Source organism: Gossypium hirsutum, chromosome A12 (genome assembly GCF_007990345.1).
Source record: "Gossypium hirsutum isolate 1008001.06 chromosome A12, Gossypium_hirsutum_v2.1, whole genome shotgun sequence".
Classification (NCBI taxonomy): Eukaryota; Viridiplantae; Streptophyta; class Magnoliopsida; order Malvales; family Malvaceae; genus Gossypium; species Gossypium hirsutum.
In genome coordinates this window covers 9,217,403-9,505,760 of record NC_053435.1, presented here as the reverse complement: position 1 = coordinate 9,505,760, position 288,358 = coordinate 9,217,403, and the positions used below count along the sequence as shown (strand labels likewise).

Genomic DNA, 288,358 nt, shown 5'->3' with positions numbered 1-288,358 from the left:
AACTTGCAAAACACCATTAAAACAAATTTAAAAAAAGCGGAGAGATTTATGTTACAATTTTTCCCTCCGCCAATGTTTATTATTATTTTTTAATGGATACATGTCAATGATTTAAAGTGTTAACATGTTGTTTCATACCATTTTATAACCGTACTTTGTAATACATATGTAAGATTTTTTAAAGGAATTGCACCATTTTAAATAGAAAAAGTTTTCTTACCAAAATTGTAGTAACTTTAAAGTGTGTATATATATTAGACCTGATCATTGATTGGGTCACTCGCCCAACTCTAAAGGTTCGCTTGAGATGTGAGAGGATTTGAGTAAAAATATAGATCTGAGAAATGAAATTGGACAATAAAAAATAATGTCTGTTTTCTAAACAAGTCAGGCCTCATGTAGGATTTTTTTAGGCCCAAGCCTGACTTGAATCAACTGTTTTTCTGTCGTCTACCTTTTCGTTACTATTTTGTTGCATATTTCTACTATTTTGTTGTTATTGTTTGAATATTGTGTAATTCTCATTTTATTATTAATTTTACTACCATATTAGAGGCATTTATCTGCTAAGTTGTAACTATTTTAATGTTATTTAAGTATACCGACTTTTTTTAATGTATTTTCAATTTGTTGAGAAATATTTATTTTAATGTTTTTAGTGTATTTGATGTATTATATTTTTAAATTTATTTTTATATAAAAATAATAATCTAAAAAATTTTAATATGGATGAGCAGAGTCGAGCTTGAGTTTATCATCTTTAATCTTAGTCGAGTTTGGGCAGAATTTAGGTTTATTTTTGGGTTGAGCTAGGCCTAGGCTTAGAAAACTAGGCCTAAAATTTTGCATTGGTCCGATCTGGTCCAAACCCAACTTGACCCATGATCAAGTCTAATTATACATCTCCTAATAATTAATAATATTTTATCAAGATAATGATTTAGAAAATAAAAAATTTATCCTCAAAAAATTAAAATAAAAAATTTAATATAATGAATAACGCATTCCATGCAATTTAAATATGGTATTAATTTTAATTGCGTAAATAATTGATTCGTAAAAAAATTTAAATATTATCTATAATTATTGTTGTTATATTATTATTATTATGAAATTAGATAATGATTTAGAAAATAAAAAATTTATCCTCAAAAAATTACAATAAAAAATTTAATATAATGAATAACGCATTCCATGCAATTTAAATATGGTATTAATTTTAATAGTGTAAATAATTGATTCGTAAAAAAAATTAAATATTATCTATATTTATTGTTGTAATTTAGTTATATTATTATTATCATCATCATCATAGCTTAGTATTATAAATAAGGTATTGATTTCAATATAACAATATATCTATTATCTAGCATCTTATCCGATAGATTCCTACATAACATTGTCTTCAATCTTCATCTTCATCTTTCAATACATCATTCACCCTTCTTAGTAATTAAATTAAATATTTGAATGTATAGCAATAATAGATTTAAAAAGTTGTTATATTGTATGCACTGCTTTAAAATTATGAAAAATATTTGTATTGGATGCGCGTATTTAAAAATCTTACAAAGACAAAATTTTAAAATATTAATACAAACAAATTAAAAAATATAAATGCAAAATTAAATACATAAGTTATGTTGTCATCAAAATAAATATTCAAAAAATTATATTTTGTCAAAAAAAATCATCACCAAAATTTTCCATAACTTTCCATTTTTTACATCATCCCATTTCTATGATATTTTTTTTCTAACCTCCAATTAAATACATAAGTTGCACATATTTTCAAGTCATTTACTAAGATATTATTACCAAACATCAATTTAAGTCATTACATTGTTTAACAATCATGATTTAGCCCAATGAACTAATACGAAGATAAACGGATACGTGGTTATCCACCCAAAACACGCAAGAATGCTCAGCTGAACTAATCCAACCAAGATCATGCTTGGATACTAACTGTCTAGCCCGAAGGTTAACATCCCTCCAAAAACACCCCTGGGCACCAAGTTTCAACCTCTTAGGCTTCACATCTTCTTCCAAAAACACGCCAAGACCACTGTAAATATAACACTGTAATTCGCAAAAAATGTTGGATCCTGGTACATTTAGTGCATAATAACATATCACATATCACATGTCATCATCTCATCACATATCAATCTCGTACAACACGCAAAATAACCTATCGACATGTTAATTGTATTACATCCTATGTTCATTTGGGTTTGATACATATAACAATAAAACACTTTTCAATTTAATCCATTTTATCACCTTGTATCAAACTGTAACAACTTACTTACATATATTCATAATTCACAAATCAACTTAAACATTACAAATTACACAAAAATATACCGTATGAACTTATCAGGGCCAAACAACAAAGATAGGAGTATCAAGGACTAGTCTGCAATTTTCTCTTTTCCTTGATTATCTACCAGTTCTTGATCTATACAACAATTTTATTTCAATTTATCAGCCTCAATTGTAACACCTTATACTTAGCCTGGTTGCTAAGCTTGAATATCAGGATGCCCCACCACCGTCTCATGTCATACTTGTAGTAAATTGTCATATTATTAAGAAATCACCCTCTTTGTCAGTGATCTTATAAATTTTTAGTCAAACATAAATTAATCATCATTAGAACATGCCAAACATACTTTAAATAAACTTACAGTAATAACTGAACATGCATTAGGCTCACTTAGCAAAATTTTCAAGACAATCGCGTATCTATTGATACTGGAACATGGGTATCAGTATTTTCCTTACATGGTATCGATACCGCATAGAAAATCAGTACCAAATCAACATTTTGTTTCTCGTTGAAAATCAAAACACAAGAAAATATCGGTACAATTGAAAAAGTATCGATAAAATTACCTTGAGTATCAATACTCGTGATAGGGTACCAATACCAATTTACGATTCTGACTTCCTACACATTTCAAAATCACAGAGGTATAGTTTTTACAACAAGAATATCGACACCTCTACTTTAGACCAGAAAAATATAACATTTTAAAGCATATAAGTCATTCCAACTTGTACCAATTCATCATGCTATCATATCTTCATCAAATAAACATCAAAACAGTCGTAGTAATAGTCTCAAACATCGAAAGTAAGTCCAAGCAATAATCAACGTAATACAAAATGAATCTCATAAACTTAAGAACAAATAATCAATGGAAGCATCCAAAACATCATGGTAAATACCAATAAAAGTCTACCACATTGCTTTATTCCCAAAACATAAACAAATAATAATAACACCTACAAAATCACGAATATGGACTTACTTGGATCACCCCTCGAAACCACACCGCTCACACCGACACATAACTATAAATGGGGGTTTTTAGGTTGAATTTAAAAATCTGGTTTAATTGCCTCTTAAAAATTCTAAGTTTTGAATCTTTCACAAATCAACCCTATTTTCAAAATTAAAGGTATTTAAAACTCATTTTCAGAAATTGATTTAATTTTCTAAAAACCATAATAAAAAACATTACCGACAAAACATGTCATAAAATTCCGAACACTCTAAGGCTAAAACCCCTAAAAATCCTAGACCCTATTTTGGGGTGTTACATCAATTACATCATAACATTCAATTTGATGCACATGACTTCCTATTAACATTTTCAAAATTTTTCCTAAAATTTTACATTTTATTCAATTTAGTCCCTAAAACCAAAACAAGCTTATTTTTCATAATTTAGCCCAACACTAGGATGTCAAATTCATTAGAATCCCTATCCAGCCCTCAAGTAACAAAATTTACATGAAATTTAAGCCAATTTCAACATATTATTATTTTAGTCCCTAAACTCAAAATTATTCAAAATCACTTTATAAAATAGTCATATTTCATTATCAAGCTTCAAGCTCAAACATTAACATCTAAAAAGCTTCAAGAACATCAATGGTAAGTTTTCAAAACTTTGACAGTATTTAAAAATAGTCATTGGGCTAGCTAGATTAAGATACAACAATATCAAAACATAAAATTCATGAAAAACGGGTGTGAAATTGACTTGCATGCAAGGACTAAGCTTGACTAAATGCTCTTAGGTTCCACCAATGGTGTTCTTTAGTTGGAAATAGAAAGAAATGGGAAAGATGACCTTGGCTTCTTTTTGTTCTTTTATTATTAATAAATTAACATTATTTTAGTAAACATTTTTAATTATAAAACTTAATTAATTAAGCATATAAATGGCCACTAGCTTTAATAATGGCTTAATTTCCATTTAAATCCATCCAAATATACTTTTATAACTTTTTGGCTCATTTAAGCTAATAGCGATTGACTTTTGTAGTTATTACGATTTAGTCAGTTTTCTTTAATTCACTAACCAAATATCAAAATTATCAGACCAAATTTCAATATAACATTATAATGACCTAATAAATATTAAATAAATAATATTTATGGACTCACATGTTGAAATTGTAGTCTCGAAACCACCATTTTCGACACCACTAAAAACGGGTTATTACAGCATTGAATACATAAGGCTTCCAACTGCCGAAATATATGAAACCTTACTCATATGCTCTATTTCTTCTACTATCTTAGGACAGTCATCCAAAGAAAGATGAAAACTTGATGCAGTTCGTTGAACGCTTGGCTTCACATCGGCCATTGTAAACCGTTTCAGTACCTTATTGATGTGAGAAGCTTATGATAGAGTTGTCATTTTATTCTTTCGATCCCTAAAGATTCGAATTCCAGGAATATAAATAGCTTTACCTTAGTCTTTCATGCTAAAATGTTTAGATAACCATAGTTTAACTAATGTCAATTCTCATCAACAAACAGAACGAGGAAGACCACCTTTTTGTCTTTTATATGCTTATAAACACAAGGTTCATCAGTGTTTTACTCAAACCCAAAAGTCTTGATCATTTTATCAAATCTTTTATTCCATGAGCCGGATGCCTACTTAAGCTTATAAATAGATCTTAGCAGTTTGCAAACTTTCTGTTTATTTCATTTGACAACATAACCAGTGGGTTGAGCCATGTAAATGGTCTCATTAAGAAATCCATTCAAGAATGTTGTCTTGACATCCATTTTTCAGACCCGTAGTTGAGAGCAGTGACATTGGATAAGAGTATGCGGATAGACTTGAGCATGGCTACTAGAGAGAAGGTCTCATCATAGTCGATGCCTTCTTTCTGTGTGTAGCCTTTCCCTACAAGTCTAACTTTATTTTTTTTCCATTTTCTCTTACGTATTTCTTTTTTTCTTATAAATCCACTTACACATTATGAGTTTAATCCCAACCGGTAAGTCTACAAGTTCCTACACCATATTGGATTCTATAGAATCCATCTCGGCATCCATGACCTATTTCCAGAGCTTGGAATCAACTTCCTGCATAATCTCCTCGTAAGTGAGTGGATCATCATTCTCATGATTGGCTTCCATATTATAAATACTACCATCATAGATGAAGAAGTCTGATTTCTTAGAAACTCTCCCACTATGACGAATTCAACTATGCTGTTGATTGTTTATAAGTCTTTCTACAACTTTTTCGATAATTAAACTTGGTGATTTTTCTACAACTCCCAAAAGTTCCTTGAGTCCTACTTCACTTCGAGGCTTAAAGTTATCCTTATAGCTTTCCTTAAGGAAAGTACCTTGAGTAGAAAATTTAATCGTATTATCTTTCGGATTGTAGAATAATCCACCATTTTTTCTTTTTAGATATCCTACTAACATTCACAATTTTGTCAGTGCATCCAACTTCTTTGAATCCTTATCCAAACGTGTGATGGACAACTCCATATTCTAAAGTGATTTAGAGTGGGTTTCTTTCCATGCCACAATTTGTAAGGTGTCTTACAAGCATACTTGATTGGCACACCATTCAGAATATAGTAAGCCATTTGTATCACATATCTTAGAAGGAAGTAGAGAGTTGTTAATAGCTTAACATTAAACAAGCCATGTCAAGCAAGGTTCTATTCCTTCTCTCAACTACGCCATTCTGCTATGGAGTGTCTGATGTAGTCAATTGAGATAAATTTCCATTCTCCATGAGGTATTGATCGTCGTAAAAAATGTAAACGTTTGACTGAAAAATACTACACCAAAAATATAAGAAATAAAGTAGCAGTGTCTGCAAGTATACGGGTCAACTTGTAATATAGTTGTCGAAACCATTTTTTGTTATGAAAACGGGGTCGACATTTATTTTGAAAAGGAAAGTGAAAGATGGGAGTCGCCACCAATCTTTTTTTATGAGGTGTGATCGGGTCACCTTTTGATTGATCATTTTAATAAAACGTTTTGGTTTACTAAAACAACAATTTTGGTCTATGAAATTCGAGAAAACAGGTTCGGGAGTCGGTTACGTACGAGGAAGGATTAGCACCCTCGTAACGCCCAAAATTGATACCTTATTGATTAATTAATGTCTTAACGTTGAAAGTTGAAAACCCGAAAAGAATTTAAAATACGATCCTCCTTTTTTATTAATGTTGATAAAAAACGATTGAATGAATTAAAATTAGCATCAAAGGCCCTCTCATCTCGAGACAACAAAATGTCACATCCCTTAAGTTAGGACATGACATTTGAACCCTCGAAAGTAAGCTTGCCTCTTAATTGTTTTATTTAAAAGTTGTTCTTTGATCTTTAGAAAGATATTCAGTTATTTAGATCCAATCGAAACCCAGTAAGTTAGGGTACGGTCTTCTTGAGTTTCTAAACGCGGAAATTTGCTTTTATTTTTCACTAAAAATCATGTATTTTGAAATGTAAAAGGATATTTTGCTATTTTGGTTTAACAAGAAAATCGAAACCCCGTGAGTTAAGGTACTATTTCTCGAATTTCCAAAATACAAAATATTGCCTTATTATTAAATATCTTTGAGAAATAGTGAGTGTAATAATCGGAAAAAATGTAATTTCTTATTTAAAACAATAATTTGGATAAAATTATCGTGCTAAATAACCAAAATATAAATACGTTAACAAAACGATTCACGATATCACATGATATACTAGATTTTGACACTAATATGGACAATCAAAAGAAAGAATAATAAGACAAAGTAACTAATGACATGAATAATAACGACGACAATAATGGTGATAATGCAAAAAAAGGTAATAAGGGTGATAATAATAATAGAATCTAAATTTTAGGGTAATAAAATAAAAATGTGAGAGAGGTTGGATATAAACAACAAAATAAAAGAGATGTTAAGTGCACAAATGAAAATTAATAAAAGTTTTAAATAATTAGATAAAACAAAAGATTGAAAACAGGCAAGTAAATAAGAAAAATATAAAATAAAATAAAACAAAAGGGGAATAATAATAATGACAAACAAAATGGGCAAATAGGTAAATTTTAGAAGTATGAAGGTTCATGAATCAAAAAATATTACTGTCGAAATATTCACCTTACTTTCTTATTGCATAAACAAATGAAATAATAAATGCATAATTAAAGGGTAATAAAATAATAGGCAAATGAAGTAAACATACTTATTTTAAGTTCAAACATTTTTTAAAGGTAAGAAACCAAGACTCTAATAATATTTTTTAAGTGAGCAGTAAAGAAATCGATAAACAAAAAACAACACAGAATTGAAAGCTAATCAATGAAATCTGAAATTAAATGGACAACGAATATAAGGGCTAAAATAGAGTTTAGGTGAGACTTAAGATGTAACGTCCCAATTTTCGCGAATTCTGTGAATGTTGGTATAGGTTTAATTATGTTAGTGGGCTTTTAGAAGGCCCAAGCTTAAGATAGAACCCGATAATTTTAGTTAATTTTTGTTCCATAAGAAAAAGAGAGTGAAATTATGAAATAGGACCTATGTGAAAATGTTTGAAAATGCTATAGGCTAATTTGTAGTGGCCAAATAAATAGTAGTGCAAAATAGGAGGATTTGCATGTCAAATTCCCCACTTTTAATGTAGTGGCCAGCCAAGGTGATGGATAGTTGATAATGTATGCATTTTAGCATTTTAATAGTTAATGGATGATGGGCATTGGCATTTTAATAGTTAATGGATGATGGGCATGGTAAGCATTATGGGCATATTTTTATTGGAATTATGGCATGAGTATGGCACAAATATTAGTATATCATTTATGTGTCATAAAATGTTGAGTGATAAGAATAACAAAAGGAAGTAAAGGAAGGTTTTTGTTCATTCTTTGTTCTTCATAGCCGAATTTGAGAGAGAGCAAATAGGGGAGGAAACCCTTGAATATTCGGTCACTAGGAGGGGGAAAAATTGAAGGTGAGTTCTTGGTACTTTGCTTCTATCTTGATGTTCATGAGTTCTTCTTGATTCTACCCTAACTCATGAAGCATATTTTGGTTTTTGGTTGTTGTTTCATGTTCTTTTGATGAAAAATGAAATATAGGTGAAGTTGAGGCAAACAAATGATCATGCATGTGCCTTAGATGCTAAAGGGAAAAATCGGCTAACATGTTGTGCTTTAAAATGATGAAATGGAGATTATGCTTAAGTAAAAATCATAGATATGTGATGATTGGTTGGTGATATACATGTTTAAATAACATGCATGCAAGATAGGTGTATGAAAGAGTGATTTGGTAATAAATCTGCTTGGGACAGCAGCAGTAACGTGACTTTGGAAAATCACCATAAATTGTGGGAGATGAATTAGAAGCTAAATAAATTATGTAATTAAAGCTTAATGAGTCTAGTTTCAAATTAAATAAACGAGAACATATTTTGAATTCTGTACAATGAGAAATTTGATTTGTAATGAAGAGTGGTCAGATTAGTCAAACAGTGAAACATGGGAAACTTTAAGAAAAATCTGGTATTGATTGGCCATACAAAAAATTCTGAAAATTTTATGGGTAGAAGATATATGAGTCTATTTTAATGGAAAATTAACGACACTTGATTTGGAGTTTCGTAGCTCTAGGTATAAATAATTTAGTGACTATTGCTCAGGAAGACAGCTTGCAGTGAAATTATGATTATGGGGTAAACATTGACAAAAATTTGTTAATGAGTTGCTTATTATTTTCTTATAAGCTTACTATGATCTGTAGGTGTGGTTAGCCGAATATTGTAAGGGGTTAATACGTAGTTCGTATTTGAATAGTTAGATTAATGTGTTAGTAATCCAATTGTAGGCAGTTCGTGTGTGGATCTTGTCAGTATATCGTCGCAAACAGGTGTATAACTAACACCCTCTTTCTTAGTCTAGATCGGCAAAAGTCGAAAAGCCGAAATGCCAAAAATCGGTATTTTGTAGATTTGCGAGTGTGCGAATGCTCGTGAGGTAAATCGATTAATGTTTTTGGTAAGCTGCAATGTTTGGACTGCAAAGTGCATGATTTCTGTGCCCTCGATATTTTTGGGCTTAATGGGCCAAAATTGGAATGATGGGCCAACGGGCCCAATTCGGTAAGAACCCTCGGTAGTCATCCTGTTAGTCCGTGAAAGGTAGGAATATGCATGAAAAACCCTAAAATAGATAAATTACTGAAATACCTTTAAAAGTGGAAAATTTACAATTTTACCCCTAGGAGATAAATTACCGAAATACCCCTAGGGTTAAATTGACCTAAATGCATGTTTGACTGTTGTTATTTACTGCATGCCATGTTGTTATTATCTGATGCATGGGACTGGGATATTGACGGAGGAAGTACTGAAAGTGGCTTGTCCTCGTACTGGAGGCTTTGCCTCAATTTACTGTTAACTGAGCAGCAAGGCTACAACTGTGGAGTGTTGGGCTGGGTGGGTTGAGCTATTCCCCACATGGAGTGTATGGCTGGTACGGGTGGAGTGTAGTGGTTGGTGGGTTGAGTAGTCTCCCCAAATGGGCTTGCATATGTTTACTGATGTTGCATGTATTTTGAAATGGGCCTATGGGCCATACTGTTATCTGAATAAGGGGCAAGGCCCAGTTTATTGTAATCTGAAAAGGGCTCTGGCCCAGTACCACTGTTACCTGAATGGGCTTAGGCCCAATGGGCTTGAGCTGACTTGGGCTTTGAATGGGTTTTCCTTACACACTGAGTTTCCCCAAACTCACCTATTCTTTAACTTTGTAGGTGAGCCTTGATGTGGGTGGCTTGGAGTAGGAGGGGATTCAAACTGGCCATGGTGAATACTTTTGGGTTTGAAAAAAAAGAGACTGGTTTTCTTAAGTTATTTTTAATTACTATTTAATTTTTGGGTTGTAAGAAGGTCATTTTAACTTTATTTTCTTATTTGATTTTTCTGGGATTATATTATTAAAAACAACTTTAAATTGATGGATACTAATTCAAATGGGCTAGAATTAGGGCGTGATTTCAAAACGATACTTATTTTTTTTGAAATAACACGACGTCACGAATATTCGATTTACCAAAGAAATTTCAACTTGTTATAACCAAGTGTGGCAATGGATGTGGACATGTCTATGATTGGATCCAATCGGAGAGCTTGGTCCTTAAGCAGCCTTCATGGCTCATCTCCTCTGTTATGGATACCTACTTGGTGCCCAGCTTCCATTCACTTTAACCTATAATGAAATTATCTTTTAAAACACTAAGTAGGTTTTTTTCTGGATCAACAATATAAAATGTTTTGAACGCTTCGATGTGGCATGTCGGATCCGGTTATAACGTCTGGGCCGGGTTTGGGGTGTTACATTTAGTGGTATCAGAGCCCAGTTGCAACAACTCGGCTGTGGATCGGGTCCAAAAAGGGTTTTCAAAACTTTATGCCAAAAAAGAGAGAGGGTATTTTTGGAAAAACCTGACTTTTAAAATTTCCTGTTTAAAGGAGATAATCTCTGAACTTGTTTTTTTTTACACAAATGTTTGGAAAATGGATTTCAAAAAGCCTAAATCTTTTGAGTTTATCTGAAAACTGATGAGGTGGCACACTGAATCCCTGGCACCAAGGCTGTAAGTACTATTCTGTTTTATATACTGAACTGTACTGTAGTTAGTACTAAACCTTAGAGATAATACTATAGATAATATAGCGTAAAGGCTACGAAACTGAGACTGTAGGGTAAACTAAGCCCTAGGAAACTGAGACAGTAGCTAAACTGTGGTTATGCGAGAACAACTCTGAAACCTTATCTGTTCATAAGATATTCTGTAATAAACAGTGGAAACAGTAAACTAAATGCATAAAATTCATAATCAGATAAATCGATATGAGTACGAGAGCTACTCAAGGAGGAGGCCGTGGTCGAGGCCGAGGTAGTACTCAAGTTGGATCTTCGTTTTCTGAACACATACCCGCTGGAGTAGTACGACCACCACCAGTGGATGAGAATGGGCAGTATGATCGGGCCGCGGGGGATGACGCTCTGTCCCAGGCTATGTTAAGAGTTTTGGAAAGGGTGGCCGGAGCTAATATCGGGCCCATGAATAGGGGGTCCATTTCTGAGCGACTCCGGGCCAACGGAGCGAAAGTTTTTAGGGGTGCATCTGGAGTAGCCCCAAATGTGGCTGAGTACTGGCTGGAATCCTCGGAGCGGATTATGGATGACTTGGACTGCTCAGTAAAGCAAAAGTTAAAAGGAGCAGTATCCTTACTACGGGATGAGGCGTATCAGTGGTGGATCACTGTGAGAGAGGGTACCCCAGCTGAGAGGGTAACTTGGGAGTTGTTTAAGCAGTCCTTCAAGGCGAAGTATGTCGGAGCTAGCTATGTGGATGCGCGAAGGAAGGAATTCCTGAACCTGACCCAGGGTGGTAAGACCGTTGCTGAATATGAGGTAGAGTTTCTACGATTGAGCCGGTATGCTAATGGTATTGTCTCTACCGAATACGAGCACAGTGTGCTTTGAGGATGGCCTCAGGGATGAGCTAAGGGTGCTCATAGCTCCGCAAAGAGAGCGCGATTTTGCTGCACTGGTAGAAAAGGCTAAGATAGCCGAAGAGGTGAAGCAAGCTGAACGAAGGAACCGCGACAGGGATCAAAATCGGTTCAAGAGAGATGCTGGACCAACTGGTGCTGTAAACCGGAATGTTAAGAGAGCTGGGATGGAGGAACCAGTTCGAGCGGTTCCGGTGAACACTGTCAGACTACAAGCTTGTGGAGATTGTGGTAGAATGCATCTGGGGGAATGTTGGAAACGTTCTGGGGCTTGTCTTCATTGTGGATCAAAGGAACATAAGATCAGGGATTATCCTAAGAGGCCAGCTCAGGCTCAAGTGGTTGAACAAAGGGCTGTGCAACCCGTGCAAACAGCGCGAAGTGGACCGTCGCCGTCGAGAGGTCATGGCCGAGGTCACGGTGGCAATGGCCATGGACGTGGGGCACCTGGCAAGGGTACTGTTAACACTGAGGCTCGTCAGCCAGCTTTGGTATATGCTGCTCGTCGCCGCGAGGAGGGTGACGCACCTGACATCATAATTGGTACGCTTTTGGTTTCTAGCATGCCGTATACTGCCTTGGTGGATGTTGGATCTACTCATTCCTATGTTGCATGTGCCATATCTGGGTCGTTGGGTGTGCACTCTGAGGAGATTGTGAGTGGGGTATCTGTACTAAGTCCTTTGGGTCACTCGGTTAGGGTAGACAAACTGTATAGGGATGTACCCTTAGAAACTCAAGGTAAGATTTTCCCTAGAGATCTGATGGAGTTACCGTTCGGAGAGTTTGATCTCATTTTGGGAATGGACTGGCTTGTTAAGCATAAAGCGACTCTGAATTGTGCTGCTAAATGAATGGTGTTAAGGACCACAAAGGATGAGGAGGTTATGGTGATAGGTGAGCGAAGGGATTATTTGTCCAATGTGGTGTCGACATTAAGAGCCAAAAAGTGGATTCAGAAAGGTTGTGAGGTCTATTTGGCATTTGTAAGTCAGTCAGAAGAGGAGCTTCCAGGATTACCTCCGAACCGAGAAGTTGAGTTTGGAATAGATTTGTTGCCTGGAACGGCGCCTGTGTCCATCGCACCGTATAGGATGGCACCGAAGAAGTTAGTGGAGTTAGAGGCTCAAATTCAAGAGTTGTTGGATAGGGGCTTCATTAAGCCAAACGTGTCTCCATGGGGAGCACTGGTGCTATTTGTGAAGAAAAAGGACGGGACAATGTGCATGTGCATCGATTACCGCCAGTTGAACAAACTGACAATAAAGAACAAATACCCTCTGCCAAGGATTGATGGTTTATTTGAGCAACTTAGAGGAGCTTCGGTATTTTCCAAGATTGACCTTCGATCTGGATACCATCAGTTAAGGGTAAAGGAAGTGGATATTCATAAGACAGCATTCAGGACTCGATATGGTCATTACGAGTTCCTGGTTATGCTGTTTGGGTTGACGAACGCACCTGCCGCTTTCATGGATCTGATGTATCAAGTGTTCCAACCTTACTTGGACCAATTCGTGGTAGTTTTCATCGATGATATTCTGGTATACTCGGAAACCGAGGAGAAACATGAGGAGCATCTACGTATTGTGCTGCAAGTACTGTGAGAGAATGAACTGTATGCAAAGTTTAGTAAGTGTGAATTTTGGTTGCGATAGCAGCTACTAGGGCTTCTTTTGCTGAACATTGGTTTAATTCGGGCTTGGTATTTTAGTTGGGTCTGGTTTTAATAATATTGAGTCATATTTTGTTATTGGGTTATGGACTTTGGACTTGGACTTAATTATTTATTAGTTTGATTTATTATTGTTTTGTATTTTGGTTTTGGTGTGGGCCCGGGCAGATTGACCCGTTTACAATAGTTTTGTGTTACAACAGAACACAAGAAAGTATTCCGAGGATAGTATCCAATGGAGGATGAATTAAATCTATTGAAACCTTTTTACAATAATAAGTCTAAATAGTAATAATTAAATTCTATATTATGATAAATCATAAAAGAGATAAATGTCATAAACTAAATGAATAAAACAAATAAATAATAAAATAAACAAACTACTAAACCAATTAAACTAATCATGAAGATTAACTCATTTCAGGGGTTGTAGTTAACTTCGGATTCAAGTTTTAAGGTGAATTAGCTATTAACTAACTGGCCACCTCCCGACGTATTAACGTTGGAAGTGAGAATACTACTACTAAGGATATGAATTAAGGCGGTGTCTACAAGTAAATGGGTCAGGTTGTAATATAGTTTTACAACGAAATATGAAAGTACTCCGAGGATCGTACGCAAGGGAGACGATACTAAACTGAGATTAATTCTTACGCTAATGGGTCAAGTTAGTAATTTAATTAAACTATATTATGATTAATCCTAAGGTGATGAGAAAATCTATTCTATTGAAAATAATAAAAACTATGGTAATTTAATTATTTTGATTCACATTTTGTGTTTGCCATGTATCTATATAGTTTATGTTGATGGATAACATAATCGAGTATTTATTCATTTGCATTCCTTCTAAGATTGTTAGTTCTTTAACTTAGTGAACTAGGTAGGTATTCTTTAGGAGTACTTAAGTTAGATAAACATCAATCTTAAGCTACATGTGAGATATGTCTTATACAAATTCAATATTCGATTGTCATGCTTCTTATTATTCAACATATTCCAAGGGTCATCTTATGCATGTTTCTTGTGTTTGCTTGAGGATAAGCAAGGACGTAAGTGTGGAGGAGTTTGATCTGTCGTATTTCTATACATCAAATTAAGATCTTTTGACACTTAAAAATCTGGTGTTACTTATTAGATATTATGTTAGAAGTTAGTTTTATTCGTTTATTTTACTTTTGAGATCCAAATTAGAAAAATTGTTCCATTGAAAGTCTAATGATTGATTTGATCTTGTGTAGGGAGGTGATTGACATCAAACATAAAAAATGACTTCTACTGTAGACAAGGTCGTGACACAAGAGCCTTTGTGTTGTGACACTGACCCTTCCACCACCTTAAGGAAGTTGAACTTCACTGTAACACCCAATGCCCTGTTCGATTATCGGACCCGAGTTACGAGATGCTACGAATAAATTTGGATCAATCACATGCAATTTAAAACAATGAATGCTCATACAAATACACACATTAAGTATTATTAAAAAATGAAAACGGGTAAATCGAGCCTTAAGACACAATAGATTAGATTCGGGCATGAAAAAGGACCAAATTGTAAAATTTTCAAAATTTTGAACTAAGTATCGATACCAGAGAAATAAGTATCGATATTTTTATGATTTGTACCATTTTGGCATTCTGTAATTTGAAAACACTTTTCATTTGGTTAAGTATCGATATCTTGGTCTCTGGTATTGATACTTTTACCCAGATGGTCAAAAAACACAAGTTTGAAAGTTTATTTCAAGTCCAAACCTATATCTTAATTCATGGATAAAAATAGGTACACATATGACCTGCATAAAACTCACTAAATCCTTTACAAACATATCATGATTTAACCATGATCTATGAACTTTCTTAATGCGATTAGGTACCATAAACCTAATACTAACCAATCTGCCATTTGGCACCATCACAACCAAATTCAAAACTTAAACTCAATTATACATACAAGCATGTATCATCATAGTATAATTTACCATTGTACATAATCAAAACTTACCATATCGTTGAAACAATTTATTTTGATGAATGCATATGCTACAACTATCAAATAATACATTTAACATACATTTCACCCAAGATTACCATTTCTCAACTAATTTATGATCCAAATCTAGCATACCATCACCACACATACAATCATCATTTACTCTTTATACATACCATAGTATCATTAAGTTCATCTTTATGCATGGCAACCATTATAACAAATTGCAACTTCAAATTATAACTTTAAACCATCAATCTAGAATAGCCTATGTACATATCATATAACCATTTAAAGAACAAACCAAAATCAAAAACCAAAGTACTAACATTCAAGAATGACCAAAAATGATTCAACTATATACATGCCACAAAATCGAGTTTTTAAATGATAGAAAGACTACTAAAACAATACTAGGATTGTGTGAGCTTCTCAACGATCCACCTGACACATTTTGCAAGTTGACATTACAGGGAAAAAGGAAACAAGGGAGTAAGCATTACAATTGCTTAGTAAGTTCACAAGTATTAAAACCAAGTAACTTACCTCAGGTTATAATTATACACTAGCTACTTAGCTTGATAAAGGTTGCCTATCATGGCAAATCACATATCAAAAAGGTGAGTTCAAAAATTATCAAACCATAAAATAACTCAAATCATATAATGTTCAATTCACTTATTCAACATTTCATTACCATTCACAAAACAATAATCATTTAAATCAATTCACTATCTTAACTTATCATACAATTTATTTATCTACGATACATCCCATTTCAAATTAATGCCAAACATTGATTTTCATTTCATAATTTGAAATCTCAATCCAAAACATAGAAATTCATCTTTATACCAAATAGATATTGAATGTCAATTAAATATCAACCACTACTTTATATCATAATACTAATTCTGAATCACATTCATCAATTTATCATATTTTCATATTGGCCCCTTGGGCTTATATAATCAATTCTCAATATGTATAAGTCATCTAACCATCATATCATTACATTTCACAAATTGACATTTCACTTAAAATTTTTCTTCTATTTCTTATCCATTTTCCATCTCAATAAAGGATATCACATCTCACATTTAATTTTACAATTTCATGGATTTCAAATTCTTATTCATTATCATCGTTTATTTAATCTTTTATCTCTCTATTAACACGACTCGGACTGAAAAGGATACACAGATCCAACCAACACACCAGCTTGACACCCAGTGCCTCATCGGATAAATCCGAAGCAAATAGTTGTGCCCAACGCTATAAATAGGTTTGACACCTAGTGTCTCATCGGTTAAACCAAAGAAAATTTACGCCAGTGCCTCATTGACTCGTAGTCGAAGTAATCCTGAACACTTCCTATCCTATGACATGCCAACTATATCTGACTCTACCTATACAGTTAATAGGGTATTCATTACTCAATTTATTATCAATTAATCAAATCAAGAATTCCATACATATATCATAGCTCATCACCACATTAGTATAATTCCACATTTCAAATAATATTTTATATATTTTATATTTTTTATCTATTCAATTCAGTTCTTTTCACATACAACCAATTTAAATTGAATCAATTCATCTTATTTTTATTGAATTATCACTTTATCACATAGCATAACTTATTTCAATCCAATTCAAAGTTAATCCCTTAATTTATTGAATTATACTATCTTCAATTTTGTTTAATTTAATCTTTTATCTCACATTTTCGTACCGAAGTGTAAACGATCAAAATATCAATTAAACATATTGACAACTATAATTTTAAATACATAAAAATTTAACACAAATATACCGTATGAACTTACCTAATACAACCAGGAAGCAAATTTATTTGTAGGGACTATTCTGCAATTTCCTTTTTTTTGTAATTTTCTTCTATACGGTTCAATCATTGATCTATGTAATAATTAAATTAAAATTATTATATTAAAATACATTATAATATTCATTTTTATGTATATAACTTATAGTTTCCATTTTACAAATTTTATTTAAACTTTTGCACTTTGTTCAATTTAGTCCCTAACATCGAAACTATTAAAAATTTCACATTAAAGCCCCAATACACATAACCGATTGTAATTCCATCCCTAATCAGCCTTTAATCACTTAGAAATTGCAATATTTTTGTGCTAAGTTTAACATTTTTACATATTAGTCCCTAAATGTAAAATTAACAAAATTCACTTAACAAAATAGTCCTAAAACATTTCCAAACTTCAAAATCTTCCATTTGACATCAAGAACATCCAAAAATCATAAATGAAAATTTTAACAAACTTGTACAGCTTTGAAAATAGAGATACAATTTAACAGCTAGTTGTAACGATTTCAAAAATATAAAAATTACTAAAAATAGGTAAAGAAATTTCTTACATGCAAGGAAGAGAAATCGATCAAATTCTCCAAGCTTTCATCCATGGAATTTCAGTCTTTGCAAAGAAGAAAGAATGATAAAATTGACCATCCACTTATGTCTTTATGTTTTATTATATTTTTTCCTAAATTTAACTTAACTTTTATTATAATATTATTATGAAAACCAACTATAAACCGACCATGAAACTAAAAAGTGGAATATTAACATTTAAATCCTTAAAAAAAACTTTAACTATGCACCTAAGCTAATAATAATCAATAGTGATGAAGTTTTATCTCTTTTACGTTTTAGTCCTTTTTCTTTAATTAACAATCCAAACACTAGAATTTTCGAATCAAACTTCAATTCACCTATATAATAGCTTTGTAAATATTTAATTAAAATATTCACGGGCTCAATTTACAAAAACGAGGTCTTAATACCTCGTTCTCCAAAACCACTTGACTTCCGGTACGTACCACTTGTACCTAGACTAACTTACCAATTAATAAAATCTATTAATTCACTATTCGCTCTTATACTATATTTAACTCATAAATATTAATTAAATATATCTATGGACTCTCTTCAAAATTTTGGTCCCGAAACCACTATTTCTGACACCACTGAAAAACGGGTTGTTACATTCACCAAAACTCAACTTGGAGTATCCTGTTGTGGAGGTCGTGATATTAAGCCTCATATTAACGATTCCAAGCCCTCAAGGTTGCGGTTCCAAGCCAAACGTTGAAGTGAAGTGAACCCAATGGCCTATCATCCAAGTGGAGACACTAGCAAAACTGTGTCGCAACACCGAATGTCCCTTAAGCATTCTTCATGCCAACCGCTATGGGTGTTGCGGCACGAAAGCCTGAGTGTCACGATATTGAATTTTGATGGGTAAAAAACTGTAAGGCAATTTTTTGTCCAAACAGGCTTAAGTCACTTTTCATTTAAGGGCATAATTGTTAATTTCAAGTTAAATTTTTTTTTGCTTTTAAATGTTACATTATATCAATTATTTGGGAGGCTAGCTAGGTTAGAAAATTAGGTTCGACATTAGACAATTTTTACTCTTATTTTCTTAGTTTGGGTTTTCATTTTTCTTTTCTTTTCTTTTTATTTTGTTTTTGTTGTAAAGTTTTTTTTTCTTTATTTTTGTTGGAACCTTGTGGGTGGAAATGGATTAAATTCTTGTATTTCATCATATTTCTATCTATTAATGAGTATTTTCTCAACCCTTATCTTTTGTATTTTATGCCTACCATGTGTTTGTTAGAATGCTTGTGTGGAATCTAGGTTTAATGATGTGCTGAATCATTTTATTAATTGGTTAACGAGTAGGTTACTTAACTAAGTTATTATCTATGCCTTGATTAGTTGTTTGTTCAAGTGTATTAAATTGCATATTACACTAGAATTAATGCCCCTAGTGGAAGATCTAGATAGACAAGACCGAAAGAAGACTCTATCATATAGGACTTTGATACATTTGTGCCAAATAGTTAGACCTTGAGGAGTTTTATATGCCTAAGTGAGATTGAGAGGAGAGCTTAGGTGGTATCCTTTAGTTTAGGATGAGACCGAACGAATATTCCTAGCTGTGAGTGGCAAACAATATAATCATCATAGATTTATTAGCTTAGTTGGTAATTCTTGAATCATTCGACCATCATTTCAATCCATTTGCGTTGTTTCTAGTAAAAAAGAAGAAAGTTAGTTTGGTGTTTTTATTTGTTAATTTAGAATTTGCTTAAAGCTCATTTTATTTGGTTGTACTAATAGTTTTTGACTCAACTAGATTATTAATTGCTTAACTCGCAATTAGTTTGATAAACACATTTACCAAATTGACAATCCCTTGGTTTCGATCCTTGGAATACTCCCTGTGTTCCATTGTAACACATATAAATATTACAATTGACATGTCATACTTACAGTAAAAGTCACTTTTAAATCTCTATAACTTTGTGTTAATTATTTGCTCGATGTTTGTACATTGATGTGCGCGGTCACATGTAGAGACTTATTTACCTTAAACCTGACTTGAATATTGTTCTAATTTCACTCGACTCGTCCCGAACAAAAATTTCCAAAAAAAAAAATCAAATCCTAATAGATCAAGTCAGGTTGGAACCCATTGAATTTATATTTTTTGTCATCCCTAATTATTATGGGAGTTTACCTGAAATTTGATGAGGTTAATAATTGCTAGGGATTGACATGTATAAATAAAAAAAGGGTATAAATGGAGAGGAATGAAGACAAATATTTTACGTGAAAAACCCTCAAAGAGGGAAAAACCACGAGCAAAGGAGGTATCAAATTTTCACTGAATGAGTAAACAAACGAGAGTACAATATGGAGAAAATAAACCTAAAAGGACTAAACATACAATCCCAAACCCTAAAAATAAAGTATTAACTCGGGAATAAAATTATCTCCATATTTATCACAAGACTCTCCCCAAAACTTATATGCGAGTACATCCTGTCACCCTGTAGAAAAGCCCTTGCTGATTGGCATGTCTAAATCAGGGTTACAAAGGCCCTTTAAATAGGCTTAGATTATAGTCTAATCAGACTAAAATAAACCTAAAGTAATAAGAGTCTAATTAGGAGAAGAAGTTCTGTTGAGCTGTACAAAACATGGTTGTATAACATCAAAAATTGTCGTGACATTGTGACATGGGGAAACTTCTCGTCATGACATTGTCATGACATCATCACCATGTCCATTGCGGAAATATGTCACGTCATCTCGACGTCAAGGGAATCCTTGTCCTAACGTTAGGCTTGTTTTGACCCTTTTTTGGTTGCTCGTCAGTTCTCATTTAGGGTGCCTGCAATGTATCCAATAAATTCGGGGCACACCCTACAATAACGAAATGAAAGATACGACTAAAAGGTGTATGACTTAAGTAAGCTTATAAGAAATTGATATGATAACATGTTTTAAATATGTATGGCCTAAATGAACATGTCATTATTGAGATGAAGGTATTTGATAATCACGTATGCCTTAACGAAGTAATGGAAATAAAATGTATAGTGCATAAAGAAAATGTATGAATGCATGTATGAAAATGTCAAGAAACTATGGTAATAATAATGGTGTTGTATTAAACTCCATTTGAACTCTCAATAAGAGTTTTAAGCATGAATTTCCTAATGTTGTTGGCTAAAAAACCATTAAAATGTAAGTTAAGCCCTATAATTCGATTATTGAATGAATTATATAGTAACATTAGAATGCGATTTGAGTGGAATTCGAATGACTTACTTTTGAGGGGCACAACAATATTAAAGGATAGGATAAATAGGTTTATCCTTGGTTACTTAGTGAGCTCATCAAGCTCATGCATTAGTTTTTTTAAATGTGTAGGTTTTGGATTCATCGTGATGTCTAAGGTTTCATCGAGCTCTTCTTGAGGTTGTATATTCGTAATCTCCCAAACCCAGCCCAGAAGTTATGGCCAAATTCTAAAGGCCACATTGGCCACCAACGTAACACCCCAAACCCGGCCTGGACGCTATGGCCGGATCGGGCGATATCACATGGTAGTGTGTTAGAAAATCGTAACTTTGCTTAAAACAATTTTCGTTTAGAAACTTTTTATTATTACTTATTAATTTTAAAATCGTGCAATTTAATCAGTCGAAAGTATTCAAAACATTTATTCAGCGGAAGCTTTTAAAACGGTTTGCGTATTTGTGAGTATTTTGTTAAAATCTTTGTTTCTTTTGAAAACCCGAGTTTTCCTAATACTAGCAGTTATAAACCATAATCAATAAAAATCCATAGAGGCCATATTTACAATAAAATACCCAAACAAAATTTAAAATCATAAATAAGTACGAAACTGTGTCAAAGAGGTCGTGTGGCCACCATCGAGTCCTCTGCTGCACCGATCCGTCAAGTCTGGGGATTACCTGTACAGATTAACTAAAGGGGTGAGTTTACGTAAACTCAGTGTGTAATCCTTATAAAGAACAAGCAGACAAAATGCAATCGTAGTCTGGGCTTAAGCCCTTTAGTACAGAAGCAGTCTTGCATTAAGGGCTTGGCCCATTACAGAATCAGTAGTCAGTATAGTAACAGATATACAGTCACAAAATCCTACTCAGCCAGCCTCTACACACCATCTCCATCCAACCCTACACTCCATGTGTGGATATAATCAACCCACCCATCCCGACACTCTAAAAAGTACCAAAAGCGGCACTAACAGTGGTTTGCAACTGAGCTGCCAGTAATTTAGGCTCGAGGCCTTTCAGTACACTTCCTCTGAACAATATCAAGCCCCATCCCAATGCAATACAACATACAATAATGACATGCTATATCATGGCAACAGTGTAAACAATTTCAATTCATTAAAATATCATCATGCTCGATAACGTAAAAATATATACATATCGTCATACAGTCATTTCCGTCAATTAGGGGTCTAAGTAGTGCTAGATACGTGATATTCGTGACAGGTTTTAAAGATTTATGAAAGAATCGTTCTTGAGACTAGCTTATTATCACGATTAAGGCAAGTCTACCTATCGAACAGTAGTATAGTTCAGCAAGATAGGATTGTCGAACCCAAAGGAACTACGAGTACTAGTATTTACTTCCTTTTTATTATATAGGCTAAAAATTAAGAGGTTTGGTTATCTAAACTAATTACTAGCTAAGAATGCACAGAAATAAAATTTGGGAAAATACTTTTGGGAATACCTAAGGAAAAATCCACCTAGACTTCACTTGTTATTTGATTCTGAATCAGACGATTTATTCATTTGACTTGATCCGTAGAAATCCCTAAGTTATATTATTATCTCTCTCGAGACTAATAACGTCTAACCCTAGGTTGAATAATTGAAATCCTTTTCTAATTAACACCCTAGAATTGCATTAACTCGATCTATGAATTCCCTTATTAGGTTTCACCCTAATCCAGTAAAATCTTATCACCCTATCTCTAGGCGTGCAATCAACTCCGATTAATTATGACAAATTTACTTTTAGACAGGGTCTATTCCTCCTATGAATAAGAGCTTAACTTGAATAAATATCCCGGAATATCAAAATAAGAATTAAGAACACATAATTAAGAACAAGTCAAATATTTATCATACAATTCAGATAATAATAACAAGATCCGTCTTAGGTTTTATTCCCCTTAGGTATTTAGGGGGCTTAGTTCATACTTATAAAAGAAAACATCTCAAAAGCATAAAGATAACAGAACATAAGAAAAACCAAAACTCTTGAAGGAACTTGCAGGGAGATCTTCAGTCTTGATGATGAATCTGGCTTCTAAGATGGATCAATAAGCTTTCCTTGAGTAATTCCTTACTTCCTACTCTGCGTCCTCCTTATAAGTGCCTCCTTAGGTGTTTAAATAGGCTTCAGAATGCCTAAGAGCCCCCAAAATTGGCCTTTTCTGAATAGGTTTATACTTGGGCTCGGCAGGGACACTCCCGTGTGTGATTACTCCAGCCCATGGTCAAGGCTGTTGAACAAGCACAGGCGTGTAGTATACCCGTGTAAGTCGTGCTTCTATCCTGCCAAAGGGACACGGCCGTGTGACACGCCTGTGTGAGGAAGTCCAGGCCGTGTTGATTTCCCACGTGGGTCCATTTTCTCTGTTTTCGGCCCGTTTCTCGCTTTTTTTACTCTCCTATGCTCACCTAAGTATAAAACATGAAATTAAAGGATTAGGAGCATCGAATTCACCAATTCTAAGGAGAAACCATCCATAAATGTGCTAAGCATGGGATAAAAATATGTATAAATTACGGTTTATTAAATACCCCCACACTTAAGCATTTGCTTGTCCTCAAGCAAAAATCCTCAACTCATAATCAAAATAAATTCTTCTCAATTTATAATTCCTATCAATAATATCTCAAAATAATCCATAAGTACTCATACGTTGAAAATTCAACAAAAAGTACATCAAAGTTTCAAGCATTCCAAGTTGAGATTTTATCACGAAAACATAGGTGCCTCCCCTTATCTAAGTGATTACCTTTGACCAAAATATCATAGAGTTTAACATCCTCACTAAAGATTCACTCAAATCACTCAAGGTGTTTAAGGACATCAATAAAACACTCATTAGTCAATATGAAAAGTTATTACCATAGGCTTGCTTGAAAATCAAATCTCCACCACTATATATTGAGCTAATACATTAATCAAAAAGGTTTTTTTAGAGGGTTGTAACGTGGCTTTGGTTAGGGGTGTGGTCACAAGCTAAAAGAAGATGTTAGAAGCGAGATTGAATTGAAAAATTACCTAGCTAGAAAAATAACTAGTTATGAGTTGAATACAAGTGAGCTTCTTCTCAGAATATGGAATTAACACTTAAGCTCAAAAATGACGAATTACTACTAATATGTATGTAAGTATTGTTTTTTTTAAGAACAAGTCAAATATTTTGAAGAAAAAAACATAACTAAGCAATTTGTTCAAATCAAATCTTGACAAAAATAGGGATCAAATTAGGGGATTTCAACAATAATGGGTTATGGGTTAATATTGAGGGTAAATCAATTAATGGCTTTGTTAGGCTCAAAAGGGGTTCAGTAAGGGTTAATTATGGAGGTAGGCTTTTGTGGAGTGAGTGGGTTAAACCTAAGTGCCTTTATCATCTTGACATATCAAATCAAATGGTGGGGTCTTGATATGCATAATCAAGCAAGTTCTAGAATAACAAATCAAAACTGATGCACTCATAATGAAAGTGAGCATGAAAGGAATAAAATATGCTCTAAAGGCTCAAGATCTCACAAAAATTATGGCTTTTTGATGTTCAAACTTGTGAATTTCAACTCAAGATAATACCTAAACTTAGGGAAACAACCAAAAAGTTTTTAATTCTTCAAAAATCAACTTATCATGCTTGATTGCCTAATGTCTTAAAGTTTAAACAATCAATGCATAAACACCTATGTTTTAATTCAAGAAATATCAATAAAAATAATAAATTAATCAAAATTCATTCTAATAGTGATATGAGTGATTCACGTTAGAATAAGACAAAATTTAGGGATTTCTAATGATGATTAAAAGACCCCCTACACTTAAGATGTACATTGCCCTCAATGTACAAAGAAAGATATCTTGACAAAGATAGATTTATAATCATAAGATAGGGAAAGAAGTGAAACTTCTTGAATGATGAATGAACTCCTTGAATTGGAGTTATGGAGAATAATCGGCTAAGGCAATGATGAGAGTGGAGGAGGATACTCCAGTGGTGGTAGAGGTTCATTAGTCCATAAGTCCTGCGCCGTTGGAGTTTTTAGTTCTTGTTTGATGATGAGCTTTGGAGCTCTTTATGACGTTAGTGCTCGGGGTGCCTCCCGAGAAACTCTTGTTTATAGTCAAAGCCCGACTTTATGTTTTAGGTGTATTTAGGTTACTTCATGGAGCCGTAGCTCCTCTTTATCTTCTTTGAAATTCTCACCGTTATACATTTTGAGACGATGTCCATTTACCTTAAAAGTGCCTTGTGATGGATGACTTACCTCTACTGTACCATATGGAAATACAGTTTGAACTATGAAAGGACCTGACCATTGTGATTTAAGCTTTCCAGGAAACAATTTGAGCCTTGAGTTATATAACGGGACAAGATTTCCAACTTCAAATTGCCTTTGTTGTTTCAGGCAGACGTCGTGGTGACGCTGCGTCGCTTCCTTATATAGGCGCAAATTTTCATATGCATTGGCTCGCCACTCATCTAACTCGTTCAACTGCATCAACCTGTTTTCAACTGCAAGTTTGGGGTCAAGGTTTAGAAATATAGCCCAGAATGCCTTGTGTTCCAACTCAAACGGTAGGTGACAACTTTTCCCATAAACAAGTCTGTAAGGTGATGTTCCTATGGGAGTCTTAAAAGCAGTTCTATAAGCGTATAAAGCATCATCTACTTTCATCACCCAATCCTTCCTGTTTAATTCTACTGTCTTTTCTAGGATACGTTTAAGCTCTCGGTTCGCTACTTCGACTTGGCCACTAGTTTGAGGGTGATAAGGGGTAGCTGTTCTGTGATGAACTTCGTATTTCTTGAGGGTCTTGTCAAATTGGGCGTTACAAAATTGAGTACCCCTATCACTAATAATTGCTGTAGGTGTTCCAAATCGAGAGAAAAGTTTCTTAAGGAATCATACTACTACTCTAGCATCATTAGTAGTTAAAGCTTGGGCTTTTTCCCATTTGGACATATAATCAACAGCTACTAAGATGTATTTATTCCCGAATGAACTAGGGAATGGACCCACAAAGTCGATACCCCAAACGTCAAATATTTCACATGAGAGCATATATGTTTGAGGCATTTCTTCACGTTTGGCTATATTACCTGTCCTTTGACATTTGTCGTAAGAAGTAACATACCTGTTGGAGTCTTTGAATAGAGTGGGCCAATAAAAACCTGATTCAAGGATTTTATGTGCGGTCTTATTTCCACCGTAATGTCCTCCAGCTGGTCCTAAGTGGCAATGTTCCAAGATTTTCAATGCTTCTGTCCTTTTAACACATCTTCTAATGATTTGATCTGCACATTGACGGAAAAGAAAAGGGTCTTCCCAGAAGTAGTTTTTCACATCAGTGAAGAATCACTTCTTTTGCTGATGTGTCAACCCTTTTAGGACAATGTTAGTAGCTAAAAAATTTGCAATATCTGCAAACTAAGGTACCTCAGAATCATATATAGTAAAAAATTATTCTTCAGGGAATGAATCATTTTTTTCAATGTTATCTGGTTCTTTGGTACTTGAGTTTTCAAGCCTAGAGAGATGGTCAGTCGCAAGATTTTCAGCTCTTTTCTTATCATTAATCTCCAAATCAAATTCCTGCAATAATAAGATCCATCGAATGAGTTGAGGTTTTACATTAGTTTTAGTCAAAAGGTGGCGAAGAGTGGAATGGTCAATATAAACAACAACTTTAGACAATATTAAATATGGCCTAAATTTATCAAATGCAAAAACCACAGCTAGCAGCTCTTTCTCCGTGGTGGTGTAGTTTTCTTGTACGGCTGTCAAAGTCCTGCTAGCATAATTGATAGGTTGAAAATTTTTATCTCTTCGCTGTCCCAAAACTGCACCTACTGCAAAATCACTCGCATCGTACATTAGTTCAAAAGGTGAATTCCAATTAGGTGCAATTATAATTGGAGCTTTAGTCAGTTTATCCTTTAAAGTATTAAATGCTTCTAAACACTCCTAATCGAAATTAAAAGACACATCTTTTTCTAGTAATTTAGTCAAAGGCTTAGCTATTTTAGAAAAGTCTTTAATAAATCTTCTATAAAACCCAGTATGTCTTAAGAAGCTCCTAATAGCCTTAACCGAATTAGGGGGTAGTTTTTCAATGGTTTTAATTTTAGATTTATCATCCTCAATCCCTCTACTAGAAGTTTTATGTCCTAACATAATACCTTCTTGAACCATAAAGTGACATTTTTCCTAGTTAAGCACAAGGTTTGTTTCCTCACATCTTATAAACACTCGTTTTAAATTTGTTAGGCAAAGATGGAAAGAGTTACCGAAAATTGAAAAATCATCCATAAATACCTCCATGACGTCTTCTACGAGTTCATAAAAAATGGCCATCATGCAGCGCTGAAAAGTAGCAGGAGCATTACATAATCCAAAAGGCATTATACCATAAGAAAACGTACCGTATGTACATGTAAATGTCATCTTTTCTTGATCTTCAAGAGCTATTGGGATTTGGAAATAGCCAGAGTGTCTGTCTAAAAAGCAACAGTACATGTGTCCTGACAATCTTTCCAACATTTGGTCAATGAATAGAAGGTAAAGTGGTCTTTTCTCGTGGCATCATTTAGCTTCCTATAATCAATGCACACTCTCCAACCTATGACTGTCCTTGTTGGGATTAATTCATTCTTCTCATTGGCTACAACAGTCATGCCTCCTTTCTTAGGAACAACCTGCACTGGACTCACCCAAGAACTATCAGAAATAGAATAAATAATTCCAGCATTTAGGAGTTTAATTACCTCAGCTTTAACAACTTCCTTCTTGTTGGGGTTCAGTCATCTTTGGGCTTGCACACATAGTTTATATTCATCTTCCATTAAAATTTTGTGGGTGTAAAAAGAAGGGTTGATCCCTTTAATGTCAGAAATTTTCCAAGCTATGGCCCTTTTATGCTCTCTCAAAACTTGGAGTAATTCCTCTTTCTCATTGGGTTGCAAGTTGGATGCAATAATTACCGGTAATGTGGAATTATTTCCAAGGAATGCATATTCCAAATGATTTGGAAATTGTTTAAGTTCCAGTTTGGGAGGTTCGTCAATAGGGGGTTGTTGCTTAAGTTTATCTTTTACCTTAATTCCCTCATATTCTGCTAGTTTTGGGGAGGTTTCATTGGAGTTTAGTTCGGTTCCTATTTCAAAATCATCATCCATCCCCTCTCCTTGGGCGAGACACAGTTCCATCGTGTCCTTGTGTGCGATTTCCTGAAAAGAATCTAGAGTAGCATGATCAATAGAGTCGATAAAATAACATGAGTCATCCTGTTCTCTAGAAAATCTCATAACATCATAAATTTTAAAAATAATCTCTTTGTCACCTACTATAAGTACCAATTTACCATCACCCACATCAATTAAAGCTCTAGCAGTGGCTAAAAATGGCCGACCTTGTGACAGCCCTATTCTGACCCTATTTGACCCTAGTCGGGAAGTGGTTTCGGGACCGCTAAACCGAGTCACAAAAATAATTGAATATAATATTTTATGTCTAAAATATGTGATCATGCATGTGTGAAATTTGAATGCTTTGATTTTTGACAATTTGAATGTGTTTCTAAATAAAAATAACTTATGTGAGAAGCTTTGAATATATGTGTGGCTTATTTTAAGTGATTAATTATTGAATGATGCAAATAAGTGGGTTTGCATGTCAATTTGCCACTTTTAATGTTAGTGGCCGGCCATGATGTTTTTGGTGTGCAAAATAAGCGTATTTTATATGTATAATAATGAATTGATATTTTTTTAAATAGTTTATTGATATAGTCATTATTATATAGTTTATTGATAAAAATAAAATAAGAATTTGGTGAAGAAAACAAGAACTTATCTTTGTTTCTTCACCTAGTTGAAATTCATAAAAAGAAGAAGAGTAAAGGATGGTTTTGGGACCGTTCGGTCAATTGGAGGCAAATTTGAAGGTAATTTGATGTGGTTTTGTAAATTGTTGATGAATTTGTGTTTCTCTTCTTTTTCTAGCCGAAAGCCACTTGATAAATTTAGTTTATGAGGCATTTTAGATTCGGCCTTAGTGAAAATGAGTGAGGAAATTTGAGTTGAGGATAGAAGATAGTAAACGAATGTTCAATGGACAATTTGATACCAAAATTCATATGTTTATGAGCTTGTTTTTGAAAAGTATGTTACATGTGAGTGATTAGTTCACGAAGGGATTTTCGGTTATGTTTGTTTTTTATGAGTAATGGATTGTTGAGTTCATGCTATTATGAATAAAATTGATTAAGAGAGGCTTGAGATAATTAAATATGCATGTTGGTGGTAAGATGAGCATTCAGTTTTGGACTTTTAAGTGTTGTTAAATACTTTGAGTAATATATATAAATGGATTTGATATGTGAAATTCGGCCAAGTGGTTATAATCATGATTTTAGAAATTCAATGATATTCGGCCAATTTGAATAATTCATGGCACCTCAAGCAAATTAGTTTTAGATGTTATTAAATATTGAAGATTATTTAAGCATATTACCAAATGTGATTTTAGTTAATGATTCGGTTATGAGTGCTGATTTTGTTTTATAATTAGCCAAATGTGTATATGTATGCTATGAGGTGGTTTAGCTTAAAGAAAATTAAGGTGCTCGGAAGGTGATTGCCGTGGATAGTTTAAGTAATGAAATTTAATTTCTATTATGTAAAGTAATGACATTGCCGTTTGTAAATTAAGTAGTTAAAATTGTTGATTGAGCATCAAGAGCTTAAGGGGACAAAATCGGATCGAGGAAAAAAAATGAAGGTAGTCGTGAAGTTGATATAGCCGTACGATAACTTTTGAGGTAAGTTCTTAAACGATTAAGTTGAATTTATGTGTTTAAAGATTAATAATGTTCATAATATGAGCCGAAAATGGCTAGCTTACTCGATTGAATTGTGCATGGAAATGAGATATATGCTAAAAGAGTTTTAGAGAATGATATATGATCTCTGTGTTTCGGTTAAGTAATGGTAAATAGAATGAGTATGAATTTAGCGAGGACTATGTGTGATAGCCAAATGTCTTATGAACTAATATGTGTGAATGGTATTTTGAATACATGAGATAAGATGGAATAACCGAAAGCATCATGAGTTAAAACATGAATAAAATACTATGAATTTCTTGTAAATGTCGAATAGTGAATACATTTGGCTATGAAATTATGCTTTAAATTCTTAAATGTATTTGAAATCAATATAAGGAAATGGTATTTTAATAAATTATGTGATGAAATTACCGAATGAATTATGAGATGAATTGTGGATTAATGTTACAAAGTAAGTGAAACTATTAATGTGATTAGGAAATTGAAGAAGGGAAATTGAGATCTTAGTAAGTTCTTAAGTGTTTGAACTTTAGGAAATTTAAGAGTAAATTGTAATAGATCTGCTTGGGACAGGAATAATAATGTGATTTTAGAAAATCACCATAAATTGTTGGAGTTGAGTTAGAGGCTTAATAAATTATGTAATTAAAGCTTGATAAGTCTATTTCTAGGGAAAATTAACGGCACTTGATTTGGAGTTTCGTAGCTCCAGTTACAAATAATTTAATAACTGTTGCTCAGGAAAACAGCTTGTAGTGAATTTGTGATTATGTTGTAAACATTGATAAAACTGTTTGAGTTGCTTATAAGATATTGATTAAAACCATATGTGAATTTTGAATTGTGACATTAGGAAATGATATATGAGTGTTAGATGAATCTTTGATGTTAAAATTTGTGAAATTATAAGTTTATAAGTATTGAATTATTGGAGATGAACATGTCTTTGCCGAATGTAAAATAAAATGTTAAATAATTGTAATTAAGAACATGCTTGATTAAATATTGGTAATCAAAGTACCGAATCCATATTAAAATGAGGCTATAAGCCATGAATGACTAGTATACCTAGTCGATTTTGATATGATGAAATTGATGTACAAGATATGTATATATGGTGAGGCTGAAATGGCTAATATTAAATGTGTGCAGGTTATCTGAATGGCCTTTATGAAAATGTGTGCTATCTTATTTGTATAGTGAGGCCGAATGGTTACTTAGAAATTTAATATGGCTGAGTGGTTATTTAAATGAAAGCAATGTATATGACGTATTAGCAAGTAATGATAAAAGCATTATCTTATATATGTGCTTGTGTATGTGGTGTGACCGAATGGGCAAGTGTGAAATGTACATATGTTTATGTGTATATAATGCGACCGAATGACCAATTGTGAAACGTGTGTATTATTAGATATTTGATGAGGCCAAAGTTAGTAAAAAGTATATAAAATAAATTGTGCTGAGATTGTATCTGGGTTTAAAGTCCCGTAGGCTTCGTGCTGGTGTTATGTTCGGGTTTTATACCTTGCAGGCCAAGTGCTAGTGAATTTGATAACGTATATGACTACGAGATCCTATGCTAAGATGATAAATTGAACTCATATTACACATTAAGTGATTCAGGTATGTGATATATATTATATATGTGAGATTGATCTGATGGGAATTAAGAATGTGTAATGAGAAGCATATGAAAAGATGTTGTAAATTCATATGTATATTTGTATATGTGTGCATTCAGTTATTATGCAAAGTTACAAGATAGTTTTCGATATTCCATTTAACTATGAATGTTGAAAGTAAGTGTGGGTAAGAAATGATACACTAGTGAAATTTGAAAGAATTAAAGTTAATCCGGAAGCTTGTAAATACTATGTTTATATGAGTTTGAGTATAAACGGAGTAAAATGATATGTGTTTGTGCATAATCGGCCAAATAGTATTGTACTCAGAAAGTGTTATGTGATTTCGAACATTTGGTTTGTTTTTTTTTAAGTTCAATGTTTAAATTGCTTAAGACTTACTAAGCTTATGAAAGCTTACTTTGAATGTTATGTTTCTCTATTTATTTTTGTAGATCGTTGACTCTTACTATTAGCTCGAGAATCGTCAGCACTTCATCACACTATCTACTATTGTGGTAAAAATGTGATTTGGACTTAGCTTATGGCATGTATAGGATAAACTATAAGTAGAATGATATTTTGACTATTGTATATAAGCCATGCGAATATGGCATCTTATGGAAGTTTACATTTATAAGTTTTAAATTCGATCTTTGTTTGTGTCTATTAGTTATACAAATAAATGATCTTTTATTTAAGAAAAGGTTCAAAATTTTTACTGTTCTGATCCGATTCCTAATTTCTGGTAACGTCTCGTCCTATTTCGGCGACGGTTGTGGAATAGGGGTGTTACAGACCTAAAATTAAAGGCACTTCAACATATTCATCCATGTCAAGCACAACGAAATCAACAGGGAATATAAATTTATCTACTTTTATAAGTACGTCCTCTATAATTCCCCTAGGATATTTAACAGATCTATCAGCTAATTGAATACTCATCCTAGTGGGTTTAGGTTCCCCAAGGCCAAGTTGTTTAAACATTTTATATGGCATCAAATTAATGATGATGCCTAAATCAGCTAGTGCTTTTTCAACATTCAAACTATCAATTAAACAGGGAATAGCAAAACTTTCTAGGTCTTTCAGTTTGGTTGGCAGTTTGTTTTGGAGTATGGCTGAGCACTCTTCATTAAGCTCCACTGTAGATAAGTCTTCAAACATCATTTTGTTTGTTAGAAGTTCCTTTAAGAATTTTGCATATATAGACATTTGCGATATAGCTTCAACAAAAGGTAAGTTAATATGCAGTTGTTTAAAAAGTTCAAGAAATTTACCGAATTGTGCATCCATGCGGTCTTTCTTCAACTTTTCTGGGTACGAGATTGGTGGTTTATATTCTTTTGGCATCAAGTTGTCATTGTTTTGGGGTTCAACCTCTTTTCTATCAGCTTCTTGTGCTGGCTTCTTTTCAAATTCAGCTAACACTTTCCCACTCCTTAGTGTAACTACTTTCACGTGCTCTTTTGGGTTGGGTTTAGTGTTACTAGGTAGACTTCCTGGTGGTCTTTTAGATATCAATTTAGCGAGCTGACCTATCTGAGTTTCGAGCCCTTGGATCGACGCTTGTTGATTTTTAAGTGCTGTCTCGGTATTCTAAAAATGAGTTTCTGACACTGAGATGAATTTGGTTAGCATCTCCTAAAGGTTTGGCTTTTTCTCCTGCTGGTATGGTGGCTGCTGAAAGCCTGGAGGGGGTGGTGGTCTCTGATTTCATTGGCCTTCCCATGAAAAATTTGGGTGGTTCCTCCAACCTGCATTGTAAGAATTACTATAAGGATTGTTTTGAGATCGATGATTGTTACCCATGAAATTTAACTGCTCGTCCTCCATGTTGTGGCCATAAGGTGGGTATTCTGAACTACTTGATCCACCTCTACTTGTTTCGCACTGCATTACTAGGTGAACCTGTGAAGAACTAAGAAAACTATCAATTTTCTTATTCAAGAGTTCTACCTGATTAGAGAGCATGGTGACCGAATCGACATTATAAACGCCGGCTATTTTCATTGGCTTTATCCTCATGACTTGCTACTGATAGTTATTCAATGACATTTCCTTTATAAATTCATAAGCATTTTCAGGTGTTTTATTATTGATAGTTCTGCCAGCAGCTGCATCAACCATTTGCCGAGTCAAAGGGTTCAGGCCATTGTAAAACGTTTGGACATATAGCCAGAGTGGTAACCCATAGTGAGGGCATCTTCGCAAATGGTCCTTGTATCTCTCCCATGCATCGTAGAGTGTTTCTAAATCCATCTGCACAAAAGAAGAGATATCATTACGTAATTTAGCTGTTTTAGCTAGCATAAAATATTTTAATAAAAATTTTTCGGTCATCTGTTCCCAAGTAGTGATTGATTCTCATGGTAACGAATTCAACCACTGTTTAGCTTTGTTTCTCAATGAAAAAGGGAATAACCAAAGGCAAATGGCATCATCAGAAACGCCATTAATTTTAAATGTATTACATAGTTTCAAAAAGTTTTCTAAGTGAGCGTTGGGATCTTCGTCCTGCAAACCATCAAATTGAACAAATTGATGTATCATTTGAATTGTGTTATGTTGCAGTTCAAAAGTATTTGCAGCTACAGCAGGCCTAACTATACTGGATTTAGTTCCTGTTAAATTAGGTTTAGTATAATCATTCATAGTGCGTGGAGCAGGATTCTGATTAACAGCAATCGCAGGAGGTAGCGGATTTTCTTGGTTTTCAGCCATCTCCTCGGTTGTGGTTGAAGTATCGTCCTCTTGCTCTTTCTTTGTGTATCGTAAGCTTCGCCTTATTTCTCTTCGATTTCTACGAACTATGCGATCGAGCTCACTATCAAATAGTAACGGTCCTGACGGGTTTCTTCTGGTCATAAACTAGAAAAAAAACTATCAAGAGAAAATAAATGAAAAATTAGAAAAGAAAATAAAAATTTAAGTTGCAATAAAAGTAAAATGACTAAAGTAATAAAAATCGACTGTTCCTAATATCCTAGTTCCCCGGCAACAGCGCCAAAAACTTGATACGTGATATTCGTGACAGGTTTTAAAGATTTATGAAAGAATCGTTCTTGAGACTAACTTATTATCACGATTAAGGCAAGTGTATCTATCGAACAGTAGTATAGTTCAGAAAGACTGGATTGTTGAACCCAAAGGAACTACGAGTACTAGTATTTACTTCCTTTTTATTATCTAGCCTAAAAATTAAGAGGTTTGGTTATCTAAACTAATTACTAACTAAGAATGCACAGAAAGAAAATTTGGGAAAATACTTTTGGGAAAATTGGATTGATTAAGACAATACTTAAGGAAAAATTCACCTAGACTTCACTTGTTATTTGATTCTGGATCAGATGATTTATTCATTTGACTTGATCCTTAGAAATCCCTAAGTTAAATTATTATCTCTCGCAAGACTAATAACGTCTAACTCTAGGTTGAATAATTGAAATCTCTTTCTAAGTAACACCCTAGAATTGCATTAACTCGATCTATGGATTCCCTTATTAGGTTTCACCCTAATCTGGCAAAATCTTATCACCCTATCTCTAGGCATACAATCAACTCCGCTTAATTATGAAAAATTTACTCTTAGACAGGGTCTATTTCTTCTCTGAATAAGAGCTTAACTTGAATAAATATCCTGGAATATCAAAACAAGAATTAAGAACACATAATTAAGAACAAGTCAAATATTTATCATACAATTCAGATAATAATAACAAAATCCGTCTTAGGTTTCATTCCCCTTAGGTATTTAAGGGGTTTAGTTCATACTTATGAAAGAAAACATCTCAAAAGCATAAAGATAACAAAACATAAGAAAACCCAAAACTCCTAAGGGAACTTGAAGGGAGATCTTCAGTCTTGATGATGAATCCGACTTCTGAGATGGATCAATCAGCTTTCCTTGAGTAATTCCTTACTTCGTGCTCTGTGTCCTCCTTCTAAGTGCCTCCTTAGGTGTTTAAATAGGCTTCAGAATGCCTAAGAGCCCCCAAAATTGGCCTTTTCTAAGTAGGTTTATATTTGGGCTTGGCAGGGACACGCCCGTGTGTGATTACTCCAGCCCATGGTCAAGGCTGTTGAACAAGCACAGGCGTGTAGTATACCCGTGTAAGTCATGCTTCAATCCTACTAAAGGGACACGGCCATGTGACACACCCGTGTGAGGAAGTCCAGGCAGTGTTGATTTCCCACGTGGGTCCATTTTCTCCGTTTTCGACCCGTTTCTTGCTCTTTTTACTCTCCTATGCTCACCTAAGTATAAAACATGAAATTAAAGGATTAGGAGCATCAAATTCACCAATTCTAAGGAGAAACCATCCATAAATGTGCTAAGCATAGGATAAAAATATGTATAAATTATGGTTTATCAATGTTTACTGACCTTACAGTAGGTTCACAGTCGACTTGGGCGACCCGTGCAACCCTAGCAAACATTTCAGTGAAATAGACTCACACGCCCATGTGGCTTGCCCGTGTGGGCCCACACGCTCTTGTGGCTTACACGACCCAATTTGACCTTGGCCATGTCGATCACACGGTCTGGACTAGATTCCCACAAGCCCGTATGGGCCCACCCGTCCAAATTGGTTGAGCCCGTGTGTCGCACATGGCCACCAGGCCATCACACGACCGTGTCTGGTGCACACGGCCTGGCTCGTCGATCACACGCCCGTTTTCTATCACACGGCCTACCACACGGGCGACCACATGCCCGTGTGGAGTCAAAAATTAGGTTTTTGGATTTCGCTAAAACCTCATTTTTTGTGCAATCGGGTACACACCTGGTTTGTTTTCAATCACTCTAAAACCTATAAATCCATATTCCAAACCCATTTTCAGTGACACTAATGAAACTTGATCGAAACCACAACGAGATGTTCACTTTCAACTATCAAAAACCTTACCTTCGATCGAATCCACAATAATTCTCATGGGACCAAGTCTCCATCAAACGATTTCAAGCCCCCGAAACACCACCTAATCGTCAATAACAACACGTATTAATGACAAAATTAATGAGCGGAAACAAGCCACATTACCCAACTTACCGATTCAAACGCAATCGAAATTGCACAAGAGAGAGAGTCGAGTTGAAGGAAAATTGAATGAGAACAAGAGAAAAAACTTCAGCAGAGAAGAAAAGGGAAAAGGTGATTTGGTGAAAAAAAGTCAAAACTTGAGTAGGGAATTCGGCAGGAGAGAAAAAATGGGAAGAATAAAACAAAATAAAATCAACAAATCTCTCAATATATCCCAAACCACTCCTAAAATCACTCAACCGAACTCTGCACTACTCAGAACTCTAACACCACTGAAACTCTTTTAAGAACTGAGAAAAAATTATTATCCTTGCCTACGTGGAGAATAGAACACAAGACCTTTAGCAAACAAACCCTCCACTTAACCATTAGACCAGTAGGTCCATTCTGAGGTATATTTACAACCAATCATATATAAGCCTATTGAACCCAGTCAAAGTTTTATTCATCGAAAAACCAAAATTTGCCCAAGTCAAGGCTTGAACTTGGGACTTCTCACACACACCCAGAACATTTAACCACTGAAACAGATACACATTTGTGTCATAAATTCACAAAAACAAAAATATAAATTTTTGGGGCGTTACAACCATAATGGCCCAGTAAAAAAATGATTAGATTCTCAAAAACTTCCTTTTAAAACATTTACCTATTCTTTGGAAAAGCTATAGTGGGCTTCTCTTAGTTTTTTAGTTTTATAGAAACATTAACTCATGCCAAGTCTGTTTAAAACCCGATTATAAAAGTTCTTATTACTTTTGAAACCATTTTTTAAATTTTAATTTACTATTTGGAAATTCAAGTACGAATTTGCAATGGAAAATACAATGTCCTTGATTTATTATTTATTATTTCTTAAAAAAAATTATTTTGCTAGCTTATAATCACCAATGTGTAGGTTCGTCCAATTATTTAACTTAACTAGTTTTTAATGATAATGCATGCAAAATACCAAAATAACTTAGAATATCGAACCCATGCCACAATTTGTATAAAACAATTGCAGTCCTGAACAGTAATAAAAATTATAATATTAAACGAAAAATATGAGATGAGACCTCTATATGCCTAGTCCATTCCTCATCATGGGGATTATCTAAAAGATAAAATTAAAGGGGTGAGTTTTAGAAAGCTTCGTGTGATTCTTAACGATACAAATAGTAGAATTTCATATATTCAAACAATCACAATAGAGCATATAGCCATCAATATCAATGTCCATTTTAGATCATAACAGTTCAAAAATTAATGTACATGCATGGGCACTTTCAAATGTAAAACAATGCACAGGTCCTACTTATCCATTCGCCACACACCACGAGTTCCCTAGAACCCGTCATCCAAACATCAAAAGTAGTAAGATCTATAGCTCGATGTGGATAAACCACTAGTAACAATATGCAGTAAAACTACCAATAATTTGCAAACAAGCTGCCAGTAAGTTGCGATAAGTCCTCGATAGTCCAACAATATTCTGAGGAGCAAATATATTGCTAAACAATAATATTATGGATAAACCATCAATACTCCACGGAACTCTTCTGTCACCCATCAAATCCCAAAATCCATGCAATGTAATATGACATGTAACAATGTGGAACATCATGATTTATCGATAACAATTTTTAGTATAGTGGCATGCCATACGTGCATTCAGTAAAACGGTATCAATGGTATGCTTTGCATACATTCAATAAAGAATATGAGTGGTGTAACACCCAATTCTGACGGATCAAAAGTTCTGGTGTATTATAGTAAATAGACTACTTGACAAAGTGTTATTCACCCAAATGATTTTTTTAGCGTATGCGTGTGGGTGAATTGTATCCACTACATAAGAAATTAGGAATTTTACTTCATGATATTTAGCTATATTAATGAGAAATTCATGTTAAGAGATTAAGGGTAAGTTTGGAATGAGTATTTGCCAAAAGTATGGTACGTCTGATTTGTATAAAGTACTGTGCTAGGTAGACTTTAAGTAATCTAGTTAGAAACCAACTGTATTGCTTAGCCTTATAAGTATGGTGGAGGGTACTTATTGATATTTCTCTTGGAAACTGTAAGCCAATAAGAAGGTGTAACACATAGGTTTGTGCAAGTGTACACAGTTGTTATCAAGTAATAAATAAGTATTAAGTTATCATCTCCACAGGGATTGTATTTGTGTTAAATCAATTAATTGTAAAATTATACTAACAACTTGGTAAATAAAAACACAATATGGTTGAGAAGTGATGATTAAAATTGAATATATTAAACTAAATGCAATGATCCTTAATGCAATTTATCCTAAGTATGAAAACTATATGAATGAACTAGATTTTAGTAAAATTAAACATAATTTACAACTATTATAACATAAATAAACTAGGACAATTACTTTAATTAAACTCAATTTATTATCAACATGCTTAATAACATTCGGAAAAACATTCCATGGCAACTCGATCTTTCATGAGTTTAGAAACCATATTAGGTCCTTTCGGAACCCTTACTTAGTAAATATGCATTTTACTGACCCTTATTTACTAAAGGTTTCTTAGAATTCGTGTGAGGTAATAGAGATGTGTTAGGTTTAAAATAATTTAATCACACAAATCTAAAAACTATGTAGATAACAGAGCTTGGTTAAAGTTGTTATGTAACCTGCAATTTAATTGGGTTAGGGTCTAAATTGAGCATGCACATTTCAATCATGTGTCCACTATTCGTCATCTGGTTAGGATCGCTCAGCTAATTCAGGTGCATTTCAATCACGTATGAGCAAAATACAAACTTGATTTTACTTGAAAATATGATCGGTTGAGGCACAAACATTATAAGCATGAATCAAATAAATATTATTTAATCAAAGCAACCATTCTAGCTTAAATAAATTAAGCTAACATTGTTGTAAACAAGAAAAAAGAACACGTAGCAAACATTTTTAGATTAAATCAAAGAAAAGAAAGATTAAACCCAAATCAAAGTGGCTATCACCCAAGACTTTGATCGACGAGACTCCTTTGCTTTGATCCTTTGCTGATGGCTCTCCAAGGTGGCTGACCAAAGGCTCTTTAAGAGGCTTAATTGCTAAAATCTCTATGAAGAGATGATGGTAGGCGTGGGAAATAGAAAATGCTAAAGATAATTGAGATAGAAGAGAGAATGATGATGGATGGGGGATCAAATAAGGTTTTATTTATAGGTGAAGAGAGGAGGGTAGTTTGCTAAAAATAGAGAGGTTTATTCTATTCAAGCTTTTCCAATGAGTGACCGACCATGCTTAGTGGATTTTGAGTTGAATTTTGCTTTATTTTTAAGTAATTTAAATACCATAACAACTCAGGACTGAGACTCAGTCAAATGTAAATCTTCGGGCGAATCTCTAATTTCTTCAACATTGCAAGGACCTTGTGTAATTAAATCAAAAAGTGGTTTATGTGGACAGCCATGTGTAGCTGAATTTGGGTTGACTTGGTCTTCAATTTGGATGGTTTTTTTGTAATCTGGCAAAGTTTTCAGACCTGTCCAAAATAAATAGATAAATTAAATGACCAAAGAACAAAATTTATCCAATTTAAATAAATAATTAAAACCCAAATTATTAATGAAATATTTTAAAATGAATTATTATGTATAATTTTATATTTTATTATTTAATTTAACCATGCTTGTCCCATTTTATGTCTTAAAAATATAATATGTTCAAACATATCTAAAATAAGTCATTTTATGCATGAAAAACTATATAATAAAGCATAAAATCACATTTTAATAATTTCTATGTCCTAATTTCATATTTTCATATATTTCATTATTTTATTAAACAATTACTTAGTTTTAACAACGGATTTAAGTAAAAAGGTGATAAATTACATAAGAAAAATCCTATATATTTTTTAGTTTACACACCCCCAAACTTAAATCATTACTCGTTCCGAGTAATGTTTATGCACAGCAAAAGGTCTTACTAAGGCAAAATTGCTAATTGTGTAAGCAGCATCAATCTTTGTCCCATAATCATGCATCAATAACTTCATGTTCATAAATCTTTTTTATTAACAAGTAATTCATATGCAAATATTTTTAAATTTTTATACTAAGATTCAAAATATACCAACATTAATCATAGTTTGTATGTATTTCACAGCCACAAATAACATTCTTTATTCAGCATAATTTCTTATCAATCAAGCAAACAATCATAAGGCTTATTTATGATCTTCATATGTTGAACTTAGTACATCCTCTCCACTAATGTAGGTGAGATAATCATCAAATCAATAGGTCTTTTATAAGGTTGTAATGGGGCTTAGTTAAAGGTAGGGATCTTAAAACATGAGACATTTTGTTTTCAAAATCTTAACCTTTAACTTTGTCTTGGATTTCTTGAAATACAACCTATTCTTTAAGTGAACCTTTGGATCACCCCAAACTTATTTTAAACTCAAGTTCATACATTATTCTTTTTTAAGACTGAGCAAACTTTTCTTCGCTCTTCCTTAATCTCATTTTTATGATTTTTTTAAGCTTGAGCACATTCATCTTTTTGAAAATTTCCTCAAATGTTGATTACCAAGACAAATGTCGTTAATATGGGTGCACAAAATTAGGATAACTTAAAAAGATGGTAATGTGGCTTATAATGTAGGTTCATTACAACAAACAGGCCTTTAAGCTCAAAATTACAGTTTCAAGGATTTAATATCATAGGGTTGGCTTGAAAAGGCTTAAAAGATCCAAAGAAATAATGCCTATATCATTTTAGATTTTTATGTCCCCTAGGATTTCAGCGCATGAAAGTTACTAAGTCAATTCTAAAGATATAAACCTTCATACATGTCTAATCTCAAGAGAAACTTAAGTTTTCATGGCAAACATTACTAAGGCTAAGATCATACAAGCATTCCATTCTTCATGATAACATACTTTTACTCAGATAAAATCATCATTCAAACTTGCATACAAACTATCTTATTAACAAAAAATGTCTTTAAACATTCATTTATTAAAACATACTTATGAAAGAAATGATTGAAACATACTTGAAAATTTTAAAAATTTGAGCAATTTGAGCAATTTATTTGTCTTATCCCCTTTAAAAAGAAGAATGTCCTCATTGCAAGAACAAAGTAATGAATGAAAACTGAACACCAGGTAGGGTTGAAAAGAAATAGAGGTGAGTCATTAAGACTGCTTAAATACCAAGTCTTTCCTAATAACCTAATCCTAGACATGTTCATTCCTATTACCACATTACTTAGTCTTTTTCTTTCTAAAGAAGTGTTGAGTTTATTCATGCTTGTTATGCTTTATTATGCAAAAATTAAATCCTAATTACGAAAGAAATTATAAAGCCCCAAATTTTTTTTTTTTGGCTTTTGTAAATTTTTGACACAATTGTGTATCCGCTTCAGGGATTAAGTGTTCTGGGTGTGTCTGAAAGGTCCCAATTCAAGCCTTGCATTTGACAAATTTTGGTTATTTTGGAAGTAAGCCTTAACTGTGTGCAATGGGCTTATATTAATTCTTTGTAATTTCACATCAGAATGGGCCTGCTGGTCTGGTGGTTAAGATGTATGTTTGTGTTTTAGAGGTATTGTGTTTGAATCCCTGCGCGAGCAAGGATATTATTTTTGCTCATTTGAACGAGAGAGTTTCAGTCAAATAGAAATTCTAGGTATTGGGTTGAATGAAGATATTTGAGGGATATGGGGAGTTGAGAATTATCTTGATTAATTTCTTTTTGCAAAATTTCAGTCTTTCTTTTCCCAAAAAAATTCTGACGTTAAGCAAAATTCTCTTTTCTTCTCTGTCGTTTTTCCCTTGACTCACTTTCGCTTCTTGTTCACTTCTGTCAGCTATTGCATCTTTGTTCTTGCTATAGCAGTTTTTTACATGCGTTTAGGTAGGTAAGGCTTTATTTTGTCTATAACTTACGTTTTTCCAGTTTTGATTTAGGGGTTTTTGACGTTTGGCAACAACACCTCACGTGGATTAAGGGTCTCATCGTACCATTATGTAATCAACTATTTCGAGGCATTAGGGTAAGCTTTTCATCGCTTAAGGGATGCGTTTCTCATTTTGGATTCGGTTTTAGTTTGATTGATTAAATGATAAATTGAGTGAAATTGGTCAATTATAGGTTCTGGAGTGCTTGATGATCATTTTAGCATCAATCGAAACTAGGTGTGTCCCCAAAAATATAGAAAATAAGGTTTTGACAAAAGCCAAAAACCATTCTATCGATGCCACACGGTCATACGGTAGGCCGTGTGCCATAACGCGGGCGTGTGTTCGTCGAGGCCAGGCCGTGCGCACTAGACACAGTAGTGTGATGGCCCGGTAAGCCGTGTGAGACACACGGGCTAGACTAAATTGGGCCGTGTGGGATTCTGGGCCAGCCGTGTAATCCACACGGCCAAGGCCAATTTGGGCCGTGTGGGCCACACGGACATGTGGGCCTACATGAGCAAGCCACATGGGCGTGTGAGCCTATTTTACTGAAATGTTTTCTAAGGTTGCACGGGTTTCCCAAGTCGATTGTAAACCTACTGTAGGGTTCATAAGCACTACTTAGACCCCTAAATATGTGAACTGATTATATGATGTATGTACTGAGCATGACATATATATGCATAAATGTTGAACTGTATGTGTAATTGGGAATACTGTGATAGCATGTCATTCATTGTATGTTGCATTGCATTGGGTTGGGATGGTATTGTTGGAGGAAGTGTACTGAAAGGCTTATTGGCCAAGTATACTGGCAGCTCAACTACAAGTTTCTATCTATGTGCCGGATTCGGTACTACCTGGAGTGTAGGGATGGGTGGGTTGATTTAATCCCCACATGGAGTGTAGGGTTGAACGGAGATGGTGTATAGAGACTGGTTGGGTAGGAATTTGTTATTGAATGTTGCATGACTGTTTCTGATACTGAGATGGGCTTAGGCCCTACTACTGATTGAATACTGTACTGAGATGGGCTAGGGCCCAAACTTTTACTGATATTGAAAAGGGCTTAGGCCCAGGACTGTTTTAGCTGTGCACCATGATTTGCTATTGTTTGTTTTTTATGGGATTACACACTGAGTTTACGTAAACTCACCCTTTTGTTTAAATGTGTAGGTAATCCCCTGTCTTGACAGATCGGTACAACAGAAGACTCGATGGTGGCTACACATATTTTAAACTATTTTGACTTCAATTTTGGTATTTAATTCTTAAGTATTTTTTGGGTTAATTTTAGGTGTAAATTGGACTTTTGGATTGTTTGACTAAAAGTTGGATTTTAAACTCTCTATGGTTTTTCTTTTAAACTGTAAAACTCAACGAACAAACGGTTTTCTTTAAAACAAGTGGGTTTTTCTTAAAATGGACTGATTCACCTAATTAGCTCGATTTTCCATAAACTAAATGATTTCTGAAAGCTTCCGCAACGAATTGTGTTTTAAAACGATTGATTAAATAAGTAAGGATTTTGTGATCAACAAGAGTAAACAAATGAAAATTATTTTATTGTAACAACTTAGTTTCAAACACTATCATGTGACATCCCCAGATTCAGCCATAACGTCTAGGCCGGGTTTGGGATGTTACATTTAGTGGTATCAGAGTTAAGTTACAAAACTCGACTGTGGATTTGGGTTTAAAACTTAGTTTTTGAGAACTAATTTTCAAATGATTTGAAATATTTGATTGAGAATGTGGTACACTGAGTCTCCGGAGCCGATCCTGTAAGTATTCTGAAACTGATTTTTGTTTAAGAGTGGAAATGTTATGATATTCTAAAATTACTGTAGTAGTATACTGTGAAAAAACTCTAGGTAGTGTATACCGAGACCGTAGTGAGACTGATAGAGACTGAGGTTTAAGGAAATTAATCTAGATTACTAAAACTGTTTACATAAAATATCTACTAATAAATACTGGAACCATAACTGATTCAAAAAATTTGTAATACAGATAAATTTGTCTAGACATGAGCGCACAAAGTATCCACGGACGGGGTACTAGAGGCCATGGTAGAGGCCATAGAGGGGCTCGAGCTGGGTCTTTATCTTCTGGCAATCTGCCTAACTTGGATACTAGTGAGACGCCGATTTCACCTGTGACTGAGATTAGGTCTCAAGACTGCATGGCTAGGGACGACACATTGTCTCTAGCTATGCTCAGGATTTTGGAGAAGGTCACTGGGCCCAATACTGGATCTGGGAGTCGAGGGTCGGTCACGAAATGAATCCGGCCCAATAGAGCTGAGCTTTTTATGGGTGTCACTAGAGTCACCCCTAACATGGCTGAGTACTAGATAGAGGCTACGGAGAGGATTATGAATGACTTAGATTGCACCCCTAAGCAGAAATTAATGGGTGCAGTCTCTCTGTTGCGAGATGTGGCATATCAGTGGTGGCTTACTGTTAAGGAGGGCACTCAGCCCGAACGTCTGACCTGGGAGTTCTTTAAGATATCCTTCCAGGGGAAATATGCGGGAGCCAATTCCGTAGATGCCCATAGGAGGGAGTTTCTAAATTTAACTTAGGGGGATCGATTAGTGACCGAGTACGAGGTTTGTAACACCCTGAATTTGGGCCTAGAAGTTTTGGGCCTTGAGCATGGGAGCAGTTGAAGGCAGCTTATAATATTCTGTTGTGCATGCAAATTTCATTAATGAAGGCTTGTTTTAGTGGTTAAGTGTGTTGGGAAGTGTTGGAGAAGTCCTGGGTTTAAACCTGGACTCTAGCAAAAAAATTGGTTTAAGGTGAATCAAACCCTGGGTGTAGTAGGTAGGCCTTAAGAATATTGTTGGAGAAATTGTGACACAAAAAACCTTATGGCTTAGTGGCAAGTGGCGTGTAGAGCATTTGAGGGGAGGCATGGGTTCGAATCCCATAGCAAGCAAAGAGCATTTATTTTGCTAACAGGGGGCGACAAGAGTTGGTGTTGAATTTAAACTCTGATGTTGGAGGGATCCCACATCGGGAAGCTAACATAAGAGTGGATGGGAAGCTGGCTTTAAATAGAGAGAACCATGAGGAGAGTAAAGGTACCTTTCTTGGCTGATCCCTTTCGCTTTATGGCGTGCTCGTTTGGGTTGGGCGTCGGCTAAGAGTGCTCGGAGCGTGGATTAACTCCAGTCTCCAATCAGGTGTGTATTTATCACTACTCTTGTTGTTGGATGGCTACTTCGGGCCGCGATGGGTCAAAAGGGGCCATGTGGGCCCAATGGGCCTACGGGCCCAATTGGATAAGTTGTTTGATTGTGTAGTAAATATTGGACTAGGCTAGGTGAATCGCATATCTGTGGCTAGGTTTGGGCTAAAAGGGCCACACGAGCGTGTGGGCCCATTTGGGCCGAGAATAGGCTTTAGGCCCATTCGTATTATTATCCTTGTTTAGAATACTTTAGTTTACCAATTACTGAAATGCTCTCGACTTGTAAAATTACCAAAGTACTCTCGATTTACAGAATTACCGTTTTACCCTTGATTTGTAAAATTACTGTTTTACCCTCGATTTACAGAATTACCGTTTTACCCTCAGTTTACAGAATTACTATTTTACCCTCGATTTACAGAATTACCGTTTTACCCTCAGTTTACAGAATTACTGTTTTACCCTCAATTTACAGAATTACCGTTTTACCCTCGATTTGTAAAATTACCGTTTTACCCTTGATTTACAGAATTACTGGTTTACCCTCAGTTTACAAAATTATCGTTTTACCTTCGATTTACAGAATTACCGTTTTACCCTTGATTGTGAAATTACTGAAATACCCCTGTAGGGTAGAATTTTCGAAATACCCCTATAGGGTAGAATTACTGAAATACCCTTATAGGATAGAATTACCAAAATACCCCTGTAGGGTAGAATTATCGAAATACCCTTGTAGGGTAGAAATACCGAAATACTCCTGTAGGGTAGAATTACCGAGATACCTTTGTGGGGTAAAATTACCATTTTTCCCCTAGAGTGTTAAATGACTGTTTTGCCCTTGTGGGCAAGTGACTGACTTAGACTGTGTGTTTGACGGATTTGATTGTGAATATATGTTGGTGATATGAATGACTTGACTGTGATTGTTTGATTCAAATATGGGCATGACATTCTGCATACATGACATGTTGCATGGGTTGGGATTTTGTACGGAGGAAGCGTTCTGGTGGTTGTGCCACAAATATCTGTTCTAGTGGCTCTGCCACAATATCTGTATTTGGTGACTCTGTCACAATATCTGTTGACCGATCGATGGCTAAGTGCCGATCACGCTACCGAAGGCTGTGTGCCGTTGTTATGGGCTTCGTGCCGATTATAGACCCGTTATTAATGGCTCTGTGCCAACCTAAATATGGATTTGTGCCATCTTGACTATGGCTTCGTGCCAAACGTATTTACCAGTAGCTATGTGCCTAACATATTTGTTGACGGCTCTGTGTCGATCATATTTACCGAAGGCTGTGCGCCAGTTATATTACCGTCACTGATGGCTATGTGTCGAAGTTATTACAGTTATCTATGGCTTTGTGCCACGTATTCTATTAGGTGGGTTTGCCACATTATCTGATTCTGGTGGCTCTGCCACAATATCTGTATCTGGTGACTCTGCCACGATATCTGTTCTGGCAGCCATGCTGCAAATTCTGTGGTGTGTAGCGGATGGGTGGGTCGAGTTGTCTCCCCACATGGTGTAAGGTTGGTACGGGGGTGTATACGGCTGGATTGGGTTGGGATTGCATTCACATTCTGATTCTGATTCTGTTACTAATATTGATTCTGATTCTGATTCTGTTACTGATTCTGATTCTGATTCTTATTCTGTCACCTAATTCTGATTCTGATTCTGATTCTGTTACTAATATTGATTCTGATTCTGATTCTGTTACTAATTCTGATTCTGATTCTCATTTTGGTTCCAATTCTGATAATGTTTCTTATTCTGTAATGGGCTAATGTCCATCTGGTACTGTCTGTTGTAATGGGCTAAGACCCGATTGGTACTGAAATTGTAAGTAAGGCTGGGGCCAGACTTTTAATTCTTTTAGATGACTGACTGTTCCTTTTTATAGTAGGGGATTTCACACTGAGTTTTCGTAAACTCACCCCGTTTATTAACCTTTCAGGTAATTTCCAGCTTTAGATGGATCGGGGTTGCTAGGGGCTCAGAGGAAGCCACACACACTGTATATGTTACAGTTTTGATTATTACCTTTAAATTATTTTATGTGGGTTGTAGTAAAGCCGTTGTAATTTTCTGGATTTCAAATTTGGAATTTTATTTATTGTTCTTATAATTGCTAGTATTAGAACACGATTTTCCAAAGCAACTACTGTTATTCAAAACATCACGTAACCGCAATTGTTTTTAAAGTAAGTTTCCGCAACTACCAAGATTTTTACAAAGTTGTTAAGAATGTTATTCAGCTGAGGTTTTCTAACAAGGTTTAAAAAGGGTATAAGTTTTTAATTATCAAGAAGGGTTTTTAATGGAAACATGGTTTTCGAAAAACACTTCAATGTGACACGCCAAGTTGGAGCCAAACTTCCAGGCCGGGTTTGGGGTGTTACAAGGTTGAATTCCTACGACTGAGCCGCTATGCGTAAGGTATGGTGGCGACTGAGTATGAGTGGTGTGTTCGCCTTGAGGATGGCCTTAGAGATAACTTACGGGTTTTGATAGCTCCCCAGAGGGAGCGGGATTTTTTTGCCCTGGTTGAGAAGGAGAAGATCGCCGAGGAGGTTAAGTGTGTTGAGCACTAGAACCGTGACATAGAGAGAGGTAAGAACAAGAGGGATTTGGAGCCCTCGAGTTTTGTACAGAGGCATAGGAAAAAGGCCAAAGTTGATGGGCCGGTTATAGTTGGGCCCCCTGTTGCTACTATTGGACTGCAGCCATGTACTGATTGTGGTAGACACCATTATGGTGAATGTTGGAGGAGGACTAGGGCTTGCTTGAGATGCAGGTCGTTGGATCACCGTATTGGGGAGTGTCAGGGTACTGGGACTAAGAGCCGATCAGATGCAAGCTCAGGGTACTGGTACTGCACAGCCACAGAGGGTAGTACAACAGTAACCGAGAGGCCGTGGTCAGGCTAGGGTTGGTAATGGTATGGGTCGCGGGCAGAAAGTACCTCGCAGAGGTGCTGGACAGATTGAGGTGAGACAACCTGTCTTAGTATATGCTGCTTGTCCCCGAGAGGACCCAGACGTTCCAGACATCATCGCTAGTACATTTTTTATTTTTAATGTACTATGCATTGCATTGATAGATATAGGATCCACTCACTCTTATATTGCCTGCTCTGTTACTGGAATCTAAGATTATCGGTTGAGAGTACTTCCAGTGAGGTCATGGTACTTAGCCTGTTAGGGCAATCGGTTAGGGTTAACAAACTGTATAGAGATGTTCCTTTAGAGGTTCAAGGGACGGTATTTCTGGCTGACTTGATGGAGCTTCCGTTTGGGGAGTTCGATATGATATTGGCGATGGATTCGTTAGGGATAAATTTTCCTAACATTTATGGACTTTTCTGTCAAGATTGCGTATAACAAGAGCGTCCGTTCCATCGAGATGGTGGAACTATGTGAGATATGCATAAAACTGTAGCGAACGAAAGAAAACCATACCTTTGCTACTGGTTTTAGGTATTCCCTTCGGCAGGGATGGCTCCCATAATTTCTTATAATCCACTGGGATCTCGGATTTGTCACAACATCAAGCACTTGTTGAAGAAAATCCCAATTTATATGGTTCATCATAGGGTAGTACTCATCTTATTCAACATCAGGTAAGTTAAACAAATCATTGATGGACTTAGAAGTAAAAGGTACCTTTTTCTTTCGAACGATGAACTCAGTAGCATATTACATAGTCAAACTAGCATAGAATTCTCAAACTAGTTCATTATCGAGAAGTGAACGAGCATCACAAAATCGTTCCCACTTGAGAGCATTGATTTTCTTTCTAAAAAGTATAGGAACAACCCTCAAATCATTACTCTTCAAGTTATAACCTTTTCCTGGCATCATAGGTTGATGCTTGAAGATTGAATCAAATCTCTCTTTCACTTCTTCATAGATTAAAATTGGGTTTTCAAGAGTAGTATTTGAAGGTTTGGTTCTTTTGCGAGACATGGTATCTTTTCTTGAGAATTTGGCGAAGTTTCTGTACAAAGGGGAAAAGAGAAATCGGCAAGGTGGGTAAGGACTTGTTAATACAAAAATCTTATGACGACAAGGATGGTACGGCGGCAACGATAGCGTGCAACAGCAACGGGGGTGTGCAGCGGTAACGTTGGTGTTTCGGCAATCTTCTTACAGCGGCAATAGGTGAATTCGGCAAAAAGGGTAGAGAGATTGGGGTTTCTTTTGGGATTTGAGGCTAGCAACATAAGAGGGAGATTTTAGGGATTTTTAGGGTTAAGCCAATTGCTTTGAGGGATATGAAAAATAGTAGAATGAAAAGGAGCTTATATAGGGAAGAATTAGGGCAACATGTAGAGAAAATTTAGCTACATTAGGGTTACTTGGGTAGCAAGTAATGGGAGTGGTGACAGAGTATGGATTTTTCCCTCCTTTTTGCTATCTCAAACCTTAAACTCAAACTATATTTATAAACTTACTCAAAAAAAAAAACTAATTAGTACTTGGGCCAAATTTGACGCCCTTTATTAACATAAAAATTTAAAATTTAAACAAAACAAATGAAACTTAAAAATTTTAAATCTTAATTAGAAAATTTCTTTTTAACAAATTACATTAAATTAATTTCTAGGAGAGGTTGGAAGGGTCACAGCGGTCCCACTTAAGTTCCAATCTCCTTAAACAGAATTAATTAAATGCAATAAGTTAAGAAAATAAGTTCTAATTATTTATTTATTCACAAAATGAGTTCATGAAAAATCAACGGTCTGTTAATTTGAACGAGGATTCAACTCGCTCAACTTTACCATCCTAGTAGTGCTTGAGATGTTAACCATTAGCTTTAAACGTACCTCTGTAATTTTCATATAATTCAAGAGCTCCGTAAGGATAAACTCTGTAGATGGTATAGGGTCCTTTCCATCGGGATTTAAGCTTCCCAGGAAATAACTCCAACCGTGAATTAAACAACAAAACCTTCTGACATTCTTTAAACTCACGAGGTTGTATATGACTATCATGCCATCTTTTTTATCTTTCTTTACACATTTTGGCATTCTCATAGGAAAAAAAACCTGAGCTCTTCCAACTCATCAAGTTGTAACATCCTTCTCTCATCGGCTTGCTTAAGATCAAAGTTCAACTGCTTCAATGCCCAGTGAGCTCTATTCTCCAACTCTAATGGCAAATGACATGCCTTTCGAAAGACTAACCGATAAGGAGTCATTCCTAATGGTGTCTTAAATGCTGTTTGATAAGCCCATAATGCATCTTCGAGCCTTTGAGACCAATCTTTTCTACTAGGGCATACTACTCTTTCAACTTGCCCATTAGATTGGGGGTGATAGGTAGTAGCAATCTCGTGCCTCACATCATATTTTTCAAGCAACCACTTAAGCATTTGTTCACAAGGTGAGAACCTTCATCACTAATAATAGCTCATGGTGTCCCAAATCGTGTACACACATGCTTATGTAGGAATCCCATGACTATCTTAGCATCATTTGTAGGGTATGCTTCAACTTCAACCCACTTGGATACATAGTCCACAACAACTAAGATGTATTTGTTCCTATGCGAAGAAGGAAACGGGCCTAAGAAGTCAATGCCCTATACGTCGAATAATTCAATCTCCATAATTTTTGTCAAGGGCATCTCATTCCTCATTGATATATTTCCAGTCCTTTGGCATTTATCACAGTTCTTCACATAAGCATAAGCATCTTTAAAGAGTGTAGGCCAAAAGAAATCTGCTTGCAAAATCTTTGTTATAGTACGTGAGCCACCAAACTGTCCTCCACTTGGAGATGAATGGCAATGATACAAGATATCATTAATCTCACTTTCAGCTATACACTTTCAGATTATATTATCTGCACATTGTTTAAAAAAATGGATCCTCCCAAAAATAATACCGACTATCATGAATGAATTTTTTCCTTTGTTGGTAAGTTATTTCTCGAGGAATTATTCCACATGCAAGATAATTGGAAAAATCAGCAAACCAAGGTGTTTCATGAATTCGACTTACCTCAAATAAGTGTTCATCTGGGAAATTCTCATTGATAGGCACACATGATCGAGTTACCTCATCTTGCTCTAACCTCGATAGATGATCAGCTATTTCATTTTCAAAACCTTTTCTGTCTTGGATCTCAAGGTCAAATTCTTGGAGTAATAGAATCTAATGAATTAGCCTCGGTTTCGCATCTTTCTTCGTGAGCAAGTATTTAATAGTCGCATGGTCAGTAAATACTGTAACTTTGGTACCTATAAAATATGAACAGAATTTGTCAAAAGCAAAAACTATAGCAAAGAGCTCCTTTTCAGTTACCGTATAATTGAGTTGGGCTCTTGTTAAAGTTCTACTTGCATAGTAAATAGGGTGAAACACTTTGTTTCTTCTTTGACCCATCACAGCTCCAACGACATAATCACTTGCATCGCACATCAACGCAAAAGGTAAGCTCTAATCAGGTGTAATGATTATTGGGGCTGAGATTAACCCCTTTTTTTAGATCTTCAAAAGCTTTCAAACATGCTTTGTTGAAATCAAGCACTGTATCTTTCTCTAACAACAAACACAACAGTTTAGAAATTTTCAAGAAATCTTTGATAAACTTTCGGTAAAAACCAGCATGACCTAAGAAACTTCTTACTCCTTTTACATTAATTGGGACCGGTAATCTTTCAATTATGTCCACCTTTGCTTTATCGACTTCAATTCCTCTCTTTGAGATTTTATGCCCTAAGACAATCCCTTCCTTAACCATAAAATGGCATTTTCCCCAATTAAGGACAAGATTTGTCTCTTTGCGTCTCTTCAGGTGTTACCAAAAACAGAAAAATCTTCCATGAAAACCTCAACAAAATTTACAACCATATCAGTGAATATTGCCATCATGCATCGTTGAAATGTTGAAGGTGCATTGCATAAACCTAAAGGTATTCGCCTAAAAGAAAACATGCCGTATGGACAAGTAAAGGTTGTTTTATGTTGGTCCTCCGGAGCTACAGCTATTTGGTTATATCCCGAATAGCCATCTAAAAAATAATAGAATTCATTACCTGCCCATCGATCTAACATCTGATCCATAAAAGGCAACGGAAAATGGTCATTCTGAGTGGCTTTATTCAATTTTCTGTAATCAATACAGATTCTCCAACTAGTAATAGTTCTAGTTGGAATCAACCCATTACGCTTATTTTCAAAAGTCGTGATTCCACCTTTCTTTGGCACACACTGCATCGGACTTACCCATGAACTATTTGAAATAGGATAGATGATTCCTGCATCTAACCATTTGATCACTTCCTTTCTCACAACTTCTTTCATAATAGGATTGAGCCTCCTTTTCCCATCAATTCAAGCTCTTTCACCTTCTTCTAAAATAATTTTATGCACGTAAAAAGAAGGGCTTATACCTCTAATATCAGTTACGATCCAACCAATTACTTTCTTAAATTTTTTTTGAACAACAATTAGTTGCTCCTCTTGATCTTCGTCAGTTCTGCTGAAATAATCACAGGCAAAGTGGAACAGTCACCTAAATAAACGTATTTCAAATGGGAAGGAAGTACCTTTAGTTCAAGTTTAGGTGGTTTTTCAATTGACAACTTGCGTTGCACAAATTCTTTGACTTCTAACTCCAAAGGTTCAAATCATGTGGATTGAATAAAATTTCTCAGATTGGCTTCCATCGAAGCCATGTTCTCTTCACCTTCTTCATCCTCCAAAGGGTCAAGATCTAAGGCTTTCTCCAATGGATCTTCTTCAAAATTGCTTTCCATAGAAACCAAGGTTTCTATATCTTCCATAATTGAACACTTTTCTGTCGGATCAAGAAATTTCATCGCTTTAAGAATGTGAAAGGTTACCTGATTGTCTTGAACTCGTATGGTGAGTTCACCTTTCTGCACATTAATTAACGTTCTTCCTGTTGCTAAGAAAGGTCTTCCAGAGATGGTCGGCACTTCTTTATCTACTTCAAAATCTAAGACAATGAAATCAGTAGGAAAAATAAATTTATCGACTCTTACCAAAACATCCTTGACCTTTCCTTTGGGATATGCTAAAGATTGATATGCTAGCTGAAGCGTCACAGTTGTAGGTCTTACTTCACCTATCCCTAGCATATTGAAAATAGACTTAGGCATCAAATTGATACTCGCTCCTAAATCACACAAAGCTTTACCACAGTAAGATTCACCAATGTTATAGGGTATAGTAAAGCTTACTGGGTCTTTTAATTTCGGTGGTAGTTTGTTCTAGAAGAATGCACAACACTCCTTTGTTAAGGCAATAGTCTCATACCCACTCAGTCATTTCTTCTTGGAAAATATATCCTTCATAAACTTCACATAATTTGGCATTTGTTCTAAAGCCTCCACCAGCGAAATATTGATGTGTAACTGCTTCAGAACATCCAAAAACTTCTTGAATTACACCTCCTGTTTTTGCTTGTGTTGCTGCAATCTTTGTGGATATAGAGGTGATGAAACTTTCGTTTGAATTAGATAACTCTTCTAAATAGGTAGATCTGCATCCAAAGAAGATGTTAAAGTATCTGAATTCACTAAGTTAGGACTTACCTTGTCAGTCTTTGCAGATTTTGACATTTTTGGTGTAGGAACTTCAATAGTTGGTTGATTCTTCTCAACAGGCTTATCTTCGACATCAATCAATCGGGGTTCCAGAATTTTACCACTTCGCAATGCCACTGCCTTGATATGTTCTTTACCCAAATTTCTTGGATTCTCAATATTGATCGGCAAGGTTCGTTACGGTTTGTTACGAAGCTCTGTAGCTAACTAACCCATTTGGTTTTCCAAATTTTTCAATTTTACTGCTTAGCTTTGGATCAAAGCGTCATTTTTTGCCATGTACTATTTCAACAAGTTCTCCAAACTATTTAATGCCTCAGCTTGAGGTGGTTTTGGAGCTTGCTGATTAAACCCTTAAGATTGGTTGGGTCTATGCTGCAATAAGTTGTTATTCGGTCTATTTCCTTGGTTACTCCAAGAAAAATTAGGATGATTACGCCGTGAAGGATTGTAGAAGTTAGATTGGGGTCCTTGTCCACTCCTATTTTGATATTGGTTCCCTATATAGCACACTAACTCGGGATTTGATGGAAAATTCTCAAAAAAATGACCTTCCCCACAGTACATATAGGAAACTACTTCAAACGGACTATGTGGCTGAGCTACAAAATTATTAGCATTATTAGCGGTAAATTGTTTTAACATAGAGGAAATAGACGATACCTGAGCTGATAACAAAGTGAGGGCGTCAACTTTATGAACTCCAGCTACACGTCTTCCTAAAGCTGTTTGATTTGTTGGCCATTGATAGTTATTACTCGCAATCCTCTCAATGATCTCATAGGCCTCATTATAAGACTAAGACAAAATTGTACCATTCGCAGAAGCATCTACCATTAATCTTGTATGTGCATTGAGACCATTATAGAATGTTTCCAATTGTATATAATGAGGAATCCCATAATAAGGACACTTACGAAGTAACTCCTTAAATCGCTTCCAAGCCTCATACAAAGACTTATCATCTAATTTTTGGAAAGTTGTGATCTCATTCCTCAACTTAGCATTTTTTCTAGGAGGGAAATACTTAACCAAAAATCTCTCTGCTAATTCTTGCCAGGTAGATATGAAACTTGGTGGCAATGAATTGAGCCATGCTTGTGCTCAATCTTGCAATGAGTACGGAAACAACTTCAACCTCAACGTGTCTTCAGCACACTAGCTATCTTGAATGAATCACCCACCTTCATAAATAATCGAAGGTGGAGATGTGGATCTTTCGTGGGCATACAACTGAATTGGTCCATCGTTTGGAGCATTTGGAACATCATTGGTTTCAATTCAAATTGGGTTGCCTAAATATCTGGTCTTCTAATTCCTAGATTTAACTTACTGAAAAGTGGCACAGCATATTGTCTGATGCATCGATCCCCATCATCGGCAATGAGGATGAGATTTTGTACACAATGAGTTTCATTACCTTGGTCTTGATTCTGATTTCCATGGTCCATCTCGACTTGTCTTTGAGCTATTCGTTCACGTCTTCTTTGTCTAAAAGTTCACTCAATTTCAGAGTCTACTAGGAGTAAAGCGATAATTCGATCTATGCTTATAAACACCTGAAGAGAAAATCACAAAATTAAAAAGAATAAGTTAGTAATGTTAGAAATAAACCAAATTGGAAGTAAATAATTTCACAATGAGAAATGACTTTGGAAATGGTTAACAATCCCCGACAGCGGTGCCAAAAACTTGTAACGCGTAGGTTTTTGCAAGTGTACATAGTCGTTATCAAGTAATAAGTAAGTATCGAGTTATCCTCTCCACAGGGATTGTATTTTTGTTAAATCACTTAATTGTAAAATTATACTAACAACTTGGTAAATAAAAATACAACATGGTTGAGAAGTGATGATTAAAATTGAATATATTAAACTAAATACAATGATCCCTAATGCAATTTATCCTAAGTATGCAAACTATATGAATGAAATAGATTTTAGCAAAATTAAACACAATTTGCAACAATTATAACATAAATAAACTAGGACAATTACTTTAATTAAACTCAATTTATTATCAATATGCTTAATAACATTCAGAAACACATTCCATGGCAACTCGATCTTTCATGAGTTTGGAAACCACATTAGGTCCTTTCGGAATCCTTTATTTAGTAAATACGCATTTTACTGATCCTTATTTACTAAGGGTTTCTTAGCATTCGTGTAAGGTAACAGGGACGTGTTAGGTTTGAAACAATTTAAGGTCTGAAACAATTTAATCACACAAATCTAAAAACTATGCAGATAATAGAGCTTGGTTAGAGTTGTTATGTAACCTGCAATTTAATCGGGTTAGGATCTAAATTGAGCTTGCACATTTCAATTATGTGTCCACTAGCCGCCGTCTGGTTAGGATTGCTCAGCTAATCCAGGTGCATTTCAATCACGTATGAATGAAATACAAACTTGATTTTAATGAAAAACATGATCGATTGAGGTACAAACATTACAAGCATGAATCAAATAAATATTATTTAATCAAAACAACCATCCTAACTTAAATAAAATAAAGCTAACATTGTTTTAAACAAGAACAAAGAACACATAGCAAATATTTTTAGATTAAGTCAAAGAAAATAAAGATTAAACCCAAATCAAATTGGTTGTCACCCAAGACTCTGACCGACGAGACTCCTTCGCTTTGCTCCTTTGCTGATGGCTTTCCAAGGTGGTCAACCAAGGGCTCTTTAATAGGCTTAATTGCTAAAATCTCTATGAAGATATGATGCTAGGCATGGGAAATGGAAAATACTAAAGAGAATTGAGAGAGGAGAGAGAATGATGATAGATGAGGGATAAATGATGATGGATCAAATGAAGTCTTATTTATAGGTGAAGAGATGAGTGTAGTTTGCTAAAAATAAAGAGGTTTAGTCTCTTCAAGCTTTTCTAATGAGTGGCCGGCCATGTTAAGTGGATTTTGAGTTGAATTTTGCTTGATTTTTAAGTAATTTAAATGCCATAACAACTCAGGACTTAAACTCAGTCAAATGTAAATCTTCGGGCGAATCTCTAATTTCTTCAACATGACAAGGACCTTGTGTAATTAATCCAAAAAGTGGTTTATGTGGGCAGCCATGTGTAGCTGAATTTGGGTTGACTTGGTCTTGACTTTGGACGGTTTTTTTATAATCCAGCAAAGCTATTAGACTTGTCCAAAATAAATAGATAAATTAAAGGACCAAAGAACAAAATTTATCCAATTTAAATAATTAATTAAAACCTAAATTATTAATGAAATATTTTAAAATTAATTATTAAGTATAATTTTATATTTTATTATTTAATTTAATCATGCTTGGCCCATTTTATGTCTTAAAAATATAATATGTTCAAACATATCTAAAAAAAACCATTTTATGCAAGAAAAACTATAAAATAAAGCATAAAATCACATTTTAATAATTTCTATGTCCTAATTTCATATTTTCACATATTTAATTAATTTATTAAACAATTACTTAGTTTTAACAACGAATTTAAGTAAAAAGGTGATAAATTACATAAGAAAAATCCTATATATTTTTCAGTTTACAAAAGTCAAGTTCTTGTGATGTCCCGAATTACGGCCTAATCAAAATAGTGGTTTCGAGACTATAAATCCAAGATAGAAACAATTATTTTATAATTATTTTGAGGTCTATGATATGACTGCATGATTGTGTGAAACTTTCGTAAAGAAATTCTATGCATAAAGTGCTTAATTTGAAATTTGGGACTAAATCGAATATTTTGCAAAACTTGCATTCTAGAAGTTTTTAGTATGAAATTGCTTTGGAATATTAATGAGGAGGTCTTAAATATAAATTTGACCAATTTCTAAGTTTATGGACAAAAATTGGACATGGATGGAATTTTTGAAAGTTTAATAAGGAATGGTATTTTGGTCATTTGGATATTAAATGAAATAAAATGGGAAAAATAACACAAAAATGGTCATCTTCTCCATAAGTTGCTGCCAAATTTTTCTCTCCACCATGGCTAGGGTTTCAACACTTTTAAGCCTGTTCTTTACATTTTTGAAATCCTCGTAGCTCGGTTTACCTATTTCTACCAATATTTTGAGCTAGGGTTTATATTTAAAAATTTACCCATGAATGATATGCATGAATTTTGATGTTTTATGGTAGAATATGAAGCTTGAGATTGTGTTAAACAACTTTTGCTAAGTGATTTTACGTAAAAACGACTAAAATGACATAATCGGTAAAAATACCTAATGTTCATAAATACATGTTAGAGTGTGAATTTGCTGTTGCTATAGAAGGGAAAAATGATCAGCATGTCATAAAACATAAGAAGAAGGGATGAAGTTTAATTCCCGAGCTAGGGGAAAAAGTGTAAATATGCACAAAGTTTAGGGGCAAAATGGTAATTTTTCCAAAGTTCGTACTAGGGGCTGTTTTGATGAATGTATGTATGAAATAAAATTAATTTGGCATTATAGATCAAGAGAAACGAGATTCAAGTCGTGATCGAGGGAAAAGCAAAGTTTACGAGGAATAGGCTTGATTGCTAATATTTTGTATCAAGGTAAGTTCATATGTAAATATTGTAATATAATCGCTATTTTAAATCATTTAATGCTATTTATACGATATTATGATTGTTATCATGAATTATATGCTTTGGGGTCATTGTTGGACAACATGCAAAAATTTTATGAATTATGTGAAAGATGTGAAAGACTACCGAAGTATCGTCATTGGTATTCCAAGGAGAATGGTAAAGGAGTACGAACGAGGAAAGTCCCATTGAACCTTAGGAATAGATTCGGATATTTGGGCATCCGAACTCGTTGAGTTGAGTCTGAGTTCACTTATGGATGCGAACATCCGAACTCGTTGAGTTGAGTCTGAGTTCATGAAATGTAACTAGGCATCTGAACTCGTTGAGTTGAGTCTGAGTTCACTTATGGATGCGAACGCCTGAGCTCGTTGAGTTGAGTCCGAGTTCGCTTATGGGTGAGTTACATGGTAGCTTGGCTACATATGTGGCACTTATGTGCAAGCTTTCCATGTATCCGAGTTATATTCTGATGTGTTCAACGGGTAAAGTTCTAGTGAAATGGAAGAATTCTCGAGATGAAAGTGACTAGTTGGTAAGTGTTGTGGAACGGATACTTTGTACAGGTATGTACTTAACCCTCAGGTTGAGACTTCAATTTAACAATAATATGGTAAGATCATGAATGAGAAATAAACGGCATAATCATTGAAACTCTGTATAGGGAGATATCTGATTCGCAATACACAGGGGTCAGAGTAGTCAAACCCTGAAACAGGGGAGATTTTAATCAATAAACTGTACTAATTAGCTCGACCAAAAATTCTATAAAAAAATTAGTAGATAGATATATGAGTCTAGTTTCAGGGAAAATTTACGGATCTTAATTTCGAGTTTCGGAACTTGAGATATGAATTTTTAAGCGACTGTGACGCAGTTAGCCAGCTTGTCTGGAAATTCTAAAATAAATTGTTTAAGCTGTTTAATTAATGAATTAAGTTTAGTAACACCTCGTACTCGAATCTGGTGACGGTCTCGGGTACGGGGGTGTTACAGTTCTGATATGTATGACACTTATTAAATTCCACTAAGTTCTTCTTTCTTCTTCCTCTTCCTTAAGTGGTATTTACTGATACCTTCCTCAAGTCTAAATGTATCTTTCATTGATGATCTAGAAGCTATGGTTCTTTTATGGTCAATGGTTATTATTAGGGTAAGTATTTCAGCTCTGTATGTTAAATTTTGAAGGAGTAAATCTATATATTTTAATTGAACAGTAAGATTGTAAGTATAAAGTTTCTACATGAGATTGTCAACGATTAAGATGATAGGTGTATGACAAGACCAATATAGTTGGAGTTTAAGAGAATGATATTCTGTGGTGGTATCTATCGAAATAAATGATGCAAAATATTTAGCACCTAGTAGTTCATACAAGATTGAAAAAAATCCATCAATGTATTGTTAGAATGAGATCACTAGGTACTCTTGTACTTACAAGATTTTTTATTGCTTTTCAAGTATCTAAGAGGAGACTTCACCTAGAGGGACGACGCTAGGAGTGCGCCAAGATGGTGGCGGAGTGGGCTATTATACATACAGTGGATATGTAACGTAGTCTAGGAATACGCCTTTTGAGTCTATATGAAATAAACTTCTAACTTGTAAATATTTGTATCAAGATTGATGTAACCAATACATTTTAAACACTTCCCTTGCTTTTTGTAATAAGTTTTTTTTAATTAAGATGCCAAAGAACATGTTTAAAGAAATAGGAAATTGTAAATTGTTTTTGTTAATGATTAAATTTTGTGTAGTAACACTTGAAATATAAACCTGGTGAATTGATTCAAGTTTGTTACAAGTGGCATGCTTACATGCAGACAATATTCAATGTAACAGTCAATAGCATGCAAAACATACAATCAGTTTCACAAGAATAATTAGCAAGCTACGAGTAAAGTAAAAATAGTACAAAGCACCCAATTACGTTAGTCATACATTTGGCTAACCTTTATGGTACCCACATTATGGATTAATTACCCCTTAAGGCCTTAGAACTTTTGGCCATTACCCATTAGTCCTCAATTTGTAATTAGCCACCACTTTTAAACACCTTACTAATTTAATCCAATTTTTGAATGACACTTTGCCATTCAAACAATATCAAAAGAACATATATTCATGCTATTAACAATTACCACACAATGAGTTAAGGACCCACACCTGATTACGCAAATTCGCAACACTAAACTGAATTTCACAGCTCTTAAGACTCAAATCTATACCTAATACAAAAAATAATCGTTAAGAATCAGCCCTTTACCACCCTATAGGGTTAAGCGAAAATAGAGAAAAAGATTAGCTTTTTAGATCTGGTGTTAAGGATCTAAACTTATTTTATTTTGGATTACGAAGGGATTGCGAACAACTTTTCGATATTATTGTTGATCTGAACGATTTGGATCTAAACCTTCAATAAACAAAACACAAAAATTAGGATCAGTGAAATTCGACCATGACACATGCACTTATCAGTCGTGGTGGTAATTAAAATAGGAAAAAAAATGACATAGATTGGATAAAAAAACTGCACTTATGCTACCCGATTAGATCTGTTACAAAAGAAGTGCAGAACTAACAATAAATAAAAAAGAGAAGAGGTGTGATTTAGGGGTTCAAGGATGGAAATGATGTGAAAAATAACAGGTAGAGCTGATGGCAATGGTGATAAAACTGGTGGATATTCACTAGGATGGAAGCAACGCGTTGGAAAAAAAATAGTTTGAAAACTGTTTTTTTTTTGCATAGAAAAAAATAAAAATTTTGAAAACCGACCCGGTTTATGATATTTATAGCAATAAACCTTAGAAAAAAATGATACCTATGTTTCTGGATAAGCGAATCCTTAATGTTTTTTAGCTTTCAACCAAACAATCTTCTCAGTTATTCTCGTACCACGAACTGCTTCACGTTTTCCTATTGGGGTGAAAATGAAAATTCTCTCTTCTATAATAGAAATCGATAAAATTATTATTCTAAAAATTTTATTTATAAGTTGAGAAGAAATTCTCTTTATTTTTTGGCATAATAACAATATTTTTTGGCATAATAACAATCTCTCAAATTTTTTGTTCATAACCCTACCGCTACCATCTATTTATAGGAAGTGAAGGTAGAATCCTTGTAGAGCTGTAAAAGTTTATTTCTACTAGAAAAATGATATCCTATTTTAACTAGGATATAGAGGGTGACAACCCTAGTTAATGTTACTAGGGTTTTGTCCCACCACCTTATATTAGGGGTTTTGGGCCTCTCTCGCATCAAGTCCAATTACAAGTACTTCTTAGGCCTTTTTGACCCAGTATTCTGAAATATGATCCAACCTAATTCAATTTTTCTATTTCCCAAAAATAAAATTTAATGTCTACATATTAAATGATTTTTTCACCCTAATTTAATCTTCGAAGAAATTTTGACAATTTTATGCCCAATAAAATTTTGAGAAAATTTGCTCAATATGTCGAAACTCAGCATGCTCACTATGACTTAGAAAGAGCTGAATTTTAGATAGAGACGGTGGTTAGAGTTGTTAAAAGATTATGATTTGGATATTGATTATCACCCGGGAAAGGCTAATGTGGTTGCAGATGCACTTAGTCGAAAAGTGTCATTGTTTGCACTTTAGACGATGAACATTCATTTATTTCTTAATTAAGACGGTTTTGTATTAACAAAATTGAGAGTGAAACCTGTGTTTCTTCAGCGAATTTGGGAGTTGCAAGATGGTGACCCGAAATTGGTGTTGAAAAGACAGATGGTTCGAGACAATTTGAGTTTAAAGTATACCATTGATGATAACGGTATGTTATATTATCACAACAAAATTTGTATTCTGAATAATTTGGGTTGGAAAAATGATATTCTTTCTGAAGTTCAGAGTAGCATGTATTCTATTCATTCAGGTAGTACGAAAATGTATTATGATTTGAAAAAGATGTATTGGTGCCTGGTATGAAATGTGAAATCAGTGAGTTTGTTGCAAAATGTCTAATTTGTCAGCAAGTCAAAGCAGAACATCAGGTACTAACAGGTTTGTTGCAACATGTAATGATTCTTGAGTGGAAATGAGAGCATGTCACTATGGATTTTGTATCTGGATTGCCTATGACTCTGAGAAAGAAAGATTCGATTTGGGTCATTGTGGATAAATTGACTAAGTCAACATATTTTATCCCAGTTGGAACAGACTTTTCACTTGAAAAGTTAGCAGAATTATACATGTATGAGATTGTAAGATACACGAGGTTCCACATCTATTATTTCGGATCGAGATCCGAGGTTTACATCAAGATTTTGGAGTAAATTACAAGAAGCCCTAGGTACTAAGCTAAATTTCAGCACATCATTTCATCCTCAGACTGATGGGCAATCAGAGCGAGTGATTCAGATTTTAGAAGACATGTTGTGATGTTGTACACTCGAGTTTGGAGATAGCTGGGAAAGGTATTTACTTTTGGTTGAATTTGCTTACAACAATAGTTATCAGTTCAGTATAAAAATGGCACCATTTGAAGCTCTTTATGGAAGAAAATTTAAGACTCCATTTTATTGGTCTGAATTGATTGAATCTAAGTTAGTTGGAGTCGACTTGACTCAAAAAACTAAAAAAAAAGTTTGAATTATTCGGGATAATTTGAAAGCAGCTTCCGATCATCAGAAATCATATGCAGATTTGAAAAGAAGAGATATAGAATTTGCAGTTGGCGATCGGGTGTTCTTAAAAGTTTCACCGTGGAAAAAAGTATTACGGTTTGATAGAAAAGGGAAATTGAGTCCAAGATTTATTGGACCATATGAGATTATTAAAAGAATTGGTCCTGTAGCTTATCGATTAGCTCTGCCTCCAGAACTTGAAAAGATTTATAACGTGATCCATGTATCCATGTTGAGACGATACAGATCAGATCCTTCACACGTGATTCCTTATACTGAAATTGAGCTTCAACCAAATATGACTTATTTAGAAGAACCAATGAAGATTTCAGCTCGAGAAGTTAAAGAACTATGAAGTAAACGAGTACCGTTAGTTAAAGTATTGTGGCATCGTCATGGTTTGGAGGAGGCAACCTGGGAAAAAGAAGAAACAATGAGATCACAGTATCCAAATTTATTTTCACGTAACAAATTTCGAGGACGAAATTTCTTAAAGAGGGGAGAGTTGTAACAGCCTAATTTTTAGTGCTGTCAGAAATAGTGATTCAGGATCACTAAATTTGACGAGTGAGTTTGAAAATTTAATAAATTACTATTTATTAGTTAAGTGAGATTTTAAAAATATTTTTGAATTAGTGAATTTTGTGAATTAAAAGAAATTATTAGGTAAATTGGGTAAAAAACAAGGTATCGAGACCTCAATTTCATAAATTGAGCCATAAATATTTTTATAAATATTTACAGAGTGTTAGTGAGCTAGTGTTAAAGTTTTGTTAGAAAATTTTAATGTTTCGATAGTTAATTAATTAAAAAGGATTAGATTGAAAAAGGTGCAAAACTTGTTAATTAAAGGTTAAATAGTATAAGTGATTAATTAGGGAGGACCAAATAGGTAATTAGACATATGGGAAATGGCTGGATGGTATGCGGGAAGAAGAAATGAACAAAATTGGTGTGAACTAAGGGTTTGGTTAATAATAATAATAAAACAAGTGACCAAATTGAAAAATCTAGACATTTCTTCCTAATTCTCAGCCAAAAACACCATAGGAGGTCTCCAAAAAGCTGGGTTTTCATAGTTTTACTTCATGTAAGTTTAATTTTTGATTATTTCATGTAAATTTTATGTTTTTGAGACTTTTACAATTAGGTCCAACTATTGAATTCATTAGTTTTTTATTTTATGAGTGATTTTGAAAGTTTCCATGGATAAGTTATAGACGTTTATGATGAATTAACATGGATTTGAAGCTCTAATTTTATTATATGATGATTTTATTAAGTGATTTTGATAGAAACTAATTTTAGGACCTAATTGTGAAAAAGTTAAGAATTAGGGTTTAGTGCTGAAATTTTGAATATCAATGGTTGTGTAGTAGTTTAGAATGAAGGAATAAAGTGTTAATAGAGAAAAATTAGTTCAATTGATGGGTTAATTGATTAGGACTAAAGTGTAAAAATTAAAAAATTTGGGATAAATGTGTAATTTCAAAAGTTTAAGGGTATAAATTGTGAAGTGGAATGAGGTTGAAATATATGTGCTAATGAATAAATGATTTTATATTATAGATCAAGAGTTGAAAAAAAATCGAGGAAAAGAGAATTTATTCGAATAGTTCCTAAGCTGCAACAAATTTTACAAACTAGTCCAGGTAAGTTGTATGGTTAAATTTTTAATGTTATTTGTTAAATTGATGAATATTATTATATATATTTATTCATATCTATTATTGAAAATAAAATTTTATTGAAATTATGAAAATTTAATTGAAACGTTCGGAAAGGATGGAACGCCGGATTAAGTACAATCGTTCGGTGTAAAAGAGGAATTGACGAAAAATTACCCAAGTAAATCGAGGTTCAGCATTTGTTGTGGACTTCCGTGTTTTCTTTTCATTTAGTTCACATGAGCTTCAATTAACTTATCTGAGTTTCAGTTAACCCTAATGGGTTTTAGTTCAACTCTTACGAGTTTTAGTTTAGCCCTACTAGATTTTCATTCAGCTCTTATGAGCTTTTGTTCAACCCTTACGGGTTTTTGTTAGCACTTATGTGCTTCTGTTTAGCCATCGGATTTTCGTTTACGATGTACTCATATCCGTAAGACGTTCTTCAGTTTGACAAAATTTGATAATTTAGTAAGTGATATTTGATACTAATGGTTGAAGATTCAACGATAATGTTGATTTTGAGATGAAATAAGTGAATTCATCAACTGAAATTGTGATTGGCAGGAATCGAGTAATGAATGATTTACTTAAATGAGTTGTTTTAGTATGTTCAGTAAAATTTATGTTTAAAGCCAACGAACTTACTAAGCTTCATTAAGCTTACTTTAATTGTTCAATGTTCTTTGTAGATTTTCAAGAAGTTCAGAGAATCGGATCAACACATCGGTTCACACTATCCAGATAACTCCGGTAGATTTTGTTATGCATTTTAAGGTTTATATGGCATGTATAGGAATAAATTTAAAAGAAGTAAATTTGTAATATGGTTGAGAGTGGCACATATATACATATATGTATGTTTATATGCTTATACTTAATAATAGTCTATAGTAATCAATGAATGGAGTTAATGTGGTAAGTTTATGCAAATGAGTTGCGTGATGACATATTAGATTTAGAACTTGATTTTTGGCTTGTATTGGTTGCTTGAATGGGATATTTTGGTATATAAGAGTGTTGTATGCAGGTTGATTGTGAAAAGGGTGAGAAAAATGCCCTTTAAATGGCCTATTTTCATCCACACGGGTAGAGACCCGGGTGTGTGTCTCAGCCGTGTGTGACACACGGCCATGCCCATGGGCATGTAGTCTGGCCGTGTGTCCCCTGGATCTTAGAATTTAAAAATAGAATGCTCAGAATTGAGCACACGGTCAGAGACATGGACGCGTGTCTCAGCCGTGTGAGACACACAGCCTAGCACACGGGTGTGTGGTTTTGCCGTGTGAAAATTGCACCTAATTTTGGGAAAATAAATTGGCCACACAGTCTAGCACACGAATGTATGGATTAGCTGTGTGACCCAAGTTAGAGAGTTACACGGGATGAGACATGGCTTGAAGCACGGGCATGTCACGAGACCACACGGGCGTGTCCTTTGGCCACACGGGCGTGTGACCCCTGTACCTAGGAAAAACTTTGAAATTTTGTGAAAATTTTTTAAGTTCCCGATTTAGTCCCAATTTGATTTTAATACTCGTATTGGGCTTCAAGGGTCTAATTAAGGGACATTATGAATAATCTCAGAAACCGTGTAGTATTTGACATGGATTATATTTAAATTATATGTAAACTCTAGTAATTCTCTGTAACCCTGTTCCGGTGATAGATACGGGTTAGGGGTATTACATACAAGGCTCTGTATTGGTTGTGGTCCTGCATATGTTGCGGACACACCATAGCTCGAAAGAGCATCTATTATTATCTCTCATGAGCATTCCGATATTTAGTCCCCTTGAACTTTCCGTATGTGGTTCAGCGAGCTTCCCGTTAATAGCTTTTCGGAGCATCCCAATCGGTTATGATCCTACATGTGTTGTAGGCACACCACAGCTCTTATGAGTGTCCTGTTATTTGGCTCTTCATGAGCTTCCTGATTATAGGCTCTTTGTGAGCTTCCTGATTAATGGCTCTCTAGAGCTTCCCGATATTGGCTCGCTTGAACTTCCTGATATATGGTTATCCGGAGCTTATTGATTAATGGATCTTCGGAGCTACTCGTTATTGGCTCGCATGAGCTTCCTAATTATGGCTCTTATGAGCTTCCCATTATAAAGCTCAGATTAGCTTCTCGTTTCATGGCTCACATAAGCTTCCCCTTATATGGCTCGAGAGAGAGCTTCCTGTTTATGTGCTCATATGAGCATTCTCGAATATGAATTGATAGATTATAGATTTGTACACTTCGAGTGTACTACCCGAGTATCTATCGATATTTTAAATGATTCAACGAAAAAAATCCTGATATGAGAAAATAAATAAATTCAAAGTGAATCATTACCCATATATACATGAAGTACATGGAATTGATATATGAATACAAGAAGTGGAAAGTTAGCTCATACATGTTCCTTAACATTTATATGAAAAATGTGTCTAATATGGTTGATGAGGATATGTGCTAGGGCTTTTAGCCATCTTGCTTGAGTATGCTTTATATGCTTACCTTAATTTTGATTAAATGGTAAGTTAAATTTCCTGCTATACGAACTTACTAAGCATTAAATGCTTACTCTATTTTAGTTTCGCCTGTTCTATAGTAATTTGGAAGCTCGTTGGGTTGGAAGCTTGGCGAAGATATCATCACACTATCCATCGGCTCATCTTGGTATATTTAGTAAATCAACTTTGGTTATAATGACATGTATTAGTTAACTTGGCCAATGTTAGCATGTAAATGTTTTGTTGTTATTAGCCATTGGAATGGCTTGTGTTGCCACAATTTGATATATATATATATATGTATGTGTATGTGGCCTCATCAAATAGATATATGTGTGAATGAATGAGTGGAAATGAAATGTAAATTGAATATGCATATGACAAATCGGCCAACAAGTTAAGTTCATATACTTGGTTATGTGATAAATTACTAAGTTTAAGACTTGATATTGGTTTGATTTGAATGTCTTGTGTTGGTTTGTAAATATGTTAAGGTGTTAATGTAGGTGGAGGACAAATTGGGTGAGAAATGTGGCCTTGGAAATGACCTATTTTCATCCCCACAGGCAGAGACACGGGCGTGTGTCTCAACCGTGTGTGACACACGGCCTAGCACATGGGCGTGTGCTCTGCCATGTGTCGTCTACAACTTTAAAATTTCAAAACAGAATGCTCAAAATTTATTACACAGCCTGGCACACGGGAGGATGGCTTGGCCGTGTGACCCCTGCACTTATTTAATAATGTTCACACGGCCTAACACACGGGCGTGTGACTTGGCCGTATGAACTAAGTTAGAAAGTTACACGGGTACTAACATAGGCTGGGACACGGTCGTGTGCCCTGTTTTGAATGCCATACAGCCTATGACACGGGCGTGTGTCCCTTGCACCTAGGAAAATTTTTGAAGTTTCGTGAAAAATTCTTTGAGTACCCGGTTTTGTCCTTACTTGATTTTAATGTGTGTTTTGAGTCTCGAGTGCTCATATAATGGATGATATGATTGATTATTATTGGTTTATGATATGAATGTAAAATGATATAAAATTTTCTGTATTTGATCTGTAAATTCTGGCAATGCTCTGTAACCTTATTTCGACGACAGATACTAGTTAGGGGTGTTACGGTTATGAATTCCACTGTTGTGAATGACGTTACATACTACAGAAGTCGTACACTCAATGCACCTGCTTTTACTTCCTTATCTATTTGAACTTAGGATTTTACTTACATCAAAGTGAACGAGTCATACATACATAGTCCACCATGAACGTCACAATTGAATAAATCCATAAATGGATTTAGGATTTATTCTGTTTGGGTCCTGTCTGATATACTGTCAACCCAGTCAATCACATCTATATCTCTATCTTCTGGGAGTCATCTGCTCTGATACCCAAGACAAGGCATCTCCGTAATTGGACTTAATAGACGACATATTAGTCTTCCAATCGTTTGCTTATTTTTTATTAGACTAAGGACATGTTTAGGTTCATCTACAAATACAAGCTGTCTTTTTTTATATTAAGATCAGACCACGTAATACCGCTTAGTATTAGTTAAACATTAGGCAACTAGTAGGCAAGATTTGCTTCCATTTTGCTTTGCATGAGAAAACTATGTGAAAACAATATACAAAGTACTAATGTAATTCATGAATAATTTTATTAACCAATTTGTTCAAAAAAATTATAAGTGTACTTAGACTAGAATACTAAACTCAAGGCACTAGATCTAACACAACAATAGAGAAACAAAGAAAAACATGGGAGGAATTTAGGGCTTAATGGTGACACAATGGAAGAAGAAAATAAAGTAAACGGAGAAGAATATATGAGGAAAATGAAGAAAAAGAAGAGAGGGATGACAAAGAAAGTGAAGAAATGAGCAAATGAGGCTAAACTTGTAACACACCAAACGCAGCCTAGACGTTATGGTCGAATCTGACGATGTCACATTAAAGTGTTTTTCGAAAAATATAATTTCGTTGAAAAGCCTGTTCTATGTTAAACCTCTTTGTGATTTTAACGAAAATTTAGGATGTCTCGTTCATTGTTAAAACTCAAGTCATTTAGCAAAAGGGTTATTCATATTATATTAATATTACATTTTTAAAACATTGTTTGTTGCGGAAGCTTTTAAAATATGTTGCATATACGTGGTGTTTTGAAAAAACATTTATCTTTTGAAAACCTGCATCCTACTACTAACAGATATGAATCAAACTAAATAAAAACCCAAATTAAACGTTAAAAATTTAAAAAGGCCTTGTTACATAACAAATACCCAAATTAAATTACTTGTAAATAAAAAGTCGAATGTGTAAGCAATTGCAGTTGTGTGGCCACCTTCGAGTCCCTCGCAACCCCAATCCTCCTAGGGATTACCTACGCAGAAAAGCCGTAGGGTGAGTTCATGATAATTCACTGTGTAATCTCTAAGTACAAACAGTTAGTCATACAGTAGGCAAATACAGTCTGGGCCTAAGCCCATATCAGTAACAATTCAGTTTCAGTTAGGGCTTTAGCCCATTACAGTATCAGTATCAGTGTGGGCCTTCGCCCACTTCAGTAACAGTAGCAATATAGATATGCAATCAGAAATCCTACCCAGCCAGCCTCTACACTCCACTCCGTCTAGCCCTACACTCTATGTGGGGATAAAATCAACCCACCCATCCCTACACTCCAAAATAGCACCGGTTGTGGCACTAACAGTATTTGCAGTAGAGCTGCCAGCACAGTACACTTCCTCGAATCATAATAAACCTATCCCCATGCAATATACCATAATATCATGCACGTATGCAACATATATAAAATGGCATACTCAATCAGTCATACATCTTATAAGGGCTTAATAGTCATTTTACCTCAAAGAGGTATAACAATCATTTATCAACTTGGGGTCTAGGTATACTTGCCGACCTCACAGCAGGTTCACAGTCGTCTCGGGTGACCCGTGCAACCTTAACAGTCAAACACTGAAAATGGGCCCGAGGCCCATCATTCGGGACCATGTGCTTTACCTGTGTGGGGCTCACATGCCCGTGGGGCCCACACAGCCCATTTTGGCCCAACATAGCCCAAAACGGCCTAAGCCCATGAAATCGCTCATGGCCGGCCTCTAAGATCTTATGTCCATGTTTAGGCATTTGGATTACCACACGAGCGAACGCACGCTCGTGTAGTGTCAATGGTCACATTTTTTGACTTTTGCCAATTTATGTTTTGGGCAGTGTTTACACACCTTGTTGCAAAAGAGCGCAAATTTCCACGAACACCAAACACACCTTGTTGCTAAAGAGTGCAAATTTCTACGAACACCAAACCTAGATTCAATCACGACACTATGTCAGTCCTTTAATCATTAGGGTTAAACACCCTCTGATTAACACTAAATCCCAAAATGGTAATTGTTACCTACCTTGATTGAATAAATACGGTTTAACCCACTTAAACAACTGATCAAGATTGACTTCAAGATCATTGGCAAAAATCTGCATTGCAACCTAATCTTGTTAACTATTATCATAAACATAAATAACTTGAACCAAGTGAACACCAACTTACCACAACGTGGAACTAAGAATGGTTGATAGAAGTAATCGACCTACAAAAGTACACTCTAGAACCAAGGTACGAGATGGTACAAACACACCTCTGTCAGAAAACAGCAGAGAAAAGAAGGTGTTAGAGGGAAAACTATCTCGAAAAAAGGGAAAAAAAACAACTGTGAACCCAAACAGAGGTGGCTGCAATAGCAAGGTTTGGCTGTAAGCCAAGGATTCAAAAACTGAAAAGGAAAACCAAGTTATCTTAATCGAGTGCAGAAAGAGATTCAGCTTCAAGAGAGGAGGGTATTCAGCTAGCAATGGAAAGTCGAGAAAGTAGAGGGGGAGAAGAAGCATGGGATAATCATCCAAAGGCCAAGGCTAACAACCAAAAGAGTTTAAGAGAGAAGAAGGAAATATACGGAAAAGATGTAAAGAGGTAGAGGATAGAAAAAGAATCAGTTTGATAGGAGGTTTTTAGGGGAAGCAAAGTCGAGAACCAAAATGGACTCCAAAGGTACTCGCTATGACCAAAAACGAAAAGAGCCAAAGCGTTTCAAACCACCGAATTAGAGAGCAAAAGACTATCCAAAGTTGAATTCTGAGAAGTCAGAATTCTAGTTCGACACACACTTCTCCTTTCTTTCAAATTCCCCTAATTTTTCTCCCTAAATCACTCCTAAGATTACTCTTACCAAATCTCTCCACAACTCACTCTAACTGATTATTCCTTTATCTAAAACCCCTATTTTCTCCTAAAATTCCTCTATGCCGTCCACTCCCCTCTCAACCACCTAATTCAAGGTCCATTTAAACACCTCAATTTTGGTTAACCTAAAACACTTCCATGGCACTTGTAGCAAAATAAAATGCTCCTTTTGTATCACCAAGCCTCAAACCTCAGACCCCAAGCAACACTCCACACGCCACTTACCCTTAGACCAATAGGCCCTTTTTGTCATGTTTTATCCATATTCATTTAAGAAGCCTACTAACCAGAGACAGGGTTTATTCAAGTAAAAACAAAATTTTGTACAAGACAAAGCTTGAACTTAGGACTTCTTCAACACTTCTCAAGACACTCAACCACTGAAGCAACATGTATTAATACAACACAACATACAAAAATAAATACTTAGATTTTGGGGCGTTACAACTCTACCCCCTAAAAGAAAATTTTGGCCTCGAAATTTACCTGGTCAAAATAGATGAGGGTATTGTTGTTGCATCGCCTCCTCAGGTTCCCACATGGCTTCCTCCGAGCTGTGATTACACCAAAGTACCTTAACTAGTGGGATAGACTTCTTCCTTAAATCAGTGGGATAGACTTCTTCCTTAGTACTTTTACATCATGCTCTAGAATCTAAACTGGCTCCTCCTCAAAAGTCAGATCTGGTCTAACCTCAATCTCCTCAGTCGAGATAACATGCGTGGGATCAGAGCGGTAGCACCTCAACATACAGACGTGGAATGCATCATGAATCCGGTCTAACTCTGGAGGTAGCTCAAGCTGGTAAGTAATTGGTCCCATACGTTTCAATATGCGGTAAGGCCCAATGAACCTACGGCTCAGTTTGCCCTTCCGTCCAAACCTCATTACCTTCTTCCATGGTGAGACCTTGAGAAATACCAAGTCCTCTACAGAATACTCAATTTCCTTTCGCTTCAGATCCGCATATGATTTTTGCCTGTCTGATGCTGCCTTTAGTCAATCACGAATTAGCCTAACTTTATCCTCGGTATCAGAAACTAATTCAGGACCTAGAACACGTCGCTCGCCCAACTCAATCCAACACGAAGGAGTACGACACCTACGACCATATAATGCATCGTATGGTGCCATCTGTATGCTAGACTGATAGCTATAGTTATACGTAAACTCTGCTAAAAGTAGTCCTCCCAACTGCCTCGCAAATCTATCACATAACTCCTTAACATTCCTCCAGTATCTTAATCACCCTCTCTGACTGACCATCCGTCTGAGGATGGAATGTAGTACTGCAGTCTAACCTTGTATCTAAGGCCTCGTGTAACTTCTTCCAAAGCCGCAGCGTGAAAGGAGGATCTCTATCAGATATTATGGAAACCGGTACCCCATGCAGTCTCACTATCTCAGACACATATAGCTTAGCTAGCTTCTGCAATGAGTAATCAGTACGAACAAGTATGAATTTGGTAGACTTGGTCAATCGATCCACGGTGACCCATACTAAATTCTTCTTAGAAGGCGTTAGAGGTAACCCACTAACGAAGTCCGTAGTTACTCTCTCCTATTTCCAAAGCGGAATCTTAATTGGCTGAAGCAATCCCAAAGGTAACTGATGTTTAGCCTTAACCTGCTGGTAAGTCAAACATTTACTCACAAGGTCGGTAACTTTACACTTAGAACCCGACCACCAATATAACTCACAGAGGTCTTGGTACATCTTATTCCCACCAGGATGCATAGCATAAGGACTACTATGCGCTGCTTGCAATATGGACTACCTCAGATCAGTATCCTTCGGTACACAGACTCTCCCACAGAAACAGAGTACCCCTTCGCTATTCAGTCCAAAATCTGATATGCTACCACTCTTAATCTGTCGGAATCAAGGACTCAGTGACTCATCTTCCAACTGTTTACCCTTAATCTGCTCAATCCACATCGGTTTACCTTGGAGCTCAACCAATAAGTTACTATCATCAAATAAACTAAGGCAAGGAAACATTGCCCTCAGATCAGTCATAGTCCTACGGTTCAGTGCATCAGCCACCACATTGGCTTAACCAGGATGGTATTCAATCGAACAGTCATAATCTTTTAGCAGCTCAATCCATCTACGCTGCCTAAGATTTAGCTCCTTTTGATTGAGGAGATACTTGAGGCTTTTTTGATCCGTGTAAATGATACACTTCTCATCATACAGGTAATGCCTCTAAATTTTCAGCGCAAATACCATTGTGACCAACTCCAAGTCGTGTGTCGGATAATTCACCTCATGAGTCTTAAGCTGACGAGACGCATATGCCACCACTTTACCTTCTTGCATCAACACACATCTTAAACCGACATGTGATGCATCGCTATAGACAGTGAATTCTTTCCCAAACTCTGGCTGTATCAAGACAGGAGCCTCAGTCAGAACTTTCTTAAGCTTCTCAAAACTCTCATGCTACTTATCAGTCCAGTCAAACGACACCCCTTTATGCAAAAACCTAGTCATAGGTGCAGCAATCAATGAAAACCCCTATACAAAATGCCTATAATAGCCTGCCAGACCCAGAAAATTTTGAATCTCAGATATCACCTTAGGCGGCTTCCAACCCAAAATAGCTTCAATTTTCTGAGGATTAACCGTAATCCCTTCAGCATATACCACATGGCTCAGAAATTTACCTCTCGTAACCAGAACTCGCATTTACTGAACTTGGCGTACATTTGTTTCTTCCTCAAAATCTGTAGAACAACTCGGAGATGTGCGTCATGCTTATTTTCAGTTCTCGAATACACCAGGATGTCATCTATAAACACCATTACAAACCGATCCAGATAGGGCTGGAACACTAGGTTCATCAAATCCATAAAAGCCACTGGTGCATTCGTCAGTCCAAACGGCATCACTAGGAACACGTAATGACCATAACGAGTCCTAAACGCTGTCTTGTAAACATCAGTCTCTTTGACCCTCAGTTGATGGTACCCCGATTGGAGATCAATCTTAGAGAAAACCAAAGCTCCACAGAACTGGTTGAATAGATCGTCTATCCTTGGTAGGGGGTACTTGTTCTTAATAGTCAATTTATTCAATTTTCGGTAATCAATGCACATACACATGGATCCATCCTTCTTTTTCACAAATAAAATCGGTGCTCCCCACGGAGACACACTAGGACATATGAACCCTAGATCCAGTAGCTCTTGAATCTAAGCTTTAAGCTCCACAAGCTCCTTCGGTGCCATTCTATAAGGGGTGATGAACACCGGAGCTGTACCAGGTAGTAGCTCAATCCTAAATTCAACTTCACGATTTGGAGGTAACCCCGATAGCTCCTCAGGAAAAACATTCGGATAGTCTTTGACTACTCTGATATCCTTAACAGAGGAACCCTCGAAATTTGAAACACCGATATAGGCTAGATACACCTCACAACCCTTACGAACCAACTTCTCGGCCCTTAATGCAGATATCACATTTGACAAGTAATTCCAAAGCTCCCCAATTACAACTACCTCATCATCCTCCGCAGTTCTCAGTACCATCTATTTAGTAGCATAGTCCAAGCTCAATCTATGCTTAACCAGCTAGTCCATTCTCAGAATTAAGTCGAATTCTCCAAAAGGGAGTTTCATCAAATCCGCCAAAAAGATCATCCCTTAAACCTCCAAAGGTACATCTCTGAACAATTTGCTTATCTTCACTGACTGCCCTAATGGACTCAACACAGTGACCTCACTCGTTGTGCTTTCAAATATTATACCCAATGTCTCAAACACAGTACATGCTATATTTGAATGCGTAGATCCAACATCAATCAGTGCAGTATAAGGTACATTATAGATAAAGAACGTACCCGTGATAACATCTAGGGTGTCTTCATCCTCTTAGCGATGTGCAACATAAACTAGAGTGGGCTGCTTCGCCTCAGTATGACCAGCACCTCTGCCTGGTGCCCTCTATCCACGACCCATACCATTACCACCTCTGGCCTGACCACGGCCTCTCGGTGGTTGCTGAACACTCTTCGGCAGCTGAATAGTACCTATACCAGTAGCTCGCATCTGCTCGGGCCTCCGTGGACAATTTGTGATACGGTGCTCCAATTATATGCACTTCAAACATGCCCTAATCCTTTTCTAGCATTTACCCTGATGGTGTCTCCAACAATTCGTACAGGGCTGTAGTCCAGTAACAGCAACAAAGGCCCCAACTCTGATCGACCCATCAACTCTGGCCTTTTTCTTAGGCCTCAGAAATGAGCTTGAGGGCTCCGAATCCCTCTTGTTCCTACTTTTTTCCTTCTAACGGTTCTGGTGCTCAGCGCACTTCACTTCATCAGTGATCTTCACCTTATCCACTAATGCAGCAAGATCTCGCTCCCTCTGTGGAGCTATTAGAACCTTTAAACCACCCCTGAGGCCGTCCTTAAATTGAACACAAAGTTCATATTCAGTTGCCAGCATCCCATACGCATAGCAGCTAAGTCACAAAATTTCAGCCTCGTATTCAGCCATAGCTTTATCCCCCTGAGTCAAATTCATAAACTCTCTCCTCCAAGCATCCATATAGCTAGCATCCACATACTTTCCCTGGAAAGCAGTCTTGAAAAATTCTCAGGTCAACTAGTCGGGCTGAGTACTCTTTTTAACTATAAGCCACCACTGATAGGCTTCATCTCGCAACAATGACACTGCACCTTTTAGTTTCTGCTCGAAGGTGCAGTTGAGGTCATCCATAATCCTCTCTGTGGCCTCAATCTAATATTCAGCCAGTAATAACCCTAAAAATCTCAGCCCCATCAGACCGAAGTCATTCCGTAACCAACCCACGGCCCACAGTACCAGTATTGGGCCCAACGACCCTCTCTAGATTTTGCAACATAGCTTAAGACAGTGCATCGTCCACATCCACACAATCGAGACTCAATCTCAGTCACAGATGAAGCTGCAGCCTCTCCATCTTCAACGTTAGGTATGTGGCCCGATGATGAAGACCAAGCCTGAGCACCTCTACGGCCTTTACTGCGGCCTCTTGTACCCCTTCCACGAGTACCTCTGGTGCTCATTATCATTTTTCGTATTATCTGAATTAGAAATTTTATGCATCAGTTTACAATTTCAATGTTTATTATAGGATATTTTATGGAAGATATTATCAATAATTCAGAGTTTTGTTTTGGCGGATCATAGTCTTACTACAGTTTTAGGTTTCCCAGAATAGAGTATTTCAGTATAGTCTGTTGCCTACAATAATCTCAATATTTCAATTTAAACAAACAGTAGTTTTAGAAGACTTATAGGATCGGCACCAGAGACTCGGTGTACCACACATTCAGTAAAACATTTCTAAGTATTTAAAGTTATTTGAAGCAGTTCTTTTTCAAAATTCTAAGTTTTAAAACAAACCCAAATCCATAGCCAAGTTTTGCAACCTGGCTCTGATACCACTAAATGTAACACCCCAAATGCGGCCTAGACGTTATGGCCGAATCTGACGATGTCACATTAAAGTGTTTTTCGAAAAATATAATTTTGTTGAAAAGCTCGTTCTATGTTAAACCTCTTTGTGATTTTAACAAAAATTTAGGATGTCTCGTTCATTGTTAATAGTCAAGTCGTTTAGCAAAAGGGTTATTCATATTATATTAATATTACATTTTTAACACATTGTTTGTTGCAGAAGCTTTTCAAAATATGTTGCATATATGTGGTGTTTTGAAAAAAACATTTATCTTTAGAAAACCCGCATCCTACTACTAACAGATATGAATCAAACTAAATAAAAACCCAAATTAAACGTTAAAAATTTAAAGAGGCCTTATTACATAACAAATACCCAAATTAAATTACTTGTAAATGAAAAGTCAAATGTGTAAGCAACTGCGATTGTGTGGCCACCTTCGAGTCCCTCGCAGCCCCAACCCTTCTAGGGATTACCTGCGCAGAAAAGCCGTACGGTGAGTTTATGAAAACTCAGTGTGTAATCCCTAAGTACAAACAGTCAGTCATACAGTAGGCAAATGCAGTCTGGGCCTCAGCCTATTACAGTATCCGTATCAGTGTGGGCCTTAGCCCATTTCAGTAACAATAGCAGTAAAGATATGTAATAAGAAATCCTACCCAGCCAGCCTCTACACTCCACTCCGTTCAGCCTTACACTCCATGTGGGGATAAAATCAACCCACCCATCTCTACACTCCAAAATAGCACCGGTTACGGCAGTAACAGTATTTGTAGAAGAGCTGCCAGTACAGTACACTTCCTCCAATCATAATAAACCCATCCTCATGCAACATATCTTAATATCATCCATGTATGCAACTGATGGTCGTAGAACTAACAAAGCAAGAGCACCTATCGAATAGTAGTATGGTTGTGGTGAGACCGAAAATATCTTATCTACGAGGACTAAAAGTACTAGTAATTACTACCTTTTTATTATCTAGCCTAGGAATGGAAGGGATGTTTTAAAACTAAAATTAACTATCTAACTAACTAAGGTTACGACAGAGTTTAAAGTTGGACATACCTTTTAGAAAACCGATAGAGAAGACAATACCCAAGGAAGAATCCATCTAGACTTCAGTTATTACCTTTGAGTTAGACGATTTATTCACTTGACTTAAACCGTAGAAATCCCTGATTCATGTTAATATCTCTCTAGAGACTAAAAACAACTGACTTTAGGTTGATTAATTGAAATCTCTTTCTAATTAAAACCTCTATTGTCGCATTAACTCGATCTATGGATTCTCTTATTAGATTTGACTCTAATCTGACAGATTTATGTCGTCCTATATCTAGGATTGCATGTAACTCTTCTTAATTATTAATGATCTACTCTTAAATAGGGACTTTTGCTTCACTGAATAAGCACATCAAAAACCTGAATGAATATCCTGGAATATTAACGCAAGGGTTAAATTCACAATTAAAAATAAGAACAAGTATTTATCATATAACTCAAATAATAATAAGATTCGTCTTAGGTTTTATCTCCCTTAGGTATTTAGGGAGTTTAGTTTATAATAATAATAGAAAACATCTCAAAGTTAGGAAAACAACAAAGCATAAAGAAATCCAAAGAACTTCTAGGAAATTGGATAGGAATCTTCAGTCTTGATGTAGATCCTGCCTCTAAGGTGATTCTGATGGCTGTCCTTGAGTATTTTGTGCCTTCAACTCTCTATGTTACCTTTAATCCTCTTCTAGGGTCTTTAAATAGACTTTGGAATGCCAAAATTAGCCCAAAATTGGCCTTTTCCGAGTAGAATTAGGCTTAGGCTCGACAGGGACACGGCCGTGTGCCAGCCCGTGTGAAGGTGCTCAGGCCATGTGTAATTCTGACTTGGTTTTGTGTCTACACGGCCATGATACACGGGCGTGTGGTCTACCCGTGTGTCACACAAGGGCGTGTGGATCACCCGTGTGGAAGTTCCTAGGCTGTGTGCCATGCTGAATTAGGTCCATTTTGTCTGTTTTTGGCCTGTTTCTTGCTCTTTTCACCTTCCAATGCTTGCCTAAGTATAAAATATGAATTTAAAGGATTAGGAGCATCTAATTCAATGAAACCAAGGAAAAATCATCCATAAATGTGCCAAGCATGGGGTAAAAATATGTATATATTATGGTTTATCAAATATCCCCACACTTATGCATTTTCTTGTCCTCAAGCAAAATCTTCAACTCACAATTAAAATAAATTCTTCTCAACTTATAATTCTCATCAATAATGTTCGAAATAATTCACAAGTAATCATACATTAAGAGCTTAACTAGAAGAACATTAAAGTTTTAAACAATTCAAATTGAACATTTCAATCATGAAATCATAGGTATCCCTCTTTATCTAAGTGATATGTGATATGTAGACAGAGGTGAAGGTGGTGGTAGAGGTTGGGTTCCACAATCACAGTGCCCAGCGAAGAGGTTATCATGGTGTTCGGTGTCGTGGTGGCTATGGTCGTGGTCGAGCAGGACATGGCAGTCGTGGAAGATTGTTGGTTTATTCTTGAGTAGCACCCATTGACTGAACCTTGTAAAACTGCAATGCCATCAGTAATGTTTAGGGGATTTAAATTGATAGGGATATTATGGTTGGTAATAATGAAATAACTAGATAAAAGGAAATTCAAACTATACTAATAAAGGTCTTTTAAGAAAATGATAAATAAATACAAAAAGAAATGAAAAAAGAAAAATAAAATAAAAAGAAAAACAAATTGAAAAATAAATGGACTTAAAAGTCCTCATCGATAGCTGGATTTTGAGGTCTATCCAACATGATAAAGGTGAACGATGGATGTGGCGGTGGAGGTGGGGTAAATTGTCGGCCTCCATGAATTTGTAGAGTCCCAAGATAGGTCCAAATTCTGGAACACTCAACTGTCGTACTAGACCGCCAAGGCAGAACTAGACTGTTCCTAGGTCGTCATGGTCCGCCATTACTATCTGTAACTGGAAGGTCTAGCCAAGCTCCAAGGTGAACTCCAAATACGTTGGCTCGATGATATCAAAGAAGCAGTCCCACGGAGCGGTGGCAAGGAGGGCCCGAACCGAATCAACTAGGTGGACCTGTTCTAGTGTGACCCAATCGACGCAACGCCCTACACCAAGGGGTTGGGCATGTAGGATCTAAAAAAATTCCTCCTGGGGCCTTGGTGGAAATTGGAGGAATGGATGTCGTATCTTTGTGGTGAGACCCGAGGAAGATGTCACTCCATTTCACTTTTTTGAGGCAGGAACCGCAGCTTTCTTGCCTTTTAGGTTCGTCATGATGTCTGCAAACAAAAACACATGACTCGAGTCAACATAGAAACCAAGCGAGTAAGAACAAACATCTAAATGCAACATAATCAGGCAAACGAGAGAAGTAGAATCGTAATGACTAGTGGAGAACTAACTAATGGAGTACTAAATATGTATAAGCATGATACGAATTACCTCAATCAAAGCAAATGACCCGAAAAAGAAAAAAAACTATACAGCATATAGCAAATGTTCAAAACATTCTTAAGAAGCAAATCAATAAAAATTGAAACTAAGCAAGAATCACAAATGACAGTAAGGTATTAGTAGATAAAAATGATATAGAATAGTGATAAAGAAATATAGGTAATAATAGTAAAAAAAATTAAATAAAATAAATGAGTAAAATAGTATAAAAAGGTTAGAAATGCAATGGAGGAAACTGGGAGTGGTGAAACTGGGAGTGGTGGGGTCGACGGAGTCGTACGGCGACGCATGGTGGTCAGAGGGGAAGAGGAAAAAGAAGGAAGAATGGAGAGAATGGAGAAAGAAAATTGGAGAAAGAGGATGGGGTAAAGAAAATAGAGAAGTAGTGGGAAGAGGAAGGGAAAAGAGAAAAAAGAAAGAAAAGTGAAGAAAAGCAAGGAGAAAGATGGTGGCTGGTTAGAGAAGATGATGAATAGTGAAGGGAAATGAGAAGAAATTAGGGTTAGAGGGAAATAAAGGGGGGCCACGGTCGTGTAGGCCCCATTTTGAGCCACACGGTGTAGTATGCTCTCAGCCTATGTTTTTCGTGAACTCCCAGTCAGTGTCGCACACGGTCCCTTAGACACACTTGTGTCCTCAGGCAGTGTGGTGCGCACGGCTGAGTCACACAAACGTATGGTGCGTACAGCCGAGTTGCAAGGCCATGTGGTGTGCACGGCCGAGTCGCACGGTCGTGTGCACGTTCGTTCGCTTCTCCCACACCCGTGTTCATGAGTTGTACTTATCAACTGATGATTTAAGTTAGTGTTGCACACGGCCCGTGGACACATCCGTGTGTGTAGGCCATGTGGCCCACATGGCTGCATCACACGACTATGTGGTGCTCCCTTCATTTCGCCCATACCCGTGGTAAGTCTAACATGCCCGTGTCAATTAATCAGGATTGTGCATAGCCGTGGCATCAGCCCGTGTTCTATTCTAACTTCGTTGAATGTTTCAATCTTTGGGCAAGTTCTCACACGGCCTCGGGCACACTCGTGTTAAAGGCTATGTGGCTCCCACAGCCGCCTCGCACGACCATGGCATTTTATCGTAGCCTGTGTCTCTGCTGATTTATTTGGGAAATTAAACTGCAGTTTTAACACGGTCTGGGACACGCCCGTGTCCCTTAGCCATGTGGTGCACACGGCCGTGGCTATTTATCACAGCCCGTGTGTCATCCTGTCTTAGGAAAAATGTTTGTCTTATTTTAGCACGGCCATGGCCACGCTAGTGTTTCCTGCCCGTGGGGATCCCATGGCCTAAAGCACGCCCGTATGCTAGGTCGTGTGTGCTAAGAATACCTGCAGTTAGACTGTAAAACAAAAGGAAAAATAAACTAAGTTATTTAGTGGGGTTAGTACTCGGGTTGCCTCCCGAGAAGTGCTTATTTAAAGTCTAAGCTGGACTTTACCTTGTGGGAATGTTAGGCGGGTTCGTAGAGCCGTAGCTCCTCTCTATTGTCTGTAAAATCCTCCCAGTTATAAAGTTTAAGACGATGTTCATATACCTTAAAAGTGCCTTAGGTTGGATGACTTACCTCTACCGTGCCATATGGAAAGACATTTTGGACTACGAAAGGACCTGAACATCGTGATTTAAGCTTTCCAGGGAACAATTTGAGCCTTGAGTTGTATAAGAGGACAAGATCTCCAACTTAAAATTGCTTGTGCTGCTTTAGATGAGTATCATGGCGGCGCTTCATTGCTTCCTTGTATAATCATGAGTTCTCATAGGCATTAGCTCGCCATTCCTCTAACTCGTTCAGCTGCATCAATCTCTTTTCACCTGTGAGTTTGAGATCAAAGTTCATAAGTTTTATAGCCCAGAATGCTTTGTGTTCTAGTTTAAATGGTAAATGACAACTTTTCCCATACACAAGTCTGTAAGGAGATGTTCCTATGGGGGTCTTAAAAGCGGTTCTATAGGCCCATAAGGCATCATCTATTTTCTTTTCCCAATCCTTCCTATTTGACTCTACAGTCTTTTCTAAGATGTGTTTAAGTTCTCGGTTGGCGACTTCGACTTGCCCACTAGTTTGAGGATAGTAAGGGGTAGCTGTTCTATTGTAAACTCCATATTTCTTAAGGGTTTTATCTAATTGAGCATTACAGAAATGAGTGCCCCTATCACTGATAATTACTCTAAGTGCTCCAAATCGAGAGAAAAGTTTCTTAAGGAACTTCACCACTACTCTAGCATCATTAGTAGGTAAGGCTTGGGCTTCCACCCATTTAGACATATAATCAACGGCTACTAATATATATTTATTCCCAAATGAGCTAGGGAATGGACCTATGAAATCAATACCCCATATCAAATATTTCAAATGAAACAATGTACGTTTGAGGCATTTCGTCATGTTTAGAGATATTACCTGTTCGTTGGCATTTATCACAAGAAGTAACATACCTGTTGGCATCTTTGAATAGTGTGGGCCAATAAAACCCTGATTCGAGCATTTTATGTGCGGTCCTAATCCCACAGTAATGTCCTCTAATCGGTCCTGAGTGGCAATGTTTCAATATCTTCATTGCTTCTGACTTTGTGACGCATCTTCTAATAACTTGATCTGTACATATACGAAATAGAAAAGGATCTTCCCAAAAATAGTTTTTCACATCAGTGAAGAATCGTTTCTTTTGTTGATGTGTCAACCCTTTTGGTGTAACATTAGCAGCTAAATAATTTGCGATGTCTGCAAACCAGGGTACCTCAGAGTCAGATATGGCAGAGAGTTGTTCTTCAAGGAATGTGTCATTTATCTTGTGCTCATCAAATCCCTTGAGATGTGGGTTTTCTAATCTGGATAGATGATCTGCTGCAAAAATTTTTGCTTCCTTCTTATCTTGAATTTCTAGATCAAATTCCTGCAACAACAAAATCCATCTTATTAATCGAGGTTTTGCATTTGTTTTAGTAAGAAGGTATCAAAGTGTTGAATGGTCAGTGTAAATGACAACTTTAGATAATATTAAATATCATCTAAATTTATCAAATGCAAAAACCACAGCCAACAATTCTTTCTCAGTCATTGTCTAATTTTCTTGCGCGGCTGTCAAAGTTTTGCTAGCATAATAGATCAGTTGAAAGTGCTTGTCTCTTCGCTATCTAAGAACTGCACCTACTGCAAAATCACTCGCATCACACATTAGTTCAAAGGGTAAATTCCAATCAGGTGCAACTACAATCGAGGCATTAATTAATTTATCCTTAAGAGTGTTAAATGCTTCTAAGCATTCTTGACTGAAATTGAAAGGTACATCTTTTTCTAGTAAATTCGTTAAAGGCTTAGTTATTTTATAATAATCTTTAATGAATCTTCTATAAAATCCTGAATGTCCTTAAAAGCTTCTAATAGCCTTAATTGAACTAGGCGAAGGTAGTTTCTCAATAGTTTCGATTTTCGCTTTATCAACCTTGATCCCTTTACTAGAAATTTTGTGTCCTAATACAATCCCTTCACGAACCATGAAATGACATTTTTCCTAATTTAACACAAGATTTGTTTCCTCACATCTCATTAGAATTCGTTTTAAAATTTTAAGGTAAAGATGGAAAGAGTTATTGAATACCGAGAAGTCGTCCATAAATATCTTCATAATGTCTTCCACGAGTTCATCAAAAATTGCCAACATGCATCGTTGAAAAGGAGCAGGAGCATTACATAAACCAAAAGGCATTCGTCGATAAGCAAACGTACCGTATGGACATGTAAATATCATTTTCTCTTGGTCCTCAGGAGCTATTGGAATTTGGAAGTAACCAGAGAGTCCAACTAGGAAGCAAACATATGCCCAGATAATCTTTCCAACATCTGATCAATGAATGGTAGGGAAAAGTGATCTTTTCTTGTGGCATCGTTCAATTTCCTATAGTCAATGCAAACTCTCCATCCCGTGACTGTTCGCGTTGGAATTAATTCATTCTTCTCATTGGCTATAACAGTCATGCCTCCTTTCTTAGGATCAACCTGCACAGGACTTACCCAAGAGCTGTCAGAAATAGGATAAATAATTCTAGCATCTAGGAGTTTAATTACCTCTACTTTCACAACTTCTTTCATATTAGGATTCAATCATCTTTGAGCTTGCACACAAGGTTTATATTCATCTTTCGTTAAAATTTTATGTGCAAAAAGAAGGACTGATCCCTCTTATGTCAGAAATTTTCCAAGATATGGCTCTTTTGTGCTCCTTGAAAACTTGAAGTAACTCGTCCTTTTCGGTTGGCTATAAATCTGAAGCAATAATCACTGGTAATGTGGAATTATTTCCAAGAAACGTATATTTAAGTGATTTGGTAGTTCCTTTAATTCCAATTTTGGAGGTTCTTCAACAGAGGGTTTTAACTTTAATTCATTGTTTACCTCAATATCTTCATAGCTCTTATGTCACAATAAGGGCTCATTGGCATTTAGTTCAGATTTAATCTTACCTATCGTAGAATTATCATCATTTACCTCCTTTCCTTGGGCAAGACACAGTTCCAACATGTCCTTGTGTACGATTTCCTGTAAAGAATCTTGAGTAGCATGATCAATAGAGTCAATAAAATAACATGAATCATCTTGTTCCCTAGAAAATCTCATGGCATCTTATATTTTAAAAATAATATTTTCGTCACCCTAAGCACAAGTTTACCATTACCCACATCAATAATAGCCCGAGCAATGGCTAAAAATGGACGACCTAAAATTAAAGGCACCTCAACATCCTCATCCATGTCAAGCACAACAAAATCAACAGGGAATATAAATTTATCTACTTTACAAGCACATCCTCTACAATACCTCTAGGATATTTAACAGATCTATCAGCTAGTTGAATACTCATCCTAGTGGGTTTCGGTTCCCCAAGACCAAGTTGCTTGAACATTTTGTAAGGCATCAGATTAATACTCGCCCCTAGATCAGCCAGTGCCTTTTCAACATTTAAACTACAGATTAGGCAGGGAATAGTAAAACTTCCTCGATCCTTCAGTTTGGTTGGCAATTTATTCTGGAGTATGACTGAGCATTCCTCGTTTAGTTCTACTGTGGACAATTCTTCAAACTTCCTTTTATTTGTCAAAAGTTCCTTAAAAAATTTTGCGTATATAGGCATCTGCGAGATAGCTTCAACAAAGGGTAAGTTAATATGCAACAGTTTAAAGAGTTCAAGAAATTTACCGAATTGTACATCCATGCGGTCTTTCTTTAACTTTGCTGGATATGGGATTGGTGGTCTATACTCCTTCGGTACTGAATTTTCATTGTTGTCGGGTTTTACCTCCTCTCCTTCGTTTCTGTCAGCTTCTTGTGGTGGCTTTTTTTCAGATTCAGCTAACACTTTCCCACTCCTTAGTGTAATTGCTTTTACATGCTCTTTTGGATTGGGTTCGGTGTTACTAGGTAGATTCCTTGGTGGTCTTTTTGAAATCATCTTAGCCAGTTATCCAATTTGATTCTCGAGTCCTTGAATTGATGCTTGTTGATTTTTAAGTGCAGTTTCAGTGTTTTAAAAACGAGTTTTCGCTACTGAAATAAACTTTGTCATCATCTCCTCAAGGTTTGGCTTTTTCTCTTGCTGGTAAGGTTGTTGTGAGAAGCCTGGAGGGGGTGGTGGTCGTTGATTTCCTTGGCACCCCCATGAGAAATTTGGGTGGTTCCTCCAGCCTGCATTGTAAGTGTTCCTATAAGAATTATTTTGTGGTCGAGGATTATTACCCATATAGTTCAATTGCTCATTCTCCATGTTGGGGCCATAAGGTGGATATTCTGAATTGTTTTATCCACCTCCACTTGCATCACACTACATTACTGGATGTACTTGCGTAGAACCAAGTAAACCATCAGTTTTTCTATTCAAAAGTTCTACCTGATTGGAAAGCATAGCAATCGAATTGACGTTAAAAACGTCGGCTGCTTTTGTCGGCTTTGTCCTCATGACTTGCCACTGATAATTATTCAATAACATCTCTTCTATGAACTCATAAACCTCTTCAGGTGTTTTGTTATTGATAGTTCCACCAGCAGCTGCATCGATCATTTATCTAGTCGAGGGATTTAACCCGTTATGGAAAGTTTGAACTTGTATCCAAAGGGGTAATCCATGGTGAGGGCATCTTCTCATAGATCTTTGTATCTCTCCAATGCATCATAAAGTGTTTCTAAATCCATCTGCATAAAAGAAGAGATATCATTTCGTAATTTAGTCATTTTAGCCAGCGGAAAATATTTAAGCAAAAATTTTTCGGTCATTTGTTTCCAAGTGGTGATTGATCCTCGAGGTAACGAGTTCAACCACTGTTTAGCTTTATTCCTTAATGAAAAGGGAAACAACCGAAGGCGAATGGCATCGTTAGAAATGCCATTAATCTTAAAGGTGTCGCAGAATTCCAAAAAAATTGCTAAATGAGTGTTTGGATCCTCGTCCTGCAAACCATCAAACTGAACAAACTGTTGTATCATTTGGATCGTGTTAGGTTTCAGTTCAAAATTATTTGCAGCGACAACAGGTCTAACTATACTCGATTCAGTTCCTGTTAAAGTAGGTTTAGCATAATCATACATAGTACGAGTAGGATTTTGATCTACTGGATTTGCAGCAACCAGAGGAGGTAGCAAATTATTCTGATTATCAGCCATCTCCTCGGTCGTCAGATGGATATCGTCCTCTTGCCCTTTTTATATGTATTGTAGGCTTTGCCTTATTTCTCTTCGGTTTCTGCGAGCTGTGCTCTTAATTTCACTGTCGAAAAGTAGAGGTCCTGACAGGTTTCTTCTAGTCATAAACTATAAAAACCTACCGGATGTAAAGAAAAGAAAAATTAGTAATTAAAAATAAAACAAAATTAAATTGAAATAATTAAAAATAGCTAAAGTAATAAAAATTAAGCGTTCCTAATATCTTAGTCCCCGACAACAGCGCCAAAAACTTGATGGTCGTAGAACTAACTAAAAATTCGACTAAGGAAAGCGCACCTATTGAACAGTAGTATAGTTGTGGTAAGACCAGAAATATCGTATCCACGAGGACTAAAAGTACTAGTAATTACTACCTTTTTATTATCTAGCCTATGGAGAAGACAATACCTAAGGAAGAATCCACCTAGACTTCACTTATTACCTTTGAGTTAGACGATTTATTCACTTGACTTAAACTGTAGAAATCCCTGATTCATGTTAATATCTCTCTCGAGACTAAAAACAACTGACTCTAGGTTGATTAATTGAAATCTCTTTCTAATTAAAACCCCTATTGTCGCATTAACTCGATTTATGGATTCCCTTATTAGATTTGACTCTAACCTGACAGATTTTTGTCGTCCTATCTCTGGGATTGCATGCAACTCTGCTTAATTATTAATGATCTACTCTTAAACAGGGACTTTTGCTCCATTGAATAAGCACATCAAAAACCAGAATTAATATCCTGGAATATTAAAGCAAGGGTTAAATTCACAATTAAAAATAAGAACAAGTATTTATCATATAGCTCAAATAATAAGATCCGTCTTAGGTTTATCTCCGTTAGGTATTTAGGGAGTTTAGTTCATAGTAATAATGGAAAACATCTCAAAGTTTGGAAAACAACAAAGTATAAAGAAACCCAAAGAACTTCTAGGAAATTGGATGGAAATCTTCAGTCTTGAAGTAGATCCTGCCTCTGAGGTGATTCTAATGGCTATCCTTGAGTATTTTCTACCTTAAACTCTCTGTGTTCCCTTTAATCCTCTTCTAGGGTCTTTAAATAGACTTTGGAATACCCAAATTAGCCCAAAATTGGCCTTTTTCAAGTAGAATTAGACTTAGACTCGACAGGGACACGACTATGTGCCCCGTCCGTGTGTAATTCTGACTTGGTTTTATGTCGACACGGCCATGACACATGGGCGTGTGGTCTACCCGTGTGTCACACACGAGCGTGTGAATCACCTGTGTGGAAGTACCTAGACCGTGTGCCATGCTGAATTAGGCCCATTTTGTCCCTTTTTTGCCCGTTTCTTACTCTTTTCACCTTCCAATGCTTGCCTCAGTATAAAACATGAATTTAAGGGATTAGGAGCATCAAATTCAATGAAACCAAGGAAATAACAACCATAAATATGCGAAGCATGGGGTAAAAATATGTATATATTACGGTTTATCAGTAACATATATAAAATGGCGTGCTTAATCAGTCATACATCTTATAAGGGCTTAATAGTCATTTACCTCATAGGGGCATAATAGTCATTTATCAACTGACCAAAAAGTAGGTCCAAGGTCGTCTCGGGTGACCCATGCAACCTTAACAGTCAAACAGTGAAAATATGCCCAAGGCCCATTATTTGGGCCCATGTGGGTCAACATGCCCATGTGGCCCACATATCCCAGAAGTGGCCCTAGCCGTACAGATTACACAACCTGGCCCGACTATTACCACACGTTCATGTGGTTTACCGCTGTGAGGCCCACACGTCCATGAGGCCTACACTGTCCATTTCGGCCCAACATGGCCCAAAACGGCCTAAGCCCATGAAATCGCTCATGGCTGGCCTCTAGGATCTTATGGCTACGTTTAGGCATTCAGATTACCACATGAGCGAACACATGCTCATGTAACGTCAATGGTCACATTTTTCGGCTTTTGCTAATTTATGTTTGGGCAGTGTTTACACACCTTGATGGGAAAGAGCGCAAATTTCCATGAACACCAAACCTAGATTCAATCACAACACTATGTTAATCCTTTAATCACTAGGGTTAAACACCCTCTTATTAACACTAAATCCTAAAATGGTAATTGTTACCTACCTTGATTGAATAAACACGATTTAATCCACTTAAACTGCTGATCAAGATTGACTTCAACATCCTTGGCAAAAATCTACATTACAACCTAGTCTTGTTAACTATTATAATAAACGTAAATAACTTGAACCAAGTGAACAACAATTACTGCAACGTAGAACTAAGAATGGTTGATAGAAGTAATCAGCCTACAAAAGTACACTCTAGAACTGAGGCACGAGATGGTACAAACACACCCCTATCAGAAAACGGCAGAGAACAGAATGTGTTAGAAGGAAAGCTATCTCAAAAGAAAGGGAAAAATAACAACCGTGAACCCAAACAGAGGTGGAGGCAACAGTAAGGTTCAGCTATAAGCCAAGGATTCGACAACTCAAAAGGAAAACCAAGTTACCTTAATCGAGTGCAGAGAGTGATTCGGCTTCAAGAGAAGAGGGTATTAGGCTAGCAATGGAAAGCTGAGAAAGTAGAGGGGGAGAAAAGACAAGGGATAATCGTCCAAAGACCAAAGCTAACAACCGAAAGAGTTTGAGAGAGAAGAAGGAAATATTTGGCAAATGTGTGATGAGGTAAAGGAGAGAAAAAGAATCGGTTTGACAGGAGGTTTTTAAGGGAAGCAAAGTCAAGAACCAAAATGGACCCGAAAGGTACTCGCTATGACCAAAAATGAAAAGAGCCAAAGCGTTTCAAGCCACCGAATTAGAGAGCAAAAGAGTAACCAAAGCCGAACTTTGAGAAGTCGGGATTCTAATTCGGCACACACTCCTCCTTCCTTTCAAATTCCCCTAATTTTTCTCCCTAAATCACTCGTAAGATTACTCTCCCCAAATCCCTCCACAACTCACTCTAACCGATCACTCCTCTATCCAAAACCCCTATTTTCTCCTGCAATTCCTCCATGATGTCCACTCCCCTCTCAACCACCCAATTCAAGGTCCATTCAAACACCTTAATTTCAGTCAACCTAAGACACTTCCACAGTACTTGCAACAAAATAAAATGCCTCTTTTGCATCACCAAGCCTCAAACCTCAGACCCCAAGGAACACTCCACACGCCACTTACCCTTAAACCAACGAGCCTTTTTTGTCATGTTTTATCCAAATTCATTTAAGAAGTCTACTGACCAGAGACAGGGTTTATTCAAGTAAAAACAAAATTTTGTACAAGCTAAAGCTTGAACTCAAGACTTCTTCAACACTTCTCAAGACACTTAACCACTGAAGCAAGCATGCATTAATACAACACAACATACAAAAATAAATACTTAGATTTTGGGGCGCTACAAAACTGAAAATAAAAATACAATATATATACCTAGGGTTCTAGGTAAGGAAAGCACAACTAGAGTTTCGGCCAAAAATACAATAATTAAAAATTTTTCAAGAGAGGATAACTGAACTCGAGTATCAAGGATAGCTTTACTACTTTTAACTACTAGGCGAAAACTCACTCTTGTTTAAACTCTTACAACATTTATTTTTAAAATAGTCGTGTCACTTGCTAAAGTTAGAAGCAAAAGTGTACAAAATAAAAACAATACGAGGGAAGGGATTCAAACATAGGTTTCATGTACAAATTCACTATCTCTTAACCGCCAAACTAGTAACTCATTTATTTAATAAAACGCATAAAGATAACCTTAAAAATTGAGGTGTACCACTCTCGGTTCACAAACTCGATTTTACTATCCCAATTTTTGGGATACGATAATATCGTCTGTCTTGGATGTCTTTAATATTAGGAATTGGCATGTACATAAAGACTTAATTTGGATATAATATTTGTAGAATTTGATTTGTAATTCAAGTCATTTTCGTGTTATTAATCAAGCTTTATTCCATTATTCAACTTGAATGTGTTTATGACTTGAATTAGTGAGTTTAAATGAGTTTAGGAATTGAATTGTAATGATTTGAAACTCATTGATATGTTATGGTAATGTTTGGAGACATTTTAGAGTGTTTTTAAACTAATTTTCAGCTCCAAGGGCCTTAATATCGGTACTTGGTCTTTATGGTATTTCAATAAATCAAACATAATACAAATTGCTATAGTTCAAAGGATTTTTATTAACACAACTGGGGAATTTTGTCGCAAACATAGTGCATGGCCCATGCCATTACACTATTTTGGATTGTTTCAACTTTTCAAAGGCTATTTTAGAACCTCCAATAACCCTCAAACCACTTCAAAAAATTTTTAAAATTGATTCTAAAGTCCCCAAACCAACTCAGATTTCATTTTATGATTTTACAAAAGTGTTTTAAGTCTTGAAATTTTAAATAACTATGGGATTTTTTTATAAGTATGTGCTTTGGTGGAACAAATTACTGAACAAAGAAAAGATTCATAATTTCCCTATATTTGGAACATATCAAAACCAGAGATATATAATTCCTCATATAAGCATACAGGGTTGCTCATTATCATAATCATTGTTCTACATTTTTCCTTTTAAAATCATATAGAGATAAACATTAAAGTCATTATCATTAACATTTTTGTAACCAAATATCATGCTTAACATTTCAACGACACTCTTTTATACTTATATCCTATCATAAGATATATTCTCCATTTTTCAATTAATGAATCATAGAACACTCTTAGCTTGGCAACTCAACTAAAATTTCAAATTATACACATTTCAAGCCAAATTTCCCTTAGGCCATGTTTTCTCATCTTTTAATAAAATTTAATATATATAATGTAACAGCCTGTTTTCAATGAAATCAGAATAGTAGTTTTGGGACCACAAATCCGAAGTCAAAAAAATTATTTTATTATTATTTTATGGTCTATAGTATGATAGAAATACCATATAAAAATTTCATTAAGAAATTTTACCCTTTACATACTTAATTTGATAAAAAGGGACTAAATTGCATGAAATGCAAAAGTTGAGTTCTTTTTTTCGCTTAATCAAATCATCAGCTAACAAAGCTGAGGAAAAATAACAACATACAGCAAAGACAATACCAACCCAGCCTGAGAACAATAACCAAAACACAGATACAACACAACAAGCAAAACCCCCACAACCCAACAAGTCCCATCTGATAAACAGGCCACCAACAGATAAAAACCTACACAAAACACCCCTAACAACCACAAAAAAATCTCCAAACACCTACAAAAGCACTTGTAAAAACCTAAGAAAAACACATTAAATCACCACCATGCCTTAAACATACCCTGCCTATTTAGATCAGCAACTGCTAGCACCAAAGCCATCGCATTACCTTGCTTGTCCGCTCTCGAAAAGGAAACATTTCCAATACTGGACAACCTGGAATCAATTTTCTTAAAGAAAGAAAAAAGCGACCACGATCTCGAACCTTTGTTCTCGACCCAGAAAAACACCTCTGTGGAGCCAACCTCGATAATTAAAGAGCAACAACCCTTCCACCCCATCTCTGAAAGAACCTCCATAGCAAAAGTTGAGTTCTAATAGCTAAAGGTAATAAATAGCTATATAATTTTAATTTAAAGGTCCTTATATAGTAAATAGCTATATAATTAAAGAGAAACTCTTCCATCGAACCTTTGTAAAGAGAATTTTGATGAAATCATCATTTAGTGGTTAAATTGAGAAAGATGATAAATTTATAGTAAAATCTGTGAATTTTGTGAAATATATGGGCTGCTATTAATAGGTATAAAAATTGGCTAGGCATGAGTAAGGATTAAATTGCATGAAATTCATTTTTGAGCATAGGGACTAGATTACAAAGGAATTAAAAGCATAAGGCAAAATGGTAATTTTGCCAAAATTCCATGTTGAATTAAATTCAATGAGAATTATGTTGAAATTAGTTAAATTCATTCGTATAGATCCTATTAGACCTCGTACAGAAAAAATCAAGGCAAAGAGAAAATATCAAATTAGTTGCCTCCGTATCTGCGTACACTTATCGAGGCAAAGAGAAAATATCAAATATGTGGTCAATATTTATTTTTAATGAAAAAAATTGTTTTTTTTAATGTTCCAAAAATAAGCTCATCCCCACACACACTTGTAAAAGTTATTATTTTACGAATAAGTCAAATGACCAAAATACCTTCATGACAGAATTATCATCTTGCACTTCAACTCGTATTTGTACTAGATTGGGTCCAAAACTCTAAAATATCTTATAAATATAACATATGATATTCCAAATACTCAAATAAAATACTCTAAAAAATCAAATTTCCATGTTCGATTACAGATTGAATTCTTCGAAAATCAACATTTGATAAATGAAAATTTTTGGGGGTGTAACATAAATATTACCAACATTGCTCTATTTTATATTTTACTATCACATTTTATCCTCTTCAAGTTATCTTCCCATCCAAATTTACCATCTTCTCAAATTTTTCATATAATTTTCCTTTTTTTACGATCTTTTGATGATTTTCCACATGTTTAATGTCATGTCGAACTTGAAATTTGACAGAAATAGTTGTAGCAACTCAATCAAGCGAAGTTGCTATCAAAATATTATATGGCTTATTTAATTTTTTTTAAGTCTCCTTGTATTAGAGGAAAAATGTAACAACCCGTTTTTTAGTGGTATCTTAAACAGTGGTTTTGAGAGCACAAATTCAATGAGTGAGTTTGTAAATATTATTATTTAATATTTACGAGTCAAATATAGTATTCTATTTCATTTTGATTTGATAAGCTTTGGTAAGTGAATGAAAATTTAAGTATAAGTGGTTTGTCCCTAAAATCAAGTGGTTTTGGAAAATGAGATTTCAGGGCCTCATTTCTGTAAACTGAGCCCGTAAATATTTTTATTAAATATTTAAAAATTTATTACATAGGTATATTAAAGTTCAGTCCGGAAATTTTAGTAATTCAATAGTGAATTAAAGAAAAAGGCCCCATGTTGCAATTAGACCATATTAAGTAGCTTGGATGGTTAGTGGGATTGTTTTTAAGTATTTTATATGTTAAAAATTTATTTAATTAAAATTAAAACATGTTTTATAATAAAAAAGTAAAATAAAATCATTTTATTACTTTATGTTTTTAAGAAGGAAAGAAACATCATAACTAAAGCTAGGTTCGACCGTTGATATTTCCTTGTATGGTAAGCCATTTTCATCCATTTTTCATAGATTTTATGTTTTTGAGATTGTTGTAACTAGGTCCAACTAACTCATATTTCCGTTTTCAAAACTTTTAAAGTTTATTAAAATTACCATTGATGATTTTTGGATGTTCTTGATATTGAATGGAAGATTTTGAAGCTTGGAAATGCTTTAGGACTATTTTGTTAAGTGATTTTGGTGAGTTTTAAGTTTAAGGACTAAATTGATAAAATAATAAATTTAGCATGAAATTATTATGAAATTTCAACAATTATGGGTTGTTTATGTATAAGGAAAAATTTGACTAGTTTGGTTTTGGGTTGAATTGTGATAATTGTAAAAGTTTTGGGTTTAGGACTAAATTGAACAAAAGGTAAAAGTTTAGGGTAAAAGTGTAAAATATTGATCAAGGATTATATATGTGAATTTAAGTGTTTTAAAGTATTTGAATTGGTCAATTGAATGAAAATATTATATTTAGCTCAATAAATGGATCAGTTGGTTGATAATCGCGGGAAAGGAAAAGTCATTGAGTAGTCACTATTGAAGTGTTCATAGCTATTGTGTTTAGGTAAGTTCATACGGTATTATTTTGTGTATTTTAGTAATGTTATTATTAAAAATTATATAATTTGATAACATTGGTTATATCTAAAATATTAAAATTAAATTAATGAGAAAATGGATTGAAATGTAAATTGTTATATGATTGCATGTATCGAACCCTGATGAACATTAGATAGGATACAATTTTCATGCCAATAGGTTATATTGCGTGCTGTACGAGATTGATTTGTGATGAGATGACGATTCCTGACTTGTTATTGTCCACTGAATATACTGTAGTCCAGCATTTGTTGTAGGCTATTGTGTTATATTTACAATGATTTCGGCATGTTACCAGGGGCGGATGTTAGCCTAAGGGCTAGGCAATTGGTGCCTAGGCATGTTCTCGGTTGGTTTGGCTCGTTTGAGCCTTTTGGTGTGTCTTGGGTGGATAACCGTGTATTCATATCTGTTTATATCATTCATCAGGTAGATTTTCAATGGTTAAATGACTTGCTAATGAATTGTATAAATTTTTAAATGATTTTCGATATTATATCATGACTTGGTATTGAATGATCTTGTATAATTGATTAGATTATGCAACTCTTGTATATGAAACTCATCTGTTGAATGATTGTTGTTGATTGGATTAACGTTTGTTAACATTTTGTTAAATGTATAAAATGAAATAGGTATATAAAACAATTATATGGAATGAGACATTGAATAGAGAAATTGATATGAATTATTGAAATGAAATGTGATTTACAAAATTATTGTGTTAAATGTGTAATATGAAATGGTTATATGAGACAGTTATACGAAATGGTTATATAAAATGAATATATGAAATGATTTTATGAATTGGTTATATAGAAATAATTATAAAGTGTTTATACAAAATGCTTATATAGATAAATATGTAAAAAGAGACATTTGAAATGTAAACATGAAATGTTAAATGATAGATGTTGAATGAAAGGTATAACTAATGTGTTTACTTGTATATGTTTTATAGCATGATAAGGTTATAAGTTTCGTATATGTGAACTCACTAACCTTGTGAGACTTGTGATATGTATAGGTTAATAACAAACTTATGACCTTGTGTATGGATTTAATTGCAAATTGTTTAAGTTGCAACCTTTATGGTCAGTTAAAGCTTAAGTTTAATACGAACTTACGAAGCAAAGATTTTCTTACATCCCTTGTGTTTGATTTCTTGTAGATCATCAGAAGTTTATGTCGGTTGGAAGTTCAGGTCAGAGCTCACACTATCCATTCAGTGACCTCAGTATAAATTGTGATTATTTTACTCTAGGTTATAAGTGGTATGTACTAGGAGTTTAAGTTCACTTGTTATTATACATGTAGGTTCATGCTTTGTTATGTGATGCTGCGGTTGTGTTTATTTGGCTCTTTTTTTATTTTTTGCCATATGTATATAAGTGGTATGATTCATACCTTTGTAAGTTTGGTTTTGATTGTGGTTTAAGGTTATGAAATGCTTGATAGATACATGTTTTTTTATTTGGGAAATGATGTATGTGAATTGAATTTTAAATGTTTGAATTGGGATACCAATGAGGGTACATTGGTTAGGCACTTAGATTGAATGTGAATTTGCATAATTTTGGCATGCTTTGATGTGTTTTGAATAGGTATAATTGGACGAAAATGATATGGTTTGGAACTTAAGATATAGATGTTGAAATATCTTGGTTTTGAAGTAATTTAAGGTACACATGGCCTATGACACGGCCTTCCTGGACGGTCGTGTGTCTTATTGATTTTTAGGTGCATGATTTTTCACATGGGGTCAGTTTGTTACACAACATGGAGAAACGACTGTGTGACCCTATTTTGAATTGTACACAATCTGAGGACACGGGCGTGTGGAATAGTCACACGGCCATGTTAGAGACCACATGGGCTGGTTTCTTTCACACAACCTGTCCACTTGGCCGTGTAACCCTTATTTTTAGTTTTTTCCATATTTTTCTGTTTTGTTTCAGATTAGTCCCTGTTTGTTTCCAAATTGATTTTAAGGTCCCATAGGCTCTATTTAAGTTCTGTTTTTGCATATATGTTGTGATTATTAACTGGATAATGATTTATGGTATCAAAATTTGAATTTTGAACTATTTTAAGATATTATCGAACTTATTTACTATCATACTATTAATTTATAATGATTAAATTGAACTCTGAACTTTTTTTTATTTATTATTGGACTTGTTAATTTTCATAGCATCTTGTAACCTTAATCCGACAATGGAGACGGATTACGTGTGTTACAAAAAATGTGTTCCAGTGGCTTTGCCCATTTGATTTACTTTGATGTGTAAGATTTTTTTGTTTAACTTATCATTACCAATTTATTCATTAATAATATATGAAAAGATAGTAAAAGGTCTTTGAAAATAACCTTTAACTCAACAATTAACCCAAATCTCATAACAATCTTAATATGAAAAATACAAAATTCAAATGACCGCCTATAAATGTGTTATCATTTACAGTATAAATATCACACCAAAAATATATAAAGTTAAATCGGTGTTTTCTGCAAGCGTATGGGTCAAATTGTAATATTGATTTGTTTTACAATGGAACACCGGTAAGTAATCTGAGGATCGTACCCAAGGGATTGCAGATTGGAGAAATTATTACTAAATTAATTACAGAAAATAACTACAAATCTAATCTAGTCTCGAAGTAGTAGTATGAACCCAAATCAAAATATTAATTAAACTAATTAAATTCATAAACCTAAATTAACCTAATGGAATTTCATATTCCTAGTTTTGACAATGCGAGCCTCTAGCCTATTATTGATTAAATCCCTAATTATCTAATTAAATAATCAATTACCCTTTACTGAGTTTTTATCACCCTTAGCTAAAAATACCCTTTCGATCTCATCTTCATTATAGGTTACCACCTAAGTCACCTTTCCGTAAAGGATACCCTCTTGGTCTCTTAGTTTGGCACAAGTTGTACATGACATGATACCCTTCCGGTCTCATCTATCTCAATATTCTATTAGGGGCGTCACTCCCTAATATACTAAGTACTCTTGAATAAATAACCAATTTCAAATAAATAATCACGTAAAAGATAAATCAGTTTAATAACTGAATCATGCAAGATATAAATAAATCACAAAAATCTATCCTTACATTCATATAAACATTAATTGGCCATATTAACAAAAGATAAATAAACAAATAGAAGAAAAGAGATAAGAGAATGCTCATGAATATATATTGAAGCATGATCCTAGAGCAATCTCTGCTCGTAATTTTCTTCACATTGGAATAGAAAATTTCTGACTAAGCGAACATAAAAAGAAAATTGAATAGGAAAAACTATCTGTCTAAGTCTGCACACCAATTTCGGAGACCCATAGGTTGTTTATATAAACAATGAGCTACTTTGTGACCAGTCAACCCTAGACGCATTTAGATACTAATTAATACAATATTCTGATAAATTCTTGGGTTTTAATATGAAACTATCCCAAGACTGTAGTCCAAGGATTAGCTCATTTTTGGCTTTTCATCGTCATGTCGTCGTGACGTAGGAAGACTTACCGTCATGACATCGCCACCGTGAAATCCTTCTCTTCTTTATCACGTCGTTGTGATGAGAGGAAACTCCTCGCCACGATGTTGAGTGTTTTCCAGCCTTAAAAGCTTCCTTGTTCTATCGGGCTTCCTTGTCTCATGGTCCAATCATCATCCCTTGTATTCTCAAACCTAAATTAGCATCCTATACACTTAAATAGCCCATTAGTCACTCATGAGGCCCGAGTCGGCCTTACGAGTCATTGAAATGGCAGAAAATCAGTAAAAACACTTATTTTATTAATATTTAGATCTTAACCTTCTAATACCAAAAATGTAATAATTAATTATAAAATGCTAAGAAAATAAGCTCGTTAAGTGCCAAAATGTACTTAAACTACCACTACAATTGGTGGTAGGTACCTTGGTTTTATTCTTAGAGCAAATTTGAGGGGAGAGTCAGCTAGACACTACCATTGGCTATTTCCTCTTCTCCAGGAGGAGCTGTTTTATCATATAGGAGTACACACTTTCCTCGTTTTTGGTCATCCCAGAACAAGGCAAGTGTTGTAAAACCCCTAACCCGTAACAGTCGCCGGAATAGGTTAAGGGCATTACTGGACTTGTAACTCAGATCAGAACTGTCATAAGCCAAATATCATCTCATTTCAATAAATATAAGTCATTCATGCTCAATATGAATTTAAATCAAACATACAAGGTCTAAATCATGCATTCGAGACCAAATCGGTAACATATGAAAGTTTTAGAACTTTTCAAAGGTCACACGCCCGTGTGAACACGTCCGTGTGAACAGGCCGTGTGCCTCACACGGCATTAGACACACCCGTATGTCTAAGCCGTGGCGAAACAGGGCATACGTACTGACTTATCCACATGGCCACAAGACACACCCGTGTTCCAGGCCGTGTGAAAATTAAGGAGGCTACTGACTTGGCCACACGGCCAACCACACACATGTGTGCCAGCCTATGTGCCACACACGACCCGTAGACACACCCGTGTGTCTAAGCCGTGTCAAAACTGGAGGGTATACTGACTTTAATTCGTAGGGTACCCTAGGGGACATACGGTCGTGTAACATGACCGTGTGTTGCACACGGCTGAGACACACGCTCGTGTAGACAAAAATAGGCCTTTTGAATAGCCAATTTGCCACCCCAATTTGGGTCAACCTACAAGCACCAAACCAAGCATATATGCATAACCATTTCTGTAACACCCAAGTATCCGTGTCCATTATTGGAGTAGGGTCACATAAACCTAAATACTTCAATCACGTGTCTTACGCTACCTATCATTAACAAAACACTATCAAAGTCTTTGAATTATCAATTCCAACTTAAAATCACATCGAGCCATCACATTTAACTCATCACAATATTATCCACCCATATGAATCACATTCGGCATTCAAATTTAAACATAGCATATATATATATATATATATCATATTCAATGTTATCAATCCATGTATCTATCACATTCGATTATAAAACATTCACCTAAATATCACATTCGGCTATAATAATAATAACATCACACAACTAAACCTTTTTCTATTCATTTGGTGATTTTTCTCCTCTTAACCGAATACATATACATAATATATATATCTCAATCATATCACAAATATGAACTTATAAGTCAAGTTAATTAACACTACGGGATTTATATCTAAATCATTATCAATTCCATACATAAGACTTTAGACATATTCGCATGGCTTTATATACATTGCTATCAAACAGCAAAACCTCCCAAAATATTATCCTATACATGCCATAATGTCTACTATAGTTTAAACAAAGGTTGTCAAAAGATACGATGACTTCGTGACGGTTCCAAGCTTTCCCCGACAAGATGATCTATACAAAACCAATAAACACCAAGTGAGTTATTAACTCAGTAAGTCCCAAGAAATTTAAATAATGTAATAATCAGATTATCTACAAAGTAAAATTTAATTCAATACTATTCGAATTCAACCATGATATCACAAGGAAATCTTATGTCACATACGTACCTTATGAAATTGGTATATACTTACCCGAATTCACTATGTACTCCTACACCAATTATTCACAAGTTTAAAATACCATGGTAAATGTCATATACAGATCATTGACGTATATGTAAATGACATAAAATGTCCAATTATTTAAATAAAGCACAAATCAAACCGCTCCATCTATCAAACAAATCTCCAATCCATTTAGTATCATTTATCACTAATTTGTATCTTTGTTCAAATATATATATACTAGTTGAGCCGATTACTTATCTTTTCTTTCTTTCTTCCCAAGCATTATATAATTAATACATAAAATTAGAATCCAATCCTATATCTAGTGTCCATACATTTCCTTTCTCCCAATTTAATGTTTAAATAAATTTTCCTTCGCACAAGTAGTGCCCCATAATCGATATCGCACACTTAGTGCTCGATTTGAAAGTCCGCACACATAGTGCTCTTACTTATTCGCACACATAGTGCCATGTTTTCTCGCACACATAGTGTCGCATAGCCTTGCACACATAGTGCTGTATTTTCTTATCATAACTATCACATTATCATAGATAGATCAATATTTCCACACTCGATTCTCAAAAAATCATACATACTATGGTTTCTTATCCAACTTATTTTGTATCATTTACGTACAATGTTAACTGTAACTTAAATTGCTTAAAGACTTACCTTTTTAGTCTGATGAACGACTCCGATCGGCTACTCAACCGCTTTCGCTTTCCCTTTTGCCGAATTTGGCTCCCTTTGATCTTGAGCTCCAACTCCAACTAAGCAAATGAAATAACTCAATCATAGTAGCCCCCAGTTTATGTTCATTCCTCATAGACACACACATAGATTCGGTATTCCATCTAATATTAACCAAGCCATAATGATATAACATTTAAATACTATCAAGCTCATATACTTCTAATTTCATAAGTTCAACATCTTAATGCCCATTGTAATCACTCAAATAATCTTAATTTAAATTCGGCAACACACATACCAAACTATTTTAGCCGAATTCTCCATAACACTTAAACTAAAATATGCACATTAAACTTATTATATTTCCATTATGCCTTTCACTCCTAAAACATAAAAATATCAATCTTATTCCTTCTTCCATGTCTCGGTCAATTACTCAAATTACCTCATAAACATGAATTTTTGCATTTTAACTTATCTATCATGACTCGTTCGGCCTTAACATTGAACCATTTCTCATTCAAGGAAATAACAAATAAAATGAACATTCCATTTAAACCCCATATGGAAAAATGCACAAAGTATTACCCAACTAATAATTCAACAAGTTCAACCTCATTCTAACATCTACTTATTCAATACAACATGAAAACAACCTCTAATTTTAACACCTTGATACACGGCTTAGTGCCCAAACCACCATAGAAGTTTGATTTTCTTGACATTGCCAAAAATGCATTTAACAATTAACTTAAACATATAAAAAGATTTAAACAACACTTCAAAACTTACCTCCAACTAGCAAAAGAAGGTGCCAAATTGCCGTAGTGTAAATTTCCCTTTTTCTTTCCTTTTGTTTCGGTTTTGCAATAAGAAAAAGATGAACACTCTCTTCCAATTTCTTCTTTTATTCATCTTATTATTATTAATTCATTTTATTTAGAATATTTTAATCATTTGTCAACATAATACTATAATTAATTTAAACTTAGTGGAGGGACACCATTACTTGGCCGGCCACTTAATGCATATTGGGCATTTTGACATGCAAACCCAAACTTTCATACTTTGAAATTATTTGGTCCTTACATATTTACCTAACATATTTTCTAAGTTTCTCAACTAAGTCCTTTCAAGTGAAATTCACATTCATAAGACTAAATTAAAACATCAAATTTTCACACATGCACTATCACACATAAAAGATATGCAAATAAAATTTTAAATAAATTTTATGACTCGGTTTTGTGGTCCCGAAACCACATTCCGACTAGGGTCAAATTAAGGCCGTCACAATTTCATCCAATATCTATACCAAACCATACATAATTCATGCTATAACATTACCAGTCATTTCAAATCTCAATTCATCAATCAATTCATACCAAAACTTAAAATAAAATCATACCTAAACATATGATCAATACATCATTCAACCAAATGCTCAAAACTTACCAAAACTTCTCAACATTGACCATTTCTTTTGGCTAACCAAAACATACCACAATTTCACATTAGCATCACATATCATATACCATTATCAAACTATAAGTTCAAACACAAACTAGCCATATCAAATGGCTAAATATATACATCACAAAACATAATCCACAACTTCTAGCCCATACATGCCATACTTTAATATATACATTTTCAAAATACCAAAATAAGGTTCGATAGTGTGGTGATGATCCTCGACGATCCCCGAGCTCATAGTAGCTTCGATGTTTATAAAATAATGCAAACACACACAAGTAAGCTTTCAAAAGCTTAGTAAGCCATATACAATTTAAACTTATCATTTAAAGCATATAAACATCATCAAATTACTTATATTTTAGAGCCAAATACCAACACAAACCTCATATTCATATACTTGGATCATAGATCATCATTTGCACATATACTTAACTTTCATTTTCAAATATAGTACACAATTCAAAAGTACCTAAATCGGATATATATTCACTTATTCATTCATTTTCTCGGAATCTCGTTGAACCATTTAGAAACGTAAGGATATGCCAATAGCTCAGAGAACATATACAATGCCAACGTCCAAGACGTGGTCTTACATGTAATCAAACATTGATGCCACTGTCCCAGACAGGGTCTTACACGAAATCAGATACGATGTCGATGTCCCAGACATGGTCTTACACGTAAAATAGAATTTGATGCCAACGTCCCAGACGTGGTCTTACACGAAATCACATAACGAAATCCTATGTCATGACATATGTATCCTAACTATTCCTAGGGTTAGCACGAGGCTTTTCAGACGTCGAAACTTTATTGATACTTTTTCGAATAGCACATGTTAAGCTTGAATATTCATTCCTCACAAATTCAATATCATATGAACAATAATAATTCAATTTAAACACGTTTATTGTATATTGACTTACCTCGTACAGATTCAGATGGATGGAAATGGTTACTCGACAACCTTCGAATTTTCCCGATCTAATTCTGTTTTCTTTAATTCTTGATCAATATAAATTCAAATTTAACTTATTCAATCATAAATTCATTCAAAACAATCCATAAATACATATTTAGGGCAATTTGCAAACCAGCCCTCACATTTTCACATTTTGACACTTTAGTCCCTAATTCAAAAAATCACAAACTACACATAATTTGCATATACTCATGCTTGGCTGAATATTTATAGCACCCATACAAGTCCACACATTTCATTTATTTCACATTTTAGTCCGTCAATTTACAAATTTCACAATTTAGCCCATTTTACTCAAAATCACCAAAAATCTAAAGACAATAAATATAAACCCAACATCAAACTTTCATATTTCATCAATTAACAACATAGAGCTCATGAATTCATCCATGGAACATTTCAAAATCATCATCAAAATCAAAAATTGAGGCATGGGCTTGATAGTATACGAAGCAACGATTACAAAAACATAGAAATTATCAAAAACCGAATGAAATCCATACCTTAATCAAGGAATTCAATGGCCGAACCCTAGGTAGTCTTTTTCTTTTATTTTCTTGTGATTTTCAGTCATGGATGAACAAATGACCATAATTTCATATTTTAGTTATAATTCATTTAATAATTGTTTTACCATTTTACCCTTTCATTAAAACATAAATAAACCAGTATAATAAGGCCATATATGTCCACTCATGCTTTTAATGGTCAAATAACATAATAAGGACCTCCCATTTATAAAGCCAAATCAAATAAGCAATTTTAACAAGTAGCAAGCAACTTTTATATTTAACGCGATTAGGTCCTTTTAGCAAATTGAGCATACAAACAATCAAATTTTCAGACGAAACTTTCACATATGCTAATTCACACATCATAAGCATGGAAAATAATATTTAACTATTTTTTTGACTCGAATATGTGGTCCCGAAACCACTGTTCCGACTAGGGTCAAAATTAAACTGTTACAAGTGTCTACCTCAACGACCGGGAGACTTCTATTGGCTCATCCTTACTACCTCTCTAGCATATACTCTTTCTATCTAGTAGAGTTGGTGGACCCGTTTCAGAGGTTAGAAGCTACAAGCGGATTTCTTACTTGGACCTTACTCAACAAAGCTCATTCTAATAAGGAGCCCGATCTGTCTTGGGGGAGAGACCCAACAAGTGTCACTCATTTCTCCCTCTTTTTCCATCGGGTTGGGATTTGCACCCCTTTTGTTCCTACCTAGAAGTCTAAACTCAAACCTTTTAAAGGCTTAGAAAGAGGGTTTAGAAGATGGTGATGACTTCGGTGGCTGCACCCTGACGAAGAGGTGTAACACAACCTAGGGAGTCACTAAGCTTTTGAAGAGTGTATAAGGGAATCCAAGTACGCCATCCAAGCTTACCTTCCTCCTTACTCTTCTTGAATAACCTCTATTTGCCTTGACTCTAGGGTCCTTCTTACCAAGTTTCAACTCGCTATCGTTCTTGCATTTTCTCAAAGAGATCAGCCAAAAAAAAAGGCATGGACACTCATTCAAAGGATTATGATATTTTATCTTTTTTGTATCTTTCCCTCGATAATATCTTTACTTTTCCAGTACTTTTGCTTTTCAATCAATGTATCACTTATCCTTACCTTATTCCTTTCTTCCTATTCGTTTGCTTTTACTTTTATTTTCCCCACCAATTTAGGCCATCACATTCACACATTCAGTACATAACAACTTAAATGAACAAGGACTAAAGGGACTCACCCAGATCAATAGTCATTCACATAAGGGGTACTCATTCCAATTTCTAATTCCAAAGGACTGCCTAAACCTTTACTCTGATACCATTAAACTTATAACACCCTCACTCGACCCGTTATCCAAATCTAGGTAATGGTATCACAACTGAATTCATTTCATTTATAGAAATTAAACATATTATTCTAAGGCCAAATCGCATTAGAAAAATATTAAATAACGTTTTAAATCAGAGATAAGTGTCAAAATAAGGTTCGCTATTCCTACTTTAGACACTATAGAAATAGATAATTACAACACAGACGCCCCAATGGCAAAGTTCCTATAAGTACCCCTTCCTATGTGCATAACTCTACACAATAACAATTCCTCGAACCCACACGATCTAGCTTGGTCCCTCATCGAGTTTCCTATACCGCAAGTCCTACAACCACAGGCCAAAACCTTTATAAATTTAAATGAACTTAGTGAGTTTCTAAATTACACGATAATAGACCCATCTCCTAGGGGTTAAATAGAAAATAATCAAATATAAATAACTCTCTACTGGTGAGAGTAAACTCTCTTAAACTCGTCATAGTGGACTTTATCCGATTCTCAATCCTATCCTCTAGCATATCTATGAGTAATTTTCCTTTCTCTTACTTATGCCTACGTGGTTCTTGTCTTCTCACCATTATGCCCTATTAATATGGCCTCTCGGCTTACCTTCCTAAAAGTCCTTGGTGAGTATCCTCAATCTATTTAATTTGTGAAGACTCTTTTCTTATATTAATTCCGAGTGACTTGCTCATATCGTCCATGAGTATGACTATCAAGGTCCCACGCTACCTTGGGAGGCTAAATCCTACTTAGTATAAATAGTGGTCGAATTACTTCTTTGTAATTCGCTTGGTCGAATTACTATACCATTAAAGGTAGCACATCTTTCTACTACGACCCACTATAACCTTTAATACTCAACCGGATGCCCTTGTATAGCCATCTGAGTTCATGATTTCTCTTTCATAATGCATTCCCTCATAACTCACCATTTGGCTGATACTTCCTCAAAGGTTTCCCCTTAAAGAGGAATAGTCCTAACAGACACTGATGCCACCCCAAGGATCATTCTTTGTCAATGGGTTCTAACGACCCCTCCCTTCTTTAGGGACTAACCTTCATGTATATGATACACTACTAGTCAATAGTGTTTCTTAGAGTGCCCTTTGCATTCTTTAATGGCAGATCATTATCTACGATCCTTGGTTAACCATTTCTCGCTCGCTTGTACACTAGGCACCACTACTGCATCAACTTCAGTGACTATCCCTACTGAGTTACCTCCCAAATGCTTTACTAGTTTTTACAATGTCCATTCTAGCAGTCTTTTCCCTCTTTATATTTCCCTTTTTATTGGTGGATTCCTTCGACCTAATAGCTATCTACTGCAGGCCCATACTTCCATTTTCCTTATAACCCATTTATCTTCCTAGTGGATTCTCTATGTTTCCATAGTCGATCCATGGTCCTACATAGTATACCCCTCCCATGTTTATCATCCTGACAGATTCCATTAGTTGCCATAGTCTAACTATGGTCATTCACTTTAGTATCCTCATATTTATCCTTTCGACGGACTATCCACGATGCCATAACGTATTTCCACTATGGTCTTTCACGATATAACCCCTTGTTTACGATCCTGGTGGACCATCTCGTGTTCAGTGTCCCATTAGATTATCTCGTGTTTAATGTCCTATCAGACTATCTCGTGTTTAGTGTCCCGTCAACTATCTATGTTAAATGTCCTGGTGGACTATCTCGTGTTTAGTGTCTCATTAGAAAATCTCGTGTTTAATATTTTGGTAGACTATCTATGATGCTATACCATCTTTCAGCTATGGTCTTACACAGTTTAACTCGTGTTTACCATCAAGGTGGACTACTAGGATGCCATAACATCTTTCAGCTATAATCTTAGTCCTGTTTACTTTGATGTCATAACGTCTTTCAGTCATGATCTTACTCATTTATATCATGATGCCATAGAATTTTTCAACTATGGTATTACTCATTTTAGGTGCATAGCCTCTGATCGGTCTCATGGCCTAGCGATGATCTTTCTTGTTTACTCTTCCCATTACAACCTATCCATTCCTCTATTTCACCATTCCTAGACTTGATGCTCGAACACCACAGTGTCCCTTCCACAAGGCCTAAAGATTTACTCATCATGGGTGTACATAGTAACACCGTATAGTGGTATCTAACAGAATTGTCTCTTTCCCATTTTTCCTTCCTAACTTCGTCTAAACTCGATAATGTTTCCCTTACATACATTACATGCATTTTATAACTAAATACTATGGAACCGTGTATATTGAACTAGGATGGCAGATACTTATAAACCCATTCAACCTTACAACATACTTAGTATTTCAGAGGTTGAGTGCAAAAACTCACATGATACTTCTTCACCTTGTCCACTTAGCTTTTCCAAATGCTGGAGCTTCTCTTCTCTTGGTAGCTAAGCAAGACAACCAATTAATGGGTTAAGGTTACTGACCCCAATTTAAAACTCAATTTTCCTGAAACATACATAATCCTTAAAATGGTTTTTGGAAGCCCTTAACTTTGGTTCCTAAATCTTTCGTATACTGAAGCATTCAAAACCTTAATAGCTTATTGGATTCTTCACTTTTTTGACTTAACCCTCACGATCATCGTTCCATGTAGAGCTTTCATGGATATCTCTCATTCAGAGTAACCAAGGAAGAAGATGAGGAAGAGAGGAAAATGAAACAGAATGGAGTTGAGCCCTCCCCAAAAAGTCATTTCCCAATTATGTATTTAACCCTTCATGCATAGTTTTCCACCGTATAACAACCATTCATCCATAATCATTGTGTATCTCACTAAGGAATCGACTGGTTCTAACCTAACCACACCAAAAATTGGATTCCAGCCATGTCAAATTCTGTTTCTACCTTTTTTAAATTTTCTAATAAAGACTACCAACTCTTGGCTTCTTCCAATTGTATTCTTGAATTGTTTATTAATTTTTGGACTTTATGGAATCCGGGAATGACACAAATGCATCACTTAAAATATGTGAATCATGTACACTACCTTTCCAACTAGCTAATACATAGGAAAATTTCAAATCAAAGGTGATGACAATCAATACGTTTTGTGTTATTCTCCCTTTGCAACTATGAAATTTTCATTAAATGTTAAGTGGAACAAATGCATGAACATGAGTTCCATCTAATGGTCCCACAGGTAAAGCCTTATCTTGTTTATCATTTCAAAAGGAGTCAACTCATTAAGTAATCTAATGACAAGTTGATATAATTTCAAGATAGTTCTCAACATAATCTTAAATTAACTTTGGATTGTCTTAGTTGATTTATAACATCTTGAATCAATCAATTGGAACCTTACATCATGACCAATTATATATATATAAAAAATTAAAACCTACTCGCTAACATTCACTATTCTAGTTCATTGTAACAAATTATTCCTAGTAAAAAGGTTGATCAGTCTCTATGTGTGTATCATTTTACCTTCATTTTACATTTAATTTGACTTTTTTCTTAAGTAATTTTAAGTTTTTAGTGTTTTAATTTTTAATAAAGTATATTAATTTTAGACTAATCATATTTGTAATGTTTTTAGCATATTTTTAGAATTAGGTTTATTTCGGAGTTTTTATAGTGCCAAGAACTTATCTAATGTTCATTTCATAGCAAAATCATAGCTAAAAACTGAAATGACCCAAAATGAACGAAATTAAGGAACCAATCAAGGTGAGTCATGACAAACAGCCAAATTCCAAACCATTTGCAATCTTGCACGTGACGTCACACAAGCTTTTGTATATAGAGACATAAGGCCTAAAATTAAGGATAAGGATACTGTAATGCCCCAAAATTTTACAATTTTTTGTATGCAACTTTCTTGAGAATCTTATCCATAAATGGGTGGGTTTAATAATTATTAGGGGTGTTTGAAAGCCCTTGGAAAACACATTAAGTCATTTCTAGAGTTTTAAGTTTAATCGAATATAAATATGAGTTGAGGGGGGAAATGGTAATATTGACACGAAGGGTATTTTAGTCATTTAAGACTTAAACACGATTAAATGTTAAAATTTATGAGAGTGTGATGATGATGAAATGGTTGGATATTTTATAATACTCCTTTCTTATATTAAAGATTTACCATAACCATACACTTTTCTCTTTTGACTTTTCAACCCATTATTTGTATTTTAAATATAATAAAAAGATGAAAGGGCCCCCATCCCCTTGTATCAGTTGGCCACTTTAGAGACAAATAGAAATTTAGAAACAAATAGAACTCTCCATTTTTCTCTTCTTCTTATATCCTACTCATTTTCTTCAAGAACCTCCATCATTCTTCACTTTATTGCAAAAATCTCTCATAAAAAACTATATTTTAACTTTATTCCATCATCATCCATATCAATCTTTCACTTAAGTTTATGAGCTTAGAGTAGAAATTTGAGGTTTTGGTAAGAACTCTTTGTAACACCCTGAATTTGGGCCTAGAAGTTTTGGGCCTTGAGCATGGGAGCGGTTGAAGGCAGCTTATAATATTCTGTTGTGCGTGAAAATTTCGTTAATGAAGGCTTGTTTTAGTGGTTAAGTGTGCTGAGAAGTGTTGGAGAAGTCCTGGGTTCAAACTTGGACTCTAGCAAAAATTTTGGTTTAAGGTGAATCAGACCCTGGGTGTAGTAGGTAGGCCTTAAGAATATTGTTGGAGAAATTGTGACACAAAAGCCTTGTGGCTTAGTGGCAAGTAGCGTGTGGAGTATTTAAGGGGAGGCATGGGTTCGAATCCCATGGCAAGCAAAGAGCATTTATTTTGCTAACAGGGGGCGGCAAGAGTTGGTGTTGAATTTAAACTCTGATGATGGAGGGATCCCACATCGGGAAACTAACATAAGAGTGGATGCGAAGCTGGCTTTAAATAGAGAGAACCATGAGGAGAGTAAAGGTACCCTTCTTGGCTGATCCCTTTCGCTTTGTGGCGTACTCGGTTGGGTTGGGCGCCGGCTAAGAGTGCTCGGAGCGTGGATTAACTCCAGAATTCAATCAGGTGTGTATCTCTCACTACTCTAGCTGTAGGACGGCTACTTTGGGCCGCGATGGGCCAAAAGGGGCCATGTGGGCCTAATGGGCCTACGGGCCCAATTGGATAAGTTGTTCGATTGTGTAGTAAATATTGGACTAGGCTAGGTAAATCTTATATCTGTGGCTAGATTTGGGCTAAAAGGGCCACATGAGCGTGTGGGCCCATTTGGGTCGAGAAGGGCTTTAGGCCCATTCATATTATTATCCCTGTTTAGAATACTTTAGTTTACCAAATTACTGAAATACCCCCAGTTGTAAAATTATCAAAGTACCCCCGATTTACAGAATTACCATTTTATCCTCGATTTATAGAATTACCATTTTACCGTCAATTTATAGAATTACCGTTTTACCCTCGATTTACAAAATTATCTTTTTACCCTTAATTTATAAAATTACCATTTTACCCTCAATTTATAGAATTACCATTTTACCCTCGATTTATAAAATTACCGTTTTACCCTCGATTTACAGAATTATCGTTTTACCCTTGGTTTAAAAATTACCAAAATACTCCTGGTTTGTAAAATTACTAAAATACCCTTGGTTTATAAAATTACCAAAATACCCCTAGTTTGTAAAATTACCAAAATACCCCTGATTTGTGAAAATTATTGAAATACCCTTGACCTGTAAAATTATTGAAATACCCTCGACTTGTAAAATTACCAAAGTACCATTGATTTACAGAATTATCATTTTACCCTCGATTTACAAAATTACCGAAATACCCTTGTAGGGTAGAAATGCCGAAATACCCCTGTAGGGTAGAATTACCGAAATACCCCTGTAGGGTAGAATTACCGATATACCTTGTGGGGTAAAATTACCATTTTGCCCCTAAGGTGTTAAATGACTGTTTTTCCCTTGTGGCCAAGTGACTAACTTGGACTGTGTGGTTGACGAATTTGATTGTGATTATATGTTGGTATATGAATGACTTGACTGTGATTGTTTGATTCAAATATGGGCATGACATTCTGCATACATGACATGTTGCATGGGTTGGGATTTTGTACGGAGGAATATCTGATCTGTTAGGATCGCATGGTTGCTTGACGACTGTGGATCCACCGAAGGCTTAAGAGCCGTATATTCGTACTGATTTGATAAGGTCCCACGGGTCGCCCAAGACGACTGTGGACCGATCAATGGCTGAGTGCTGATCATATTTACCTGCGGTTGTGTGCCAACTATATTACCGTCGCTGATGGCTATGTGCCTAACATGATACAGCTATCGATGGCTTAAAGCCTTCTGATTATGGCTTTGTGTCAACCTACATATGGCTCTGTACCAACCTGATTATGGCTGTGTGCCAAACGTATTTGCCTGAGGCTATGTGCCAATATATGGTTATTGACAACTCTGTGTCGATCACATTTACCTAGGGCTGTGTGTCGGTTATGTTACTCTAGTTGATGGCTATGTGCCTAACATAATGCAGTTATCGATGGCTTTGTGCCACGTATTCTGTTAAGTGGCTTTGCCACATTATCTGTTTCTGGTGGCTATGCCACAAATATCTATTCTGGTGGCTCTGCCACAATATCTGTATTTGGTTACTCTGTCACAATATCTGATAACTGAGCAGCAATGCTGCAACTGTGGAGTGTAGGGCTGGGTGGGTTGAGCTATTCCCCACATGGAGTGTAGGGCTGGTACGGGTGGAGTGTAGCGGTTGGTTATAGGCTGGATTGGGTTGGGATTGCATTCACATTCTGATTTTGATTCTGTTACCTGATACTGATTCTAATCCTGATTCTGTCACCTGATTCTGATTTTGATTCTGATTCTAGTTCTGATAATGTTTCTTATTCTGTAATGGGTTAAAGCCCATCTAGTACTGTCTGTTATAGTGGGCTAAGCCCAATTGATACTGAAACTGTAAGTAAGGCTGAGGCCAAACTTTTAATTCTTTTATATGACTGACTGTTCCTTTTATATAGTAGGGATTTCACACTGAGTTTTCGTAAACTCACCCCGTTTATTAACCTTTCAGGTAATTTCCAGCCTTTGACGGATCAGAGCTGCGAGGGGCTCGGAGGAAGTCACACACACTGTTTATTTTATAGTTTTGATTATTACTTTTAAATGTTTTATGTGGGTTGTAGTAAAGCCGTTGTAATTTTCTGGATTTCAAATTTGAAATTTTACTTATTGTTCTTATAATTGCTAGTATTAGAACACGATTTTCCAAAGCAACTACTGTTGTTCAAAACATCACGTATCCGCAATTGTTTTTAAATCAAGCTTCCGCAACTGCCAAGATTTTTACAAAGTTGTTACGAATGTTATTCAGGTGAGGTTTCTAATAAGGTTTAAAAATGGTATAAGTTTTTAATTATTAAGAAGGGTTTTTAATGGAAACATGGTTTTCGAAAAACACTTTAATGTGACATGCCAGATTCGAGCCAAACTTCCAGATCGGGTTTGGGGTGTTACACTCTTTTTCCTTTCTTTTATTTTCTTTTCTTTTTTTTTAGCATCTCATTTCATGTTTATATGCCTTGTATGAGTTTTTGAGCCATCAATATGGCCATGAAATTAGTAATATGGGTAGCTTTTATTTGTTATTACATAGAAGAGGTAGAAAGGAAAACTGCAAGCAAAGAAAAGGGAAAACTTATAGATGGAAGAAGGGAGAAGAAATTTACCTCTTTTTTCTTATTTTGATTGGTAAGAACTTTTGGAAATAAAATATATGACTTAATTTTTTTATAACATTGTAACTATATTTATAATAATGGGTATTTTGTATTAATCATATTTATTTTTCTAAGTAAAGAAATGTTAGTGTTGAGAATTATGTTATGTTAATAAATCTCGAATTAAGAGTGAGTAAGTAATATTAATGTTATATCCATGAGAAATAATTAGATTGCAACCTTATGAAAAATACGATATGTGTATTTATAATGAAGTGTGATTTTGAATCTTTCTCCAAAGGAGTGGATTAGTAATGTGAGTATTCATGGACAATGCAATAAGTAACGAGTGTTAATTTATGTATGGCATTATAAATCCTACTTAAAATTGGAGTGTGATATATGTAATCTAAAGTAAATAAGACATTTTCCCTTGTAATCTTGGTGAAAGAGTTAGGATACAATTGGCATGCCACTAGGGTTAATGAGCGCTTAGTGGATGAAGATAACATTAGTGAGAAGGCAACGAAACTTTCCTTATCGCATGGCACTTGTGTTCATAAAAATAGCCCTAAGTGACATGGTGTTCAGTTGGATGCACTTTAGTACAAATCAGTGTATTGGTGTTGGGTTGGAATTTGAGTGTCTTAAATGTATTTCATTAAGATTACCAAGGACAAACTACTTAAAATTTGATAATTGAAATGAATAAATGTCAAGAAATGTGTTTATAATCATGTAAATGTTTCTTTTGATGTTGTGATGTTTATGTTCATCATAGTGTCTTACTCAAGTGAATTGTGTTTTGATTGATAGATAGTTAGCAACTTCTATTTTTTCTTTATGGATATCATTTTATTTGAACATGGTAAGCTTCATGTTTTAATTTCATTAGTTCTTACTAAGCTTTATAATTAAGATGCTATTGTTTTTGCGCATAAGTTAATTTGAAATTTATGGCTTAGCCCATTTCGTAGTTCACATCTCCACACCATTGACATTTTATGAGCGTGTGAAATATTTGCATTTATGTAATTGACTCATAGTGGCATGTATTAGAGAGTCCTTAATTTATGCATATATATTAGTTTCATACTATTTTTGTTCTTGTATTTGAGTGTTACATTCAACTTTCATTTTTGTAACATAGTTTGTTGGCTTAAGCCTTAAGTAGCTATGACCTTAATTTGGACAACATGCATGCATATTTACTCCTTTTGATGTAAAGAATGTTTCAAATATTTATTAAACTTGTTTAGAATGAACATATGAGACTGTTATATGTTTTTTATATCATTTCAATGATTTTATGTTGTAATGTATGGTTGAACATGTGTTGGGGATGATTTTTATATGTATTTGAATTATTACTAAACATGTTATATGTATGCCATGATTGGATGGAATTTCAAGGAATTTTGAAGTCTTTTTAGGACGTCTAGTGGGTAATGTTGCGACCTTGCATTCCTCACTTTGTAACATCACTAACCAACATGTGGCGTCGTGATGTCACATGTTTCAATGACACGACTTCACTCCCTGTTTTAGCCCTATACATTGCCTTGTCCCATTACACTATTTTGACCAATTTTGGCTCTCGAGGGCTTTCTTTTACTTTGGACACATCCAATCACCCACAAAATGATTTTACATGATTTTAAATTGTTTCCAAAACCCTCAAATTGTTTTAATTAAATTTGTATTATTTTAAAAAAAATGTGTAAAGCTCAAAATTTTAAATAAATCTGAGATTTTCGTTTTTTATATGCTCTAGTAGCTTCTTTTATTCGTATTGTATGTCAGAATGGGTGAGGAGTGTTACAAATGCCAAATTTCATCATTAGTGCATTGTGATAGAAGGCATCCATGTGCCACAATACAAATCCATGAGTCAACATTGTAGATCATTTTAAGGGCAATTTGATCATTTCACTCAAAGCCCAAAATTTCCTTATAAATAGATACCTCTAGGTTATCATTTGCAAGGAGGAATGCCTGTATAGGTCTCCATTAAGGTTATATTTTTTTTTTCTTTTTAGATTTCCACCCTCACTTGTATATATATGAATTTCCTTTTATTTTGTTGTTTTTTTTCCTTTTCAAGCTTGTAAGTAAATTTGAATATTGAAGCATTCAAGGAATTATACCTTGAATATACTATTGTAATTTAAGATTTAAAGACTATATGATTTAATAATCTCACTTACATATTTTATTTTTATGTTTTTTGTGTTCACTTTTTCAAAAAGTAATATGCTTTTAAAAATAAAAATTTATTATATTTTTATAATAAAAGAATATTGTTAATATATTAAAAAAATCAATCCGCTACCCATTTTAGAATATTGTATCTCAATCAATGTGTTTTGTTTTATAAAATTTAAGTACAAACAATCTACAAATTTAGATTCTTAGCCTATGTTTGGATTGAAGGTGGAGAGAAAAAAAGGAAAAGAAAGCAATGGAAAGGATCACATTTTCCCTTGTTTGGATAGAAAAAGATTTTGGAAACTAAAACTCCACCTTTAAAATCCAAATTTCATATGAAAATGCTTTAGAAAAAAAATTGCCAACTAAAAAGCTTCTTGGTCATAGAGGCTTCAATTTCTAATTAATGCTTGAGTGATCTCTATGCCATGAGCAAAATGAGTAAATTGAGCATTTGTTGCATCAATGTTGTGCGATAAAAACATATGGAGAACAATAGTAGAAATCATATGTTCAACTAAGCTTGGATGTAAAGCCCCGAATTTCGGGTCTAGAAGTATTAAGTCTTGAGCATGGGAACAGTTAGGAGGCTGCACATAAAAGTTTAGTTGTGCAAGAAAGTAACACAAAAGTATGTCTGGCTTAGTGGTTGTGTGCTCTGGAAGTGTCTGGGAAGTCATGGATTCAAGCCTTGGCTTCCACAAAAATTTTGTTTTTTAAGGATAAAACCCCTATCTTTGGCTACTAGGGTTATAAGTTTATTTTGGTAAAAACATGACAAAATGGGCTTGTTGGTCTAGTGGATAGTGGTGTGTGGAGTGTGCTAGTGGTCTGAGGTTTGAATCCCTGCTTGTGCAAATGGAGATTATTTTTATTGTTGGCCATGAGAGGAAACTGTGTTTGACCAAAACACCAAGAGTTTGAATAAGTTTGAATTGGGGTTGTTGTGGCCAAATATTTGGGGTGATTTTTTAGTTGTCAAGGGATTTCGATAGGTGGGATACCAGCTGAGGATTTTGGGGAGAAAAAGAAGGAATTGGAGTGTAGAAAAGGTGTAGTGCTGAATTTGGAATGGGGGATTACTCAAATTTTCATTTTTTTATTTTCTGCTTGGTCTTTCTCTTTGAAAAAATTTCCTGGAAACATTTTCTCTCTTAGCTAAATGCTTCTTCCATTGTCCCTTTTCATTTCTTTCTTCTTCTCTTGTTGAATTTGTCAAGTGTGTGTGTCAGTGAACCTTTGTCCTTTCAGTTTTGCCATTTAGTTTTCACGCCATTCTATTCTTCCTCTTTCTTTGCTGACTTTTTGTTCAATACCTTTTACTGTATTGTGTTGTGGACAAGTTTTCCCCACATTACTCTTATTTGGCTTAACCTTTTCTGTTCTCTGCCCCTCTCTTTCTTTTCTATATTGCCGAACCTTTTCTCTTCTTGGGGAATGGCTGTTTAAGTTCGATTGTAATCACTCAGTTGCAGAGATGACTGTTAGTTCTCTTATTGGTATAGTTGAAGCTTTTTAAACACCCAATTCCTCAACGTATTAGGTGTTGAGGGTGCATCGAATCGACTAAGGTAAGCATTTAAGAATTGAAGAGAGAGTAATGATATTACTCGTTTTGGGTCTTAATTAGTATTTTACTCGGAATATTGGGTGCAAGATTCTTGGGACTATGTTGGCAATGAAACAAAACTAGGTGTGTAAAACACTGCCTCTACTCATAAATCGGCAAAAGCCGAAATAGATGACCGACAACACTACACGAGCATGTGCTCACTCGTGCGGTAATCCAAACGTGTAAAACGTGGGCATTTGATCGTAGGGGCCACCATGAGCGTATTCATGGGCTTAGGCCGTTCTGGGCCACATGGGCCATGTGGGCCCCACGAGTTTCTAGGCCCCACACGAGTAAAACACACAGTCGTGTGGAGATTGTGGCCTAAGCTGTGTAGCTTAAACGGCAAAGGCCATTTCTGGGCTAATTGGGCCACACAGGTGTGGGAGCTCACATGGGCCCGCATTAAGGGCCTTGGGCCTATTTTCACGGTTTGACTATTAAGGTTGCACGAGTCGTCCTAGACTACTGTGACCATCTGTTGGGTCGGCAAGCGTACCTGAACCCTTATGAGAGAAAATGATTTTTTTGCCCTTATGTGATAAAATGACAATTTTGCCCTTATGAGGTAAAATGCTGGTTTTGCCCTTATAAGGTAAAATGACTGCTTACCCCTATGTGATGTATGTGTATATTGTATATTTTAGCATGCTAATTGTAAACTGTATTGAGTACATGTTTAATATTATGATATGACATGACATGTTGCATGATGCATTGCATAGGGATGGGCTTATATATAATTGGAGGAAGTGTACTATACTGGCAGCTCTGTTGCAAATCACTGATGGCTCTAAGCCTATTTTACTGGCAGCTCTGTTGCAAATACTATTTAGTGCCACAACCGGTGCTAATTCTGAAGTGTAGGGATGGGTGGGTTGATTATATCCCTACATGGAGTGTAAGGTTGGACGGATATGGAGTGTAGAGGCTGGATAGGTAGGATTTGCATACTGTTTACTATTGCTACACTGATTACTGTTACTACAATGGGCCAAGGCCCAAACACATGACTATTTCTGTATTAAAATGGGCTAAAGCCCAAACTGATGTTGTCACTGTTACTGAAAAAGCTTAGGCCCAGACTGTGTTTGTTTTCTGGATGTTTGCTTATATGGGATTACACACTAAGTTTTCATAAACTTACCCATCTGTTTTAACTGTATAGGTAATCTCCAATCTTAGGCGTATCGATGCTGCGAAGGACTCAAAGGTGGCCACACAACTGCTTTCGCTTCTTTATTGGATTTTTAATTTATAAGTAGTTTTATTTGGGTATTTTTATGTAATAAGGCCTCTATAATTTTAATTTTAAATTTTGGGGTTTTATTTATTTTGATTTATATCTTCTAGTAGTAGGATACAGGTTTTCAAAAGATATGCATGATTTACCAAAATACCACAAATACGCAAAATCGTTTCAAAAGCTTCCGCGATAAATGAGATTTTGAAATTAATAACGTTTTAAAGTAAATACTTTTGATAGTGACGCAAGGTTTAAAATTATTTCCTAGATCACACAAAGAGGCTAAATAAACTTTGGGCTTTTCAAACGATATCATGCTTTACGAAAAACACTTCCATGTGACATCGCCAGATTCAGCCATAACGTTCAGGCCGGATTTGGGGTGTTACATTCGAACACTGGTTGGATTGAATGGCTTGATGCCAACCTCAACTCTAGTGAATGGTTAATTAGATTGAAACTCCCCTGGTCCACTACATTCACCCATATATAATGGGAGATACGACTCACTAGAAATAACATAGTATTCAAGAATGAGCCAAGAATTAATTTCAAAGTGGACAGCGCACTTGAAAAGCAGCAGTATTTTTTGTTGTAGCCGACAAGGAAGTTAATACTAATATACCTGATTGCATACCCATACAATGGAGGAAACTGAAACCAAGTTGCATTAAAATTAACAGGGATGGTTATATTTTTTAAGAATCTCCCACTTGGACCACATATATATACTAATTACTCTATAATTACATGTCATTATATAACCTTATGAACTCAAAACTTTACTATCATATCCAAAAGGTATTCCAAACAATCTCGTCTATTAATTATGTTAATATAAAACCAATGCGACTTTTGTTACATATATCGTAATTAAATCCATCCCTGATCATGTATATTAACATAACCAAATGACATAGATCAAGTATGGATGTGTAGCTTGGAAATTACATGCAATATGATCCAAACATATTTATTTTCAACTGGTCCTCCTTAAATCTTAGTGAGATCAAACCTTACCAAAATTAGAGTGTGAATAAAATAAATAAACTCTATTTATGCAGAAAATAAACTTAATATTCGTAAACTGAAATAACTGGAAATTTATTTATAATAGAAAAAGAATTTAAAATTAAAAACTCCTACTAAAACTCAATGAATGACATTACACCCATATGAGTAGTGTGCTCTTATAAAACCTTGGGTGTAGTTTCTTAGTAAGCGAGTCCGCAATCATGGACTTTGTCCCAATATTCTTTATAGGCACCTAACCACTTTAAGCTTTTACTTTAACAACCAAGAACTTAACGTTTATGTACTTTGAATTTGAGGTTCTTTTGCTATTATTGGAAAAAAAAGGACTACCAATTATTGTCACAAATTGCACTCTAGCGAAAAAATTTTGCATCAATATTCCATCAAAATCGAAGTCTATATACCTAATGATCTCTAACTTATCAGACCTCCAATATGTGAGCATAAAATCTTTTATTCTCTGAAGATACCTCATAACCCCCTTGGTTGCTATCCAATGGTCTATACCAGGGTTGTTTAAATATTTGCCTAACATCCCAACAATGTACTCAATGTCTGGACGCGTACATACTTGAGCATACATTAGACTCCCCACTCTTGAGACGTAGGGAATCTTATGCATTTCCTTAATCCCAAAATCATTCATGGGGTATTGGTTGATACTTCAATTATTATTGATAAGCAGTATGTCATTAACATATAAAACCAAATATAAACCCTAATCCCATTGAACTTGTGGTATATGCAATTATCGACCAAATTCATCTTTAAATAGAATAAGATAATCATTTGGTATAATTTTTTATATTATAAATGAGAAGTCTGCTAAAGCCTATAGATGGAGTTCTTTAATTTGCAAATCATTAACTTTGCATCATCAGACATAAAGTTTTCTAGTTGCACCATATAAATGTATGATCAATGTTACCCTTTAGAAACCATTAACTTAACATTCATCTGATTAAACTTAAGGTCAAAATATTCCACTAAAGCCATTATAACCCTTTCTCTAGTGGACCTTCTTAATGGTATTCGTTTTTGAGAATGTTGAGTTTATTCTTTTGGAACAATCACCTCGTCTTGAAAAGGGAGTTTTTCAACAGTGTCTTGTTAAAGTTTTGGATTCACTTCTTAATCAATGATAGGTATGAGAACCTGAACATTGTCAAAAGTGATACCAAGAATTAAGTTACAATCCAATTCCTCCTCAAAAGCATTGTCTCTAACCTTATTTCTCCCTCCAAACTCAACACTCTAAAACAATATTGCAGTTCCTGTCTAAAAAATATTCCTATTTGTGGGATCATAAAACTCATAGGCCCTAGATCGCTCAGAATAATCAATAAAGTAGTTGTTCACAATTTTAGAGTCAAATTTCTTTTCATGTGCCCTATAAGGGCTTGCCTCAGCTGGATATCCCCAAATGTGAAAGTGCTTTAGACTAGGCTTTTGACCTATCTAAAGCTCATAAGGTGTTTTTGCAATTGCTTTAATGGGTCCTTTATTCAGAATGTAAACTGCTGTTTTTAGAGGCACTTTCCAAATGAGTACTTTTAGACTTATCATGTTTCAACCTTTTTTCCTCTTACACACAATGAGAAATAAGCTTACTTAGAGTCCATTTCTCCTTTTGACAGTTGTAACTCATTTTATTTGACAGTTGTAACTCATTTTAAATTGGTTAAACTGTGCAGGAAGTGATACCAAAACCATTAGAATAAGCAATTGATTAGAAAACTCAATCTTAAGTGCCTTAAGTCTTGAAGCAACATGGAACATCTCCATAATGTACTCCCTCACGTTTCCTTGACCCTTATACTTTACCGACATAAAAGAAGTCAGAAGTGATGCCATCTCAACCTTATCATTTTTGGCAAAACATTTCTTAATTTTTTCAAGGAAACCCTTGGCTTGAATAATCTTTTCAGATTTTGTGCCCCTAAAGGCTTTTAGAATGTTGTGCTCATGATCATTAACTAATGCGGTTTGAACGATCACACCTTTCAAAATCTCTTTTATCATCAGGGGTGTTTACCGCAGTGAGATGTGCATATTGTTCTTCCCTTAGTGCAAGCTATATGTCCATACAACCAAGCACCGTAAGTAAGTGTATTTTCCATTTCTTGAAATTAATCCCAGTAAGCATGGGTATAGAATTTATATTAACATATATTGTGGCAGCATAAGATGAACTAGCTAAATATAGAACAAAATAGAGAAAAACAAGCTCACATGAATCTTCATAAGTAAACAATAAATTCAAAATAATGACTAATCTCATCTCAAGATACCAAACACAACATTAATATCAAATCTTTTGACAGTGATATTAACAGTAAGTGATACTCTTGTTGTAGTAATCAAACATTAACAATAAATCATGACAAACATTGAATCAATCTTTGAACTAACTTATTGCTAAAATAAAGTACTTTATAATTGTCACCAATTTATCACATCAGGTGTCGTTGAAATTCTACGAAATATTAACTCACCTTTGGGCTAATTAATAAACACATGAATTACAAAACATATGATTATCTTGATATTTTAAATAAACTAATCTACGCAAAAGAGGTCACTTTGGTGGCATTTTGTTTCAACTAATCTATTTAAAATATTAGACATCCTTAATTAAAACCTAAAGCCAAAATATGAATTTATTTGTTTCAAAATATTTCTTTTAATTTCATCTTTCAATAAAATTAAAAGAAAATAGTATATAGATTTATATATGTAACACCCCTAACATGTATCCGTCGTCGAAATAGGGTTATGAGGCATTACCGAGAACCACACACGATTCACATACATTTATACAATCATAATCAAAATCTATTCATATCAATCATGTGTCTCTTGTAAGGTCATAAAAAACCTTAAAACATACTTAGAAGGGGTTCGGGACTAAACCGATAACATTCACAAAATTTGGAAAACATAGTAAATTTTAAAAGATATAAGGGTCACACGCCCGTGTGAACAGGTTGTGTGCCTCACACGGCTACTAGACACGCTAGTGTCACATGCCATGTGAAAACAAGGCATACTTACTGACTTGCACCATACAGTCGAGAACACGTCCGTGTGCCATGGCCGTGGAAAAATTAGGGAGGTTACTGACTTGGGTCACACGGCTGACCACACGCCTATGTGCCACACACGACCGATAGACACGCTTATGTGTCTAGGCCGTGTCAAAACCGTAGGGTATACTGACTTTAAATAGTAGGGTACCCCAGGGGACACATGGTCGTGTACCAAGGCCATGTGTCACACACGGTTGAGCCACATGCCCATGTGCTCAGCCGTGTGGAGTGAAAATAGACTTGGTTTAAGTCACATTTCTCGCCCTCCTCAAGCATACCTAAACCACATCAAATTGCATCATTTCTAAACATATATATATATGCAGACAAAACATGTTAATTCACCACATATTATACCATCTAATATCAACCATTTCAATTACTCAATTTCACAACCAAAACATACCATTTCATTATGCCAAAAACATCAAACATACATAACCACTAAATGTATTTATCCATCAACTTATTACCTATTTTATAATTCAACATATATCATATGGTCATCTCAAATCAAACCACAATATGCCAGCTTTCAAGCATAAGCACATCAATTAACAGCTAATCAAACTAACCAGCACATAATCACACCAAATAAGCCAACATATAAGGCATTATATACATCATATATTTAACTTATCAAACACATAACTTAAGCCAAATTAAATGGCCAAATTCACATCAACATTTACAAGCCAAATCACATGGCTAAAACCACAACTCAAAATGTATCAAGATGACACTAGCCTATACATGCCATATACCATATATACAAAGCTTCAAAAATACCAACAAGTAGTCGATAGTGTGATAATCATTCCCAATGATCCCCAATGTCTGAGCTAGCTTCAATGATCTATAAAATAATGAAAAACACAAACAAAGTAAGCTTTCTAAAGCTGAGTAAGTCATATACAAATAAACTTAACACATAAGATAAATATAAGAAAATATTTTCATGGAATCCATAGCAAATCACATACACAAGTTTCCTAATTCACATCTAACTCACTTGATCTTAATGCACTTGCATTTAACCACCATTCATTCTTATGAAATTCACATGTCATTATTTATACACATACTCACCTTTCATTCTTGAATAACATACACATTTCATGCATACCTGAATCAGATACTCATTCACATTCTCATTCCATTCTCGATATTGCCCGTTGAACCGTTCGAAATTGATAAGGATACTCGGATAGCTCGTAATCTAGTACAATGCCATATCCTAGATATGGTCTTACATGTTATCAAATATCAATGCCACTGTCCCAAACAGGGTCTTAAACGAAATCATATACGATGCCAATGTCCTAGACATGGTCTTTCACAATATCACATCTCGGAATCCTAATGTCATGACACTTGTATCCTATACTATTCCTATGGTTCGTACGGGACTTTCGGGTATCGTAACTTCATCAATTCTTGCTTGTAATTGTTCACTCAACATTTATAACATTTCAATTATAAATATACATATATAATTCAATTTAAATACATTCATTTGCATATGAACTTACCTCGAACGGACCAGAATGACTAATGGACAACTTTTGATTTACCCCGATCCAAATCCGATTTCCTCTTTTCTTGATCTAATTAATACAAATTTGACTTGTTTAATCATATATTCATTCAAATTCATCCATAAACACATAAATGGGAAAATTACACTTTTGCCCAAACATTTCACTTTTTTTACAATTTAGTCCCTATTTCACAAAACACAAAATATTCAGAATTTCATCACACCCAAGCATAGTCGAATTTTACTAAGGTCCCTAGCAGCCCAATTCTTTCATTTATTTCATGTTCTGAACCTTAGATTTTCAAATTTTACAATTTAATCATTAATACACATTTTTACCAAAAATCACTTAATTAAACATGATAATCTATCAACATATATTTATTTTTCATCATCAAACAACAAAAACCACAAGCTATCATCAATGGAAAATCATGAATACATCAACAAATTCAAAAATTCAAACACGGGCTAGCTAGTATTCGAAACAACGATATCAAAAACGTAGAAATTATCAAAAATCGAGCAAAAATCACATACCAATTTGCTAATGCAATTGTCGAACCCTAAAACTCAACAATGGCTTCTTCTTCCTTTGAATTTCGATGAGAAAGATGATAATTCCCACTAATTTTTATCATTTGTTTTATTTAATTAGTCATTAGTATATAAATTACTACAATTGCCGTTAATTTAACATTACACACTTAATGGATGATTATATTTATCCTTCCTATTAACTAAAGGTCAAATAACCACATAAGGACTTACACATTTAAATTTCTTAACAAATAAGGCACTTTAACAAGTAGAATGCAACTTTTGCATTTTACGCGATTAAATCCTTTTATAAAATCGAGCACACAAACGATAAAATTTTCACACGAAATTTTCACACATATCATATATTATGTTGTAAACACAGAAAATAATATTAAATATTTTTTGACTCAGATTTGTGGTCCCGAAACCACTGTTCCGACTAGGGTCTAAATCGAGCTGTTACAACTCTCCCCCCTTAGGGATTTTTTTCTCCAAAAACTTTACCAGCGAATAGGTTTAGGTAATGTTCTCTCATAGCATCCTTGGGCTCCCACGTAGCTTCTTCAATCTCGTGTCGATGCATAAAACTTTCACTAAAGAGATTTTCTTATTTCTCAATTCTTTAACCTCGTGATCTAAAGTCTAGATCGGTTTCTCTTCATATGTCATATCAGACTTAATTTCAATCTCCAACGGAGAGATCACATGAGAAGGATCAGATCGATAACGTTGAAGCATGGATACATGAAATATATTATGAATCTTTTCTAGCTCAGATGGGAACAACAATCTGTAAACAACCGGCCCGATACGCTCAATAATCTCATACAGCCCAATAAATCTCGGACTCAATTTGCCTTTATGATAGAATCGGAGTATTTTCTTCCATGGTGAGACTTTCAAAAACACTTTGTCTCCAATTTGAAACTCAATATCTTTCCGTTTCAAGTCTGTATATGATTTATGATGATCTAACATTGCTTTTAGACTGTCGCGAATCACTTTCAATTTCTATTCAATTTCTTTGACCAAATCAACATCGTGTATCTTATTCTCACTAAGCTCAGTCCAATACAAAGGTGTTCGGCATTTGCGACCGTACAAAGCTTCGTAAGGTGCTATTTTTATACTTGATTGAAAGCTATTATTATACGCAAATTCAATCAATGAAAAATATCATTCCCACGTACCTTCGAACTCAAGAATGCAACATCTCAACATATCCTCGAGTATCTGAATAATCCGCTCGGATTGACCATCTGTTTGCGGATGAAAAGTAGTACTTAAATGTAGCTTCGTACCTAATTCATCTTGCAGCTTCTTCCAAAACTGTGATGTAAATCTCGGATCTCTATCTGAAATAATAGAAATAGGTACTCGATGCGATCTCACAACCTCAGAGATATACAACTCAACAAGCTTATCGAGTGAATAATCCGTGTGTATCAGAATGAAATGGGCAGATTTAGTCAGTCTATCAACCACTACCCAGACCACATCTTTCTTACTCGGTGATAGAGGCAAACCCGAAACAAAATCTATCGTAATTCTATCTCATTTCCACTTGGGAATCATAATCGGCTGTAGTAACCCAGAAGGTACTTGATACTCAGCTTTGACTTGCTAATAGATTAAACACTTCAAAACAAATTTAGAGATATCGTGCTTCATACCAGGCCACCAATAAAATTGTTTCAGATCGTTATACATTTTCGTACTTCCTGGGTGAACTAATAACTGACTACTGTAAGCTTCATTTAAAATCATTTGAATTAACTCTGAATTTCTTGGAACACAAATTCGGTCTCCGAACCTCAAACAACCTTCAGCATCAATTCGAAAGTTTGAATCAGTAATCAAATCTCATTGAGCCCATTTTGCTAACAATTCATTATCAACTTTCTGAGCTTCAAAAATCTGTTGCATAAGTAACGGTCTCGCTTTCAACTTTGCTACAATCGAGCCGTCACCAGATAAAGCCAAATGTGTATTCATCGCACGAAGAGTGCACAAAGATTTTTGACTTAAAGCATTAGCAACAACATTGGCCTTTCCCAGACGGTAGTCAATCACTAGCTCATAATATTTTAACAACTCTAACCATCTTAACTGTCGTAGATTCAGATCTTTCTGAGTCATTAAATATTTTAAGCTTTTTTTATCAGAATAAACATGACATTTCTCACTAAACAGATAGTGACACCAAATCTTCAACGCAAACACGATAGCTGCTAATTCTAAATCGTGCGTCGGGTAATTCTTTTAATGTGGCTTTAATTATCTCGACGCATAAGCTATGACTTTTCCTTCCTATATTAAAACATAGCCCAGACCATTCAACGATGCATCACTATAAATTACGAATTCTATACCCGACTGTGGTTGAACTAGCACCGGAGCTTTGGTCAACAAAACTTTCACCTGATGAAAACTTTTCTGGCACTTTTTTGTCCACTCGAGTTTAACATCTTTCTGAAGTAGTCTTGCCGTCAGGGTTGTAATCATAGAGAAACCCTTTTACGAATCGCCTGTAATAACCAACGAGTCTTAGAAAACTTCAGACTTCAGATACATTTCTCGGAGGCTTTCAGTCTAGTATAGCAGAAATCTTGCTCAGATCAATCCGAATACTTGATGCTGATATGATATGTCCCAGAAAACTAACTTCTCGTAACCAAAAGTCACATTTATTGAACTTCGCATATAACTGCTTATCACGCAAAGTTTCTAGTACTACTCTCAGATGTTCAGCATGCTCGGATTCATCATAGGAATAGATTAAAATGTAATCTATAAACACAACTACAAATCGATCCAAATATGGTCTGAAGACTCGATTCATTAGATCCATAAAAGTAGCAGGTGCATTTGTTAGTCCGAAAGGCATAACCAAAAACTCATAATGTCCATACCTCGTTTGGAAAACAGTTTTTGGCACATCAGAGTTACTCGCAGCTAATAGTAACCTGATCTCAAATCAATCTTTGAAAACACTGTAGCCCCTTTCAATTGATTGAACGAATAGTCTATACGGGCAGAGGATATTTATTCTTTATAGTCACTTTATAAAGTTGTCGATAGTCGATGCACATTCTCATAATTCCATCTTTCTTTTTCACAAACAAAACCGGTGCACCCTAGGAAGAAAAACTCAGTCGTGCGAAACCTCTATATGTCAATTCTTGCAACTGAGCTTTCAATTCTTTTAATTCAGTCAGTGCCATTCTATACGGAGCTATCGATATCGGAGTCGTCCCTGGCATTAACTCAATACCAAACTCTACCTCTCGGATCGGTGGAAAACCTGGTAATTCTTCAAGAAATACATCCAAATACTCACACACAACTGGTACTGATTCAATATTCTTTTCGGTCACTTTAGAATCGAGCACATAGGCAAGGTAAGCTTCACAACCCTTTTTCACATATTTCTGAGCTAACATCGAAGATATCACTGCCGGTAAACCATTCAGATCATTAGACTCAGTCCAAATAATCTCATCATTCTGGCATCGCAAATCAATAGTCTTCCGTTTACAATTCACAACTGTGTCATGTAACGTTAGCCAATCCATACCCAGAATTATATCAAACTCGTCGAATGGCAACAACATCAATTCGGTCAGAAAACATGAATCTCGAATCATAAATGGACAATTCTTACATACTTTATCAATCAAAACACACCGGCCTAAGGGGTTCGATACTCTAATCACAAATTCAGTAGACTCTACAAGTAAAGTCTTACTGGATACTAAAGTTTTACATACATAAGAATGAGTCAATCCAGGATCAATCAATGCAACAACACTAGTATCATAGAGAGTGAAAGTACTGGTAATAACATCTGGGGACGAAGCCTCTTCGCGAGCACGAATAGCATAAGCTTTGGTAAGTGCACGAGCCTCAGATCTAACAGTTGTGTCTTTAGTTCCCCTCTGGCTGCCACTCATATTACCCGTGTTTCTGGGTGATGTACCTTGAGCTGACATATTACTCGGTCTCATATTCTACACTATGTTTTGCTCATCTAACTCAGGGCATTCACGAATGAAGTGATCCATCAATCCACATTTAAAACAAACTTGATCATTCAATCTACAATTGTCGGGATGTCATTTACTACAATGTTTGCATTCAAGTTGATTTGATCTGACGTTGCCAACCCTAGCTATAGAGGTAGCTTTCGAACTCACAGGTGGTCTGTCTCGATTACGTCTAAAATAACCAGCAGTAGCCTTTGAACGGCTAAAGCCATCTCGAAACTTCTTGGATGCCGAATGGAATGACTTACTCAATGATCTTTTTCATGAATCTCTAGCTCAAAGTCAGCTTTTATTTTCTCTTTCCCAAATTCTTCAGCTTTGCATGCTCGCTCGACGAGTATCACGAACTCTTTTATTTCCAGAATCTCGACTAATAGCTTGATGTTTTCATTCAAACCGTCTTCAAATCTTTTACACATTATAGCTTTAGTTGAAACACATTCTCTTACATATTGACTCAATCTCACAAATTCTCGTTCGTATTCCGTAACAGAAATATGGGCCTATTTCAGCTCAAGGAACTCTTTACGTTTCTGATCTAGGAATCTTTGACTGATGTACTTCTTTCTAAACTCAGTCTGAAAGAACTCCTAAGTGACTCGTTCTTTCGAAACCACAGATATCAATGTTTTCCACCAATGATACGCCGTATCTCTCAGAAGTGAAACAACACACTTGTAATACCCCTACCTGTATTCATTGCCGAAATAGGGTACGAGGCATTACAGGAGTTTACGAATTAATTTTTTTTATCAATTCAACATATTTTCATGATAGATTCATGCATTTATATAAGATAACGTCATCACATATCTATAACCAGGTTTGTTAACCATACTAATGGCTAACTTTACATTCATTTCACGTTAACATTTACTTTGTTAGCTTATACATGCCATTGATTTCCAAAATAAAGTTTCTTTATATACCAAAATCCTGAGGTTGACAGTGTGATGTGTCTCCGACCAAATCCGACCTCTAAGCTCTTAACACTACAAAACAGGGAAAAAGGAAACGGGGTAAGCACTTTGTGCTTAGTAAGCTCATGTAACAAGAATTATACTTACCTAATATTTTCAATACAATATAATAAACATTCATATATCCATTCAATGCATTATTACCCTAACATGCACAAACTCAACATTCAAGTTAGTACAATAATTTCCATTTATCAATAATATATATACCATGATTGATGAGCTCGTCAATACCATGATTTCTATTTTCTTGTTATTTTTCCATATTTATCCCGTTGAATTTATCGAAATTTCGATGGATTTTCAGAGGAACACATTTATTGTACAATTCCAAGTCCGTCAATTCATATTCATGTGCGCACATATCCATTTCAGAGAGCACACTCCCGCGAACCTCAACCTTGCAGCGGGATTACCAGTCCAGGTTAAATCCCTTGCAATATAAACTCATAGAGTATTGTCGGGATTACCAGTCCAGGCTAAATCCCCTGCAACGACAATTACTCTAATGAGCTTGGATCTGAATTACCAGTCCAGGCTAAATTCAGACCCTAATTCGGATTACCCGTCCGGGCTAAATCCATTTTACACATATTCTTCGGGAGGGCTATATCAGGATAGGATCACCCGTCCGGGCTAGATCCTTTTTACCGTCAATTCCTTTTCAGAGATCCATCGAATTTTCCTTTCATTCAAACGAGATTTCTTCCCATTTTATCAAATATATCAATGTTTCATAAATTTTCATACAATGAACATTCAAATCATATTCACATCAAAAACATACAATCTCAAGCATTTCAGAATATAATTCAAGTTACACGAACTTACTTTGATACTTGTTTGTAAACAGTAAAAATCTATTAATCCTGAACTTTTTCCTTTCCTCGATCTAGCTTCGTATTTGAATCTTTTGGATCTAAATAAATAAATTTAATTATCAATTTAATACATTTCATGTTCATATGCAACATTCTCTATAATTCAACTATTATTTATAGTTCATTCAAAGCTGTCTACTTGAGTCATAGTCACTAAATTATTTATAACTTGAGCTACGGAACTCAAAATTAAGATCCGTTAATTTTACCTGAAACTAGACTCATATATATTTTTACCATAAAATTTTCAGAATTTTTGGTTTAGCCAATCAGTACAGTTTATTCTTCAAAGTCACCCCTGTTCTGTTGTCTAACAGTTCTGACCCTTCTTCACTAAAAATAAATTATCTCTTTATACAGAATTCAAATGATGTTTTTGTTTGTTTCTATTAAAAATAAACTCATTCAGAATTCTAGACATATAAATTTAAGTCCCTAATTATTTTTATTCAATTTTTTATAATTTTTCAAAGTCAGAACAGGGGAACCCGAATTCATTCTAACCTTGTCTCACAAAATTCATTATATCTCAAACTTTACAAATCCATTGCTTACAATATTTCTTCTATGAGAAACTAGACTCAATAAGCTTTAATTCCATATTTTGTTCATCTTCTAATTCGATTCCTACAATTTTTGGTGATTTTTCAAAGTTAGTCTACTGCTGCTGTCCAAACTGTTTTAGTGCAAGCTGTTTATTACCATTTTTCCCCTAAGCTTTTAATAAATGATAATTTCGTCCCTACTCAATTAGCCTCTCAATTGAGCTGATTTTTCTCAATTAACATTTTATTCTATCACCTTAAACTAGTTTACAACCTTTAGGAATCAGAATTTCAGCAATAGACTTTAATTCCAAACATTTTCACAATTAGGTCCCAAAAAATCAATTTCCATTGAAATTGCCTAATAAAATCATCTCATAAACAAATTAAAGCTTTAATTTCATTCTATTTCATCATAAACTTACAGCACTCAACCATGGTGACTTTAAATTTCATCCATGAAATCAAAAACTAATGAATTTAATAGTAGGATCTAGTTGTAAAAGTCTTAGAAACACAAAAATTACAAGAAAAAGGCAAGGATTAACTCACTTGGTGCAAAAATTATGAAATACCAGCTTAGAGAACCCTCCTATGGCGTTTTTAGCTGCTGGAATTGAAGAGAAATGAAGAGAAATCTAGATATTTCCTATTTAGTCCTAGTTTTATTTAGTTAATTTTGCAATATTCCAATTTTACCCTTAATTTATCAATTTTTCTGCTGATTTCATACCCTTGCCGTCCAGCCCAAATAACTTTTGGGTCTAATTCCCTTTTATATCCTTTCTCATTAGACTAATAAGCTATTTAATCACTCTAGCAACTTTTACACCTATTACAATTCAGTCCTTTTCATTTAATTGACTAACCAAACATTAAAATTTCCTAACGAAATTTTAATACCACATTAATAACATTTCATAAATATTTATAAAATTATTTTTGACTCGGTTTTACGAGATAGAGGTCCCGATACCTTATTTTACCCAATTTCTTCAATAATTTCTTTTTCTAACTAATCACTAAATTGATAAAATTTTCCTATCAATATTTTCATACGATTTTCCTATCATATAAATTTTCAAGCAAAAATATTGAAATAAATTTCTCTTTAAATCGGATTTGTTGTTACGAAACCACTGTTCCGATAACATTAAATTTACGTCATTACAACACTTAAGACATTCATCAAGAATATATGACATTTCATCAAACACTCGTATTGTATTTTCAAGCCAGAACTCAGCTCTCTCAGCATCATCATCAGTAGTGGCACGAAACTCTTCAGCCCCATATTTTCTAATTTTATCAACCGGTGGCTTACTCAATTGTATCGGATTCACTGCTTGTGGCATGACAGGGACTTGTAGAGGATTAGACAAGGGTGAAGGTTGTGGAGTAGCCGGATTAGTTCTAATATACTGGTGAACCACTCATTCATCATTTGGAAGAAGGCTTGCTTAGCCTCTCCCTCGTGGCTACTCGTAATCGGCCTAGTATTAGTCAGCGCTGCCCCTTCAGCAAGAGCGGGCGCATTACTTTCCACATCATCAGCTACGGCTCTATCAGGATCCATTTACTAAATGATAAACACATTTTAACTGTCAAGAATCATCACACTATCGCATTTTATATATATGGCATGTATAGCTAGACTCTTACACGCTACATTTGTCCTAGAATCGACTAAACTGTAGCTCTGATACCAATTAAATATAACACACCTAACCCGTATCCGTCGCCAGAATAGGGTTATGAGGCATTACTGAAAATCACACACGATTCGCATACATTCATACAATCATAATCAAAATCTATTTATATCAATCATATTGTCCCTTGTAAAGTCATACAAAACCTTAAAACATACTTAGAAGGGGTTCAGGACTAAACCGGTAACATTTACAAACTTTGAAAAACATAGAAAATTTTAAAAAATATAAGGGTCACATGCCCGTGTAAACAGGCCGTGTGCCTCACACGGCTACCAAACACGCTAGTGTCATAGACCGTGTGAAAACAAGACATACATACTAATTTGCACCCTTTGGTCGAGAACACGCCCATGTGCATTGGCCGTGGAAAAATTAGGGAGGTTACTGACTTGAGTCACACAGCCGACCACACGCCCATATGCCAGCCCATGTGCCACACACGACCGATAGACACGCTTATGTGTCTAGGCCGTGTCAAAACCGTAGGGTATACTGACTTTAAATAGTAGGGTACCCCAGGGGACACATGGTCGTGTACCAAGGCCATGTGTCACACACGGTTGAGCCACATGCCCATGTGCTCAGCCGTGTGGAGTGAAAATAGACTTGGTTTAAGTCGCATTTCTCGCCCTCCTCAAGCATACCTAAACCACATCAAATTGCATCATTTCTAAACATATAGATATATATATGCAGACAAAACATGTTAATTCACCACATATTATACCATCTAATATCAACCATTTCAATTACTCAATTTCACAATCAAAACATACCATTTCATTATGCCAAAAACATCAAACATACATAACCACTAAATGTATTTATCCATCAACTTATTACCTATTTTATAATTCAACATATATCATATGGTCATCTCAAATCAAACCACAGTATGCCAGCTTTCAAGCATAAGCACATCAATTAACAGCTAATCAAACTAACCAGCACATAATCACACCAAATAAGCCAACATATAAGGCATTATATACATCATATATTTAACTTATCAAACACATAACTTAAGCCAAATTAAATGGCCAAATTCACATCAACATTTACAAGCCAAATCACATGGCTAAAACCACAACTCAAAATGTATCAAGATGACACTAGCCTATACATGCCATATACCATATATACAAAGCTTCAAAAATACCAACAAGTAGTCGATAGTGTGATAATCATTCCCAATGATCCCCAATGTCTGAGCTAGCTTCAATGATCTATAAAATAATGAAAAACACAAACAAAGTAAGCTTTCTAAAGCTGAGTAAGTCATATACAAATAAACTTAACACATAAGATAAATATAAGAAAATATTTTCATGGAATCCATAGCAAATCACATACACAAGTTTCCTAATTCACATCTAACTCACTTGTTCTTAATGCACTTGCATTTAACCACCATTCATTCTTATGAAATTCACATGTCATTATTTATACACATACTCACCTTTCATTCTTGAATAACATATACATTTCATGCGTACCTGAATTGGATACTCATTCACATTCTCATTCCATTCTCGATATTGCCCGTTGAACCGTTAGAAATTGATAAGGATACTCAGATAGCTCGTAAACTAGTACAATGCCATATCCTAGATATGGTCTTACATGTTATCAAATATCAATGCCACTGTCCCAAACAAGGTCTTAAACGAAATCATATACGATGCCAATGTCCCAGACATGGTCTTTCACGATATCACATCTCGGAATCCTAATGTCATGACACTCATATCCTATACTATTCCTATGGTTTGTATAGGACTTTCAGATATCGTAACTTCATCGATTCTTGTTCGTAATTGTTCATTCAACATTTATAACATTTCAATGATAAATATACACATATAATCCAGTTTAAATACATTCATTTGTATATGAACTTACCTCGTACGGAGACGAATGGATAGGAACGATTAATCGACAACTTTTGATTTATCCTGATCCAAATCCGATTTCCTCTTTTCTTAATCTAAATTAATACAAATTTGACTTGTTTAATCATATATTCATTCAAATTCATCCATAAACACATAAATTGACAAATTACACTTTTGCCCCAAACATTTACATTTTTCACAATTTAGTCCCTATTTCACAAAACACAAAATATTCAAAATTTCATCACACCCAAGCATAGCCGAATTTTACTAAGGTCCCTAGCAGCCCAATTCTTTCATTTGTTTCATGTTTTGACTCTTAAATTTTCAAATTTCACAATTTAATCCTTAATACACATTTTTGCCAAAAATCTATCAACATATATTTATTTTTCATCATCAAACAACAAAAACCACAAGCTATCATCAATGGTGAATCATGAATACGTCAACAAATTCAAAAATTCAAATATGGGCTAGCTAGTATTCGAAACAACGATCTCAAAAACGTAGAAATTATCAAAAACCAAGCAAAAATCACATACCAATTTGCTAATGCAATTGCCAAACGCTAAAACTCACCAATGGCTTCTTCTTCCTTTGAATTTCGGTGAGAAAGATGATAATTCCCACTAATTTTTATCACTTTTTTTATTTAATTAGTCATTAATATATAAATTACTATAATAACCCTTAATTTAACATTATAACACACTTAATGGATGACTATATTTGTCCATCCTATTACCTAAAGGTCAAATAACCACATAAGGACTTAAACGTTTAAATTTCTTAACAAATAAGACACTTTAACAAGTAAAATGCAACTTTTGCATTTTATGCGATTAAGTCCTTTTATAAAATCGAGCAAACAAACGATAGAATTTTCACACGAAATTTTCACACATATCACATATCATGTTGTAAACACAGAAAATAATATTAAATATTTTTTTGACTCGGATTTGTGACCCCGAAACCACTGTTCGGACTAGGGTCTAAACCGGGTTGTTACAATATATGTATATGTATTTATCCCAGAACAACATACAATGATATTGGTAAATATAATAAAAGGTTGAATAAATCAAAAAATAACCTCACATAAGACTTTAAATTTAAACTTAAATAATTTCAATAAAGGTAAACCCCGTCTCAAGATATTGGACACTCCATTAATATTTCATCTTTGGATAAAATATTAAATTGTAAGTGATATCTTGATGTAATAATCAAACACTGACAATAAGAACATGTTGAACAATAAGTCTTCCTTTGAGTCGATTTATTGCTCACATGTAACACCGAATAATCGTCACATGTTTATTACCACAGTTGCAAATGCAATTTTGCTAAATATTAACCTTTCTTTGAGCCAGTCTATATCAATGTAGCTTATGTTACATGTACACAACCTTTTATATTTTAAAACAAAATAATTTCAATATTAGAGGTCATTTTGGAACTTATTATTTCAATTAATTTATTTTAATATATATAAATATATAAATATTCAAATTTAAAATTTACCTAATAGTCAATGTCAAAACTAAATTTTATAATTACATTATAGTTTCCGAAATAACCCAAAATAAGGTTGTCTTAATGCTATCATCAGAATCGAAAACCTTAATTTTTTTACTAATTTAATTAAATAATAATGATGAATTAGTCATAGAATAAAAATAATTCATTTTACCGACTAGACAATTCCATCATTACAATGCCATTACTGATGCTTAAAAAAAAGCATAATTCGTTTAGATTTGCATTAAAGCATTCGACATCAAAATTCTCAGAAAAGAAAAACATGGAATATGCAAATAAACAAACAGCAATAGAGCATGCTCCAAAGGAAAAACAGATCTAGAATTGGCAATCAAAAGTCAATGGAACAAAGAAACCAAAGAAAAATTCCTATAAAACCTCAAATTCCCAAAATATAAAAATATGTTTGTTATGAATTACTCACTTATTATATGCAAATCATAAAAAAAAAGAGAAAAAAAAGGTAAGAAATTAAGTCACCAAATAAGGTAGATCACCTAAAACAATACTTAAAATATATCAAAATCTATAGACCCCTATATATATGTCTGCGATATCTTAAAGAAATAATAGACTGATATTATATATGCATATATCTTGGCAGCATGCATTTATCCAATTATCGATTGAATCACCTTCAAAGCCATACCATTACAAAACACATACACCGAATGTGTTCCAAAACAATATATATATAGTTTAATGAAATAAAAAACCGTAAAAAAACAAATATATTCAATTTCTTTATTTAAAATATCTTAATTTTAATAGAACAAAAACTCATGTGTTTAATCGATAACCCTATAAACAAAAAATTGCTTCCTGTAGTATGAAAAAAAATCAAGAGTGGAAATCAATATATGAATTCGATTGTAAATTGCTTCAAACATTATCTAACACTCCTTACCCAGCCTGGTTGTCGGACTCGAGTAAAAAGATGTTACAGTAACAATTAATAATCGATAACTACTTTACTAAAAAATACTTAATTATTGATAATTGAAATACTATAATAATCAAACATATTAAAATTTAAAATCTATAAGTACTTAATTGTAAAATCCAAGCATATAATATGATATATTTACAAAACCTCCAAAGTTTTAACATAATGAAAATTTGTAGTTGATATCGATTCTAAATTGATACCTTTTTAAGAATCAACTTTTTGAAAATCAATACCAAATTTGAATATTGTTTTCTTTACAAAATAAGGGTATCGATAATTATTTTAGGGTATCGATATTTTATGAAAATGTATCGATACTCAAATAAAAATTGATACCATTTTGACATTCTGTTTATTTTAAAATTGTTCATATGGTTAAGTACTGATACCAAATGCCTATGTTCAAAATAGTAAAATCTCATCTTTAAAAGCTCATGTCATACCAAATTTTCCTATCACACAAAAGACATTATTGTTACCTATTCAAACACATAAAAATCTAACCAATGTGCCTTCATTGACACCACAATTCAATATCCCAATCAAAATCACATTTCATGACAATTTAGATTTCAATCAAAGTTCAAAAATACTTATAATATCTCATGCCCAATCTACCATTACTATTCAATTCATCCAAGTCTAGTTCTATCATATTTTAGCCATTCACAATTAGCATTAAACAAAATAACCAAAACTCATAAGGACTTTTACATACCAAATCCAAGGCACATATATATATACATATGATCAAAAATCTAATTAGGATATCATCATTCAAATATAAGAAGAACCACAAATGACAAGTAACCATAACATTTATAATCACATATTACATGCCATATAACCCAAATATAAACATTCAAGAACTACCAAAAGGTATCTAGATAATGTGATTTCTTCAAGTTGATCTGATCGCCCAATTTCCACAAAATGTAATTTATAAGAAAACAAAAGAAATAATACGAGTAAGCTTTACTAGAGCCTAGTAAGTTCAACGGTTAAAAATAAAAAACTTATTGTATAAACTTATATAATTCACACATTATCATTTTATAAACCGATCCTGTTAATCACAACCATTCATCAGGTGAGTCTTACTAGCAATACACTTAATGAATAATCTATTTAATAATATTAGGCCATTCAATATCATCTCAAGTTAATCATACAAGAATTGATATAATCATTTAAAATTTTCCCCGATGAACGATATAACGATCCAGATACATGGTTAACCATCCAAAGTGCACCAGAACGGTCAAATGAGCTTAACCAACCAAGAACACACCTTGGCACCAAGTGCCTAGCCCGTAATGTTAAATATGACTCCTATTTTCAGTCAAATTTGAAAAATAATCTTTAAGTTAAACTCTGTTTACTTGTTTCAATCAAACACTGATTAGTTTAGATTATTTTATTATTATTTGATCTATGAATTTAGCCTATAAATAGGCTCTTTTACAGCCTTAGAAAATATACCCATTAGAGATTAGAACTCATAACACATTTAGAGAATTTTGTGTTTACGTTTTGTGGGTTCTTTGTTTTCAGGTTTTCGGGGTTTAGTTTTTATCTCCATCTTTTCTGCTCTTCGTTCTTTTGCCATTATAGTAAAATTATCTTTGCCCTTGGTTTTTTTTCCTCTTTGGAGGGGTTTTGCCACATTAAATTTTTATGTTCAATTTCTCAATTTATTCTGCTATTTTCTTGTTCGTTACTTAATCGGGTCGAAATCCTAACAGGTGGTATCAGAGCTAGTTCAATTTTCATAAATTAGCCCGTTCAGAGATGGCAGCAACAAGATTTGAAATTGAGAAGTTCGATGGTGAGACAAATTTCAATCTGTGGCAAGTTCGGATGATGGCAATTCTAGTTCAATCCAGTTTGAAAAAGGTTGTTATTGGGAAAAAGCCTGAGAATCTAAATAAAACAGAATGGGAAGAGCTTGATGAAAAGGCTTTGTCTACAATCCAGTTGTGCCTCGCGAATACAGTATTGCAGGAGGTATTGATGGAGAAAACCTCATCCGTCTTGTGGAAAAGGTTAGAAACTCTTTATGCGACTAAGTCTCTGACTAATCGTTTAGTGTTGAAACAATGTCTATTTACGTTTCGCATGAACGAAAGTGAGCTTCTTAGAGATCACATCAGTAAATTTATTTCTCTTTTAAATGATTTAAAGAATGTTGAGATTCATATTGACGGTGAAGATCAGACTATGCTATTATTGTGCTCTTTACCCCCTTCATACAAGTCTTTCAGGGAGACCCTGATTTATGGCAGAGACAAACTTTCATTCGAAGATGTGAAGGGTCATTTGTTGAGTAGAGACAAACTCGAAAATGAGCTTCATTTGGATAGCAAGGCAGATAGGAAAGCTTTTGTTTTGGTAGATTCAAAGAAACGAGATAAAAGGTGTCGCTATTGTAAAAAGTTAGGTTACGTCAAAGAAGATTGTTATAAACTGCGGAATAAAAAAGCTGCTGAGAGTAACAAGGAAGATGCAGCTGGTGCTAATTTGGCTGATGAAAATGGTGATGATTTCTTGTTAGTGTCAACAAGCGATAACACCAAGCTCGCGTCCGAGTGGATCCTAGATTCAGGATGTTCTTTCCACATGTGTCCCAATAGAGAATGGTTCTCCACATACAGTTCGATTGAAGGTGGAGTTGTGTGCATGGGAAACGATTCATCTAGTAAGGTAATTGGAATTGGTACTGTTAAAATTAAGATGCACGATGGGACGATTAGGACACTCTCAGATGTCAGGTATGTACCTGATTTACGAAAGAATCTTATCTCCTTAAGTATTTTAGACTTGAAAGGATGCAAAATCAACATCGATTCGAGCAGCATTAAAGTATCTTGTGGAGCTCTCATTTTGTTAAAAGGTAAAAGAACCGACAGTCTTTATATTCTGGAAGGTTATACAGTGACTGGTGAAATCGGATGTCCCTTGTCCGTTACGGAGTTGAAGTCAACTTGTTTGGAGCGGAGGCAACTTGGTCATAGGAGGGAAAAAGGTATGACCATTTCGTTGAAGAGAATTTCTCTTTTGGATGCAGGTTTTGAAAAGTTAGGGCACTGTGTTCGTGAAAATCAGACCCGGGTTAGTTTTGATTTGGCAGTGTACAAGTCGAAGGTAAAAGTCTTCCAGTTTCTAAGCATAAATTCGACTCAGTTAATTCCCTGCATAGTTCAAGATAGGCTCATGGCGGGCTTTGGCAAAGATGGTGTTATGGAAATATGAGTCAAGGTGGAGATTTGTTAAATATGAATCCTATTTTCAGTTAAATTTGAAAAATAATCTTTCAGTTAAACTCTGTTTACTTGTTTCAATCAAACACTGATTAGTTTAGATTATTTTATTATTATTTAATCTATGAATTTAGCCTATAAATAAGCTCTTTTACAACCTTAGAAAATATACCCATTAGAGATTAGAACTCATAACATATTTAGAGAATTTTGTGTTTACGTTTTGTGGGTTATTTGTTTTCAGGTTTTCGGGGATTAGTTTTTATCTCCATCTTTTGTACTCTTCGTTCTTTTGCCATTATAGTAAAATTATCTTTGCCCATGGTTTTTTATCCTCTTTGGAGGGGTTTTTCCACGTTAAATTTGTATGTTCAATTTCTCAATTTATTCCGCTATTTTCTTGTTCGTTGCTTAATCGGGTCAAAATCCTAACAAGTAGTATCATAGCTAGTTCAATTTTCATAGATCAGCCCGTTCAGAGATGGAAGCAATAAGATTTGAAATCGAGAAGTTCGATGGTGAGGCAAATTTCAATCTGTGGCAAGTTTGGATGATTTGCAATTCTAGTTCAATCTGGTTTGAAAAAGGTTGTTACTGGGAAAAAGCCTGAGAATCTAAATAAAACAGAATGGGAAGAGCTTGATGAAAAGGCTTTGTCTGCAATCCAGTTGTGCCTTGCGAATACGGTATTGCAAGAGGTATTGATGGAAAAGACCTCATCCGCATTGTGGAAAAGGTTAGAAACTCTTTATGTGACTAAGTCTCTGGCTAATCGTTTAGTGTTGAAACAACGTCTATTTACGTTTCGCATGAACGAAGGTGAGCTTCTTAGAGATCACATCAGTCAATTTATTACTCTTTTAAATGATTTAAAGAATGTTGAAGTTTATATTGACGATGAAGATCAGGCTATGCTATTATTGTGCTCTTTACCCCCTTCATACAAGTCTTTCAGGGAGACCCTGATTTATGGTAGAGACAAACTCTCGTTCGAAGATGTGAAGGGTCATTTGTTGAGTAGAGACAAACTCGACAATGAGCTTCATTTGGATAATAAGACAGATAGGCAAGCTTCCGTTTTGGTAGCATCAAAGAAACGAGATAAAAGGTGTCGCTATTGTAAAAAGTTAGGTTACGTCAAAGAAGATTGTTATAAACTGCGGAATAAAAAAGCTGTTGAGAGTAACAAGGAAGATGCAGCTGGTGCTAATTTGGCCGATGAAAATGGTGATGATTTCTTGTTAGTGTCAACAAGCGATAACACCAAGCTCACGTCTGAGTGGATCCTAGATTCAGGATGTTCTTTCCACATGTGTCCCAATAGAGAATGGTTCTCCACATACAGTTCGATTGAAGGTGGAGTTGTGTGCATGGGAAACGATTCATCTAGTAAGGTAATTGGAATTGGTACTGTTAAAATTAAGATGCACGATGGGACGATTAGGACACTCTCAGATGTCAGGTATGTACTTGATTTACGAAAGAATCTCATCTCCTTAAGTATTTCAGACTTGAAAGGATGCAAAATCAACATCGAGTCGAGCGGCATTAAAGTATCTCGTGGAACTCGCCTTTTGTTAAAAGGTAAAAGAACCGACAGTCTTTATATTCTGGAAGGTTATACAGTGACTGGTGAAATCGGACGTCCCTTGTCCGTTACGGAGTTGAAGTCAACTTGTTTGGAGCGGAGGCAACTTGGTCATAGGAGGGAAAAAGGTATAACCATTTCATTGAAGAGAGGTTCTCTTTTGGATGCAGGTTTTGAAAAGTTAGGGCACTATGTTCATGAAAATCAGACCCGAGTTAGTTTTGATTTGGCAGTGTACAAGTCAAAGGCTAGAAGTCTTCCAGTTTCTAAGCACAAATTCGACTCAGTTAATTCCCTGCATAGTTCAAGATAGGCTCATGGCGGGCTTTGGCAAAGATGGTGTTGTGGAAATATGAGTCAATGTGGAGATTTGTTAAATATGACTCCTATTTTCAGTCAAATTTGAAAAATAATCTTTCAGTTAAACTTTGTTTACTTGTTTCAATCAAACACTGATTAGTTTAGATTATTTTATTATTATTTGATCTATGAATTTATCTTATAAATAGGCTCTTTTACAACCTTAGAAAATATACCCATTAGAGATTAGAACTCATAACACATTTAGAGAATTTTGTGTTTATGTTTTGTGGGTTCTTTGTTTTCAGGTTTTCGGGGTTTAGTTTTTATCTCCATCTTTTGTACTCTTCGTTCTTTTGCCATTATAGTAAAATTATCTTTGCTCGTGGTTTTTTTATCCTCTTTGGAAGGGTTTTCCACGTTAAATTTGTATGTTCAATTTCTCAATTTATTCCGTTATTTTCTTATTCGTTGCTTAATCGGGTCGAAATCCTAACGCGTAGGCTAACATCCCTCCGAAACACACCTGCGCACCAAGTGTCATGCCCGATGGCTTTACATCCACCCCCGGTAACACACTAGAATCACTATAATATAACTCGAAAGTCTGCAACAAAAGTTGGATTTCGGTATATTCAGTGAACAGTAATGAATCAATAAACATTCTCTCAACACAATCAAACTCGTATAGCGCACATTAAAATCTATTGATATGCCAATTGTATCATATCCTATGTTTATTGGCTAGACATCGAATAATAATGTTCAAGTCAATTAATTTCTCAACATACAACAACTTATTTCAATTCAATTATATCAAGATATTCAATTCATAGTTAATATAACATTTAGCTTAATATGAAATTAAACCGTACAAAATTACCTAGGCTAAACTATATAGACAGTGAAAGTTCAGAGACTACTCAACAAATTTCCCTTTTCCTTAGTTATCTACTTGTTCTTGATCTATAAAATGGTTAATTTCAATGTATTAGCTTCAATTTCATATAACATTCAATTAATGCAAATGATTTCTTATTTACAAATTTTCATATTTGCCCCAAGCTTTTACATTTAATTCAATTTAGTGCCTCATATTAAAACGAGTCTATTTTCACAATTAGTCATAAAATCCATGTGTTGAATTCAATTATATACCAACCACACATGCTAAAATTTTTCTAAGAAAACTATGCTTATTTTAATTTATTTTCAATTAAATCCCTAACCTAAAAATCATACAAAATCACTTAACCAAAAATTTCTATTTAACACCCAAGCATAGTAATCCTCCATTAAACTTCAAAAACTCACAAAACTCATCAATGATATTTTCCAAAACTTTTAACATTTTTACAAATTAAACCCCAATTATCTAGATTAAGCTAAAATAATTCCAAAAATATAAAATTAATAAAAAAAGGATGAAAATGCACTTACATGCAAACACATCAAAGGGCCGAATATTCAAACTTCTACCATGGCTATTCTCTTCTCCATTTTCAGCAATGAATAAGAAAGATGATAGATTTTTGTTTTGTCTTTAGTTTATGTTATTTTAATTTCCAATTTACTAATTTACCATTTAATATTAACTTAACAACTAACCAAAATTTAGTCCATATTTGTCCACTAATATCTTATATGCTTCATTTACTTTACAAGTCCACCCACTCACAATTAATAGTAATTTAACACCTTTAACTATTAGAACTAACTTTTTAAACTTTTACAATTTAATCCTGTTTAATTAATTAACCACCTAAACATTAAAATTTCTTAACCATAATTTAACATGACACTAATGACTTTGCAAATATTAAATAATTAATATTTACTGATTGACACGTTGAAATTGTGGTCCCAAAATCACTATTTTCGACACCACTAAAAACGGACTGTTACAAATTAATTCTTATATATCAATATTAATTTCAATATTAATAAAACTCTAAAAATCTAATTAATTAGAATCAAAACCCAAGGATTTTATTATGAACCTTAAAGATTAAAACTTAAAAATGATGCATTCTAAAAAAATAAAGAAACTTAATCAATTCCCAATGATTTAACATAACGAGGCTTGGATGTCACTTGTTAAAACTGTAAAAACAAGATCTGATATAAACTTAAAGCTATAAATCAAGATCTGTCATGTAAAATCATCAAGAACAAAACTAGATGCGGAAGTGCACCTAAATCCATGGATTTCTTGAAATTTTCTGATGTAATGACTTTGATCTTCCAAATTAGCACACAAGTATTTTTGAGAAGGTGACTCTCTCTTTTCTAAAGATGGAATATTAAAAAGTTACGTATAAGTAATTTGAATACCATAAATTTAATATATATAACTTTTGTACATTGGCCCTAATTTCTAATTGATGATTCTAATCAACCCATCATCAATTAGAAATTAGTTATTAGAGTATTTACAAATATTTAGTCCATATTTTATTTAATAACTAAAGCCTAATAAACTTTAACTAAATTAAATCACTTTTAATTTGAACTAATATTTTATAATAATAAATAATAACATGTAATTATTCTTATTATACATATCATATTAATATTTTCTAACATAGTAATTATCTGATGCAAACTTTGATTAATGATTATAGGACCCTCCTACTCTGCTTCTAGCAGTGGAGCCTGAAACATATATTTAGGGATGCAAACCGTGGTATTGATGCCATGGTGCGTAAAGGAAGCAGTCTTCAGCTGCTAACTGCCTTGGATAATTGGATTGTGATCCTTTTGTGAACTATCTTTATGTTTGTAATGAAACACTTGTTGAGCTTAGGTCTATTTCGTTGGCTAATGCCACTAGTTCTATTTTGTATCAAGCCTATGCTACGACGATTTAGTAGTATATGCTCCGCTGGATAAGTAATTATTTACTTTCTTTATCTTTTCACTTGTTTACTTTCTTTCTTTTTCTCCTTACTACTTTTAATCCAAACAGTGTTAAATTATACCCTAATTCTCAGTTTGATAATTATTATTTTTATTAGAAGTGATACTTAAATTATTATTTTATTTATAGTGAATCTTAGTTCAGTGACGAAGTTGAGACCTAGAAATTTTAAAATTTTAGATTCGAGTGTCTCTTTTGAAATGTGTAGGTTTATCTTATAATTAATGTTGTCATTTGAATAAAAAAATAATATCATTTTATCTCATTTTACGTTAAAAATTGCATGGCATTCAATAAACTTGTATTGTGTGTTACAATTTTATTGAAAAATATTATTTTTTAATTATACGAAAACATAATTATTAGTTTAGTTAAAAAATTATGAAAATTACTAATAAAACTACAAATTTAATATGAAATTCTAGCACGTGGGATTGCAAACCTCAAGTTTGTCTATGAAGAGCAGATCTAATTGCGTTAGTGTGTATAATTGATTTCTTCTATTTAATACTAATTGATAGGGCCTAATTGGTAAATATTACAAGATCTTGTGCATTGGAATCCACGGTTATGGACCCATATCCATTAGTACGAAACATTTTCTTTTCCAAGTGAAATCCCCTAATATATGAAAGAGTGAAAAAAGTGATATTCGTTGTTGTGGAATAGGAAGTCTTCGTATATTAATACATGTATTTAATTTATTTGGGACCATTAGAGTGGGATCCACTTTTTGGGGAATATAAGTCGTAGCAATAACAAGAATATTTCTAGTAGAACATCTTTCACAGTCTTTGAAGAGATAGTTCACTAATAGACCGATGGATAAGTAATTTGCCTCTTTCACATCTAGATTATGAATGTTTAGAATCCATATTATGTAAGGAGACATTGCTTTTGGTAGTTCGAATTGGAAAGTAATATAAAATTGGTCTATTTTCGATATCATATCCATAATTAATACATTCATCATAGTTAGAAGTTTTAGACACATTCTGTAATGTCTTTCACTCTGAAATCATTTTTCTATCAAATTATACATTTATTTTGACAAGAAAAAAAATTGAATAAATATACTAGACATGAAAACAGAAAAGGAAAATTATGAGATGTGATGGTTGCTCACTTTATTCATTAACTATGATATTAGGAGTTCAATTTTTACCTAAGAAAATGAAACACGTTTCATGACTTTTATCTTTTTAAAAAATACTCGCAGCTAGAGGATTAGTTACCATGAACACCTTAGTTTCAACATAAAATAAAGAAAAGAATACCAACCATGAGTGAGTCGTCAGCAAAGCTTGTGTAATCTGGAACATTTGCCGGACTTGGCGATCGATAAATCTTAGCCCACAGGATTTGGCCAGGGGTAAATGAGCCCATAAAGCAAAGCTTGAAAAACACGGCCTACTTTACTCTCCATTTCAGTAACAGCCGTCGAAACTGTTTTTGGATAGTTTAGCACTATAATAAAACTGAAAATTAAAATATCAAAGAATTATTTTAAATGATTAAATATTTTTTAAAACATCAAAATTTAATTTAAGAAAAATATAAAATTAAGATAATCGAAATCATAAATTGTTCGCACAGCACTGACCAATTTCAGTCTCACCAACCCATAACCGTCCGTCTCTCACCGCGGGACCCACACCACCTAGATGAACACGCACAAACAAGTGCTCCGTGCATTCTACGCGGTCACCCTGTGCGTCGAGGGCCAAATTGCCGACGTTTTCAAGCAAATTGTAAAATAAAAGGAAGTTAAAAGAAGGGAAAAGAAAAGATTAAAAAAATAATGATTGCCGTGTCGAAAAGGTCGTAAAGAGGCAAAATTTTATAGATCTAGAAAAATACAAAAGAAAAATAAATAGAAAATTTAATAATAGTAAGATCAAAACCAACATATAAGAAAAAAGAAAAAAAGAAAAAGAAAAAGGACATGATAGAGGGAGAAAGAGAGACGACTCTCTAATCACAATCTTCGACGGAGTAAATGAGCGAATTTTAGAGAGAGAAAGTTAATAATCTTCTCCTTTGCTGCTTAAAAGTTCACAGCTTTCCCTTCTTGAGGTAAACATACTCTTTTATTTATTTATTTTATGGATTAGTGTGAGATTTTAGTAAAGTTTATAGCCTTCAATCTGTTTATGGTTTTCAGTTCCGATTCGAATTTATATTTCGATTTGGTTATAGGCGTGGTGATGGTTCTATTTGTACAGAAGTATAGTTTTTTTTAGTGTCTGATCAGTGCTGGAGAGAATATTTAGAGTTCTTTTTTTTTTTTAAAGATTAGACTGCCGACTCTCACTGCATGTTATTATTACTACTTAATTTCGATGTTGTCATTTCAACCATATAAATTATTTGTTTTATCATGGATTTAAGTAAATCGGTATTCAAGTTGGATTTGCCTTGTATGGGATCACACTTTGTGGGATTGATTTAAGTAGTTTCGTGGAATGTTTGTTTGATCTGCACCATTTCCTTCGCATATTTTTCTTGGAATCCGCGTTATTTATAATTCATGTTTAGGGTTCTAGATTTGCTTCAGATGCATTATAACTACTGCTTTGTATCTTCGATTCTTTTGTTTAACTTTGCCCCCCCCCAAAAAAAAAAAGTCTCAGATGTATGATTCAGTTGAAATGTTTTTTACAGCTTCAATTCTGTTCTCTGTTGCGTTAAAAGTTTTATTGAAAGTTGTTAGAAGGTGAGAATCCTAACAGAAAATTAACTTCAAAAATTCTATTATGAGGTTCTCAATTAAATTTAGGGTATTTGTGCTAAATATATGGTATGATCCAAGTGCAAGAATTACTTCTCCCGAAAAATTAGACTGGGTTCATTTATCTTGAAAAATATTGTGCTCTTTATAAGTTGTGGTTTGTATTTAATTCCATTTATGTGCATCAATATAATAATGCAATGCTTGATTGACCTTGTTTGTGAGGTTATTGTCTTTTAAACAAATTGGTTATTTATTAGTGTGGACGGTGTTGTTTCTTAAAATAGTTTATTGTAGTGGAATGGCAGTGCTAGTTTTTTCATTATAAAACTGTGCAAGTGGCTACAGATTGAATTGAGTTGTGTGTTTTTCTCTCAATAACTAATAGTGAATTCTCGTACAACCTTTCAGGCTCAAGTTAAGGTCTTTGCAATGCAAACTTTGCTGTTGGCTATGGCAGAATGCATGTGCTGATATTGCAGTAGCTGTGATAATCATGGCATATTGCCTTGGTTTTTTTTCCTGGAAAATTTTATCTAAATGGAGAGAAATCTAGGAAAAGGCTTAATGGATCAACAGAAGAACCATGAACAAATTCGATACAATAATATGGAAGCTGGAAATGAGACTCTTGAGTCTGCAAACCAAAGATTTTTCCATGATCCATCTAGTAATATTAATACTAACATCCGGCCTCCTGATTATAGTATGACGGCTGGAGCTAGACCAGTTTTGAATTACTCCATTCAGACAGGTGAGGAGTTTGCTCTGGAATTTATGCGGGAAAGGGTAAATCCCCGGCAGAATTTTGTTCAGAATGCTTATGGTGATCCTAACAGTGGACCTCTTTATATGGATCTAAAAGGCATTCTGGGAATTTCTCATACAGGTTCTGAAAGTGGCTATGATATCTCTATGCTGAATACGGTAGAAAAACCCTGTCCCCAGGTGTTTGAGAGAAAGGCCCCTTCTGTGCATGAAGAAAAAAGCTATTATGATTCCATGCGGTCAGTTTCTCAGTCCTCTTCAAGGAATGACATTAGTCAGGGGCATCAAGGTTTTGTATCCAGAAATGCATCGCTTAGCTCCTCTACTAAGGTGAAGTTCCTCTGCAGCTTTGGTGGTAAAATTTTACCACGTCCCCGTGATAGGAAACTTAGATATGTTGGGGGGGAAACACGCATGATTAGATTAAGCAGGGATATTTCCTTTCAAGAGCTTGTTCAAAAAATGTTAGCAATTTATGACCAAGCCCATACAATAAAGTATCAGTTGCCTGGTGAGGATCTTGATGCATTGGTCTCTGTATCATGTGATGAGGATCTGCAGAACATGATGGAGGAATGTAATGTGCTAGAAGAAGGAGGACCCCAGAAACCCAGGATATTCCTTTTCTCTAGTAGTGATTTGGAGGATGCTCAGTATGGCTTGGGCAGTGTAGAGACTGATTCTGAGATGCAGTATGTTGTTGCTGTCAATGGCATGGACCTAGGATCTAGAAAAAACTCAATTGCAGCAAGTGCTTCCGAGAATAATTTGGATGAGTTACTTGGTTTGAACATTGTAAGGGAGGCTGGTCGAACTGTAAGTGAAGCAGCTGCTACTGGTTCTGCTTCTTTGACAGCTCATGCACCTTCATCAACAGTCCAATCTTCTCATGCACCTTCATCGACCCTACAATCTTCTCAACCTGTTTTGGTGAGTTCATCTAACACTTATGAATCTAGTTCACAGCCATGTTCAGAGGCAAAAATGCGTCATGGAGAAGTTAGCCAGTCTTCCACTCCCCAGATGGATGGAAAGAGTAATGTTCCTTTGTCTCCTCCATTGCAGTATAGTTATGGTTCTCAACCTTCTAACTATGTGATGGCTGGAGAAAGTTTAGTTTCGATGCCGGTCCAGGGGCATGTGACCCCCCAGGTGGGTTTGGCTGATATGGGCTTTCAAGTACAAGATCCAGAAGTATCTATAAAAGAGGTGAAACTAAAAAGAGATAGCTCAGCCCCGAAAATTGCTGAACCTGAAAAGGTACGTTCCCTAGACAAAGCTCCTCCAACAAAGGAGCCTAAAATGAAAAGAGATGCATCTCTCCCTAAGATCAGTGAAACTGAAAAGGTTCGGATATCAGAGAAAGAGTACAGTGTCCCTTCAAATGCACATGACAGTTCTGTTGCAAACCATATTTTCAGTGAGGAAGCATCTGTTGCCATGTCAGTGCCAGACACTGTCTCATCTTCATTTCCTGCAAAAAATTTCAAAAAGACCCAGGAAGCTCTTCAGAACATAGTTTCGCCTGAAGTTGTAACTGAAGGGAGAAAGAATGTTGAAGATGACCACTTTTACACAGCTAGCGGGCCTTTTACATCTGGTGCTGGTGGTTCTGAGGCTGATCCAAATGACTTTAGCTGCCTTGAGCCATCTGTGATTCCCCAGCGAGTTTTCCATTCAGAGAGAATCCCTAGGGAGCAGGCAGAAATGAACCGTTTATCAAAGTCAGATGATTCTTTTGGGTCTCAGTTTCTAATGTCTCAAGCACATTCTGATCCTTCCCAAATAATTAGAGAAGCAGTTGACAGGATTCATGATGGGAATTTGTCTCCTCAAGCTGATCAGTCTGTCCAATCTGCAAATCCGAGGTCTAAAAATCCTCGGACTGTTATGGATGGGCTTGCTGAATTTGAAAATTACAAAGGTTTTGCTGATAAAATCATCTCTAATATTTCTGAGGAGGGGCTTGAGTCAACTAAGGAGAAATCTGAATTGAAACAAGTCTCAGTTAAGAGCACCGTTGATGAAGCAGCAGTTGGGTTAAATCATCCCACAGCAGGTCAAAGAACTTCTGTTAAGCACCTTGATGATCCTTCTTTGAAGCCGTCTGATTTTGAGCGAATTGAGAAGGATGAAAACAAGAATGTGGGAAATCACACTAAGGGGCATAACCAACCTTTGGTGTGGGCAGAGAACCCAACTAGAGCAATTTCCAGTGTGCCGCCTGCTGCTTCTGTATGCAGCTCTGAGCATGGAGACATACTTATTGATATTAACGACCGGTTTCCCCGTGACCTTCTGTCTGATATATTCTCAAAAGCAAGAATGTCCCAGAACCTCTATGGTATCAGTCCATTCTCTGGTGATGGAGCTGGACTGAGCTTAAACATGGAGAATCATGAACCTAAGCATTGGTCATACTTTCGTAATTTGGCTCAAGATGAGTTTGTTAGAAAGGATGTTTCCCTCATGGATCAGGATCATCTCGGTTTCTCATCTCCACTTACAAATATTGAAGTTGGGGCTCCAATTGATTATAGCTATCCACCTTTGAAATCTGCTGGTGGAGTTGCCTTAGCTCAAATTAAGCCAGACATCAGTTTTGATGAGGACATTAGGCAAGAGTCAGTTTCTGTTGCTGCTACTAACAACTTGGATATAGGCTCAGAATACAAGAAGTCTCCACTCGAGGGTGATGAAAGTGTACGAGCTGGGCAAAGCCTTCAAGTACCTGAATCTGAGTTTGAGGTACTAGTGCCTGTTGATTTTGATTTATATCCCTTAGCTTCTGAAGATAATTTTCACATTTGCCCTCATTTTCTAAATTTTTTCTGACTTCAAGGATGGGAAATTGGATATTCAGAATACTGGTGTACCTCTTGTGGATCATTGCCATGGAGAATTTGATATAAGCACATTGCAGGTATAACTTGCATACTAAATTATCTAATGTCTTAGTATAGAAAGAGCTGGTGAATTTTAAATTTGCTTTTTGTTATGTTTAGGAACATGAATTTGAAAATTTGGATTTGGATTTCGTTTGCTGTATAAATTGTTACAATGAAATGCATGAGTTTTTGAAATTAGTTGGGTTTCAGTATATATATTTGGATAGTATAAAAAGCATGAGTTTGTGAAATTCAAAAATTCCTGAAGAATTTCAAAATCACTACTAAATAGGCATCCAACAAATCAATGGGTATGAGAAATAATCATGAATGCTACATTTGTATGTTTTTAGCACTTAATTTTTACTATTTTTGAAATCCAAATCTAAATTTTTAAATCCAAGTTTCCAAATGCTACCTTGATGTTTTCTAAAATTTCCTTCTTTAATAAAGCTTAGCCAGAATTTGTAGAACCTCATTGCCAATGGCAGAAATGCAGCTGCTAATGAATTTCTAGGTGTTACATTCTGATTGTAGGCATATCATTTTAAAAATAGCTGTCTTTATCTCCTTGCCTGAGCCAGCATGCTGCCAATTACATCACCTTGGACGGTATTCACCACTGTGATATCTGCTTCTATCACTTCCTCATCTCAGTATTTGCTGATGAATTGAATACAGACTTGGTGAAAAAATGTTTTTCAGTGTGCTGCTAGGTTGAATTGTTCTGCATTTTGTGCCTCTAATCCTAATATTATTGAACAAAGTTGGTCACTATTCCTATCTCCATGTTGGCTAACTTCATCAAATGTCATGGCAGATCATTAAAAATGAAGATCTGGAAGAGCTAAGGGAGTTGGGTTCGGGTACGTTTGGGACTGTCTACCACGGAAAATGGAGAGGAACAGATGTTGCCATCAAGCGAATAAAAAAAATCTGTTTCACTGGTCGTTCATCTGAGCAAGAGAGATTGGTGAGTTTTCCTTTTGTTTCTTGGCGTTCTGTGCATCATCAATGGAGATTGATACTTTTTACACTTCGTCTAATATCATTACTAATAATCAACATTAAATATTTTTCAGACTGTGGAGTTCTGGCGTGAAGCTGACATCCTTTCAAAGCTTCACCACCCCAATGTAGTGGCCTTTTATGGTGTGGTGCAAGATGGACCTGGAGGAACACTAGCCACTGTCACAGAGTTCATGGTGAATGGCTCTCTTAGACATGTGTTGCTTAGCAAAGACAGGTAATATTTTTAAATATGGTTATTTCTAGAATGTACTACTTCCATTGCTCCGGATAACTTTTTCCTGTTATGTACTTCTTTTTTTACTTTGAAAGTTTTTCTAATTGTCTAGGCAACTTGATCGTCGTAAGCGACTCATTATTGCCATGGATGCAGCATTTGGGATGGAATATTTACATTCAAAAAACATTGTGCATTTTGATTTAAAATGTGACAACCTGCTTGTCAACTTGAAAGATCCCGTACGGCCAATTTGCAAGGTAATTTGAGTAATCTTGTTATGTATAAATTTGTAAATTTTATGGTGCATGTGTCCCAGTTATGTGTCTCTTGTGTGATAGGTAGATATTGGCTTCCAATTCAAACCTAAGTTTAAATAAAGGTGATGATGTCTGTGCAGGTTGGGGACTTCGGGTTGTCAAAGATAAAAAGGAATACCTTGGTTACTGGTGGTGTGAGGGGAACTCTTCCATGGATGGCCCCAGAGCTGTTGAATGGCAGTAGTAGCAAGGTTTCTGAAAAGGTACGATATCTTGTTTCAGAGCTTAGATTAAGTTTGTTTAGATCTTAGTTCATATCTGGTTTTACTGCAATCCTGCATATGCTGGCAACAAATTTATTATTATGCTTCAAAGAAAGGACTACCTCTCAATGATTCTGTTTGTCATACTATTTTGGATGGCTTTTAACAAGTTGGTTTTAAGCAAGTTATGTACTCTCCATTAGCTCAAGTTGTCTATAATGAAATGGGAGGTTTGTAAAGCTTTATTTGTATAAAATTTACATAACAGATCCATGCCTCAAATCTAGGTTTCTTCCTAGAAGTCCACCTCCACCAGCCACTAAGCAAGGAGCACATGGTCTTTATGCAAATATTACTTGCCTGTATTTTGTCATTTGCAGGTCGATGTGTTCTCATTTGGTATTGTTCTATGGGAGATTCTTACTGGCGAGGAACCGTATGCCAATATGCATTATGGAGCAATAATAGGTGTGAAATCTCAATTGCTGTTTCCTTTTTGCTACACGTGCTTTTACTTTGTCATATGTTTCAGTTCTTCTCCATATTAAGTTCTGCTGGAGGGTCCCTTACCATAATTTTTTTTTTAAAATTGCTGCCTTGAATTTCTTATTTTTCATAAAATTTCTTCTGTTAAATTTATCATTTTTCATGTGGATAGTTTAAATCCATTTACTTTTGCTGGTGTCAGTCTTATGTAATAAACTATAGTGGCATGGAGAAAGTATTGAACACATTCCTGTGCACATTCATGGTGAATTGACTATGTTATCATGGTAGTTAGTGGTTTTGATTACCTCATTTCCATGCAGGAGGCATCGTTAGCAACACGCTCAGGCCACCTGTACCAAGCTACTGTGACCCAGAATGGAAGTTACTAATGGAGCAATGTTGGGCTCCGGATCCCGTGGTTCGACCTTCTTTCACAGAGATTGCTAGACGTTTACGAATCATGTCATCAGCATGCCAGACAAAACCACAGGGTCATCAGATGCAGAACCAAGCGTCCAAGTAAAATGTTCCTCAAATAATCCCCATATTTTGATGCTAGATGCACTCATTAATGACATTATGATAGTATATGTTCTTTTACATACTCCATAAACGTGTGTATTATTTTATATGAAGGGTAAGGGAGGAGGATCTCCCATTGAGTTTGAGAGGGGGCCTGTGAGATATGATATGATATGATATAATTGTGTTTTGCAAGTCAAAGAAAAATATGTTTATATGTAAAGCTCTTATTATTTGTGTCACAATCAATATCCATTTTGGTGCTTGCTTGTAACTAAAGTTCAATACAATTTTTTTTTTTTTTTGCTTTGTCAGTGTTCAGTGTAGCTAACTATTGGCCTGCCTCATCATTCAGCCGATAGAAGGTATAAAATCTTGGCCTAATGAGTTTACGCAAATTCTAAAGTCTTCTCTTGAGTCTGCCACAAATTATCTGTTCACCTTCTATTCAGAAAAGTTGAAGCATGTGTTTTATCTCCCACGGTAATTAGTAGTTTGAGTTTTTGAGTTGGAAAGTACGATTACAAGATTACCACTCTCACATTTCCTATCTATATATACTAAAGTTTTACAACATCTAATATTTCCATCTTTTCTGTTCTGAATTATTTATTCCAATATTTAAGTACTAGAAAATTATTAACCTTTGAAGATATTTACTCTAAAATCTCGAGTGAGTTCACCTATTATTGAAAAGTAAAATAAGATAATTTGTAAAGCAAACTTTTAATATTTCTATTTTTGAAAAAATAAATCTGCACCGTTTTGATGACATGCAATACCCATTCGTGTATCTTCCATTTCCTAAAACAAGGTTAAAATATCCTACTTTAATAAATTTTAATATTTAGTTCCTCTACTTAAAAAATTAAATCTTATTTTTATAATTAAAAAAAAATCTCAGCTCAATCATTAATATTGTAGCATTTTTCATCAAAAGTTGTTAACTTAGCATTTTAATTAGGCTACCCTTATATAGCTACCCTTATATAGCTAGACCTGATCATGTGTCAGGTCACCCGTCAAGCCGCAAAGGCCAGCTCAAGAAGTAGAAGGGTTACGACAAAAATATGGACTCAACAAATGAGCTTGGACAAAATATAAGGTCTTTTTTTAAACGCGTTCAACAAATGAGCTTGGACAAAATATAAGGTCTTTTTTTAAACGTGTTGAGCCTAGTAAGATATTTTAGTTCAGCTCAAAATTGCCTAATTTTTTCCGCTACTATTTATTGTTATTTTGCTGCTGTTTGCTGTAATTGTGATTTTGTTTTGATATTATTTTGTTATTATATTGCTAGTTTGCTATTATTGTGTTATTATTCGGATATTATAAAACTCTTATTTTACTATTAATTTTGCTACTATTTTAGAGGCATTTGTTTGCTAAGTTACAACTATGTTAGGATTATTTAAGTATAATTTTTTTTTCTTAATGTATTTTCAATTTGTTGGGAAACATATATGTTAATGTTTTTAGTATATTTTTTGTAATATATTTTTTTATTTTTATATATAAAAATAATATATATTTTTTAAATATGGGCGAGTTGAGCGGAGCTCAGATTTAGAATTTTTTATCTGGATCATCTTGGAAAAAAATTGTTTTTCAAAATACCAAAATTTTGATTTTGTCAGTGTGGTAAATATTGAGAAAAAAAAATAAACGCAAGAAGTTCATAAATTTTGATAAAAATATTAGCAAAAAAATAAATATATTAAGTTTACAGAGATTACTAACAAAGATAATTATTAGATTAATATTTTTAAATTAAAAATTCAATTTTTAAAATTTTAAGCACAAAAATTAAATCTGTAGAAATAAGCACATATTTTAACGAAATATTTACTATCATGATCTTAAAAAATTTGAAATATTTAAATTTTAACAAAAATTATCCTCCACCATTTCAAATCCATAAGCAAAATATTTATAAGGGTAAAACTACATTAAAGGTCACTTTAAAATAATTTTTATTTTTATTTTAGTTATTCTAATTTTTTTTCAGTTTAGTCACTTTATTAAGATAATTGTTTGAATTTGTCACTAAAATTTCATTAATTCATTAACAAATTATTGATGTGGCACATTAACCAATTGAATGATGACATGTGACACTTTTTTTTTTTACTAATGTGTAAGAATCTTTGTAATTATTTCAAAACATTTATTTTTCTTCCTTTCTCCTCTATGTAGATTATAAATGGAGAAACTAGAACTGATCCCACAACGACACTATACACATTCATTTATTCGGTAAAGCTAATAAGAATGAGATTATTTAGATAAATATATTAAGTAATATTGGTTTATTATTTTAAAATATAGAAAACAGAATTCTTCGGCAAGAAAATGAGAATTCTTCTTTAAATCCTTTTACAAAACATGCATGAAACATTAAGATTAAAAATCATAACGGAGATTTGATACGCCTTACTTTAAGGAATGATTTTGTGAACATATGCACACCAATAATTGGATGATAAAGACGCTAATTATAGGCTTATAGCACACTACTAATTTGTTTTTAAGAAAGTATAGTTGCAGCGAATTTTGGACCAAAAACCTCACTATGTAGCGATGGGAACCACATCTGTCTCCATCTCCAAAGAGGTCATCTCACTCTGGACCCAAGGATCATTTCTTCCAACACCCATTTCTAAAGCAATGCATTCCTTCAGTTCTGCTAATACATAACTGATATTTGGCCTTGGCTTTGAATAAATGAATGTGCATAGTGTTTTCGTGGGATCAGTTCTAGTTTTTCCATTTCTAAACTACAAAGAGAAGAGAAAGGAAAAAAAAAAATTAGAATAATTACAAATAAGTCCTTAAGCTTTAGCTAAAAGTAAAAAAAAAAGTATCACGTGTCGATATTCATTTGGCTAATGTGCCACATGGTTCAGTTCTGCTAATACATAACTGATATTTGGCCTTGGCTTTGAATAAATGAATGTGCATAGTGTTTTCGTGGGATCAGTTCTAGTTTTTCCATTTCTAAACTACAAAGAGAAGAGAAAGGAAAAAAAAAAATTAGAATAATTACAAATAAGTCCTTAAGCTTTAGCTAAAAGTAAAAAAAAAAAGTATCACGTGTCGATATTCATTTGGCTAATGTGCCACATGGATTGTTACATATTCTTAGGATTGAATTTAGCGTTTTAATTTATTTTCTTTCCTTATTTATACTATATAGACTTGTATATAAACACACTATCTAAAGAGATGAAATACAAGTAATTTCTCTTCATTCTATTCTCGTATATTTTCTTTTCTCTATTCTCGATAACACGGTATTAAAGCTTTTCGATTCAGGTTTATGTGTTCGATGTTTTGCTTGAATCGCAAAGGGATTAGGTATTTTTTCGTGGGTTATTTTTAAGGGGATTTTTAGTCTACACTGTTGGCACAGGGAGGAACGCCACCATGTCAACGGATGATATGTAGTTTCTAGTGGCTTGAATCACTGTATGCTAGGCTAACGCACCACCCAAATAGCAAAGGGCGTGTGAATAGTCTTCTTGTCACCATACTTTGACTCTGACGTCGACTCAAGATTCTGACCAAAGCCCAGTGTTCGGGTTATCAATTATAGGTGGTTCGAGGGTGCTTTGGGTTCTTTTTCTCATTGTTTTGGTACTCTTCACAAGTACTGTTTGGGTACTATTCGTGGGTATTGTTTAACACTGCTTGAGCACTGTTTTGAGATTGTCTTTTGCGAGTTTCGCTATCTTTCGTCATATAATGACTTCCTTTTCTTTATTTGCAGATTCAGGTAAATCTAATGTGTAATAACCTGGTTTTAGCTAAATTGGAACAGAGGTTTCAGAACCACAAATCAGATGTTGGAAAATTATTTTAATATTATTTTTGGTGTTTACAGCATGATAGCATGTATGTGTGAAAATTTCGTGAGCTAATTTTATCGTTTAATTGCTCAATTTGAGAAAAAGGACTTAATCACGTAAAATGTAAAAGTTGTATACTATTTGTTTAAAGTGCTTAATTGCTATTATTTAATAAATCAAAGGTTCTTATGATGATATTAGACCATTGGTAGTGTTAATGGTCATTAATGGACATGAAATGGATGTTATATATTAATGTTTTATTAAGGTTAAAATGGTAAATTATTTATTAATAAAGTATTAATTAAAACAAAATCAATTTTAAGCTTGATTCTCATCTTCTTGGCCGAATATGAAGAGAAGAACAAGCCATTCTTAGGGTTTAAAGTTTTGGCTACTTCATTGCTCAATTGTAAGTCCATTTTTGCTCGATTTTTGATGATTTCTATGTTTTTCTAATCATTGCAGCTCAATCTAGCTAGTCCGTATCTTTAATTTCGAAACTGTTAAAGATTTTGAGAGTTGCCATTGATGATGTGTTCTTTGATATTTGAGGATGAAATATGAATTTTTTTATGATAGATTTCCATGTTTTGTAAAGTGATTTTTGATGAAATTGCATAATAGGGATTAAATTGTGAAATATGCAAATTGAGTGGATGAAATGTGAAATAAATGAATTTTTTGGGTTGCTAGGGACTTATATGTAATTCAGCCAAGCTTGGATTTATTGAAAATATGTGAATTTTGTGTATTTGTGAAATAGGGACTAAATTGTTAAAAGTGTAAAAGTTTAGGGGCTAAAATGCAAATAGGCCTAAATGTACGTTTTGGACTAAATTGAATGAGTGTTTGATTAAAGAAGTTAATTTTGAATATATTTAGATCAATAAAAGAGGAATCTGGAATTAGATCGGGGAAAGGCAAGATTATTAAGTAATTGACTCATTTCACTGTTTTCATACCCGAGGTAAGTTCGTATGTGACGATTTCATTATAAATGTATGTTAAATGTTTTGATATTGCCTAAATTGTGATTATGAGATTTTCATTAATGTATGAATTGTAAATACAACTCTATAGAATTATTCGAAGATGGAATCGATAAGTTAGAAATCTCGGTTGAACCTTAGGAATAGATTTGGATACTTATGACATGTTATAAGATGATATATCGATTTGGCTTCGGGCCATGCATATCGGATGAGTTGGCTTCTGGCCATGATATTAGCACTTCGGGTGTGAGTTATACCGATTTGGCTTCAAGCCATGATATCGGATGCTTTGACTTCGGGCCATGAAAATAGTTCTTCGGATAAGTTACCTTGATTTGGCTACGGGCCATGGTATAGGTAATTATCATACAAGACTCATGAGTATCTAATTTTTATTTCGAATGGTTCAATGGGTAAACGAATGATGTGGTTGAGAAAGAGGTTAGTACGAGGCGATACAAGTATGAACAGAACCTATTCGAGTATTAAATAGAGAAAGTTCGATGAGATGATATTTGATCATGTTTTGAGGCATGAGAAAGGTTTCTAGTTAATGTGTATATGGTGATGTTATGTATAATTGGTTGATTTGTAATCATTTGATGAATTAAGTTATTCACATACGAGCTTACTAAGCTGTGAAGCTTACTTCATATTATTTTTTTCTATGTTTTATAGTGAATCAAGGCTAGCTCGGATCCATAAGTCATTGGGAACATCATCGCACTATCGGACATCTATTTGGTACTTTTGAGTTGTGTATATATGGTATATGAAATGTATAGGCTAGATGTGATATTTTGGTTGTGTTTATATCCATGAGAGTTGGCTTGTAAAGGATGTTAATGTTGATGTGTGTTTGGCTAATAGAAATGGTTTATTCTGACATGTATGGTATGAGCATGGTTATTTGAATTGTGGAGTTTAAATGCTTAAGAAATGCTTTGATGAAATATGATTTTTGAAGTTGAGTTGATAAGTATTTGATTAGGTAAATGGCATTGAATTGAGTATTGAAATTGGTTGAAGTGGATGTTGTATGAATTGTGTATTTGGTTGATAATTTTGGCTACCTAATTGAATGATGAAATGGTACCATTTTGATTGTTTAGGTGTGCAGGAATAAGGGTGGCAAATTGGCCTTGCAAATGGCTTATTTTTGTCCATACGGGCAGCGACACGAGTATGTGTCTCAGCCTTGTGTGACACACGGTCATTTTACATGGCCGTGTGTCCCTTGGTGTTGTTATTAAATGAAGTCAGTATGCTCCACACGGTCTCATGCACGGGCGTGTGACTGGCCATGTGGTACAAGTCAGTATACTCCCTAATTGGCACACAGCTTAGCACACGGGCGTGTGACTTGGCCATGTTGCATAAGTCAGTATACCCTACAGTTTTGGCATGACCTAGTACACGGCCTAACACACGAGTGTGTGTGGCCACTTCGAAGGACACAAAGGCTAGACACATGGGCGTGTGGTTGGCCGTGTGACCCAAGTCAGTATGTATGCCATGTTTCCACATGGCCTGAGACGCAGGCGTGTCTAGAGCCGTGTGAGGCACACGTCCTGTTCACACAGGCTTGTGACCCTTGTATGGTTGAAATTTTATTAAGTTTCCAAAATTTTATGATATCGATTTAGTCCCGAACCACTTCTAAAGCATGTTTAAGGCCTCGTAGGCCCTTATAAGGGACAATGTGATTGTGTTGAATGATTTATGAGAATGAATGCTTTACGGTTAATAAATGTATGCCTTACGTTGTTAATTGATTAGTAATACCTCGTAACCCTACTCCGGTGATGGATACGGGTTAGGGGTGTTTCATAATGCATGTTTTATTTCCTCTTCATTTAAATTGGTTCATAGATTCAAGAGCTACAAATTACATGACAGGTAATCCCAACCTTTTCTCTACCTTTGAGTCACAAAGTTCACCTCATATTACTATTACTGATGGATCTACCTATATAGTTTTTTGGTTCTAGAAGTATTAACCTAACTTCATCCATCACCTTATCATTGATATTAAATTTACCTAACCTCACCTTTAATTTAATATCTGTCAGTAAACTTACCCGTGACCTAAATTGCACCATCTTTTTTTTTTCTTGATCATTGACTTTTACAAGATCTTGTGACAAAGCGCTATAACGACTCAAATTTCAATAGTGTTGAAAAATGCGATTTTGGAGCTCCATTTTTGTAAACCGAGTCTATAAATATAAAATAAAATTATTTATGGAGTTAATATGAAAATATAATAAAGTTCGATTAAATAATTCAGCCAAAAAAGTAGTTAATTAAAATTCAAGGACTAATTGTAAAAGTTCAATTGTTATAAAGTTTTAATTAAGAAAAGGTTTGAAGACCTATATAGCAATTATCTAAGGGCCAAAAAGGTTAATAAATTGATGGGCATCGAAACCACCAAAAATAATTCCTACAAAAACAACTCTAAATTGTAGTAAAAAGTGGTAGTAGGGTTGAGTCCATAGGGATTGGATATCGTAATCAACTTCCATGTTCACTTATGAACAGAATATTCGTCGTGTCAAACATCGTGTCAAGAGTCATGCCCACGACTCCAAACGTACCTACAACAAAAATAACAATTAAATCAGGGGGTTTGAGAATGTTTACAAAAGTAAATAATCTAATCAGCTTAAATAAAAGATTGATTAATATTGAAAATAAATGTAAACTGGAAATAAATTTAGAATTTTGTAAACAGATAAAATAAGCCTTAGCCTTAGACTCGGTAAACTTCTTATCAAGAATCGATCCTTGAAAATTAATCTTCTCCTCCAAACGATAAGCTGGTTATAGCAGTTAAGAATGTCCTAACCACCAATTCTTCCTCTCATAGTTGGTTCTGGTACGACATGCAAACCAATTCTGTCGATTATCTAACCAAGATACACGTGTTCCCCATTCAAGATTACAGCAGCCTTGCATTTTGAAGAACACAACCTGATCACTTCTTCCTCAATTTGTTCTCGGAGATCCGAATACAGCACGGCTGACTCGAATCTCCAACTGTCAGCAAACACGACTCCAACCCAACATTCACTTTGACTTGAAATCAAATTTAACTTTAAGGGATGATTGGTCTATCCTAACACTTAGGAAAAAAATGAATACCGATTGGAAGGATTTTTAACACGAATTTCGTATTTCACGATCCCAATCAGAAAGAACACTGGCCTAAGGCTAAGATGAAATTTAGTGAAGCATGAAATTATTCATGCTTTGTAAACTTGAAAGTAATTTTGATGAATGGGGTGAAAAATAGGAAAGAAAAGCACTTGGAAAACAATAAGCCCAATTTAGTAAAAACAAGACAATTGCAATTAAAACTAGCAGAATGCTTCACACCCATTTGGAAGAGAAAAAGGAGAATATTCCAATTCCAAATTGAAGTGGGAAATATAATTAAGCGATGATTTTTCAAAGAACATAAATGTCCTATTTATATACATAGAGTTTACATCATAAAATTAGCCAAAACTAAATTAATATAAAATCAAAATAAAATAAAATAAGATTTTTTTCCTATTTTTGGCTTTTACATCATCAAAATATCTGATGAGTCATTGGCTTTCTCCATATTTTTTATTTGGCCCCATTTCAATGATTGTGTTTCAATTTGGCATTTTTTAGCTTGTTTTTGACCAATTGCATCCCTGAAAAGATTAAATCATAAAAACACTAATTTAGCAGGGATCAATTCAGAAATAAACCAAATTAAACACAAGAAACCATGCAAATTAATATGTTATCAAATCCCCCCTACTTAGCTCATGCTTGTTCTCAAGCATATTGTTCCTTCAAACACTAAAAATTAAGCCTCTTTTCCACATCCATAATCAACGTAAACAACATAGGCAAAAATAAACAAATGCTTAGAATATATATTTGTAACAGCCTGGTTTAGACCCTGGTCGGAACAGTAGTTTTGAGACAACAAATACGAGTTAGAAAAATATTTTTAATATTACATTTCATGCTTAAATTATGTGAATTGATATGTGAGAAATTTTTGTATGAAAATTTCATTGTTTGAGTGCCGATTTGTGAATAAGGACTTAATCGCGTAAATTGTAAAAGTAGCTTCTTATATGTTAAAGTGCTTATTTGCTTTGAGGAATTAATTATGGGGTCCTTATGTGGCAAATTGGCCATTAACTAATTGCATGGCCGGTTTTGGGCTTGAGATATATGGTTTACTAATTAATTTTATAAGGTTAAAATGGTAATTAATATATTATAATGTAAAAAAATAAGACAAAGTGGAATTTGGTTGTCATTTTTACACCATTTTGCCGAATGTAAGAAAGAAAAAGGAGCTATTTTCTTTGTTTAAGTTTCGACACCTTGGAGATCAAATTAAGGTCTGGATTTTGTTCGATTTTTTATAATTTTTACGTTTTTGAGATCGTTGCTTCGAGTACTAGCTAGCCCATGCTTAAATTTTTGAATTTGATGAAGAATTTGTGATTTTCCATTGTTGATAGCTTGAAGTTTTTGTGGTTTGATGATGAAATATAAAGTTTTTTTGATAGATTATTATGTTTAATTAAGTGATTTTTGATAAAAATGTGTATTAAGGACTAAATTGAGAAATTTGTAAATTGAGGGGTCAAAATGTGAAATAAATAAAATTAATGGGCTGCTAGGGACCTAAGGTAAATCGTCCTAATATGGGTTTGATAAGATTTTGTGTATTTTGTGTTATTTTAAAATAGGAACTAAATTGTAAAAGTGTGAAATGTTAAGGGCTAAAATGAAAAATGCCTAAATTATGTGTTTTTTGATGAAATTGAATGAAATGTTGAATAAGTAAGTTAATTTTGATATTAATTAGATTGGCAAAAGCGGAATTCGGATCTGGATCGAGGGAAAATCAAAGTATTGGATTAGTCGACTTAATTTGTCGTTATTGCGAACGAGGTAAGTTCATATTTTAATAGACGTTACGAAATCATATTATAAATGCATACTATTTGTATGATTGAATTTAATGCCGAATGGTAGTACAAATGTATGTATTTTGAATAAGTTATATATATGTTATTATGATATTGAAGTGTTCGAGAAGTAGAATATATGAATACGAGAAAGTTTCGATAATGTGACGACGTCCTAAAAGCCACGTACGAACCGTAGGAATAGTTAGGATACATATGTCATGACATAGGATCCGATATGTGCTTTCGTGTTTGATTTCGTTAAGACCACATTTGGGACGTTGGCATCAGATTATGATTTTCGTGTATGACACTATCTGGGACAGTGGCATTGATATTTGGTTACATGTAAGACCACGTCTGGGACGTTGGCATTGTACGAGCTTATGAGTTTTCTGAGTATCCTTATTGATTCTGAACGGTTCAACAGGCATTCCGAGAAAATAATGATTACATGAAGGACATTCCGATTCAAATACATTGAAATGTATACAATATTTGAAAACGAAAGGTAAGTATATATGTGCAAAGAATGTTATGTGATGTATATTGAAATGAAATGTGAATATGTGTAAATGAAATATGAATAAATGAATAACATAAGGTTTATAAAGTGGCATACGTGAAATTGTCAGATGTTATATGAATGAAAGGTGAAATTGAGTATAAATGATGAAATGATATTTATGTATATATATATGATTAGATGTGTTATTTCCACAATGTGTTTATTTGGTTATATGAAAGTGTGAATTGAATGATATAGGAGAATTGAGTTGAATAATCTTGTGAAAGCTAAAGTTATTGAAGTAAGCAAGTATAATATTGAACGATGATAATTCGATATGGGAACATGTTATAATTTCTAAAAGCTGTATGAGATAGCATATTATGCATATGGCTTTGTAATGAAATTATTTGTTATGTTAAGTTTATTAAGATATGAGCTTACTAAGCTTTAAAGCTTACTCTGTGTGTTTTTCCTATGTCTATAGAGTTTCAGAGATTTGCTCAGGTTGGAAGTTGTTGGAGACGTCATCACACTATCCGATTATCGTTTCGGTAAATTAAAGTTTTGAATTTTGGTTATGTGGCATGTATAGGCTAGTTTATATAGTTGATTTTGGAATTAGTATATGTATATAGCCATGCGAAAATGGCTTGTTCATGATGCGAATGTTGGTATTTATATTCAGTCACATTATAAGCTTAATTTAAGAGGTATGATTCATGGTAAATATGTGGTGATGTTGGTTACATGAATTTGGTTTTGAGTAATGATATGTATGGTTTATGATTAGTTTATTTTGGTAAACTTGATTCATAGTATGTCTCGCATTTCTAGATTGATATAATTCGGTTTAAGTCAAGTAAATATGGTTGATAGATGTGATTGGATTTTGGTTTATTATTGACTTTTTTTTGTTGTATAATTTATCTTGTGAATTGGTTTGGAAGTGGTAAATAATGAGGATGCTTTGTGGTCATAAGGTTATTTTATAATGTCGTGACATAAACTTAGCTAGTCGAATTGATGAGAAATGAATTGGATATGTATAGGTAATATTGAAAAGTTTCTTAGCACATAAGTTTTGTATATTGGTTCGGCAATTGAGCTAGAAAATAGCTATCGGTAACATGGTAACTATGCACTTAGATATAGATGGTATCTTAAGCATATTTTTCCATTTGGTAAGGTTGGCTAATGGTTCATGTATGGATGCTTGTTTAGCCATATGTTATGTTTTGTTTTGATTTAGTATTAAATGCACATATGACTATGTTGTTAAAATTTGTACTTGACTATTTTGTGAAGTGGGTTATGCCAAATATGCTAAAGGACCATAAGCCATGTGATATGGATTATTCTGTTTGATAAGAAATGTGGCTTAAATCAAGCCAAATTTTATACCACACAGTCTGGACACACGGGCGTGTGTGACTGCCCGTGTGACTATGTCAGTATGTATGCCTTGTTTCGCCACAGCCTAAACACACGGGCGTGTCTAATGCCAAGTGAGGCACACGGCCTGTTCACACAGGTGTGTGACCTGCATAACTTTGAAATATGTTTAAGTTTCGAAAAAAATTGTATGTGTTTGGTTTAGTCCTGACCTCTTCCTAATGCATGTTTAAGGTCTCGTTGACTTAAGTAAGGGACTTTATGTTGATGTTTAACTATGATTTATGGATAATGTGTATGAATTGTTCATTCCGATATGTCCGATAATGCCTCTAAGCCTAGTCCAGCGACGGATTCGGGTCAGGGGTGTTACAATAGTTTAATCAACAAGTGTCATAAAATTGGAATATGTAAACTAAACAATTTCACTAAATTGAGTTTGAATCTAAAATTTACAAGGCATTATTAATTAAAAAGAATTTTTTAGACATGGTCAAACCTTTTTACACGAACTAGGACGACAACCCAAGTACCCTATCCCAGTTACTCAGTTCAAACAGCCAATTTTTTTGAAGGCTCAGTTAGCGAAATGTTTTTAAGTTATCGACTTGTCACTCGAACCTTTTTATGCGAGATAAAATGAAAACCCAAGCACCCTATCCCGGTCATTCAATTTGGTCACGTTTTCGAAACTTTCACTCATAACTTGAGCCTTTATTTATTTATTCATTTTATTTATTTACTTATGTACAAGCAAATTATTTATGTACAAGCAAACATTTTTTCAAACAACCAATTTATATGAAAAGTCTAGTTACATATATCAACCTTAAAACACAAATGTTGACTAATCTAGATACTTTGAACACTTTAATTCAAAAATTTCCCAATTGTCCAAATTGACTAAGTAATGAGATTAGAGGCTCAATGTCGAAATAAACTATCGAATAAATCTAGCATAAGATTGAACATATGTAAAAGAAAAACATGCATCAAAAATCAATCAATCATCCATGCATACTTACAATTTCCGATCCCCCTACTTACTCTATGCTTGTCCTCAAGCATATGTCATATGAGATAAAAAAATAGCAGCTCAAATAACAGATAAAAAGAAAAGTTTAAAATACTCCCCAGGTGTTGTTTAACGATTTTGTCGGTGTTGGGGGTAACGACTTTGCAGGATGTCAAGGATTGTGGAAACTTAATTTTCCATTGTTCCAAGTCGAGCTTCGATCTGGCTTAAACGTACCTCCACAGATAGAGGTTGTTCCTCTTGCTCTTTAGTACTGATGTGTGGGCGCTGGCGAAAAACCATATTTCCACAAGTAGTCCGTGTACCTGGATGAACAAAATAACACAAAGTAGGGGTGCCGACAAGCAATCCTATAGAATCCAAACAATATTTATCTAAGCTATCCATACTATATGCACATGTTAAGGACGAGAAATCAATTTCAGAAGTAAAAAGTCGAGAGCTAAATTCGTAATATATGACCCAAGTATTAATGGACAATTACATCGCAAAACGACATGAAAATTTTGTGAAAACCAATATCCTAAATTAACTTTAAAACCAGAATGCATACACCACAAAAAGAACAGTTTAGTTTTAGTTAGAACAGATGACGAATCATTTCTACCTGAAAAACTAAAGGCTAAAAATAAGTGAATATATCTTAAATCTGGTTCATGCACCAATAAGTCTTTTGTGGTCTTCAGATTATAAAGTTGATTAGAATGATTTAAAACACAATAAAAATCTTGAGCATCAAAGTTAGTTGGTATATCTAATAGAGCAGTATGATAGGAATCGTATTGAACATTGTCAAGGTTGACAAAACCCATGGCAATGTTAAATTCAGAAATTAACATCCGAAAGTCCTTCCCAAGCAAGCAAATACAGATACTATTTTGTGTTTCAACAATTCGTAATGCATTAATATTGAAGCTAAATGTAGTGTAGAATTCATATACCAGCTCATAATATGCATTACATGATATATTAGCAAATGAACTCCAACCAATAGCATCAAAGTAGTTAATCACAGCATCGTGAATATTTAACATATCAAGAATAGAAAGATCGATTTTCTTACAGACCGGAAGCGAACGTTGTCGGATGTCGTCATATATTATGCGATGCTCCGAGGTCGAAAAGTCTAAAAACCCTTGTAATCAACCTTCAGTAGGAATAGTGTTTGCACGACCTCATCTATTGCGTTGACTGTCTCGTGATGGTTGAACATATTCATTAGGCGAGTCGGGTGGACTTGAATTTCCAGCAGCTTCAATACTGTTGTTTGGGGGTGTCGTAAACTCGTTAGTCAATCATCGACGGGCTCGAGTAACGGATGATCGTGTTCGGCGTTGGGAGACACGCTCGTTAGCATTTGAAGGAGCCTCAACATGGCTGTTAGAAGTTCGAGCCTCATCCGAATTACCTGCATAATATGTTAGTAAAGGCATAGTAGATTGAGGATCAGTAATAGACCTTTCGGGGCTAGCGGGGCTGCTGTTCAATTCTTCTGCTTCAACTAGAGTCAGACTTTATTGGTGACGAGTTCTCGTTGAGGCGGTCGTTCAGATTGAAGGATGTGGAGAAGGCTCGGAGTTATTGTCGGCTATGTCGAAGACTGGAGGCACTGAGAATAGATGTCGACTTCGATTGAGTGAAGTTGGGATATTGTCGGCCATTTGGTTTCGAGTTCAGACCATTGTTTTTGGGTAGGTGACATGAATAATCGGCTCCGCTGGCTACAGCGGAGGCATGCGGTGGCGGTGGCTGCGACAGTGGTGGCGATGGTGGTGGCCGATGTGACTTCGTGGTTTGGGCTATTTTTTTAAGGGTGATGGTTGGGATTTCAATTTTGGCGTCGGTAAGGTGGTGGGGTCTTTAGGTGTTTAGAGAGAAGAAGAAATAGAGGAGATGGGGAAGGGAGGAGTGGCGGCTTACAATTCAGGCTCTGATCGGCAAGAGTAATACGATGTGGTGGTGAGGGCGTTGCTCGATAGTGATGTGGTGGTAGAGAAGGTAGACGAACGGTGGTTGCAGGTGGAGGGGAAAAGGAAAAATAAAAGAAAATGGAGGTGAGGTCTTTGGGTTCGTCGACGGCGGCAGACGGTGGCTAAGGACGGAGCGGCGATAACGCAATGTGGGGTCAGCGATGGAGGGCTGGGACGGCAGCGACGACAGTTTATGGGAATGCTGTTAGGGTTTTTATTTTTGATTTTAAGAAAAAAAAGATGAAACAAAATAGGTTGGGAAATTTTGGGGATTTTGGGGTTCTTTTTCTTTTTACTATTTTTCTTCTTTTTTTTTCTTCACTTTGGGTCACCTTGGCCCGTTCGGCCCATTTTCTTTCTTTTCTCACTTAGGCTTGTTTTGGGTTTTCGATTATGGTATTGGGTATGTGGTATATTATGTGGTTGGGTTGGTATTTGGGTATACGATAGGTAGGTTAAATGAGGTGGTGGACGTTTATGGACTTGGGTTTTACGGGTATTTTGGTATTTGGGCAAGTGGGTTCAGGGTAGGTATTTAGTGGATGGGTGTTGGATTTAGGTTTTGGGTGTTTTATGAAGGTTAGGGATTTTGGGTTTTTTTTAATTGTAGCACGTCGTGCCCACGCCACCATCATTATCCTTCTTTTTGAAAATTCATAACCTCCATTGTATTCCTGAAAACATCAAATTATCTGGATTAAATAGGAATTTATTTACAACCTAAATTTTCCTTAAACTAAAAATTAAATAAATGAAAATAAATTTGGGTTGCCTCCAAAAAAGTGCCTTAGTTTAACGTTGTTAGCTCGACGACCTGAAAATTTATTCACCTGGCTCTTCGAGGACTAATTCCTCAACCAAGTGGACTTGAAAATTTTCATAGAAAGGCTTTAATCGTTGTACGTTGACCTTGAAAATTTTTTCGGATTCTTCACTTTTAACCTCAACTGCACCATATAGAAACACGTGAGTAACAATAAAAGGCCCTAACCACTTAGTTCGAAGCTTACCTGCAAAAATTCTTAATGTATAGTCATAAAATAATACTTTTTGTCCTACGATAAATTGTTTACGGGTTATCTTTTGGTCATGGTATGCTTTGACCTTATCTTTATAAATTTGGGCACTCTCATACGCTTCTCGTCGAATTTCCTTGAGTTCCTGGATATGTAACTTACGATGCTTACCTGCAGCTTCCAACTCCATGTTGCATTGTTTGACCGCCCAAAATGCCTTATGTTCTAGCTTAACAGGGAGATGGTACAGTTTACTGAAAATTAGTCGATAAGGAGACATACCTATGGGTCCTTTATAAACTGTTCAGTACGCCCACGGTGCATTGTTAAGTCGCAAACTCCAATCTTTTCTATCGGGCTTAACGGTATTTTTCAAAACCAACTTGATTTCTCGATTCGACACCTCTATTTGACCGTTTGACTAAGGGTGATAAGTCGTAGCAACTCGTTGCATTACCCCGTATTTTTTTAAGAGTGTGTCAATTACCTTATTACAAAAATACGTACCCCGATCGCTGATCAAAGCTTGCGGTGTACCAAACCTGGAAAAAATATAACTTTTTAGAAAATCGACTAATGTTTTGGCGTTAGCACGACGAGTGGCTTTTGCTTCCACCCATTTTGACACATAGTCAATAGCAAGTAAAATTAAACGTTACCGAATGATGAGACAAAGGGTCCCATAAAATCAATGCCACATATATCGAATATTTTACAGACATGTAAGAGGTTAGAGGCATTTCATTTTTTCGGCTCAAGTTTCCTACCCTTTGACACTTTTCGTATTTTTACAAAACAAATATGCGTCTCGAAAAATATGTGGCCAATATAGTCCATATTCAAGTACTTAATGTGAAGTTTGTTTGGGGCCAAAATTTCCACTACATGCATAAGAATGACAAAAAGATAGAATCGATTTTACCTCAGCCTCTGTGACCCATCGTCAAATTACCTGGTCAGAACAGTATTTTCAATGGTAGGGGTCGTCCCAAATATAATATCGCGACTCACGTTTGATCTTATCTTTTTCAGATAGCGATAAGTTAGAAGAGACTATACCTGTAGCAAGGTAATTCACCATGTCTGCATACCAAGGAAGAATCATTTGAGCAACAAGCAAGCTTTCATCCAGAAAATTGTCTTTAAGTGGTGTTACATCATTCGATGGAGGAATTCGGCTTAGATGGTTAGCTACAAAATTTTCACATCCTTTTTTACCCTTTATTTCGAGATTGAACTCTTGCAAAAGTAGTATCCACTTTATAAGTCTCAGTTTTGCTTCCTTCTTCCCGATCAGATATTTAAGAACTGCATGATCAGAGAAAACCACAATCTTAGTTCCTAATAAATACGAACAAAACTTTTCTAAGGCAAAGACTATAGCTAGAAACTCTTTTTCAGTGGTCGAATAATTGCTTTGGGCAGTATACAAAGTTTTAGAAGCATAGGAGATGACATGTGGTTCTTTCTCGATTCTTTGTCCAAGGATTGCTCCTACACTATGGTCACTAGCGTCGTACATTATTTTGAAAAGATAATTCCAATTCGGTGGTTGAACAATAGGTGCTGAAATGAGTTCATGTTTGATCGTGTCAAACATATCTCTGCATGATTGGTCAAACTCGAATTCTTTATCCTTCTATAAGAGATTTCAAAGCGGTTGCGCAATTTTAAAAAAGTCCTTAATGAACCACCTATAGAAACCTGCATGACCAAGTAAAAAACAAATCCCCCTCACAGTTGTAGGGTATGGTAGTAAGTTTATGATATCAATTTTTGCTTTATCGACAGAAATTCCCTCAGCAGAAATGATATGACCTAGAACTAATCCCTTGTCTACCATAAAATGACATGTATCATAATTTAGAACAAGATTAAATTCTAAGCATATTTCCAAAATTTTTACAAGATTTGAGAAACATACCTCGAAGATACAGTAAATTCGTCCATGAATACTTCAATTATTTTCTCGACGTAATCAGAAAATATACTTACCATGCACCTCTAAAACGTAGTTGGTGTATTACAAAGTCCGAACGGCATCTGTCTGTAAGCGAATGTGCCAAATGGGCATGTAAACATTGTCTTTTCTTGATCGTCCGGTGCCATTAGAATCTGGAAAAACCCTGAGTAACCATCAAGACAACAATAACGAGACTTTCCAGCTAAACATTCTAACATCAGGTCAATAAAAGGAAGTGGAAAGTGATCTTTTCGAGTTAGGGAATTCAACTTCCTGTAATCGATGCAGACTCTCCACTCGTTTTGGACCCAAGTGGAAACCATCTCACCTGCTGAATTCTCAATTACGGTTACGCTGGTCTTTTTTGGTACTACATGGACTGAGCTAACCCAATTACTATCAGAAATGGGATAGATCATCCCGGCATCAAGTAGCTTTTGGATATCTTTTCTCTCCATTTCCATCATAGGCAGATTGAGACGCCTTTGAGCCTTCCTTTTGGGAACAGCATTATCGACAACCTAAATTTTGTGTATGCAAGTCGAGGGGTTCAACCCCTTAATGTCAGCTATCAGCCATCCAATTACCTCTTTATAGTCCCTAAGAACTTGTACCAAGTTTTCATCTTCTACTCTCGAGAGTTTACTTGAGATTATTACTGGTAAGGCATTTCCTTTGCCGAGAAATGCATACTTCAAGTGGTCCGGAAGGGGTTTGAGTTCTAACTCTGGAGCTTGTAGAACATATGGTACAAGCTTAGTCTGTGAAGAAGTTAATTCAAGAAATTTACCTGGGTTTCTCCATTGTTGTGGCACCTCCATATGAGCCACTATTTCGTGAACAGAATCTTCAAAGATTATCCACTCCTCTAGTTCCTTAATGGCATTAAAGTCTAGACTCCTGCAAAGGACAGTTCGTAATTCATCCTCGTCATGATATTCTAAATGTAAGTCAGTCAAAGGATTGATTATATCAATATTAGAAACATTAGAAATCATGCTAGGGCGATTCATGGCCTCGTAGACATTGAATTTCACCACATCCCCATCGAACTCCATAGTGAGTAACCCACTTCGTACGCCAATTTTTGTTTGTGTGGTACTCAAAAATGTCCTCCCGATAAGTATGTCAGATGAATTGGTCAAATTTTCATCCTCCATGTCGATAATGTAGAAGTCTGCAGGAAATATTAGCTCGTTTACCTTTACAAGAACGTCCTCCAATACTCCCTCTGGATGCACTACATATCTATCTGCAAGCTGAATAATCCCACATGTTTCTTTTAAAGGACCGCGTTAAATAGTTTATAAATTGACAAAGGCATAACATTAATTAATGCGCCTAAGTCACACTTTGATTTTTTAATATTGACACTACCTATTTTACAAGATATGAAAAACATACATTGGTCCTTACATTTGGGCGGTATTTTTCTTCGCAAAATGATGGAGACATTTTCTCCGACACTTACCTTTTCATTGCCCAGATGTTTCCTTTTACTCATGCATAACTCTTTTAGGAATTTTACGTATCGTGGGATTTGCTTAATCGCATCGAGAAGAGGTATGTTGATTTCCAACTTTTGAAAGGTATCGAGGATCTCCTTTTCATCTCTCTCCTTCTTGCATTGGACAAGTCTTTCGGGAAACGGAGGTGGTACTGCAAATGATTTTTGTGGTGTTGACTCTACTGGACCCTCTATGTCAAGTATATCCCTCGTGTCAGGTATGGGCTCCAAAACCTTCCCACTCCTCAATGTCATAGTGCTTGCATTGTGTCGAGGGTTTGGCTTAATTTGGGATGACAGCTTACATTGGGACTTCAAACAGCTAACTATGAGCGCTAGTTTGATCACTTGCTTGTCCAACTCTTGCAAATGCATGCCAGTTTTTTGTTAGAATTTCTCAGTACTGTTGGCTAGCCTTTCCACTATGGCTTCCAAAGACAACTTTGGGGGTGGTAATTGTTGATTTTGAGGCAGCCTTTGTTGGTACGGTTAATTGAACCGCGAATTTGTCCCATAATTGAGATTTGGGTGATCTTTCCACCCCACATTATACGAGTTCGAGTAGGGGTCATATCGCCTCTGGGGCGGTTCTGGAAAGTTCCCAATAACATTTGCTTGTTCTGTCGAATCCTCATATAAAATCGGACAGGAATCCATCGGATGGTCTGGCTTAGCACAAATTACGCACAACCGTGCTGGGCTCATTTTATCTGTAAGCAAAGTTTCAATAACGTTAGTCAGCTTATCAATTTTATCTTCTAGAGATAGAGAACTTAACCCATGAACCCGTCTCGTGGGTTCTGTGGCCGATCGGAATTGTTGAGAGTTAGCAGCTGTGGTCGAAATCAACCCTCTCGCTCTTTGGGGCGTCATATTAATGAATACCCCCCACTTGTAGCATCAATTATCTTCATTTCCATTGGGAGTAATCCCTCATAGAAATACTGCAAGAGTGATTGTTCAGTCTGTCCATATTATGGGTAACTTGCACACAATTTTTTGTATCGCTCCCAATAATCATAAAGTAATTTAGCATCCTTTTGACGGATTCCCACAATGTCCCTCCTTAGTTCGGCTACTCGAGCTGTAGGGAAGAACCTATCAAGAAACAAATGAGACATGTTAGACCATGTGTTGACAGATCCTGGGGGTAAATAAAATAACCACTCTCTAGTAGAGTCGGCTAGTGAGAAAGGAAAAGCACGAAGTTTGATTTGGTCTTTGGTTACTCCTTGAGGCTTCATGCTTGTGCACACCATATGGAACTCTTTAAGATAGGTGTACGGGTTTTAATTCTGTAGTCCACGAAAAGTGGGTAGTAAATGGATTAAACCCGACTTTAACTCGAACGGCGTTCCACCTGCCGGATAGGTTATGCATAAAGGTTGTTGTTCATCCAGTGCCGTAGCGAGTTGGCATATCATCTGTTTAGCCATCTAGTTTGGTTCGTCAAACGAGAAAATTTCTTCGGTATATGATATAGTTTCGAATCCGGGATTTGGCCGTTTACCACAACGAACAGCTTTTTTCCATAGTTGTCGGACCAATTTCTCAATTTCTGGTTCAAACTCTAACGTTCCCAGTTTTGATCTGGTCATAAGGTGAATAAACAAAAATTAAAAAAATATCTCCAATCCCCGGCAACGGTGCCAATATTTGATGGGCGTCGAAACCACCAAAAATAATTCCTACAAAAATAACTTTAAATTGTAGTAAAGAGTGGTAGTAGGGTTGACTCTATAGGGATTGGATATCATAATCAACTTCCGTGTTCACTTATGAACAGAATATTCATCGTGTCAAACATCATGTCAAAAGTCATGCCCACGACTTTAAACGTACCTAAAGTTTGAGAATGTTTAAGAAAGTAAATAATCTAATCAGCTTAAATAAACGATTTATTAATGTTGAAAAAAATGTAAACTAGAAATAAATTTAGACTTTTGTAAACAGATAAAATAAGCCTTAGCCATAGACTCAGTAAACTTCGTATCAAGAATCGATAAATTAATCTTCTCCTTCAAACGATAAGCTGGTTATAGCAGTTAAGAACGTCCTAACCACCAATTCTTCCTCTCATAATTGGTTCTGGTACGACTTAAAAATCAACCCTTACCAATTATATAAGCGAGATACACGTGTTCCCGATTCAAGATTCCAGCAGCCTTGCGTTCTGAAGAACCCAACTCGAATCAACAGCCTCAACCGCGTGAGTCGTTTAAACCTTATCACTTCTTCCTCAATTTGTTCCTGAATATCTGAATACAGCATGACCGACTCAAATCTCCAACTGTCAGCAAATATGACTCCAACCCAACGTACACTTTAACTTGAAATTGAATTTAACTTTAAGGGATGATTGGTCTATCTCGATACTTAGGAAAAAATGAATATCGATTGGAAGGATTTTTAACACGAATTCGTATCTCACGATTCCCGACTGGAAAGAACACCGGCCTAAGGCTAAGATGAAATTTAGTGAAGCATAAAATTATTCATGCTTTGTAAACTTGGAAAGTAATTTTGATGAAGGGGGTGAAAAATGGGAAAGAAAAACACTTGGAAAGCAATAAGCCCAATTTAGTAAAAACAAGACAATTGCAATTGAAACTAGCAGAATGCTTCACGCCAATTTGAAAGAGAAAAAGGAGAATATTCCAATTCCAAATTGAAGTAGGAAATAGAATTAAGTGATGATTTTTCAAAGAACATAAAAGGCCATATTTATATACATAGAGTTTACTAAAATTAGCCTAAAGTAAATTAATATAAAATCAAAATAAAAAATAAAATAAGATTCTTTTTCCTATTTTTGGCTTTTATATAGTTAAAATATTTGATGAGTCCTTGGCTTTCTCCACATTTTTTATTTAGCCCTATTTCAATGATTGTGTTTCAATTTGGCCCCCTTTTTAGCTTGTTTTTGACCAATTGCATCCTTGACAATATTAAATCATAAAAACACTAATTTAACAGGGATCAGTTCAGAAATAAAACAAATTAAACATAAGAAACCATGCAAATTAACATGTTGTCATAAACTAATTTTTGGCATAAGCTAGCAGATGATGATGTTAAATTTCACTTAGATTAAATTATTATTAGATTATGCTTAATTATGTTTTAGTTAATTAAGAAAATAATATAATTAGATTAACTAAAGGGTAATCCATGTATAAAAGAAAAAAAAATGAGTATAAATTTTCATCATCTTCATTCTTCTCATTGTCCACTTTGTCACTGGTTTTTTACAGTCCTCAAATAATTTTCCACATACTTCGCATTGTATTGGACTTGAAATCTTTCAGAAATAGCTTTGACAAATCGATTAATAGAAATTGCTTTGAAAGTATTAAAAGGCTTATTTCCTTTCTGGGCCTTCTCTGCTAGAATTTCAAGAAAAAGATGTTCCATCGGTTTTGTCCACGTAAATTGATTGGAGGTCCTTTCTTTGTTGCCCTTACCCATTCTACATTAATAATCGTCATTGTCAATCATTTCAATATCCAACAAGCTTAAAACATAATAAATCCAATATCTAACAAGCTTAAAACATAATCAATACCTAACAAATTCAAGACATAATAACTTCAAAATCCAACAAACCAAAATTTCAATATCATTATCCAACCAACATTAACAAAAAAAAAATTTAATACTAAAACATACATAACATAGAAACAATAACCCTAAGCCCTAAACCTACCTAATATTTCTAGTCATATAATCAGTCCACATAGTTTGTGCAATTTCATCTTTCTTAGCAAACCATTCTCTTGCTTCTTCTCTTTCTTCTCGCTCTGTGAGAGTTGGTATTAACAAATCAGACTTAGGCTCCTCTAATAATCCTTGATTAAGTAAATCACTAGGATCAACTCCCATTATATGATTATGAATGATACAACAAGCCAAAACTATATCTACTTGAGTTTGAAAATTCCAAAATGGTTCAGCATCTAATACACGAAACCGTTTATTAAAAACCCCAAAAACAGGTTCAATAGTGATTCGCAATGATGAATGTCGAAGATTAAAGAGTTCCTTTGCATTTTTAGGCCCCTGAGCACTAAACTCTTTTAAATGATATTGGACACCACGATATGGGGTAATATATCCATTTCGGATGCCATATCCAACATCAGCAAGATAATATTTACCTACAATTTTACAAAACATAATTAATACTAATAAATTATGAGCTTACTAGAACTATTTGGTATTTAATGATAATTATTACCTTCCGGAATTCTTAATCCTCTTGGGCATAAAAGTGCATCACTTAAAATACTAGAATCATTTGCACTACCTTCCCAACTAGCTAGAACATAGGAAAATTTCAAATCAAATGTAATGGTAGCCAATACATTTTGTGTCGTCCTCCCTTTACAGCTACGAATTCTTCGTTGAATGCTAAGTGGAACGGATGCATGAACATGAGTTCCATCTAATGATCCAATACAATCTTTAAAATAAGGATAAAACCTTGTATTGTTTTTTATTTCACTAGGAGTTGACTCATTAGATAATCTAATAACTAGTTTATACAATTTCAAAATAGCTCTCAATACAACCCTAAAATAACAGTGAATTGTCTCAGTTGATCTATAATATCTACTCGAAATCTTACATTATGACCAATTATATGTAAAAATATAACTACTTGTTCCCTAATATTCACAGATTTAGTTGATTGTAACAAATTATTCCTACTAAAAATATCACACAAATTAAAAAAGGCAATCGGACTTATCCTTATCACATTAATACAATGTTGGTCACCACTATATAAAATACTATTAATATAATTTTCTCTTTCATAATCTCGATTCACAAGAAGGTGAGAAGCAATTTCCTTCCTAATTTTTTATTTTTAATCCAAAGAGCCTAAAAGCTAAAACTGAAGCCACGACTCTGACAATTGCATTTTGATCTTGACTACAATCCATCTACACAAAATAATGCCACACAACTATTTGATCACTACAAAAAAGATGCAAGCTTTTCATAAGATCACATATATGAATAAAGTTACCATGACTAAAGTGCATACATACATATATGAAAACTGATATCTCATACACTAGTAGCTCATGAAGATATCTGATATTCATTTATAATTTTTAATAAAACAACGATATAAGTATCTGAAATGACCGGGAAAGTTCAACATGTTTTCCATGCACTTCCCCTTTTGTTTCCTTTTCTTATTATTATTATTTTGTCTTTTTTTAAGATTAATTGATTCATTTATAGCAGTGATATTATATTTAATGTAAGGATTAATGATTTAGATTGAAATATATATTATAAGGCATTGTTTAATAGTAAGAAAAATACTGTAGATTTTTTAATAAACACCCTATGGAAACATAAACAATCATATTATTAATATAGTGGTCAACTATTGTATCTAATATAATTTATTATTATCATAATGATACGTTAACTAACCTTAAAAGAGTGTGGTAAGTGCAATTTGCTACGAAAACCATTTACTATTACTTAAAGTAATCATTTTATGTTCAATTAATGCAATAACATTTTATATAATACATTGGCTTTAGTGGACTTTTTTTTATTAATATTCATTTTTTTCACTCTATATTTTTAATTATTTTTTATATATACACAAATTGAGCATTTCCTTTTGGCTGCCAAAGTTTTAATCATAGAGGGAGATGTCCATGTATCATCTGTTCTTTTCTAAAAAAAAAAAAAAGAAATCATATACCATCACTTGTTTATGATTGAACAAATAATCATAATCTTTTGGATCTTATTATACCCATCATGAACATGCAAGTAAAATAAACTCTTCAGCATTCTTTATATATTCTTTCAAAGAGTTGATTATTAGCATAATCATGACCCTCCAACTAATAAAAGCAATATTTGTAATCCTACCAAAATAACAAGTGTTTCTAAAAGTATCTTTTAAACATCATTTAATAATAATTAACAGTTTTTGCTTTGAATTTTCATGTAATAATAATGAAGTATAGCTTCTTCTTTTTGATAATTTAATAAGTTTTAAATAAATGAAAACTCCTAAAAATTAACATCGTATACTTATATTTGGCATACATACTTACTATTAATAATTTTTGTTTTATTTGGCATACATACAATTTCAATATTCATTCAATTCAGTATTCATTTCTACTAAAGAGTTCCATAGAATAGCATACACATTCAAATTATATTAGGAAAGATAAATGAATACAAGCTCAAAAACCCCCAAAATAGTTCTCATATTAAGCTTGAGATGATGTTAAAACTAAAATCTATCTGACTAATATATGTTGTTGTTGCCTATCAAGGTATTGGCTGCTAATTCTATGTACAGGACAAGCCAACCCCTTTTGGTAGACTACAAAGACAAAATTACGAGACGAGTGAAAGACTATTTGAAGCGATAAGGGTCATGGTTTCTAATATTAGCAGCTCATTTTCTGGGGAAAACTGGAAATGTGCATCATTTACAAAAACAACAAGCACAAGAATCAAGCACATTTTCAAACAAAATGTGGCACCAAATTACATTTTCATGACAAAAAACTAAACTTTAGATGGTAAGAAAACTAATCAGAAATAAAAATATATGAAAACAGTCAAACAAAAGCTTCAAAGCACAAAGCTTGAACCTTTCGAAAAAGAACAAAAACCAACAGTTTCCTTTATTTTCTTTCAGTTTCTCAGCAACCAAACAGAAAACTACTATGTTAAATCAAAAACCAAGAGAAAAGGGATGGTTGGGTACCTAGAGATGAAAACAAAGAAGTAGAAATAGATGAAGAAGAAACAGAGCGTGAACGAGTAAGTAATGAAGAGATTCTACGAGCTACCATGGCTACTCAGAAGAGAAAACAACAAAAGAATAATAAATAGAAAGAGGATTCTAGCATTCTCAATAGATGGAACAAATTCTATTTATTCCGTTTAAACTTGGATTAAGAGATTATCATGTCTTATTTCTTTCTCTTAAATTTCTAATTACAATAGATGGACTAAATTCTGTTTTAGAATGTCAATGTGATTATGGGGTAATTAGTGGTTTCAAAAAAGGTAATCCAACATGGAAGAAACTCCAATTCTAGCTGCTAGTTTATCAGATTTGTGAGCAAAATATTGAATCTTCTCTATGATTTAGTCTGTATTACTATGAGCAAAATATTTTATGCTTTATATACAAAGGCAATTACCAAACAGATCACAAGCATCCATAAAAAGTATGTTCAAATTTCACAGAAATAGGAAAATGCTTTTGATATTTTAACTTTAGAAGTCCATGTTAAAGCTATTTTGCCATTTTTTGGGGGGGAATATTTGGCTAATAAAGATAAGCAAAGAACCTAAACCTCGCATGGAATAAACAAAGAAAATTTTAAAATCACATAATCTGATTCACAGCACATACCATCAAACATGTGTTTTGGAACAGTGAAGTTTCAGTATCAGTATCAGCTGCAGAATTTATATAATAAAAAGGATTGATACCTCGGATTTTATTATGGCAAGCGCCAAGCAAAGATTATACCTTTCTAGAATGTAACTCATAAGATGTAGAAAATACTTCAAACAACAATACTCGAATAAAAAAGACTATAATTTGGAATAAGATGAAGGGCATCATAACCTAAACAAGCACATGATTAACTTCATCCACAAAAAATATCCAGTAATTAAAATCTTACTTTTATCCCTCGATCAAAGTAAAGCTTTGGTTTATATACATACAAGAAGACATACATCCATCATCCATTCAATGAACCAAAAGTAACCGGTTTAATCAGCCAAAAAGAAAAGTCCTTTTTTTTTTGGTTATCATATTTTAGAAATAGTTTCAATCAATTTCAACTCATTTTGACTAAAAATTCATTGAATCAACAGCTGAAAAATCTAACAAAAATTTGATTCAAAAACAAAAGAATTACCTGAAACAACAACAGAATCTTGCAGAACCGCAACAAGAAGATGAATCTGAAGAGAGATCAACAACGAAAAGAACAAAAATTAGAGATTTTTGAAATCGATCGGTTTCAATTTCAAGCTTGTTTCCAGTATTTCTCTTTTTTAAAAATTTGAGCTCGGGAATCCCAAAATCATTCAAGTTTCTTGCCTAGCTAAAGAAACAAAGAAAGGCATAAAATTTCAGGCATAAATCTGTTAAAATATGGACAAGTAAAGAACAAGAAGAAAAAAAAAGAGCTTTATGCCATACCTTAAGCCAAAACCCATCGAAGAGGAATGAGATTTGCTTGAGAAAGAGAGAAAGAGAGGAAACGAAACAGTAGCCTGAGAAGAGAAGATATGCGACGGACTAGAAGATGAAGAATGGGAGAAGGAAAAGGAATGAAGAACAGAAAAAGGAGAAAGACTTTTACCTGGATGAAGGAGAAACCAAAAAATGTCTTACAGAAATGAAACCCGTAAGACATTTTCCCTAAAACGTAAGGCATTTTACCTGTGTCTTGGAAAACATTTTCCAAATGAAAAATGTTTTCAGTCAAACAAAAACTGGAAAACCAGGAAAACATTTTCCAGAAAATATTTTCCTAGCAAACAAACGGACCCTTAATTGCAATATTTACACTCTCGACATTCGCACGTCGTGAGACGATCAGTTTTTGTTGGTGAAAACTTACTACCATGGAAGAGTAAGAAGCAAAATGTTGTATCTTGATCTAGTGCAGAATTAAAGTATAAGGCTATAGCACAATTCCACGTGTGAAATCATGTGTATACAACATCTATTAATTGAAATTAGGTTAGAGCATTCGTCACTAAGAAAGCTCTTATGCGATAATCAAGCAGCTCTTCATATCGCCTCAAATCTGGTTTATCATGAAAGAATCAAACATATTGACATTGATTGTCACTTTATTCGAGAGAAAATTTTGGATAAGTCAATTTTCATGGGTTATGTAAAGACATGAGACCAAGCTGTTGATATGTTCACAAAGGCACTTAATGGGAATAGGGTTGACTATCTATGTAACAAGCTGGGCATGACCAATATCTATGCTCCAACTTGAGGGAGAGTGTTACATATTCTTAGGATTGATTTTAGGGTTTTAATTTATTTTTTTTCTTATTTAGACTATATAGATTTATCTATAAACACACTAACTTAAAAGATGAAATACAAGTAATTTCTCCCCCTTCTATTCTCATATAATTTTTTTTCTTTGTTTCTTATAACATGGAGTAACAAAATGTTTAATAGTAATAACTAATTTGAAAATTTATCTTAATTAGAAAGACTAAATTGAGAAAAAAAATTAAAGTGACTAAAATAGGATTTTTCCTATTTTAGAGTGACCTTGGGTATAGTTTACCATATTTATATCCATCAATTTGTGATCTCCTAAAGGAATCTTTAGAAACTCTAGCTTATAGCCTAATTAAATAAACAAGTAAATAAAAGACATAACGAATTATTTGTCCGAAACCTAATCATGGGTCGGGCTGGGTTTGGATTGGGCCAATGTAAAATTTTAGGCCCGTTTTTAAGCTCGGGCTCAACCTAACCCAAAAAATGGGCTAAAAATTTTGCCAAGCCCGACTTGGCCCGACCCACATTAATTTCTTTATATAAAAACAAATTTATATAAATATAATACATCAAAATACACTAAAAACATTCAAATAAATGTTTCACAGCAAATTGAAAATATATTCAAAAAAGTCTTTATACTTAAATAATACTAAGATAGTTGCAACTTAACAAACAAATGCCTCTAAAATAGTACTAGAATTAATAAGAAAACAAAAGTTATGCAATATCCAAACAATAACAACAAAATAGTAGCAATATAATAGCAAAATTGCAACAAACAACAACAAAATAACAGTGAAAAATTTAGGCAAATTCGAGTCGGACCAAATAATCTTACTCGAGGCTAGCCTATTTAGAAAATGGGCTTTATTTTTTGTACAAGCCCATTTTTCGGGCCTATATTTTTGCCCAAACCCTCCCACTTTTCGAGCGGGCCTTCGAGCTTGGGCGGATGGCCTGACCCATGATCAGGTCTAGTTTGCCCCTGCAACTTTACAAAAGAGTTATTTTAACCCTCTATTTAATTTTTTTGTCTCTTTTAGTCCTTGAACTTAGGTGCAATCTAAAAATGACACTTCTTATCTCAATTTAGTCAAACAATAAGAGAAAGACTAAAAATTTAATATCGGTTTATATTATAAACGTAGCACAACCTAGCTTTGATAATAATATTTGAAAAAAATGGTTTGGAAAATAGTATTTTTTTGGCACAACAGAAGTTTAAATTTTTTCTTAAAATGAAACATTTTGTGATATTTATATATAAAATTTAACCAAAATTATACCTATGCTTTGTGTGAAGGCGATCTAGGTTGTTTCCAGGCTTTCAACCAGTCGATCTTCTCCGCCATTGGTTTCATTGGGTTTGTGTTGTCTCGCTTGGTTTTGGTCACATCGTCAATCACTTAATTTCTCTGATTCGGTAAAAAAATTAGCTTACAAAAATTTCTAGTTTATTTTCGGCTTACATGAATTTTTTTAAGTTTACAAAAAAAAATAAGATTAAAAATTAAATTTTACAAAAATAAAATTAAAAAATAACTTTCGGGAAGATGACAGTCCCCGATTTAATTATAAACCCAAAATTTATGGAAAATCCTAAATTACAGCCGATCTAATTTCTAGAAATCACAACATTCGATAAAATTACTTCATAACAAAAATATATAAAATATTTCATGCATTCATTCACATATATAATAATCCAAAACATATATATAATCTAAGAATGTCACTTCGTATCTCAAATTAATAGTCTGATTTCAATTGTTGAAAAATCGGTTTAGCCCTTTGTGATATTTATTGTAATAATCTTTAACTGAAATTATACTTGTGATTTTTGCGAACGCAATCTACGTCATTTCCCGAGTTTCAACCGATCGATCTTTTCTACTATCTTCAAACCTCGAATCACTTTGGATGTGGGCTCAAACGAATCAAACCAATACACAGAATGAAAATTTACAAAGTTAATTCTCTCTATTAACCGAAAACTATGAGTTTTCTTGCGAAAAATAGAGTTTATTCTCTAAAATAAATTGTCACTATTTTTTCAACAAAATATCAATGCTCAAAAAGTGTATATTATGCATGTCCATAGGTTAACTCATAGAATTCCTTTTTACAGAGAAACGATACAAGAGATCTTTCGAATAAGGTTTAATTAAAAAAATATTTTAATGGAAAATACAATATTCTAGTAGAAGTGGAATACAAGGGGTCGCGGCATCCTTAGTAAAATACTAGGGTTTGCCGCCCCTATCAAGTAACCAAGCCTATTTGTGTTATCCAACACTTATAATTTATCTAATCCATTAAATATTTTATATTACCCAAAATATGAATCAGTTAATTAATTTAATTAATTAACTTGAATAAATAAATTTCTCAACCCAAATTTAATTGTATTTAAGTCATGATTATTATGCTATATTAAAATCGATGAGACAATTAATTTAATTGCCTTATTTAACAAATATATGATGCCTAATTAATTTAATTTTCACTTCCAATTTTAATTATTTAATTACAATTAATTAAATAATAATTTGATGAAATTAAATTAATTTTTTAAATATTTTTGTTATATTTAGTGAGAAAACACATTCACTATGGATAATGATACATGCTATTTATACTTATCGATTTCATTCATTCCACAATCCATCAATTCTATATGCAATCCATTTCGAGTTATCTCAAGTTAGCGTAATGACTAATTGGACATATACAATTAGAGATCAAATAATTTTTAATTAAGTTACGACTCTTCACCTATTAATTGCAACTTATTTAATTATGAAGTCATTCCACTATAGTACCATGACTGACTTGTCTTTTATTATATACCATTATGAAAGCTATTTTTTTAAGTGCTCATCTAATGACCTTATCATAAGTGTATTACCCTAATAGGATATCCTTAATCGCTTTAAATAAAATTCATTCTCCTAGTATGATCCTATTTTATCTCATGGTTTCCATTATATCTCTGAAAGTCAATTACTAACATATAGTAATTAAATTATGTCTTATGACTAATGACTAGTGGTCATGTTCTTTTTTTTCATCAATCATGTAATAGCAATAAGAGGATATATTTTATCCTTTAGTAGGTTATGAGTTTCATTGTTGTGGGATGATGCCACATCATGCAAAAGTCGTATACCTAGTGCACAAGTTTTCGATTCCTTATTTATTTGAACTCAGAATTTTATTTACATTAAAGTATATGTCACGCATAAAAAGTCCATCATCTACTCAGGACTATGGTATGTCACACTATAAACGTCACAAATGAATAAATTAATAAAGATATAGGATAAATTCAACTTGGGTCTTGTCCGATTGTCAATCCAGACAATAAAGTCTAGGTCTCTATCTTTTGAAAGTAATTCGCTTTGATATCCAAGACAAGACATTTCATCAATTGGACTTGATAGACGACATAATAATTTTTCAATCGATTTACTTAGTTTTGGTTAGACTTTGGACTGTTTAAATTATCTACTAATATAAGTTGTTTTTTCACATTATAATCTGACCACATGAATCCAAATTTGTGTGTGCAATGCGGTGCGGTACATTTAGCTTACTTTATGTCTTACACTAATATATCGCAACAATATCTAATTTCACCGTCACTTCTGTTTTTACACTAACGGCAGATAAACGCACCGCTCATCCAAACGCACCGTTATTAAATTTGCTTTGTATTTTAGAAAGCTAACTAAGTGGACTGGAGCTTTTAGCACCAGTCAAGATATCTGTATCCAGTGCAGCACGTTTGTGCCACTGCAAGTGTCCCAAACAGTTATCCAAATAACTGTGGTGCAGTGAGATTAAAAACCGAGACAAAATTATACGAAAGATTTCAACACACTGTATGTGCGATGAATCCAAAGGAACCCTTAATTGGGTTATTAAATGAATGCTTCGTTTTGTAATTAAATTAAGAAAAGGAAAATAAATGTTAAATTTAAAAAAAAAAGTATAATTATTTGTAGGTCCCTCATTTTGAACTTTTTTTGACAAATAGTGCCATGTGGCACTCCTCCATTGGTCCACATGTCAATTTGTGTTAGGAATTAACACTGCTTAAGTGAGATACTGAGTTGCGGAATAAAAGTATAAGTACCACATTAGACAAGTTGAAACTATAGGTACCAAATTTGAAAATTTTGTTAAAGTATTAAGTCTTGTTTGATTGACCATTGAAAAAATAAATCAATTGAAAATTAATATTTTCAATAATTTAATTTTGTACACATATTTGATAATTTTCTATAGAAAAATGTAAAAAATAATAAGTAAATCTAACTATATTCCGTAATTAATTTTAAGTGATATATCGAACAATTTTATAACTTAAATTTTCTAACACATACACAATTTCTAAAAAAATTCAAAAACATTTAAGAAATTGTTTTTTCTTCTTTTCAAAAATCTGAACATTTTTGTGAAAACAAATCTTTCAGAATTTTCTAAAACCTGGGTCAGAAGATAACTCTCATGAAAATTAAAATCCAATTTTGAGGTTTATTTGAGTTGACATCAAAATACTTGGATTTGTAACAACTGCCTACTAAGAAAGGATTTCAATGAAATCTACTTGGGGTGGAGTGGAGTGAATAGATTAAAATGTAATTTACTCCTTTTTTTATTTATTATTAAATCAGCAAAAATAAGCACTTGCACTTACACTTACACATAAAATACCTGCCCTACGTTCAACAGACTCTCATGAGGAACATTGAATATCACACTATGTTCCCTACATATCTTCCTAAGAAATGCATATACATAATCGATTGCTATTTTCTTGTAAAATCTTGATTCCCTTCTTGCCCTCACCACTGTGTTCCCCAGAATGTGTACCACCCCAGCATCCCTACAGCTATTCAAAAATTCTAACTCATCTGTCTCCATCTGGCTGCTTACGTGCTCCGACGATCTCACCGTCATGCTCCCATGCATTGGAGATTTCGCGGGCACAATTGAATCCACTGATGAAATTGTGGTATCTGCATAGGAAGTAATTGTGTTGCCATTGCCATTGTTGTTCAACAGACCTTCTCTTGACCGCTCCGTTTGCTGCCCATACAAGCTATATTCATCCGAATCCGAACACCCTTCCATCATTGACTCGAGCCGCACAAATAAGAAGAGGCTATCAAATAGCTTTTTCTCAAACTCATCATCTTTCTTGTGAAGGTCTTTGTAGCCATACCTAGCAACACAGCGAAACATGTGGAAATTCTTCGGTCCAATCCGTTTTACAAGGAATCTTTCTTCTTCTGGAACAGTGTAGACAGGAAGGTATTTCACACAGACGAAAACAACAACAGAATGGATCGCAGGTAGGTTAGTTATGAAGTGGGAGAAAATGTGAGGCACACCACTTGCTAATTCAGTGTATACTAATCCAATTCCAGGAACTCGAACGAGCCCTAAACTAGGGCCGAGCCCAAGAATCCATGCCATTGAAACCTTACTATGCATCTCAAACTCATACCGCTTCAGTGTACCATAATGCCAAACATACATTATGAGCAAAAAGGCTGCAGCAATAACAAGAGGAACCCACCCACCTTGATCAACCTTGAAGAGTACAGCAGAAAAGTATGTGCACTCTACAACCAAGGACAAGCCAGTGAAGAGGAGGACAAGAATCCAATGACATCGCCAAACCAAAATCATGATTAAAGTCATAAGTAACGTGGTTACCAACATGACAATCACCACAGCTGTCCCTGCAGTAATATAAATTATTATACAATTGAGGGCAACTCTTTCTCAGGTACAACATACATAAATTGAAATGATCCCACAAGTTTACCCAAGAAGCTAAAATGCATTAAGAAACTTTGATAAAAGTAAGCAGGGATGCACTTACCATAAGCATTTCCAATTTGGTTTTGGTTCTTGAATCCAGCAGTAACAGCAATGCAAAGGATCATGAGGATCCAATTAATATCTGGAACATATATCTGGCCAAGGAACTTCTTTGATGTATGTACAACCTTCACTCTAGGAAAACAACCAAGCGCAAGGGCTTGTTTGATAATTGAAAAGGTTGCTGTTATTGTAGCCTGACTTGCAACTATAGCGGCAGCAGTAGCAATAATGAAAACCGGCCAATATATGCTCTCTGCATTTTAAACAAGCAATTAGAATCTGCAAATAGACACTTACCACATTAACGAGACAATTTAGTCCATATCAGACGGATTTATAATGACCATAAAATAGATATAAGAACAAACCAGGGATAGAGCGATAAAATGCATCGACCACATGGTCCCTGTTACTCATAAGGTAGGCTGCTTGTCCAGAATACGCTAGGAGAAGGCAAGGAAATACAACTACAGTAAAAGCAAGTTGCACAGCTGCAACTGGAAAATGAGATAGATCTGCAAAAAGTGCCTCTGTACCTGTAATGATTCATTAGTCATCAAAATAATGTCACCAGCTTTGCTGCGAGTTTATGAGCTTAAAATTGATAAAGAAAATAATTGGGATATAGAGATATGATAGTAAGTTTACCTGTGATGCTAAGCATAATACCCCCAGGGAGGTCCATCCATCTTTCCCTCCCCTTCTAAAATACCGGTAGATGTATACAGGTGAAAATGCTTTCAAAACACTGCTGTCGTACTTCCAAATATTATAAATGCCAATGCCTCCAATTACAAGAAACCAAACAAGCACAATTGGGGCAAAGAGCCAGCTAACTTTATCTGTACCGTAGTGCTGCAAGCTAAATAAACCTACTAATATTACAACAGCCACAACCACAACAACACCTGCATAATGGACAAAGAAAATAAATAGTGGCATTATAAAAGGGTGGCTAAATATTGTAGAATGAGTTCAAAGAACAGTAAGGAGATACCATTGCTCATGCCTGGATGGTCCACTTTGATGCCCCCAGCGGCTGAAAGAACTGCCAAAGATAGCAGAGAAAGTCGTGTGCTGACATTAGCATATCAACAATATTTTACACAACTTCCATACAGTAAAATTGGTTTAAAAATATAATACTGATAAAAAAAACAATGGTAATAAATGGTAATGCAGGCGGTTAATGACATCCGGAATATATACTTTTATCTCAGCTTTAGTAGGCATGGTAGCCTCAATAAGCAAGTCTTCCAAGTTTTGGCATTAAGTAATAAGTATCAAAGTAAATATTTCCAAATTAGATAGACAAACGGCCATTTTCAAGAAATAGTGGAAGGGAACATTGAGGATGAGTTCAGAAGGTGTTTGCCAAAATTCATGGTTCTCTATGAGCTTGCTCATGTAAAATGTATTAGTTTCTGAAAACTTATCAGATATAAATTAGGACTCCATTAACTTTTTGCATTTAAGAAAAAACTTGATCAGAGTTGAGCTATCGTTGGATTTTAAATAAATATTTTTCTGTTAGAACAGCAGGCAAGACAGTCCATGTCATTTCACTCAACTAGATTGGTCATATGTATATCTCCAAAAGGCACACCTATTCTGTGTATCAAAATTTTTAATATCAACCATAATGGAGACCTTAACAGAGTAAAATTCTGAAATGTAATTCTTCCATCTATTCTCCAAACGGTACCACTAAAAAGTAACAGATCAAGTGGATAAGAAAATTTTCATCTGATGGGTTTGATAAAAAATGCATAATCAGTTTTCAGAATATAGGAAGACCTTCATGCTACAAATTAAGAACAATTGACAAATAAAATAATGCAGTAAGTAAAATTCCATCGACTTTCTTATAAAAACTGGGTCAATGTATGTAGAGATTTTTTCTTTTTTAATTCTTTTTGGGCATGAAACAAACAGGAAAAAGACAACAAGAAACGTCAGGTATATTGATCCTTTTATCTAGTCATTGGAGTTCAAGCATGAGAGAGTATAAACAAAATACCTGATATTGCCGGCGTGAGTATTCCATCACCAATGACCATACATGTACCAACCAGGACAAGAATAAGAAGCGCATTCTTCCTTGAAACATGTCTCTCCAGCCATCTCTTTGTTTTAGCAGCAAATGATTGTTCGTGAAATGTAGAACGACTATAAGTTGTTAGCTCCTCATCAGTCCTGTGTTGATTAGGAATGGTTTTTATTTTCGCATGTCTACAGAGCAATGAATATAGAGCAAATGTCCCACCTGCATGACAACAAGGATGAGTGTGACTCCAATGGTGCCTCGTGAACATCAGAAAGGGAAAGATCCATTCTCAGCAATTAAAGATAAGTATATGAATTTAGTGTTAGTAGCATTGAAGTGCACTTGGATAAAGAAAGAAAGAAATAATTGTTAAAGCCTATGGTCCTGCATGCTGTGATGCATCAAGAAGTATTTTGTTTATCAAAATCATGTCTCAGATTAAATTATAACATACATATCCCCATCCACGGATATCAGCTCACCTTGACCATTGTCATTTGCTTTACACACAACAAACACATACTTGAGGAGCGGTATAAGAGTAAGGGAGTATATAATCAATGAAAGAGCTCCAACAACATCCTCTGGATCTTCAATTTTACCAGGAAATGTATTGTAGAAAACATAAAGGGGAGAAGTGCCCAAGTCACCATAAACCACTCCAAGACTTTGGAATGCAAGCCGCAGAAGCAATAATGCGGAGGATTTCTATAGGGAATTGAAACCATATCAGAAACTACAAATAATCTCATTAAAACCCATTTATTTAAAGCAAATTGAAGTTCATACACACTAGACTGCATTTATCTCATCTCAGACAAACACTTGAAATGCATAGAAGAGTGAGAGTTGGGAACTAAAATTTGATCCAAAGAAAGGGCTCTAAAATCAGCTTCCCTAAAATGGTAATGTCGGATTAACATGAATCAAGAGCTACTTTATTTCAATTAGCTGCAAAACAAACCTTGTATGTAGACAAGAAAGACATAAACAGAGAGGAATTCAAAATGGAAAATAACAATTGAAACATACCTTCTCCTTGTACATGTTTCTAAGCCTCCCGGCCTCCTCATCCATTGGCTGATCAAGCTTCTGATCCAAATCCCACATGCTTCCCCTGTTGTCATTATCTTCATCCATCTCAATTCTTGAAGTCATTTCCATACTGAATCAATATAAATTCTCAAGCTATGAACAAGTACTTAGAGCTTGCTCAGTATCCGCTGGATTGATGCCGATACAACTCAATTTGAAAATCCCAATTTTATTTTGCAGGAAATGAACCCAGCACTTCAAATCTAATCTTCACTTGAAATCCATGAAAAAGCCGACTGAGAATTAGAAGCCGCCACCAAAATCCTGCAAACCAATTGAAACCAGAAATATTAATCACGATAAGCAACAGAAAAAGACAAATCCGATACCCGATATCTAACCAAAATGTAATATCTTGGAACTGAGAGGATCTCCAAAGGCTGAAAAGAAATTAAAAATCTCAGATTAAGTGGCACAACTTCAAAGTTTAAACCCCGCACTAAGGAGGCTAAAAAAATAGACCAGAAGTTAAGTCTTGGAGACATCATCTATATACCAAAAATGAAGAAACATTCAGTAAAAGTGAAACCCAGCAACCGAATGAAGAACAGAGCAGCACCAGGGATAGATCACATACATAGTTAAGCAAAAAAAATGATTAAAAGGACATCCAATTATTACTCTTTTTCTTCCTGAACATTCATAACAGCAAAAAGAAGACTCCCAAAGGTGGGGTCAACCTGAATTTCGACCACAGGATCATCTATCACCAAGAACAAATGGAAGCCGAAGTAAAAAAATATTTAACAGACCTACCCTTTTAAGCAGAACTGAGTCTAAGATAATCAATTCAAAAACCCAAAGTTGGTTTTGCCTTGAACAACTCTAACTTCAAACACAGATACAAGAGATTCTGTTTTGTTTTTGCAGGTTGTCAGTATTCTTTTCTTTCGAACTATGCATAAGCCAACGGTAACAGCTAAAACTCAAGGCCAGCTTTTTTTAGATTGAGAAAAAATACTGCGCTTAAGCCTGAGAAGTAGTAGACTTTAATTGTCCAAAAAAAAAAAAAAGAAAGGGTAGTAGACTAGTTGTACTTGGCTTTGGTTTTTGTTTTCTTTTCACTATTATTCTGCTGAACACGTTTCTTATGCTTACATTTGATTTTATATCTATAATATAGATTATTCTAACTAATTTGCATAACTCAGCATCTTATTTATTCCAATTCAAGCTTTTTTTTAGTACGTGAATAACAGTAAATAACCCATAACTCATTAATATAATTATTTTAAAAAAATAATATAAACTTAATTTTAACATAAAAAAATCTATGATATAGTATATAAAATATATGTTTTATTATGAAATTTGAAAATATTATATTAAATTTATTAGGATTAATACAATATTTAATATATGAATTTGACTTTTTTTGCTTAATTTGGTATCTGCATTTTCTTTGCCTAATTTGATACAAAAATTTGGTATTTTTTTACCTGAATTTATTAAATTTTATAGAAATTATGTAAAATACTAACCGCGTTAATTTTTTTTATGCTATAAAAATATTTCAGTATTAAAGGAAATTCATGTTTAACAAAAATTTATTGAGTTATGCTTAACGAAATAGTATTAAATAAGAAAAAAATTAAAACCCAAATTAAAAGAAATTCATTATTTTCAATTAATAAAATAATTAAATAAATAAATAAAATTAAAAGTAATTGAACATAGAAAATACAAAAAGATATCATATCATCTGCCACATATCGGTCATCAATTGATTATTTTTGCTACCTCATAAAAGAAACTTTTTTAGTATGTTGGAGTAATTTGTAAAACATTTGATAAGTATCAAATTGAACAAAAAAAAAGATTAAGTACCAAATTAAATAAAAAGAGTCAAGTTCAAGTACCAAATTAAACTCCAAAAAGATTAAATACTAATTTAAGAAAAAGTGTTAAGTTTAAGTACCAAATTAAGAAAAAATGTAAAATTCAAGAACAAAATATTATATTAAGCCAAATTATTATAATAAATTGAGAGGTCAATTATTAAAATAAATTTAAAAAGTTTGGATTTGAAAGTTATTATATTAGGTTGGTTATAATGAACAGATTCGCAATGTTTTACTAACAAATTTGTACTAACAAACAAATAAAAATATGAAAACAATTATAATTAACCGAAATAAAAATAATTTTATTATTAAAAAATAATATTTAAAGTAAATTATCTAATATAATTTAAAAGGTAATATGTAATTTTTTTTGGTGAATTTGTAGATTAAAAACAAAATATGGATTACAAACATTAACCCAACCCCCTAAGTGGGGATACTTTAAAAATTAGCACCTCGTGGCTTCCCCATGTGTTAGCTTGACTAGCCTGTCAGACTCCTGATTGCCTTCTTTAGAAATATACAAAATACTTCAATGACTAAACTGTGTCAACAACTGAAAAATCCTCCTTATCAATGCCGATTTAGGTTTTCCTGTAGGTCTCTTTTGAAAAATCGTAGCTACTTCAAGACTATTAGTCTGAATAATCATGTGATCATAACCCTGTTTAATTAAAATGCTCAAACCATCCAAGATTCCCCAAAGTTCGGCCTCAAACACAGAGCAGCTCCCCAAGAATCTATTAAAACCAAAAATCCACTTCCCAGTTCTATTTCTCACAATTCCCTCTGCAGAGCAGAATTACTCTCATATATGACAGAACCATCAGTATATAAACACGCCCAATTCCCAACCAACTGTGTGCAAAAAGGCAGAATCTAAGTTGAACATGTTAGGTTTCTACCAGAATAGGCAAAATGCTTGGCCCAGCTATATGAAACTTTGATGGACTCAGCATTACTCTAAGAAATAACCTAGAATATGAAGAGATTACGATTCTTCCAAATAAGCCAAATAATAATCCCAAAGAAACATTGCCAATCAACCTCACCAAAACAAAAATTATGAAAGTTCTACAAGTTTGAGGTGAACCAGTCATGCAAATTTTTAGAATAAAAAATGTCTTGTTGATTAGTGGGAATTAAAATATTCCAAATGTTTCATGCAGCATTACAATCCTTGATAGCATGCAGTATGTCTTCTGAAATGTGTCCACAAACCCCACACACTAAACTATGCTCAAGACCTTGACGAAATCTCTCCACATTAGTCATCAACCTCTACATGAACACAAGCCAAATTAAGAATCTAACCCTTTGGGGTCCTTGAAACTTCCCAAGAAAGTGCCACACATCTTACTTCTGTTTCCAATACAATTCTCGAAATTTTCCATAAGCGTTTTTAATAGAAAAAGAGCCTATCGAGGTACCTCCCCATATAATTCTATTAGTACCTGCTGCCAAATGCGCTGGGGAAACCCGTGTAATCTTACGAATTATCACCTCAAGCAACTAAAGTAAAAACAAATCTAGATTCCAAGTGCCATTACCAAAGAACCATATCATTCAAAGCACAATCCAAGTCAAGATACATGTGACCGGGAACCATATGAACAAGAGGTCCCACACCTGGTACCCACGGGTCCTGCCAACATATGACACTTTTCCCATCTTACACTAACCAAAGCAGATTCTCACGAATAAAAGGGTTATACCTTTGTAAGGGTTGTCCACAAAATAGAACATCTATTGCAAGATAATGAGTCGGACAGACCTTTGGCAACCCCATATTTAGCTCGGAGAATCTAGATCCAGAGAGCTTTAGAATCTATCACAATTTTGAACCCCAACTTCATTATAAAAAACGTGTAATGATCTTGAAGCTTTTGAAAACCAAGGCCTCCACGATCTTTAGGTTGACAGACATCTTCCTAGCTAACCGAGCCATTTTCTTATCACTACTCGAAGTTCCCCAAACAAATTGATGTACCATACGTTCAATTTCCTCATACAAACCTTCGGGTATCATCATTGACTACATGAAGTAACTGGGAATTACCAAAATGACCGGTTGAGCCAGAGTGGCCTTACCAGTAAGAGATAACGACCGTTCATCCCAACATTACAACTTGCTCTGAACCTTTTCAACAACAAATCGCAAAGTGTTATTTGTTACTCTGTCATGGAAAAAGGGCACACCCATATATTTCCCAAGATTTTGGACTTTTCGAAAGCTAAGAAGACTACAAAATCTACCCCTTATATTCTCACTTACTCCATCTAAGAAACAGATATTAGTTTTATTAGCATTGATCTTATGTCTCAAAAAAACACAGAAACTATCCAGGATTCTCTTAAGTATTGTGGCTTGATCCTCTTCTACTTGGCCAAACAAAATCAGATCATCTGCAAAAAATAGGTGAGATAGGGGAAGAGTTGATCGGTATAAGCGAATAGGCCTCCAATCTCCAAAATTGAAACTCGAGTGGATATTATGGCCGAGTCATTCCATGTATAGAACGAATAGGTACGGTGTAATAGACATCCTTGATGTACTCCCCTAGTTGGTTGGAACTTCTGTGTTAGTGTGGCATTCCACAAAGTTTTCTTGTTTATTTCCATATTTAAATACAACCTTGTAATATAATATAATATAATATAATATAATATAATATAATATAATATAATATAATATAGTATAGTATAATATAATATAATATATACGAGAAATTATTTCATTCATTGTTAGTGGAGTTAAAAAAACTCCACAAGCAAGGGTGAAATGCCATCATGTGTACTAAGAGAATATTAAAAATTAAAAATAAATTAAAATAGACGTGTCATGTAATAAACTCCTCCTTGTGGAGTTAAAAAAACTCCACTAGTATTGGACAAAATACTAACCTTATATATATATATTCGTAAATTGATAGTGGAGTTTTTAAATTCCACAAGTGGGGTCAAAGGTTAACAAATGTCCTATAGAGATATAGTAATATATTAAGATTATATATTAAAAAATAGAGATACATGTTAATTTTTTAAGACTACTTGTGGAATAAAAAGAAATGCACTGCTAATGTACCAAATATTCACACTATATATATAATTATTTGATACACCATTAGTGGAGTTTTTTGAACTCCACAAACTGGTTAAAAGTTTGATAAGTGTATTATGGATGTAAAGAACAAAAAGGCTCCAATCAAGTTACACCATGTGGAATAAATAAAAATTATATAACTTTCCTACTAATTTGAATTTATTTGAACTTTTTTTTATTAAAATATAATAATAAACAAGTTTTAATTGATTAAACCTATCATTTTAACTTTTAATTAATTAATTTTCCTTTTAATTTTTCAAAATCCATAAATTAAAAGAAGGAGAAGAAGAAGAAAAAGAAAAAGAAAAAGAAGAAGAAGAAAGGATCATATGCTGCGACTTGCCATTGTGTTTCTCTCTCCAATAAAAAGAGAAAAGAAGGTCGTCGTCACTGTTATCGTCACTGTATTGGTGTGGAAAAAACAATTCACCCTCACTCTTTTTCCCCCTCACACAAAATTTCAGACTTTGTATTTTAAAGATCATTCGTTTCAAACTATTACTGATTTTACCAAATCAATTGACCATTTTTCTCAACTAAAAAAATAATTGAGAAAAAATATTATTGTTAACCAGTAAGGTGAACAAGGGAGGAAGACAATGAATGAATTGAGGGAAGAGAGGTGAAAATTAGAAAAGAGCTTTGTTCATGGAAGAGTGAGATAGTTGGAGAAGGAAGAGTAAGTATGTAGTGTGTATAAGTTGTTTGCATGGCCCTTTTATAGTGGGGGACAAACTTAGCTATGTGTCTTAATCATTAACAATGAAGTCTAATTTGATACTTTTGGTAGTGACGATGATGCTATGTCATAGGATAAGATATTTTAGAATGTTTGACAATAAATTACCCTGAGCCTCCATGTGGTCCATATAATCTTAAAAGAGATGTCTAACCTGAGGTTTGCCAGCATGAAGTTTTCAAATGAATTCAAAGTTCACCATGTTGTTAGCTTCATTGGGAGACATATATCAGGTTCTATTATGGATACATCATCAAGTTTGTGAGGCATACTATGACGTCTGCGTACATAAGGTATAACAATTGCCCCATTTGGTGAGAGAAGCTTATAAAGTGACCTTCGTGAGCTTGTTGAGGAGGATCACATAATAGGTGCAAAAGGTGAAGGTTTTAGGGAGGTTCACTTTAAATTTTTGAAACTTGAAATTTGAATTTCAAATGTGTAAAAGTTTTAAGTTTGTTGAATTTATGGCAGGGTAAATAGGTTCATGTATATACATGAACAATTATTTAATTATGAAGTTTTTTGAAACGCATGATATATTACGACGTACTTATTAGGTTCTAAATGAAATCATCGTCACTATTAATATTTGATGCACGTGTTAATTTCTGATTAGAGTAGCTTCTTGTATACGGGAAATAGCATGTGCATGAGTGTGTGATAACTTAATAATTTTTTTAAAAAGTTTTAGAGTCTATTTTTAACCTATAAATAGGGATAAGGGTTTGTGGTTTATTTCATTGTTTATTTTCTAAGTTGTTTGGTTTTTGCAATTTCTCTCGTTTGTTCTTCTAGTGCGATTTTTTTGGTAGGTCTACATTGTTCTTACTTTTTTTATATTGTTGTTAATTTTATTTTACCCTTAGTGTAATATAGCCCCTAGGATGTTTAGCGTTCCCATTGAGAGTGAGGAATTTAAGTGCTTTATATCGTTAGAGGAAACATGGAAACTGTTAGAATGTAGGGGAATTAGATGTTTCAATAATTTTAAACAAAATTTGATTTTGCAAAGGGAAACCATTGACTAAGTGACATGAACAACCACAAGAAAAAAAATAGTTGGTTTATGTTACCCCTATTTGTTTTTGAAGCAGGTTTTCATTTGCCTTTATACCCCTTTTTTTATATATTGAATTTATGTAGGGTAGCTCTTGTGCAATTTATGGGCTCTTCGTGGTGGCTGTTAATGGCATATTTCTTAGATTGTCGACTACATGTAGAAGAAGCCTATGTGAATATGTTCAGGAGGATATATATATAGTAACTTTTTCCAGTGAAAGTAATCAAAAGGGTTTCATAATGTTCACTAATCAAAAGGGTTTCATAATGTTCACTATTTGAAGAAGGGAAAAGTTGTCGTTGATAATACCGCCATTAATATCTATTTGATGATGGATAAATACATCAAGATCAAAAAAGTTTTGGTGGAGAGTTTCGTTTCCCTTAAGCCTAGGTGAAACCCTCCAGCAAAAAAGTACTTGGGTTCCCTATTCATTGAGTGAAGTAAAAGAGGCCCAATTGAATAGATTACAAACAAGCCTATAAGATATGAGCAAGTCCACAGCTTAAGGAACATTTGGTGATTTTTCTTGATGGAAAAAATTCCTAATGGCTAGGATGATGTGGATGTTAATACTATTAGCGAAGCTCAACTCGATGGAGTAAAGCCATGTAATGAAGCTTGGCCATATGGGGATAATAGTGTAACAAAAAATATTCTTCTAGGATTGTGTAAAGAACATAAGGATTGGTTGTCTTGTTTTTCTTTCTGTCTTGAGCACAAATGAAATAATCAAAAGTAACAAATGAGAAAGTACTAGTGCTACTGTGAGGGTTCCAAAAGCTATAAGGGGAACTAAAGTTGTGAAGTTGATTAGGGTTGCAAAGATTACTAAGACTATTCAATGGGTAAAACTTATTGACGTTGCCCAAAAACCTTCTAGTGAAAGTGAATGGATTACTTTGGAGGTTTACAAAAAAAGGAAGAAAGATGCACGTTCTCTTCCTTCTATTAGAGGAGGTCCATCAAGTGGGGATATCATGGACTATGAATCTCATACAGACTCTAATACAGACTTTAATATTAGAGGTATTATTTCGAACTTTCTAATTTTTTGTATTTACTTTTGCAAGTTTTTGTATTTTTTAGGTAAGCGAACTATTATATCAAAGTGAATCACTCACATTAAAGATGAATAATAAAAGCGAGGAATGTAGGACAAAGATTCGTCCCTTGAATGTTTGGTTAGGTTGTGAATTTTTTAATGTTCTCCTTGAAACTCTTAACTTGTCTTCTAGTGGTAGTTTTGGTGTGTGTTGTTTTGTATTGTCTATTTAATTGTCAAGTTTCTATAATAATTGTTCATTTACTATGCAAAGGTGAAAGTTTGCATGTATAAGGTAACAAGGGTACTTCTGTGAACTTTGACACTGTTATTATGAGTAGTGCTACTACTTCCATTGCTCTAAGAACTCAAATTTCTCCAAGTCATCAACTTTAGTAACTTCAGACTAAACTATTAAGGAGTCTAAGAGTTAGAGTCTCAGTGCTTTAGGGGGTAAACTTATAAATTAAAGACCTTCTATCCCTACTAAGGATCAATAATAGTAGAAAAAATGTAAGATTGTTGCTCACAAAAAGACTGGTGTTGGGAGTTTAATTGTGAGTAAATGGAATCCTCTACTATTTCTGTAGCAACCTGATTTCCAGTGATGTTAGAAAATACAATTTCAAGACCCTATTTTCGTAAACTGATTTATAAATATTAAATAAGGATATTTATAGAGCTAGTGTATAGATGAATTGAATTTTGGATAAGAAATTTAGCTGAAATTGTGATTAATTAAGCATAGGGACTAAATCGTAAAAGTTTTTTTGTTACAGATTTTTAACTAGAAAAAGGGTCGAGGACCTAGGTAACGATTATCCAAAGGATCAAAATAGTAAATAAACCAAAGGTAACATGCATTAATGATTAATAATAATGATAATAATTAACTTGGTTTAATAATAAATTAATTAAAAGAAAATCTAATTAAATTTGTTAACTAAAAATTAATTAAAGCTTAAAAATATAAATAGAAAATAAAGTGGGAAGAAAGAATAAAGGTGTCATCTTCTTCCCTAAAAATTGTAGCAACCAAAGAAGAAAAATAAAAAAGAAAAAAAAAAGTAAAAAGAAAGCTTAAGGTTTTGCAGTATTTAGCCATACAATTAGGTGGGAATTTCAAGTCATTTTCTTCTAATTTTTATAGATTTGTGATCATAGGAGCTTGATTTAGCTAGCCCATGTATCAATTTGTAAAACTATTAAAGTTTTGAAAGTTGCCATTGTTGATTTCCTGAATATTTAGGTGTGAAATTGGTAGAAATTAAGCTTAGTATATATATATATATATAAGACTAAATTGTAAGACTTAATTGTTAGTTTCATATATTAGAGACCAAATTGAATAAAAGGTATGAATATGCAAGTAAAATAATTACAAGTATGAAAATACTTATATATATAATTGATGCTCGTGTAAACTTAGTTAAATACGATTGACATGCTAATAGGGTTTTATGCATGCTTGTACAGGATATGTGATTATACGGAGATCATTATAGGTTATACCATGATCTAACATTTATTGTGGATCATCGAGTATAATATGGTGTGGTGGAGAGATGTATTTGCATATGATGCGTTTGAACTTTGCACTTTAGTGTGTGTAGTTTAATCTCATACAAGTTATCTAGTGTGGTATAGTTACTAATGTATCTGAGTCTATTTTACTAGAGTTTCATCCGACATAATATTATTGTTGAATAGGACTCATATTACAGTCAAATTCGAGAGATAATCTCTCAGTTAAGCTCTATTTATTAGTTTCAGTTGAACTCTGATTAGTCTTGATTATTTTATTATTATTTGACCTACGAATTTAGCCTATAAATAGGCTCTTTTACAACCTTAGAAAAGACACACATTAAAAGATTAGAACTCAAACACTTTTAGAGAATTTTGTGTTTACGTTTTGAGTATTCTTTGTTTTAGGGTTTCGGGGTTTAGTTTTTTATCTCTATCTTTTTGTACTCTTCGTTCTTTTTCCATTATAGTAAAATTATCTTTACGCATGGTTTTTTTTATCCTTTTTAGAGGGTTTTTCCAAGTTATATTTGTGTGTTCAATTTCTCATTTTCTTTCGCTATTTTACTTGTTTGTTCTAAAATGGGTTGATCCCCAACAAGTGGTATCAGAGCTAGTCCAATTTTTGTAAATCAACTCGTTCAGAGATGGCAACAAAAGGGTTTGACATTGAGAAGTTCGATGGTATCAAAAATTCCAATCTGTGGCAAGTTCGGATGATGACAATTCTAGTTCAGATCGGTCCGAAAGAGGTCGTTATTGGGAAAAAGCCTAAGAATCTAGATTAGATAGAATGGTAAGAGCTTGATGAAAAGGCATTGACTGTAATCCAGTTGTCCCTCATGAATAGGGTATTGCAGGAGGTATTGATGAAGAAAACCTTATTCGGCTTGTGAAAAATGTTAGAAACTCTTTATGTGACCAAGTCTCTACCTAACTGTTTAGTGTTGAAACAACATTTATTTACATTTCGCATGAATGAATGTGAGTTTCTTAGAGATCGTATTAGTCAATTTATTAATCTTTTCAATGATTTAAAGAATGTTGAGGTTAAGATTGACGATGAAGATCAAACTATGTTATTATTGTACTCTTTACCCTTTTCATATAAGTCTTTTAGGGAGACCCTAATTTATGATAGAGACAAACTATCGTTCAAGGATGTGAAGGGTCATTTTTTGAGTAAAGACAAGCTCAACAATGAGTTTGGCTTAGATAGTAAGGCAGATAGCAAGCTTCCGTTTTGGTAGCATCAAAGAAACGAGACAAAATGTGTCGCTTTTGTAAGAAGTTAGGTCACGCAAAGTAGATTGTTATAAACTGCGAAATAAAAGGGTTGTTGAGAGTAACGAGGACAATGTAGTTGGTGTTAATTTTGCCAACGAAAGCGGTGATGATTTCTTGTTAGTGTCAACGAGCGATAGCTCTAAGCTTACGTCCGAGTGGATCTTAGATTCGGGATGTTCTTTCCACATTTGTCCTAACAAAGAATGGTTCTCCACATACAGTTCGGTTGAAGGTGGAGTTTTGCACATAGAAAGCGATTCATCCAATAAGTAATCAGTATTGGTATTGTTAAAATTAGGATGCACAATGGGATGATAAGGACACTCTCAGATGTTAGGTACGTACCAGATTTATGAAAGAATCTCATCTCCTTGAGATTTTAGAGTCGAAAGGTTACAGAATCAACATCGAGTTGAGTGGCATTAAGGTGTCTCGTGGTGCTCTCGTTTTGTTAAAAGGAAAAAAAATAAACAATCTTTATATTTTGGAAGGTTCTATAGTAACCAGTGAAATCAGACGTCCCTCGTCCGTTATGGAGTCGAAGTCAACTCATTTAAAGTGAAGACAACTTGGTCATAGAAGGGAAAAAATTATGATTGTTTCGTTGAAGAGAGGTTCTCTATTGGATGCAAGTTTTGAAAAGTTAGGGCACTGTGTTCGTGAAAAATCGGGTTAGTTTTGATTTGGTAGTGCACACTCCAGCTTCTAAGCACAAATTCGACTCAGTTAATTCCCTGCATAGTTTAATATATGCCCGTTGCAGGATTTGACAAAGATGGCATTGTGGAAATACGAGTCAAGGTGGATATTTGTTGAGTATGACTTATATTTCAGTCAAATTTGAGAGATAATCTCCCAATTAAAATTTGTTTATATGTTTCAGTTTAACTCTGATTGATCTAAATTATTTTATTATTTGACCTAAAAATTTAGCATATAAATAGGCTCTTTTACAACCTTAGAAAAGACACCCATTAAAAGATTAGAATTCATAACAATTTTGGAAAATTTTGTGTTTACGTTTTGAGGGTTCTTTGTTTTCGAGGTTTAGTTTTTATCTCCATCTTTTTGTACTCACATTCTTTTTCCATTATAGTAAAATTATCTTTACTAGTGTTTTTTTATCCTCTTTAGAGGGGTTTTTCCATGTTAAATTTGTGTGTTCAATTTCTCAATTTCGCAATTTCTTCCTCTATTTTTTACTTGTTCATTGCTTAATCGAGTCGATCCCCAACAATTATAATTTGAATTAAAAAGCTTAGAAAGGTAATAAATAGGTTAATAATAGAATATAGTAGTGAATTGAGTATGAAGGAGTCGATAGAGTCCATAATGAGATTCAGACAATATGTTGAACGGATTTTGGTACGAAATGAACTTGATGTTGATTATCATAATGAATAGATTAGGAATGTTTTAAATTGGGAGTTGGTATTGGTAGCTAAAGGCTTTAAGATAGCTTTATGTATATGTAAGTGGATTTTATCATTCTTTTACCAAAATAGTTAAATTAGTTTGCCTTGATAATTGTATACTTTCTTAGGTCATTGATTATATTCTTATATTACAATATATAATATGTATTAATAGGCATTAGGATTATAAGTATCATAGCATGTTCTAAAAGTTAATTTATGTTATATAATCTTGAATCATGAAAGTATGTCACATCCAAAAAAATGATATATCTAAAAAGGCAAGTCATGCATGCATGTTAACAGTTTTGGCGCACCATGGTAGTACAACTCGCCACCCTGCTGACTTGCTAAAAAATTAGAGTATTGGTGCGTACTAGCATTAAAGTATCCTCCCGTTAGTGGTATCTAAAGATTTAATTACATGGCATCTTCAAGTGAAGAACGAATATGCCCAGAGTTTTGGCTGAGCATGAAAAGCTTATCAAGTGTGTGAGGAAGCCATAAGAGACTTAATTGTCCTTAAGAGCACGCCATAAGTGAGTCACAGCCAACGGATAGTACGTTTGGTTTTCTTGAGTGCCATTCATGTGGGTTCTTGTAATGGGATTAGCTGAGAGTTAATTTGATTGATTTGACCCTCCCTATGACTAGTCAAGTAGTAGTGTAGATCTTCGTCGAATTTTCTTTTACCTACCCTTGGATTTGGTAGGAAAATTAGAAGGACTAAAAGTATATAAAGTGAAAGAATGAGCACATTCTAGATGGTTTTTCTTTCTACTAGATGTTTCAGTCTTTCTTTTTAATCTAAATGTTCTCTTCTTCTTCATTAAGGTAGAACTAAAATTTTTTTAATCAGTGAATTATTCAACCTTCTAGTTAGTCTTATAGTTTTATATGTTATGATTGTTAAGGAGTAAATATGCTAAAAGATGTAAGAACAGTAGGGTGTGAGTGGAAGGCCCTGCATGAGGGTCGCATGTAGTTGAAACGTTAGTAAACTATCTATAAGTAAAGATTCTAATGGAAACTCCATGCTCTTTTAAGTAGGTGCTATTGCTGGATTGGGAAAGACAATTGAAATAGAAGCTCCAAACCGAGGTAAATGTAGGTCACTGGTGAGTCTTTAGATACGTCTCCTGCACATTATCTTATGATGATTCTTTGTATGGTCGATGTCCATATAAACTAGCATATCTTCTTGAGGAGTTATAATATGTATATATGTTTATGTGTTTTCTATGAAGCATCTATATATATATACTAAAGTGCAAGATATACTGCATGAAAATTACGATGTGTGGTAAGCATGTATGGGAAATTATTTGTTGGGAAGCATGATTTCGTTAAGAGTATAAGTGAAATTTGTGTGAATGTGTCTTGTAACAACCCGATTTTGGGGCTAGTCAGAACAGTGGTTTCAGAACCACTAATTCGAGGCTGGAGAAATTATTTTTAATATTCTTTTATGTGTTAAAGCATGCTTATATAAGTGTATAAAAATTTTGGTGAAATAATTTTAGCGATTGCTTGCTTAATTTCGAAAAAAGACTAAATTGCATAAAGTGCGAAAGATTTGTTTTATTAGCTAAAAGTGTTAAATGGCTATGAAACATTAAATTAGAGGTCCTTAGTGAGTAAATAGACCACAAATTTATTAGTGGCTGGACATGGAGCCTTAATTCATGGAACGGTCAAATGTTAAGTGACTTAATTGATAATAAAATATTAATCTAAAAGGCTAGCTATCATCTTTTTCATTTTCTTTTCTCCTCCACCGCAAATTTCAGCAAAAGGGGGGCTTTTGAGAGCTCAAATTTTCAACAACTTCTATCCTTTACAAGTAAGTGACTTTGATGGTCATTTTTGTTGATTTTTGTGTTTTTGGAACCTTTATAGCTTAATCTAGCTAATGAGGGGACTATTTTGCAAAATGGTTGATAGTCTAGAGATTTACCATGAAAGTATTTTTGATGTTTACTGAGTATTTATGGAAGAAAATGAATCATGGTTGTTAAATAAACAACTTTAGTGAAAAGGAATTTCATGAAAACACCTAAAAGGACCATTTTGTGAAGTTTATAAAATAGGTTGTAAATTTGTGAAATAATTGAAAATTTTGAGTTGATATAAGAGTAATAAAGGTTCGGCTAGGCTTGTTAAAGGAGAAAATTTGATTAAAATCATTTTACGAGCCTAGGTGTAAAATCGTAACTTTGTGGAAGTCTGAGGGCAAAATGGTCATTTTGCCAAAGTACGAATTTTGGAATATCTTGATTAATATGATGATTGAATAAATAAAATTTTTCATTATAGATCAAGAAATATAGAATCCAGACTTAGACCGGGGGAAAACCAAGCTAGTAGATTAAACCAAGCTAGTCGCCCATATTTTGCATATCGAGGTAAGTTCGTGTGTACATAACGTACTTTAAATTATGAAATTAATAATCAATGTTGAATGAGTTGTTTAATTAATGTTACAAAAATGTCCAAAGTGACTTGATGTAGTAAAAGCTCCCGGTTGAACCGTAGGAATAAATTGGATATCCATGCCATGACAATTGAGTGATATGTGTGATAGTGTAAGACCATGTCTGGGACATGGCATCAGTCACATTATGAGAGCCAGTGTAAGACCATATCTGGGACATGGCATCGGTGTTGATATGTGTACTAGTGTAAGACCATGACTGGGACATGGCATCGACCATATTATGAGAGCCAGTGTAAGACCATGTCTGGGACATGGCATCGGCATTGATATGTGTGCTAGTGTAAGACCATGCTTGGGGCATGGCATCAGCCACAGTATGAAAGCTAGTGTAAAATCATGTCTGGGACATGGTATTAGCATTGAGGTGAGGGCTAATGTAAGACCATGTCTGGGACATGGCATCGGCCTCGACATGTGAGCCAGTGTAAGACCATATCTAGGACATGGCATCGGCAATTTACCCTCTTGTGTGAGGCTTATCGGGTATCCTTTAGTATTCCAAATGGTTTCACGGGTTATTTTAAGCTTATGATAAAGATATGAAAGGATATAATAATGTTGTGAATGGTATAGGTTCTTACTCGAAACTCATGAGATATGAGCTTAGTTATGATGCCTTAATGGTAAAGATGAAATTGATTAAGTTCTATCTATGAGAATGATTGTGGGGACTATCTTGAAATTTTTGGCTTATACTTGTGATGTGTAAATATGTAGTAAATCTACCATTGTTAAATCAAGAATGTTGTGCTGGTTTATAACATGCTATGCATTTAAAGATGCATGGTTGATGTTGTTACTTATTTACATGCAATTTACTAAGCTTTATGTTTACTCCCTTTCCTTTCCATTTTCTTATAGCATCGCCAAGCTAACTCGGGGATCAAAGGACGTCGGAAGCTCGACCACACTATCAATCAGAATATTTGGTATAGTTAGATTTATCATTTTGCGTATGGCATGTATAGGGACTTGGTTCGTTTACTAAGTGTCATATTGTTTTAGCCAAATATGTTGGCTTGTCATGAAGGTTGATTCATTTTGTATAAGACCATGGATGGTGGCTAATATTTATTATTGCTAAATGCATTTGATGATTATTTCCATGGATGTGGTTATTGCATGGCTTATATTGATAAGTAGGAGATGTTGTATGTGATAGAAAATAGCTTAGAATCGATGTGTGGATGTTTGGTTGTGGCTGTTTTGGTTATGTGTTTATGCTTGGATTGAAGATGTTTGATGTTGTGTAGGTTGGTGCAAGTAAGGGTGGTCAAAAGGCTTGGTAGATAGCCTTGTTTCTGTCCATATGCACAGACACACGGACGTGTGTCTAGGCCATGTGTGACACACGGTCTGCCCCATGGGCGTGTAGTCAGGCTGAGTGTCCCCTGCACCTAAAATTGACAAAATAGAATACCCAGTAGTAACCACATGGGCGGAAACACAGCCGTGTGTCTCAAATGTATGGAGGACACGACCATATACATGGGCATGTTTCCAGGCCATGTAAAGTCTACACCTTAAATGCGAAATTAAATTCGCCACATGGCCTAGCACAAGGGTGTGTGCCTTGGCCGTGTGCCCCTAAATAGTAGATGACATCAAAAACAGAATGTCAAGGTTTTAATACACGTGCGTGTCATGGTCGAATAAGTGACACGGGCCATAGACAAGGGCGTATGCCAGGCTGTGTGAAAACCCCTGTAGGTTCGAATTGAGAAATAAATCCACACGGGATAGGGACACGGGCGTGTCCCGATAGGTTCAGGCCGTGGGAGCTACATGGACCTTCAGCATCGCCATGTTAAGAAGACACACGGGCGTGTCACCCTTCCACACGGACGTGTACCCCTATTTGCATTAAAATTTTTCAAAGTTTTTAAAGTGTTCGGTTTATTCCTGAACCATTTCCAAAGCGTGTTTTAGGTCTCGTATGTCCATATTAGGGACATTAAAAAGAAGTTTGAAAGTTTTAAATTTGAGTGAAATTTTATGACCCGAAAATGTTTGTATGCATGTGTTTAAGCCCAGTAATACCTCGTACCCTGTCCCGACGTAGGATATGGGTAAAGGGTGTTACATGTTCATTATGTTAATAAAGTGCTGCCTGACAATGTATGGTTGGTGATAAGGGGGTTTGGATGGAGTGTCAAGAAAATACATGATGTGATTGTGGATCCCGTGGTTGAGGTTTGATGATGTCCACCGAGAAAGTAAACACGAAGGTCAATATGACAAGACTGTAGTCTGTTGGGACCGTAAAACGAGGTTCACCGGGATAGTAAACACGAAAAGAGGCTAGTATGGCAAATATGTGGAAAGACCATGGCCATGACACATTCTGGAAATGGCGGATAAGCCGCATTTGCCTAATAGAGCTTCTCCTTGTCCCAGGGCGATGATGGGCAAACCTCATGTAATACTGAGTTTAAGCAAATCCATATCTCCAAGCATGACAGTTTTATGTGGTGCTTTGGTGGTGAACTAAATCTAGCCTTTGCCACGAGTTATTTGTAAAGCCCTTGTGAAAAATTATTTGAAAGGTCTATATGGCGTATTATTCGGAAAGCCCTAGTGGTGATGTTATCTAGGAAGCCTTTTGTGGTGAGTTATCTGGAAAATCTATATGGTGAATTCTGTAACGCCTAAGTGCAAGATGTTAGTCCCCCTTTGTGACGAGACCTGGGAATCCCTTTGCGGCATTTTTTGAAAGGGTTCTAGACAGTGTATCAGACTGATGAATCTGCCATAGTAATTTTTTAAGATAGGGAGCTTGGCATATCCAGATTTATAGGTAGAAGTAAGTGTTCACCAAACCTGGGAATTCTCACGTTATATCGATGTCATCTAGGGTTCTAATGGATGTTCCAAAATAATGCAATTCATTGTAATAAGTTCACTGTCTGGATTGACTTAATGATACGTGTTGATTGGCCTTTTGACAATTGCCAAAGCCGGTCTAATAATTTGTATGCATATCATTCTGAGAAACATATCCAACTTCTATTTTCAAAGAGATAGTGAAAGAAGATCCGTAATAAGGTGTAAAGTATGTGATCTGCTAATCGACGGAATGCGTATAAGGAGGTCAAGTGCAGAGGTTGGCATATATTTATCCACCGGGAATCAGAAAGGTATCTGTCAAGGTTTAAAAGGAAGCTCAAAATCTTTAAGTCGAGAAATTCAACGACATTATGTATACATAGGTGCATTTTTAGTATATGGTGACAATACTCTACGCCATGATTAAATGGGTTTTAATAAAGTTTAAGTTGTAATATATTAAACTACTTCGACAATCTATTGTACTTAATAAACACCTCTTTTAAAATCTTTTCGCTTAGAAAGAATATAAATAAATAAGAAGTATGTTCAGTATGGTTTTCACAGTTGTAAAATTTTTGTTAAGTATTTTTATATTATGACATCCTATATCTGGGTTTGGTAAATCAAGTCGAGTATAGGGTGTTACAAAGTACCACTGAGCTCTATTACTTGTATGATTATTTGTTCTATGTGTAGGTACATGTATTTCTTAAAGCCCCGAGAAGTGAAGCCAACATCTAGATCATCGATTTTGACTTACCAATTTTGTTTAGTTCGTTCGTTTGGTCTTGTAGCATGTACCTAGGGGTCACTTAACTAAATGTTCAAATGGTTAAGTTGTATATGATATAATCTTATTCAAATGATTAGGAAGTTATGTTTGGATGTTTTCAAATAGTTAGTTTGAAGCCTTAAGGTTAAAGGCTATGCCTTTGAATGAGATTTTGGTTAGTTTTGGACTATAAATAGTTGAATTTAGATTTGATAAGTAATGTTTTGCAGTCTATCATTTTCACATATATTTACTTGATACAATTTGGTAGGTTGTTGATTTGGTTTGTATGGAAATACATATATGTGATTTCAAGTCATTTTAACTTGTAACAGGCTAAATTTGCAAGTAACAGGTTGTCACGTCACGACAACAAACCCCTAACGTAACGACGAGAAATAAAAGAGGGTCCATGTTGCAACGGCGTAGCCCGAAGTCACATCATTTGATAGGCATGATTTACTTATGTTTAAATGAATAATAACATTGGATTGAATATTATTGATTTTTGTTTCTCTGGCAACAAATGTGACATCCTGTAGCTCGAACCCTACAATCAGGTTAAGTATGGGGTGTTATTTTTAGTGGTATTAAAGTTGTGGTTTAGTTTATTCTCGGACTAAATCGAGCTCAGAATTGAATCTAGAGGTAAATGCCAAGGTTGAGTCAAGTCTGAGTCGAAATTTGAATGTTGATTATAAATTCATTTATTTTATAGCTAAAGATGTCTGAGGAATCGAGAAATGCTAAAGATGATGAAAATCTCAACAATTATAATATTGTTAAGAGTGAAAATCAAACGGTGAATAAAGTACATGGTATTGATCAAATCAATACTTGATATAGGAATAAAGAGGATAAACTTTTTCATGAGAGTCACATAAGAGCATATTTGCTTTAAGGAATAGTGGAAGTTACTTTGCAGAATATATCAAAGGCTACAATTTGTCAAGTTATGAGGTCAAAAAGTATTGACCCTTCCTTGGCTGAGAATTTTCGAGCATTCAAAAAGAGAATCGGAACCATTAGTTCACTACCTTTGCCTAAGAGAATTAAAGAGTCTTGAGGTTTATGGAGATAACTTCATTGAATAATGGATCAGAAAAAGACCAAATCAATAAGTCAACGATTTTGTTTAGCAATATTAAGGGTCTGTCAAAAGATGTGATCATTCCATCATGTGAACATTGTGGGAGGAGACGTGGAAGTGAATGTTGGAAAAAAACAGGCGCATGTCTTCAATGTGGATCCCTAGAGCATTTTGCTCGAAAAATTCTAAGAAAGTTTCTACCACCTCTCACCCAACCTGATCTCGGGTTCGAGTTACGGATGCTATAGTCATTACCGGAGCAACTACCATAAAAAACATTGTAAATAAATCATTTAAACATTCAAAAATTTAATAAATACATCCATTATACGCTTAACAAGCTTTCCCAAGACTCAAGAAGCTTATGACAACTCAATTGTTAATCCAAACATGAAATAGGACCAAATTGAAAAGTTTTCAAAGTTGCATAACAGTTTTCCATACCTTTGACAGGTAGCGATACCATTTTTAGTTTCGATGTTTCAAAAAAATCAATTTAAATCAAAAGGTATCAATACTAGGTTTATAGTATTGATACTTTCCTCTATGTACCAATACCAATACCTTGGTATTGACACCATTATAAGGTTTGATATTTTGCCAAAAATTAAACAAAAACAAAACATATCAATACCTTTGTAAAGTATTAGTACTCTAATATAAAGTATCGATACTTTAGTCCGGTATCGATACCATTTTGCGATTCTGTTTTCAAAAAATTGATTGGAAAGTACTAAGTACAAATACCTTTACCAGGGTATTGATACCTTAATGCCAAATAAGTCAAAATCTTCCATTTTGGTACTCGTTTCATATCCAAACCAAAACATACTCAATTGGAGCCGAAATGCACACTTAAAACCTGCAAAAACCAATTCAAAACATACTTAACATTTCAATTCAATTATTTCTTAATCAACCAAAACATCTATTCATCAAATAAGCACCTAACCACACCATTTCCATGCCATAACATATTCAATTATGCAATTATATATGCCATTCACATATCACAACCTATTATCAAGTCATAAACACAAATTGACACAACATTCGCAACACTAACATTAGTTAAATTTAGACCAACTAGAGGTTTAAAACTAACACTTGTATGAATTCCTATAAACATGTCACATAACTGAACTTAAATCAAGCAAAAGTCTATCGAATCGATAGTAGGATAGTATGGTCTTCAAGTTGATCTAATTGACACATTCCGCAAGTGGGAAAAATCTAAAAAATTAGAAAAATAATGGTAAGCTTATTGAATGCTTAGTAAGTCCATATGAAATTAACTTAACTTACCTTTACATTGCAACTAGTTTAAGTAATTGAAACACAATTTCACATAACATGCCATTCCTTTGGCATCCTTATACATACATATACAACTTCACAAAATAATCAATAGGTTAGTTCATTGACAAAACAAGATCATAGTACTCAATTCATATACAAGTACAACCATACTATGTTATTATATGCTATTCAATTTTGCTCATTTTGTAAACATATTAATTGATTTCATATTCAATCTTTTCAACTGTTTCATTTTCGTTTAATTATCATTTTCATATTTTTGGTACTCACGCGAGCTTCAAATCAAGGTTAGTATACAAGCTTTACTCAATGCTATTCACACAAGCTTCAGATATTTCGCAATAAGTGTTGAATCTCAAGCCATCTATAGAGAATAATTTGATGTTTCTCACACAAGCTTTAGAGAATCCGCAACACATGCTAGATCTCGAGACATCAATAAATAATGATTAGATGTTGCTTACACAACCTTCAAAGAATCCGTAACATATGCTGGACTCAAGCCATCAATCATAAAATCCCTAATCAAATATCTGATTTCTTTTTGAACCCTAATGGCATGCCATTTGTATTCTAATTCTTTACTCAGTTCATATGAGCACTCTTACAATATACCAATCATTCAATTTACCGTAATGTAGTCAATACATATCATTCAAGTATATAAACATTCCACATCCATCCAATACATCGTATTCATTCATAATAACTATAATTTCTGTACTTTACAATTTAATCCTTAGGTGTCAAAATCACCAAATTACATTTAACCTATACTAAAAGACATTATAATAGAATCAAGCATAACTAAACAACAAAGTAGGTTACATATGAACTTACCTGGCAAAAACTAAAATAGACAATGTGTTAGAGACCAATCTGCAATTTTTCCTTTTTCACGATTATCTTCCGATTGGTTTAAATCTCGATCTATATGATAATTCAACTCAATTTATAAATATAAAATTTTTTATAACATTATATGGTATGCATGTACCTTTTTAAAATTAATTTCTTATACAATCCCTAAGTTTTTTTTCATTTTATTCAATTTAGTCCTTAAAATCAAAATTGCTATCACATTTGAAATTGAGCTTTGGTTTTGAAACCGATCTTAATTACACCTTCTAAGGCCCTCTACTATTTATAATGACATAAATTCCATACCAATTTTGAAATATTTAGACTTTAGTCCTTATATTCAAAACTAACACTTTTTACTTTACAAACTAGTCATTTTCCATATCTAAGCTTAAAATCTAACAAAATAGCACCAATTTCTTCATGTATTCAACAATGGAAACTTTTGAAAACTTTAACAGTTTTGAAAAATAGTACACGGGTTAGCTAAATCAAGCTTTCGGGATATCAAAAGCATAAAAATTGCACTCTACGAACTTGAAGTACCATCGTCCCTATCTCTAAGCCCATTAGGTTGCCCTTGACAAGTAACAAATTTTTCCAATTGCACTCTACGAACTGCAGATTCAACAGTCTCAAATGGACGCATTCATTTTTTTGTGCCCTCTATTATGTTGAAAATCACACACATAGATCAAATTATCCCTGTATATATTGGATCTCAAGGGGGTGCTGGTTTTAGAATCCCTTAATGCTCTATCTGGCTCACTATTTGTGTTCGAGTTGCTATTAAGTCATGGTAAGAATGGAATTGATTCTGAAAAGCTCTTTGATGTCTTCTCTGACCATGTAGATAACTTCTATTTTTTCTCTCTTGTCTTTGGTAACCTTGAGATTCGTTGAAATTATATCCCTATTCCCCCTTCCTGAGTATGATTGCTAAGAATGAGTTATGCCAACTCTATGTAGTGGGGTCTTTCCTCTTTAAGGGTTGTGCAAATCCCTTGAGGTTGATGCATTAATTCTTATAACTGCATTTTAGCATTCTTAGAGTCATCACTTTCAACAAATACATGGGTCTTCTGATGTAATGCTGACAAATTAGCTGGGGGCTTGTCAATCAAGTTATATTTCAAAAATTGGTGTATTGTTCCAGACATGAAAGCTTAAACAAAAATTTCCTTAAGGACATCATTTGTTAACATGGTCGTTTTGTTGAATCGCTTCACAAAATCTCTCAAAGGTCCATCCTCACACTACTTAATTGACATCAGGTATGCAAGAAACCATTTCAATGTTTTATTTGCCAAGAACCTGCTCATAAACAAGTTCACCATTTTCTCAAAGCTCGTGATAGAATACTGGGGTAGTTGCAAATTCCATGCCTCAGCTAAATCTTTTAGTGTCATTGAAAATTCTTTGCACTTAACTTCATCTGAAGCTCTAAATATATTCATATGGTTTACATAATAGGCCAAATAGTGCTAAAGATCCCCTCGACCATCATACATCATTTTGGGGAATTTAAAGGTAAGGGAGACATGATGTCACAATATCTTTTCATCTAAAGGCTTATTTTATACTTTTTCCCTAATCCTAGGGATTCAACTTTCTAAAAGTCTTGTAAATGCTTCTCTAACCTTTCTATTTTTTGTTCCAAGGTATTCTAACTAGAATAGCTATAATTATCATCAATGTCTTCATCATAGCTATCATCCATGTTAGTATCATCTATTATATTTTCATTACCTTGGTTTGCATGTTGACGATCACGATTGGAATGGATATATTCACCTCTTTCACGTATTGGGTTTTGATCACGATCCCTCCTATTTTCCCTTAGCTCTTCGATGAGCTTTTCATTTCGTTCATCTGCTTGCCTTTATCTACCCATTTGCTCTTGGATAAAACTCTGTTGCTCTTCATATCTATTTTGTTGGGAAAACATTTGTTCCTCCATAACTTTTAATCTCTTTTGCATGTTAAGATGTTGTTAACCACTGAGATAATGATGCCAAAACCCTTAATCGGTTAGCGATGCTTCAGCGTGATGTTGATTCTGGGACTGTAATACCATGGGGGTATTGGTAGAAGAATTGTTGGTATGGGCTTTTCTGGTACGAATTTTGTTGATTTTAGTTTTGAGGATTGGTTTGATTTTGTAGGTATGTAGTCTAGTTTTTATGCAAGGGGTCTGGGTGTTGGTTTGTTCTGATTTGATCGATATTTTCTCCTGTGCTACAACTAGTGGGGTCTATAACTTGGTCATGAATGGGAACAAACTTGGTGCTGAGAGGATAATTGACACTTAGGTTCGACATATCTATCCACGTTCATCGCACCAATTTTTAACTAGTAAGGTGAATAAGGAAGGCAGTGACTGAATTGAGGGAAAAGAGGTGAAAGTTGGAAAAAGAACTTTGTTTATGGAAGAGTTTGATAGTTGGAGAAGGAAGAATGAGTATGTAGTATGCATGAGCTATTTGCATGGCCCTTTTATAGTGGGGGACAATCTTAGTTATGTGTCCTAAGGCCACTGACAATAAAGTTTGATTTGATACTCTTGGCAGAGACGTTGATGCTATGTCATAGGATAAGATGTTTTAAAATGACTGACAATCAATTACCCTAAACCTCCATTTGGTTCATGTAATTTTAATGGAGATATCTCCAAAGGTTTGCCAGCATGAGGTTCACAAGTGAACCCAAAGTTCGTCATGTTATTAGCTTCATTGAGAGGCACGTGCCAGGTTCTCTTATCGATACATCGTCAAGTTTGCGAGGTATATTGTGAGGTTCACAAAGTCAAGTACATAAGGTATAACAACTATCAATCTTACTTTGATTGTTTTTTTTTTCACTTTTGGATTAACTACCACTATAATTCTTAAAAAGGGTTTCAATAGTAAGAGCAATACTGGTAATGGATTGGCAAATCGCACTCAAGTGAGAAAGAATATAGGTTTTTCAATGGAAGTTTTTAGAAGATTCTATTTTTGCATTAGATTTTTAATTTGGTTTCAATTTCTCAAATTAAATAGCGAAATTATGAATCTGTTTGTTTTAACTAAAAATGGCTTCCGAAAAATAATTTCTGGAAAATGACTTACTTTCCTAGAAAAGGTAATATTTTCTTGTGTTTGGATGAATTTGTGTAAAATATTTTCTATTGTTTGATAGATTTCTTAAAAATATTTCATAAAAGCTATTTTCAATGAAATAAACAGACATTTAAGATTTTTTTATCTTTTCATTGTTTAATTGAGTTTATTTTACATTGTCTTTGCATATATTAAAAATATTTTGTTAAATTAAGTTCATTGCAACGTCATTTTTTAGTTAAATAACTACCAAGTGAGTTCTTTTTTTATTTAAAAATGTGGCATCAACAAAATTGATAGAAAAATTTAACAATATCAACAATTGAACATGATTTTCAAATCTGAAAAGTAGAGAGACTAAATTCTTGAAAATAAAAGTACAGAGACTAAATTGCAAATTTGTGAAGAGTAATAGACTGATGACAATTATTAATATATTTATAATTGTAATAAATATATATTATTAAAATATTGATATTAAATATTTTCAATAATATGTGAAGAATATTATTTAAAATTATTATTTTTAAAATTTATTATTAAAATAAAATTGAAATATTAAATAATTTATTAAAATAATAAATTATATTAATTATATTAATAATTTATTATATGACTAAATATAAATAATTAAATATGTATGTTTAATAATATTAAAAAATATAATATTTTATATTAATATTTTAATAATTTTAAATGTTTTTAAAAAATAAAAAAAAATTATTATTAATATAATAATATTAATTTGATTTAAGTTAATTTTTATATAAAAATAAAATTACCTATGGAGGAGTTTTTTTTTTTCAAAAAATGAACTACGCTTTTCAAAAGTAAAAAAAGCTTATTTTATGTTGACCTGTAGGGCATTTTTCGTTGACTAAACTGGTCTTTGTGAAACAAATATAGGAAAATATAAAAAACATTTTTTATAAAATCTTTTACATGTAAACAAATGGACCATAAATAATAGATTGGTAAAAATAATGATATTATTTATTTTTAATATATTTAATTAATTAAAAAAGCTGATTAAAAGTTAAAATGAGGTATCATTTATTTTTAATATATTTTAATTGATAAATTCAAACTAGGAGGAAAATTGTGTTTATTTATTTATTACATGTGATGCAATCCAATTAAGTGCTTTTTTAATATACACAACACAATTTGATTCATCAATGATATTAAATAAAAAATCAAAAAAATTAATGACATACTAATTTAATTAACAATTTAACTGTAAATTGACAAAGTCATAGACGAAAATATACATAAACTTTATACGTACACGTATTTTTTTATAAATTTAATATATAACATATAACGTAAATAATATTTTATGAAGGAAAGAAGTTGGTATCATAATTTTAAGTTAATAATAAAATATTAAGTAAAAATTGAAAAACCAGACGTCCGCTAGAGAAGAGTAGAAAGCAACGTCAATTGTCAAATTAGTGGCGCAAAGCCGAAAGTGTCAAATCTGTTGTTACTATTAGTGATTAAATTAGGGATAAAAGCAGAGCATCCCATTCCATTCAAAGATGTGGGGAATTCTTCTTCTTCTTAAAATTGGACATTGCGGAGAGAGGCGAATGGATGCTCCACTAATTATTATATTTTCAAGGAATATGCTTCCTTCCCCAAATATTCTATTCTCAAATCATAAATGGGCCCATCCCCCACAGCAGAAGGATTTTCATCTCACAATATATTTATCTTTGTAATGTTTTATTGAAATAAACTAAATAAAAATAAAATTATATTTAAAGTTCTTAAATTAACCTCTTATTTTACTGAAAGTGGGGTAGTGAATAGATTAATTATATTATCCTCTCACTCTTTCCTCCATCATCATTTTCGATATTGCTTTATATTAATCTCACCAACATATTTGGTCGAATCAATGACAGAGTTTTGGAAAGTTGGTTGATTTTCTTCAGATTTGGAGAAGCATCTCAATCAAATTCCATTGAGTAACTAAGACTATGCTTGGTTTTAGCAAATAAGTTTTTTTTTATTTTTTTAAATAAATATATTAAAATATTGTGTTTCAAAATTTTAAAAATTCTAAATAACTTTTTTTTATTTTTTTATTAATATATTTTATAAAGTTGAAAATGTTGTAAATCCATTCAAATTATAATGATGTTATCATTGGTGGTAACAATTATGTTAACACCAAAAGAAGAACATATTGAAAAAAAATGATGAGAAAATAAATTATTTTAAAATATTAAAATTTTGTGATAATTATGTGTTATAAATAGGTATTGATCAAGCTCCAATATTTTATAAAATTTTATTAAGTTTTTCATAAAAAGGAGAAGAATATTAAAATTAAAGTGTTATTTAAAAAGCTAAAAATTTATATATAGAATTACTAAACTATAATATTATAAAATTATTTTTTTATGTTATTAAATATTATGTACTAAAAACATTATGTTGCTTCTTGATTTTTAAAAATTATTTTAGATAATTTTGAATAGAATTAATTTAAATACATTGGATGTTAATTTATTTTGAATATGGTTTTTAGAAAGTAAAATCAACTTACTCTTTTCAAGATTAAAATGATACGAAGCTGTCAACCTAGTTATTCTATACAACACTTTTTAAAAAAAAAAAAATATTTTGAACTAAGTGAAAATTAGTTATGGTAAATTTTTCAATGGTTTATCAAAGGCATCTTAATTTGACATTTAAAATGATGATATAGAAGCTAATTTTGTTTACAACAATTGTAACCTCCCCAATTCGGGCTATACATTAGATCCGAATTCGAAAAATTACATTAGCCATTAAGATGGCCCAGTAAGCTATCCGATTTTATAAATTGTCATTTTGTTTGTTTTAAAAGAAACTTAGTTAATTTCTGGTACCTTAGATTCAGTTATAATCTAGCAGCAATAATATTCAATTTAATTTTAATTAAACTATAACAAAATTATTTAGTGGATAATCAAATCTAATTTCATGTTCATTATCCTAGGTTCAAATTAAAAATCATGCATGCGAAATAACCCTAAATATGAGTTTCATGCCACAATATAAATAAAATAATACAGTTCTAAGATAACATGAATTATAAAAATTAAGCCTAATAATAACGCTTTCATATAAATAAAATGTTTCCAAGCCCTATGTATGTCATGTTCGCGTCCTAACCTGGTTGGTTATCTGTAGAGAGGGAAATAAAAAGGGGGTGAGCTATAAAGCTCAGTGTGAGTTCTATCACAAGAAAATCAGTGCAAACAACTAAGCATACAGAAACACGTCACATAGAATATCTTACAATAACTATTTTAGAGGATCGATATTTCAAATCACTCAACAATATATATATGTAACATTTAGAAATCTCATAATTTTATGCACATGTTTTATGAATGCAATACAATTTCGATTTAATAGAAAAGGCCCTACTGCTACACACCACAATGCGAGTTCTACTGAACTTCAATCACCTATACACCGAGTTGTGGTTTTAACCACCAATGGTTTGCAGATGAACTGCCAATGGCTATGGACACACAGTAAAAACACCGCAGATGGAATCTGCCTATGGCTGTGGATACACAGCAAAAACACTGTACATGGAATCCGCCTATGGCTATGGGTACACAACAAAATAAAGCGAATAAAATCTGTCACTAGCTATGGATGCACAACAAATTTGTAGATATATATCACCTAACCCCTTACAATGTAATAAGGCATGTTCAAAATAGATCAATACTGTAGCATTTAATATGTTTTTAACAGAACAATATGGTAACAATCAATATGCTTATAATAGTTTGATATAGTAGCAAATAATATGCTTATAACGAATCAATTCAGTAGCAAAAGACATGTTTATCATGTGTTCAGTTTAACGGTAACATAAGGCATGCTGAACATACAATTGGTAATATAGTTGCAATAGGCATATATTATTCACATATCATACATATACAATAATAATCCAGTCATTCAAATAATTCATTCCAATACTCACATTATCAAGGGTTCAATTGAAAGTAATATAATTCTAGAATAGTTCGGGGACTATTGAAGGACTAAACTTATCAAATCATAAAATTCTAGGCAAAACTGTAAAACAGGGGGCACACGACTATGTAACAGACTGTGGCTATGTGAAAATTGCAAAATTAAGCTGCAGGGAAGACATAGTCATGCAATAGGTCGTGTGAGATTTGAACTAGCCTAGGCTTTCAAAGACACATGGTCGTGTGAGAGGCTGTGTGGTCCATGCGCCCGTATGACCCTAATCCTAGGCATGATTTAACCTAATTCGCTTGTAAAAGAACACACATATTTCACTGAATGCCCAAACAATGTCTATTGCACTCAAATCTGATCTAACGCACCTAAAAATAAGTCATTCAAACGAAATATTCGCACGGATTAACAATGGATTTCAAGATTATCGAAAGATTCGATAAAAACCAAAAAATATTGTTTAATCGATCGCAAGATTATCATTACATAAAAATTCTATAAGGATTCGAGATCAAACATCAAGATTAAGTCTTACTTACCAATTCTTGGAAAAGATTAAGGGTGTTACGAACAACAATTACGAATCTAATAATAAATGAAAATTCGATGAAAAGAAAAGGGGAATAAATGAAAAAGATAAAGATAAAGAGAGATGTGGGAAAATTCTAATTGAATTGGAAAAGAAAACAAAATCCTAGGGTGATCAGAAAAAGAAGGACTAAATGCCTAAGGTTTTCAAACGCTAAGGATGGCATGGTAATTTACCCCCTAATTGCCGAAAATAAAAATGTATTTTGGGGAAGGGAGTGGCTCAAACTCGAGTATCCAAGGGGGAAGAGTGACATGTTAACCATTAGGCCTGAGCCTATTTCTTATTTAATTTCTACTACAAATAATATTTGGTTTGGATTGATTTTCATCCTAGGTTGCTAAAAATAAAAATAAAAGAAATGTGGGAGGAGTGGAGTGGAGTGGTTTGAACTTAAGACCTTTAGGGATTGCACTAGCTACTTAATCATCAAGCCTAATTCAAATACTTGGTTAATTATTTCAATTAAACCCTTATATTTTGGGGTGCGACAACTCTCCCCTCCTTAAAGAAATTTCGTCTTCAAATTTAGCTAGTTCAAATAGATGTGGATACTGTTGACGAAACACATCTTTCGGTTCCCATTTAGCCTCCTCAGTGCCACGGTTTTGCCATAGTACTTTTAAAAGAGAGTTTCGTTTCCTTCTCAGAACCTTTACATCACGATCTAGAATTTATACGGGTTCCTCCTTAAAGGATAAATCTGTTTTCACCTCGATCTCTTCAATTGGTATGATATGGGAAGGATTGGATCGGTATCATCTCAACATGGAGACATCATGTATACAGTTTAGTTCTAGAGGTAATTCTAGCTGATATGCAATTGGACCGACTCCCTTAAGGATTCTATAAGGTCCTATAAACCTGGGACTTAATTTGCCCTTTCATCCGACCCTTAACACTTTTCTCCATGGGAACACTTTCAGGAAGACTTGGTCTTTCACATCGTATTCAACGTCTTTTCTCTTTAAGTCTGCATACGAATTTTGTCTATTCGAAGCCACTTTCAGTGTATCTTAAATCAATTTGGTTTTCACACGACTATGTAACAGACTGTGGCTATAGTGAAAATTGCAAAATTAAGCTGCAGGGAAGACATAGTCGTGCAATAGGTCGTGTGAGATTTGAACTAGCCTAGGCTTTCAAAGACACATGGTCGTGTGAGAGGCTGTGTGGTCCATGCGCCCGTGTGACCCTAATCCTAGGCATGATTTAACCCAATTCGCTTGTAAAAGAACACACATATTTCACTGAATGCCCAAACAACGTCCATTGCACTCAAATCTGTTCCAACACACCTAAAAATAAGTCATTCAAACGAAATATTCGCACGGATTAACAATGGATTTCAAGATTATCGAAAAATTGGATAAAAACCAAAAAAGATTATTTAATCGATCGCAAGATTATCATTATATAAAAATTCTATAAGGATTCGAGATCAAACATCAATATTAAGTCTTACTTACCAATTCTTGGAAAAGATTAAGGGTGTTACGAACAACAATTACGAATCTAATAGTAAATGAAAATTCGATCAAAAGAAAATGGGAATAAAAGAAAAAGATAAAGATAAAGAGAGATGTGGGAAAATTCTAATTGAATTGGAAAAGAAAACAAAATCCTAGAGTGGTCAGAAAAAGGACTAAATGCCTAAGGTTTTCAAACGCTAAGGATGGCATGGTAATTTACCCCCTAATTGCCGAAAATAAAAATGTATTTTGGGGAAGGGAGTGGCTCAAACTCGAGTATCCAAGGGGGAAGGTGACATGTTAACCATTAGGCCTGAGCCTATTTCTTATTTAATTTCTACTCCAAATAATATTTGGTTTGGTTTGGTTTTCATCCTAGGTTGCTAAAAATAAAAAGAAAAGAAATGGGGGAGGAGTGGAGTGGAGTGGTTTGAACTTAAGACCTTTAGGGATTGCACTAGCTACTTAATCATCAACCCTAATTCAATACTTGGTTAATTATTTCAATTAAACCCTTATATTTTGGGGTGCGACAACTCTCCCCTCTTTAAAGAAATTTCATCTTCAAATTTAGCTAGTTCAAATAGATATGGATACTGTTGACGGAACACATCTTTCGGTTCCCATTTAGCCTCCTCAATGCCACGGTTTTTCCATAGTACTTTTAAAAGAGAGTTTCGTTTCCTTCTCAGAACCTTTACATCACGATCTAGAATTTATACGGGTTCCTCCTTAAAGGATAAATATGTTTTCACCTCGATCTCTTCAATTGGTATGATATGGGAAGGATTGGATCGGTATCGTCTCAACATGGAGACATCATGTATACAGTTTAGTTCTAGAGGTAATTCTAGCTGATATGCAACTGGACCGACTCCCTTAAGGATTCTATAAGGTCCTATGAACCTGGGACTTAATTTGCCCTTTCATCCGAACCTTAACACTTTTCGCCATGGGAACACTTTCAAGAAGACTTGGTCTTTCACATCGTATTCAACGTCTTTTCTCTTTAAGTCTGCATACGATTTTTGCCTATTCGAAGCCACTTTCAGTATATCTTAAATCAATTTGGTTTTCCCCTCTGACTTCTGTACTATTTCTAGGCCCAAAATTTTTTTCTCTCACTTCGGTCATCGACACCTACGACCATACAAAGTTTCACAGGGTGCCATTTGTATACTCGATTAGAAGCTATTGTTATAGGAAAATTCTGCTAGATGTAAGTGTTATTCCCAACTACCTCGAAATTCTATTATGTATCCTTTCAACATATCTTCCAATATCTGAATGACTCGTTTGGATTGTCGTCAGTTTGCGAATGGAAGGTACTTGAGACTCTTATGGTCGGTATAGATCTAGCACTTCTCAGCATACAAGTAATGCCTCTAAATTTTTAGTGCAAACATTGTTGTTGCCAATTCTAGGTCATGAGTTGAGTAGTTGCCCTCATGCTGCTTCAATTATCTTGATGCATAAGCAACTACCATACCGTATTACATCAACACACATCCAAGGTCTATTTAGGATGTATCATTATATGCTACATATTCTTTCCATGGTTCGGGCAAAATTAATACAAGAGCTTGGGTTAACATAACCTTTAGCTTTTCAAAGCTAGGTTGTTAATCTTCCGTCCATTTGAATAGAACACCCTTCCTCAACAACTTAGTTAGGGGTATAACTATTAGAGAAAACCCTTCAACAAATCTATGATAGTACCTGACTAAACCAAGGAAATTTTGAATTTTAGAAACATTTTTGGGTTGTTTCTATTCTAGGATGACCTCTATCTTTTTCAGATCTACCTGGATACCCTCTACGGATACCACATGACCTAAAAACATAACCTCCCTAAGCCAGAATTCACACTCACTCAGTTTGGCATACAACTTCTTTTCTTAGAGGATTTGCAGAACCTTCCTAAGGTGTTCATCATGTTCAGGTTCAATTTTGGAATAAACTAAAATGTCATCGATGAACACAAAGATGAACTAATCAAGAAAGGGTTGGAACACTCAATTCATTAAGTCCATGAAGGCGGCAGGAGCATTGGTTAAACCAAAAGGCATTACAAGGAATTCATATTGGCTATAACGAGTTCTAATGCAGTTTTGGGCACATCTGTCTCCGTGGCTATTCTGGAATGAATCCAGCCTAAAAATGTTTCTGATATCCAAAGTTTCCTTAGTTTAGTCAGGTATTATCAAAGATTTGTTGAAGAGTTCTCTTTGACTGTTGCTCCTTTAACTAAGTTATTAAGGAAGAATGTTCTGTCTAAATGGACGAATGACTAGCAAATTAGTTTTGAAAAGCTAAAGTTTGTTAATCTTAATAAATACATATTATTTTTATTTTAATAAGATTTTTTATTTAAAAAATTGATTATATATCTATAATATATTATAAAAAATAAAAAAAATGAAAAGAGCACCACTTGGCGCAAAGATAGAGTCTATACCTTATTATATATATATGATATGTTCCTAAATTGTTAATAAACATGTTACTTAAATTTAGTTTAGTTTTAGCTGAATATTTAATATAGCTTATTATATTGTATATTGCTTTTTACATAGTAGAAATTTTGCCATACATGTATATGTGTAGGACCAACTAATTTAGAACATTTGTGTATTTAAAAGTAAGATTAAATAAATAACAAAACATAATGTTTGAAATTAATAATAACACACATGTGACGAAATTAAAATAAATTTTGAGTAAAAGAAATTTTCAATAGGTAAATATATTAGATTAAGAATATTAAATGCACTCCAATTATTTATCTTGGTATTATCATTTTTCTTGAGTTGGTATTAATTTGACTTGTGACACATACCAACTCAACAATGACATTATCAATATATACAAATAATGTGAGTGAAACAATTTGTGTAATAATATTGAAATATATAAATAAAGCTTTTGTTGAAGTAATAAATAAAAGATTTTATAAATGTTGGTGGCATGGGTTCAAATTTTAAGTTGAGATATAATCGAGCTACTCGAGTTCGATTAAGCTCATTTACGAATTTTTGAACTCAAGCTCGACTTAATAATTAAGCTTAGGATTAATAACATATATTAAGGACAATAACGTAGTTTTATAATATAAATATAAAAAGCTTAGGGTTGCTAAACTCGAATTCGACTCAATCAATATCTCCAGCTGCTCAAGTTCGGCTCGATGATTACCAAATCGAATTTAAATATTTTAGTCGAACTCGAGTAATTTGCGAACACCAATATCTCATTTACACCCTTAATATAAATAATATATTATTAATGTATAGTAAAAAATTATGTATTTAAATATATTATAAGTAATTATCAAATAAACTGAAGGTAAGACCATCATTAGCATAAAACTATTTCAATATTCTCATGTCTTTATACACTAAACTAATTTAAATATAATATTTTGTAACATACAATTACCACCTTAACATGGATTGTAATTCACCCCTGAATTACACAAGAATATATTTATATTATTGTATTATTATTTAAAGTTTTAAATGAGTTAGTGTCACTTTGAATTAGATATCAACGTATTTGTGAAATTTTCAAAAGCTTAATATTTTTAAAAAGTAATAAATATAATATTTAAGTTATTTTTATCTTTTCACATACAATTTTAAAAAAAAATTACAAATGATGAAATTTGAACTCAATATATCAAAATTTTCTTTCACTCAATTTTACTATTTCAACTAAAGTTATATTTAATTTCTACATAATTTCTATAATTTTGTTAAATAAAAATTTCCACTCTCTGTATTTAACCCTTTTTATAATTAAAACCCTGCTTAGTGTGTAATAGGGAATTTGGATTCCTTTTAACTCTTCTTTTTCTTGTTTTTATTCTAAGCATATAATCCCTGCGTACTAACAGAGATGTTGGTTTTGGGTGTACTTGAATTTGAATGTGTTAACCGATCAGATTAATAGGAAAAAAAAAAAGGTGGTGGTTGAAGTAGTGATTCACCTGTGATAAGATGAATACTTAATGAGAATGGGAAGATTTTTGAGAGTAGAGTAAGAAAGAAGTAAAAGACACAGCCTGTTAGAAGTATATTGTAATTTGTAAACAATAATAGTATCTTTTTATAGTGGGAGATACGATTATTTATATGTTTAGGGATTATTGATATTGAGATATGATTTAGTTTCTTGATAGTAATGAAGACGTAACATTTTTAGACAACTGGATAATCAATAATTTTGAACTCCTCACGTGCGTCTCACATATGTTCAGCGTAAGTTTGTGTTGTGTAAGATTTACTAGATTCAAATTCGCCATTAATGAGATATATTAACTTAGCCAAGTTTGTTAGGTAGACATGATTCGTAAAGGGATCAACTCTACTAAAAAATATATGTTGGGGTCCGTGATGTAAATATAATAGAAAGAATCAAGGAAACAAAAAGTAATATGCCTAAGATATCATAAATTATGAACTTTTGGTCAACTTTTTAAGTTATATTATAGGGAGGATCCATTTACATTTTTTCAAAGTTTTTGACACAATTAATATTTTAACAATTTAATAGTAATATTTTATATTCTATTCAGGATCTTGTATGTTAAATTTGATTTAAAATAGAAATTTTTTATTATTTTTACGTAAAAAAACTTTCAATTGTGAATATAATTTTAGTGCTTAAAATTTAATGTTTCAAAGTTTATGGTTTAAGTTGTAAGATTTTTATAATTTTAAAATTTTATAAAAAAATAAATTAAATTTGCTAAATTTTATCTTAGAAAATAAGAAATCTCAAAGAAAAAATTGATGAACGGGGTTGATTGTAGCTGTTATGGTAGACGAGGCCGCAGCAAATTGAAAGTAATTAAAAATAATAATTGGATTGCAAAGGGTTTGGAGATCCTGCAGATACTTTAAGATCGGATCTGAATCTGTAATTTAGGGCAGCCTTTTGATGATTAAAACAACATAAAGTATATGGTAAGCTCTCACTAGAGTGTTTAGAGTATATTCTAAAGGTCTCGTATGTCCTATTTAAAATATAATAAAAGAATAATTATAGAATATTATAGATGAGAATATTTACATCTTACTTGAGTATTAAAATATTTTATTAAGTATTAATTTAATTGATATCAATATTATTATAAATGTAAAAGGATGTAGATTTGAGTACATGGAAACGCATTATACATTTATTTAAAGGTTGAGAAAAGGCTACAAATAATTTTAAATATTGATATAAATAAAAAATATTTTAAATATTAATTCTTAAAATAATAATAAAATACTAAAGTATATAACACTCAAAAGATTATATAAAATATATTTATAAAAAATAATCATTAATCAACTAATAGCTAGGTGGAGTGATAAAAGAATTATATACATTGACAAAACTTTTTTTTTTTGAAATAGACTTATATTTAAAAATGAACGAATATGGGAGTCGTTACCAATCTTTTTTATTAGGTGTGATCGGATTACCTTGTAATTTGGTTATTTTAATAAAATTTTGACTTATTAAAACAATAATTTTGGTCTACAAAATTTTAGAAATGGGTACGGGAGTCGATTACGCATGAGGAAGGATTAGCACCCTCATAAAGCCCAAAATTGATACTTAGTTGATTAATTGATGTCTTAATGTCGAGAATTTAAAATTTTGAAGAGAATTTAAACACAATCCTACCTTGCATGATGATATTTTTTAATCACTTAAATAAATTAAAACACATGCAAAAGGTCTTCTTATCTTGAGATAATCAAAATGAAAATGTCATGTCCCGTAAGTTAAGTCACGACATCTCAAGTCCTCGAAGGTAAGCTTGCTCATTTTTAAAATTACTATTTAAATCTCATATGTTTTAGTTTTAAAAATGATATTCGGTTATCTAGGTTGCAAGAGAAAATCGAACCCCGTGAATCAATGCGCAACTTCTCGAATCTCCCAAATACAGAACATTGCCTTGATTTTGAAAATTTTTCCTTTTTTTTATGTATCGAGTAAAACGAATGTAACATCTAAAACAATGTATATTTTAACTTGTTTGGGCATAGCATGAAAATGCGTATATTTAAACACGATCCATGACATGGTTATAGCAAAATAAAATGATAGCGCGTAAAAATGAAACGATGATATACGAAAAAATAAAAATATCATACTAGTAAATGACGATGATATAACTATAGTAATAATAAAACACCAAATAACAATGGCAATAATCATATTATAATTACTAACTCTAATACTAATTAAATAATAATAGGAAAAATAAATAATAATAATGATGATAATAATAAAAATAATACAAACAACAAGTGCATAAATAAAGGAAATATAAACATCATAATTTTTAAATATATAAAAAAGGTAAGAGATAATAAATAGATAAATAAATAATATATAAAAAATCTATTAGGGTCGAAATTAAATAAATAAGGATTAAGTCGAAATTTAAATAAAATTAAGGGATAAATTGTAAATAAAAATTAGAATGAAGGACCAAAATAAAACGCGTGCAAAGGAACAAGGACTAGATGGGAAGTTATTCCCAGTCCCATAAACGCACTATTTCATGAGGGACTGCAATGAAACAAAATCAAAATTACAGGGTAAAAATTAAAAAAGAAAAGAAACAAGACAAAATTGAAACTAGCCGCAAAAGCAAGACCAACAGAATAAATGGACCCACCATATCAAAAACAAACGGACCCTATGCGGTTCATGTCTAGTCGTCGGATCCTAATTCAAAACGACATCGTTTTGGGGTTTATGGACTCAGGCCAAAACGACGCCGTTCTAACCCTCTATTTAAGTTAAAAATCTGGAAAAAAAAATCATTTCAGCTTATTTTTTTAAATGAAAACCCTCTCTTTTTTTTCTCTGAAAGCCATTCCCCATCCTGTCAAGAACCGTCAGACTTCGTCATGGCTGCCGATTGCTGACGAGGGTGACCACCGTCTCCAGTAACCGAAAAACCTCATAAAATCCCTTTTAAACCCCATTTTAGCCTAGAACCCTAATTCAGAATAGAACTTTCTAGATTCAAGCCAAAACTCTAAAAAAATGAAAGACCTTTCGACTTTCAATGTTCTCCGCCATGGCCTTGGCCGAATCCCTAGGGATTCGATGGCCTCTCGGAGGCACGAACGCCAAAAGGCAGGTAAGGTTTTATTTTTTTATATTATATTTTATTTGGTTCGAAAGTAAAAACTAGAAATTAAAAAAAATGATACCTTTTTATAAACTTGATGCTTTTTTATGTATTTCTCTATATAAAAAATACAATCCGTGGTTATGGTTTTTATAGCCATATGTCACACTATTTATTATACATATTTTTTTTTATTTTGTCACTGTTCTTACTTCTGTTTCTACTGTTTCTGCTTTCGTTTCTTCTATCCTTGTTTCTGTCCTTTTCCATTCTTTTTTTGCAAGTATTAGCATGGTCAACGGAAGGAGATGGGACGTGCACCTTTGCCATTTTGGTGCAATGGCGGTAGGGGTGTCAGACATTGGGCGACGAAGGGGGGCCTCAGGTGGTGCGCCTTTGAGTGGAGAGTGGCACCAGAAACCCTAAGGTTTCTAGCTTTCTGTAAAATAGTTTGGGCCACTGGGCCTTTAGGTTTTTATATTTGGGCCATTTGGGCTCTCTTTTTTTTTTGCTTGTAATTGGACTTTGGACTGCTATTTTTTTTAATTTAGTTTGGTTTGGGCTCGATCTAAATTGGTCTATTACAGTTGCCCCTATTTGCTCATAAACGTGTAATGGGAATAGAGCAAAGACTATAAAAAGGGCCAATTTTGCCTGGTCTTGATAAATCTCGACTTCTTTGGTGTTTCTCTTTTCCAAGTAGCCTCATCCTAACCCACTGCAATTTTAAGGGTATAGGGATTATCGCTTCAATCTGCTCCACTGTAACTTCAGAAAGATAAGATTAATAGCTTCAATCAGCTCTACTATAACTTCAGGAAAATAAGATTTGTAGTTTCAATCTACTCCAATGCAATTTTAGGGAGATAAGATTTGTAGTTTCAATCTGCTCAACTACAACTTTAGGGAGATAAGATTCGTTGTTTCATCTCACTCTACTATATCTTCAGGAGATAAGATTTATATTTTCAATCTACTGCACTGCAAATTCAGGAAGATAAAATTTGTAGTTTCAATCTGCTCAACTGCAACTTTAGGGAGATAAGATTCGTTGTTTCATCTCACTCTACTGCATCTTCAGGGAGAAAAGATTTATAGCTTTAATCTGCTCCACTACAATTTCAGGGAGATAAGATTTATAGCTTTAATTTGCTCCATTGTAACTTCGGGGAGATAAGATTCGCCATGGTAACTTCAATCTGCTCCACTGCAACTTTAGGGAGATAAGATTTGCTATGGTAACTTCAATCTGACCCACTGCAACTTTAGGGGTATAAGATTTGCAGTTTTACCAATATGCCAAGCGATTAGGATGTTATGATCAAAATGAACCAAATGCTCCTAACTAGATGTATATGAATGATATTTGCATGAATGCAGAACGTCATTTTTCAAAGTGATTCCTTTTTTAATGCTTAGGTTGACATTGATCGTTGTTCGTCAAGGTTCCATCATTGATGTGTTACCATGCCTTCTTGTTTGGATCTAGTATCTTTGACAGAAAATCAAAAAAGTAATCATAACTTAGACTATTTGTCTTAAGATATTTCCAAACCTAAAATTTGGTTAGTTCTAACTAGTGGTCCTATTTCAGGTCATTGTACTATTTAGAAGCATTTCAGAGCAATATGCAAAAATCCTTTTACTTGAATATTGTTAGTCTATTAATTGTTATTTAAATGTAAAAATGCTTGAAAAAGGTTGTAACAATGGACAAGATTGAAATTTATTAGGAGCAAAGCTCAAAATGAAATATATTAATAAAAAATAGCAAACATTGCTAAAATACAAAAAAGAGTAAGATAAAAATAGGTGCCCCATATATCGTAGCATGAGCTCCTCTACACAAACTTCTCGAGGACTATTTTGAGTTTGATATGTGTTTAGGAGATCTAGAGTACTTTGTTGATGCCCTAAGATGCAACATCTCTTCTTCTGAGACGACACGACTGCCACATGTTCATTCTTCAATCTAAATCTGAGCTGCCCTTTCCTGGGTTTTCAACTTTGGTCTCAAGACGCCCTTTGCGAGTCTCCGCCTTGGCATCTCCTTTTTTTAGGTGAAGTATTTCTTGATCAAATCTGAATTCACAGGGTTAGGCAGGTTCTTGCCATCCATCTCGGTCAAAATCAGCGCTTTTCTAAAAAATACTTTCTTTACCACATAAGGTCCTTTCGAATTTCGTATCCACTTTCCTTTGAAATCATTTTGTATGGGAACATTCTTTTTCAATACTAGGTCTCCCTCATAGAATTCCCTCCGACGAACCTTTTTTTCATAAGCTTACATCATTTGTTTTTGGTACATTTAACCATGATAGATAGCCTTTATCCTCTTCTCTTCGATCAAGTTTAACTGATCATATCGATATTGGATCCATTCTACTTTATCTAACTTCAGCTCTGACAAAACTCAGAGGGAAGGAATCTCAACTTCAATAGAAAAAATCGCCTTCATTCTATAAACCAAAAAGAAAGGCGTTTCCCCGGTAGAGGTTCTGAAAGATGTTCGATAAGCATAGAGGGTAAATAGTAACTTCTCATACCAATCTTTATATGTCTCTATCATTTTCCTCACGATCTTTTTAATGTTTTTATTGGTTGCCTCAACTGTACCGTTTATTTTTGGGCGATATAGTGACGAGTTATGGTGCATAATCTTGAACTAACTACAGACATCTAATACTTTGATGTTGTCTAAATTCAATACATTGTTAGATATGATTCTTTCTGGCATTTCATACCGATATATAATCTCTTTATTCAAGAATTTGCTGGCTGCCGACTTTGTGACATTGGCGTAAAAAGCGGCCTCTACCCACTTGGTGAAGTAGTTGATAACCACAAAGATGAATTGATGCCCATTGGAAGCTTTTGGTGAAATCGGCCCAATGACATCCATGCCCCACATAGAGAAAGGCAATGGAAAAATCATAACATGAAGAGGTAAAAAAGGCACATGAATTTTATCTCCATAAATTTGGCATTTATGACATCTCTTGGCATAACTAATGGAGTCATCTTCTATGGTGGACCGATAATATTTAAATCTCATGATTTGCCTGGCCATTGTAAAACCATTAGCATTGTTCCGTAGACACCCTAATAGACCTCTTCCAAGATTTTCTTAGCCTCAACAGTATCCACATATCTTAGTAGCACCTGATCTTTTCTTCTTTTATATAGGATCTCCCTATCTAAGACATAGTTATTGGCCAGTCTCCTCAGCGTCCTTTTATTGTTCTCGGTCGCTTGATCAGGGTATTTACGATTCTTTACATATTGTAGTATATCATGGTACCAAGGGTGATCATCCTTTTCCTCTTCCTCAATGTTGTAACAATGATCCGGAGCCTCATAAATACTCATCTGGATAGGTTTTACATCCTCTTACTTGTTCATTTTGACCATGGAAGCTAAAGTAACCAGGGCGTCAGCCATCTAATTTTTATCTCGCGGGAGGTAGCAAAAGGTGATGTCATCAAACTCCTTAATTAATTCAAGGATTAGCCTTCGATAATTGGTCAACTTGGGGTCTCTTACCTCTCATTCACCTTTGAGTTGATAAATCACTAATGCAGAATCCCCATATACCTCTAATACTTTGATCTTACGTTCTATGGTTGCACGAATACCCATGATACATGCTTTGAATTCTGCCATATTATTTGTACAATCGAAATCCAATTTACTAGTAAAAGGATAATGATCTCCGTTAGGGGATACTAGGACTACCCCGATTCCATTACCCATAGTGTTTGAAGCTCCGTCAAAATTTAGTTTCTAAGGATGTCCGTCTTGAGCATCTTCTCCAATGGTTGCAACATACATCAGATCTTCATTTAGGAAATCAAAATTCAAAAGCTCGTAATCTTCTAGAGCTCTACTGGTTAAAAAATCTATTATTGCACTCCATTTTATTGCCTTCTAGTTCACATACACTATATCAAATTTAGAAAGTAGAATTTTCCATCGGGCTATCCTTTCATTCAGAGCAGTCAACTCCATCATGTATTTTAAAGGGTCTATTTTTTAGCTGAGCCAAGTTGTGTGGTACAACATGTACTATTTTAGTCTCCGAGTTGTCCAGATCAATGAGCAATACAATTTCTCAATTGGCGAATATCTTACCTTACATTTAATAAACTTCTTACTGAGGTAATATATCGCTCTTTTTTCCCTCCTGCCTCATCATGTTGGCCAAGCATGCATCCTATAGAATTTTCAAATACTACCAAGTACAATACTAGTGGCTTATCTGAGCTAGGTGGCATCAGCACTGGAGCATTGGACAAGTAATGCTTAAACTTGTCGACAGTCTTCTAGCATTCTTCATCCCATACGCCTGGATTGTGTTTCTTAAAGAGACGGAATATGGGATTGCATTTCTCAGTTAGTTGTGAAATGAACTTGACGATATAATTTAGTCTCCCTAAAAAACCCAAGGCCTCTTTTTGAGTACATGGTGGAGGTAACTCTTGTATAGCCTTGACTTTGTCCGAGTCGATCTCAATCCCCTTTTCACTAGTTACAAATCCTAGCAATTTTCACGACCTATTTTCGAAGGTACATTTTGCGAGATTGAGCTTTAGCTGGAATTTCCTCAACCTCAAGAACAATTTCCTCACGACTTGCATATGCTCTTTTTCTGTTCAGAATTTTGCAATCATATCATCGACTTAAACCTCAATTTCTTTGTGCGTCATATCATGAAACAAAGTTATCATGGCTCTTTGATACATCGCTCCTATATTTTTCAGTCCCAATAGCATCACTTTATAGCAAAATGTTCCCCACATAGTTACGAATATGGTCATTTCCATGTTTTTAGGATGCATCTTTATCTGATTGTATCTGGAAAAACCATCCATGAAGGAGAACAGTGAATAATCTGTCATGTTTTCCACTGAGGTGTCGATGTGCGGCAATGGAAAATAGTCCTTCGGGCTGGCTTTGTTTAAATCCCTATAGTTTACACATTTTTCTTAAGGATATAGACTATATTGGCCACTCACTCCAAATATTTAACCAATTGTAGGAAACCAGTATCAAATTACTTCTTGACCTCTTCTTTTATTTTTAACAGGACGTCAGGCCTCATCCTTCGGAGTTTCTATTGAACTGGTTTGCATTCTTCCTTTACGGAGAGCCGATGTAGTACAATATCAGTACTTAAACCAGGCATGTCTTGATATGACCGTGTGAAAACATCTTTGAATTCTTCAAGTAATTCAATGAGGTCTCGCTTTATCTCTACAGTAATACAAACATCGATCTTCACCTCTTTCTTTTCTTGTTTGCCTCCCAAGCTTACAATTTCTACTGACTCTTTGTAAGGTAGGATTCATTTCTTATCTTGTTCTACCATCCTTAACAAATCAGGAAATAGGTTACAATCTCGATCATCTTCAAAGTCTTGAGGTTCCTCTAGACACATATCTTATTCAAAAGGAGATTCTGAGTCAGTAACAATGTCGCTCATATCATTGATATCTAGATATCTGTTATAGGAATGGATCTAAGAATAATTATCTGTATGGTATGAGTATGAATGAAATGGAAAAAAAAGGAGAATATTTGCCAAAATACGACACAAAGATAAATTTTATTGAAATAAAAATATTAGATATATGCCTTTTTCACAAAATGATTCTTATTACTTCCAAGCTTAGAGTAATAAGTGTGTTTTGAACATTACTCTGAATTAGTTCTAAAGATTACAAGGATCTACAGTCCAATTTTTTAAAACACTTCTGGGGACATAAGAACGAATGCCTGATAGGTTTTCCCTAATTCCTTCTTCGGATATAGCATTGTTGCTCAAGTTTCTCAACATTCCTTCTGGACTCTTTTTTTGACATCTTTCGTTCAGGAAAAATGGTTTCTCCTGACATGAACATTTTGGATATATGTGGAAAGGTCATTGGTTCTCATTTGAACTCTTCACCACTCAATCGCACTCTTCTTCTTTCTTGCTTCTTTTCCAGATCTTTCTTCTTTTGCCTTACATTTGGCTCATATCCTAAGCCAAAAAGATCATGTTTGTTCATCAATATTGGTGCTTCAACCCTTCCTTGTAGGTATTTTTTGAGTCTTCTTCTCAATAAGGCTTCTTTTCCAACCATCAACTGCAGGCTCATCTTCGTGGTTTTAGATATTTTTGGTAATGGGATCTTGTTTCCTTTGACAATAAAAGTTGTATTAATAAATTCTAGTGATCGAAATGAACATTCTATGCCTCATTATCCGCTCCTATGTATGGTGCATCACTAGTTACGGATGCAATGATATCTTCTTCAACGTTTATAGTCACCAGTCGACCCTCCGTTACCAACTTCAGTTTTTGGTGTAGTGACGACGACACTGCCCCAACCAAGTGAATCTAAGGTCTACCCAACAATCAATTATAAGAAGGCTTGATATCCATCACCAAAAAATCTAACTCGTATATGTTCGGACCAATTAGGAGAAGTATTTCAATCCTTCCCATCACCCTCTTTACTGTACCATCGAATGCTCTCATTATATTTTGGCACGTCTTCATGTGAGAGATATCACTGGCAATCAATTTAGTGTGGATAGAGGCAATACGTTTAGCGCAGATCCATTGTTGATTAACACCCCTAGCAATGTATATCATTTGTAGCAAGTAGTGATGTGTAGAGCCTTTGTGGATTTCATGCCCCCTAGAGGTATTTCAGCATCATTGAAAAAGATGAAATTGTCGGCACTCAGATTTTTAACCAAATGGTCTACCTTGTTTATAGACATATCATCAGCGACATAAGTTTCATTCAACACTTTCATCAACGCGCTACGATGTATCTCTGCGCTCAAGAGCAAGGCTAGCACTGATATGCGATCTAGTTGTTTATGTAGTTGTTCTACAACACTATACTTGCTATGTTTCAAAAATTTCAGGAATTCCTTAGCTTCATTCTCAGCTACTGGCTCATTAACTGGTGATTTAAGCCTAGTCTTCTTTTTTTTCCTATGCTCAACTGCTAGGGTTTTTCCTTTAACAGGCTAGATTTTTACACTTACAGGGTCATAGCGTCTCCCACTGCGCGTGTAGAAACTGATATCCTAGCCCTCTTCTGAAGTGCCAACCGAGTTCTTTTCTCCTGGGATCATCATATTGTAGTCATAATTCCATGAAACCCTTTTGCTATCCTTATAGGGAAAAGCCACGGGTTTTTGAATTATGACTTTCGGTGCAACTTGTGTTTATGCCTCATTATTTCTCAGACGTGAAATAATCACCACCAGGTGGTTGACCTTGTAGACCTTCTCTAACTATCCTTTCTCTGAGGTATAGATGTCTCCTCCTTTCGAGCCTTTGACATCTTCAAAGAATTCCAACTCCTTGTTATCCATTAGACTTTACACCAAAGCTCTGAATTTAGTGTACTCCTAGATCTTATGACCTTTTTTAGTGTGGAACTCACAGTAACTCATCATCCTTTTAGGTACCTCCTCCAAATCTTGAACGATTAATCCCACATCTATCATTTTTTGCCAGACCCATTTTAGCGGGAATTTCACTTTCGCAACATTAGTTTTGGTCATCTTTCTTCCACTCTCAATTGTCGCATTTACCCCTTTGTCTGAACCATTAGGTAACAGATTTCCTGCCGTATTAGGTCCTGATGGATCATCAAACCTTACAATCCCCATCTTGATGAACCTTTCAATCAACTTTTTAAATTTCGTGCAGTTCTCAACTGAGTGTCCCGTTATTCCTGCTAGTACTCACCTTAAACATTCACATCATACCATTTTGGAAATGGAGGTTGCATGGGTTTTTTAAGTAAAGCAGGGATACCACATGCGCATCGAAAAAATTCAGATATAACTCCCTATATGTTATCGGGATGGGTGTGAGTTGGAGTTTTTTCGCTTTCAGCCTTGAGTTAGATTCTTGCCTTGAAAGGTCTTGATGGCTGGTTGTCACAGTCCTTGATTGGCCTATAGTGACCGGTTTTGAATTTTTTTATTATACACACTCGTGGTGTTCACTTTATTTTCCTTCTTTCTCGAGGCTAATCTTTTAGCGTTTTCCCTCGCATCTATTTTCCCACTGCTTACAGTATTTTCAATCATCTCTCTAAACATTACTATATCTGAAAAGCTTTTAGTAGCACTTCCCAACATAAGGTTGATGAACGAGGCTTTTAGAGTATTTATGAAAAGCATTGTCATTTCCTTCTCCAAAAGAGGTCGCTAAACTTGCGTTGCCACCTCCCTCCATCTCTGAGCATATTGCCTAAAGCTTTCACGTTGCTTCTTTTCCATGTTTTGTAGTGTAATTCTATCACGTGTCATGTCTGTCACATGGTTGTATTGTTCCATGAAAGCCTGTGTCAAGTCTTTTCATGAGTTGATCTTGGCACGGCTTAGCTAGTTGTACCACTTGGCAGCCAACCCGACCAAACTATCCTGCAAGTAGTGGATTAACAATTGGTCATTATTGACGTATCCCGTCCTTCTTCGGTAGTACATTGTGATATGGGCTTCAGGACAACTAGTCTTATTGTACTTTCCAAATTCTAGAGTTTTGAATTTTAGTGGGAGCACCAGATCTGGGACTAAGCTAGCATCAACCCGCAAAGGTAATCAGTATTCTCCACAACTCTGAATTTCTCCCCCAACCACTTGCACCAATCTTCTAACTGTTTTGGCAATTCTACTCTTACTCTATCCATTTCTGCCATGTCGTCTAAATCGAAAACAACTGGGTTATTCGAGTTATCCCGAGGATTGGAACCTGAACCTATTGGGTAGTTCACTGGTGCTGAAGTGTCAGCTTCATATTGTTGAGGTTTTATGGTAACGGGTACCTTAGTGGATATGTATCTGGTTGGGCTTGGACATTTAATGGGGTAAAGCCTAGGGGATATGTAGGGTCTTAATTATCATCCCTAGAGTTAACCACAGTACTTTTCCCTTTTCAATCCCTCCAGCTAGCAACTAGGTCAGTTGGCTTACCATACTTCGTTGGGATTCTTGTATTTCATCCCTCATGTTTTGTTATTCTTTAGCTAATTGTTCTTGCAGTTGCGCTTGCAACTGATCTTGCATTTCTTTCTAAATTTGTTATAATATCTCTAATCTTTGACCCATTGCTTTAGTTTTACCACGGGTACCGTAATAATATTCAGTTGGTAGATTCTTGTTGGTTTCTAGGGTAACTGTCATAATTTCGATTAATTAGGGTCTTTTTATGAAATTTAAAACATATGATGAAATGTAATGCTAATGAATGAAATGAATGCAAAAAGAGGCATTGATTCTGATTCCATTCTATTAGAACAACTCTACTAAAAAACAAATATCTTTACATAAAATAAATATTTTACACATACAGCCTTGCCCTAATACTCAAAACCTTGACTTTTCTAAAAAGCCAAGCCAATTCTCAACCTCGATCTGATTCTGATTCATATTTTAAGCTCAACATGTTGGCTTAAACTGCTAGGGTTTGCAAATGGTCTACTACTTCCCATGCTTAAGTCACAGCTTCGCCCATGATGTGATCTCTATCCCTAATCTGACCTTGAGAGCGTTAGAGTTACTCTTTCCAGTGTTCATTATTCGTTTCAAGAAGCTCAACTCGAAGTTCACAATTTTACAGTGCGGTCTCGAGCTCTTCTATATTTCCCTTCAACTCTTCAATCTTATTTAGGCTTGCCTTCAACTCAATTACAGAGTTGCGACCATGATATTAGTGTAGTGACCTTTCTAATTCTCTACCCAGGCTTTCAATCCAACATTTTCATTTCGACTTTCTAACAAATCCCTTTCTAAATCATCTTCTCGAACTCGAGCATCTTGGAATTTCTTTTCCCACTGATCAACTTTAATCTTTTCTTCTTTAATTCTTTTCGCCATTGTTCTGATGTTTTACCCAACCCAACAGTCCTTATTGACAAACGCAGCTTCTTATAATCTATTTTTAGACTGTCCAAGTCTTCCTCAGTTTTGTTCTTTTCTTTTCTCATTTTCTTGGCTTCTAACTTTTGGATGTTGACGTCTAATCCTAACTGCATCCTTTCCTCTTCCAACTGTTCTATCTTTTTCCCAGCTTCGAACTCATCTTTTCAAACTCTTGCTTTATGATTTCCAACTCAAACGGGGTCATTTGTAAGTGTTCTTCTATCGACCAAATTTTTTCTTGACTTGACACAAGGATATTGTCATTGACTCTTTTACCCCACCACCAATCATATTTGGGGGTTGTCATGGGATTTGTGACAAATCTTTTCATTCTGTGGGTTTGGTTCCAAGCCTTCAATATTTCATGAACCTTCTTCTTGTAATTATCACATTTATACGTAAACTCATACTGAGCCAACCCTTGCGTTGCCGGTACAAACTGCCTCGACCTATACTGCCTCAATATAAGTAAAGGGGCATATCCAATAACTTCTCATGTCACGAGTAGAGAAACCCAGTCGAAATCTCCACATCGATATAAAATCCCATCAAGAATTATCTAAAGGGCCCTACATTCGACATCTTCATCTTAGAGACTCTAGAGAATTGCCATTCACTTTTCTTCAGAAATGTTGTCTCACCTTGGGGTAGCCACGAATTCTTTCAATAGAGAATAGTTCTCGGATAATACTCAATAAGAGACCCTTTCTACCTTCCAAAAGTGACTGTGAAACTAAGCTAGCAAGAGTTGTGCACACTCGATAAATCTTCCTTCACCCGCTCTTTGGCATGAACCTAAAGATTTGAAAGTTTTGGCCAAGATTGCCAAGACTGGCGTGACCCTTTTGTCAAGTCAGTCAAAAAAATATGAAACTGCCTCATCTATGTGTCCTAGTGCTTTGGGGAAGATGACCAACCCGAAAATACTCAAGGCAAAGACATTGACTCTTTTCTTTGTATCCGGCTGTGCCAAGATCAAATCCTATAAACTTTTCCAAAGGATGCATTTTCTATCTCCCTTTTGTTTGATTTGGGCCACGACTCATTGCTCGCTCATCCTGATTATAATCATTAGCTTTTTAAATAAAGTTGAAACATTGTCAGCTCTAGAATAAGCTTTGTCGGCTTGGATCTTCGGGCAACAAAAAAGAGTTATGTACTCTTCTACGGTGGGCACCAAATCTACCTTCCAAAAAGTAAAGCAGCTATAGACGGGATTCCAATACTGGACAAGAGCTCGGAATAAGTGTTTATCCACTTTGATATCAAGTAAATAAGGCAAACCACCATAGTTACAGTAGAATAACTGTTTGGTTTTGTCATGCCATTGGTCTCATATCTCTTTCAACTCTTGAAGGTTATTTTGAGTCACACTGATGCGAGTGATATCCTACAATTCTGACTTATATCCCTCTGTCAGGCTATCGCCCTTCCTTATTGTGTCTTCTCAGACTATAACCAGACCGTTGCATTATCTTCTACTTTATCAATAAATCCCTTTTTCCATGACAAGCTCTCTATTTAGCAACTGAATGTGAATTAACACCCTTTTCTATTATGAAAATGCAATGTAATCACAACAAAAACAAAATGAAATAAGTCAGTACATTTTATTCGAAGTAAGAAATAATAAATAGAACATCTATTTGGGCTACTACTAGAGGTTTGGTATGGTTCTACCTAGGGTAGGTTAGGTTCTTAAGGCTCATTATATGTGGTTCGATTCTAAAGTAAGGGTACTTGAACCAACAGATTCCTTAGTCCTCACCCATTATAGGCTCATATGGATCGAGTTTAGTTTAGGGGAATAACTTACCCTATGATTATATGGAGATGAAGATCTCACGAAAACATGGGTACAGATGTATCCCGAAAGCAATGCACTATCCTATACGGAGGTGAAGACCTCATGAAAGAATAGCTTCTCACTTCCATTTAAAAAGGGCAAAATCAAACAATTATGCAACGTAATATGCAGAAATACGCCAAGAGACTCGAACCAATAAAGCAAACATATCATTATGTAACAAAATGATGAAGACCACAAAAAATGAAGGATGAAATGCAACGAATGGATCATAAATTTAAACCAAATTATCAATTTTCGACAAAACGACCAAAAGTAATCAAGTTCAAAAAGAAATATATCATTCAGAGATTTCTTGATAAAAAAAAGAATTTCTAGAACTTAAACAGGGTCGTATGACTGTATCTGAGTATGAATGGGAATTTGTTTGGTTAAATAAATATGCCAGAGAATGTATTCCAACTGAAACCGCAATGTGTAAGCGATTTGAAAAGGGTTTGAATGAATATATAAAGTTACTAGTTGGGATTCTTGAATTAAAAGAATTTGTTGTATTGGTCGATCTGGCATATAAAGTCGAAGAGTTTAGTCAAGAGATAAAGCAAGCTGAAATTGAAGCTCAAACTTCTAGTAAAAGATTTATAGGAAAGTCATACCAGTCAGCCTCGAAGAAATCAAAGAAGTATCATGACCGTTCTATTACCTCTGTAGGATATTCAGGTAGAGACAGAAGTACCCGATACTCCAGTCCAAGATCCCAGGCTACATCTATAGCAAGTGTGGGTAGTATAAGAAACACTAAACCCAGATGCAAACACTGTAATAAACTACATTTTGGAGATTGTCGCATGAAAAATAAAGCTTATTTTAGATGTAGTTCCTATTGTCGTAAGCATTTTTTTGGAAAATGGGAATCGACTTAAGTTTTGAAAACGAAAATGAAAAATGGGAGTCGTCACCAATCCTTTTTGATGAGGTGTGATCGGATCACCTTAAATTAATCATTTTAATAAAAGTTAAGATTTACTAAAACGATAATTTTTTTTGGTCTACGAAAATCAAAAAATGAGTTCGGGAGTCGGTTACGCACGAGGAAGGGTTAGCACCCTCGCTACGCCCAAAATTGGTACCTAGTTGATTAATTAGTGTCTTAGTGTCAAAGATTGAAAACTTGAAAGACTTTTGAAATGCGATCCTTCTTTATAAAAATGCTCAAGTGTTAAAGATTTCTCCTCTCAAAATATGAAATATCACATCTAGTAAGTTAGGACACGACATCTTGGATTTTTGAGAGCGAGCTTGCCTTTTATATAAAATTTGCGTATTTTAATTCATAAAAAGGGTATTCGATTATTTAGAGTAAACAAGAGAAATCGAAACCCAGTAAGTTAGGGCACGTTTTCTTGAATCCTCAAACACCGAATGTTGCCTTTATTTTAAAAAAAATTCTTATTTCGAGGTAACGAAATGTCATACCCGGTAAGTTAGGGCACAACACTTCGTATCTCCGAGAATAAGCATTTTTCAAAACTCGTATTGTGATTTAAAGGAATATTCCGTTATTTGGATTAAATTAGAAAAATCGAAGCCCAGTGAGTTAGGGCACGGTTTTCTCGAAATTCCAAATACGGGTCATTGCCTTCATAAAAGAAGTAATTTTGGGTTGGATAAAACATAAATTCGTAATAAAACGAGATAATAGAGAATGCATGAGCAAATAAAAATTTCAGTATTGACGGGCATAACATAAACACGAATATGAACGATAGCAATGATTAGAGCAAAAAATAAATGAATAAAGAGAATAAAAAGAAGATAATGAATAAGCTAGGAAGTATTCGAAATTAAAAAGAACTAGTAATAAATAAACAATCATTATGTAAAACCAAAGAATGATAGTATAGTAATGATACTAGCAATATTAATAATAGTAATAATACAAGTAATAATTTTGGAATGATGTATGAAAGTGTATATATGTATGTGTATATATAAATAAGTAAATAATATGTAATGTGAGAAAATAAAATAAGTGTATTTAAAGAGTAATGAGTAAAAATATAATAATAATAATATAATTGCAGTAATAATGATAATAATAAAGTAATAAATCATAATGATAATAGCAATAATAATATAAGTAATAATATAAGTAAATACAGAGAGAATATGTATAATAACATAATAATACCTATATAAAATTAACTAACCTAATAACAAGATGATAATACTAGTAATAATAAAAAAGATGGAAAACAATAATAATATATTAATAAGAATAAAAACGATATATTTAAAATAACGATAAATAATAATAAATGATCATAATAATAATAATAATAGTAATGGTAATAGCATAATAGTATTAGAAATATACAATATATAGTATTAGAGGTAAATACATAATATATACATATTAGAAATAATCATAATATTAAAAACAACTATTAATAAACTACATAAATATACACATAATATATATGCATGTATTAAAAATAATAATAATGTTTTAAAAAAATAATTATTAATAATATTACATAAAAATGTATATATTAAAACTAATAATGTAATATAATATAGAATAAAATAAAGAAATAATAGTAATAGTACGATTAATAATAGTGATAGTAACAATAATATATATATACATGAATAGTACTAATAATAAAAAAATACTAGAATAATTAATTTTAATAATAAAGTAATTAAAAAAAGGATCGAATCAAATCAAGAATAAAAGACTTGGGGCGAAACTGAAATAAAAAAGAAAAGGGGACCTATTTCAACGTGCACAAATAGTGGAAGGACCAAAAACGAAATAAACCCCTCCACTCAAAACACACAGCAGCATCGAGGACCAAATTGGAAAGTGCAACAAATTATAGGGCCAATTTAAAATACTTAAAAAAACTGATTGAAAATCATAAAAAAATGGAATGACCAAAATGGGAAATATCCCAATAATTGAGGATACATGAATCCCCATCCCCACCAACGGCACCGTTTTGTTTGGTGTTTAAAACACCCATTCTCTTTATTATTTCAGCCCTAATTTCATAAAAGAAAAGAAAAAAAAGCTAGAACGTTAAAGCTTCTCTCCCTCTCCTCTCTTACCGACAATCGTGAGCCCGCCGTCGTTGCATCACCGCGCCACCACCGTATCGGTGGCTGGCAATGCTCAAGGGTGGGTGTTTAGCCCCCGATTCAACCATGTATGAAGGCTAAGATTTTTGAACCAAGAAAACCCGAAAATGAAGGGATCTCCACCCGTTTTGGGTTCGGCTCCGACGATGGAGGGAACAACCGACGGTGTGACCCAGGGGTTCGGGTAAGTTTTCTCCCCTTCTTCTTTTTATTTCTTGTTCTTGAAGCTTAAAAGCAAAATCAAAAATGAAAAAAAAGAAAAAAAAAAAGAGGAAATCAAAAATTAAAAAAACGTAACCTTTTTCTTTTGTTTTTCTCTTTTATTTCTGAAATTTGCTCTTTTATTTCTGAAATATGCCTGTGCACAAGAATGGGGATCCCCTTTTTTACAATTGCTTTCGGCTTCTATTTTTAGCCGAATGAGATAGAATCCAACCCCCCCATTCATGATTTTCAAATGGCTTTCTTATAGCCATCCCTTTTTTATAAGTTTTATTATTATTTGTTGTTGTCTTTTCTCCTTTTTCTCTTTTGCAGGTGCAAGAGGAGCAAGTGGAGGTGTGGGTGGTGACAGACTTTGGTGGCTAGGGTTTTCCTTTTTGGCTGAAAATTAGTTAAGGTTGTGGGCTGATTTGGGTTTTGTAATTGGGTCTAGAGTTTGGTTTTGGGCCGGGCATAATTTGGGCTATACACCTATGATCACTATCTCAAAGGCTGCCCAGAGAAAGTTGAAAAAGATACTGTTCAAACTTCAAAGCCGAGCAATACAGCTACCAGAGGTAGACCACCTCGTAACCCCAGCAATGTCAGTGGTAGTCGAGGTATAACAAAAGATTCAATCGTGAAATCTAATGTACAAGCACCAGCAAGAACATATGTTATTCGTGCACGTGAAGATGCTTCTGCACTCGACGTTGTCACTAGTACTTTTTCTCTTCTTGATACTGATATAATTGCTTTAATTGATCCTGGTTCGACACATTCATATATTTGCCCAAATTTAGTGAATAATAAAAATTTACCTGTTGAGTCCACTAAATTCGTGGCTAAAGTATCGAACCCTCTGGGCCAGTATGTTATAGTGGATAGAATTTGTAAGAATTGTCCGTTAATGATACGGGGTTTCTATTTTTTGACTGATTTGATGTTATTGTCATTTGACAAAATTGATGTGATTCTAGGTATGGACTGGTTAACTTAGCATGATATAGTGGTAAATTGTAAACATAATCATATTGTGTTGAAATGTCAGAACGGTGAATTACTCTGTATTGAATCTGATAAATTAGATGATTTGTCTAATATGGTATCAGTCATGTCAGCATAGAAATATGTCAGAAAAGGTTATGATGCCTATCTTGCTTATGTGTTGGATACTAAAGTGTCTGAATCGAAGATTAAATCAGTGCTAGTTATCTGTGAATATCCTGATGTGTTTCCAGAGGAGTTACCTGGATTACCACTGGTCAGAGAGGTTAAATTTTCTATAGATCTTATTCCAGGGACAGCACCGATATTTATAGCACCCTACAGAATAGCTCCTACTGAATTAAAAGAGTTAAAAGCACAGTTGCAAGAACTGACTGACAAAGGCTTTGCTCGACCAAGTTTTTCACCATGGGGTGCATCGGTTCTATTTGTTAAGAAAAAGGATGGATCTCTAAAATCGTGTATTGATGACCAATAGCTCAACAAAGTCACAATTAAGAATAAGCATCCAATGCCTCGCATTGATGATCTGTTTGATCAGTTGAAAGGTGCTACAGTTCTCAAATATTGATCTCCGTTCTGGTTATTATCAGTTACGGGTGATAGAGTTGGATGTGCCAAAAACAACCTTTAAAACCAGGTACGGGCATTATAAATTTCTCATGATGCCATTTGGCTTAACTAATGCACTTGTAATATTTATGGATTATTACTAAATAATATCTGACATGAATGTTAAATAATATGAAATGTCTGTATTTGATCTGTTTATTCTGGTAATGCTCCATAACCCTATTTCGACGATGGATATGGGTTAGGGTTGTTACATTTATTGGTACCAGAGCTACAATTTAGCCGATTCTCATACTAACGTAGCAAGTACAAGTATAGCAATACATGCCATTATATAACTTGTGATAGTATGAGCCACACGGCCTGACCACACCGGCGTGTGTCTCCTACACGTTGGAAAAAAATTTTGAGATTTTACGAAAAATTCTCTGAGTACCCGGTTTAGTCTCGACTTGTTTCTAATGTCTGTTTCGAGGACTTATATAAGGGACTTTATGAATAATATCTAACATGAATGTTAAATAATATGAAATGTTTGTATTTGATCTGTTTATTCCGGTAATGCTCCATAACCCTATTTCGATAACGGATGTGAATTAGGGGTGTTACATTTATACTGTTTATTATACATTTTTTTTATTTTGTCGATATTGTTGCTTCTGTTTCTACTATTTTTGCTTCGGTTTCTTTTGCCCTTGTTTCTGTCCTTTTCCATTCTTTTTTTTACAAGTATTAGCACTGTCAACGGAAGGCGATGGGACTTACACCTTTGCCATTTTGGTGCAACGGTGTTAGGGGCGTCAAACCTCGAGTGACAAAGGGGGGCCTCGGGTGGTACGCCTTCGAGGGGAGAGCGACGCCAGAAACCCTAGGGTTTCTAGCTTTCTGTAATATAGTTTGGGCCACTGGGCCTTTAGGTTTTTATATTTGGGCCATTTGGGCTCTCTTTTTTTGTTTTGAAATTGAACTTTGGACTGTTATTTTTTTTTATTTGATTTGGTTTGAGCCCGAGCTAAATTGGCCTATTACATACATATTTATTAATGCTAAGTTTGATTCCTAGACATTTGGTTTAGTTTTATTTAAAGATTTTATATAAAAATACAGTCTAACATATATAGACTATAGTAATTTAAAGTTACAATTATGAAATGTAATCCAATATGGCATGATTAAATATTAGCTATTTGTCGTTATAAATTATCGACTTGTGGCAAGTTATCATGTTACAGAAATCATAATTTTACTCTTAAATTATACCCTTTAAATTTTACTCTACAATTTCTAATAAAGAAAAAATTTTCAACTTAACTAATAATGAAATTTACTACAATCAACAAACTTGATTCAAGTTATAGTGTTTTAGAAAATGTAATTAATTTTTGTTTCTAGTTTATGAGCATGTTGGTAGTAGTTGTGGTCTAATTGAACTCTATATGTGGAAAAAAACTTGATTAGTTATTAGAATTTTGACTTTGTTTAAAATTGGTTTTGTTTTAAAAAAGTAAAATATATAAATTAAAAATATTGTTCCATCCTTTTATTTTTGAAACAATTTGTTTCGATTTTATTTCACTTTTTCCCTTGACCCATGTTTCCACCACTTCACGCGGTTTTACATATTCCTTACTTGTGCAATTTGTTTGTTTCTTTTTCAATCCAATTTTGTTTCTCCTTCTAGCCTCTCGCGTCGGTTCTTGTTCCTTTCGTGGCGTTTGGTGCTTTCAATCCTTGCATTCCATATTTTAATTTTTTGTAAATATTTTTCAATCCGTTTTTTGTTTGGTTTTCAGTTCACGAAGGTATAGTTTATCGCTTTTACTCGATTTAGTCATTGCAAGTGTTCGTTAAGCATGTGTGTTGGTTGAATTTCGGAGTTGTGGTGCAAATGGAGTATTTTGGATTAACTAATTAATTCTGTTCGTTTTAGGGGACGTTCGTGAGACGATTGGTGATCCTTCAACGACCTAAATTTTGTATAATTGTTACCCCTTTAGTGGCAAGGGTTTTATTAGTCATTTGTGAACAATGTTCGTTTAAATTTGCAAACTACTACTGAGTTAAGTTGTGTTAGTTATTGACTTAGGTGTGGAATTATTCGGTTGTGGAATTACATCAGAAAATATCCAGGTGTGTATTGAGAAACACGAAAAACAGTAATTGGCGAGAGTTGAAAAAGCAGTCTATTAATGCCACACGACTGTGTGCCTGACTGTGCGTGACACACAACCTGGGCTATTTTGAGTCGTATAGACCACACAAACATGGGTGAGGCCGTGTGAGCCCAAAAATTTGAAATTCCTCCTAGGGACGTACACATTGTTCCGATCTACCGTGGACTTTTCGTAGGGTCTATATGGTCGGAATTGGTGTGTAGCAGTTGGGGGTAGGATCATATGACTATATCTGTTCTGCTTGTTATGAATCTGTTTCTGATAAATCTATCTATTATGCATTAACTGTTTTAAGTTATACATTATACACTGAGTTCGAAAATTCACCTTTTGTCTGACTGATATATTCAAGTAATTCCCAGGCTTAGGCGGGTCAGTGCAATCGGGAGATCCGTTAATGTTATAATATATTTAAATTCAATTTATCTAAATTTTGGTATTTGAGTTTTATAAATTTTGGACTATGGACTTTTTGGACTGTTTTAGATTTTAAACTTTATTTCTGTAGTTTGCTTAATATTGTTCAAATGTTTTAGTTGATAAAATTCGCTTTTCTGCAAAATTAAAGATTTTCAACAACGAACTGCTTTTTTTCAAATATCACTTTTTAAGAAGTTTCTATTGTAAAAATTATAAGTTTTTTTTAAATACAAATAAACAACGTTTTAATAAAATAGTACGATAAGATATAACTTTGAATAAATTCAAGATTTTGAAAGTTTATGATGATTTTCTAGTTACACAAAAACCACATTTTCAATAATATAGTTAAGGAAGATACGTTTTCGAATTATCCGAAATTTTAAGAGTTTCTGTCAATTTTCAAAATATACCAAAAATTAAATTGTCAATTGTTTTATGTAGTAACTCCAAATTTGACTATAACGTTTAGGCCAGATTTAAGGTGTTACATAACTATTCTCATGAAATAATTATAAATTAGTAATCAATGTTGAGCTAATTACTTAAATATAATAAACTTAAACATCCTTAATAAATACAATTATTATCATCAACTAATATAAAAAAATATTTGAATAGTACTTTACAATAATGCATGTATATATATATATATTATATTTATTAAATATTTTCAATTAAAAGATGAAAATGATTATAATATTTTAAAAAAATTATTCTTGTACTTAAATAATTAATGAATAGTGTATACCATAAAGGCTTCTACAAATAATCCTTTACCAAATATGTGGAATAATTAAAGAATTAATATAAGTACATATAAATATATGCGCAATAATCAAAAAAATTAATATAAGTACATCAAACTCGTTTAATTTTCCCTCAAAAGATATACATACTTCATCATGTTTATAAATCTCATAACAATGAAAAACAAAAAATAATAATAATAATAATATTCTGGACAAATTTTTGACAAATTTAATGTTTGATTGAGATTAAAATCTCTCACACCAAAAAAAAATCATGGCTTTCTAACTTTTTAAAAATCCATTTTATATACTTTCATGGAAACAACATCAATAATTTCATTCTTTTTTTCCATTACATATAGAATCGAAAATGGTTTTGGAAAATTATTTTAAATGTAAAATATATTATATTATATTTACATAAATTACATTGAGTTTTAAATGTAAAATATTATATATATACAACCGACTCATGTATCGCACGAGAATACAAACTACTTATAATCTATACTATTATTTAAGTTTTTTATTGAGCTGGTGTCACGAGTCAACCAAAGTCCAACTCGGTTAATGAAATTATGTAAATGTCATTCGTATTTAAAATAAATTATATTATTCGAGGGTATTTTAATCTTTTTATTAAAAACAATAAAAAATATGCAAATGACGATATTTGAACTCACACCAATTACATTTGGAAAACTTTAAATTTACTACTAAACCAAAGCTTTATTTTAATTTTTTTATTAATTTTATTTTTATAATTCATATTTTATTACCTCCATCAATTGTGCACTATTATTTAAACCCTTGATTGAGTTGGTACCACAAGTCAACAGGACACTAGGTATTAAAATGTCCTTTCGTATTTAAAAAAAGTTATATTATTTGAGTTACTTTGATGTTTGTAATTTTAAAACAAGACAAAATAAAATATGAATATGGCATGATTTGAACCTATACTAATTATATTAATAAAACCTTAAATTTACTACTCAACCAAATTTTTTAATTATTAAATACATTTTAATTTCATTATGCACACTTTTATTATCTCTATTAATTGTATATATATTCAAATAAACCTTAAAATCAGAAGTAGTAAAAAAAATTATTATTGATTGGGCATAAAATTATAAACTTAAAGTCGATTGAATTTTAGCTCGATTGGTATGTACATTGTTGCCAAAGTAGGAAGACGTAGATTCAAATGCGTTAAAGCACATTACCCTCCTATTTATGGGTTAGGGATGAGCTATGGGTAATATTAGGCATTGTATCAAAAAAAAATATGATCAGAACTTATAATGAGATTATTCAAAAAAGAAATTATAAACTTAAGAGAATCATATATATATATAAAGGGGAGAGATTCACTTATACTAGTGCAAAATTAACATGGTTTTACACTCTTTCATAACTTTTTTTACGATTAATATTTTAATAATTTAACCATTGAATTTCATGTTTTATGCATATAAATTATGTATGCTACGTTTGAGGTAAATAAAATCTTTTTAACTATTTATTTTGTAAAAAAAACTTTTAACCGTTAAATATATATTAACTAGTTTTGGCACGAGTTGAGTATATGCATTAATTAAATTATATTCAATTATTTCTTAAGATTTTTCATAAATTTTGCAATGTTTTGTAATAATATGTTTATAAAATTAAAATTAAACTAAAACTTTATCATCTTAGAGGGGGGAAGCGTATTTTTACCATTAAATTAATTTATAATTTCAAACATTTAAAGGGACTAGAATGATATTTTGCCACTGGGGTTGCTTACATGTATGACAATTAACGGTCAAATTCATAAAATAAAATAAAAATGTAAAATTGATCCCTTCCTTAAATACATAAATAATTACTTGTCTTCCATAAATAATCGTACGTAGTTTGTTGTTAATTCTAGTGATGAAATGCCACTGAACAAGGCGTCCCCCGTTGGCTGTTATTGGTTAATGTTAAAATGAACCCCACTTTATCCAAACTTGGAACACGTTGCTTATTTCAAATTTGCAACCTCTAGTACTACTACTATATTTGGGACCAATTTTGGGGACCAACAGGGTCACTTTTTCGTAGCTGGCCCACATCAACCATGGGTCTATTCAAAGCCAGCTGGTTTAGTGGCGTGGAGCTAGTGGTCCTCCCCATGCATCGGTTAACACCATTTCTATTTCCCTTTATTTTCAATGCTATTACTCAATTAAATGCATAATGCTGAAAATTTTACCAATTAATTAATATCTTCATTATTAAAACTATATAATAGTGGACATTAGCTTTAGAAAGTGGCAAATTTGAAAATAAAAAAAAAACACTATCTTGGTGGAGCCTAAATAGTTTTTTTTCCCTTAAATTATGAATTAAATAATTTTTTTAAAAGAAAATCTATTATAATTTCATATCTATAATATTATTTAAGTGTGTAATTAAGTTGATGTAACGAATCAACTTGACACCAATTCAGTCAAAAAAAATTTTAAAACAACCTTAAATATTTGAAATAAGGGTCCGTTTGTTTACATGTAAAATGTTTTATAGAAAATGTTTTCTGCATTTTCTTATGTTTGTTTCACAGAAAATAATTTGGTTAACAAAAAAATGACTTAAAATTCAAGGTAGAATAACCCATTTTCCTGTAAAAGGACTTACCCTCTTGAAAAGTATAAATCATTTTCTGAAAAAGAGTTCATATATATGTAATTTTATTTTTTATATAAAAATTAACTTAAATCAAGCTTAATATTATTATATTAATAATAAATTTTATTTTTTAAAAATATTTAAAATTATTAAATTATTAATATAAAATATTATATTTTTTAATATTATTAAACATGCATATTTATTTATTTATTTATATTTAGTCATATAATAAATTAATAATATAATTAATATAATTTATTGTTTTAATAAATTATTTAATATTTTAATTTTAATTTTTAAAAATATTCTTCACATATTATTGAAAATATTCAATATTACTATTTTGATAATAAATATTTATTACAATTATAAATATGTTGAAAATAAATGTTTTGTAGTATAAATGTTAAAATATGTCATAAGTCTATGTACTCTTCACAAATTTGTAATTTAGTTTTTGTACTTTTAATTTTAAGAATTTAGTCCCTCTACTTTTTAGATTTGAAAGTCAAGTCCAACTGTTGACATTGTTAATTTTTTTTTTAATTTTGTTGATGCTACATTTTTAAATAAAAAATACTCACTTGGTAGTTATGTAACTAAAAAATGACGTTGTAATGAACTTAAATTTAAAAAATATTTTTAATATATGCAAAACCAGCTTTTATGAAATATTTTTTAAGAAATCTGTCAAATAATAGAGAATATTTTACATAGATTCATCTAAACATTAAAAAAATTAACTTTTTTAAGAAGGTAAATCAATTTTTAGAATTTATTTTCCGGAAATCATTTTCAGTGAACTAAATAGACCCTAAGTTATATAATGACAATAGCACTTTTTTCTTTTTCTTATTTAAAAAGAATAAAAAAAGTTGTAAATTTTGAGATTTGAGTCTATGCTACTATCATCTATAAACAATTGAAGTACATTTAATATTCTTAATTTAATGTATTTACTTATTTAAATTTCTTTTTACTCATAAATTTTAAACTATTTTTTATTTTAAATATGTACATATTGCCTATATGTTATTATTATCACTTTCAAACCTTACATTTTATTATTTGTTGTATGTTATTTTTAAACATATACATGTGTTTTAAATACATAGTCTCCACATATTTACACGTATGATAAAATTTTTAGTCTATGTAATTGTTTTTACCACGTGAAAATTGTATATAAGATTTCTAGATTGTTGTTTTAGATTATTGGGAAGAGCGATCACAAATCTTAAATATATAGACTACAAAATTAACATAAAAAGTTAAAAAAAATAACAAAATTTTAATGGCTGATGAAGAAAATTGGTTCCTAATCCTTTTGATTTGTATGGCTTTTCTGGTGTGGAGATGTGCCTTGGAATCATTGTTTGCGCCCCCAGTACATATGGGATATTGATTCTTATTGTATTGAATGGTTGACTTTAAATTGGTTGACAGGGGGATGTTGAGAGTGACGATTGGTGCTCTGTATGTGTCAATATGGCGAAAAGCAGGGTGAGTTTGGGCAGAACAGGTGTTTGAGTTTGGTCTTTTAGGTGGTATGGCTACAACATATGGGTTATTGAATCATATTGGTGCTTTAGTTTAAGTTCCTGACTAGGAATTAATGGGAGGCATTTCATTGCTTTATTTTGGAGTATTGTAGGCGAAAGCTGGAGGTGAATGGGATTCAATGTTTTAATTTTGGTGGTTTCTGATTAATGATGGTTCATTGTTACATCATGAGATGGTGTTTCTGTTGTTTTGCGGCTTTGCTGTTTTTTGGCGTCTTATGTAGTTCTATCCAGTCTCAAGGAAAAAACGATAATGATGAAATACTTTATTTCTTAAATAGCCGCTACCCTTGTCCTTAAATATATATACAACACATAAATGTTATGTTTCAAAAAAGGAAAAAATAAATAAATTGTAAAGTAATTAAATTATTAATAATTTTTTTTTCGGTTTGATCATTGAATTATTCAGAAGTATTCATTTAAGTCACTGAATTATTCAAAATTTTTTATTTTAAGTTACTAGGCTGTTAAATTCTTTTTAAAAGTCGAACTAGCAAGCTTCAAGTGACCATTCTACAATTGTGATAGATCAATACTTATAGATAAGTAGACAATTAGTGATGGAGATTGGATAAGAAAGTCATTTGAATTTTTGTTCACAGATTTATGATATTTGAAACTAATTCATTAAAAAAAATTGAATTGTAGAAGAGAAGGGAAAAGAAGACTTTTAATTGGTGAAGACAATGACTTAAATAAAAACTTTAAAACTGTTCAGTGACCATTTCATAATTTTTTAAAGTTGAATGACTAAAATATAAAATTATTAATAGTTTAGTGACTTTAAGTAGAGTTTATCCTCATATATTATTTGCACAGTGGTTGGTTAGTTGTTGCCGGCTTTATCCCTTTCACATCTCAACCAATGTTCCATGATCTTAAATTCACAAGGATTGCCACCTACGTGTAATAAGTCATTTTGTTTTCTTCTATGATTGAAGGTACCCACGTGTAAAGGTACAAATAATAATAAATCTTTATTTAAATTAAGATTTTCAAACATATAAAAATAATTAAATGTGATATCTATTTATCGTAAATAATATGAAAACCCAGATAACTTAATTACAACAGGAAATTAAGTAAGAGAATAAGACACGTGACATTAATTGAACGTCAACAAAACTTGATGCACTTTTGTTGGCCTCATAAACGTGTTTTTTTTCTTCTCCTATATAATAATGTAATTAGAAAAGACTACTTAGAGTGGCATTACAATATCGTTTATTAGTATAGTAGCTTTTCAATCAATTCTAGATTAACAATGACTTCATTAATTATTGATAAAGAAAATAAAAAAAATATATAATTAAAGTTTATCTAGGGGTGGGTCAAGTGAATTCAACTAACACACGCAATATATGCGTTCAGCGAATTGAATATCAATTTATTTGAGAATTGATTAAAAGATATTTTTATCAATTAAATTATTTTATTATGGAATTGTTTTTTTATTTTTATATAAAATTAATAAAAACACCTAAGACATTATAGTTTTTAAACTTTCAACTTTACTATTTCAATTAAAGTTTCATTTTATTTTTACATAAATTTTCTATATAATTGGACTTTTTTCTGAAATAATACAAAAAATAGATTATTTACTGGTATGATATAGGTTTTTTTACCAAAATAATATGAGAGATGCATAGAACCCCAAATCGGCATGGTAACTAATAACTTTGGTTGAAATTGATGTATCTAGTGTGTCGAATATGAATAAGGCACCTCAAAACCCTAAATCGACAACCAACACACTAATTTGGGTTTCCAATAGTTTATCATGTCGGTGTAGGTGTTGTAACAGGGATTTTATGTTACCTAGGAAGCCTAAATCAAAATGGCGGCTACCAGTTTAGGCTTCCTAGGCAACAAAAACCTCTTCTCCTTGATGTTCGACATGACTATACATAGAGGTGTTTAAAAACCCCAGTTTTTTTAAAAGAAATTGCTTCGAAGTGAAAAAAAAAATGTTAGTTGTGGGTAGTAAAAAATTAAGCTGAAAGTAAAGAGAATGAAAAAAAAAGGTTAATAGAGTTGAAAAAAAAATCTATTTGTTAAGAGAGTTATTAAATTTGTTAGAAGATAATTTAGCTTAGAGAAAAAGGTTAATATTCCAAATGTAAAAAACCAGCCATTAATTATTTGGTAAAAATTAGTTTATTATTATGCATAAATTTAAATTATAAATGTTTTAAATTTTTTTTAGTAAAAAAATTACATAGAAAATATAGGAAATTGTAAATGATATATCCATAGTAAATGTTTACTCTTTTTTTTCAACAAAAATGGAATTATTAAAGTAAAAAATATAGAAAATTATAAATGTTAATTTGGACTTTTTTTTCTCCAATAGTATAGAAAAAAATAAATATATCTAATTAATATAAAAAATTGCAAATGCTATACATATTTAGTGGGTTATCATTGTATTAATTGGTGGAAGTAATTTTTTTTCTCAGGATCGATGTTAGGAGAGGCAAGCTCCGAGAAAAAAAAAAGGTAAGAAAACTTTATAGTGTAATTATATTACAGTTTTTATGGTTTACAAATAGAATAAAATTATATTATGTGAATTTTTTTGTGACATGAGATAATAGGGTTTAGAATTTATGAAATATGATTAGTTTGAAATGGTTAGATGGTTTAGGGTTAGGATATATATTGTAATAAAGATAATGCTTTATTGTGTAGAGGAAAATGACTAGGGTTATTTGAACTGTGAAAAAGGTAAGAATTGAACAACAATGAGAAGTTGTTGACACTTTGGTAGAAAAATTAAGAATTATAGGATGAACTTGAACAACGACTACGTTGTTTCCCACATAATTGTTGTGAACCTTAATATGTAGGAGTTAATTTAGTCATGTTATATTGGTCTTAGGTGGGAAATTCAGAAATATCATTTTCTTAGAGAAATATTTATATACGTAGAACATAAAGTTAGGTTGGATAGATTGTGGTTGATGTTATCTTCCAACAAGAAAAATAGAAAAAAATGGTAAGAGATCTTAACCAAAGAATTTGTGAAGGGCGTCGTAAAAAATGGTGCAAAGAGAACTTCCTAGCTGATTACGGGTAATCATATCTACGTGAAAAATTCAAATTCACCTTATTTTCTATGGATGAGGAATTTTGATATAAATGGGTTTTCGAATGATTGTATGTATCGACTCCATTCCAATGATTGTAAGGAGATTAAACCAAAGAATGATGGAGGCGCATAGGATTATGGGTTTATGTAATTAAGGTTTAGGGAATTAGGATTTATCTTTGAAATGTATTATCTTGTATCGAAAAATTTGGCTCTGTTATTGTATGAAGTTGATGTTTTTCTAATATGATAAGGAGATTATGTCAAAGCTTTAATATTGTGTTTCATTTTTAAATTATATTGCATTATAAAAATCATCGTTTGTTAATTCAATCAAATTTGAAATATAAAAGGTATGATAAAAAAAATCAATTCCTAGTTTAATGACACGATGACCAAGGATGTAAAAATCAAGGAGTTTGGTGTAAGAGTTAATGGTGCCAGTAGTTATGGGCAAAGGCGGTGCCCATGTAACACCCCTAACCTTTATTCGTCGCTAAAATAGAGTTATGGAGCGTTACTGAGATTTACATAATTAAATATAGACAATTTCATATCATTACACATTCACATCATAAACTAATAATAATAAATCATATCGTCCCTTATAACAGCCCTCAAGGCCCAAAATATGCATTAGAATCAAGTCGGGACTAAATCGAAAACTCAGAAAAATTTTCGCAAAACTTCAAATTTTTACTAGGTGCAAGGGCCAAACGCCCGTGTGGCCAGGCCACGTGGTTTACATGGCCAAGAGACACACTCATGCCTCAAGCCGTGTAGGCATTCGAAATAGGGCATACTGTTGTGTCCCAGCCTATGTCCATGCCCGTGTAACTCACTAACTTGGGTTACATAGCCAAGCCACACACTCTTGTGTTAGGCTGTGTGGATAATTTTGAGCATTTTTTTTCTCAATTTTTAAGATGCAGGGGACACACTGCCAGATCACACGCCCATGTGCTAGGCCGTGTGCACACCCGTGTGGACGAAAATAGGCCACTTTTCTCACCCAATTTGTCTTCCACCTACATCAACATTTTAACACATTAACAAGGCAATACCAATCATTCAAACCAAGCCAAAATCAAGTTTAATACATATTATCCATATGTCCAAGCATTCAATTTTTCCTAATTGACCAAATTCACATTCATGCATATCTTAACAATTATACTAACTCAAACCAATTAATAATGAGCCTATATGATTTCCATCATTTAACCAATTCAAAGGCTCATCAAACACAAATAAACCATATATAAACACATCAAAATATGTCTTTCACAAGCTATTCGAATGGCTAGTTACAACCAAACATTTACATTGCCATCATTGGTCATATTTAGCCTATACATGCCATTATAACCAACATTAGTTTGCTAAATATACTGAAAAGTCCGAGGGATAGTGTGATGCGACTCTGACCGACTTCCAACCTTTACGAGCTTTCGAGTGTTATAAAATAGAGGAAATAAAAAAAGTAAGCATTTAATGCTTAGTAAGTTCATATAATGGAAAATTAACTTACCATTCATTTTTATTAAAATAAACGTTCAAAATACGTCCAAGCAATTTGGCTAATAACCTAAACACACAACTTCATCAAACAATTTAGTCATTTATTTCACCTGAATATCAATAATCATGTATGAGCTCATCAATATCAAGTTTCCATGTATTTCGTGTATATACAGATAATGTTTCACTTTTAATTCATTTATTATCTCATATCAGGATTTTGCCCGTTGAATCATTTAAAATATCGATGGATACCCGGGTAGTACACACAAACTGTAAAAATCTATAATCCGTCAATTTATATTCAGGAATGCTCATACGAGCACATAAACAAGAAGCTCTTTCGAGCCATATAATTGGAAGCTCATGTGAGCTATGTAACGGGAAACTCATAAGAGCTAATATTGTGAAGGTTCAAATGAGCCAATATTGGGAAGCTCTGAAGAACCTTTAACGGGAAGCTCACAAAGAGCATTTAATAGGGAAGCTCACAAAAAGCCTTTAATCGGGAAGCTCGTGAAGAGCCATTTATCGGGATACTCATAAGAGCTACAGGGTGTCCACAACATATGTAAGATCACAACCAAATCGAGATGCTCCAAAGAGCTATTAACGGGAAGCTCGCAAGAACCATATATTGGGAAGCTCATGAGAGCTAATAATAAGACGCTCTTTTGAGCTATGGTGTGTCCGCAACACATGCAAGATCACAACCAATCGGGAACCCCGTATCCATCGTATTTCATTTATTCAAACGGGACTTAATGCTTGTCAGTTATATTTGGATGTGTGTTTAATTTTCATACATGTCAATTACACAATTTAATTCACATACACAACATTCAATTCAAAATATAAATATAATTTAGCTACATGAACTTACCTCGACAATGTTCGTGCACACAAAAGTTACTAATCCACTACTTTCTGTTTTCCTCGGTTTAACTCTGTATTTGGTCTATCTGGATTTAATTAAGCCAAATAAGTCTTGCTAGAACTCAACACCATAGCTAGGGTTTCAATGTCTTTTAATTTGGAGAAAGATGATATAAAATGATGATATTTCTATTTAATTAAAATATCATCTTTTATTATTTCATCTTTTCAATTTAGTCCTTTTCTTTATTTAATTTTCTACTGATGACTAAGCATACTTATCTACAAAATCCTCTAAATGGTTTATTTTCCATATAAGGAACTTAAATTTTGAATTCTATAGCTATTTGATACCTATAGCTACTAGAACTCAACTTTTGCATTTTATGCAATTTGGTCCTTTCCATCTAATTAGACATGCAATCGGTAAAATTTTCTTAATGAAATTTTTATACGACATTTCTATCATAATGCAGACCATGCAATAATAATATTAAAATAATTTTCCTTTCGGACTCGGATTTGTGGTCCCAAAACCACTGTTTCGATTTCACTGAAAACGGGCTATTACAGCCCAACACTCAACAAATTTGACGAGGACTAAAGAACAAGACCATACATATAATAAATAATTTATTATTTATAAAATAAAACTAAAAAAAAAGAGAAAAAAGGCTAATCGTGTTTGTGGGCTTTTCAAAAAAAATATTTACAAAATTATTATTTTAATAAATAAATTTCATGTTAGAAAAAAGAAAAAAATGGGTGTTCATTTATTTATAATTTTATTTGTAATTTTTATCAAAAATGAACTTTAAATTTTTTTATTTTTTAAAGGTTTTTTCATTTTCATTTTTAAAATTTTAAGATTAATCAAGACTGAATTGACATATTGTGTTAAGTTGAGGGTTAAATTTGTTGAATTTTTTGAATTAGGACCAAATTGATAGAAGGCTAACTTTGTTATTATGCCAATGAAGAAATGGCCATGTCAACATTCTGTTACTGATTTAATGAATGAGTGACTGAAATATTAAATTACGATAACATTAGTGATTAAAATAGTAATTTTTAAACTTAAGTGACTAAAATATAAACACGCTAATAATTAGTTGACTATTTATATAGTTTACCCTGGTTATATATATATATACACACACACATGTGTGTATTAACAATTCTAGTAATAGTTATATACTATGGGAGGGATCCACTTACACTATACTCTTTCGTATCTCTTTGTACGATTAATATTTTAATTATTCAACTGTCACATATAAATCATGCATGTCAAATTTGATGTAAATTAAAAATTTTATAACTATTTCTTTTATGTAAAAAAATTAAATTGTTTAACAAATATATATATATATATAGTATTATCATATTATGTAATAGTGTATCATCTATTACAGTTAGCGGACTAAAACCGATTTAACTGACCCAATCAAGTCAATTCAGTCAAATCGATTGGTAAATTAGGTTTTGATTTTGGACCAATTAATAGTTATATATATGTATGTATTAATGGTTTTAAAATATATTATTACTCTATATAATACTATATCACATACTATAATAGTTATATATAATATATTAATTATCATTATATATTATTGTTTATTATAATGGTTGAAAACACTCTAATACTCTTTTGTATATTTGAAAGTTAGCTCTCCTACTATATTATATAATATTATATCATATCATATATAATATATTAATAGTTTATATATATGCATTGATAGTTAAACATTATAACATTATATAATACTATATCACATACTAAAATAGTAGCATAATATAGTAGTTATTAATTATCATTATTTATTATTATACTAATTAAAATATGTTTTAAATTCATTTACTCTAAATTTATATGCTTTTTGTTTATTTGAAAGTTGGCCCTACTATGATACAGCACCCAGTATACTACGTGTGTGATGATGGATGCTAGGGAACTTACTCTTTTCAACCCTTGCTTAAACCAAAATGGCAAGGGTTCCCACCCACAAAATGGCGAGGGGTGAGAACAAAAAATTTTGGTTCCTTAATAGCTTTCAATTATGTTTGACAAGTTCTTTTAGTTGGCAAGGGTGCCAATTAATAATTGGCGATTATGCATTAATTATTGATGCAAAGTTTGGTTGGTAATCGTATTGATCGATTCATTTTGTTTAGAATAAGTGGAGAGTCAAAAATATATGTTGGTTGAGTTTAGTAAAGAAGTTGGGACCTGGAACTTATTTAGTTGATGGGTTTTTCTAGGAAAATGGAAATAAAAAAGATGGAGAGTAAAGATGAAGCCAGAACAATCTTTTAAGAGGACCGAATAAAATTTTAATTTTTTGTAGTCTATATTTTTATAAATTTTAAAAGATTTAATTGAAATTTTATAATTTTAAGAAGACAAAAATATAATTTTATCTTTACTAATTTTAAATATTTAAAAAAATTAAATACATAAATAATAATTTTACATTTTAAGAGTCGGTATCCATAACAGCTCCTTAGATTCACCACTAATGGAGAGAGGAGAGGAGAGGAATGATCCCTAAAAATGAAATCTTTAATGATGTACTCGTATAATGACACTTATTATGGTATAAGGTAATTATAGGATAGTATTGATGTTATATATAGCAATACTAATAGAATACCGACAAGCATGAAGCAACCGCTGTGAATTAGTTTCAGTTTCAATTATTGTCATGTATAATATATAGTTTAGTGTTGGGGTTTGAAATGTTTGCACCAAGACATGATTGCAGTTGAAGAAAAACTGAAGTGCTTCGTAGATGCATAGTCAGTGGTTAAAATCATATTCGATTAATAGGAAATATAATAATAGAATATTTTATTTGAAATCGTGGCTCGATCGTCTAAAAGAAAACAAAAGACTGCTGTGGTATCAGTAGATACGTGGCCGACAATCCCTTATATCTCTAACCAATCCCAGTCGCCTTGTCTGTTCAAATATTAATATATCAAGCACCGGCCTTCCACATATGATTGTCACTGTGATATAAATAAAGATTGCGCACATGATTTTGGGGCCCATTGGACAGTGGGCTTTAAAAGCTTCCATCCTCGCCTTGGGTCAACCAAATCTGCAGTTGCTATCTACGCCTACAATTATAGATAAAAGAAAAGAATTATTTAATAATTATATTTATTAAAATTTGATAAAAATAACAAATGAGATTTTGATTGAATAATAAAGTTTAAAGGATCAGAATTATAAACATGGATTCAAATCTAATTATATAGGAATATTTTTATATTTTTGTATATAAAAGATTTAGAGTGACAAAAATACCATCAAAATAATATAAGTTACTTTGTAAAGTAAGAATATTCTATTATTATACAATTAATTAGTGGTCGATTGAGTCACGACACTAATTTAATCAAATGTTTATTATATAATATAAATAAATTTAGAAAATTATTGACACTCTTTTTTTTACAAAGTAAATTTTACTATGAAAGTGTTTTATTATATATATAATTTAGAAAAAAAAAATACATGCAACATAGAATTTAAACCTAAAACACTATGCTATTCAATGTCTCAAATTTATCCTTTCAACTAAAATTTTATTTATTTTTAATATAAATATTTTTCAAAAAAATTTCACATGGCCAATTTGCCAATATCCGATTAATATTTAATACATTTCTACAGATTTTCAGTTAAATCACAATGCGGATAAATGAGAATTTTAATAGGGTAAATAAAAATATATAAAAGTCTTAAAAAATAATTTTATTTAAGACTAAATGAAAAGTTTAAGAATTTAAAAAGTGATCAAAATATGCAATTAATGTTTCTATTTTGTATATTGAGAGAACAAATATTATCCCAAAGAGATTAACTGCATCCTAAGAGGGTAACAACTTTTAACAAAGTCACTGAACAAGCAGTACTTAAATTGCTTTCATAATAATATGTCGTTAAAGTGTAACATCCTAAATCTGACCTAGACAGTACGGTCAGATTGTGGAGGTTACATCATTACCTAATGCTTAAGTTTTGGTGAAAACCTCTTCCAACTTTAAGAAAATCCAATTTCATATATCTTATAGAAAACGTATCGATTTTCGAAAACCCGTGAGTATTTTGAGGTAAAACCCCTATTTAATAGCTTTTACTAAAACAGATCCAACTTACGTAATTCTTTACGAAACAAAACATTCTAGCGAATTTCAACAAAATTTGGCTTCGAAACCCTTTTAGCAACTTGGTCTTATTTATCCCTAGTTTATTTTTTGTCGTCTTGTTTTAAATACTGATTAAAAACCATAATTTTTACAGAACCAAACACCAAAATAAAATTTGAAATCCCAAACAAAATTAAAACGTTCCAAAAGTCTGTAAAAGTCCATAAAAAATATCAGTCCGGAACGTACTAAACCAAAAGCGTGGAAACCGAGGTCCTGTATCGCTGTCCAATGCTAAGTCTGAAGATCACCTGAAATGAAACAAACAAACACGTGAACTTTACGCCCAGTGTGTGATATGTCCCACACAAACAAAACAATATAAATATATACCAGAACGTATCATAGCATATCAGATTCCATTTCAGAACATATCTTATACATATCATATCAAATTTCATGTTAGAACATATCTTATAATATATCATCTCATACCACATCCTACTTCCATCCTCTACACACCATCTCCATTCAACCAACCACACCAATTAAAACTACAAGAGTTCATCCGTCCAATCACATTAGTACATGGCAGTACGCCACTCATAAATACGCAGCTGAGCTACCAAAAAGAAATTTGCAATCTAGCCGCTATAATTGCAGTAGATATTGCCATGTAGCATTTCCTCCATCATATCAATCCCACCCCAAAACATAGACAGAATATTGTACATACATATAACTTAGATCGTATGGCATGCATACACATACCTTTTTATACGGAACATAACATAGCATAAGGTACTCACAAATCATGTAACTTGCATGGTTTACGTAAATACTTATAAAGCATATCATATCATATGATATTAATATACTTACCGAAACCTACTTAATATGCTTCCTACACATACCTATTTGAAACTTACGCTTTTTCGGGACTACATAATGTCTAAGGACACAATTTCTGAGTCCCTTAACCAGCCCCTATTCAAGCCTCAAAATTGGGGCAAAAGGCCCATACGGCTGGCCCACATGACCTAAAAACTTAGCCCATGTGTTCACATGGCCTATTACACAAGCTATTTAATCATATACGGCCTGACACACGTACTTGTGGCATTGGGCAGTTTTAAAACTGCCATTGTTTCACAATTTTCTCGAGTTTCGAGTGAAATTTCGGATTAGTTTCCCACACATGGTACTAATTCTAGTTCACCACTCAATCACTTTGAATCCAACAAACGACACCAAAACACAACGATTACAACTTCGATTTAATCACACTAAATCCAATTAAATCCACTTTTTTCTTAAGGGAAAACAATCCCAAATTCCATATACGCATACTTACCATATGAATAACAGCAGCGAGCAGCCCAAACTGACTAGAAGACTTAATTCGCTGGAGGTTCGTCTAACACCATACGTTCCTCTCCTAGAACGAAAGATTTCACCATTAATAGAAACCCATCACAAAGAAAAATCCCAAATCAAAACCCCAAAATCTTTTATAACAACACAGTAAAGAACACTTACCCAAAATCGTTCGAAAGACTAACGGCATGACAAAATGCAGAACAACAGCGATGATAGAACGCAAAAATAAAATCACAAGAACAAGAGACAAGAAAAGAAAATGAAAACGACACAAGAAGGAGAACGAAGAAGAAAATAACGTGAAAGAAGTTTGGGAAAACAATGGGCGCAGATAGCAGAATTTTAGGAAATTTAAAAAAAAATCTAAAATCAAATAAAACCTACCCACTGAATCAGATATCATCCCTAAAGAAACTCCCCTAGAATTTCAATCCCATCCAACTTCCTCCACCTAGGCGATATCACCAATTAGCAAAAATAATTCCAATTTGCTTGCAAAGGGACCTAAATAAGACCAAAGAGTAAATTAATAAACACCTTACCACCCAACTAATAAACTAATTCTTATTAATAAATTAACAAAATTTAAAAAAAAAAGCCCAAAGACTCAAATTGGGCATAACACAAAATTAAAAATTAAATCAGAAAATCCCAAAATATGAGAATCAAATTCAAGACCTCAAGCAAATTTTAAAGACACAACAAATTTAATTATTTAATGAACTTAACTAAAATCCAAGAAATTTAATTTGAAGGGACAAGGCAACCCAATGTGTGTCAGTCACATGATTTTGGGGCCCATTGTAAAGTGGGCTTTAAAAGCTTCCTTCTCCGCATTGGGTCAACCAAATCTACAGTTGCTATCTACGCTTACAATTATTTATACTATTTGTTGTTGGATCACCCACAATGAATAAAAAAAAGAGAATTATATAATAATTATATTTATTAAAATTTGATACAAAGAACAAATAAGATTTTGATTGAATAATAAATTATAAATGTAAAAAATTATAAACATGGATTCAAATCCAATTATATAGGAATATTTTTCTTATTTTTATATATAAAAAATTTAAAGTGACAAAAATACTATTAAAATAATATAAGTTACTTTGTAAAGTAAAAGTATTTTTATCATTACACAATTGAATTAGTGGTCGATTGAGTCATGACACCAACTTAATCAAATGTTTATTATATAGTATAAATAAATTTAAAAAATTATCAGCATTTTTTTTTACAAAGTAAAAAATATTACCATGAAAATATTTTATTTTCTATATATATGATATTTTAAAAAATACGTGCAAGATAGAATTTAAACCTAAAACACCATACTCTTCAAAAAAAATTTGACATGGTCAATTTCCCAATATCCAATTAATATTTAATACATTTCTACACATTGTCAGTTAAATCACAATGCAGATAAATGAAGATTTTAATAAGGTAAATAAAAATATCTAAAGGTCTTAAAAATGATTTTATTTAAGATTAAATGAAAGGCTTAAGAGTTTAAGCAGTAATCAAAATATGCGGTTAATGTTTCTATTTTGTATATAATTTGAGATTTAATTTTTCTACTTATAAAGTTAATACATTAAAATTAAAATTAAACCTTTTTTTAGTTTAAAATTATAGCCTAATCATTACAATTGATAATATTAAAAAAGAAATTGTCGATTTTACATGCTTAAGCAACCTGAGCAGCTTAATCAATAAATTTTGAGGACAAAATAAAAAATATCAATAATTGAATTATGTTTTTTAGATAAAAATAATAGAACTTAGTTTTTAACTTTTAAATATAGAAATAGAGAACCAATAGCATATTTTTACCATAAAAAACTTTTTAATTTTTTTTTTAAATCTTCAAAAAGAAGAGCACATTCAATACCGTCCATAATGAAAAAAAATAAATCAATTAAGGCCGTTGTCTTGATAATTACTGATAATTATTGTGATAATGTGGCTAGCTTAATCATTATAATTTGTTGTTGCCACGATCCAAGGGGTACGCATTCGTCTTCAGCACCCACCGGTAAAATTGCTTTCTAATTATTTTTAAAAATTATAAAATTATGAATTAATATAATAGTAAAATGACTCTTTAAAATTTTATAATTTAATTGACATTTGTAATTATTTTTTCTTTAATCTTTGATATTGACAGTCATATCGAATTGAATCTAAGATATGTTCTCTCGATGAATACTGATCCATTGCATCAATTATCGAATCATTTTGTGAAATTTACCGATAAAAATTTAAAAAAAACCTTAAATAAAATTTTTTAAATAATTTAATAAAATAAATAAAAAATTAAAATTATAACATTTTTTTAATTAATTGTGATGGAAACAAAACCGTATAATTTACCAAAAATATAAATATTGCAAAGTGCTAATGACATTTTTCATGCTTACGTATAGTTGTTATTATTATTTCTAATTTAATTTTAGGAATTAATATTTTCAAAAAGAAAATTACAAATTTTTTTATGCACCACTTGCGTAGCCGACTTGCACCACCGTGATCACCCTAGGCTGCCGTCTGCCTATTAACACCACTTGGCATCACCGACTTGCCGAGGATCCAAAATAAAAACCAAGTCCTGCTCTCCTCTTGGGGCGTCTTGAGAAAGAGAATAAAGAGGCTTGTCGAAAGCATAGACCATTTATACAACTAAGGCATTACTTTCCATTTTTTTTTCTCTTTTTTGCCATGTCCATTCAAAAGGCAAGTGGCAACTGAAGCAAACAAAAATTTGCCATGTCAAAACAAACTGATTTATTGATTAAAGACTCATGGATGTTTAAATTTTAGTTAAAATTAAATTAATTGATTGAATTGATCTAATCCAGTTAATTGGTCAGTTAATCGATTTAATTTGATCGAAGGTCAGTTAATAATTTTTTAGAAGTTCGGTTATCGATTAATTTAATTTGAAATCAAGCAATTAATCAAATTAATTGAACTTAATAATTAATAATACAAATTATATGTAGTTTTAATTCGGTTAATTCAGTCAAATAAATCTTATCAATTTTTTAAATATGTTTTATACTTGTTTTAACAAACAAAAATAAAAACATATAAATTTTAATTAACTGACAAAATAATTCAAAATATTTCAATTTGATTAATTTATTTTAAATAAATTTTAATTTGATTAACGATTAACAAATAAAAAAATTTGATTAATTCAATTAATGTAATCCTGATTAGGACCTTAGTGTTAAAAGGTGGCAACAAACAGCATACATACGTTACCCGGATGAAATACAACAACATGCAAAAGTACCATATGTTATCCGGATGAATTATTTTTTGTGTAACAGGCGACCTGTATCTAATCTGACAACTTTTCTGCCTGGATAAAGTTAGTCAACCTAAGCAGCTTTAGACAGCAGCAGGTTACTATTGAGCTATTTTTGTGCAAATTACTTTTCAGAAAATTAATTGCTCTTTCAATGTAATAGTTTAATATATGTACATTTTTCTTTAAACAATATTGATGAATGAGAGAAGTCAGCTTAAGTTTCTCCTTCAACATCTGTTTTGCTCCTGTTTTTCATCTTTCAACACAAATTTTTAGTTCTTTTGTTTTGTTTTTTGTGTGATCAAAAACCCAACAAATGGTATCAAGAGCCTGTTGTCTTTGAGGGCCTTGGTTGTGTTTTGTTTGTGAGTGACTAGTGTTGGAAAGAAAAGAAGTAGAAGCTGTTTTTTGTTGGCTTGTTTGGTTGCTGCAAAGATGAGTTTTTCACCACTACCTGTTTTTGCTGGTGAAAACTACAATATTTGGGCTGTGAAAATGAAGACATATCTGTAGGCACATGACCTGTGGAATGTTGTTCTAAATGACACAGAGCCACATCCCTTGAGAGCTAATCCAGCCATAGCTCAAATCAGGCAGCATAGTGAGGACACTGCCAAGAAGTACAAGGCTACCTCGTGCCTTCAGAGTGGAGTTTCAGATGTCATCTTCACAAGGATAATGGCTTGTGACACTCCAAAGCATGCCTAGGACAAACTCAAGGAGGAGTTTCAAGGGTCAGACAAGACCAGGCAGCAACAACTGATTAACTTGAGAAGGGACTTTGAAAATCTGAGAATGAAGGACTCAGAGACCATCAAACAGTATGTTGATAGGATTATGGCCACAGTCAACAACATAAGACTACTTGGAGATGAGTTTAGTGACCAAAGGGTGGTTGAGAAAGTCATAACAACCTTACCAAAGAAGTATGAATCAAAAATTTCTTTTTTGGAAGACTCGAGGGACCTATCAGCCATTCCTTTGATAGAGTTGATAAATGCTCTCTATGCACAAGAGCAAAGAAGATCAAACAGAATGGAGGAGCACTCTGAGGGAGTTTTTCAGACCAGAAGTAGAGAAAGCTCAAGCTTAAGCTCAAGTTACAAAGGCAAGAAGCCTTGGCTAGAAAAGAAAGAGAAAGGCAAGAAAGATGCTGCCAAAAAGAAGTTTCCACCTTGTGCTCATTGTAAAAGGACTACTCACCTTGAAAAATATTGCTGGTACAGGCCTGACATTCAGTGTAGAGGCTGCAAGCAACTTGGCCACATTGAGAAAGTTTGCAAGAACAAAGTAAGAGCACAACCACAACACTAGAACCAAGCTCAGGCTGCTGAGGATGTTGAAGCACAAGAAGAACATGTCTTCACCGCCTCTTATTTTGCAAGCTTGAGCAAGATCAGCAAAAATTGGCTGATTGACAGTGGATGTACTTATCATATGGATTCAGACAAAAGTTTGTTTAGGGAGCTAGACACCAGTTTTGTGTCCAAAGTCAGAATCGGTAATGGTGAGCTTTTAGAGGCAAAAGGCAAGGGCAAGGCTATGATTTGTACTCAGTCAGGTAACAAGACTATTACTGATGTTCTTTATGTACCTGACATTGACCAAAATTTGCTTAGTGTTGGTCAGTTGCTGGAGAAGGTTACTCCCTTATTTTTGAAGGAAAAATATGTATGATCAATGACTCTTTTGGTCAGGAGCTAGTGATAGTAGCTATGTATGATAGAACCTTCATTTTAGATGTGAGTTAGCTACAAGCTAAGGCACATACTGCTCTAGCTGATGAATCATGTTTGTGGCACAAGAGAATAGGGCATGTGAACTACAAGTCACTAAGCTTGCTACACAAAATGAGCTTAGTTGAAGACATGTCCAGGATTGAGCTCAAGAATGGTGTATGTGAGGTTTTTCAACTTGGCAAGCAGACCAGACTGCCTTTTCCTATCAACAAAGCTTGGAGAGCTCAAGAAAGGCTTCAACTGGTTTATACAGACATCTGTGGACCTATGAAGACCACCTCTTTGAATGGAAGTAGGTACTTTGCACTATTCATTGATGATTGCACCAAATTTTGTTGGGTGAGTTTCTTGAAACAAAAATCAGATGTGGCTGATTTCTTTTGCAAATTCAAGGCATTGGCTGAGAACCAAGCCAGTTGTAAGCTGAAGTGCATAAGGTCAGATAATAGAGCTGAGTATGTGTCTTAGAGGTTTCAAAAGATTTGTGATGAAGGTGGGATTCAACACCAATTGACAACCATTTACACACCACAGCAAAATGGTGTCTGTGAGAGGAAGAATAGGACAGTCCTCGATATGGCCAGGTGCCTTCTGTTTGAGGCCAATATGCCTAAAAATTTTTGGGCTGAGGCTGTAAACACATCTGTCTACTTGCTGAATAGGCTGCCAACTAATGCAATTAAGGGTAAAACACCCTTTGAAGCCTGGTTTGGACAAAAACTAATTGTTTCACACTTGAAAGTGTTTGGTTTCTTGTGCTATATATTGGTGCCAGCTAAAAAAAGAACCAAGCTCGAGAAAAGGTCCATGCCAAGAGTGTTTGTTGGCTATAGCAATGTGAAGAAGGGATATAGGGTCTTTGATCCATTGGCCAAAAAGATTGTAGTAAGCAGGGATGTGAAGTTTAATGAAGTAAGCTACTGGAAATGGGATAGAACTAATGCAAGTTTGCTTGAGGAGGACCAAAATGATTTTGACTTGCACCATGCTGAGATTGAAGCTGAAGCTGAAGGTGATTATGATGATGTACCTGTTAGAGGCACTAGGACACTAGCAGACATCTATGAAAGGTATGTTGTAACCATGGTTGAGCCTTCCTGTTATGATGAAGCAACAAGAGAGAGCTGTTAGCAAGAAGCTATGAAAGCTGAATTGAGAATGATCCATAAGAATGATACTTGGGAGTTGGTCGATAGGCCAGCCAATAGAAAGGTTATTGGTGTCAAATGGGTATTCAGGACCAAGAACAATGCAAATAGGTCACTGAAGAAGCACAAGGCTAGGCTAGTTGTGAAGGGCTACAATCAGTAGCAAGGGGTTGATTTCTTTGAAACCTTTACACCTGTTACAAGGTTAGATACCATAAGGCTATTATTTGCCTTGGCTGCTCAGAAGCAATAGAAAGTCCTTCAATTGGATGTCAAATCAGCATTTCTGAATGGATTTCTTAAGGAAGAAATCTTAATAGAACAACCTGATGGATTTAAGGTTGCTAGTGAAGAACACAAAGTCTACAAGCTCAAGAAGGCTTTGTATGGTCTAAAACAGGTTCCAAGGGCCTGGTATGATAGGATTGATGCATACCTATCAAGGCTGGGATTCGAGAAGAGCATTAGTGAGCCTACACTCTATGTGAAGAAGGCTGAGAAAGAAACCTTATTGATAGTCTTACTTTATGTGGATGACTTGTTAGTTACTAGCTGCAAAAGTGAGCTGATTTAGGATTTTAAGAAGTAGATGCAAGATGTGTTCGAGATGACTGATCTTGGTTTGATGACCTACTTCCTTGGTATGGAAGTGAATCAGAATGAGCATGGCATTTTCATAAGCCAGCAAGCATTTGCACTGAAAGTTCTAAGAAAATTCAGCATGTCAAAGTGCAAGCCTACTAGCACTCCTGTTGTACTAGGAGAGAAACTATCAAGCATCAGTGAGCATGATCGAGTGGATGAAAAGAGGTATAGGAGTTTGGTTGGTTGCCTACTCTATTTAACAGCAACAAGGCCAAATATTATGTATGTTGTTAGCTTTCTCTTAAGGTTCATACATTGCTGCAACACAACTCATTTCAAGGCTGCTAAAAGAGTCTTAAGGTATGTCAAAGGAACCTTAGGCTATGGTGTGATGTTTGAGAAAGTTGAAGAATTGAAGCTGGTTGGTTATTCAGACAGTGATTGGGCTGGCTCAGTTGATGATATGAAGAGCACATCAGGATACTTCTTCACTCTAGGTTTAGGAGTTTTCAGCTGGAGTTCAAAGAAACAACAGACAGTAGCTCAATCCACTGTAGAGGCTGAGTATATTGCAGCTGCTACTGCTGTTAATCAAGCAATTTGGCTTAGAAAGCTGTTGGATGATTTGAATGCTAGTCAAGCAGAAGCAACAGAGATTAAGGTAGACAATCAGTTAGCTGTTGCAATAGCCAGGAACCCTGTGTTCCATGGCAAAACGAAGCATTTCAAGATCAGATATCACTTTGTGAGGGAAGAAGAATTAACTAAGGAAATCAGCCTGGTCCATTGTTGTTTGAGGGATCAGCTTGCTGATATTTTAACCAAACCATTAGTTGCTACAAGGTTCGAGTGTTTAAGGAAGGAAATTAGAGTTTGCTATTTTGTAGCCAATGAGGAGTGTTAAAAGGTGGCAACAAACAGCATACATACGTTACCCGGATGAAATACAGCAACATGCAAAAGTACCATATGTTATCCGGATGAAGCATTTTTTGTGTAACAGACGACCTGTATCTAATCTGACAACTTTTCTGCCTGGATAAAGTTACTTAACTTAAGCAGCTTTAGACAGGAGCAGGTTACTATTGAGTAGTTTTTGTGCAAGTTACTTTGCAGAAAATTTATTGCTCTTTTAATGTAATAGTTTAATATATGTGCATTTTTCTTTAAACAATATTGATAAATGAGAGAAGTCAACTTAAGTTTCTCCTTCAACATCTGTTTTGCTCTTGTTTTTCATCTTTCAACACAAATTTTTAGTTCTTTTGTTTTGTTTTTTGTGTGATCAAAAACCCAACACTTAGAAGTATAGTTTCCCATCCACGGCTTTCCCCCCTCCTTCATCGCCTACGGTAAAAACTCTTCCCCCGCAACTGGCACCACCAACGCGAACGCCACAATCATTGGATTCCACCGCCATAATCACTGTTCACACCACCGACTGGAATCAACGGCGAGCAGAACCTTTATTCAGTACTCGACGTCACTCAAGATGCTTCGTCTGCTGATATATCAAACGAGCTTATCGACTTCTTGCTCGAAAGTTAATCATTTTCTCTTGTTTTTATATTTTCAATTGTTTTAACTCAGTTTATGCTTGATTATGTTTACTGGCAATTGTTTTTAAGGTCTGAAAAAAATCTGGTGAAATAACTTTTGAAAAAATTTCATGTTAATTGGTACTGCTTTCGAGTTGGTGATCTAGAAATGATTATTTGTAAGATATAAAGAGAGAGAGAGAGAGAGAGAGTTAGTGGGAGGTTGAATTTGTTATAAACGAGGATGACGTAGAGGAGATCCGAGAAAAAGGCTTTGGAACATATGGACAGTTTATCAAAGGCAAATTAGAAAGGTTGTGATGTAGCAATCAAGATTCTTTGCAGGGAAGCCTTTGAAAGAGAAGTTTAGCACTTTCCTTTTATCACTTTAGTGGCTTTGGTTGTTAGAGTCGTAGATCTTATACAAAAACTTAATAAATTTGTTACATAAGAATAAATTAATAATAGAATAGATGGGGAAGTGTATTTGAACCCTTTGATATATTGAGATATTAAAATTTGGTGGTTATGATATTTTAAATTAACACAAGTATTTTAGAAAAAAATGATTCTTTCTTTTCTAAATATGAGATATTAGAAAAGTTATATAACTTTAATATATAACTTTTGCACATTAACTTTAATTTCTAATCAGCCCATCATTAATTAGAAATTAGTTATTAGAGTATCTACACATATTTGACTAATACTTTATTTAATAATTAAACTCCAATAAGCTTTAACTAAATTAGATCACTTTTAATTTATGCTAACCTCTTATGATATGAAATCATAACCAGTAATTATTCTTATTATATATGTGATATTCATATTTTTTCAATAATTTCTCACTTAGACTACATATATATACTAATTATTCTATAATTACATGTCATTATATAATATTATGAGCTCAAAACTTTATTACCAAGTGCAAAATGTTTTCCAAACATTCTTGTCCATTAATTTTGTCAACTTAGTGTTGGATTTGGTGTTCTAATTGTAGTATATTTGTCTAATTAAACTTGTAATTTTTTCGAACAAATTGATTAATAAGATAATTCATTGATTACATTAATATATTTGTATAATTGTCCTCATTGTTTTTGCATGCAAAACAAAATGGAAGCAAGTGTTACTCACTAGTTGTCTAATGTTTACGTGGACGAATCGTAATACAGAAAGACAACTTATATTAGTAGACAACTGAAAGACTAATATGTTGTCTATCAAGTACAATTAGGGAGATGTTTTGTCTTGGGTATCATAGCGGATGACTCTCAGAAGATAGAGACATAGTCGTGACTGATTGGATTGGCAATACATTGAAATGGACCCAAGAAGAATAGATCCTGAATTTGTTTACTTGTGACGTTCATAGTGTGACATACCTAAATTCTGAGTAGATTATAGACTATGAATGCGTGACTCACACACTTTGATGGAAGTAAAAGACTAGTTTTGAATAGATAAGAAACTAAAAGCTAATGTGTTGGGTGTACAACTTTTGCAGTATGTAGTGTCATTTACAATAGTTGAATTCATAGTCCAATGCATGAGTAAATGTTATCCTCTTATTGGCATTACATGATTGATGAAAAGTAAATGTGGCCATGGGTCGTTCTCACAACTGTTGAATGTGAAAATATTAAATATATTTTCTCATAAAATTTTTTATGGTAAAGATGTCATGGTTTTAATGGAATTAGAATTAGGTTGAGAAAATTATTTAATTGGAAATACATTGAAGTTTTTTTTTTGAAATAGAAAAATAAATATTGGGCTGGATTAAATTATAAAGTATTGGGTTAAAAGCCTAAAAAGTATTTATAATTTGACTCGGTATGAAAGATGCCCAAAAGCCCCTTATGTAACAAGGGGAGATGACAAACCTTAGTACCATTAACTAGGTTTGCCACCCCCTACATTCTAGTTGAATTAGGATTTTGTTTTTCTAGTTGAAATAAACTTCTACAATTTAACAAGGGTTCTATCTTTTCTCCTTATAAATAGATGGCACTGATAGAGCTATTAATTTCAGATATTGTTATTTTGTCCAAAAATAAAGAGATTTTTATTGTCTAAGAATTAAATATATTGTTCAGAATAAAGATTTTGCTAGTATTTATTTGAGAAGAAAATTTTTGTTTTCACCACAAAAGAAAAGAAAACTATTTCTAGTTTCTATATTTGATTCGTTTTGTCTGAGCCTACATTCAAAGCAATTCATGGTACAAGAATAGCGGAGAATATCGTTTGGTTGAAACCTAGGAACGACAAGGATCCGTCTATCCGAAAATATAGGTACGATTTTAGTTTAGGGTTTATTGCTATCGAGTTGATTTTCAAAAATTTTATTTTTCACTGTGTAAGAAAATTGTTTTTGAATAAGATTTTTTCCAACAATTGTTATTAAAGCTCAAGAATTGTATGCTATAATGAGTATAAGATTTTTGAGCTTGTAGAAAAAAGATTAGAAAAAGAAAAAATGCCAAATCGAGAAAATCTAGAAGAAAAAGAGAAATAAAAACAAAGTGACTTGGAAAAAAAAAGTATGCTCACATTTGTAAAAAATACGAGCTCAGATGATTGTACTCATGAATACTATACCATGCCTTAGTAAATGGAGAAATAAAGAAGGTGAAAGAAGTGAATATAATATGGTGAGCTATATGTACATTTGGGAAAGTATAGGGGACAATATAAAGTGCCAAACTACTCCGATGCTTAGTCATTTTGTTGAGCCTACTTTCGAATTTTGAACCAACCTAAGCCGCAAAACGTTACAAGCTAAAAAGTCCTATGTGACCTAGGTAATGCTTTATTTGGATGAAAATTGTACCAAGGATTGATATTTCTACTACTTGTATTCTTTTGAACATAGTTGTATATTTGTATATTTGTTTTGATGGATACCTATACTTAATATTCTTTTATTTGTACAGATTCACAATTTTCAATATGCATGAGCATGTTGATGCATTATTTTCAGAGAAGTTCCTATCCAACTCCGCTGCACACCATATTAAGAGTTCCCTAGAACTCATCCATCCAAAAATACACCAAATTTTGGACAAAGCCACTGGTAATTGTAGTTAAGTTGCCAGAAATATATGTGGACGAGCTACCAGATATGCATATATATTGCCAGAAATATATGGACAAGCCACCAGTAATTGCAGTCAAGCTGCCAATATATATGTGGTTAAACCACCAAAATTGCAGTTATATTGCAAGAACTTCCTCCTTTCATAAATGTCCCAAGCCCAATGCAATGTAGTATGACATGCAATGACAGTAACAAAATTAGTACAGTAGGCATGATTTTAACATGTGATTAGATTTATCAGAAAACAGTGACCATGTTTTAAACATGCATTCGATATGTACGATAAGAATCAGTGGCATGCGTACATGTAATCAATTATGTCAATGGCATGTTATACATGCAATCAATATAGGATATAGTCAGTGTCATGCTAATCAATATGAAACATGTAATGTAATGTCATGCATTCAATCAATTGATAACGATAACACTTACACATCCAATTACTTAATTTTAGGGTTATATATCATTCGACCAATGCTTACTAGATCATTTAGATCATTCAGTTACCACAACTTACCACAAACCAAAATAACATATTAACATACTTTCAATTATTCATCAACACAAAAGTTAGGATCCATACTTGATTAACGCAAATCCAAAGCACTATTTTAATTCCGCAACTTCTAAGACTTAGATTTGATCTGATCTATATCAGATCTGTACGTAAGATGAACAATATATGGTTAGAATGTAGCCCCTAAATTCATAAAGGGTTCGACTAGAATAGGAAATGACTAGACTTTTCAAATCAAGATTCAGATATTGCTACTAACATTTCCACTCTTTCAAAATGGAGATCCAAAAACCTTTTGGCGTTAATGAAGATCTAAGTGACCCGGATTGAAACCTTCAACAAAATAATGTAAACAAGATTAACACAAAAAGTTCGGCCCTAACAAAGAAAAAGAAAGAAACAAGATTAGTGTAACACCCCACACTCATACCCTACGTCGGGATGGAATACGAGGCATTACTAAACTTAAACACAAGCATTCATACGTTCCCGGGTCATCAAGACTTGATCAAATTTAAAACTTTTCAATCTTTGTCTAAAACTCCTTAACGTGGGCCTACGAGGCCCAAAACACAAATAGGAAATCGTTCGGGACCAACTCGGGTCCTTTAACTAACTTTACAAAAATGACCTTTAAAACAGGGCACACGCCCGTATGGAAGGGCAACACGGCTGTGTGAAACTTGAACATGGTCATGTTGATGGCCTGTGTGGCTCACACGACCTAAGCATCTAGGGACACGCCCATGCCCCCTTACCCTTGTGGATTTATTTTTCAATTTGAACTTACAAAGGTTTTCACACGACTTGACACATGTCCGTGTCCCTCACACGGCCATGACATGCCCGTGTCTTAGCCCATGTGCAAAAACCTTGACATTTTGTTTTTGACGTCAGCAACCCTTAAGGGTCACACGGCCAAGGCACACACTTGTATGCTAGGCCGTGCCTTTCACACGGCTAAAACACACGGCCGTGTCTCTGCCCGTGTGTTTACTACCATGCATACTGACTTAAAAATTTAACGTGCAGGGGACACATGACCGGATCACACGCCCATGGGGCTGACCGTGTGTCATACACGGCCCAACCACATGCCCGTGTGTCTACCCGTATGGCCAAAATAAGGCTATTTACCAAGCCTCTTTGCCACCCTTACTAGCACAAACCTACATAACATCAAACACAACCATAATAGGACACTCAAAGGTAACTCCAATAAGCACTAGATCATCCACAACATTTACTCATTTACGAAAATAACATCAATTGAATATATATATCAATAATAAATATTGACCATTATCCATGGCCTTATACAAAATGAATAGATTCATCCCAAGCCAACACATTTGGCAAATGTATCACCCCTAACCCTTATCCGTCGTCAGAATAGGGTTACAAGGTATTACCAGAAAAGACACAAATTTCGAATAATCATATTCATACACTTGTACAAACTTTTAAACCAATCAATTATTAATAAAAATAATAACCGATTTAATTATTATTACCATATTGTCGAATATAACTTTAATGCAACTTATAGAATGTGCAAAACATACAAACTACAATACACTTCAATCGCATAATCAAACATAAATAGAACTCACAAAACCAAGTCCATATAATTATATCAATTTGACCATAGCATATTCGACACTTGTACATTACTACAAATTTAATCAATTTATAATCACAATTTAAGGAATGACCTATACACTACTGGACATTCATCTACTATCAAGTAGAACATTTGTACATCACATAAAAAGAATTCATATAATTTTCATGATTTACTAATGCACAAGCCACTATTCATTTGGTCATTTTTCAAGGCATTTAACCAAGTACAAATATATTTAACAAATATGCTTTAACAATTGTGCACTTTCAGCTTTATTCAATCACTTTACAAGTCATCTAAATCAATATATATATGTATATATAATTATATATATAACATAACTTGTCTAACATTTTAACATACCATAATCGAATATAAACATGCTAATATTACCTATTTAATAATACAACAAAGAACATAATTTTTATTAATTCAAAGACCATATATTTGACTAAGTATTTAAGTATATATGTTATTAAAATTTATGTCATATCAAACTTATTACATCATATTCATATATATATATGCCAAATCATGTTAAATACTTATATTATACATTTATCAAAATACAACCCAAAACCGACTTACTTCTTAACAATTCGGTAATAATATAAACCATTCATAAAGACAAATCATACCATATAACATACACATCAAAATGAGCTCCAACCATGTTTGGTCATAACCAAATATTCTTTAACACCAAATCACATAATAATACCTTAATTAAGCATATCAACCGAATTCACATACATATTTATCTATCCATATATCATAATCAAATTAACCAAATGCTCACATCCAAAATCACCAACCTACTTCAATGCACAAAACACATATCTCAATTATCATTCAACCGTGACGCATAACATAATAACCAAAATGAAACAAACCATAATCAAGCAAAACTGAATTCAAGCATAGAAGTTAAGCTATTTTTACATGGCTTAAATTATACAAAAGCCAAATTCCAACATTTAAAACTATAATCTAGCCTATACATGCCATAAGTTCAAAAATTCAACTTATAAAATATCGAAGGCAGTCGATAGTGTGATAGACTTTGACGATGATCCCCGAGCTCGTAACCTCACTCCAAAATCTATAAAACAATGCAAACAAACACATACAGTAAGATATCATAGCTTATTAAGTCATAAGCAAATAAACAACTCAATGATAAAATTAATTCATTTTAACTAAACCAATTTATAATATCATTATCACATTATCTCGAACTTACCATTTCATAAATAATATATACTTTCATACATAAATGTTACCTTGGCCGAATGCTCATATAATTATATTAACGAAATATCATTCAACTTTCCAAGCCAAAATGTCATTATATAACCAAGTATACTTACACTCATATACACAAACTCATGAACCAAAATATAACATCTTATACATACACTTATTATTATATACACTTATTATTATATGGCCGAATGTACATAATTTTATATTCACATATTCAAGAATCATTTCAAAAATATTCATATTATTTGTTCAAAAGGCCGAATACACTTTCCATGTACACATAAATTCTTCATTTACCTCATACATAATTTGCAACAAATATCAAGTAACTTACTTACCTTATTTCAAGTAGGTAATAAGCTAACTCATACCTGGTCATTTTAGCTCGTTTTGTACATTCAATCACAACTTTTCGTTGCTCGATGAACCATTCAGAATTGGATAGGACACTCAGATAATCACATATATCGTACAATTCTAACGTCCCAGACGTGGTCTTACATGTAATCACATATCGATACCACTGTCCCAGACAAGATCTTACTCGCACACATTTATTGGAATCACATATCGATGCCAACGTATAAAACGTGGTCTTACTTGCACACATATATCGATGCCATGGTCTTCCTCGCACATCACATATCAAAATCCTATGTCATGACATATGTATCCTAGCTATTCTTAAGGTTTATATGGGGCTTTCGAATGTCGTAACTCAGTCGAATCGAATTTATAAACATAGCTGTCAAGCTTGTACACATTCGGCTAATACATACATATATTCACATATTCATTTCAGCAAATATAATTCACATTTAATTAAAATTAACAACGTCTATTTGCTTATAAACTTACCTCAGACGATGAAAAACCGGAACGGAACGGCTAGTCGACAACTTTAGTTTTTCCTAGATCCAAATCTAATTTTCTTTTTTCTTGATCTAAATTAATATAAATTAAACTTATTTAATAAAATATTCAATCAAATTCATCCAAAACACATAAATGAGCAAATTACCATTTTACCCCTGACATTTTACACTTTTTACAATTTAGTCCAAATTGCACAAAACACAAAACATGCAAAACTTGCACACACCATGCTTAGGCCGAATACTCCTAGTGTTCATACAATTCCACAAATTTCATTTATTTCACATTTTAGTCCCTCAATTTATTATTTTTGAAATTTAGTCCTAATTACTCAAAATCATCAAAAATTTCAATACAAAACATGTTAATCTATTACATATCTTTTATTTTCCATCATAAAACAACAAAAATCACAAGCTTTAAACAATGGCATAACTCAAAATATTCATCAAAATAAACAATTCAAGCATGGGCTTTGTAGATAACTTAGCAACTATCTCAAAAACGTAAAAATTATCAAAAATGAGCTGGAACTTACCTTGAATCAAGCTTGAAAATGGCCGAACCTAAGCTTTGTTTATTTCTTTTTTCATTTCTTTAGTTTCGGCAAGAACTATGTATTATGAAAGCATATTTTTAATTTTTATGTTCTATTATAACTTATTATATTAACCATTTTACATAAATAACCTTTGTAATAAAATAATGAACCATGATATAACAAGGGCACTACTGTCCAATGCATATTATCATGGGAAATTTGCAACATAAATACCTCATATAAGAAAGACATCATCAATTCAACCCTTTTAAAAATAACCATCAAATTTTCACTTTACGCGATTAAGTCCTTTTATTTATTCGGGCACTCAAACGACAAAATTAAAGCATGAAAATTCCACACATATAAATTCACACATAATAAACACAAAAAATAAATTTTAAATATTTTTCTGACTCAGATTCATGGTCTCGAAACCACCATTCTGGATAGGGTCTAAATCGGGCTGTTACAGCAAATCTAACCACAACACAAAACACAAAAGTCTAAGCCTTACACATGCCATACTCAAGATAATAAAACTACTATATACCGAGTGCTTCGGTTGATAGTGTGATCAATGCCTCCAACGTCAGTTGATCCTCGAGCTAATTGAGCGGCACTATAAAAAAATGGAAAGGAGAGGGAGTAAGCATAAAGTTTAGTAAGTTGCATGTAAATATAAAACAACAATTTTACCATGCTTCATCATGCTGTTAATGCAAAAGTAGGCATAAGCACAACTTACTTATCACAATCCAATACAATTCACATGGCATATATCGAGTTCGCATCTTATACATTTCAAAATAGATACATGTACCACTCACAACATGGTCATAACTTTTTTCGTTTAGCTTAACTATAACTCTTACCAATGAACTATTCGAAATGCTATCGGATATTTATTAAGCCTCAAACATAGGGTAGAATGCCGATGCCGTGTCCCAGACATGATCTTACACTGGCTCATACATCAAGTCGATGCCATGTCCCAAACATGGTCTTACACTGACTTTCGCGATCGAGACCGACGCCTTGTCCTAGACATGGTCTTACATTAGCTCTCACATATCCGTGCCGATGCCATGTCCTAGACCTGGTCTTACACTGACACATCTCGTAGCCGATGCATGTCCCAGACATGTCTTACACTAGCTCTCATCTCAATACCGATGCCATGTCCCAGACATGGTCTTACACTGGCTCTCATAATGTGGCCGATTCATGTCCCAGACATGTCTTACACTAGCTCACAAATGACTTAAATGTTATGGCATGAATATCCGATTTATTTCCTAAGGTTCAACCGGGAGTTCTACCACATCAATTTTCATCATACATGATCATTTTCACAAATCAACAATTCATGCTATGTCAATTCAATTACATATAATAACAATGTAGTTGTACTATTTACACCCAACTTACCTCGGATTACAAAATGTAGGCGACTAGTCAGTTTAATCTACTTGCTTGGCTTTCCCTTGGTCTAGGTTCGGATTTTGTATTTCTTGATCTAAAATAATAAAAATTCACAATTTAGTCATTTTATCAATTTAGGTACTTAACAATCTATAATTGGGCAAAATGATCATTTTGCCCCTAGACTTTTACAAAATGACCATTTTACCCCTAGGCCCGAAAATTAATTTTTATCGAATTTATTCATGTTTTAAGCCTAGCCAAACTCTCTTTACTCTTATAGCAACCCAAAATTTCCACTATTTCACACAATTACAACCTATTTTATAACTTTTACAAAATGGTCCTTTTAGGTGTTTTCCATGAAAATCACTTTACAAAAGTTGTTTATTACACAACCATAACTCATATTCTTCCATAAAATTTCAGTTAAAATCACATAATCTTTCATGGAAAAACCCTAGACTCTCAATCATTTTGCAAAATAGTCCCCTCAATAGCTAGATTAAGCTTTAAGGGTTCCAAAAATACCAAAATCATCAAAAATAACCATCTAAATCACTTACTAGAGAGAGAAATAAATGGCTGAAAGTTTGAAGCTCCCATGACTATTTCTTGGAGGAAAAATCGGTGGAGAAAGGAGAGAGATGAGAAAAATGACAACTTTTCCTATTTGTTTTATTTTATTCAATTAAGCCACCTAATTTCACCAAATATTGACTTTTTAATGCATTTGTCTCCTATGGTCGGCTATGCCTCCCTTCAAGGGTCTATTTGCCTTTTAAAGACTCCCAATTTTGGTTCTCTAGCTATTTAACACCCTTAGCTATCAAAATAGGACCTTTGCACTTTATGCGATTTAGTCCTTTTTCGAAATTGGGCTCACAATCGCTAAAATAAATTCACCAAAATTTTCGTGCACTCACATAATCATGCTATAACACATAGAATAATATTAAAAATAATTTCTCCGACTTCGGATTAGTGGTTTTGAAACCACTGTTTCGACTAGGCCCAAAATCGGGTTGTTACAATTAGATTAAGCTAATCACCACTTACGCTTTACTGGACTAGATCAGAATGTTATGGGCTCAACGAAAAAAATCTTGAGTAACTAAAGAGATTCAGCCAAGGGAAAGAAATGATGGAGAAATAAAGTGAGAATCCAATCACACAAAACAAAATGAAGAGAGGGAAGAAAAATAAAAACAAAAATAAAAGAAAAGCATTTAAGATGGGGGTCTAGTGGCGATGGGCGGTGCAAGAAGGGACAACAATGAAAGAAAAATAAGGGTAGAAATGAAAATAAATGGTGGTGAAGTAAGAAGAAAAGAAGAAGAGAATGAAAGAAAAGTGGAGAAGAAAAAGGGTGGCGACAATGGTGGCGGTGTAACGGCATTGCGGTGGTGGAGGTACTACGTTGTGACGGAGGAGTAAGGTGGAATGTGTGATGGTGCGACGGTGGTGCAAAAGGAGGTACAATGAGGAGATTTGACGACAAAGTGCAAATTAAGAAGAAAAAGGATGAGCTAGGGGAAAGGGGTGACACAAGATGGTGGTTTTGAAGAGAAAAGTTGAAAAAAAGAAATAAAAGTGATATATTTCTTTGGTGATAAGGGCGGCACTAGATAGTCAAAGGGAAAGAAAAAGAAAGTAAGGAAACAAAGGAGAAGAAAATGAGGGAATTAAGGGATGGACAACTCATTTGGGCGGCAATGGGAGGGTTGGCGAAGGGTGAGCCGAAATTCAACAAAAATGCTAAAAAGGGAACTTAAACTTGGGTCTTTTAAATAACTACACTTACTCTTGATCACTAGGCTAAAACTCAATCTTATTTAAACTCTTACAACAATAAATTATAAAACGGGGCGTGACATGTAATGATGATGAAAAAGAAGATACAATAGAAATTCTCCTTTATTCTCATCTATTATTCTTGTGTTTCTTGCATTATTATTATTTCATAATATAAAATATAATTTAAATTTTTATACATATTAAAAGCGTAAATTATATTTAATGTTAAGTACTCAACATAAAAATCTTTTAAAAAAAAACTAAAATAAGTACCGAACATTACTAAATTAAATTTATATTTAATGATAAATAATAATTTTATACATATTGAATTATATTTAATGATAAACTTTAAAAAAAAACGTAAATTATACCGTCATAATTTTTTAAAAAATTGATGATGTATCTTAAAAATAGTTTATCCACGTTTTGATAAATACATTTTTAATGATATTATTTTAAATAACGGGTTCATTTTAAAAATATATTTACAATTAATAATCGGTTGACATTTTTTCTATATATTTATAATTAATGTGCTATAAGACATAAGAAATATATAATTATTTATACTATAATTTATAAACGGGAGAATATATATTACACGTGCATTTCAAATATGATTATTAAATTTTATTCTATTTAAAATTAAAATAAATTTCAAATTTATAATAATATTATAATATAATAATCAAGCAGCATTAGTAGTATATTCTGTCAAATGATGCACAAGTTAGGTTGTACGTATATTAATTTTTTTTAATTATCAATTAAATTTATTTTTTTGTGATAATAATATGATTTTATAATCTAGCCCGATGTTAAATATTAATTAGATAAATAATAATTTTCAAAAGTCAGATAAATATTTAATTAAATAAAAAAAATAATTAGATAATTTGTCCATTTAATTTAACTTAAATTTTTATTTATATATTTTATATAATATTATCTATTTTAAATTTTCATTTTAAAATAAAATTTTAAAAAATAATGCTAACATTTTAAAAGTATAATTTGATTCAAATATTTTACCTATAAAATTATCTTCGCTACTTTAAGTTACAATGTTATCCAAAAGCCTTACTTAAAGACAATTCAAAAGTATATATACTTTTTTTTTCTTATTTTTAAAATTTATATTCTTTTTAATTATTAAAGACAACAAATCAAAATTTTAAAATGTATTATATTTATTACAAAAAGATATATTTAAATAACATTTAAAAATATTTTTAGAAAATATAGTTTAAAACTAATAAAAATATAATTTATATTTTTTTAAAACATAATTTAAAATGTAAAAAATATATGTGAAATTTAAAACTATGTAAAAAGCTATTTAATTTTTTATATATAAATACTCATAGATAAATTAACAGTGTTTAAAAATAGGAATAAAATATTTTAAATTCTATTAAAAAAAATACAACTTACTGACAACTTTTTTAATATATAGTAAAAAAATCACTATAATGTTTTTGAAAATATTGTTAAAATACTATGTAAATATTTATAAAATATAAAATATACGAATATTAAAAAAAATATGACAATATTAAATCCACTTAATTAACTAATTAGTTAATCAATTTCGAATCCAAATTCTAATAAAAAAATTGTTTATATTAAATCCACTCAGATTTTAAATATTTTGTTATAGTTTTTCTTTCTTAATTCTTATAATTCTATTAGCATATTTTTCCTAAAAATAAGTTTATTAAAACTTATGTTTTCATTATTTATTTTAATTTTAAAAAATGTCTTTAATACTTTTTGGAAAAAATTATTTTCGCAATTCTATTAATATTCTTCTTATAAATAATCATATTTTCAAAAAAAAAAAGGATCTTATATTCTAAACTTTGTAATGAACAGTTTAAATAGTAGTAGGAGCAGAATAATATATACTATTTATTATATTCTATAAAATACACAATAGTTTAATATATTATTTATTAATAAATAAATATAGTTTCATCAATAATTTTAATTAATATGTATTTATTTAATTGGTATATTTATATGTATATAATATATAAAAAAATACTTAGAATACTTAGTAGCAAAACAAAAAGGAAATGTCGATGTGCAAAATACTTGAGATGTATGGAGTTAAACTTTAAGGTCAATCGTGAAAGTGTGTTTTTTAAAGAGTCCAGAGTAACCCAAATTCATTCCTATTTGCTATTGCTCAGGGCCAACTCTAAGCTTCCTTTTTCCTTTTGTCTTCATCAAACGCAAAATGATACTAAATATTGAGTTTGGGTTTAGAAGTCGGTATCAAACAATGATTATAATATTGTTTTAATGCGTCATACGGGCGATGTCAAAACAACATGTTTTCCTTATTTTCACCGAAGACCCAGATTAAATGAGGGTCAATACGAGCTTGCGAGCTCCATTTTCGAGTGGAGTTTTACAAGTCAGTACCAACGAAGGCAATAAACTGAAGGAAATGGAGTCACCATTCAGAGCAAATTTACTGAAAGGCAAAGTAGCTTTGGTAACAGGAGGAGGCTCAGGAATTGGATTCGAGATCTCAGTGCAGCTGGGGAAACATGGAGCCTCAGTTGCCATCATGGGGCGGCGCAAACATGTTCTCGACTCTGCTGTTGATGTTCTCCGTTCCCATGGCATCCCTGTAATTGTCCTTTCACTTATTTATATTTATACACCTTAGCGTCTTGCCGTGCCTTTCTTATTACTTGTTGACTTTGCTATTGGAGATGCAAAAAATCAACTTTTCTGTCAAGTGGTTTCCCCAAAATCTTTGGAACTGATGTATGAATATGGGTGGGAAGTTTGTTTAATTGGTTGAAACCATATTCTCCAATCACGGATCATGTTCTAGTTGGGTTTTTTTTTTTAAAATATACAATAGAAAGAGAACAAATTTAACTAGCATGATGAGTTGATGATTTAGTTATAGCAGAGGTGGGACTTAAGATCTAGTTATTGCAGGCCATAGGGCTTGAGGGAGATGTTAGAAGAGAAGATGATGCAGCTAGAACTGTGGAATCAACTTTTAAGCATTTTGGCAGGCTTGACATCCTTGTCAATGCCGCAGCTGGCAATTTCCTCGTGCCTGCTCAGGATTTATCTCCCAATGGCTTTCGAACAGGTTGTACATAAATTTGTATTTTATTTGTGTTGCAAATTTCTCGAGTCAGCGTGCTACAATGTTAAACATATCTTGTATTTCAGATTTGATGATTCGATTTTGTCCAAACAAGGCATTTAGATGTTACTTAATTCTTTATTTCTTTTTATTGTTCTTGTTGCAGTCATTGATATAGATTCTATTGGAACTTTTATAATGTGTCATGAGGCTTTCAAATATCTTAAGAAAGGGGGACTAGGGAAGGACCCTTCCACTGGTGGAACAATAATAAACATAACTGCAACTTTACATTATGGAGCAACATGGTACCAAATTCATGCATCGGCAGCCAAGGTTAGTAAAATCAGCTGGCAAGCTTGTTAAACGTTGTACTTTGGAATCTTTTAAAATAAGATTCAGTTGCCATATGCTGTGCTCCCACCAGGCAGCTATCGATAGCATTACCAGAAGCTTGGCATTGGAATGGGGTGAAGATCATGGCATTCTAGTCAATGGGATTGCACCGGGGGCTATCGAGGACACTGCTGGTGTCAGTAAACTTGCACCTGAGGAGGTACTGAGCAAGATTAAAGAGAAACCTTTGTACA

General features: G+C 33.8%; 4 protein-coding genes, 1 long non-coding RNA gene, 3 other non-coding genes and 1 pseudogene across 16 annotated transcripts in view; 5 read left to right on the top strand and 4 right to left on the bottom strand.

The window, feature by feature from the left end:
* The first annotated feature begins 33,847 nt into the window (after window positions 1-33,847).
* LOC121211944 (small nucleolar RNA R71) lies at window positions 33,848-33,954 on the top strand. Its single transcript, XR_005907160.1, has one exon. It is a non-coding gene; the product is annotated as a small nucleolar RNA R71 (small nucleolar RNA).
* Window positions 33,955-52,014: 18,060 nt separating this feature from the next.
* On the bottom strand, window positions 52,015-172,312 carry LOC107922147 (uncharacterized; annotated as a pseudogene).
* Window positions 55,330-55,436, top strand: LOC121211506 (small nucleolar RNA R71). Its single transcript, XR_005906730.1, has one exon. It is a non-coding gene; the product is annotated as a small nucleolar RNA R71 (small nucleolar RNA).
* Window positions 87,165-87,269, top strand: LOC121211730 (small nucleolar RNA R71). Its single transcript, XR_005906948.1, has one exon. It is a non-coding gene; the product is annotated as a small nucleolar RNA R71 (small nucleolar RNA).
* Window positions 147,481-155,131, top strand: LOC107935860 (uncharacterized). Of its 3 annotated transcripts, XM_041082651.1 has the most exons (10): window positions 147,481-147,766; window positions 148,355-148,406; window positions 148,833-151,937; window positions 152,032-152,112; window positions 152,898-153,050; window positions 153,160-153,323; window positions 153,436-153,583; window positions 153,724-153,846; window positions 154,227-154,314; window positions 154,656-155,131. In XM_041082651.1, exons 3-10 carry the CDS (start codon window positions 148,962-148,964, stop codon window positions 154,856-154,858), a joined length of 3,936 nt encoding a protein of 1,311 aa, XP_040938585.1. In that variant the 5' UTR covers window positions 147,481-147,766; window positions 148,355-148,406; window positions 148,833-148,961; the 3' UTR covers window positions 154,859-155,131. The 3 variants fall into 3 exon arrangements, with proteins under 3 accessions (XP_040938585.1, XP_040938586.1, XP_040938584.1); XM_041082652.1 differs by lacking the exon at window positions 148,355-148,406 and having other exon boundaries at window positions 147,482-147,766; window positions 152,053-152,112; XM_041082650.1 differs by lacking the exon at window positions 148,355-148,406 and having other exon boundaries at window positions 147,482-147,766.
* Window positions 172,313-177,259: 4,947 nt separating the features above from the next.
* On the bottom strand, window positions 177,260-182,806 carry LOC107935871 (uncharacterized). 6 transcript variants are annotated; one of them, XR_005906110.1, is made up of 5 exons: window positions 182,453-182,789; window positions 182,290-182,363; window positions 182,003-182,048; window positions 181,486-181,532; window positions 177,260-177,537 (listed from the first exon to the last, which is right to left on the bottom strand). XR_005906110.1 is itself a non-coding variant. In XM_016868512.2 (4 exons), the coding sequence occupies exons 1-4, from the start codon at window positions 182,603-182,605 to the stop codon at window positions 177,529-177,531; spliced, it is 282 nt and encodes a 93-aa protein (XP_016724001.1). In that variant the 5' UTR covers window positions 182,606-182,753; the 3' UTR covers window positions 177,260-177,528. The 6 variants fall into 6 exon arrangements, 4 of the variants coding, with proteins under 4 accessions (XP_016724001.1, XP_016723989.1, XP_040938583.1 ...); XR_005906111.1 differs by having other exon boundaries at window positions 182,290-182,797; XM_016868512.2 differs by lacking the exon at window positions 181,486-181,532 and having other exon boundaries at window positions 182,453-182,753.
* Window positions 182,807-187,762: 4,956 nt separating this feature from the next.
* On the bottom strand, window positions 187,763-193,249 carry LOC107935891 (potassium transporter 10). Its single transcript, XM_016868521.2, is given in 10 exon segments — window positions 187,763-188,879; window positions 189,023-189,277; window positions 189,393-189,560; window positions 189,673-189,699; window positions 189,702-189,932; window positions 190,022-190,072; window positions 191,045-191,290; window positions 191,554-191,779; window positions 192,104-192,430; window positions 192,923-193,249. Coding segments are annotated over 9 exon segments (2,385 nt in total). The 5' UTR covers window positions 192,236-192,430; window positions 192,923-193,249; the 3' UTR covers window positions 187,763-187,830.
* A 69,168-nt stretch (window positions 193,250-262,417) lies between these two features.
* On the bottom strand, window positions 262,418-265,888 carry LOC107928740 (uncharacterized). 2 transcript variants are annotated; one of them, XR_001692703.2, is made up of 4 exons: window positions 265,311-265,849; window positions 265,126-265,209; window positions 264,021-264,082; window positions 262,418-262,736 (listed from the first exon to the last, which is right to left on the bottom strand). It is a non-coding gene; the product is annotated as an uncharacterized lncRNA (long non-coding RNA). The 2 variants fall into 2 exon arrangements; XR_001692702.2 differs by lacking the exon at window positions 262,418-262,736 and having other exon boundaries at window positions 263,842-264,082; window positions 265,311-265,888.
* A 20,861-nt stretch (window positions 265,889-286,749) lies between these two features.
* LOC107928733 (peroxisomal 2,4-dienoyl-CoA reductase [(3E)-enoyl-CoA-producing]) overlaps window positions 286,750-288,358 on the top strand; it is a 2,371-nt gene continuing 762 nt past the window's right edge. The window contains exons 1-4 of the mRNA XM_016859990.2: window positions 286,750-287,291; window positions 287,612-287,771; window positions 287,935-288,104; window positions 288,196-288,358. The exon at window positions 288,196-288,358 is cut by the window's right edge and continues 57 nt beyond it. Of these exons, the coding sequence (XP_016715479.1) occupies window positions 287,022-287,291; window positions 287,612-287,771; window positions 287,935-288,104; window positions 288,196-288,358 (763 nt within the window). The 5' untranslated portion in view covers window positions 286,750-287,021. The remainder of the gene's footprint in view (window positions 287,292-287,611; window positions 287,772-287,934; window positions 288,105-288,195) is intronic.

Excerpts from the sequence above, each read along its gene's own strand:
- LOC107935871 (XM_016868500.2), bottom strand. The coding sequence starts at position 182,605 with ATGTTTTCCTGGTTTTCCAGTTTTTGTTTGACTGAAAACATTTTTCAT. Across the intron at positions 182,364-182,452 it reads TTGGTTTCTCCTTCATCCAG|GCTACTGTTTCGTTTCCTCT; the intron begins GTAAAAGTCTTT and ends TTCTCTTCTCAG. Across the intron at positions 177,869-182,002 it reads AGATTCTGTTGTTGTTTCAG|AGCGAGAAGAAAGAGAAGAA; the intron begins GTAATTCTTTTG and ends CAACTCTCACAG.
- LOC107935860 (XM_041082651.1), top strand. The coding sequence starts at position 148,962 with ATGGAGAGAAATCTAGGAAAAGGCTTAATGGATCAACAGAAGAACCAT. Across the intron at positions 151,938-152,031 it reads TACCTGAATCTGAGTTTGAG|GATGGGAAATTGGATATTCA; the intron begins GTACTAGTGCCT and ends TCTGACTTCAAG. Across the intron at positions 153,584-153,723 it reads CCGTACGGCCAATTTGCAAG|GTTGGGGACTTCGGGTTGTC; the intron begins GTAATTTGAGTA and ends ATGTCTGTGCAG.